Here is a 237,180-nt window from a genome sequence, read left to right on the forward strand (position 1 = left end):
TTTCTTATTGCTAATCCAGATTAAGACTTCTCTCTTGAATGCATTGTAAATTCCATTTTAATATCTAGTCCTTTTCTTCTGTTTGGTTATCCACAGAGAATAGCAGTCATTGCCTCCATTGTTGTTAAGTCTGTGTACTTCTTGGACACTTCACTAATGAGAGCTCTTCTGTTTTGTTTTCCATCTTTATCTTGATCCATACGCCCTTGTTTTAAAGTCATGGGCATTCAGCCCAGCACCACAAGGCATGCAAATAGAGGCACCAAGAAGCAGCCTCTTTGGGAGAGTTTTAAATAGGATTCTTGGAGTAGGAAGAAGGGGAACGCTCACACCCATTGGCTTAGATTGTGGTCTGTCCACTCTAGAACCTGCTAGTCTGATTTCCAGACTGCCAAGTCATACAGCAGAGTTGAAAGGCCCGCAGACTTGTCCCGCTCTCCTCCCAGCTTTCTTCCTACATAAACATTATTTGCAGTGTCTCCCCGTGCTGATGTCCTTGTTCCTACCCTCTCTTCGTGTTATCCCTCAGAGTGCCAGAACTTTCCCCTCCCATCCTTTCTGCCCCCCCCCTTTTCCTGTTTATTTTGTCATTGTTGAGAATATACACAGGGAAACATACATCAATTAACAGTTTCTACATGTACCCTTTAGTGACATTGGTTACAATATTCGAGTTGTGTAACCATTCTCACCCTCCTTTTTCCTCCCCTAATACTATAAACTCACTGCCCCCTAAGGTTCCTATCTAATCTTTCAAGTTGCGATTATCAATTTGATCCCATATAGATAGTTCTTAAAAGAGCAGACTGCTCAAGGCAGACATTTTTTTTTACTGGTTAAGCTAAGCTATTGTTAGGTTTTAAGAAGATTTCAGGGGATAATTTTGTTTTAAGGTTTAAAGATTATTTCAGGGCAGTAGTTTCAGGGGTTCATCCAACCTTCATGGCTCCAGGAATTCATGATAATTTGAAATTCTGTATTTTCCCCCTTTTGATCAGGATTCTTCTATAGAGTCTTTGATCAAAATGTTCGGTAATGGTAGTCGGGCACCACCCAGTTCTTCTGGTCCGATGGCAAAGAAGGCAGTTGTTCATGGAGGCAATTAGGCACACATACCATATCCTCTATTCCTGACTCCCCTTCCTCTTTTGTTCCAGGGAAATAGAGACCAATTGTTGTGCATTGGATGGCCGGCCACTCCTGCCCCTTTTCTTACTGTCTGTTTTGGCCTTGAACATTTGTTTAGTGTGATGCTTAACCAAACCACACCTCGTTTCATTTCTTGTCTTTTCTCTCCATCCTCAGTTCTTAACAGTACTTCTTAGTAATGATCTCAAAAGACTATCATGATAGTATGTGACCCTTAAAGTTGCTTTCTCCATAGAGAGATGTATTACGCTTGAAATATTCATCATTTGAGAAAAAATCCTGCTGTGCAAACTGAACTCTTGTGATAGAGGAATAAATGAGACTACAGAAACACTTACTTCCATTTTTAAAAAAAGATGCATTTGTTTTTTCAGCCACCCTGGAAATGGACTTAAATATCATTAAATAGTATTGCTGCTAGTCACGTAGGCAGTTGCTTATGTTCTGGAGACGGGAGGGCAGGTGTCATTGCCAAGGTATCGAAAGAGCAACTTCTGCAGAATAGCTGCCAGCAAAAAGTGCAGGCTAAGCCATTTCGGTGCTCCCTACCTTCAGACCTAACAAGCACAAGTGCTTATGGGTGTGTAAAATGGTCTTCTGGCAGCTCACATACATATTCCAAAAGGGAAGGAAAAAGACATTGCAAGGATGTCTCCATGCCTATGAAATTCATTAAAAGTGTTTCTGCAAGCTGGCCAAGTTGTCTGCTAAATGGCTCACAGTGTCTGGAAGGCAGCCAGATCTGCAACCTTCTGTCCAGAAGCCCACGCACGCCTTCTGCTAACTAGAGTACCTAGACAGCAGGAGAGAGATGCTGTCAGTTGGCCAATCCAGAAAAAGTTACATGAAAGCAAAAGTCTTAGCACTATGTACCCACCAATGTGATCCTAATTAGCAAGAACAGCTGCTGGTTCAAAATGACGAGTTAAGCTTAAGACAGCATGAGGGGCTCAAGTTTTGTTTGTTTTATGCAGTCTAAAACTTAAAAAAAATCATCAGCAGTACAAACAGTTTTTATAACATGTATTCCTGATATGTGTCATGGTGTCCAGCATGTATTGCTATGAAAGAGCAAAGAAAAGGACTCTGTGACTCAGGGCGGATTGGGCATAGTTGAGTAACTTTTGGGGGGTATTAACTTGACTGTATCTCAGGAATGGGTAACGTTGCGTGTGTTGTCAGCTTGTCTGCTACTCCTTACTCACACATCTGGTGCTGTGCATCTCTGCTCCCACCATGCCTGCCCACAATTTGAAAAGTTGTATCCAGTGACATGTTCCTGATTCCTGGAATCCTGGATTTGGGGCATCCAATGTAGGCCTTATAAAGAGCACATGAGGCTTCCACCTAAGGAGAACTCTAGCTCCAAGAAGACGAAGGAACAATGGGTTTGGTCTCCGTGCCACTAGTAACAGTACAAGAGACCCTGTTGTTTTGCATGGAGGGTACATCTCTGGGGTGCAGTGCAGTGACCTTTGTATTGTGTTACTTTTCAACCCAATATTCATTTTAGCTAAAGGAATGTGTTTTCAATTGTTCTCTTTCACTATTTTACTTTCACAGAATGTTCTTTTAACTTTAGATCTTTTCCTGTCTTCATATATTGCCCTTTGATAAATAATAATGGCAGCTCTAATGCTACTTTTCTGTTTCCCCATCTTCTCTATCTGGATGATCTGCTGATATTTTATTTTCATTGTGCCCCAAATTGGAAATTGTCCTCCTTTTCCCCCCACATCTCCTGCTGACGCATGTGTCTCGCTATTGGTGGCCTCCCCGTCATTTCAGACATCACAACTTGATGGTAAGGTCCTCTTTGCCTTGCCCCTTGTTCTCTCCCCATACCTAATCAGTAAACCAGCCCTGTGGCTTCTACCTCTTTATAGGGTAGAACATTTACCATCTACGGAGCCCTTACTATGTGCCAGAGATTATGCTAAGCACTTAATAATACTGTTATCCATTTTACAAATGAGAAAACTCAAGGTTTTTAGGGAAGAGTAGCTGGCCCAACATCACACTGTAAGTGGCAGAGCCAGGATTTAAACCAGGGCTTTGAATAGGTTCAGTCATGTCCAACAAAGCGAAACTGGAACAGAATCGAATTTTTTAAAAAATTGGGGTGATCCAGAGCCATAACTGGAATGAGAAAATTACAGGTCGAAGCCCTGGAATAGGAGACTTGGAAAGGCACAGAGAACCATTTCAGGAGCCTGATGTGTGAGGTGCGATTATTGCCAGGACTGAGGAGAGCGACGCACATTCAAAGCAGCATGGTCATCCGTGAGCGGGACACCGCTTTTTCCGACTGCAAAAAATCCACTGGGTAAGAGACTTGGTTGCTGTGCAAAGTGTGTGCTGCCCTTTTTTCCAAGAGGGAGATTACGTTTCTAGGAGGGCTTCAACTCATATTTTTTCTAGTTCTGGTTCACCCAAATTTTAAAAATTTCAGTCTGTTCTGGCGTCTTAGTCATCTAGTGCTGCTGTAACAGAAATACCATAAGTGGATGGCTTTAACAAAGGGAAATTTTTTCTCCCACAGTCTAGTAGGTTAGAAGTCAGAATTCAGGGCACCCGCTCCAGGGGAAGGCTTTCTCTCTCTGTCTGCCCTGGAGGAAGGTCCTTGTCATTCTTCCCTTGGTCTGGGAGCACCTCAGCGTAGGAACCTCGGGTCCAAAGGATGAGCTTTGCTCCTGGCACTGCTTTCTTGGTGGTACGACGTCCCCAACTCTCTGCTTGCTTTCCTTTCCTTTTTATGTCTTGAGATATAAAAGGTGGTGCAGGCCACACCCCAGGGAAACTCTGTTTACATTGGCTCAGGGATGTGGGCTGAGCAAGGGTGTTATATCCCACCTCTTTAACATAAAATTACAATCACAAAATGGAGGACAACCACAGAACCCTGGGAATCATGGCCTAGCCAAGTTAATACACAAATTTTGGGGGGTGGGGGGTACATAATTCAATCCATGACACCTGGTGTCGCTTTCTCAGTCATGATTGAACTGAAAGAACCGGTTCAAAGCACTCATTTAAACACATTGACTCCGTTCAATGGGTAATGCATGTCATTGGGACATCTACAATTTCAGAATTCTGTACACTTCATGCTAACAATAGTTGATTTCTACTAATTTGAATTCTTAACAAATCACTAGAACAATGCAAGTCATGCAAAGCCTCTTGTAAACTTGGGGTGGGCCTTTAACTGGAGGTGGTTGTTAACTAAAGCTATCAGTTTCCTATTTAATGAGATGAAATTGCTATTAACTTTTTATTATAAAAAATTTATTCAGGCAGGAAGAAAAATCAACTGAGGTGGGCCTTTTAATGTGGTTGTTTTAAATGAGCAATTTTGGGGGGCAATTAGGTCAATTTTTTTATTGAGAGAATGTGCATATTAAGATCTCAAGCATCATAACTCAGACTAGTAATTAAGCACATATAACAGTGATTTTTTAACAGTGATATAATTTGTTTGTACTATCTCAGAGGAATAGTCGGGGACCTTGAGACACAACTTCCTGTTGCGGCCCCAGAAAGCCTCACTCAACTGTCTATTTTTGCACCTCTCAGAGAATGGAGCAGTCATTGCTCTTGGGAATGTAGGCTCTATCCTGCCCTATGAAGTTAATGGCAATGTTTTTTTTTTTTCTTATGAAGTTAATGTGTCTCTGATAACATGTATCATATGTGTCCCTGAGAGCTAACTTCCATAAACATTTTAATAGATAATCCATGTATCATTTGAGAATCAGGAAACATTGCAGTCTTGTGAGTTTTAATAAATTTACTTAAAAGTAGTATACTGCAAAAAAGAGAGAAGGAAAAGAGCAAAGCCAATAACTTCTCCATTGGGTCTCAGCCTGGAATTCACTTCCTTCCGGAAGCCTTCTATGACCCATTAGTCTGGGAGATACTCATTTTATGTTCTCCAATAGCATCCCCAGTGTCCCCAATCAAGGCACATCTCACACTTCGTTTACTGTTTCTCTTGTCTGTGATTCCCCAGTAGATTAGAGACTTTGTGAAGACAGAGAATCTATGTCTGGGTTATTGGTGTTCTATCCTGGGTACCTGGGTCATGTCTGCCAAATAGAAGGAACTCAAAAAATATTTGCTAGAATAAAATAAGCACACAAGCAAAATTAAAACCATCTGTAATCCCACCCCTAGTGACTGTGACAAATTCTCAAGAACAACTCAGTGGGGCTCAGCTCCACAGAGAGGACTTCTCACAGAAACAGCCACTGGGGAAAAAAAAATTACATTCCTGACTTCGAGAAGAAAGCTCTAAAGGTGATAGGCACAAAAGGGCAACATGGTGATAAAAGGATTGATATCTGAAGAAAGATTTAAAGGACTGCTAAGATGAGAGTTTTTTTTTTTTTTTTTAAGATGAGAGGTTAGCTAATGTTCTGCCTAAAATCGCAATGACAAGGAAATGGCACCCTTAGCCCTTACTGTTCTTGTGATCAAGTTCCTTCTATCAGGTGAATTCAGGGGGGCTCTTTGAATAAGAAAATTAAATTCTAGATATGTTTGCCTCTGGGTGCTTTCCCTTTTCTAGTAGATCATTGTATCATGAAAACAATGAATGACCAAATCTAAGACCCATATTGGTGACTCTGGTTGAATTCTCACCTTCAGTGCAGGAGACCTGGGTTCCATTTTTTGGCCAGTGCACCTCAGTGGAGGCTTGTGTGTTGCAATGATGCTGAATAGATTTCGGCAGAGTTTCTGGTCTCAGACTAAGACTATGAAGAAAGGCCTGGTGATCTACTTAGGAAAATCAGCCAATGAAATCCCAGTGGATCACAGTGCTCCAATCTGCAGCCCATCATGGGGGTGGCACAGGACCAGGCTATGTTTTGTCCCGTTGTGCAAGGGGTCACCATGAGTTGGCCCACTCAATAGCAGCTGACAAGACTATGGAATTCTGAGGCCTTGCTCCCTGTTGGTTTATGGGAGGAAGTTCTGAACAGCTAACATGCGACTGAAATACAGGAATGTGTTCACCCAACTCCTGGGAACTTCAAGTTTAAATAAACCTCTGCAAACTTACCTGTGGTAAAGCATGTTTGTCCTTCATCTTTTACAAGAACATCACAAGATTCCAATAGGAAAGCAATGTGAATTCCTCTGTGCCAGTTACCACAGACTCTAGGACAGAAAATTCCCACCAGCAGACAATTGATGCAGTGCAAAAGCACTCATAAGAGGAGGGAGTGCAGACTCAGGAAAAGGCATGTGAACACACATGAACAGAGGTTGAAGAGTGGTGTGTGTAGGAAGCCATTACTGGCTTCTGGAAGTCCCTGCCTACCCCTAGTAAGAGACCTGGTCCTAGGAAGGAGAGCATTCCAGAGAGGGTTTACAAAGGAGAAAAAGGAGAGGTCTTTCAAAAAGACTAAAATGTTTGCATAGGGCTCAGGATTGAAACTTGTACCCTTCCAAGTAACCAAAAATTTATTGAGATATAATTCACATACTGTACAATTCACCCATTAAAACTATACAATCCAATCGTTCTTAGTGTATTTCCAGAACTGTGCAACCATCACCACAATCAATTTTAGAATATTTAACCCAAAAAGAAACTATACCCATGAACAGTCATTCTCTCCAGTCTCCCCAACTCTAACCAAAACCAAACCCATGGCCACAGAGGCCATTCCGACTCAGAGCAACCCTATTAACTACAGAGTAGAATGGCCCCATAGGGTTTCCAAGGATTCGAACTGCTGATCTTTTGGTTGGCAGCTGAGCTCTTTATCACTGTGCCACCAGGGCTCCTCCCCAACTCTAGGCAACCCACTAATTTACTTTTGCCTCTATGGATTTGCCTATTCTGGACATTTCATATAAATGGAATCAAACAACTTGGTGTTTTGTGACTGGCTTGTTTTTGAGGTTCATCCAATATTGTTACATAAATCAGTGGCCAAATAATATTGCATTATATGGACACACCATATTTCATTTATCTCTTCATTAGTTGATGAACATTTGGGTTGTTCTCAACTTTTGGTTATTAGGTACAATGCTCCAGTGAACACTGGTATACATATGTTTTCTTATCTCTTGAGTGTTCACATAGGAGTGGAATTCTATGTTTAACTTATCCAGAAACTGCCAAATCTTTTTCTGCGGTGGCTGCACCGTTTTACATTCCCACCAGATAGTGCACATGTAGTCAGTAATTTTCTGGCTCTTTGCATTCTTGGGAATTCCTTTGTTGATTTTTGTTTTAAACAAGTCAAGAGGTTTCCATTGCTTCTTTTCGGAGACTGCTCAACTGACAGAATCATTCACTTTATTGCACTACATCTTATTTTTCTCCATCTGATTTATTTGTGGCTCTCAGAAGTTCATTCCATTATTCTTTCCACTAGACCATCTGTAGTGGCTCCCCTTCTGTTGACCCTGGAAGGAACCACATCCCACTTGTTTCTTGTGCAAGAGAGAATGTGGAAAAGTCCTGATTTCTGCTTTTTTGTTGTTGTTATTCTTGAGTTCTCACTTATTGAGCTCTGCCAGTGTGCTAGGGATTTTACAGGATAGTTGTACATAGTCATTACCCAAGCATCTTGCAATCTGATTTCACACCAGGCAACCAGTGCAGACATAGACTCATTAAAGGCAATTTGAGAACAGAGTTGAGTCTTATGGGAATGAAGTTATGCCTTCTAATAGTAAACTATGTTGTGACAATTCCTAGGTTTAGGATGAAAGCAGCAATATCTGTGTTGCTGAGTGATACTTGCACATGTAGCAGGTTCTTCCTTCACTTTAAACCTAGTCTCCAGGGAGACAGGCAGTGTTTCAGCCTTGTCAAATGCCAATAAGGGAAATCACATTTTCCATCACCCTTACCTGGGTTTAAGGCTCCCCATTCCACCTTATTATCTCATGCTTGATAGGTAACCTTATCAGCCTGATTCCACAAGCTTCAAGGCTATCAACTCTAGGTTAAAGCCACAGCAACCCAGCCCAGCTCCTTCTACAGTTCAGCATAGGGTAAGAGACTGTAATCAAGCTACAGGCCTGGCCCCTGGCCCCTAGGAGCTCATGGTCCAAGTTCAAGATCATATAAACACGTTCAAGTCCTCTTTTAAATGAATATTGTTTTCCTGAACTGATTTTTGACTTGCTACAATTAAAAAGACAGGAAAGACTAAGATACAACTATTGGTCTCTTCTAGTTCAGAGCAAAAGAGAGGGAAAATAAAGACTGAAGGGAACAATTAATCCAAAGGACTAACCAACCACATGAACCACACCTACACGACCCTGAGACCAGAAGAACTAGATGGTGCCCAGTTACAACTACCCAACCCCTCTGACTGGGATTACAACAGGGTTCTGGACAGAGCCAGAGAGAAATGTAGAACAAATGATCAAATTCACAGAAATGACTAGACTTGCTGGCCTGACAGAGACTGGAGGAACCCCAGAGACTATGGCCCCAGGACACCTTTCTAACTCAGATTTGAAGCTACTCCCTTTCAGCCAAAGATTAGGCAAGCCTACAAGAGAAACAATAACACATATGAGGAACGTGCTTCTTAGATCAATCAAGTATACAAGATCCAATGGACAACACTTCTTAGATCAATCAAGTATACAAGATCCAATGGACAACACTTGCCCAGGAACAAAGATGAGAAGGTGGGAAGGGACAGGAAAGTAGCACGAATGGACACCAGAGGTGGAAACGGAAAGAGGAGAGTGCTGACACAATGCGGGATTGCAGCCAATGCCATGAAACAATTTGTGTATAAATTTTTTAATGAGAAACTAATTTGCTCCGTAAACTTTCACCTAAATCACAATTAAAAAAAAAAAAAAGACAGGAAAGAAAAGACGCAGATGTCAGAAGAGACTCTGAAACTTGCACTTGAACGTAGACTAGCTAAAGTGAATGGAAGAAATGATAAAGTAAAAGAGCTGAACAGAAGATTTCAAAGGGCAGCTGGAGAAGAAAAAGTAAAGTATTAAAATGAAATGTGCAAAGACCTGGAGTTAGAAAACCAAAAGAGAAGAACACGCTTCAGCATTTCCCAAGCTGAAAGAACTGAAAGAAAAAAATTAAGCCTTGAGTTGCAACATTGAATGATTCTATGGGCAAAATATTGAACGATGCAGGAAGCCTCGAAAGAAGATGGAAGGAATACAAAGAGGCATTGTGCCAAAAAGAATTGGTTGATGTTCGACCATTTCAGTAGGTAGCATATGATCATGAACTGATGGTACTGAAGGAAGAAGTCAAAGCTGCTCTGAAGGCATTGGTGAAAAACATGGCTCCGCGAATTGACAGAATACCAATTGGGTTGTTTCAACAAACAGATGCAGCACTGGAGGTGCTCACTTATCTATGTCAAGAAATTTGGAAGACAGCTGCATGGCCATCAGACTGGAAGAGATTCATATACATGCTCATTACAAAGAAAAATGATCCAACCAAATGCAGAAATTATCAAACAATATCATTAATATTACATGCAAGTAAAATTTTGCTGAAGATAATTCAAAATCTGTTGCAGCAGTACATCAACAGGAAACTGCCAGAAATTCAAGCCTGTTTCAGAAGAGGACGTGGCATGGAGGACATCATTGCTGGTGTCAGATGGATTTTGGCTGAAAGCAGAGAATGCCAGAAAGATATTTACCTGTGTTTTATTGACTAGACAAAGGCATTCGACTATGTGGATCATAACAAATTATGCATAACATTGTGAAGAATGGGAATTCCAGAACACTTAATTGTACTCAGGAGGAACCTGTACATAGATCAAGAGGCAGTCATTTGAACAGAACAAGGGACACCATGTGGTTTAAAATCAGGAAAGGTGTGCATCAGGATTGGATCCATTCACCATGCTTATTCAATTTGTATGCTGGGCAAATAATCCGAGAAGTTGGACTATATGAAGAAGAATGCGGCATCAGGATTGGAGGAAGACTCAATAACAACCTCCTATATATGCAGATGACACAACCTTTCTTGCTGAAAGTGAAAGAGGACTTGAAGCACTTACTGATGAAGATCAAAGACCACAACCTTCAGTATGGATTATGCCTCAACAGAGAGAAAAATTCTCACAACTGCATCAATAAGCAACATCATGATAAACAAAAAAAATTGAAGTTGTTAAAGATTTCATTTCACTTGGATCCACAATCAACGCCCGTGGAAGCAGCAGTCAAGAATCAAATGATATATTGCATTGGGCAAATGTGCTGCAAAAGACCTATTTAAAATGTTAAAAAGCAAAGATGTCATCTTGAGGACTAAGGTGCACCTAACCCAAGCCATAGTGTTTTCAATCGCCTTATGTGCATGCAAAAGCTGGACAATGAAAAAGGAAGACCAAAGAAGAAGTAATGCCTTTGAATCATGGTAGTTGCAAAGAATATTGAATATACCACGGACAGCCAGAAGAATGAACAAATCTATCCTGGAAGAAATACAACCAGAATGCTCCTTAGAAGCAAGGAGAGTGAGACTTCATCTCACATACTTTGAACACGTTATCAGGAGGGACCAGTCCCTGGAGAAGGACATCATGCTTGGTAGAATGTCAGCAAAAGAGAGGAAGACCCTCAAGGAGGTGGATGTATACAGTGGCTGTAATGATGAGCTCAAGCATAGCAACGATTGTGAGGATGGCGCAGGACTGGGCAGTGTTTCATTCTGTCGTACAAGGGCTGCTATGAGTCGGAACCAACTGGATGCCACCTAACAACAACAACAATTTTTACCAATCACCATCATTCTGCCTTTCCATGGTGGGATAATATGTTTATACAAAAAACAGTCTAACGTGGGACAACGGTGCCATCAGCCAGCCTATCCTCAAGGGGACCCTCTGGACATGGAACCAGCTGTCCATGCTGAGGGCATCCAGAGGGGAGCACTACCCCAGCTAGGAGGGTTCTCCATCCTGGGCTGGAGTGGGAGCCCAGCCAGTGTCTTGCAGTGCTCTCTTTCTACCCCAGATCGCCAGCTCCCTCAAGTGGGTGGCTGTCCCGATGGGGAAGATGTCTTCTCTCCCAGGTGAGACAACTTGCCCTTCTACTTGAGTGAGGGGGAGAGGAGCACCAACATGTTACATAGAACCACCGTTGCCTAGAGAAACACAGTGCACATGAGGTAACACTGCAATTTTATTTTTTTCTCACTCATTCAGTAAAAGGTTTATTTTAGGCTATGGGTCTGTGAACCAACCTACCTGCTCCTTGGTTTCCTCCTATCCTAGTCCCTTTTGTGTCTGATAGAGACTCATTTTCATCTGCCCTCTAGGCCAATTAGGAAGGATTGTAATGCAAAACAAAAGAAAAAAGTTCTAGTGTTTAAGAGGAATAAATGAATGTTTATCATGTCAAAAGTCTATATTTGAGGCTCTTCATGAATGAGAGGTCTGAGTCAAATCACCATCCTTGTAACCGTTATTCCATAATAGATCCCATGTGGTTACAGAGGACTGAAAATTGATCCAGAGTATAGCTAAAAAGATCTGTTGCCATCAAGTCAATTCCGACTCATGGCCACCCATGTATATGTTCCAGTAAAACTGCTCCATAGGGTTTTCAATGTTGGAGTTTTCAAGAAGTAGATCACTAGGCCTTTCTTCTGAGGTGCCTCTGGGTGAACTCATACCTCCAACCTTTCGGTTAGCAGCCGATTAACCATTTGCACCACCTGGAGTATAGCTACCAAGGTATAATTAGTTTAAACAGCTATCAATTTCAACTAACTAGTGAACTCTCAGACACTACACACCCTCATTCTTATCTGTTTACATGAGAGTACACATGAGAACCAAAAAACTTCTGAATAAGGTTCTCTGTATAACCAGTGTGTGGTAGAGCCTAGTGAAAAAAGCCAAATTCAGGCTTTCCCTATCAGCCATTATTATTATCAGCTTGTATTCATCTTGAAGACAACCAAGAAATTAAGGGAATTTGTTTTCTGACTTGATATTCCAGCACATTGAGTTCACTTTTCCCTCACTTTTTTTCTGGCAAGACCTGAAGATCATCCCACAAGGTAAAACAACTCCCTTGATGTTTTTGAGTTGGCCCCAGACACGCTTTCTACAGAGATTTCCGGTTCTAAAGAATTCTGAGAGAACTCCCTGGGGGAAAAAAACACCCATTTTAGTTGGCATACACCGAAGTTGTTGAAATGAGTTACTAAATTACAATTTCCTTAAAATTTACAAGGATTTCAGGGTTGCTATTGTTCTCTGGATAAATTACTGGATCATACCGGTGTCTTGGAATAGGGCAACACATTTTAAATGTAAGTTTCCATAAACTGTAACTCAACTTTCCAGCTCCTAGGGGATTTTCATTGGCCTAGCCTCAGGAAGAATTTTTTTCTGTGTGATTCAAGACTTCAGAGACCAAACATTTCCTGAAGACTTTCCTCTGCTTTCTGACATCCATCTACTTCCTCCCAAAGAAGTACAAAGAAACCAGTATTTCTGATCACTGCAGGCAGCCAGGAGCACCCCGAGGGCCTACGGTGCTCGCAAAGAGAGCCTAAGCCAAAATCCTTTCATGGTATCATGGTACCACTGAGCTCTTGGATGGCTTGACTTTGTTAATCCTCTGCCTATGGCTGGAATTATAATTACCCGCCTCTGGACCTTGCTGAAAGGAGCCCTGGTGGTGCAGTGATTAAGCACCCGGCTACTACCAAAGGTGGGTGGTTCAAACCCACCAGCCGCTCCTTGGAAACCCTTTAGAGCAGTTCTACTCTGTCCTATAGGGTCAGTATGAGTCAGGATTGACTGGACGGCAGAGGTTTTTTTTTTCGGGGGGGGGGGCTTTTTGAAAGGCGCCCTGCTGGCACGATTATAAGCACCAGGCTGCTAACAGAAAGATAGACGGTTCAAACCCATCATCTGGCTCCATGGGATAAAGGTGTGGCTGCTTCCGTAAAGATTTACAGCCTTGGAAACCCTTATGGGGCAGTTCTACCCTGTCCTATAGGGTCACTATGAGTCAGGCTTGACGGCGATGGTTTTTTTTTTTTTTTTTTCCTGAGCTTTTTGAAGAATTGATTTTGTACATGGTGTTTATTCATATTTCAGAAACTAAGTCTGTCATCAAATAGGCATGATAGTCGTTATAAAACAAAAGCAGCCAAGTGCACCTAAATGATCAGACTCTGGCACATCCGAAGGTTTTGAAACGCGTTCGTTCTGCTGCCTCTCCCTGTAGCTTGTTAAGACCTGAACTGGGTGCGCTGCGTTAGGGGTTTGGGGATTGAATTTGTGGAGCCCTTTTTATTAGGAGATGGTCCTGGCCTATTACACAGGGTGAGAATGCCAGCCCCTTTTCCTGCCACTGACCAATTCTTCTGTCTCCTGGATCCCTCCACGACTCAGTGGGAACCTCTAAGGTAAGGCTCCTCCACGTTACAAAGTTGCAAATGTCTTCGCCCATAATTTCAAAAGTCTTGTCTGAACTAGACTTTCATTGCTCCTTCAGGGTTGCAAACTTGTCTCTTCTCCGTCTGGCGTACTTACCCCCTTCCCCACCCCGGAGCCTGTCCCAGCCAGTGGGCTCTCTGTTAGTATGAATTGGCACTTGTGAAGTGATCTGGGCACTACCAAGACAGCTCCTGGCACCTGTCAACAATTATCCCAATTCTCATCGCTTTTATTTTCTTCATTATGGTCATTGATGGATGACTCCCACAGATCAGGACCTTCCCCCAGGAGAGGCTCCACCAGCCAAGCCCCGAAAGGCCCCCTGTTTTCCGAGCCCGCAGCTCCTGACCCCTGGGGTCCGATCCCAGCCCGGGACGGAGAGAGGTGGCAGCAGGCAGGGCGCACAGCCAAGGAGCCCAGTTGCAGGGGCTGGTCTGCAGGGTGGGGCTGCACTCGCAGCTGCTCCGTCTCCTCGCCTGCCGCATCCCCAAAGAGGACACCCCTCCTTCCGCCCGGCCCGCTCCCCTCCCTCACCGCGGCACCGCCTCCCGCGCCCGCCCGCCGGCGCCCGGAGCCTCCCAGGCAGCCAGCGAGCGAGGGGAGCGCTCTGGGATGGGACTTGGAGGAGGCGGCAGAGGAGGCAGCGGCAGCGGCAGCGGCTCCGGCTTCTTCCTCGGCTCCCACGAGCGATCCTCTGAGGAGAGCCGCGGCTCTCGGAGAAGCGAGGAGGCCAGTGAGGAAGCCCGAGGTGGCTGCGCCCCTGTCTCAAGGCTCCCCGGGTGCCAGCGGCAGTGGCTGCAGGTGAGCGCGGCGCGCGTTCCCCGGGGTTCTGCACGACCCGGCGCCCGGAGGCGCAGACAGACCGATCCTCAGACACACGCAGCCGGGGCTGACCGACGCTCGCTGCGTGGTCTCCTCAGGCCTGCGCCCCAGCCGGCGGCCCGAACCCGCGGCTCCGCGCAGCCCTGAGCCAGGCGCTCCCTCCCGCCCGGGGCCGTCGCTCCCCGAACCCTCTGAGGAGAGCAGCTGAGGGAGAGTGGCGCTGTCTGTCCCTTGGCGGGGAGAGGTCGGGCCGCCCCCCGTGGACGAACGGGGCGCCTTCCCTGCGCAGAGCGCGGAGCGCAGCGGCGCGCAGCAGTGCCCCGTGGGGGCGCTGTGCCCCGCAGCAGGGGTCCCCAGGTCCGATCCGCACCGACCTAGGGACCCAGAGACTTGTTGCGCAGGGATCTAGTGTGACCCTTTTCTACTGGCAAGTCGAATGATTCCCATTTTACCCCCTCGGTAGGCTAGTGTTTTAATGCCTCGTGTCATCTGGATTTTGTTCTTAAGCCTAAAGCTAAAGCTCCAGCATCCCTGTATTGTGAGAGGAGGGAGAGGAAGGGGAGGGCATTTTGTGGTATCCGCTAGAGACCCAGAGGACAGTTTCGGGAGAAGACGGAAAAATAGAGACCCTCCGATGGTCTCCGGAACTGGGTGCACAAGGAGGTACTCCTCTGGGACACACACCTTGAACAAACCCCGTTGACCAAACTTCAGACTGTCATAAATCAGAGCCCAGCTGTCAAGAGACAGTCAAGGGGCCATAGGGTAGGTGGTCAAGAGCAAACTCTGAGGTCAGCCTGCCTCGGTTCAAGTCCTGGCTGTGAAGGTTACAGAGTCGATGACTTGGGCAACTTACCCAACTATTCTGTGCCTTGGTTTTCTCATCTGTCTAATGGGGATGATAATACCTACAGGGTTGTTGAGATATTACAAGTCCTTAGAACAGTTCTAGGAGTATCCTAAGGTGAGTTCCATCACCCATCTTTCCAGAAAAAATAAGGAATTCACCTCCTCCCCAGCTTAGGAAGAGAGGCTGTCCCTGGATGTGTGAGGGTGGCAGATAATCCAAGTGCATTCCATCAGAGTTTTCTATTTAGGAGCCCACTCCTGTACAGGTCTCCTTGCCTGCTTTCAGGGATAGACTCATAAAACCCTGTCAAGATACCAAGATGGGTTTGTGGCCTGGAAAGTTTCCTCTTTGTCCCTGAAGCTTGGTTCCTTAGAGTCCTTTGTTGAGAATGCAGATTCCTATAACTCTTCACCTCCCATTTTTCCATCCATCCACACTTTTATTTCCACCAGTAGAATTTAGTTTCATGTCCCCACGTTACCAGCCAGGCCTCTCTCTTCTACAAATCTGGGCTCCAAGGCTCCTTGCTCCCACAGTCCTCCAAGGTTTATAGGACAGAGTAGAACTGCCCCATAGAGTTTCCAAGAAGAGGCTGGTGGATTTGAACTGCTAACCTTTCGGTTAGCAGCCAAGCTCTTAACCACTTCACCACCAGGGCTCCAGAGGTATCTTAGCAGAGTCCAAATCTGAAATATCCTTGGACCATTGTCAGGCCCTAAGCTCTTATTAGCAATGCCATATGTCTCTGTTCAGCAAAAGGTAGTTGAGACGAGGCCCCAGATTTAAGGAAAAAGAAAGTGATACTGACTCCCTAAAAAGTAGAGAAGGAATAAGAGGACCATTGGATGTTCTGGAAAGGAGCTCCATAGCTTGCCTAGAAACATTTCCGGCTGGTACCTCAGCTGGTACTTCTGACAAGTGGTAAGGTGAGGGGGTGGGAATGCAGAAAGGGGAAGGCATAGGCTCAGGTCATAGGAAAAGCAGGCCACAGAGGAAGGGGCAGGCGTAAGTCTTGGCCTGAGCAAACTGGTGGGGTGTGAAGCTGGGTGGGCAGAGAGAGGAGGTCCTAAGACTTAGTGATGAGAGGTTCAGATTTAAGACCAGTCAAGTTGGTGAGTTTCTGATGCTATCCCTGAAACTTGCTCCTCTCCAGTGCACGTGCCAAGTGAGGATCTTTCTTAGGATTCCTCAGCTTCTAAGGAAGCTAAGGAGCACTCCCCTACTTAAGGTGCATGTGGGAGTTACCCAGGAGCATCAGAGGAAGAGGGAAGCGAAGTGCCCAGGAGAGTGGAGCATGCTGTTACTGTTGCTAGTAAACAGTGTCTGGGGAGACCTTCCAAGGGACAAGTTACTACTTTGTCAAGCTCCAGCCTGTGAGGTCATCCTTGAACCCTGCCGTGTGGCTTGGCAGACAGCCATCTGTGCCGTACCCAGCAGGACAATGAAGGAGCTCAGAGGGAATGGCAGGGCTGGGCTCAATTCCGGAGACCTTGGCTGTTGTCAGTAATTGGTAGTGATGATGATGATGAATGTGACATTGACAGCGATGAGAGGTAGTGGGGATATATCCCAAAGTGCACTGACCTTGGCACCCGAAGGACCTGGGTTCCCGTCTCAGCCCTGTCACTCACTACCTATAAGGGTTTGGAAAAATTACTTAAACTCTTTGTGCCTCAGCTTCTTTATCTGCAAATGCTGGGACAGGACCGTTGGGAGGATTACATTAGTTAACACACATTAAGTGCTCAGTACAGTGCTTGGCTCAGAGTAAGTGCTCAGTATTTACTAGGTACACTTATTATTGTCTGAGCCCTGGTTACATTATCTGCCAAATGGATGTGATACTATCTATTCCATAGGGTTGTTGTGAAGGTTAAAAAATAATGAAAGTGAAAATTAATTCAGCATAGTGTGTAGGATGTAGTAAGTCCAACTAATGAAATTTTCACCAAAATATCTACGTGTAGAATCAGTGGCTGAGCAGGTAACCAGCTAAGATTTTTGCAAAGTTCTTCTAAGAGTATTGTCAGAGGAACCTTTATCTACCTGTGGAGAGTATGGCTTACTGCCTACTGGATTACCCAGTTGCTATTTTAGGTTATAGTATTAGTTCCCTATGGCTGCTCTAACAAATTACCACAAATGTAGTGGCCTAAGACAACACAAATTTGTTATCTTACAGTTCTGTAGATTACTTTTCCAAAATGGGCCTCACCAGGCTAACATCAAGGCGTTGGAAAGGCTGCGTTTCTTTTGGAGGTTCTAAGAGACAATCCTTCCTTGCCTTTTCCATTTTCTAGAGTCTGCCCACATTCCTTGGCTTGTTGCCCACTTCCATCTTCAAAGTCAGCAACATCAGGCTGCTTCCTTCTCAGGCTGCCACGTCTCTGGTTCTTGCTTCTGCCTCCTCCCCAAGGACTCTTGTGATTACACTGGACCTACCTGGGTAATCCAGAATAATCTCCCTATTTTAAGGTGAACTGATTAGCAACCTTAATTCCATCTGCAAGCTTAATTTCCGTTTGTCATATAACATAACCTATTCACAGGTCCCACGGATTAGGATGAAGACACCTTGGGGCGGGGGGGAGGCATTATTCTGCCTAACACAGAGCCTGAGAAGTTGTTCCAAAACATGACCACCTGTGGACCCTCATTCTTATTACCTGTCCCCTTCCAGGATGATCACAATGGCCCACTCAAGAGTGACCACCTGGTAAACTCTTTCCAAAGTCCCTGCTGCAGCTCCCACCTATCTCTTAACCCCTCTGCCTGTAGTAGGACCTGAGAGTAGCAGTGTCTGGACTGGTGCTGCACACCTCATTTGTTAAGTACATTTTTATCAAAGGTACATAGAAAAAGGTGACAAACCGTAGGGTTTGGCTCAATGGATTTTTATAACTAGAACACTCTCATATAACTACTTCTCAGATTGGCACTCCGAAAACTCCCCTCGTATCCCAGCTGCTATCACCTACCCCCAAAGCTAACCACTGTTCTCACTTCTATCACAATAAGTAAACTTTCTTTATTGAGATATATATAGAGAGAGAAATGTGCACAAATCAAGGATGCATCTGGATTAATGGCCATGAAGTGAACAGGTGTAACCAGCATTCTGATCAAGAAACAGAACATTTCCAGCATCCCCAAATTCCCCGTCATGCCTTCTTCCATTCACTACCACCCCAGATGTAACCACTATCCTGATTCCTGTGATTGTAGGTTAACTTTGCCTGATTTTGAATTTTATTTTGTTCAGTATTACGCTTGTAAATTTCATCACATTAGTGCATGAAACAGTAATTTATGATTCATTTTGTTGCTGAATAATATCTCATTGTATGTTTACAGTACAATTTGTATATCCATTCTACTGTTCAGGGCCATTTAGGCTGTTTCCATTCACACTGCGTTTGCAAAGAGAATAATTATATCTCAGCTGTCATAAACTGAATCCAAGCAGCAGAACGTGAGAGACGTTGTATGGAGCTACCCGGCTGGAATGCAGAGTTAATGATGAAGACGGAGAGTGTAGGGGGTGGTTGAGGGGGTGGCTGTTTGAGGTTAGCCTGGTAACGTAAGGCTGTATTATGGAGTTTTGAATGCCACGCTAAGAAGTCTGGATTTTATCCTGCTAAGCTAAGAAGTCTAGATTTTATCCTACTGGTATATGGAAATCACTGATAGTATTTGAGCAGAAACATGATAAACATGATACTGTGCTGAGAAGATTAAAATCAGTGCTGGTTCCAGATGGATTCAAAAGGAGAAACTTAAACAGTCTATTAATCAAGATTAGGTTCAGTTGCAAGTTACAGAAAAAAGCCCAAAATGACAGTGGCTTAAAGATGGAAGTTTATTTCTGGTTTACGTTCAAGAAGCCAGGAGGCATGAGGAGAAATTGGAACCCTCAAACATTGCTGCCGGGAAAATAAAATGATGCAGCCGCTGTGGAAAACAGTTTGGCGGTTCCTTAGTAAGTTAAACATAGAATTATGATATGACCCAGCAATTCCACTCCTAGATATATACATAAAAGAAGTGAAAATAGGTGTTCAAACAAAAACTTGTAGACAAATTTTCATGACAACACTCTTCACAGTAGCCGGAAGATAGAAACAACCCAAATGTCTATCAAATGACAAATGGATAAACAAAATGCGGTATATCCATACAATGGAATATTATTCGGTCCTGAAAAGAAATGAAGTACTGATACATGCTACAACATGAATGAACCTTGAAAACATTATGCTAAGTGAAAGAGTCCAGACACAAATGGCCACATATATATGATGGTATTTATATGAAATATCTAAACCAAAAACCAAACCAAACCCAGTGCCGTCGAGTTGATTCCGACTCATAGCGACCCCATGAAATATCTAGAATAGGTAAATCCAGAAGTGAAAGCCGATTAGTGGTTGCCAGGGGCTAGTGGTGGGATGAATAGATTGACTGCTTAATGGGTACGAGGTTTCCTTTTGTGTCATTTGCCTAACACAGGCTGTTGATGAGTATTTCTCCAATCCTGATGCCCCATTCTTCTTCATATAGTACAGCTTGGATTATTTCCTCAGCATACAGAATGAATAAGTATGGTGAATGGATACAACCCTGATGCACACCTTTCCTGACTTTAGACCACAAAATATCCTCTTGTTCTTTTCGAAAGACTGCCTCTTGGTCTACGTGTACAGGTTCCTCATGAACACGATGAAGTGTTCTGGAATTCCCATTCTTCAAAAGTTATCCACAATTTATTATGATCCACACAGTCGAATGCCTTTGCATAGTCAGTAAAACACAGGTAAACACGCTTCTGGTATTCTCTGCTTTCAGCCAGAATCCATGTGACATCGGCAATGATATCCCTGGTTTCACGTCCTCTTCTGAATCGGGCTTGAATTTCTGGCAGTTCCCTGTTGATGTACTGCTGCAACTGATTTTGAATTATCTGCAGCAAAATTTTACTTGTGTGTGATATTAATGGTATTGTTTGATAATTTCTTTGGTTGGTTAGATCATCTTTCCCTGGAATAGGCATAAATGTGGATCTCTTCCAGTCTGTTGCCTGGTAGCTATCTTTTAAATTTCTTGGCTTAGACGAGTGAGCACTTCCAGTGCTGCATCTATTTGTTGAAACATTTCAATTGGTATTCCATCAATTCCTGGAGCCTTGTTTTTCACTAATGCCTTCAGTGCAGCTTGGACTTTTTCCTTCAATATCATTGGTTCCTCCTTATATGTACCTCCTGAAATGGTTGAACATCAACCAGTTCTTTTTGGTACAGTGATCCTGTGTATTCCTTTAATCTTCTTTTGATGCTTCCTGTGTCGTTAAATATTTACCCATAGAATCCTTCACTGTTGCAACTGGAGGCTCGAATTTTTTCTTCAGTTCTTTCAGCTGGAGAAATGCCGAGTGCGTTCTTCCATTTTGGTTTTCTAACTCCAAGTCTTTTCAGGTTGTCATTATAATAGTTTGTCTTCTCCAGCTGCCCTTTGAAATGTTCTGTCCAGCTCTTTTATTTCATCATTTCTTCTGTTCACTTTAGCTACTGGTCATTCAAGAGCAAGTTTCAGAGTCTCTTCTGACATCCATTTTGTTTTTTTCTTTCTTTCCTGTGTTTTTAATGACCTCTTGCTTTCTTCATGTATGATGTCCTTGATTTCATTCCACAACTTGTCTGGTCATCAGTGTTCAGTGTGTCAAATCTGTTCTTGAGGTGGTCTCTAAATTCAGGTGGGATATACTCAAGGTCGTACTTTGGCTTTCATGGACTTGTTCTAATTTTCTTCAGTTTCAACATGAACTTGCTTATGAGCAACTGATGGTCTGTTCTGCATTCGACCCCTGGCCTTATTCTGACAGACGATATTGAGCTTTTCCATTGTCTCTTTCCACAGATGTAGTCAATTTGATTCTTGTGCATTCCACGAGGTCCACATGTGTAGTTGCCGTTTATGTTGTTGAAAAAAGGTATTTGCAATGAAGAAGTCGTTGGTCTTACAAAATTCTATCATGCCATCTCTGGCATAGTTTCTGTCACCAAGGCCATATTTTTCAACTACTGATACTTCTTATTTGTTTCCAATTTTAGCATTCCAATCACCAGTAATTATCAATGCATCCTGATTGCATGTTCTATTAATTTCAGACTGCCGAAGCTGATAAAAAAACCTTCAATTTCTCCATCTTTGGCTTTAGTGGTTGGTACATAAGTTTGCATAATAAGTCTATTAACTGGTCTTCCTTGCAGGTGTATGGATATTATCCTGTCACTGACAGCATTATACTTAAGGACAGATCTTGAAATGTTCTTTTTGATGGTGAATGTGACGCCATTCCTCTTCAATTTGTCCTTCCTGGCATAGTAGACCATATGATCGTCTGATTCAAAATGGTCAATACAAATCCATTTCAGCTCACTAATGCCTAGGATATCGATGTTTATGCATTCCATTTCACTTTTGACAATTCCCAATTTTCTAGATTCGTACATTGTACATTCCACATTCTGATTTTTAATGGATGTTTGTAATTTTTTCTTCTCATTTTGATTCGTGCCTCATCAGCAAATGAAGGTCCGAAGGCTTGATTCCATCCACATCATTAAGGTTCACTCTACTTTGACGAGGCAGCTCTTCCCCAGTCATCTTTTGAGTGCCTTTCAACCTGAGGGTCTCATCTTCTGGCACTATGTTGGACAATGCCCTGCTGCTATTCACAAGACTGCCTGGTCGTTCTTCCTAGCCTGCTTAATCTGGAAGCTCAGCTGAAGCCTGTCCACCATGGGTGACCCTACTGATATTTGAATACCAGTAGCATAGCTTCCAGCATCATAGCAACATGCAAGCCCCCACAGTACAACAAACTGTCAGACGCGTGAGGCCTTCAAATGCTAGCAGCTTTTGAATGCCAAACTGAGAAAAACCATTGAGATGGGTTACATGCACTGTCTTGTTTTTTCTTATTTCACTGCCATTGCATTAAAAGAAAAATTTCATCTTATGTGATATTAACATTGCCATACTGGTTTTGTTTAAGTTGGTATGTATATGGTATCTTTTTCTTCCCTTTCTTTAGGTTTTTTTTTTTAAACAGCTTTTAAAAGTATGCTTTACATACAGTAAAATATTTTAAGTGTGTGACTTGATGAATTTTGACAAGTGTATAGTCATGTAACTTCCACCGTACTCATGATACAGAACATTTCCATCACTCCCAAAATTATCTAATACCCATTCCCATCTCCCACCCCCAGCCCTGGAACCACTGAACTGCTTTCTGTTGTATAGTTATGTCCTTTATCAAATGTCATATAAATAAAGTTGTTCAGTATATGGTCTTTTTGTGTCTTCCTTTCATTTAGCATAATTATTTTTAGATTCATCTAGTAGATCAATCCTTCCATTGCTGAGTAGAATTCTGTTGTACAAATATACCACGATTAGTTTATCTGTTCCCCAGTTGATGGGTATTTGGGTTGTTTCCAGTTTGGGCTTTTACGAATAAAGCTGCTGTGAGCATTCAGATATAAGTATTTGTATGGGAATGCTTTCATTATCTTTGGGGTACTTTCATTATCTTTGGGGTAAATACTTAGGAGTGGGGCTGATGGTAGGGAGATGAAACATCACAGTGTGCCCAGGACTAAGGGATTTCCCACACAGTCAACACCAATGGAAGCAGCAGTCAAAAAATTAAAAGATGCACTGCATTGGGCAAATTTGCTGCAAAAGACCTCTTTAAAGTGTTGAAAAGCAAAGATGTCACCTTGAAGACTAAGGTGTGCTTGACCCAAGCCATGGTGTTTTCAATCACCTCTTGTGCATGAGAAAGCTGGACGATGAATAAGGAAGGCTGAAGAAGAATTGACGCCTTTGAATTGTGGTGTTGGAGAAGAATAATGAATATAGGATGGACTGACAAAAGAATGAACAAATCCATCTTGGAAGAAGTACAATGAGGCTGTTCCTTAAAAGCAAGGATGACGAGACTATGTCTCACATACTTTGGACGTGTTGTCAGGAGGGATCAGTCTCTGAAGAAGGACATCATGCTTGGTAAAGTAGAGGGTCAGGGAAAAAGAGGAAGACCCTCAACGAGATGGTTTGACACAGTGGCTGCAACAATGGGCTTAAGCATAACAATGATTGTGAGGATGGCGAAGGACGGGGCAATGTTTCATTCTGTTGTACATGGGGTCGTTATGAGTTGGAACTGACTCAATGTCACCTAACAACAACAACTAACAACAAGGGTTTCCAGGATGTGGGTCTTTCAGTGTTAAAACTGGGGTAGTCTTGGGCAAACCAGGACAGTTGGTCATCCTATTCAGTGTCATTTAGCAAGTGTATGTTTAATAAAATGTGCAAAGACCTGGAGATAGAAAACCCAGAGGGAAGAACATGCTTGGCATTTCTCAAGCTGAAAGAACTGAAGAAAAAATTCAAGCTTCAAATTGCAATATTGAAGGATTCAATGGGGAAAATACTAAACGACACAGGAAGCATCAAAAGAAGGTGGAAGAAACACACAGAGGCACCGTACCAAAAATAATTGGTCAACATTCAACCATTTCAGGAGGTTGTGTAGATCAAGAACCAATGGTATTGAAGGAAGAAGTCCAAGTGGCACTGAAGCCAATGGCAAAAAAACAAGGCTCCAGGATATGATGGAATGCCAACTGAGATGTTTCAGCAAGTGGAGGCAGTGCTGAAGATGATCACTTGTCTATTCCAAGAAACTTGGAAGACAGCGCCTGGCCAACCAACTGGAAGAGATCCATATTGTACCCACTCCAAAGAAAGGTGATCCAACAGAATGTGGAAATAATTGAACAATGTCATTAGTATCACACAAGGCATTCATCTGTGTGAATCATAACAAATTATGGATAGCATTGCAAAGAATAGGAATTCCAGGACATTTTGTTTGCTTATAAGGAATCTGTACTTAGACCAAGAGGCAGTCATTCGAACAGAACAAGGGGATACTTCTTGGTTTAAAGTCAGGAAATGTGTGTGTCAGGATTGTATTCATTCACCATACTTATTCAATCTGTATGCTGAGCAAATGATCTGAGAAGCTGGACTATATGAAGAAGAATGGGGCATCAGGATTGGAGGAATACTCATTAAACGCCTGTGTTGTGCAGATGACACAACCTTGCTTGCTGAAAGTGAAGAGGACTTGAAGTACTTGCAGACGGATATCAAAGACTACAGCCTTCAGTATGGATTACACCTCTATATAAAGAAAACAAAAGTCCTCACAATTGGACCAATAAGCAACATCATGATAAATGGAGAAAAGGTTGAAGTTGTCAAGGATTTCATTTTACTTGGATCCACAATCAACAGCCATGGTAGCAGCAGTGAAGAAATCAAGCGATGCATTGCATTGAGAAACTCTGCTTCAAATGATCTCTTTAAAGTGTTAAAAAGCAAAGATGTCACTTTAAGGACTAAAGTGTGCCTGTCCCAAGCCATGGTGTGTTCAATCCCCTCATATGCATGTGAAAGCTGGACAATGAGTAAGGAAAACCAAAGAGGAATCCATGCCTTTGAGTTATGATGTTGACGAAGAATATTGAATATATCATCTACTGCCAGAAGAACGAACAGATGTGTCTTGAAAGAAGTACAGCCAGAATGCTCCTTAGACATGAGGATGGTGAGACTTTGTCTTACCTACTTTGGACATGTTTTTAGGATGGACCAGTCCCTGGCAAAGGACATCATGCTTGGTAAAGTTGAGAGTCTTCAACAAAGAAGAAGACACTCAATAAGGAGGGTTGACACAGTAGCTGCAAATGTGGGCTCAAGCGTAATGATTGTGAGGCTGGTGCTGGACTTGGCAGTGTTTTGTTCTGTTGTACAGAGGGTCTCTATGAGTCGGAACTCACCGGATGGCACCTCACAACAGTAACATGTTCAACTTCATGAGAAACTGCCAAGCTGTTTCCCAAAGTGGCCGCAACGTTTTCATTCTTACCAGCAGTATATGAGAGTTCCTGTTTCTCCACATCCTTGCCAACATTCAGTAATGTCATTCTTTTTAATTTTAGCTGTTCTAGTGAGTTTGTCATAGAATCTTATTGTGGTGTTAAATTGTGTTTTCCTAATGAGTAAAGATGTTGAACACCTTTTCCTGTGCTTATTTGTCATCCTCATATCTTCTTTGGTGAAGTGTCCAAATCTTTTATACGCTTTTATTGAGTTGTTAAAGTTTTTAAAATATATTCTGGATATAAATCATTTATTAGATATATGTTTTGCAAATATTATCTACCAGTTTGTAGCTTGTCTTGCCATTCCAAAAAAAAGGAACGTTTTAAATAATTTTATATACTAATGTAGTATTTTCTGTCTTTTTAATGACCTTTTACTTTCTTCATGTATGATGTCCTTGATGTCATCCCACAAGTCGTCTGGTCTTTGGTCATTAATGTTCAATGTGTCATATCTATTCTTGAGATGATCTTTAGATTCAAGTGGAGTATATTCAAGTTTGTGTTTTGCCTCTCATGAACTTGTTTTAATTTTCTTCAGCTTCAACTTGAACTTGCATCTGAGCAATTGATGGTCTTTTCCACAGTTGGCCCCTGACCTTGTTCTGACTGATGATATTGAGCTTCTCCGTCGTCTCTTTCCACAGATGTAGTCCAATGTATTCCATCTGGTGAGGTCCACCTGTATAGTCATCGTTTATGTTGTTGAAAATGGTGTTCGAAATGAAGAAGTCCATGGTCTTGCAAAATTCTATCATGTCATCTCCAGCATAGTTTCTGTCACCAAGACCACACTTCCTAATTACCAATCCTCCTTTGTTTCCAGCTTTTGCATTCCAGTCACCAGTAATTATCAATGCATCTCAATTCCATGTTTGATCAATTTCAGACTGCAGAAACTGATAAAAATCTTCAGTTTCCTCATCTTTGGCATTAGTGGTTGGTGCATAATTTGAATAATAGTTGTGTTAACTGGTCTTCATTGTAGGCATATGGGTATTATACTGTCACTGACAGCAATTTACTTCAAGATAGATCTTGAAATATTCTTTCTGACAATAAATGTACTGCCATTCCTCTTCAATTTGTCATTCCTGGCATAGAAGACCATATGACTGACTGATTCAGAATGACCAATACCAGTCCATTTCAGCTCATTAATGCCTAAGATAGTTCCATTTCATTTTTGAAGACTTCTAATTTTCCTAGATTCATACTCTTTACATTTCACATTCTGATTATTAATGGATGTTTACAGCTGTTTCTTCTCATTTTGAGTCTTGCCACATCAGCAAATGAATGTCCTGAAAGCTTGGTCTCATCCACATCATTAAGGTCAACTCTGCTTTGAGGAGGTAGCTCTTCCTCAGTCATCTTTTGTGTGCCTTCCTACTTGAGGGGCTCATCACCCAGCAGTATATCAGACACTGTTCCATTGCTATTCATAACATTTTCACTGGATGTCAGAAGAGGCTTCAAAACTTGCTCTTGAATATAGACCAGCTAAAGTGAATGGAAGAAATGATGAAGCAAAAGAGCTGAACAGAAGATTTCAAATGATGGCTCGAGAAGAAAAAGTAAAGTATTATAATGAAATGCGTAAATATCTGGAGTTAGAAAAACAAAAGGGAAGAACACACCTGACATTTCTCAAGCTGAAATAACTGAAGAAAAAATTCAAGCCTTGATTTGCAATATTGAAGGAGTCTATGGACAAAACATTGAATGATGCAGGAAGCATCAACAGAAGATGGACAGAATACAGAGTCACTGTACCAGAAAAAATTGGTTGACGTTTAACCATTTCAGGACTTAGCATATAATCAAGAACTGATGATATTAAAGGAAAAAGTCCAAGCTGAACTGAAGAGAATGGCAAAAAACAAGGCTCCAGGAATTGATGGAATACCAATAGAGGTGTTTCAACAAACAGATGCAGTGCTGGAGGTGATCACTCTTCTATGCCAAGAAATTTGGAAGACAACTACCTGGCCAACCAACTGGAAGAGATCCATATACATGCCTATTCCAAAGAAAGGTGATGCCAAGAAATTTGGAAGACAACTACCTGGCCAACCAACTGGAAGAGATCCATATACATGCCTATTCCAAAGAAAGGTGATCCAATAGAATGTGGAAATTATTGAACAATATCATTAATATATACAAGTAAAATTTTGCTGAAGATAATTCAAAAAACGGTTGCAGCAGTACATCAACAGGGAACTGCCAGAAATTCAAGCCCAATTCAGAAGAGGATGTGGCACCAGGGATATCATTGCTGATGTCAAATGGATCATGGCTGAAAGCAGAGACTGTCAGAAAGATGTTTACCTGTGTTTTATTGACTATGCAAAGGCATTTGACTGTGTGGGTCGTAAAAAATCATGGATAACTTTGTGAAGAATAGGAATTCCAGAATACTTAATTGTGCTCCTGAGGAACCTGTACTTAGACCAAAAGACAGTTGTTCGAACAAAACAAGGGGATACTGCATGGTTTAATACGAGGAAAGGTGTGCATCAGGGTTATATCCTTTCACCATACCTATTCAATCTGTATGCTGAGTAAATAATCTGAGAAGCTGGACTATATGAAGCAGAATAGAGCATTAGGATTGGAGGAAGACTCATTAACAACCTGCGATATGCAGATGACACAACCTTGCTTGCTGAAAGTGTTGAGGACTTGAAGCACTTACTGATGAAGATCAAAGACTACAGCCTTCAGTGTGGGTTATACCTCAACATAAAGAAAACAAAAATCCTCACAACAAGACCAATAAGCAACATCATAATAAAAGGAGAAAATATTGAAATTGTCAAGGACTTCATTTTACCTGGATCCACAATCAACGCCCATGGAATAATCAGTGGAGAAATCAAATGGCATATTACATTGGGCAAATCTGCTGCAAAAGACGCTTTTAAAGTGTTAAAAAGCAAAGATGTCACTTTAAGGACTAAAGTGCGCCTATAACAAGCCATGGTATTTTCAGTCGCCTCATATGCATGGGAAAGCTGGACTATGAATACGAAAGACCTAACAAGAATTGATGCCTTTGAATATGATGTTGCAAAGAATATTGAATACACCACGGAGTGCTAGAAGAACAAACAAATCTGTTTTGGAAGAAGTACAGCCAGAATGCTCCTTAGAAGCAAGGATGACGAGATCATCTCATACTTTGGACATCTTGTCGGGAGGTACAGTCCCTGCAGAAGGACGTCATGCTTGGTAAAGTAGAGGGTCAGCAAAAGAGAGAAAGATTCTCAATGAGGTGAATTGATCCAGTGGCTGCAATGATGGGCTCAAGCATAACAAGGATTGTGATGTTTGTGCAAGACTAGGCAGTATTTTGTTGTACATAGGGTCGCTAAGAACAACAACAATGTAGTATATTTAAAAATCATGAATTAGTATGTTATTGTTTTATTATAGTATTCATAAGTAAGAGCAAAAGTTATGTATATTAAATAGTGTAGTATAACAAAATTAACAATGTATACTTCATATTAATTGGTTTGATTCAAAATGGTAATAATAATAATAATTGATTAATATCATTTATTGAGTTCTTACTATTGTGCCAAGCACTGTTCTAAGAGCTTTATATATTTGAACTGATTTAATCCGTACAACAATCAGGTCTATTATTATCCTCATTTTATAGATGAGGAAATGGAGATGGAGAGGGTGAGTAACCTGCCCAGAGTTATGCAGCTGTGTTTAGTTCTGTTTATTTTTTAACTCTAATGGTGTAGTGGTTAAGATCTATGGCTGCTAACCAAAAGGGCTGCAGTTCAAATCTACCAGGTGCTCCTTGAAAACTCTTTGGGGCAGTTTTACTCTGTCCTATAGGGTCGCTATGAGTCAGAATCAACTCAATGGGTTTGGCTTTTTTTTTTTTTTTTTTATTCTTCACCTACGGTTAGTGGCTTTTGGTTCAAAATGAACCCTTGAAAAACACTGACTCTTCTTGAAATCCACGGTAAGCCCAAACCACATGCAGTGATGTTTGTTTTTTTGGAAATGATGATTATCCCCTACATCATATTATAAATATTTGGATTTAAGTTTATATGTGTCAGGATGGAAGTAGGTCTGAGAGCATGTGGTTTATATTTTGAAAAAATCAGCATGGACTTTGTATTTGCCCGGTTTGGAGGAGCGGGGATAGCATTAAACTAATAAATCACTTGTAAATGAGGTAGTAAACTTTTAATGGCATATAAAATAAGGTAATGAGTAGGTTTAAGAGAAGAGGAAGAGGCAAAATCTTCTAAGTGTTTTTACTTTTCTCAGAAGAAACCTCAGGGTTAAAGCTATGAATAGAGGCCCATCCTAAAAGGATTGGGCAGAAGTAATCCGTAAGGAGCATCTGTGCCCTAGAGCGTCACTCCCTATGAGCCATGTAAGCTTGGGCGAGTTACTTCTTTGTTACTGTAAGAATTAAATGACTTAATACATTTGAAGGACTTGGTCCGGTGCCTGGCACATAGTAAACTCTGAATAAATGTTCACTTTTTTTTTATTATTATTATTGTATTGGATAGTGGCACAGTGGCTAATAGCTTGGCCCCTATCCAAAAATTCAGTGGTTCAAATCCACCAGCCACTTCTTGGAAACCCTATAGGGCAATTCTAATCTGTCCTATAGGATCAATATAAGTCGGAATCGATTCGACGGCAACAGGTTTGACTTTGTTTTATTATTATTATATAATTTTAATGGGTAGTGAAAAGTGAGCTAGCTCAATACAGGGAATATGAAAAACCGTGGACTTTGAAGGACAGCAGGCTAAGCTTCATCACCAGGTCAATTCCTGAAATTGATTTGCTGAACAAACAGTTCACAGAATTATTGAGTATTTCTTTTAAGTTTCAGGAAATGGTCCCTACTCCAGACCCTGCTGTGCCTGTCCCTGCCTCTGACGGTGAAACAGCTATGGCCTTTCATGAACTGACTTCTGTGGCTTTGACTTTCGGCTAATTGTTTTTCTGCTAGTCAATGAATTGGCAAATGGGCCTGCTATCCCTGGGTGTGAATCCCTACTTTACCACTTCAGCTGTGTGACGTTGGTCAAGTTACTGAACTTCTCTGAGCCTCAGTTTTCTTATCTCTAAAAAGCAGAAATATTTCTGTGAACCAGTGCCCTCGAGTCTGTGTTACTAGGTGGAAACCCCAGGATCTTGTTCGGCATGCCTCCTATTGGCCAATAAATGAGAGACCAAGGTGAGGGAACAGGAAAATCACCTTTATTTTGTTGTGCAAGGAAAAGGAGTCAGTCAGAGCTGCTGCTGCCAAGACTGCTCCCAGAGGGTAAGGAGAAAAGTTACTTTTAAGGGGTTTCCAAGTAGGAAGTTCATACAAGTTACGTCAGCAACATTGTTAATCATACTAGGCAGGTGCAATGGGGCTTAAACATAACTTCCAATCAAAAGCAAGTTAGAAATGCAAAGCTAGAGGGGTGGGGAGCGAAGGAATCCCAGCAAAGAAAACAGGAGTTTTAATGCAGCACTGTGGGGGCTCTGTCTCAGCTATAAGGATTAAATGAAATAAATTAGGTGAAATTGTCAAACACGAGATAAGAGCTTAGTAAAGATTTTAAATACAAATGATACTGCTTAAATGTTGTTCTTCCATAAATATTCCCTCCTCCCCAACCAATTTATAGAAATTAATAAATTGCTATAACACCCATTATATGCAGAGATTATGGAAGAATAAAGTTAAACCCAGCCCGAAGATATTGCCTTGTCCGTGAGGTTTTGTCAGGCGTGGTGGTTTTGTCATAATTGTCTTGACATCATTCACTGTCATTCACTGTGTTGCCAAGTACGTTCCCTGTGAAGAGTTCCATTCTAAGGGGATCTGAGATCTGGTAGCATCTGCTGTCCTGGGAAAAAATGGATCTGACCATGTTCGCTGATTAGAATCTTCCCTGCTCCATGCCAGCTGGTGGCCAGACAACAAGTAAAGGCAGTGCTACTTTGTTTGAAATGCCCTGTAGGTACCCTGAGACTCAACTCAGGGTTGTAACTGTTTATGCATCTGAGAGCTTCTTGGTCAACATGGGGTTTGATCCTGTTCCTCTCTGGTGCCCTAGCATACGGAGCAGGGTTTGCTTATTTTTCTTTCTTTCCTTTTTTTTTTTTTTTTAAGCACATTTAACATTTACGTGTCAGGCACTACTATAAATGCTTTACGTGTATTAGCTCATTCAATTCTCCCTACAAAGTATGTGCTAATATTATTCTCATAATCTGATAGATTACCCAAAGTCACAAACAGCTAGCAAGTGTTGGACCCAGGATTCAAACTCTTAACACTGCATCATGTTCCCTCTTAAAATCCTTTCATTACCAAATTTTTATTTTTCAAAAAACTTTTTTGATGACGTGTGTTTTCAGTATTGGAACACATGCTTACTAATTGTGTGTGTTTAAATTTTGGGTTGGTAATATGGATTTTGAGAAATTTGATCTGGGAATACAAGACACCGATAAGGCGAGTGGCGCTCTGGTGCCCCCGATCTGTGGTATGACAATATACCAATAAGAGCTAAATAGAGAATTTATTGTGGGCGCCTTTCTATCAGATGACACGAGGAACTTCTGGTTTTCCAAATATGACTCAGAAAAACCAAAACAAACCCATCAGGGCTCCCTAACTATCACACAGGGAAGCCATAATTATGCTTGCAAGCCTTACCACACAGAAATTCAGGGAGAAAAAAAAAAGGGGAAAAGTTTATAAAACGAACACATTCAGGAAGCATCACCTAATAGAATGCTCAACCTACACAACGGTGAGATTCCAACTCCAGTCTGCTGAGCTTCACACATTTCAAAAGGGACCCACCTTGATGCTAAATGCACTAGAACCGGAATAATGTACTACCCTAGGAGGTCCAGAGGCGTAAAAAGGGCTGATATACCGTTTAACAAATAGCAACTAAAGAGTTAATATCGTAGGTGGGTGGCTGGGAGGCTGGCTCTGTGATGCTACCTGATGTCAGCTAGACGTGAACTCTTTAAGAAATTCATATATATTATTTTATGCCATCCGCTTTATTAGACATAAGGAATAGTGTTACTTGGAGCCCTCAGATAGTTTTTCCATTTCAAATCCAAGATACAGAACGGGACAATGGACAACTTTTTTGAGCTAACTGATAAGAGAGTTCAAGATGGAATTTTTGTTTCAAGTTTTCCATTCAGCCTTATGATGACTAAAGCAACGAAAAATTACAACTGTGCATGCCTGGCTCAGGGTACCCTAGAAAAACCCACCAACGGGGGTTACTTAAGTCCTTACGGGTCAAACGTACAAATGGCATCTTAAGTGCACGTGGCATGTTTGAAAGGTGAAAAGGTGGGCGGCAGATCTGCAGCACCTGGAGTTCAGGGAGACCCGGAGAGCTCACCCTGCCCCCTCTTGTCTTGTGTTTGTCACAGGCTTGCTCCTCAACCTCTTCTCGAAAATGGAAAAGATGCTGTTGGGCTGCCTTCTGCTGATCTTCGGACAGGTCCTCCTCCTCCCCGCTGAGGCCAGGGAGCGGCCGCGCTCGAGGTCCATCTCCAGAGGGAGACACACTCGGACCCACCCCCAGACGGCCCTCCTGGGTGAGTGATGAGGGCTCCACCTGCAGAAGGGCAGGGTGGCGTGGCTAAAGGAGGACCACAGAGGACCAGGGGTGACGCCAGGAGAGGGGAGGGCTCTTGTCTCTGGGTCCTTGGCTGGGTGTGCCGGGGGTGGGAGTTCTCACTGGCAATGAGTGCATCCTGAGTTGAAGGTGTGGTCCTACATAGGTTTTCAAAATGAAATTTAACCTCTTCTCTTTTAAAGCCTTCAGTTTAATCTGAGGCTCACGACTTTTCTCCAATATGCAGGGCAAGATTTTTCATCTGTAAAGGCCCTTGTTGGATTTATCTGGGCAAAGGTGTTATGAGAATTCTTTATTGGATCTGTTCAGCTAAATCTGTGTTAATAATGCCTCCTTGCATGGCAGAATGAGAAAAAGAGCAAGCAGGCTTATGGTGGGGCGGAGGGCAGACACAGAAGAGAAGTGAGGATACTATGAGCTGAATCAAGATATTACGAATGGAAAATGTCAGGGGTCTATTATTCTGACCCAGTGAACATGTTTTCTTCAGACGATTTTTTTTTTGCCATCCTCTCCTCTGAGAGAAATGAGATGCTGTGAAAACACACAGAACATAGATAAATTGGTTAAGTTCTAAATATGGGCTCTGATAAGTCTAGGGTGAGGAGGTAATGGGGAGGTTGACCAATGGGAAGGGAATGGCTTTTGGCATAGACTTGGGTTCAAGTCCTAGTTATGTTACTTACAAGATGTGTGTATTTAGGCAGCATAACCTCTCTGAGGTTCAATTTCCTCATCTATAAAATGTGAATAGTAGGTATGTAATGCATAATAGCTTTCCCACAACAATCATTCCACAACGCTGTTTTCTTTGAAACTGTATTTTCCATTTACATCTTTTAGGCCAGTGGTTAGACTCTACCACCTATGAAGACCACTGAGGGAACTGCCCAGTGACCAGGCAGTCTCAGCTTCTGAAATTACACTTAGGGCACGAACTTTGTTTTGAGAAGCCAGAATTTTTTCTGGTGTTGACCTAAACAATGACCCATGACACTAAGTTTCCTGTGTCTTCAGTCTCCTGAGAGCAGGGATGGATTACCTAATAAACAAGGTACACACGGGCCTACTTGTGCTTGCTTACTAATGTGTAGTGAACAATTTTACCTGTTTTTCACCAAAACAGGTGAAACTGCACGATTTCACCTGTTTCTCAACAAAAACAGGTGAAACTGTGCACCACACGTAAGTAAGCAAGCACAAGTAAGCCCGTGCGTACCTTGCTTAATGTATGCCCACGTGTACCTTGCTTACTGGTTAACCCGCCCCTGCCTGTGAGTGCCTGTTTTCATAGTGATGTAAGACTTCTGTAAGTTCGAAAAGGACTGGGAAATGTTTAGTTAGGTTGATTAAAGGGGTTTTAAAAAACTCATTTTAAGATGATCATAGACATGCGTGTATAGAACTGGAAATGCCTGATTCCCAGATCACCACCACTGATTTGCATAGTTGGATTTCTGACAGGGCTGCTTTCAAGATGAGCCACCTCACTCTTGTGGAAAAAAAATACTCTGCTTGGCTCCAAATTGCTCTCTCTCTCTCTCTGTCATATTCGCCCCCTCACACAGATACCTTCACTCTCACACACATACATGCACACACCTTCACACACTCTCTCTCTCACACACACACACATGCCTGTACACACCCCAGAGCCTTCAAACTTCAGGTTCTGAAGTGGAAGCCCCTTGTCTTCTGAGGTAAGAAATGGAAGCCTGTTTTGCCAAAAGGCATAAACTCCAGTATCCAGCATTGCCGTCTGTTTCTGGAGAATGTGTAAAGGGGAGAACGGGACACAGGCACGTATCCCCTACCCCTAGGACTGGAATTGGGGTGCTGGTTGCATTCACCTCTCTGTTCCGTAAGTCCTGCAAGTAGCTGCTCCCAGACCTGCTGGCGGGCTGCTTGGCTTAGGAATGGGGTTGAGTGAGAATCATGAACTTTACAACTTTGGGCTGGATTCTCATGTGAAATCTGCTCTTGGTCTTACTTTGACAGGGAACACAGATGGAGAGGCCATGGTTCTCTGGTAGTCTTTGCAGTGATTAATATGACCTCCATTTCATTATTCCAGTATGGTGCCTTGTGTTTTATGGCTGTTTGCTTTTCTTCACTTTTTGGTTTCTGTGTTCGGAACATGGCCCAGGTCACATTTCACTTGTTTATGGCAAAGCACTGAGGCTGTGTTTATGGTATCCACCAGCATGATGTATTTCACTAGTGACTGGTTTACTAGGATGTCTCTGAATTTCCTTTCGATGAAAGTTTTAACAGAAAGGAAGGAGCAGAGTTGTTTCTTAGGTCCATTTTTGTTTGGATTTGATGTTTATTCTTTTTTATGTTTATATTTTATGTCTAAATTCAGATCAGAGTCCAAGTAACAACTTGAACCAGTTAAAAAAATGCATGTAAAAAAAATGCATGTATTATACGCCCATCCTATGACCATTTGCAGGCCGTCCACGTGTCTGCCTGTGATGTCAGTCCGTGTGGGTTTACCTCTTACCTCATGCGTTCATCTGGAATTTTTACTCTGTACCAGACACGGGGGATTTAAGATGAATAACCACCATCAGGAGGCCCACAGTATAGTGGAGGAGACAGACATGTAACAAGATAATTAATTTGGTGGAATCAGTGTACAACGATAGAGTCCTGTCCAAGTTACAGCTCGTCCATGCCTGCTGAGTGGGTGTGGTATACGGCAGTGGTTCTCAAACTTTTTGCTGTCAGGACCCTTTTACACTCAATAGTTGTTGAGGATTCCAAAGCGATTTTGTTTATGTGGGTTAGGTCTATCGGTATTTACTGGATTAGAGATTGAAACAGAGAATGTTTAAAAAATCTATTTATTAGTTAATTTAAAAATAATAGTAAATCCATGTTAACATAAATAAAACATTTGTATAAGAAACTATGTTTTCCAAAATTTAGAAAATTAAAATTAGAGGAGTAGCACTGTGTTATGTTTTTACAAATTTCTTTAATGTCTGGTTTAATAGATGGCAGCTGGATTCTCTTATCTTCTCCATTCAGTCTGTTGGGAAATGTTGTTTGGTTGGTCTATATGAAGAAATTATGGCCTCATAGATATGCAGTTGGGAAAAAGAAGAGTATTTTAATGGCCTTTTCAGATAATTGTGGATATTCTTCTTTGATATCACACCAAAACTTGACAAATGATAGTTTCTTAAGGGTTGGTTGCAATTGTGTGGTCTAAAATCGTATCAGTAAACTTTTCATAGTCTGTATACTTGTGAGAGAATGAGAGTAACAAAAAGGCAAATATTATTAGTGTTTAGTGTTTTATCATACAGATAAAAAAAATAATATTAGCCAAATATAACTGTTCAGTGTTTCATACTGTTACTATCAAAATCATTTTGACCTCATGGATTCTCTCAAAGAGTCTCCAGAACCAAAAGTGAACCCACTGCCTTCGAGCTGACCCTGTAGAACAGAGAAGCACTGACCCCCAGGGTTCTCAAGGTGTAATCTTTGCGGTAGCAGGCTGCCACACATTTCTCCCAAGGAGCGACTGGTGGATTCGAACCGCCAACCTTTCAGTTAGCAGCCAAGTACTTTAACCACTGTGACACCAGGGCTCCTTCAAAGAGCCTTGAGGCTCCTGAAAAAAACAAAAACCAAATTAGTGACCGTAGAGTCCAGTCCAGCTCATAGCCACCCAGTGTGTTGCTGAGTAGAATGGAGTACCGTAGAGTTTTCAGGGTTGTAAGCTTTTGGAAGCAGATCGCCAGAACTTTCTTTCCAGGCTGCTCTGGATGGGTTTGAACCACCAACCTTTTGGCTAGTAGTCGAGTGCTTAACTGCAAGTGCTAACCCTTTGCACCACTCGGGGACTCCATCAAGGGCCACTAGGGATCCTGCTGGTCTAAGAGAAGCATTCCCAGTGAAGTTGAAGACCATGCAGAGCCTGGAGGCATGAACAGGCTGGAGCGCACTGAGGAGAAAGCATGGAGGTAGAACTGAGTTATGGATGGAATTGGCAACTGCCAGGCAATCTGTAAGGTGGGTGGTCTGAGCAGGAGACAAAGCTGGAGGAGGTGGGAACCAGATCATTTAGGACCTTAGGGGCTTTGAAAAAGAGTTTGGGCTTTATTTTCTAGGGTTAGGGAGCCTGTCTGAGTCATCTAGTGCAGTTATAACAGAAATACCACAAATGGATGGCTTTAATAAAGAAAAATTTATTCTCTCACAGTTTAGGAGGCTAGAAGTCCAAACTTAAGGTGCCAACTCTAGAGAAAGGCTTTCTCTCTCTCTGTGGGTTCTAGGGGAAAGTTCTTGTCATCAATCTTCCCCTGATCTAGGAGTTTCTCAGCACAGGAACCTCAGGTCCAAAAGGATGCTCTCTACTGCCGCCATTGTTTTCTTGGTGGTATGAGGTCCCCATGTCTCTCAGCTCGCTTTTCTCTTTTATATCTTGAAAGAGATTGACTTAATATACAACCTAATCTTTAGATTGTGTCCTGCCTCATTAACATAACTGCCTCTAATCCTAACTTATTAACATCACAGAGGTAGTGTTTACAATACATAGGAAAATCACATCAGATGACAAAATGGTGGACAATCACACAATACTGGGAATCATGGCCTAGCCAACTTGACACACATTTTTGGGGACACAATTCAGTCCATGACAGAGCCCTTGGAGGATTTTAAGCATGCAACAATAGTGACCACAGTTGTCTCTAGCCACTACGAACTCTGGACAGCCTCAACCTTCCTGGGCTATGGCAAAGGGCAGGGAGAGCTATCTAATTAGCAGAATGCAATCCCGAGCCAAGGCTCTCAGGCCACCAGGAGAGTGAACGAAGGACATTTTTCAGCCAGAGTCCTTCCAGGCAATGACGCCAACAGGTAGAGTTGAAGCAGCAGGGATTACTGCACCCAGGAGCATAAGCTCAATGGAACCCTTCAAATTCTCCCCCCTCCATCCTTTATCAGTGGCACAGATCCCCTTCTAATCCCCTTCCTGTACCTGCCTCAAGGTGGCACTAACTGGAAGACATGTTGCCCCAACCCTAATCATACCATCAATTGCCCTGCAGTCACATTCAATTCATGGCCACCCCATGTGTATCAGAGTAGAACTGTGCTCCATAGGTTTTATTTCTTTAAATATAATTAATTTTATTTTTGATGTTGTTGAGAATATACACAGCAGAACATATATCAATTCAACAATTTCTACATGTACAATTGAGTGACATTGATTACATTCCAAGTCGTGCAACCATTCTGACTCTTGTTTTTTGAGTTGTTCCTCCCCCATTAACATAAATTCACTTTCCCTAAGTTTCCTATCTAAGCTTTCGAGTTGATGTTGTGAATTTGATCTCCTGTAGATAGACCTTAAAGAGCAGAATGCTCAAGGCAGACGTTCTTTACTAGTTAAGCTAAACTATTGTTAAGTTTTAAGACTTTAGGGGATATTTTTGGTTTAAGGTTTAAAGATTATCTCAGGGCAATAGTTTCAAGGATCATCTAGATTCCATGGCTTCAGAAAATCTGGATTCTATAAGAATTTGAAATTTTGTTCTGTGCTTTTCCCCTTTTGATCGGATTCTTCTATAGTATCTTTGATGAAAATTTTCGGTGATGGTAGCCAGGCACCATCCAGTTCTTCTGGTCTCATGGCAAAGGAGGCAGTTATTCATGGAGGCAATTATCCAAACATTTTCCCTCCTATTCCTGGAAGAGATCTATATACTTCCTAATGCCTAGAATATTGATCTTTATGAGCTCCATTTCATTTTTGATGACTTCCAATTTTCCTAGATTCATACTTTGTACATTCCACATTCTGATTATTAATGGATATTTGCAGGTTTTTTTTTTTTTTTTCTCATTTTGAGTTTTGCCACATCAGCAAATGATGGTCCCCAAAGCTATCCATGTCATTAAGGTCAACTGTACTTTGAGGAGGCATCTCTTCCCCAGTTGTGTTTTGAGTACCTTCCAACCTGAGGGGCTCATCTTCCAGCACTATAGCAGACAAAGTTCTGGTGCTATTCATAAGGTTTTCACTGTCCAGATTTTTCAGGAGTAGACCACCAGGTCGTTCTTCCTAGTCTGTCTTATTCTGGAAGGTCTGCTGAAACCTGTCTACTATGGGAGACCCTGCTGATACTTGAAATGCCGGTGGCATAGCTTCTGGCATCACAGCAACATGCAAGCCACCACAGTATGGCAAACTGACAGATGAGTGGTGGTGTTCAGGAGTAGGTCACAGAATTTAGTGAAACTTCTCCTTGGCAGCCAGTTTACTACTTAGAAAATCTAAAAACTCACTTTAGACAGCCTCAAAATCTGCTCTTTGGGAATTATAGTACATGATAAAGTACTTCATTTTTGCATACAAAAAATGCAGTGTGTTTCTTGAAGGCAAAACCTCCTCAGTTAGCAACGTGACTGAAAGGACTTGGCTGGCTTAGACATTTAAGTGTAAGTATGTCCTGCGCTGTGTTGCCAGTGGAGGCTTTAGCCTGGGTTGGTAATTATTAACATTTCCAAGTGTTGGCTTCCAGTAATGAATCTCCACATCCTAAAATAATACCCCTAATTGAAATTTGTTGGCACTCTTGGTGAAGTAGGTAAAGCAGATGCCAGAAGCCATCAGTGTCCCTGGCTCCTGGAGAGATTGACCTGTAAATGCCCTGAAGTGACCCTGCAGTGGTTAGAATTTTTGTCTCCTTCCCTGAGCTTTCCAGGAAGGAAGGGTTTTGTTCAGTTTCTTGCTTCTGCCTGGAGCGTTCATCCCCAGCCAAGACCTGGCAAAGGCCTATTATCGCCAGGGCCCAGCTCAAATGCTGCCACCCTCTCCCAGCCAGGCAAGATATGCTGTAGGTTTCTCTGCCTGTCTTTATATTCTGAGGGGTAATAGTGGTACCTACCTGTCTGAGTTACCTAGTGCTGCTGTAATAAAAATACCACAAGTGGGTGGCTTTAAAGAACATAAATTTATTTTCTCAGAGTTCTGAAGGCTAAAAGTCCAAATCAGGGTCTTGGCCATATTGATTCTTTCAGTGAGCCTTGCTCTTAATTCTGGTGTCTGCCAGCAACCCTCGCGTTCCTTTACCTGTAGGTGATCATTTTATGTCATCTGTCTTCCCCCGTGAGTGTGTCTCTGTGTCTACTCTGGCGTTTTTAACACTTAGAAATGATTAGGTTTAGGACCCACCCTAAACTGGTATGACCTCAGCTGATTTATTTTATTTTTTATTGTGCTTTAAGTGAAGGTTTACAAGTCAGTCGCTCTTACAAAAAGTTATAGACACCTTGCTATGTACTCCTAGCTGCCCTCCTCCTAATGAAACAGCACATTCCTCCTCTCCACCCTATATTCCTCGTGTCCATTCAACCAGCTGTTGTCCCCCTCTTCCTTCTCATCTTGCCACCAGACAGGAGTTGCCCACATTGTCTCATGTGTCTACTTGAGCCAAGAAGCTCACTCCTCACCAGCATCATTATCTATCTTATAGTCCAGTCTGGAGCGTTGGCTTTGGGAATGGTTCCAGTCTTGGACTAACAAAGGGTACAGGGACCATGACCTCCAGGACCTCTCTAGCCTCAGTCAGACCATTAAGCCCAGTCTTTTTAAGAGAATTTGAGGTCTGCATCCCACTGTTCTGCTCCATCGGGGATTCTCTTTTGTGTTCCCTATCAGGGCAGTGATCAGTGGTAGCCGAGCACCATCTAGTTCTTTCAGTTTCAGGCTGATGTGATCTCTGGTTTATGTGGCCCTTTCTGTCTCTTGGGCGCATCTTTACCGTATGCCTGTGGTATTCTTCATTCTCCTTTGCTCCAGGTGGGTTGAGACCAATTGATGCATCTTAGATGGCCACTTGCTAGTGTTTAAGACCCTAGGCGCCAATCACCAAAGTGGGATGCAGAACGTTTTCTTAATACGTTTTGTATGCCAATTGACCTAGATGTCCCCTGAAACCATGGTCCCCAGACCCCTGTCCCTGCTACTCTGGCTTTCGAAGCTTTTGGTTGTATTCAGGAAACTTCTTTGCTTTTGGTTTAGTCCAGTTTCAACTGATTTATTGATTACATTACATTAGAATACATTATGGATAGTGATTACATTATGCTACATTAGATGAAAGGTCATTACATTACACTGTGGAAGGTAATCTATTCTACTCAAGGCCAGCTGATCTAGTCACATGTAACTATTCCAACACAGAAACTATATTAATGTTCAGCTAAATAAGTGGGAAGCAAGCCTAGCCAAATTGACACACAAAATTAACTACCACACTACTTCAGAGGGATTGATATTCTAGTTATTTTGTGTTTGCCCCATATTTGCCACTAGACTATCAATCCCTTGAAGATAGATACTGACACTTTCATTTCTCTTAGCACCTATGGAGGGGAACTCTTATTTCTTGAGCCCCTGATATAAGCAGGGACATGTTATCTCACTTAATCCACATCAAAAAATAAGTAAATAAATGAAGCCCTACAAAGTGGTATTGTTAGATCGCATTTTCACATGAGGATGCCAAGGCTCAGAGAGATCAGGTCATTTGGTAAACTTGTTCAGGCTTCTGTAAACCTAGACGGAAGAGGTACCCAGCCCCAACCCCACCTCATAGAAAGAACACATGGCTTAGGGGCAGATGTGCCTTTGTGCCTGTACTGGAGAAGACACAGGGCTGATTACAGCCTCTGTTTGCTCCTGGGCCAAGAGTTTTTGTAAAGAGCTGGTTACACCTGGGTTCCGCCAACCCCAGCCCTGGCTTTGGTCCTGTCCATAGCAAAAGCTCAGTGTATGTTCAATAATTGAGTGATAAGCCATGCAGATGACTGATTTAGTCCTTATTAGGCTAGTTACAATGACATTAGTGGTTCAGTGGTAGAATTCTTGCCTTCCATGCTAGAGAGCCAGGTTGGATTTCTGGCCAATGCACCTCAAGCGCAGCCACCACCCATCTGTCAGTGAAGCCTTAAGTGTTGTGATGATGCTGAACAGGTTTCAGTGGAGCTTTCAGACTAAAACAGATTAGGAAGAAAGGCCTGGCATTCTACTTCTGAATATCAGCCAGTGAGAACCCTCTGGATCACAATGGTCCAGTCTACAACTGATCATGGGGATGATGCAGGACCATTGTGCACGCGGTCACCATGAGTCAGAGGCTGACTTAATGGCAGCTAACAACAACAGGATAGTTCCAGTCTTGATTTGACTTCTACTTAGCAAGTGATCCTGGGCAAGTCACCTTCCTCTTCTAGGCTTCAGTTTCCTCATCTATAAAGCAAGGGGGTTGAAGTCAGTGATCCCTCAGATCTCACCTAGGACTTGGTGATGTCTCTGATTCTCTTGTCTTCCTGATGCCCCTTCTCTCATTTCTGTGGTGGAAGCCCCAATGCAGTCCTTGGCTTTCTTTCACTCTCTCCAGGGGAGGAGAAACAAAGTGGTACCATATTCTGGAGGCCGAGGAAGGAGAAAATTTTGAGACAGAAGGGGCAGATCGGGAGGACCAGGCAGTAGAGTGGAGGGTGGGTGTCTTAGTCATCTAGTGTTGCTTTAAGAGAAATACTACAAGCGGATGGCTTTAACAAAGAGAAGTTTATTCTTTCACAGTCCAGTAGGCACCGGGTCCAGGGGAAGGCTTTCTCTCTCTGTCGGCTCTGGAGGAAGGTCCTTGTGATGCATCAGTCTTTCCTTGCTCTGGGAGCATCTCAGCACAGGAGCCTTAGGTCCAAAGAGGATGCACTCTACTCCCGATGCTGCTTTCTTGGTGGTAGGAGGTCTCCATGTCTCTCTGTTCTCTTCTCTCTTTTATATTTTAAAAGAGATTGGCTTAAGACTATCTAAATCTTGTAGATCTCATCAATGTAACTGCCGCTAATCCATCTTGTTACGTCATAGTGATAGGATTTACAACACATAGGGAAATCACATCAGATGACAAAATGGTAGACAGTCATAAAATACTGGGAATCATGACCTAGCCGAGTTGACAAATATTTTTTGGGGACAAAATTTAATCCATGACAGTGGGTCAGTAGAATCAGGCAGTGGAGCAGTGGTTATCAAACTTTGGTCTGCATCAGAAGCTTCTGGAAGACTCGTTAGAACAGAGATTGCTGGTCCCCCCCATCCAGTGTGTCTGATTCAGTAGGTCTGTGTGGAGGCCCAAGAAGTTGCATTTCTGGGGACCTCCCTTTGAGAAACATTGCAGAAGAGAAATCTAGAAGATGGGGGTGTAGAGAGGCAGGAAGAAAAGATCTCAGGAAGAGCTGCTGTGGGGCTCAAGCCAGAAAGACAACTCGAGTTGAGTAACATCTGCAGGGAAAACTGCAGCTGGAGAGCTAAACTGACTGTAGGCTGGGCTGTCCCTTTTGGGGCTTTGAAACCAAGCTGCTAGCATCTTTCTACCTGGAGGATTTGGCCAAAGGTAGACCTCAAGCCTGTGCAGGGAGCCAGCCCCTTACAGCATAGCAGTCAACCAGCACGTCTAAAGAATCGAGTGGCTGGTGTTTGTCTTTATCATCAGATTTGATTCTAAAAATGAACGCTGATGTGTAGAAAACCAAAAAACCAAACTCACTGCTGTCGAGTCAATTCCGACTCATAGTGACCCTATATTATTCTAAATACAGCAAAAGCTTTTTTTAAAAAAAAATAAAATAAAACACTCTGAAGTAACATCTCCCCCACACCCCGTCTTTAGCCCTTAGCCGCCGTGTCCCCTTCTGCGCCTCATCCCCAGCGCCATCACATCCGGGAAACATGGATCCAGTGGAGGGGCTGTAGTGGCTGCTGCCCAGCCCAGACATACTGTTCCCCATAAAATGCATCTCTCTGTGCCTATGCGCTGCCTTATGCATACCACCAGCCTCTCTGTTATCATTCATTTTTTTATAAACTGTATGAAGTGAGAGTCCTCATTCTTATCTTATGATTAATGTTGGGAGAACCAAAAAAGTACAGTATCTGACCTCTAAAAAGCAAGAAAGTTGAAAGCTTTCCTAGCCAATAAATAGATTTTTTTTCTCCTACAGATTCTCCCTCTCCCCTTCTTTCTCCCTTTCTCTTCTCTAGTAAACTCTTTCTTTATCCTCTTCTTTTTCTATAACTCTCCTTCATCTCTTCCTCTTAAATCCCTCCCCTCCCTCATTTCCTTCTCCAGTTCCAGGATGCCCTTGTGTACCGTTCTGTTCTTCTCTTTGATGACTGGTGCTCTTGGGGAGTGTGGTGGGCAACCTGACCCTCTGGAGTCAATCATGCCTGGGTCTCCCTAATTGATGATAATAAAGATGACAATGGTAGTGATGGCTGACATGTTTTTGAGCCTCCGTTATGTGCCAGGCATTGTGCTAAGCTTCACTCTGCAACGTATTAACATCCTCATTTTATAGATGTTAAATGTCTTGCAAGAATGCTGTGCAAGTGCTGAGCAGCAGAGGCAGGATTTGAGAAGCCTGTATACTTGCCATTTCCTTTGCTCAAACTGTTTTCTACAACCGCACCTCCTCTGTTTATCCAACGGAACTGGACTCATCTTTCAAATCTCAACAGAAGCCAGTCGATTCTGACTCATAATGACTCTGTGTGACTGCCCTAGAGGGTTGCCTAGACTGTAGTCTTTACAGGAGCAGATCCCTCAGTCTGTTCTCCCACTGAGCGGCTGGTGGGTTTGAACTGCCAACCTTTTGGTTAGCCCCTGAACGCTTAATCATTTCACCTCCGGGGCTCATTATGCATTCGCCTAGCACCTTGTATATCCCCATCCCAGCACTTAATCACTGTGCTTAATTGTCTGTGTGATTCATCATTGTATCTGCAGTGCTTAGCAACGACCTGGTACACAGCAGGCTCTCAGTAATTACCTGTAGGAGTAAGTGGACTAACAAATGAGCAAAGTGGAGAGTATCCAGAGAAAGGCCACAGGCTGGCAAGGATTTCCAAAACCAGGGCATGGGGAAAATTGTTGAAAGACCTGAGGATGGTTAGTTTGAAAAACAGATGATACAGGGGCTCTGTGTACACTGTGTTAGGCAAGATGTTAAAGAGGCGACACAGAACCTGTGCTTTCAAAAAGACAGAAGTTTTTCTTCCATTTGGAAACTTCACAGCCACCGGAGCAGCTTGCAAAGGAAACGAATTACATTCTCAAGCATCGAGGACTTTGAAGATAATAAGAGGGCCTTGTGGCCAGAAGATTAAGTAAAGCTCTGATCTGTAAACCTTAACATTCTGAGATTTCTATGGAAGTGCCTGCAAAATCAGGAAATGAACAGGATGGATAAGAACTTTCTCCCCTGTAGAAAAAAAAAAGAAGAAAGAGCAGAGCTCAGTATTTTCTTTCCAAGGCAAATCTGCCCGAAGGGTCTTTGAGATCACATTTATTAATATCTTACTTAAAAATGAGGTTCTGTGGAAATACAAAAGCGCTCAACCAAATTTAATGAGGCAATTTCTGTGTCATGAAAAAGTCAAGGGAGAAACTGAGAAATTATTAGTGACTGGTAACACATATAATTGGTTGGGTCACTGGGGTATACTTCTGGCAATGTTAGTTGAATAAAGGCGTTATTGCAGGTAAATCGCATTAGCTCTTTGTTAACTCATGTAGAGTTTGTACTCTATGGAAACCACTAGACCTTTATTATATATGGCTTAACAGCTATCATGTAGCAGATTTTTAAAAAACCGAAGTGGCATACTTTCAATTTATTTGTATTAAATTTTATCTTCTTCATTTAGGTTCATCATTCTAGTTTGTGAAGATCTTTTTTTTTTTCTCCGAAACTTAGCAAATTAGGGTCATTTGCCAATTTGATAAAATGCTGTCTATATCTTTTTCCAAGTCATCTGAAAATACAAGGAGAGCTAGTTCAAAAAGTTGCCTAAACAAGCGATCTATAAACATTTAATGTATTTGTGATAGAAAATACCACAGAGATTTGAGTTGCTTTGCTTCTCGCTTTCCCAGTAAATATGAAGTTTGTGAGGGACAGTTTCATCTTCTTTATTTTTATTATTGTTGCCAATATATATATAACATAACATTTGTCAATTCAACATATTTCATGTGTACAGTTTAGTAACTTCGATTACATTAATCATGTTGTGCAACCATCACCAATAATCACTGCCAGATTTTCTATCACCTATGTGTCATCTTCTGACATGTTCCTAAGGAGCCTCTTTTTCCTTTCTGATTCACTTTCTATTCCCATTTGAGGGTGATATAACTGTTACTTACAGACACTGGGGAAGCATGCTCAAAGACACCATAAGTGTGTTACTTATTAATTTGCCATCATATATTTCTGAGTCATTAAAGCTGGTCCGACAAACCAGTTGGCCAGCCAATGTCCTAGGGTTGGAGCTCAAAATAATGATTGTAACTGGACTTGTGCCGTGGATGGGAAATGAGCACATTCTAGTCAGGGTGTGAAACCAAGTCCCAGGCAGGTTTTTTGAAAGCCAAGAATTAGAACCACTAGCTCAGAAAAGTCTTCTTTCATTAGGTCCAGGGGAGGCTGATTTATAGGGAAAATGAAAGTAAGGCAATGTGTGTGTTTTGGCTGCTCAGAGGATGATGGCGCCTGCAAAGGAGAAGAGGGGAGAAGATAGCATGACCCTGCAGCCAGACAATGAGAGAGAACGTCCAAGAGGAGGCAGAGTGACCAGATGACAAAGGGCTGATGCACGTGAAGGGTCTGGAGAAGAAACCAGATGAATGTAAGCACCACTTACCTTGGGCTCAGAACCAGGAGCGGCCCTCAGAAAGGCCCAATGGATGGCCTACAGTGCAAGTTATGCCATGAGAAGCCCTGGAAAGATGAGCCCCAGAGGCCCTCAAAGTCAGCTTGGATCATGAATTGAGCTGTGGAAGAATCCCATCCAAAAGGCTGAAACCTCCCAAGGCTGCAAGTGGCTGCTTTCCATCTCTAGCTCTTGATTCCCTAGACACGACACCTTGTGCTCTATCCATTTATAGAATAAATGTGCATTGAGAACCCCCATATTGCCAGTGCTGGGCTAGGCCCAGAGAAAGATGAAGAATCCTTAAATCTTTGAGATTCGTTCGTGGGGTAGCCAAGGAGGCGCTCCCTTCTCCTGGTGGTGCCCAGATGCCAGATGCCAGAGTCCCTGTGCCTGTCCTGATGTGACGGTCTGTCATGGATTGAATTGTGTCACCCAAAAATATCTTGTCAACTTAGCTGGGCCATGAGTCCCATTTTAGTGTGATTGTTCACCATTTTATGTGATTTCTCTATGTGTTGTAAATCCTATCACTATGATTAAATGAGATGGATTAGCGGCAGTTATATTGATGAGGTCCACAAGATTAGGTAGTGTCTTAAGGCAATCCCTTTGGAGATATAAAAGAGAGAAGTGAGCAGAGAGACACGGGAACTTCATACAACCAAAAAAGCAGCGCCAGGAGCAGAGCATGTCCTTTGGACCTGAGGTTCCTGCGATGAGATGCTCCCAGACCAAGGGAAGGCTGATGACAAGAACTTGTTGCTTGTCAGAGTCAACAGAGAGAGAAAGCCTTGCCCTGAGCTGGTACCCTGAATTCGGACACCTAGCCTACTGGACTGTGAGAGAATAAACTTTGTTTATTTGTGGTATTTCTGTTACAGCAGCACTAGATGACTGAGATACTGTCCCACCCACCCCCCTCTTCCAAGCAAATGTGAATTTGTCTCCAAAATGAAAAGGAAGAGGAAATCATCAATTTTAGCTAACTTTTTTTCCATACCAAAGTGGTTTAGTTTTGTTGTTACTGTTGCTGGGTGCCGCCAATTTAATTTCAACTCATAGTGACCCCATGGGACATGGTAGAACTGCCCTATAGGGTTTTCTAGGCAGTAATCTTTATGGGAGCACATCACCAGTTCTTTTTCTTGCGGAGCTACTAGGTGGGTTTGAACCACCTACTTTTAAGTTAGCAGTGGAGCACTTAACCACTGCACCACCAGGGCTCCTTGGTTTAGTGCTAATACATTATTTTGTACTTTATAATTTACCTTCATGTTATGATCCATTCAGAAATACTCAGTGAATACCTAGAGTATGTGAGGCATCTTTTCGGGAGCAAATACTGCAAGGTCATGCCAGAGTCACATCTGGCTCACAACCTGTCATGCTTTAGGGTTTGGTACAGATTCTACATTCTTAAGCAGCATGAGTCTTTTCTGGGAAAATTTGCTTAGGTGAAATCAGTGAGAGAAGGTATGGGTCTGCCTGATGCCTCATCATCTCAGAGAGATGTGTCTGAGTGCAGGCACTGCTGGGTGCACGGTGTGAGTCTACGTTCCATCAGAGAGATCTTTCCCGGAAAGCAGCCTTGTCAGTGGGGGAATACCCATGTAGCTTGGTGCCCATCTGGATGTGGGGGCCAGCTGTTGTCAGGAGTTGTCTGGGAAAATCAACTCCCCAGTACCCAGGGAGACTCCTGGGTCTCCTGCTGGCAGGAGAAAGCCACTGGACCCACGAGATGTTGAGCTTGGGGCAGCCCTTCCTGATGGGAGAAAACAGAGCCTCACATGCCAGCAAACTTGTTGCCCAGGCAAGACCAAGTGAGTCCCCTCTGTCACTTTCAGACGATCGTGCTCTTTGCACCATGTGCAGGGGTCAACTCAGACATGGTGCCTGTTCCTATGAGAGCATGAGGCACTCCGTGGAGTAGACACATGCATGCCTTCACCTCATCCTTTGTCTGTACCATTTGAATTCGTGGAATAGTAACACTGTGTCTGTTGCATTCTGGTGTAGTTATAGAGCAAGAACTAAGAGCAGTTCCTCTGTGGAATGCTAGGAATCACCTGAAAGATAAGATTATTTTCCGGGTCAATTCCATGTGGAAAGGCCCTTTCTCACAGGCATTAGAAAGCTACCAGTAGAGTTTAAGTTCTATGAGGGCAGGAAGTTTTGGTTGGAATGTAGTAGATGCTCAATAATTATTTGTTGGATGGATAGATGAAAACTGGAATGAAATGGAGAGGCCTAGGTGGGTTGCAGGAAGAAATTTGCCTCTCTTAGTCCTTGCGATGGATGGATGGATGGATGGATGGATGGATGGATGGATGGATGGATGGATGGATGGATGGATGGGGGGGGTCGGTGGATGGGCAGATGCATGGCTGGATATAAACTGGAATGAACTGAAGAGGCCTAAGAAGGTTGCAGAAAGAAATCTGCCTCTCTTAGTCTTCGCCACGGATGGATAGATAGATGCGCGGGTTGGTGGGAGGATGGCTATAAGCTGGCATGAAATGGAGAGGCCGTGGAGGGTTGCAGGAAGGATTCTGCCTTTCTTGATCTTTACTGTGTGGATGACATTCTAGGAGGAGCTGGAGGGTTGGCAGTACTGCTCTTTGGTAGGGAAAAATTTGAAAAACTTCCAGTCTATGCCAACCAGGGACGGAGTTTTTGTCTCTTTTGGGGCCAGAACATTACAGGAAATGCCCTGTACCCTCAGGGGTCAGGGTGGGGTTGACTTAGAGACTCCAAAGGGCAAGAAAAACCCAAGGGGACTAAGGTCGGACCTTTTGACTCATCCTTGCAGTTTCTGAACTACTTTTTGTCAAATGCTTTTCCTTCACCTATTGACTCGGTTATGAAGTTTTTCTACTTTTGCCTGATAATGTAATGGATTACAGTGATAGATTTTCTAATGTTAAACCAATCCTTGCATTACCGGGACAAGCTCTTTTTGATCATGATGTTCTGTACCTGCTAGATTTATTTTGCTAATAAATTTTTATGCCTAGATTTATAAGTGAGATTGGCTAGTATTCCCTATAATTTTCCTTTTTTGCACTGTCTGGTTTTGGTATCAAGTTTAAGTTAACGTCTTGAAAAGAACAGCTTTTATAAAGTAGAGATAATTTCGTCCTTAAAAAACCTGGTAAAACTTGCTTATAAAACCATCTGGCCTTTTTTTTTTTTCTGTAGAGGGGATATATTTGAAACTAATTCAATTTCTTCAAGATCCATTCCTCTATTCAGGTTTTCTATTTCTTCTTGAGTTTCTTTTGATAATTTATATTTTTCTTAAATATTGTCAAATTTGTCTACATTTTCAAACTTATTGGCATATATTGTGGTTCATAATAAAAAAATTTTTTAATACTGAGCTGTATTTAACAGGGGACATGATCTTCTTCAACAAAAAGTGCCCAGTGTTTTGTTTCCATAGGTCATAAAGCTCTTAGGAACATTGAGACCTGGGGGATGTGTGTGGGGAGTGAATGGGGTGGAGAAGTCTCTTATTTACTCTTGAGTTTCCATGGTAATACCTAGCATATCTATGGAGCTTGACAGTTTTGCAAAGCACCTATTGCTTGCATATGTCCCTTGTCCTCAAAAAGCCCAATCTACAGATAAAAAAAAGTCTGATCTGCAACGTTAACTTATCCATTATATATAGATGAAGCCAGGAGCCACTCCTAGATCACCCTAGTTTAATTAGAAGAGAGTTAAGGGATCATCTAATTGAGGGGTTCTTAACTTTTTTTTGTGACCAAGGAACCCTGGTGGCACAATGGTTAAGAGCTCAGCTGATAACTGAAAGGTAGGCAGTTTACACCTACCAGCAGCATCTAGGGTGAAAGATGTGGCAGTCTGCTTCTTTAAAGGTTATAGCCTTGGAAGCCCTATGGGGCAGTTCTGTTGTGTCCTATGGGGTCGCTGTGAGTTGGAATCAACTTAACGGCATTGAGTTTGGTTTTTGGTTAACCTGGAGCCCACGGACTACCAAAGAGCCCTTGAATAGACTTTATCAAGTTCATGAATTTGGATGTGAAAAGAGTTACCTTATTTTTATTGACTTCTAACTGCCATTTAGCATTTCCTTCTATTATGATTGTATGCAGCAAGCCACAGGAGTAATTATCAACACTTTTTCACCAGTAGAAAACACAGATATTTCCATGGCATATTATAGTTGTCAGAAACAATTAAAAATATTGTTTACACTCATCACTACTTCAAAGAAGCGCATGTATTACTATATCCCAACTTATTTTTCTATTTAATAATGTGACAACGATCCCTGACTCTTTGGAGCCCTGGTGGTGCAGTGGTTAGAGAGCTTGGCGGCTAACCAAAAGGTTGGCAGTTCAAATCCACGAGGAGCTCCTTGAAAACCCTATGGGGTAGTTCTACTCTGCCCCATAGGGTTACTATAAGTCAGAATTCACTCGATGGCAATGGGTTTTTTTTTTTTTTTTTTTTTTGGTAGAGTCCAAATAATTGACCTCTTTTCTAATCCCTTGCATTTTACTTTAAGCATTTAAAAACTTTATTCTGAGAATGAGTCATTGACTCACCAGACTGCCAAAGAGGTCTCTGGTACAAATAATGACAAAGAAATTAGGTTGAAGGAACTGGGGCTGTTATGGATCGAATTGTGCCTGCAAAACGATATGTGGTGGAAGTCCTAACCCCTGTGCCTGTGAATCTGACCTTGTTTGGGGAAATAGGTTTTTTTTTTTTTGCAGATGTTATCAGTTAAATTAACCAAATCGTACTAGAGTAGGGTGGGTCCTAGTCCTAATCCCTTCTGAGTGGCATTTTATAAAAGAGGAGGACAGACACAAAAACAGAGTCACACACAGTGGGGAGACAGCATGCAAGCCAAGGAAGGCCAAGAAATGCCCAGGGCTACCAGAACCTGAAAGAAACAAGGAAGGAGCTTACCTAGAGTCAACAGAGCATAGCCCTGCTGACACCCTGAATTAGGATTTTGAGCCATCAGAACTGTGAGGAAATAAATTTCTATTCTTTAAAGCCACCCACTTGTGATATTTTTTGGTACGGCAGTTCTAGAAAACCAAGGCAGGGACTAGAGATATAAAGTTACTTGTCTAAGGTGAAGTGATCAACCAGCAGCAGCCCAGGATGAGCCTTCTGACCGCACGGCCTGCTCTCATATAGATGCTGGTCAGGCAGTGGTCAGCCCTGAGTCAGGGCTGGAACAAGGCCATCAACCACCCAGCCACCAAAGAAGCTGAGGTCAGAACCAGACACAGATTAGACAGACATAATCCTTTTTTGCAGATTGCTGCAGCGTAAAACTGCCACACAACCATGGCAGCTAGAGCTTTATTCATTCAGTGACACGCGCCAAGTGCCTTGTGTGCAAACCAAACCTGGTGTTCAGTTGGAGCATCTGGGGGACATCCGCGTGGAGATGCTCAACTGGCAGCTTGCTTTAAAGATTTAAAGTTGAGGAGGGAGAAGTAACCCTGAATGTGTCATAAACTAAGTACAGCCTCTGGTTACACCCCAAGTGAAGAAAACCATGTCCTTTCTTGCCCCAGATCTTCTAGTTCCGCAGGGGGAAGCCTCACGTGGTTTTCTTTTCCCTGTCAGTCTCATCACCCTGTTTTCTTACTGAACGTCCAGTCGACCTTGATTCCTGAACCTCTTCACACCTGCCACCATCTTTGTCAGCTTGCTTTTTAAAAAAACAATAGCTACCACTTAGCAAGTTTGAATTCTGACCACCGCTAGGTGACCATGAATAAATAACTAAACTGCCCTAAACCCCAACTGTCTCATTTGTAAAACGGGGGTAATAATAGTACCTTCCTCATAGTGTTCTAATAGTATCGTAATTAGATATTGTACAGAAACTGTTTGGCGTAGAGCCTGCCACAGAATAAGCATTCAATACATGCTCATCGTTATTACTGTTGATTTTTTAAATTATTGTTTAAAAGTGTTTTGTAAATTGCAAATTGTTATTACAAATCCCACTAGACTGTGAGATCATTAAAAGTAGAAGCTTGGTCTTTCCATCTCTGTGTCTGAATCATTTGCGTTGTAGTCTCTTAAGAAATGCGTATTGAATGAATGAATAAGAGATGACACTTATTTATATTATTGATATTATTAATTCTTATTTATTTATTTGAGTATCTACTGATTTAAATATAAAGCAGCAGTTTTTTTTTCTTCCAATCTCAAATCAGATGTTGGTCTTAGAAAAGAACTTCTGTAGAATTGTCTAGTGAAATACATGAGTATTTCGGAAAAGATGCATAATGAGAAAAATAATTTATTAACTTTTATTTTAAAAATGTCAAAATGTGTATCATCCGATTCAATCATCCGTACAATACGTTTCTGTTGAGCGTCCACTCTGCAGCAGGCTTGGTGCCAACAGTGGAATCCCTGTATTCTCTGGTATATACTCTGGTGTTTAAGCAAGTGGCTTGTGCTAACAGTGGTTTTATTAAAAAATATTTAAATATCTAACAATAAGTCTGGAGGTCAGAGATACCCAATTCGTGGCAGTAGCTCAGCTTTGTCACTGAGACTGAGGCTCTTTCCAGTTCTGAGCTGTGCCATCCTAGAATGGCTTGCCTAACTTAGGCTTCTGCCTTGTAATTACAAGATAGCTGCCACAACTCCAAACATCTTATCTTTCCATGGCCATGGTCAAGGAAAGAAGAGAGTCAGTGGTGGGAGGTAAAGAGCTTTTTCATCCCTTTGGTTCACTCCGTTTGCCAGGGACCAAAATCTTTCCTAGAAGCTTCAGTAGACTTACCCTTACACCCCATTGGTCAAAACTGAATCGCAAGCCCACTGCAATTTCCTGGTCTGGAGAGTGGCTTAATCATGACCAGCTCCAGGACTCGTGACCGTCCCTTGCTGCTGGAACAGCACACAGTGCGTGGATTCTTAGCAAGAAAGCAGGAAGGGGGTGGGGGAGAGAGATGGATTTTAAATAGGCAACCACTAGAAACCCTGGTGGCGTAGTGGTTAAGTACTATGGCTGCTAACCAAGAGGTGGGCAGTTCGAATCTGCCAGGTGCTCCTTGGAAACTCTGTGGTGCAATTCTACTCTGTCCTATAGGGTCGTTGTGAGTTGGAATTGACCTGACAGCAGTGGGTTTGGTTTCTTTTTTAGTTAGTGTTCACTCCAGGAGCCCTGGTGGTGCAGTGGTTAAGCAGCTTGGCTAGTAATTGAAAGGTCAGTGGTTAGAACCCACCAGCCTCTCTGTGGGAGAAAGATGTGATAATCTGCTTTTGTAAAGATTACAGTCTTGGAAACCCTATCGGGCAGTTTTACTCTGTCCTATAGGGTCAAAAAAAAAAAAAAAAATTTTTTTTTTTTATAGGGTCACTTGGAATTGACTTGGCAACAATGGATTTTTTTTTACACTGTGTTAAAGCATTTTTTAAAAAAGTGATACAAAAGACAAGGAAGATATAAATAATTAAAGTGAGAGATGGGAGAATGAGAAAAAAATGTATGCAAATGGTTGATGCTCATGAGCAAAAAAAAAACTAAATGGTGAAGGACTGGTCAAAGACTTAAATTTTATTAAAAAAATTTTTTTATTGTGCTTTAAGTGAAAGTTTACAAATCAAGTCAGTCTCTCATACAAAAAGTTATACATACCTTGCTGTGTACTCCTAGCTGCTCTCCCCCTAATGAGACAGCACATTCTTGCCCTCCACCCTATATTCCCCGTGTCCATTCAACCAGCTCCTGTCCCCCTCTGCCTTCTCATCTCGCCTCCAGACAGAAGTTGCCCACATTGTCTCGTGTCTACTTGAGCCACGAGGCTCACTCCTCACCAGCATCATTATCTATCTTATAGTCCAGTCTGGAGAGTTGGCTTTGGGAACGGTTCTAGTCTTGGGCTAACAAAGGGTCCAGGGACCATGACCTCCAGGACCCCTCTAGTCTCAGTCAGACCATTAAGTCTGGTCTTTGTATGAGAATTTGAGATCTGCATCCCACTGTTCTCCTGCTCCCTCAGGGATTCTCTATTGTGTTCCCTGTCAGGGCAGTCATCAGTTGTTGCCAGGCACCATCTAGTTCTTTTGGTCTCAGGCTGATGTAGTCTCTGATTTATGTGGCCCTTTCTGTCTCTTGGGCTCATCTTTACCATATGTCTTTGGTGTTCTTCATTCTCTTTTGCTCCAGGTATGTTGAGACCAGTCGATGCTAAATTTTTTTTTTTTAGTAATTTAAAACCGGTATTTTGAATGGAAGTGTATTAAATCCAATTTAACTGTATTAAATGCACTTTAAAACTTGTATGATGAATGCCCTGTTCGAATCATGAGAAATGACAGGCATTTCATTCAAATCCATACACACTGCCCTTACTTGATAAAACAAAACAAAACAAAAAACCATGGCTGTCGAGTGGATTCCTACTCATAGCAACCCTATAAGGCAGAGTAGAACTGCCCCACAGGGTTTCCAAGGAGCAGCTAGTAGACTTGAACTGCTGACCTTTTGGTTAGCAGCCAAACTCTTTAGCCACTAGGCCACTGTAACATTCTGCAGTCTGCTCTAGAACTTCCATCCACTGGTTTTTGTTTGGCCCCAAGAACTATACAGAGTACACATACACCTCCCTTTTTTTTTTTTTTTTTCCAATTTTAACCTTTTTTCTGTTTATACAGGTAATACATGCTATTTGTATTTCTTCCTTAGTGAATTGTCTTCTCTATCCTTTGCCCCTTTTTAATCTATTCGAGTCTCAGTTATCTTCTCATGCCAGAGCAGTTGTAATCCTGTCTCTGAATAATTTTAGAAATACAAACAAGCCGGTACATCTCTTTAAGTCCTTTTTCCAGGACTGACATTTGAGAAGTGAAAGGAGAGCTGTAAGAAGTCTTCAAGTCACGGCCTGGCACTGCCCTGTTGTGTCCCAGGACCCCAGGTCTGTGCCTGTTCATTCCTTCTTTCATTCATTCATTTAACAAATATTTATTGAGCACCTGCTAGTCGAGGTATTGGGAACACATTAGTGAACAATACAGGCGGAAATCCCTGATCTCATTGGAGTTTACATTCTAATAAGGGAAATAGGCAATAAAAAAAAAAAGTAAAATACAAGCGAATGTGATAAGTGCTATGGAGAAAAATAAAGCAGAGAAGATATGTAGGTAGATATAGGGATGAAATTTTAAATAGAGTTGAGAGGGGAGGCCTCACTGAGAAGGTGACCTTCCTACCCATACCTGGAGGAGGCCAGGGGCAAGTTACTGGTATCAGGGGAAGAGCATTCCAGACACAGGGAACAGCAGAGGCAAAGGTGTTAGTAGGAACATGCCTGAAGTGTTGAAGGAACAGCGAGGTCAGGGTGGCTCTAGTGAGTGACTGAGGGGGACATAGTAGGAGATGAGATCAGAGAAGTAACAGATGGCCTTTGGAGGCAATGAATTGGTTTGGTAAGGACTTTGGCTTTTCTCTGTGGGAGATGGAAGCCATTGGAAGGGTTTAGAGAGCACGATCTGATAGCGGAATGACATAGTCTGACTTGGCTTTTAAATAATCTCTCTGGCTGCTGGATCGAATCAGGAGGGGGCAAAGGCAAACACCCGTTAGGAAGGTAATGTCATAATCTGGATGAGGGGCAATGGCGGAGTTGAATAATCTCTACAGTGTACTAAAGAACAAAGAATTGATTTATTAGTGGCACATTTCCCAAAGCCTCCTTGAACAGTACCAGGTTGCTGAGAACTTATAAATACAGCCTGCAGGTAATTACAACCAGGGAACAATTAATGTAATGTAAAGTCATGCAGATTGTAGTGTTCTTTATCAACAGCAGTGGGTAGAGTGGGTATAGTGTGTGTATAAATTTGTTGTTTCTTGTAGCAAAACGGTGAAGAATGTGAATTCTAGAGTCAGACTCCCTGGATTTAAACCTTGACTGTACCATTTACTAACTGTACAACCTTGTGCAAGTTACTCTACCCTTTCTGAGCCTCAGTTTTCCCATCTGTAAAATGGGGACAGTAGGTTGTTGAGAGGAGTAATGAGTCAGTGCGTGTGACGCATTTAGCATTATATTGATATATAATCATCACTCAATAGATATTAGCTCCCATTGTCCAAAAAACCAAACCAAACCCAGTGCCGTGGAGTTGATTCCGACTCATAGCGACCCTATAGGATAGAGTAGAACTGCCCCCTAGAGTTTCCAAGGAGCACCTGGCGGATTTGAACTGCCAACGCTTTGGTTAACAGCTGTAGCACTTAACTACTACACCACCAGAGTTTCTGTAGATACATGTAAATGCCAAGAACATCTTTATTAGCTTATTTTATTTGGAGCCATAGTATGGTAGAGCTGGAAAGGAACTGAGACATTATTTAATCAAACCCCTTGATTTTACAGGGGAGTGAAAGCTAGAGATCAAAAGTGATGTGGCCAAAAGGGGGGGGGGGAGGAGGAGTGTGGCCAGTGCCACCCACCTGGTGGCAAAGTGGGGGCCAGAAATGGGTCTCTTGATCCCCAGTCCAGCGCTTTCTCTGATACACCATGTTGCTTTCAAATAACACTCAACACAATGCCAGGTGAGAATAATAACAATCTGTTATTGGACTCTTACTTTGTGCCAGGCACTATGCTAAGTATGTTGCACATATTCACTCATTTACTCTTCCCAGCAGCCTTATGAGGTAGATAAGATTATTATCCCCCATTTTGCAGAAGAGGAAACTGAAGGTTAGAGGGAGATCAACAAACTCCCTCAAGGTGAAGAATGTGTGTGGTGTGGGGGACCGCACGCAGGCCTGGGAGTCAGGGGGTCCCGCCACCAAGACACTGCGTGACCCTGGGAGGGCCATGTATCTTTTCCATTTGTACAATAAAGAAATTGAATCCAGTTTTTATGGTCCCTTTTTAACTTTAAAATTTGCATATTCTGAGTGCTTTGTGATTATCTAGTGCGTATAAGAAATAACCATTTCAGTTCATTAAACTTGCTGTTTTATTAACTTATCTTCATCTTAATGATCAGCTGCAAGAAAGACTACTTGTAGAATAGCCTAGAAACCCAAATCACCGAAGCTGTGAGGGATTCCTGAAATGTTATTTCTGGCTTCCATAGCAACCCTGATATTGGGCGTTAAGCATAATGGAGTCAACTACTGAGAGTTTGCTGAAGCCCTGAGAGTGAAGAAGGAGCAAATTACTGCCTTAAGAGTTTTCATTTTGTGCAATATACTGTCCCAGTGTGTTTTAGGGAGTTGAAACCTAAGCCAAGCTAAGTAAGAATGGAGGAAATGAAACATTGTATCAAGGTGGGGAGAGATGTTTCCAAAGGACTTGAAGAATGAGTAAACCTAGGCACCTAAGGGAGTCATTGCAGAGAGCAGAAGGATGGGCGGGTACGGATGCAGACTTTTCAGGGGAGAAGGGAAGCGTTGGCCCCATTTTTTTTACTGTGGTAAATATATAGGTAACAGAACATTTGTCATTTCAACAATCGTCATGTGTACGGTTCAGCGACATTAAATAACGTTCATCATGTTCAACAGTCACCACCAACTGTTCCTGAATTTTTCCATCGCCCTTATGGCCCCATTAAAAAAAAAAGGGATGGAATACACCTTGAGGTGAGCTTTGTGGGGAGGACTGAACATGCTCAGTTGTGTCTTTCCGTTCCAAAGCATCTGGAGTCCTTAGCAAGACCCCACAGTGGTGGATGGGAAGCATCAGGAAGGCAGACGTTGAGGAACTGAGGGAGCCAACAGGGGCAGTGCTTGTTGCAGCTCTCGCTTCTCTTCTCCCAGCTTCCATTTGCTGAACTCTCAGAAAGCAAGTGAGGCAATTGCTCAATTTTATTAAGTTACAAAGCTCCTGTAGGTCAAACGCCAATTTGCTTTTCAAACCTTCCTACACTTTTTTTCATTCTGCAGAGAGAAGAAATCACCAAGCTGTTTCCCCATACTCTCTGTACTATCTCTTTTGGGGGGCTGGGCTGGGGGGGGCGGCAGGTGGTATTAAGAGTTGAGTCATTTCCTAACTTGAGAAAAGAAGGAAGCAAGATGGTGAGAGGGGGTTTGATAGCAAATACCAAACTTATTCTGTATATACAATCAGCTCATATTAAAAAAAAAAAAAGGTTTAAAAATCATGGATTATTTTAGGGCTTATTTATACTTCCCTTTATCAATTAAAAGAGAGCTTATTTGCAGGGCAAACTCTGAGAGGAGACGTGAGGGGCTTTTTTTTAGAGAACCTTCAGCAAACTGTTTTACCCTGCAAGGAAATTCAATTCATCGGAAACTCTCTTCTCCAGGGCTAAATGGGGGCAGCTTTTTCTTTGGCTCCCTTGCAAAGAAAATTGTCCAGGGTTCTGGAAACTGCAGTTGCTGAGCCTCATACAATTTCTCTTTTCTTTCAGCTCATGTAACAGTTACTACAGGAGACTGGTGTGATGTGGCGTGTTTTTTTTTCCCCCGTCTTTCCCATTTTGTTGGCTTATTGGTGCATACTCCCCAAGGGCCTTAGAGAGCCATGTTCCTGAAGGAATTTATGACAGTCAGCAGGGATGGCCAACATGTGAGCTGGCGTCAACCCTGGATCCCCCAGGAATGGCCCCGTGTCGCTGCTTTGTGGAACACCATTGCTACCCAAAGATGCAGGCTCATTCACTAGAACTTTCTTTTGAAATTGCCAAGAATAACTTGTTATAAAATTTTCCCAGTGTGTGTCTCCATAGGTGGATAGAACCCATGGTGGCGTGTCGTTCTCAGCACACTCCTCTCTGCTCTGAAAATGCTCTTTGTGGTAATAAAGAGGTGGCTCAAAGTGCCGAGAGAGCAAACCTGACGATTCTGAAATTTCAAGTTTTGCCTGTGAACTGTGGCTCTACTCGTAGATGTCAGAAAGAAAAGAAAAGAAAGGTTGACATCCAGACCGTACTGTTCTGCGTTCTTGAGGGAAGCACATAGTACACGTTACCTTGAATGGTATCAGCTGCTTTTTATACACCTTGGGGGACAGGCCGGTCTGGGATTAAAAAGCACAGAGCAGAGAGAAGAAAGCCAGAACAACGCTGGCAGAACAGGGATCCTGGCCAGACACAACCTCCATTTCCCTGAACCATCTCTTACCTTCTCTTGTCTCCACTGAGGCATTCAAAGCAAGGTGTATGTTGGGTGAAGACCTTGGAAATGCTCTCCATCTGAATGTACACTGTTACTTTTATTCTTAGTACTTGGCCAAGACGTTGTTGTTGTTAGTTGCTATTGTCTCGGCTCCGACTCATGGCGACCCCACAACAGAACAAAACGTTGCCCCCTGCGCCATCTTCATGATCTTTGGTATGCTGGAGTCAATTGTTGGGGCCATTGTGTATTTTGAGTGCCTTCCAACGTGGGGGGCTCATCTTCCGGCACTATACTGCGCAATCTTCTTTTATGATCCATAGGGTTTTCATTGGCAAATTTTTGGAAGTAGATTGCCAGGCCTTTCTTCCTAGTCTCGCTTAGTTTGGACATTCCACTGAAAACTGTCCACCATGGGTGACCCTGCTGGTATTTGAAATACCGGTGGTATAGTTTCCAGCATCATAGCAACATGCAAGCCACCACAGTATGACCAGTTGACAGACAGGTGGTGGTGGTCAAGATGTAGAGGGTGTATTTCCTATATATCTCCATTGGGTTCATGCCCCCTCATTCAGAAGTACAATCTCTAGTGTCTGTTCTTCATGATTGAAGGTTAGGCTGTTCTAGTTAAGCAACTATTATCCTTCTTGAATAATAATTCATCTTGTCCTGCCTTGTTCCGTAGTCATCTGTATACTTGATCAGCAATCATCTGTGTGCTTGTCTCATTGACTTCCTAGACTGTAAACCCCCTGAGGCTGGGACTTTGTCTCCCAAATGCTTATATCCCCACAGTACCAACCATTACCTTTTGCACACAAAACCTTCAGTTCACTGCCTTCTATGTGCCAGCCCTCAGCCAGGCATGGGTGAAACAAAGATGAACAGTTGTGACCTCAAACCTTGTGGTTTGGGGATGCTTGCAGTCCAGTAAATACGGTCAGTATTTGCAGGATGACATCACTGCATGTTAAGCTACTAAATGTGTTTCATGTCATCACTAGCTGGCAATGCAGAAGGCACTTCAGGACCGGGCAGGTGCACAGGTGAATCTCTAGCCCTGAGACCTGAGGACAGTGATGCGTCCCAGGACACTGGCCCAGGGCAGAGGATATAGTGAGGACATTTGTACTTAGGGGAGCATGTCTTTAGTTGAGTTGAGCTCCTGGGTCTCAGAATGTTTGGATCAGGAGATATGGAATAATCTAGGATGTGTGGCACCATATTTATGAGGCCACTCCTGGTCTTGGGGAGGGAGTGCTAGGGCACTGTCACTGTCACTTTCTTCTCTTCTGGACTGTTTACCTTGTGGCACATGGTCTCTCAGGCTCACATGCCTGTTGGGACAGAGTTCTCAGATTTGTCATGCCTAAGAATCAATCACCTGGAGCAATTGTAAGTGCAGATTCCTGGGTCCCACCCACAGAGATTCTGATTCACTGGGTCTAGGGAGCTGCCCAATATTCAGCACTTTAATAAGTACCCCAGGTATTTCTGAAGTCCCAAGATGTTGAGAATCACTGTGACCTGTTCTTTATTGAACCTCCATGGACCAGCTTCCCCAGCCCACTCTAGCTCATGGAGGGGTATCTGCAACTCTTCCCTCCCCTGCCCCCACTGCTCCCACCCATGTGCACACACTGAAGACTTAGATGGAAGATCCGTGAGTCTGGCACTGTGTTGGCTACCAGGGATTCATAGAGGACAGTACAGGTGGCCTGGGTAGCCTTATATGTGGGATGTGGTGGAAAAATGCTCAGCCAGAGGTAAGCTCCGGGTACCGGAGGGCCCAGAGGAAGGTCACTTAGCCCAGCAGAGGGAGGCCATCAAGGAATGGTTTTCAAAAATAGGTGACTGATACATTCAATGACATGAATGAACCTTGAAAACATTTTGCTGAGTGAGGCAAGTCACATACAAAAGTATAATTACTGTGCAATCCCGTTTACATGAAATGTCTAGAGTAGGCAAATGCATGGAGACAAAAGTTTATTGGTGGTTACCAAGGACTGGGGGGAGAGGGGAATGGGAAGTTCTTGCTTAATGTGTACTGAGTTTCTGTTTTTTGGGGGGGTGATGAAAAAATTCTGAAAACAGGTAATGGCAATGGCTACATCACATTGTGAATGTAATTAATGTCACTGAACTGTACACTTAAAGAAGGCTAAAATAGCAAGTTTCACGGTGTATATATTTTACCACAAAAAAAAATTTAAATGACGTTAATATGTCATTATCTGCCTATTAAACTAGCAACACTAAGTGAAAATTAAAAAAAAAAACAGTAATGACTGAGTGGTGGAGAAACATGATATTTAATGGCTGCATAACACTCTGTTACACAAAAATATTGTTGTTTAACTAGCTTCCTATCATTGAGCATTTAGGTTGTCACTGGGCAAACACTACTGAGGAACAATCTGCGTATAAAAGAGCTATAAAATGGTTCATATCCTTAATTGATAATTCTACTTTTGGACATATGCTCCAAGGAGATAATGTAAATGAAAATAAAAGTTTACAATGAAAAAAAAAAAATAGGTGACCACGGGGCTGAGTCTTAAGTCTGAGTGAGTCTCAAGCAGAAGAGGCATTCCTAGCAGAGAGTGTAGGGAACTACCAAAAAAAAAAAAAAAAATCCATGCCATTGAGTCAGACGCATGGTGATCCTGTAGGACAGAATTCTATAATCTTTACAGAAGCAGATCTCCAGGTGTTTGTCGCATGTCAGTGGATTTGAACCACCAATCTTTTGATTAGCAGCCAAACACTTAACCACTGGGCCACCAAGTTTCCTTAGGGAACTATAGGCAGTTTGATATTGCTGGGGTATCGGTGAAGAGCAGGGAATGGTTGGCAGGTGGAGGACGCTAAGGAGTTCACTGGATCATTCTCCCAAGAATGTCAGAGACCTCGCTGTCAGTGACCCTAAGGATGGCGGATTTTCAGGAAGTTGCTCTGATGAAACAGCTCGCTGATGCTCATTTATACTGGGAACTTGTTATTGTCAGCTGCCATCGAGTCGACCCAGCTCATGGTGACCCCCGTATACAATGGATGGAAATGCTGCCTAGGCCCGTGCCATCCCCATGATCATTATGGATTAGACCACTGTGATCCATAGGGCTTTCATTGGCTGGTTTTCAGAAGTAGATCACCAAGCCTTTCTTCCTAGTCTGTCTTAGTCTGAAAGTTCTGCTGAAACCTATTCAGCATCCTAGCAACATGCAAGCCCCCACGGACAGACAGGTGTTGGCTGTGCTGAGGTGCATTGGCCAGGAATCAAACCCAGATCTCTCACATGGAAGGCAAGAATTCTACCACTTAACTACAAACGAACCTCGTACTGAGAACTTAGCACAGCCAAATCCAGCTCTTGTGACTCAGATCAATGAATCTCATCAAAATCTTCAGTCATGGGAATGCTCCGGTATAAAGAGAGGAAGACGAAGGTCAATTTTGTTAGATCGCTCTACTTTTCCAGGCCAGGAAAGGCCATCAATGGGATGATTGGGGCATTACATTTGAGAGCAGCCTAATAGGAATGATCAGGAAGTGATGGCAAATTGGTTTCATTTGGCAAGTTCCCTCCCATCCGCAGGTGGTGCGAGCTTGGGGTGCTGTGTCGAGAGGAATCGTGTGGCTGAGCTTTGATTCTGAGGCCAGGGTTGATTAGGGGCATCTGCCACAGGGGCCGTGTGGGGGGTACGGGTGACAGCGTGCAAGTCTTAGATTTACCATCCTGCCTCTGGCTTTACCATGTGACCGGCTATCGGTCCAGATGTCTCCTTTGCTGTGGTTGGTTTTTGAACCGTACATACAGGGCTTGACATTTATACCAATTAGATCTCATCCTGTTAGTTTCAACTTATTATTCCAGTCTTCTGAAATCCTTTCTGGTCCTGATTCTGTTACTCAGTTTATTAGCCATTCTTCCCAGCCTTGTATGTAGTAGTGCTGAGAGAACCACAAGTGCCCCCAGAATTTGAAAAAAAACATTTGGAAAATGTTACCAAGTGGAAATGGTTTGTTATCAAGTCTAAAATATGTCCCAGAGCCCACTAAGAAGCCTAGGGTGTCTTCCTAATAGAATGTAATCCAGTTTTCAGGGATTCCCCAAGTGATCCTTCAGGATGATGAAAAGAGACGATGACTGATTCAAAAAAGAGCCATAGCCCATCAACTGCACTCTTAAAAGTCTGACCTGAGGTCGTACAGCAGCTAGCCACTGACTAATAAGGGAACTGGAGAGGGAAGAATTGATTGTGGTTGTTCCCGCATTTGTCCTAATCAAGTGCCCTGAATGTAGGGGAGCCACAGGTTAAGTAGGGGTTTAGTTCTAAAGTTACACTGGGGCAAAAATCAAAGCTGGTCAAAATTACCTCTGAAATATCCCTTAAACCACCTGGAAGCACTGAGAGCTAGTCACCTCACCCTAGAGGCACCAACAAACAAACTTATTGCCATTGAGTAGATTTCAATTCGTGGTGACTGATGTGTTTCAGAGTAGAACTCAGCTCCATATGGTTTTCTTGGCTATAATCTTTTGGAAAGCAGATAGTCAGGCTTTTCTTCCACAGTGCCACTGGGTGGGTTCAAACCACCAGCCTTTCAGTTGGTAATCCAGCACAAACCGTCTGTACCACCCAGGGCACATGGAGGCTGAAACCACAGGAGGGGGCAGCAGGGGCCACATTTCAGGCCCCTGTGGGCATGTGCTCTCTGCGCCCAACCATGAATGGGAACATCGCGCTGGCATACACATTAGTCTTTCCTCTCAGTCTGTCTCTCTGCCTCTCTTTCTTTGGCAAGCCCATATAGTTCAATTCACGTAAATCAACTGCTCCTAGGATGCATCTACCCTATGTTCTGATGTCCTAGTTTTATATTGTTATAATGGATGATACTTAAGATTTTTACAGTTTGAGGAGACTATTTCTTACAATCTTTCTATTTCTTTTGCTCTGAGCCTATGCCCACCTAACAGCCCTCCATTTTAAATGTGGTTTTATCCAGAAGATCACGTGCAGACTGTTGACAAGGCCAGTCTTGTCTGTGTGCCCTGCTTATTTCTCATTGAAAAGTAATAAATTAGGTTTAAAATCAGACAGTGGGTCGTAAGTGTGATTAGCTAATTTACCTGGATTCAGCTTCTTAGGCATGGATAAAATTGAGCTCTTCAGACTTCACTGCAGAACACCAGACAGTAAATCCAGGCTTGCAGTACGCTTCCATTTCATGTGCCAACTCTGATATATTGTCAGTAGGTTTATCTGGAGTGCAGGGATGCAAGGATCCTAAAGCTGAGTCCAAGCTGAGCAGAAGAGGGCCAGGATCAATTAGCAATGTCTGCCAGGGGCAAAAGAGGGCATTGCTGATCCTGCCCTAGAACCAGGGTACCTGTACCAAGAAACAGTCAGTGATTGTCTCTCTCTCATATTCTCTCTCCATCGTATTCTCTCTCTGTGTGTGTCCGTGTGTGCGTGTGTGTGTGTGTGTGGGTGCCCTTTCATGCTTTTATCCAAGAAAAAAAGCATTGATAAAAAGCATTGATAAAGGGCTCTAGGTAGAGCCTTTTAGCATCTCACTAGAGACCTCCTTCCAGATCAGCTTGATATATTTATCAACAACAACATACCCTATTAATCTTTCTAGTCTACCTGTTTCATTGTATCCTGTTATTTGCTTATGACTGCCTTTCACAACTGGGAGCCTTTTTCCTTCATTGTATTCCCAGAGCCTGACATACAGTGGGTACTAAATATTTGTTGAATGACTGTCTCTACCTCACTGTTCTACATCTGTGAATCTGTATTTGTACCTTGCTGATATCCAGACACTCCCTAACTATAGATTTCCCCTGTTCCTCCTGATCTGTTGCATCTCAAGTAGAAAACAAGTGAAATTTGTGGGATTTTTTTTTCTTATGCCTGCTCATAATGATCGTGGTTCTCTCTCTCTGTAATCATAAAACAACTTTAATTTCCCTCCCAGTGTCCCTTTGAAACCCTTGATGAACTAGTGTTTCTCCCTGTCCTTTTATGAAATTTTAATCATGTCTCACAGCCCTTCTGGCCAGTCTTGAGTAATTACAAATATCCTCTGGTCGTTTTCGAGCTACGAGAACAGTTTTTGCTCTTGGCTCACTGCCATTTTTTCCAACTTTCCTCTTGTCATAATTTTTGGTTATTATCAAAATTTTTTCCTTTATTCAAATAAAATTAAAAAATAAAACACTAGTGATCTTGATATATTTTATTTTTTTTAACATCAAAATCCTCACTTGGCACCACCTCACAAGTACTAAGAATACATGATGGTGTTGTTTGAGTTGGAGCCCACAATAACGACGTATCCCGGTTTTTGGTTCTTTGTCTAAGTTTACATATGCTTTTGGATGACCAAGAGCTCCTTCGCTGCTGACTCAGAATATCACTCAATTTTCTACTCCAATGATCCCTTGATTGCTTTGACTTCTTTGTCTGGAATATTCTTGTCCTCTATTACATTTCAGCCATTTGCTCCTCTGGTCATAACCTTGACCCTGTGATTACCAGTGACTGTAATTCCTTCATAACCTTAATTTAGAACCACCTAGTGGTGTGGTAGAATTCTTGCCTTTCATGCCAGAGACCCAGGTTCTATTCCTGGTCCATGCACCTCATGCACACTCATGTGTCAGTGGAGGCTGTTGTGTTCCTATGAACAGGTTTCAGCAGAGCTTTCAGACTAAGACTAGGAAGAAAGGCTTGATGATCTACTTTAGAAAATCAACCAAACCCTATGGATCATAATGGTCTGATCCATAATCAATCATGGGGTTAGCATAGGACCAGGCAGCATTACCATCTGTCATGCATGAGTTGGGGGCCATTTTGATGGCAGCTAGCAACCCAGGTGTCGTAACGGTTAAGAGCTTGGCTGCTAAAGGAAACATTGGCAGTTTGAATCCACCCAGTGGCTTCTTGAGAGAAAGACCTGGTGATCTGCTCCCATAAAGGTTACAAGCCAAGAAAACCCTATGGGGTAGTTCTACTGTGTTACATGGGGTTGTTAGGAGTCAAAAGAGACTCCATGGCATCTGATAGCAACAACAACAGACCTCCTATACTAGTGAGGTGATTTCTTTCTACTATTCCAATGCTAACAATTGTTTGACTTTTTCTGGACTTTTAATCCTTTGATTCTGCTTCCTTTTCACTGTCCTTCACCCCCTCATTTCTCCTTTTCCCTACTTTTCCCAGTTTTATTCCATAGGAAGTCATTACAGTCACTCTTTCCCTTGTTTTGTCATTCTCTTTGCTAACTGACAACCCTGGTTAAATCCAACACTTGCGTACTTCTCCCTGTAATTGAATGTGGCCGGAGCAAAACACACCATCACATTGATCGGCTTCACTTAAATTTCACAATCACCAGCCTCAAAATCAAAAAACCAAACCTGTTGCTGCCATGTCATTCCAACTCACAGAGACCCTATAGGACAGAGTAGAACTGCCCCATTGGGTTTCCAAGGAGCGGCTGGTGGATTCAAACTACCGACCTTTTGGTTAGCAGCCATAGCTCTTAACCATGGCACCACCAGGGCTCCCACTGGCTTCAGGTAGGCCTTTAATGCTGCCTGGAAACCATGCTCTAATTCCTTCATCCATCCACTCTTCTGCTGTCCTAGAAACCATCACATTCTTTCATTTCTATCGTTACATTTTTCATGGCTCTCTTTTTATGTGCCCACATGCCATCTGTTTGTGGAAACTTTGCTGGGAATTGATAGGAAGCATCACATTTTCCGAAATCCATTTTGAGGAGTCTGGCTCTGGGCAAAAAACCTGGGTGCGAATTTTCAGGCCTGACCACAGGTGGTTACAAAGGCTTTACCTGGCAGGCCTCAGGGGGAAAGCTGTCCTCCCCAGCCAGACCTGGTGCACAGCAGGTGCACTGACAGGTCTGAGGGAGTTGCGGTCTGAGGGAGTGGTCCACCTCATGGGGGCCACTTTATCCGGGACCTTGTGTAGAGGCCTTCCTCAAGAGCCTCTGCTGAAGCCTCCTTGTCTGTGAAGACACTTTGCCCAACTCTGATTCATACTCAGTACTTTTCCACTCCTAGTCCTCCCCCTCGCTCTCCTCCCCAACCCAGCCCTGGGGTCCGTGAAACTGAGTGAGCCTTTTGTTTTGGGCTCCCTCAGCAGTAAGTCCCTACATCTATGATGACATACCTGGCCGTCACCCAGGTGCTGTACCTGGGGAAATAGGGAATAAGGGGGAGTCGGCATCTTCTCTGGGTTTCTCTGGCTTGTATCACTGTAAGCTATAAAGGCTTGACTGTAACTTTCATTTTAGCTTGTTGTCTTAGTCAGCTGCTCCAACACCTGACAGCTCAGCTCAGCTCTCTCCAGCTCAACTCAGTGCCCTGAGAGACTTCCTTCCTCACCCCACCTTGGCATTCACCTACTGTTAGGACCGTATTTCTCCTATTCCGCAGTCCCTCAAAGATTAATGACCTCCATCTTGCCATCACACCTGTCCCATCCTTTGGTCTCCCACGGGGCCTTGCTCCTACTAAGCTGTCTGTAAGCACTTGTCAAGTGAGTGAGAATATGAGCGACTAGCAGCCTCATTTACTGGACCACTGCCATTCAGGGAGTTAAGCATCTGTTTTCATCATTTTATTAAATTGGGAAAAACGAAAAAGAAATACAAATTGGCGTTTAGCAAGCGAGAAGCACTTGGCAGTCGCCAGGCAAGTTTGTGCCATTGCTTTTAGGCCCTGATTCCAGGCAAGGAAAGAACTGACCCCGGAGAGCCAGTGCAGTCATGGTGCATTGTGGGTAACTGGGAATGGCAAGTCCAGAAAGACAAAATCTGTCATATCTATGGTGCACATAGCTTGGTGGTTAAGAACGTGGGCTACAGACCAATATGAGAGCCAGACAGATGGGTTCAAATTCCAGCTCCTCCACTTCCTAGCTATGAGACCATGAGCAAATTATCTAACCTCTCAAGACTCATTGTCCTCGTCTATAAAGACTATTCCCATTTTATTAAAAAAAAAAAAAAATTTTTAATAAAATGGGAATAAGTAACAGTACCTATTTCCTAAGGTTAATGTGAAAAATAACTAAGCTAACACACATACAGCACCTGCCCGCTATTAAAAAAAAGAAAAACCTGTTGCTGTTGAGTCGATTCTGACTCGTAACAATCCTATAGGACAGGGTAGAACTGTCCCATAGGGTTTCCAAGGAGTGGCTGGTGGGTTCGAACTGCCTACCTTTTAGTTAGCAGCCGAAGTCTTAACCATTGTACCACTAGGGCTGTGCCTGTTATTAAGTGCTCAGTGAATATTAGCTATAAATTGTTATCCTATTCACTTTGGGGTCTCTCATCAGCCCTATATTATTTTCCCCAGTTTCCAGAGGAAGAGACTGAGGGTCAAAGAGGTTAAGGAGCAGCTCAAGACCACATGGACAGAAAGTGGCAGAGGCTGTGCTTGCACGGAGATCATAGGACTTTACTCCTGTTTCACTAAGGATCTCAGAGCCCCCTTTCCATCGCCACATGAAATTATTTTAACCTCATCATGGAGATTGACATCCCTCCCTTCTCCAAATATGCTCGGACTTCCCCTGGCAGATGGCACCAAATATTTACTGTGTGATTACATGGCTGTAATTGGATTTAGCCAGAGCAGGAGAGGCAGATTAGCAAAAAGGCCGAAGCCTCTGAGTGGAGAAAGTAGTTCCGAGTTGCATGCTATAATCCCACGCAGGTAGGAATGTTGTTTAAGATTGTCCCAGCTCATGTTCACCTGTCTGAAAGGGTGAGAGACCTTTGTTTGCCCAATGCGTGGACTTTGGAGTCATGCTGATGGTGTGAAGTGCCACTGACAGAGTGCAGGCTGTCACATTGTGGTTAGAAGGATGATGTTTTTTAATGTGCTCACAAATCCCCTTTCAACTGCTGCTGAAAATCTTTTTCATAAGCGACCCAAAAGAAGGTCATTGTGGGTTCTTCTCCCTGGCCAAGGAGACAGGGATGCTGTTCATCAAAGTGAAGGAATGCACACAGAGAGGCGGTTTTCTGGAAGTTGTGAGCAGGACACTCTAGACCCACTAAACATCTCCCAGCAGTCCTCATGTGGAGAAGCAGCAAGGTTCTGCACAGCAAATATTTCAGTATTTGCAAAGCTCAAAAGTGTAATGCCAGCTGTAGTGATAATTTTCCAAGAGAACCAGCTGTTGGGTTGTGGAAAAAGTCACCCATTTCGTCCCAGGTCTGATTACGATGAGCCATGAGACCTGGGGGAGGTCTGCTGAGTCACCTCTTCAAGCCTCAGTTTAGTCTTCTGTAAAGTGAATAATTTGGACTCTATTTAGACCCATCCAGTGCTAAAGTATATTGGTCTGTGATTCCATGAACTAAAAGTTCAGAAGTGGTTGTGGCTCCCTCACAAAATGGCAAAGATTTGGGTCCTAGAATCTAGCATTCTATTAGCAGGATCCAGACCTGGTCTAGACCTGCTTGACTTGGTGGTTTTCATCACCTCCTTGAACCGCCACCCCCCGCCCTTGACTCAGCCCTTCCACCTGAATTCAATTCGATTCCACAAATATTGATTAAAGACCTGCTATGACTACAAGATGGATGAAACTAGTTTCCCACCCTCAGGGAGTTGACAGTGAAAGAGTGAGGCCAAGACTTCACAAAGCTGCTTTTCTCCAGTACCAGTTGCTGTTGAGTCAGTTCTGATTCATGGTTTCCCCATGTGTTACAGAGTAGAATTGTACCCCATAGGGTTTTCATGGCTGTGACCTTTCAGAAGCAGATCGCCAGGCCTTTCTTCTGAGGTGCCTCTGAGTGGGTGGATTCAAACCAACAGTCCTTCGATTAGCAGCCAAGTGCTTAACCGTTTCTGCCACCTAGGGAATCTTTTCTCCAAGAAATAGTCCCATTTCTGGAACTACTGATTCTCAAGTGTGGTTCCTAAGCTAGCAACATCAGCTTCTCTGGGGAACTTGTTAGAAATGCATATCTTCAGGTCTCCTCCCCAGGGCTACTGGGGGGCGGGGGGTTGGCCCACTGATCTTTGTTTTTAGAAGTTCTCCTGGGAATTCGGGTGCATGCTTAAGTGTGGGAACCACTGAACTGGCCCTTCTAGTTAAGCAGCCAGATCGTAGTTCAGAGTCCTCAAGGGACCTGCAGAGATGACTGGAAGAAAACTCGGTCACTTAGGCTGCCAGGACTTAGTGTTTTTAACTCACAGTCACAGCCTACTTGGAAGCTCCTACAACATTTCAGATCTTTGTGGCATTTTTGTAAAATGCCACGAGTTGTGGAAACCACACATTTGTTTTGACAGCAACTCATCTAGTGCTCACTTCCCCACAAAACTCCCATGTTTCTCTTATATTGCCTTTTAATCATAGGTGGACTGTGTTGCTCGGAGGGATGTCCACATCATCACTAAGACCCACAGTGAAATATCCCAGTGCAAAAGGGGACCCGTCTGCTGCCAAAGATTTACAAAGCAAGAGAGTTCTTAAGAAGCCTGTCTGCTCTCTACCTCCCTCCTTTCTAAGGAAAAACCCAAACCCAAACCAAACCAGTCACGACTCATGGTGATTTCATGTGTCTCAGAGTAGAACTGTGTTACACAGGTTTTTCAATGGATGATTTTTCAGAGGTAGATCGCCAGGCCATTCTTCTGAAGCACATCAGGGTGGACTCAAACCTCCAACCTTTCGGCTAATAGCCAAGCATGTCAGCTGTTTGTGCCACCCAAGGACTTCTCCCTTCTAAAACCTTTAATTTCCTCCACCATGGCAGGATCTAAGTCTGATGCTTGTTCTCCTCAGCAGGTGGAGATCCTTGGGCCATGTTCTCCCTGCAGCAAATTCAGACTTAAAGGGCAGGGAGGGTAGGCAGCTTGAGAGGTGCCAGCCTGGGTCCTGGGATTGCCTGGGGCTTGCCCTGCTTCCTTGGGCCTCTTCCTACCCAGGGCCATATGACAAACTGTAGTTCCCTTTGTGAAAATTAGAAAAAGGCACCACCTCTCAGGATTGATGCAGCCTCTAGGGCTCAGGGCATGCTAGATTTCAACCCACTGTCTCCTCCGGCAGGAGTCCCTGGGTGGTGCAAACGGTTAACGAGCTTAGCTGCTAATGGAAAGGTTGAAGGTTCAAGTCCACCCGAAGGTGCCTTAGAAGAAAAACATGGCAAGCTTCTTCTGAAAAATTAACCATTGAAAACCCTATGGAGTGCAATTCTACTCTGACACACGTGGGATCCCCATGAGTCAGAGTCAACTGTTTAGCAACTGGTAACTGGCCTCCTGGGTCAGGTGCCTGTGTACAGCACAAACTGTGCAGCCGCACACTGAGGTCCTCTCTCCTTCCTGCCCAGGAACAGGAAGGACAGAGGTAGAAGTGAGGGCGGGCAGAGAGAGCCTACATGTATGTCCTGCTGTTCCCATGTGCTGGGCCCAGGGCTGTGCTCCTTACCCAGATTATTTCCCCAAATTCTCACAACCCACCTCAGTGAGGCAGGTATTAGTACTGCCTCCATGTTTGTTTCTAAATTATAAAATATTTTCAAACTGTACCTTCATTTTCCCATCTTTATAATGGGAATGTTGATCCTAGCTCTTTTCTCAAGCACTTGTTCTGAAAATCAAATGAGACCGTAGTGATAAAAGTGCTTGGGAAAAGAGATTTTAAAACACCCTACAAATGTCAGTTTTATATTGATCTCATTGCTGGGTCCCCAAAGGCAGGTTTTGGGGCCTCTGTTTTGGGAAAACTCACCTTAAATTCACCCAGCCCCCAGTGTTACGTGTGAGTGGGACAAAAGGTTGCTGTCCTGCCAGAATACTGGCATTTGGGAGTGCATCATCCCCTAAAAGCGTTAGAACTGCAGGCTGCAGTAGACGAAGTGTGTGTGTGTGTGTGTGTGTGTGTGTGTGTGTGTGTACACAGCACAGCACTCAGGGACCAGTCATAGGCCTGGCAAGCCAGCCTGGATAGGGTGACCTCATGGGCCTTTCCCACTTCTCATTTTTATGACTGGGTTCACTGTTTAACTTTTGGCTTTCTCTGTCTTTCTTGCAGCTGTGGTGATTGGGATTTAGGGCAAGTATTTGGGATCCCTTTTCTAATCCACATCAAATCCTGATTTAGCTACAAAGCCTGGGATGGGAATGGAGAGGAGGGAGTCGCCCCTGCTGGAGACAGTAGCTCAGAATATCAGAAATTCCAACAGGAATCCCAGCGTCCATCCACTGAGGCAGAAGGCCTCTCATCTCCAGTATGATCCTTTTCCCAGAATGCGTAAGGCATAAGCTTCATTTATAGACTCAGGTCTCTTACAGCCTTCTCACCTAGCTGCTTAAGGATTAAATACAGTTGTGGTGGTGAGGGAGAGACTTACATTTACCTTTTTCCTGTGTCTCTTGTTGAAATGGGTCCTGTCTCCATTTGCTCAAGTGCCTCCCTGGTTGAGATCTGAGTCCCCATCTCAACCAAATCAGTGCAACCCCTGAACAATGGCCTGGACGATTCACCCTCCAAACCACCGCCAGACTTAGACTCCATTGACTTTTTATCATGTACCTTTCCTACAGGAGAGGTAAATGACATGGTATGGTGCTAAGGTGGTCCCCCATGACCTGTGACATCATGTATAAATTTCTATGTCTGAATTTAAAGGCCTTTTATAACTGGCTTCTGCCTATCCATCCAACTTCACATCTATCTGCAACTCCTAGCCATTCCCTCAAAGGTCTCGTTATTCCTCTCTTATCCACTGTATTCATTCCCTCTTGGCATTTTTCTCATATTTCCCTTTGCTTGTGTTCCTTTTCTCCAATCTAAACACCATCCATCAGTCAAGGCCAGTTCATGTCCCATTTCCTTGATCTCAGTCCGCTAATATCCCTCTTCTCTGAATATCTATTATTGGGGCCACGCAGTGTCATATTAGTTACCCTATTTTATGCAAATAACACTCGTGATATATGTTTTTTGGCCAAGCGCACAACTCCCAAACCCCCTGTACTATTTTCACAAGTGCACTATACCACACATTATACGTGTGGGTACGTTGTTTACATGGGTCCGTTATTTGCAAAAATGTGATATTCTTTCATCGTTCCATTAGTTAAGCCTCCCCAGGTAGATTGTAAGCCCCTTGATGTTGGGCCCTGTCCTAAGCTTCTTTTATGTTCCCTACAGTATCCTGTCAACCTTATGTGCCAGGCAGTAAATAATAAAATATTTACTCCAAACAGGTGTCTGCTCACCTAAAAACTGCACTGACAACTTCCGAGAAACTAAAGTGTTCATTTATCTTGCAATAAGAAATACCATCTGTACCCAATACTCATGATCACCCGTCACACACACACATAACCTGAGCAGGGAAGAAAAACCAGTGAAGACTGGAGGTTGGAAAGGTGATTACCAGCCCTAGGATTTCCAATAACAGTCAATCTACATTTGGTCCTTCTTGTTGTTAGCTGCTGTTCAGTCAGCAACTCACGGTGACCCCATGCACAATGGAACAAGATGCTGCCTAATCCCGCACCATCCCCATGATCAGCTGCAGATCAGCCATTGCGATCCATAGGGTTTTCATTGGCTGATTTTCAGAAGTAGATCACCAGGTGTTTCTTCCTAGTCCATCTTAGTCTGGAAGCTGCTGAAATTTGTTCGGCATCGTAGCAACATGGAAGCTACCACAGTACACAAACCAACAGACAAGCAGTGGCTGTGTATCAGGTGCATTATCTGGGAATTGAACCCGGGTCTTCTGTATGAGAGGTTAAAATTGTCCTCAACGCTCTTCTAATGTCTTTAACTCTCTTCTTTCCCTAGAGAGCTCCTGTGAGAACAAGCGAGCAGACCTGGTCTTCATCATTGACAGCTCCCGCAGTGTCAACACCTACGACTATGCAAAAGTCAAGGAGTTTATCGTGGATATTTTGCAATTCTTGGACATTGGGCCTGACCTCACCCGAGTGGGCCTGCTCCAATATGGCAGCACGGTCAAGAATGAGTTCTCCCTCAAGACTTTCAAGAGGAAGTCTGAGGTGGAACGCGCTGTCAAAAGAATGAGACATCTGTCCACGGGCACCATGACAGGGCTGGCCATCCAGTATGCCCTGAATATTGCATTCTCAGAGGCAGAGGGGGCCCGGCCCCTGAGGGAGAATGTACCTCGGGTCATAATGATTGTGACAGATGGGAGGCCACAGGACTCAGTGGCTGAGGTGGCTGCGAAAGCACGGGACACGGGCATCTTGATCTTTGCCATTGGCGTGGGCCAGGTGGACTTCAACACTCTGAAGGCCATCGGGAGCGAGCCCCACAAAGACCATGTCTTCCTGGTGGCCAACTTTAGCCAGATTGAGTCCCTGACCTCAGTGTTCCAGACCAAGTTGTGCAGTAAGTCCAGGTGGCTGTTCTAGGGGAATCTTTAGGTTTCATTCATTCCTCTCAGGTATCTGGGCTCCTACGTCTCAGGCACTGTACTGGCAAAGACAAGACAGATGCAGAGTTCTCCTGGGGCTTACACCCTGGCCAAGGAGACGGATATTAAACATATAATTGCACAAATAAATAAGTGACTGCTGTTGTGATCAGGGTAATGGGAGAAGCATGCAGGGCATGATGGAGACTGCGACCCAAGCACCTAATCTAGGCAGGGTTGTTCAGGGAAATTTCCCTGAGAAAGGGACACTTAAAGCCAAGCAACAGGATGAGTTAGAGATGAAGTTTTTCTCCAGCACATTGAGCTGCCCTGGCATTCCCTAAGTTGGAATTCCATGTGTTGGGGGGCGTGCATATGGGAGGGCAAAAATAATATAATTTCTGCTCGGTTGTTGTGGGATACCAAGAAGCAGAGGCATTTTTGCTCCATGATGGTGCTGGTAGTGGATGTTTTCTTAACTAACCAGGTGGCCGAATGATTGGGGAGGACCAATATGTGGTCCTGGGGCCTTTCCACCTGTTAACCTGTTAAGTTGCAGGTGCCACGCCATCATACTCCTTCTGCAAGAAGATGCCTCCCCAAGTCCTAGAGCTGCATTCTTCTCTTTCAAGGAGTTTCTTCCCTCTCCTGTTTTCTAACCCTGTACTCCGCAAGGCCTCTCCCTTTCTTTCCAGACTCCTCTGAGTTATCTCCAACCCCAGCTCCTGTCTCAGCTTTTCTCAGCAGATCAACTTGCTTTCACCTCACCTTCCTATCTCCACAACTGCTTTCTTGCCCCTTCTTCTACTACAAGAAAATATTTTCAAACTCTCAGTGCCTCCATTTTCCCATCTAGCTAATGGGTATGATAATCCTAGCAGGAGTACAGGGTGCCAACTCAGGCTTTGCTTTGTTGTTGTAAACCCCTAACTCCCAGTGGGTTGCACAGTGGAACAAAATGCCACCCAGTCCTGTGCCATTCTCATGATTTGTTGGGGACTGGATTCTTGTCATCCATAAGGTTTTCATTGGCTGGTTTTCAGAAGTAGCTCACCAGGCCTTTTAGTTCATCTTAGTCTGGAAGCTCTGCTGAAATCTGTTCAGCATCATAGCAACGCTCAAGCCTCCACTGACGGATGGTGGCTACACATAAGGTGCACTGGCTGGGAGTTGAACCCATGTCTCCAATATGGAAGGCGAGAATTCTACCACTGAACCACCAAGGCCTTGGGCTCTACTCTCTTCTCTGGAAACTAGAAACATGCACCTTGATCTTGTAAATAGTGTCCAATCCTGCCTTACCCAGCCCCTGGAGGTCCCTGTGCCCTGTAGCTGCCATACTTTGATGGGAAAAACCAAAGGAAATATATCCATTTTAAAATGACTCTTTTTTCCTGCAATAGATAATGAGCTTATGAACATGACTCCTCACCAGCTCCTCAGGAGCAGGAACCTGCCCCTCTGACAGCTCTGAAGACCCATTCTCAGAATGCCACCAACTCTAGACTCCCAGCCATAAGCCTCAGGGAGGAAGAACAGTGTGCTTTTGATGTGTCTTAGAAAAATTCCCTTCTGAGAACAGAGGGCAACCTCAGAAAGCAGACAGGCCATTCTTTCTTAACTCCAAAAGCAAAAGATTTACTTAAAAAATCAATGCCACGAAGGAAAAATAACCTTTTCTCTGCAATGTTACTTGGAAAATGTTCAGAAGTGCCATTTTCCCCGGAGCTGTGGAGGGGCTGGTATTGTGGTGTGCTGTGGCTAAGTTGACGGAAAACTTCAATCAGTAGGACGCACTGAAAATATTCTTAAGGTTTATGACTTTAAACTGTTTCTGCAGAATTTATGGTTCCCCTTTCTTGGAATATTAAAAAAGAGATGGGTTCAGTAACGGTTTTGACCATTTATTTGTTTGTATGGGAAAGCGTTAATGGAGGAGGCATTTTACAAGCATTCTGGAATTGTCAAACACAAAGATAATACGATAAGGCTACAGAGTCCTTGGGTGGTGCCAGCGGTTACTGCCAATAGCTGCTAACAGAAAGGTTGGCGGTTCAAGTCCTGGCGCTCTAGCTCTGAAAAATCAGTCACTGAAAATCTTATGGAGCACAATTCTACTCTGACACACATGGAGCCGCCATCTTTGGGAATCGACTAGGTGGCACTTGCTGGTGATGGTGTTGAGCCACAGAGCAGGACTAGCCCACCCATGTTGTTCAGTGAGGACTTGTCCATGGAAGAACCTTCTCAATGTGCTTTATGCCAAAGCAGCGAAATTAAAAGACAATTTAGATTTTTTTCCTCCAGGATTTTCATTGTAATTTGGAAGCCCTAAGAAAACACGGGTATTACCCCATTTGCCTGTGTAGCCTGAGAAATGAATCCCCTGTGGATCCCCCAACTTGTCCTGCAGAAGACACAGCTGGCTCTCTCCCGGCATTGCCCGCCTCTGCTGAGTAGACTCGTCAACAGTCTTGAAAGGTTGAGGAGGCCCCAGGGCCTTTTTATCAGCTGCGTAGTAAAGACTGCAATAACTACATTTATAAAGCGCTTTCTCCTACACTATCACATGATCCTCACTGAGATCTGGTGAGGCAGATAGCACAATTTTATCACTTGCTTTTTATGGATTAGTCAACTTATCAGGTGAACTACTCCAGAACAGCCAGGAGATGATGGCATTCCGATTCTGAATCTGTCGCTCATTTCACTCCTTCCCACGTTGGGAGTTATACATTTCTCCTTTAAGGCAGACCGTTTTCTGATGAGGACCTCTTAGGTGAGTCTGCTTACAATTGGCAGGTACTCACCTGAAATAGGTAAAAATCTGAAGGAAGCTTTTTTAGAGTGAGGAGAAGCAGACTCAACTATACTCCCTTCCCCTGCCAATTGTACAACGCTGAGCAAATCCTTCGTGCCCCCTGAGCTTCAACTGCCTCATGTGTCAAATAGGGATTCTGTGTGCACAGAGGAAAGTATTATAATGACATGTGCAAAGACCTGGAGTTAGAAAACCAAAAGGGAAAAACACACTTGGCATTTCTCAAGCTGAACTGAAGAAAAAATTCAAGCCTCGAGTTGCAACATTGAAGGATCCTCTGGGGAAAATATTAAACGATGCAGGATGCACAAAAAGAAGATGGAAGGAATACACAGAGTCACTATACCAAAAAGAATTGGTCGAAGTTCAACCATTTCAGGAGGTAGCATATGATCACGATCTGATGGTACTGAAGGAAGAGGTCCAAGCTGCACTGAAGGCATTGGTGAAAAACAAGGCTCCAGGAATTGATGGAATACCAGTTGAGATGTTTCAACAAACACATGCAGTGCAGGAAGAAATTTGGAAGACAGCTACCTGGCCAACCAACTGGAAGGGATCCATATTTATGCCTATTCCAAAGAAAGGTGGTCCAACAGAATGTGGAAATTACAGAACAATATCATTAATATCACACACAAGTAAAATTTGGCTGAAGATCATTCAAAAGCAGCTGTAGCAGTACATTGACAGAGAACTGCCAGAAATTCCAGCCCAGTTCAGAAGAGGACGTGGAACCAGGGATATCATCACTGATGTCAGATGGATCCTGGCTGAAAGCAGAGAATACCCGAAGGATATTTACCTGTGTTTTATTGACTATGTTAAGGCATTTGACTGTGTGGATCGTAACAAATTATGTATAACATTGCAAAGAATGGGAATTCCAGAACACTTACTTGTGCTCATGAGGAACCTATACCTAGATCTGGAGGCAGTCGTTTGAACAGAACAAGGGGATACTGAGTGGTTTAAAGTCAGGAAAGATGTGCATCAGGGTTGTATCCTTTCACTATACTTATTAAATCTGTATGCTGAGCAAATAATCCCGAAAAGCTGGGCTATGTAAAGAAGAATGGGGCATCAGGATTGGAGGAAGACTCACTAATGACCTGCTGTGAAAGCAAAGAGGACTTGAAGCACTTACTGATGAAATTCAGAAACCACAGCCTTCAATATGGATTATACCTCAACCTAAAGAAAACAAAAATCCTCACAACTTGACCAATAAGCAACATCGTGATATACAGAGGAAAGACTGAATTTGTCAAGGATCTCATTTTACTTGGATCCACAATCAACGTCCATGGTAACAGCAGTCAAGAAATCAAACGATGCATTGCATTGGGCAAATCTGCTGCAAAAGACTCCTTTAAAGTGTTAAAAAGCAAAGATGTCACTTTAAGGACTAAAGTGTGCCTGACCCAAGCCATGGTGTTTTCAATTGCGTCATACACATGTGAAAGCTGGATAATAAATAAGGAAGACTCAAGAAGAATTCATGCCTTTGAGTTACGGTGTTGGTGAAGAATATTGAATATACCATGGACTGCCAAAAGAACGAACAAATCTGTCTTGGAAGAAGTACAGCCAGAATGCTACTTAGAAGCAAGGATGGTGAGACTACGTCTCACATACTTTGGACCTGTTATCAGGAGGGACCAGTCCCTGGAGAATGACATCATTCTTGGTAAAGTAGAGGTTCAGTGGGAAAAAAGGGAGATCCCCAACCAGACTGATTGACACAGTGGCTGCAACAATGGGCTCAAGCACAGTAATGATTATGAGGATGGCGCAGGACAGGGAAGTGTTTCATTCTGTTGTACATAGTGTCACTATGAGTCGGAATCGACTTGACAGCACCTAACAATAACAACATGCACAGAGTGGGCATGTGAACAGGCATTATAAACTGTAGAGCCTAATTCAATGTGCACCGTGTTGTGTATCAGTCAGTTACACTGAGGACCAGCACTTTTGATTTGCATTCAAATTATATGGTCACTGTGAGTCGGAATCAACTAGACGGCAATGGGTTTTTGTTTTTTATTTTTAATCAGACAGTAGTGATGAGTGTATTCTAAGCTGTGGCTGACATCTCTGAGTTTTCGGAAGTCTCATTTGTTCGTTGAACACTTATTGAGCTACATTCTGCACTTGTAGGGTTTTGGGCAGAGGAATGTCATGAGCTGACTCACAGTTTAAAAGGAGCTCTGTGGCTGCTGGGTGGATGATAGACAGCAGGGGCGCAAGGGTAGAAGAAGGAAACCAGTCAGGTGTTACAGTAATCTGGGCAAGGAACGATGTTGTTTTTGAAAAATTTTTTCTTAAAAAACAACAAAACCACTAGTCTAGATTCATTCAGTTGGTTTCATGACCTGCTAAGGCAACATAACCTACGGTTTGAAAAACTGATGACAGGCTAGGCAGGGAAGTGGGAGACCACCATGTGCCTAGGGAGGAGGGGATTCTGGGGAGAAGGGTTGATGTTGGCACCTGTACCGCAGGTGGAACTAAAAATGCTGCTGAATATGGGATTGGAGGCAGGCAGGAGGCAGTCCCAGTACTACCAAGGCCAGAACCTTGATATTACATTAGGACAATATTAGGCTGTAGAGTGGTTAAGAGCTTAGCTGCTAACTAAAAGGTGGAGGTTCAAATCCACCAGCTGCTCCTTGGAAAACCTTTGGGGCAGTTCTACTTTGTTTTATAGGGTCACTATGAATAGGAAAAAAAAAAAAAATTTTTTTTTTTATTTTTAATAAATAGGAATCAACTCTATGACAACGGGTTTGGTTTTCTTCGTTTTGCAGCCAGACTGCTCTGGGTGAGTCCTAGCTTGGCTTTGCCTGGCTGGGTGGCTGTGATCCTGGCCCAGCGGTGGCTTTATACCCTTGGGCAATGACTTCCCACCCTGGGCTGGGGCTCCGATAGCCACAGCAAGGAGAAACTACTGAGGTCACATCCTTGAACCACCAGCAAAACTTGGGAGCCAGGTGTCTGTGAATCAAGGCCCTGTCTACAAAATAACCAGTTGAGATGTTTCAACAAACACATGCAGCGCTAGAAGAAATTTGGAAGACAGCTACCTGGCCAACCACATCCTGGGATCTGGCCACCCAGTGAGAGAGAACGCTGCATTTAGGGGCTGAAAAAATGTGTCCTTTCTGAGCTATCAGGTGATTCAATGTAAGCTGGCAGGGCTGCTTCTAATTAACTTCTCGTACCTGGTTTGTGCCAGCTGCTCCATGGGAGAAAGATGTGGCAGTCTGCTCCCTGAAAGACTACAGCCTGGGAAACCCCTATGGGGCAGTTCTACCCTGTCCTATAAGGTTGTTAGGAGTTGGAATCGACTGGACAGCAATGGGCCTGCTTTATCAGCCTAGAACTTGGTGTTCTAGTGCCTGGGGCCAGACTGTTTCTCTCCTAATAATCCCAGGCCACTTTAGGCCCTAATAGTGTTCCTATAGGAGGCCTGGTAGTGCAGTGCTTAAGCACTCGGCTGCTAACTGAAAGGTCAGCAGTTCAAACCCACCAGCTGCTCCTTAGGAGAAAGATGTGGCAGCCTGCTTCCTTAAAGATTTACAGCCTAGGGTTGCTATGAGTCAGAATCGACTTGATGGCAATGGTTGGGTTAATAGTGTTCCTAAGACACACACTTCATCACTTACTGCACCCTGTTGTTAAGTGGGGAGGCCAGAGTGACTCCCATAGACGTTGATTTCATGTACCCAGTAATTGTTCCTCTTAAGAACCCCGCAACCAACGACATCAGTCACTCCTTTAGTCATTTAAGAATTCATTAAAAAAAACATTATGTCCCTATTTCCTAAACAAAACATCCATCTCTCTCCATGACTTAGCCTGCTGAGTTCTTATTCCTCCCCTAACACAAAGCCTTGACCCAGTTTACACCCAGGAGAGCTTCTGGAAAATGAGACTCAAGGGGGATGTTTCAGGACAGCAATGGAGGAGGCAAGACTGTCAATCACATGGTATGTGTGAGTGGAGGCCCAGTGAGCCCACAGGAGAGCAAGGCCTTAGGGCCCAGAGGCTTTCAGACTGTCAATCACATGGTACGTGTGAGTGGAGGCCCAGTGAGCCCACAGGGGAGCAAGGCCTTAGGGCCCAGAGGCTTTCAGAATCACTGATCATTCTTGCATAGAATTTTACAGATAGAACTGTATGCTATTTTAGTAAAAATATTCGGGATTTTTTGGGTTGAAAGTAACAAAAATTCAAACTTGGAGTAGCTTTAAAAAAAAAACATTACTGTAGAGTCGATTCCGATTCATATCAACCGTATAGGACAGAGTAAACTGCCCCCGCAGGGTTTCCAAGGTTGTAAATCTTTACAATAAGCAGATTGCCACACCTTTCACTCGCAGAGCAGCTATGGGGTCAAATTGCCAACCTTTCTGTTAGCAGCTGAGCACTTAACGACTGCATCACCAGGGCTCCTTAGCTTTGGAAAAAAAAAAAAACCCATTGCCATTGAGTAGATTCCGACTCAACAGCTCTATAGGACAGAGTAGAACTGACCCATAGGATTTCCAATGGTGTAATCTTTGCAGAAGCAGACTGCCACTGCCATAACTTTCTCTCGTGGAGCAGCTGGTGGGTTTGAACCGCAGACCTTTTGGTTAGCAGCTGAGTGCTTAACTGCCGTGCCACCAGAGCTCCTTAAACTCAGAATACTACCTTCTAGATTGTATTGTTATGAAATAAAGTGTTACTCCCATAGTTCATGTATTGTGCACCATGTGTCTTACTTAGAAGCAAAGAGACGTATACTTAAGACCTGCCATTCATCTCCCCAGGAGATGAGTTTTCCTAAGTACTGGATTAATGGGATTGCTCTGAGTTTTTGAGAGCCCCTTTTACTTTGGCTTCATAAAAATATGTTTCTACATATAGACATCTTTTGTGTTTATGAGAACACTTGCATAACTTGTACTCCGTTTATACTGCTGTTAATTTTAAATATGTTCAAGATGCTCTATATTGAGTAATGTCATAAATTAAGATGCAAAAAAAAAAAACAAGAATTTTTATGAGCTCCAGGCAGATTTATGCTAGAATTGATGTATCTGAAAGTGGAAGTACTTCAGAAAATAAAATGTAGGAATATTTTAAGATTGAGAGAGAAAGATCATAGAAACATGAAATATGTGAGTGCATTTTTTCACTCCAAAAATATTTGTTTACTTCCGCACATTAAAAATTACATTGCTCTTAGGATTTCTGTTCCTGAGGTACTGTTGATTGCTTAATACATCCTTGTTTAACTAAAGCTTTTGCTCCAACCCCATTGCTGCTAATGAAGATCCCTACTTCAGTCAAGTCTCACTCTGATGTCAGCAGACTTTCTGATGCCCCTGCCCCACCAAATGGTTATTACTAGGTTGAACCATGTGAAATTTCTGTTTTTGCAGGTCAAAAATAGTTGGGTGTTTGGCAGGTTCATATGGTTCAGCCTAACACCATTTCTCTTTGAACCCACATAGCCCTTTATCTCTACCTCGCTGGTAGCATTTACATGGACCTGTCTTGTCCGTCTGTAGACCATAAAACCCCTGAAGGGTAGAGACTATTGCTTGTGTCTTTTTGGACCCTCTCCTTCACAGAATTGTTGTGGTTGTTAGTTGTCATCAAGTGGATCCTGACTCATGGTGACCCCATGTGCTCCACAGGCTTTTCTTGGCTGTAACGGAAGCATTGGGTGGGTTTGAATTGCTAACCTTTAAGTGACCAACTCACTGCCGTCAAGTCAATTCCAGGTCATAATGACCCCATAGGTTTTCCAAGGCTGTAAATCTGTGTGGAAGCAGATTGCCACACCTTTTTTCTCCCACAGAGCTGCTGGTGGTTTCTAACTTAACTGACCTTTCGGTTAGCAGTTGATCACTTTATGCATTGCGCCACTAGGTTTTCACCACCTAAGGACCTTCCTCCACAGAGTAGGCTCTGACTGAATGTTTGCTGGATGGACTGAATTTAGAGATAAAGTCACTGTTCGCTTAACCTCCTCTGTCTTCCCTTTCAGCGGTCCACATGTGCAGCGTCTTGGAGCATAATTGTGCCCACTTCTGCGTCAACACCCCTGGCTCATACGTCTGCAGGTGTAAAGAAGGATACATTCTCAACTCGGATCAGACGACTTGCAGAAGTAAGACTGCTTGCTGGTGTGTCTGTACTGCTCTCCTTTTCTCTCCTGCTGTCTCTTCTTTTATTTCTTGTTACGTGCCATCAAGTCAGTTCCAACTCATAGCGACCCTGTGTACAACAGAGTGAAATGTTGCCTGATCCTGCACCATCCTCACAATCATTGCTATGTTTGAGCCCCTTGTTGCAGCCACTGTGTCAATCCGTCCCTTTGAGGGTCTTCATTTTTTTCACTGACCCTCTACTTTACCAAGCATGATATCCTTCTCCAGGGCCCAGTCCCTCCTTTTATCCAGGCCCATTTCATTTGTCTAAGCCCCCTCACCCAGCCCAGTTACAATCTTCCTGAGGACAGAGATGATGATTTGTGACTTGTGTATTTTGTGTTTACTCCTACCCCACCCACACTCTGCCATCACAGCCCCTAGGCCAGAGCTGGGTGCATAGTCGTAGGCCATCAGGAAGAGTTTGAAAGTTCATTGGACACACCTTCTCAGAAATAGCCTGCTTGAATGTGTGGGCTGGTCTCCTTTGCATTCAAGCTTGTTCTTTAAGGGGGGTCTATTTTTTTTTTTTTTTTACTATAGAGTCTTTACATCCACTGCCTTTATTAACTGCTGTTATTGTCATTTTTGACTCATAGCGACCCCAAGTGACAGAGTAGAACTGCCCCATAGGGTTTTCTTGGTAATCTTTACAGGAGCAGATTGCCAGGTCTTTCTCCCACAGAGCCACTGGGTGGATTTGAACCACCAGCCTTTTGGTTAGCAGCCAAGAATATAACTATTTTTGCCTCCAGGGCTCCTTGTATTAACTGTACTCTGTAGAATTGTTTCCGTGTTTTATCCTCTCCTCTGAAGCATAGATTTAGGATGAGTTATTAACATCGCCTTGGAATGATTATTCGAGTTCTGTTTTAGAGGTGTGCAGGGATTTAGTTGCTTAGGCGAGGGAGGCTTTATAGATCTCTTAAATAAAAAAAGGGAGCCATGGTGGCGCAGTGGTAAAGGGTCTGGCTGCTAACCAAAAGTTTGGCAGTTTGAATCTACCAGCTGCTCCTGGGAAACCCTATGGGGCAATTCTACTCTGTCCTATAAGTCGATATAAGTTGGAATCAACGGCAATGAGTTTGGTATTTGGTTTTAAGCAGATATAAAGTGTAAATAGAATTCACGTTCTCTTTTTTCGGTCAAGTCCCAAAGACTAGACAGTATACTGATATTTGAGCCAGCACTAGGTAATCTACCTCTTAGAAGACAGAGTTACCCATATGCTGAATATTACACCCTATGCTTTTTTTAAAGTTGGGTAAAGCCACTGTGTTAGCCCACAGCCAGCCAGCCTACGAAAAAGCAAGACCTGAGAAGACTGGCCCACACGGAGGCAAATAAAACTCAGCTAATCTGATGCGTAGTTCATGCAATGCGTAATTGTTATTATACTACATGGTAAGCGATTAAGCGTTGATGGAAAGCAGTTTGCACAAATGACTGTAATTAGTATCACATTTATAGAGCCAAACCACATTTTTCTTCTCACTTTTCAGTTTCAAGGTTGATAGTTGTTGGCTGGAGGCCTCCCTGACCTGCAAGGTTGGGAAACATCTGCTTGACCCCTTCTAGTTTTGTGGCCTGTAGAAGCCCAAAGCCCTGTGGACTCTGAATCCCAGGGAGCTTTTCTGGAACTCCAACCAGGTTGTTGAATGCAGCTTTGGGCCTAAATCATCTTGATCTTCCACTGGAAGCTCTGACCCTTCTTCAGTTTCCACAACAAAAATCATTTATACTAAATACTCATGGGTTTAATAGGATTGACAGAAGAGCTGGAGGAACCAGGAGAGGTCATCTCACACACTGCTCAGCAAACGACCCCAACATCTCTTTTGGACCTCACCCCAGCCTCTCCAGGCCCTCTCCCTACACCCCGCACCCCCCCACCCCACCAACTTCTCCAGAACCTCTCCCTCCCCAAGAGGGTCCTCTGGCTCATTTCTCCCTCTGCCCCCCACAGCCTTGCTGACTCTCTTTCTGTGCTTTCCTTCTCAAGCCCTGAGTTTCTTCCTTTCTTGGTATCTGGGCATGTGCTGATATCCATTTTCTGTGAGCTCTGGCTTAGTCCAGCCAGAGGAATTTTGGGAAGAGCAAATAAAAAGATCTCCCCTAAGATCATGAGCCAGGCCTTCCCCACACACCAGGGTGTGCCGTCCCTCACCTGGGCCCACACACAGGCTCTGGGCTCCCTCCAGCGCTGCTCTGGCCCTGGCTGCCTCCTGCCTGGGCTGTGGGGGCAGAGCCTGAAGCAGACACTGCCTAGGCCTTGGACTGGTCTCAGGTGGAGGGCAGGAGGCTGAAGTGGAGGAGGGGCACGGAGCCAGGACAGTGGTTCTCGGCTTCAATAACTAAGAATCATCCAGAAGCAGATTTCTGGGCCCCACTCTCAGAGACTCTAACTCAACTGGTCTGGGGTAGGGCCCAGGAGTCTGCATTTTTGATGAACTTCTGACACAGTTTGCTGCCACACTTTCAGAATCACTTCAGGCAGTGAGGTGATTCAACGGAAGGGCTTAAAGCTCAGGGCGAAGGGGAAGGGGCTGGAGCAGGGACTCTGTGTCCCATTGACCTACCCCGCAGTAGTTAGGTTGCCTTTTAGGTACTCCAAAGCAGTTAAGTTACCTTTACCTTCAGCACCAGCTTTAGTGTAATATATTTTCAGTGATAAAGAGTTCTGTCCCTCAAAAAAAAAGATAATCATAACAACTCTTTTGCTTGCTTTCCTGATATTACTCTACCAGTGGCATTGTAAAAACAGGAACTTTTTAATCCACAGACCTAGACTTGAATCCTGACATTATCATTTACTGGCTGTGGCTGTTTGACCCTGAGCTGGTTATTTCAACTCCTCAACCCTCATTTCTTCATCTATAAAATGGGAAGAGTGGTAACAAGTTAATATCTATCTCATAGATAGGTCCTTGTTAGCCCCTATCTCTGTCTGGTGGACAATTAAAATTTGTGCCAACAAACTAACAAATGAAAAACAGGAGAGAAAGCAGGTAACCCAAATAAGAAATGAGACGGAGGACACTACAACAAATTCAACTGAAATAAAAAGGATCATAACAGAGTACTATGAAAAATTGTACTCCAACAAATTTGAGAACCTAGAAGAAATGGACACATTTCTAGAAACACACTACCTACCAAAACTAACACAAACTGAGATAGAAAATCTGAACAGACTCATAACAAGAGAAGAGATTGAAGAGGTAAAAAAAAAAAAATTCTCTACCAAAAAAGCCCTGGCCTGGACAGCTTCGCTGGAGAATTCTACCAAACATTCAGAGAAGAGCTTGCACCAGTACTACTCAAACTATTTCAGAGCATAGAAAAGGAAGGAGTACCCCCGAATTTATTCTATGAAGCCAGCATCGCTCTGATACCAAAGCCAGGCAAAGACACCACCAAAAAAAAAAAAAGAAAGAAAATTATAGGTGGATATCTCTCATGAATATAAATGCAAAAATTCTCAAAAAAATTCTAGCCAATTAAAAAAAAAAAAAAAAGCCAATAGAGGAACCTAATTTACTGTATAAACTTTCACCAAAAACACAACAGAAGTTTTTTTTTAATTCTAGCCAATAGAATTCAGCATCATATCAAAAAAATAATACACCATGACCAAATGGGATTCAAACAAGGTATGCAAGGATGATTCAATGTTAAAAGTTGTGCCGAGGGAAGGCTATGCTATAAACTCACCTCTTGAAGCTGCTTGCAAGGGCTTAGCCCTGCTCACTCCCTGAGAAACTCACAGCAGGCCTAGAGAGGAGTGAGACACAGCCATTTCCATTCTTCTTTTCTTGTATTGGTGGCACAATGGTTAAGAGCTCAGTTGCTAACCAAAATGTCGGCAGTTTGAATCCATCGGCTGTTGCTTGGAAACCCTATGGGGCAGTTCTACTTTGTCCTGTAGGGTCGCTATGAATCAGAATGGACCCGACAGCAATGGGTTTGGTTTTTGATTTTATATTGGGTGTAGCTGGATAATCCCGGGGTGAAAAGGAACCAAATCCTCTCCTGAAGTACCTCTTACTCCCCAAGAGGTGCTTGCCATTCATTCTTTCCTGTACTCATTCATTTGTTCATTTATTTTTTTCATTTAGCACATAATTTTTGAGCATATAAAATGTGCCAGGCAGTATGCAAAGTACTGGAAATAAAATGCAATGTTTCTGCTCTCATGAAGCTCACATTCTTGTATGAGAATAAATAAAATTCACCAATTGCAACCAAAAGTTACTGCAACCCACGCCCAGCTCGGTCATCAGCCCTAACTGTAGGCACTTACTCATGTTGATCATGTGCCAGGCTCTCTCCTGCATGCTTGACATTTGTTATCTCATTTAATTCTCACAACAAGTAGTAGATTTTATCATTCTTATCTTACAGATAAGGAAAATAAAGTATAGAAAGTTTAGACGATTTACTCAAGGTCACATGGCTTGTAATGCAACCCAACCAGAATCCAAATCCTGTTATGTGTGGCTCCATATTCCTTCTGTCAACCACCATTTGATGTACTCCCATGATCCTTGAGGGCTCCTAGATGGCAGTAGGGCATACCTTGCAACCAGGGAACCTCCTCCAAGCCCAGGAAAACAGACGAATTCCATGGCCTGTTGGTCCCAACGGAGTGTCTCTGAATTAATTCACCAGGAGAATGAACGAATCAGTTTTGGAGGAAGTCCAGCCAGAATACTCCTTAGAAACCAGAATGGGGAGACTTCATCTTGCTTACTTTGGACACACCATCAGGAAGGATATCATGCTTGATAAAGTAGAGGGTCAGGGAATACGAGGGAAACCCTAACCCATACCCTAACCCATAGAGCTCAAACCTGTTTGGATTGACACAATAGTTGCAACGATGGGTTCAAACATACCAACAGTTGTGAGAATGGTGCAGGACTGGACAATATTTCATTCTGTTATATGTAAGGTCCCCGTGAGTTGTAGCCAACTCAGCAGCAACTAACAACAAACAGTCAAATGATTGTCATTCCTGTAAGTCCACTGCCAACTGCTGTGATACTGTCATTGCACAAAAATGATTCTGGGAGGTTTTCTCAGCGAGTGCCTTCACACACACACACACACACACACACACACACACCATAAACAGAAAAACCCAAACGCATTGCTGTCGAGGAGATTATGAGTTGATTTTGACTCAGTGGCCCTCTAGGAAAGAGTAGGGCTGCCCCTTGGGGTTTTGAAGGCTGTAATCTTTATGGAAGCAGACTGCCTTATCTTTTTCCCACAGAGCAGCTGGTGGGTTTGAACTGCCCACCTTCCAATTAGCAGCTAAGCATTTAATTATTGCACCCCCAGGGCTCCTACATACACCGTACCCACCACTTGTATCTTGCTTGTATGGGAAGAGGAGGCAGATACAGTTAATTTATAGATTCTTCTAGTGTAAATGGATCTTGGCTATCAGACTTTTAGCCCCCTCTCCCACACAGCCCAGGAATTCTATCCCCTCCTGACTGTGTTTGGAAACCAGGTCATTGTAAAGCATCTGGGCCTCACCTGCAGACTGCCTATATCAGTGATTGAGCTAAAACTGTACTCTCTGTAATTACCATCTTTGACCCTATTTCTCCCATCTGAAGCTATATACTAAAAGCTTTCTTTTTCCAAATAAAAAGAGAACTCCAACTATTGTAGAGTAGTACTTCTCTCATCTCTCTTTCCCCAGTTAATTTTCTGTTTTTCACAGAAAGCATAAACACAACTTTTGGTGGCCTGGCTTTAGGCTTTTTTCGCTATCTCTTCTGAGTGGACACCAGTTGGTCAGTGTCTGAAAATGTGCCTTTCCATTCAAAGAGTAGATCAAGGGCTCTGAGTAATCTTACCTTCCAAGTCTGCCTATATGGATAATTCAGAATGTGCTGGAGGTGCCCTTTGCCTTCCAGAAATCTTCCCCACCCCGTTATAAGATATATGCAAAAGTGTTAGCATGGTGCCTAGCCCATAGAGCTCAGTAGACATTTATGTCCTTCCCCTTCTCCATTAAAAAACATGGGGGAAAACTCCTCATGACATGTGGCCATCTTCACAGGCCTATTTCCCCTTACTGTTTGTTTCCCTTGAATTCCTTTCTCACTAGCTAGAAAGAACTTTATATTGTCTCTTTTTCTTTTTTTTTTAATAAGGACTTTTCCCTCCCCTTTCCTCCCTTCTAGAACATTTAATCTATCCGGAAGTTAATGAAAATGAAACATTAAAAAAAAAAAAAAAAACTATTTGGCAGAAAATGTGAACTTTCTTGTTCAACTTCCTAATTTTTTTTCTCTCTTGAGAACCATACTAAATGCATTCAGCTGCTTCATTCTTTGGACATATTCCTGACATTAATTTTCCCAAGTTATATAAGTGATTTCATAGCTTTTATAGTACAGTTTAAGTAAAGGACCATGATCTCAAAAAACAGTCACATTGTTAGAAAAAGAAAACTATAATCAACTTTCCCCGAATTTAGATACAAAAATTCTTAACAAAATTTTAGCAAATAGCTTCTAACAATACATAAAAAGGATAATATATTAAGATCAAGTAGGGTTTATCCCAAGAAGGCAAAGTTAGTTTAACGTTCAGAAAATAATCAATATAATTCACCATATGAATAAACTAAAACAAGAAAAAACATATGATCATCAATGGATCCAGAAGAAGTATTGGACAATATCCAACATTCTTCTATGATTAAAAACTCTCAGCAAACTAGGAATAAAAGAGAACTGCCTCAACCTGATAAGGAGTATCTTAAAAAAAAAAAAACTATAGCTATCATCAAACTTTAGGGTGAAAGGCTAAATGCTTTCCTGCAAAGATAAGGAGAGAATCTTAGTGGCCTTGGGTTTGGCACCAGTTAGAACTTCCAGTACAATATTGAATAGAACTGTGCTCCATAAGGTTTTCAGTGGCTGATTTTTCAGAAGTAGACTGCCTGGTCTTTCTCCTGAGGTACCTCTGGGTGAACCTTTTAGTTAGCAGTCAAGCATGTTAATTGTTTGCCCCACACAAGAACTCCTAAGGAAGACAAACAACCCAATAAGAATGAATACTGAACCAAAGAAAATATATGGATAGCAAAGAAACATGTTCAACATTACCAGTTATTAAAAAACCCATTGCTGTCGATTCGATTCCGACTCATAGCAACCCTATAGGACAGAATAGAATTGCCCCATACGATTTCCAAGGAATGCCTGGTGGATTCAAACTGCCGACCTTTTTGTTAGCAGCCATAGTTCTTAACCACTACGCCACCAGGGTTTCCTTATTGGTCATTAGGGCAATGCTAATTAAAACCACAATGAGTACCACCTCACACCCACCAGAACAGCTAAAATGTACAAGTATTGCCCTGTACTGAGTGTTGTCAAGGTTACAAATTAGAGCTTTAATATGCTGCTGGTGCGAATGCAAAATGGTACAACTACTTTGGAAAACAGTTTTGTAGTTTCTTACAAAGTTAAATATGTACCTATGATCCAGTCTAGATACTTACCTAAGACAAGTAAAAGTTGTCTTAGTTATCTACTGCTGCTATAACAGAAATACCACGAGTGGATGGCTTTAACAAAACAGAAGTTTATTCTCTTAGAGTTTCGGAGGGTAGAAGTCGGAATTTTGGGCACCAGCTGTAGGGGACTGCTTTCTCTGTCAGTCCTGGGGAAGGTCCTTGTCATCAATCTTCCCCTGATCTAGGAGCTTCTCAGTACAGGGACCCCAGGTCTGAAGGACATGCTCTGCTCCTGGCACTACTTTCTTGGTGGTATGAGGTCCCCCTATCTCTCTGCTCATTTCTCTCTTTTGTATCTCAAAAGAGACTGACTTAAGACACAACCTAATCTTGCCTCACTAACATAACTGCCTCTAATCCTGCCTCATTAACATCATAGAGGTAGGATTTACAACACATGGGAAAATCATATCAGATAACAAAATGGTGGACAATCACACAATACTGGGAACCATGGCCTCGTCAAGTTGACACGTATTTTGGGGGGACACAGTTCAATCCATAACAAAAGTATATATTCACACAATGATTTGTACACAAATGTTCATAGAAGCTTTATTTTTTGTAATAGCCCCAAACTGGAAACAACCCAAATGTCCATCAACAGGTGAATATGAACAAATTGTGATATATCCATACAATGGAATACTACTCAGCAACGAAAAGAATGAACTATTGACACATACAGCAGCCTGGATGAGTCATAAGAAACTATGCTGAGAAAAGGAAACCAGACAAAAAAGAGCATACACTTCATGATTCCATTCATATAAGATTTTAGACAATGGCAATGAGTCCATAATTACAGAGAGCAGATTAGTGCTTGCCTGCAACCAAGGGGAGGAGAAGGGATTACAAAGGGTCACTGTGTGTGGAAATTTTGGGGGATGATGAATATGTTCATTATCTTGATTGTGGCAATGATATGCTGGTATGTCAAACTTATCAAATTGTGCGCTTTAAATATGTGCAGGTTATTGTATGTCAGTTTTACAGGGTCGCGATGAGTTGGAATCGACTCAATGGCAATGGGTTTTAACTCAAGAAAGCATAGATATGTACATCAGAACAAGGCTTTAGAGGGTAGGTGCGCTACCAGAGAAGAGATCAGAGAAAGAGTCATGGCTATTGTTGTTGGGTGCCGTCAAGTTGATTCCGACTCATAGTTACTCATGTGACAGAGTAGAACTGCCTCATAGGATTTCCTATGTTGTAATCTTTACCAGAGCAGAGCTATAGGTCTTTTCTTCCGCGGAGCTGCTGGTGGGTTTAAAGTGCTGACATTTTGGTTAGCAGTTGAGCATTTAAGCATTGTGCCACCAGGGCTCCTTGAAATAATCAAGGAAGGCTTTGTGGAATAGGTGGTATTTTCTGGAAAGAGAAATGAATGCGCTTGTTGTCTTTGCAGAAGAGTGACTAGATGAGCCTTGTCTGGAATAGTTTGTTTGGGGTATTAGTGGGGGAAAAAGGAAGGTGTGTAAACTGGGACAAATTATGGAGTGATTTGATTCTTAAGATGAGTTTCAACAGTGTCCTTTGGTGAGTGGGGAGAGCTAGCAGAGAGCATCAAGTGCAAAACCATGTTTTAGTAAGTTGGATCTGGCAACGATGGATGTGCTAGATCAGGAATAGGTAGAGATTGGGGCAGAGTTACCATTAATTCACTAATTCATTCAATATTTATTGATTCCCCTCTGTGGGCCATGCACTTTCCTAGGTACTGGGAGAAAATGAGTGTTTCTTTTATATGCTTGAGACCCAAGAAACACTCATATCTTGGCTTCCATGTGCCCCGTACACGCAGAGCAGGATATGAAAAGATGCAATCTGTCTAGAATTCTAATCAGTTCAGTCAGTTCAGTACATATGTTTCTTATGCTCACAGAATTAATGAGGAGACCGCAGCAATTACCTCACCCAAAGGGAGGAGTTTATGGCATGGATGGGTGAAGCAGGGGGTGGGGAGGGCAGTAGAATTTTCATGGAGAGATATCTTCAAAGGAGAAACGTGGTTTGAGGGGAAAACTGGTGAGTGCAGAAGGGAGCCCACCCAGTGCCTGGGCACAGCTGGAGATGGAGGATTAGGGTTCAAGGAAAAGGTCTGGGCTGGATGTGCTTAATGGTGGTAATTGACCCTGAAAATGGATGAAACCTTGGAGGAAGAAAGCACAACTGAGGGCTTTGGGGCAGCTCACAATCAGAGAATGGAGCAAGAGTGGAACAGTAAGCAAACGGCACACAGAAACAAAGCAAGCTGCCTTCAGCTTTAGAACAGACAGCAATGACCCCAAGGCGCTGCTGAGATGGCCAGGAACAGAAGGAAAGCGCCTGTGTAGCAGGAGTGGCTTCCATCAGTGAGTGGTCTCATAACCCCGGTTGCTGGGCCTGGATCTTAGGGACCATCACGTGCAGACTGCTCATCCTCTGGCTGTGCCAGGGCACAGGGTTTTAAAAAAAGGAATGTGGGTTGAGTAGAGCCCATGGGAGGCTGAGCTGACCACATGTGAGTGGAGCAATGCCAGTTGTGAAAGGATGATGACACATCAGGGGAAAACGGCCTTGAACCCTGTACAGCTTCGCCTCTGCTTTCCAGTTTTCGTAAGCACCTAGACAAGTGATTCTCAAAGTCTGGTAGTCCAGGACAACAGCATCTGCCTCCCCTAGGAGCTTATTAGAAATACACATTTCCTTCCAGGCCCTTTCCCAGACCCATTGAGTCAGAAGCTCTGGGTGTGGGGCCCAGGAATGTGTGTTTTAGCAAGCCCACTGTGTGATTCTGATGTATGTTCAAGTTTGAGAAACACTGACCTGGGCATTCCAAAGCAGCTCACTCCCTGGGAGAGTCCACTCGGGAGGAGGTTCCTGTTCAGAATGTAATGATGTGACAGCCGCTTGGAAATTGAAGAGCGCTTGACAAAAGTAGGGCATTCATTCACATCTATTAATTATTTTGATGGGCCTCATTCAGTAAGATTTACTTGGTCTTAAGGCTTTATTTGGGGGATTCCTCCCCTCTTTCTTTTCCCTTCCCAAAAGAAAACCAAAATCTTGTTAGAGAATTGGAAACTTGATTGAGAAAAACTAAACTGACAGGGGAAAAAAGGAGAGGAAGCACAGCTGGGGTTTGCCTAAAAGGACAGGTTTGTTTTTCCTTGGTGACATTAGGGTTTTTTGTTTCTTTCGGTGTAGAATTATAGGCTGATGACTCACAGTTACTGTTGAAAGTCTTTAAATCCAAACTGCAGCTGTCAAAATAAGATTAGTGCTTTCAGGCACAATGAAAGAAGGGGGAGGGACCCCCAAATGCAGAGCTGGGTCTTGCCCACATTTGTGGAACCCTGACTGAGTGAGCTTTTGGGTGGGAGCAGGCGGAAGGGGAGACCCCATAGTTTCCCCGGGGGAGTGAAAGAATGGCCCTTAATAACATATCTGCTTTTTTCCCTCTTGCTGGGATAAAGAATTTCTCATTTCTACATCTCATAGGATTTCCAAGGCTGAAATCTTTATGGAAACAGACTGCCACATCTTTCTCTCATAGAGCAGCTGGTGGGTTTGAACCGCCAACCTTTCAGTTAGCAGTGGAGCATTTTAACCACTGTACCAGTAGGACTCCTACATCTTGTGTTGAATAACAGCAGGAGCTTAAGGAGTGGAGTGTGTCTTTAACTCCAAAGCAGAGATTAAACTGTCATGGCATCAGAAGCACACAGTGTGGCTTGTCTACAAGTCTGAAACCTCAGGAAAAACCCATTGATTCAGCCCAGGATGATGTCAGCCACAGTCTTTGTCCCGTGTTCCCCTTGTCTAATGTAACCAGATGAAAGCTTTCCAAGTTCCCTGGGCTGAGACACCATGCCAGGATTTGGAGGTCACAAACGAAGACAGGCATTTAAATCCAGGGTGCCTGCGAGCCTCTGGGGAAACATTATGGATGGATTTGTTACAGCTTTGGAGCTCTTGGCTGTCAAATCTTCATGAATTTATTTCTCCTGGGAAGTCTGAGTAGACAGAGTTAACATCATTCCTAAAATCCTCCAGGAACTAGGAGAAGCAAGTGAATTTTGCTGACTGTCAGCTATATGCTAAAGGTTGCCCCCTGGCAAAGCATTGGCTGAGTTTAGCGAGACCTTTTGATATAAAATTCAAAATCGCCTACTTTGCTGTATCAGATTAATGCAGCAGAGGATTCACAACCCAAAATTTAGCCCAAAGGATGTTGCTGTTGTTTTCATTTGAATTTAATATCAGTCTGCAGTTTTCATAGGTACCTAATAAGGTGAAACGATGTTTGTTAGAATTGGGATGTAGGCAAAATTTGGTTGGGGCTCACTTCTCCCCCACGGTTAAGTAACCTGCACTACCAAGACCATTCTTTCCAGAGTCTAGCGAAGGAGAGGGCAGTGGTGTTCAGTGGTAGATTTCTCACTTTCCTTGCAGAAGATCCAGCCAGGTTCAATTCTGACCAACGAGGTCGTACACAGCTACCACCCGTCTGTCAGTGGAGGCTTGCAGGTTGCTATAATGCTGAACAGGTTTCAGTGGAGCTTCCAGACTAAGAGAGACTAGGAAGAAAGGCCTGGCTATCTACTTCTGAAAATCAACCAGTGAAAACCCCATGGATCACAACAGTTTGATCCTGTGAACGGGATCCCCATGAGTTCGGGTGGACTCGACAGCAGCTAACAACAACAAAAAAAAAAACAACAAGGGAAGGAGAAAGCTAATGTGTCAGATGCTTTGCCCATTTGTATATCTGTATTGTCTCATGGAACTCTGCAATAAGGTATTTTATCCACTTAATTATTTAACCTCTCTATAAAAATTTTATAAAAATAGAATCTCATAGAAGTCACTTAGATGAAGTCATCTCAGCTGGGGCCAGGTCGGTTCCAAAGTCCAAAGGTCCCATTTCTGATGGAAGAGAGTATTTTTAGAACTCTAGGAACATCCCTGTTGGGAGGCTGAGTGTAGCCTTTGGCACTTATTCATCCAGCAAATGAACATTTATGGGGTACCCACCACATGCACTGGGACACTGGCTAGCCTCTGAGGAATCAAAATTGAGCCAGGCCAGCACACATTCTAGTGGGGCAGGCAGACACGTGATCAAGCCCTTCCAATGCCATGGGGTAAATGCTGGAGTGGAGCCATGTGTATAGGGCCACTGGAGCCCTGAGAAAAGAGCCTCTAAGCCCAGCCCAATTGGAGAAGGCTCCCTGGAGGAGGTGACATTTGACTAAAGTCTTCAGCAATGGTGGGGGTTCACGAGGTAGAGAAGGCAGCAGGTCATGCCAGGGGTAATGGGAGCTCTGAATCCAGTGTTTCGCACATTTCCCCGGGAATTTACTGACCTTCAGTGAAACCCTCCAAGGCTATGAGAGAAAGAAGTGCTGTTTTTCAAAAGCATAAGGAATCATCCAAAAACATCTGTATCTGTTTCAAATGGAAGCAACTGCTGCCAGATAAACAACAAAGTTGCTTTGTCAGAACCCAGTCTGTGTTTGTTTCTTTTCTTTGTTTAATTATGTTAATCCTTCAATGGTTTCCCCCCCGGCGGCCATAAATCTCCAACATTCTAAAAACAATATGAAAGGACAGTACACAATAAGCCAACTGGCAAGCTTGCTGTTTGTGGGACAGTCGTTTGCAATGCGAGTAATAATCCCTCATGTTCCTACCACTCTGCAGTCTCGAGTACTGTCTGGGCTTCTTTCAGCCACTCTGAGAGCGTAGCAGGGCAACGTTCACTTGGAGATTTGTTTGGAAACCAAGCCTTAGGGGCTCCCAGTTATAAAGGGGGAGACTGGCTGCTAGGTCTGGGCACCTTCTCCTTGGAGGTTTGCAAGGACATTGTATCCAATTAGGTTATTTGATTCTCAGACCTGGCTGCATGTCAGAGCCAACTAGGGAGATTTAACAAACACTGTGTCCCACATCCCACCCCCTGATTTGAATGGGCAGCCAAGGTTGGGTGCTATGGCTTCTCTAGACAGGGCCGCAACCTCTGCTGCCGGTGTCCCAGCCCCATGCTGAGAGGAAGAGTCATTTCATTGCCTCCCTCTACATAACTTGTATTTGAATTATGGTGCCAGAGAAGAATATCGAGTATACCGTGGAATAAACTAGAAAAACAAACAAACCAATCTTAAAAGAAATACAACCAGAATGCTCCTTAGAAGCAAGGATGGCGAGACTTTGTCTTGCTTACTTTGGACTGGTCATCAGGAAAGACATATTATTAGAGAAGGACATCACGTTTGGCAAAGTCAGTGAAAAGGAGGGAAACTGTCAATGAGATAGATTGACACAATGGCCACAACAGTGGACTCAAACCTACCAACAATCGTGTAGATGGCGCAGGACTGGGCAACGTTTTGTTCTGTTATACATAAGGCTGCCATGATTCAGAGCTGACTCGATGGCAACTAACAACAACTTACCCTGCAGGGGAAGTCTTTCGGAAAAATAGATTATTGCTTCAAGGTCCTGTTTATTGTTTTTGAAGTGCCACTTTCACAATGGTTCTTTTGTAACATGTTGATTTTTTTCATTATTATAAAAGGCGTATAAGCTGTTGTTAGAAAATTTGAAAATAGACAATTAAAAATAAAAGAATAAAAATTGCCTGTACTCCCACCATTCCTTCACAGCCACTGTTAGGCAGGGTTCTTGGTGGACATGGAGAAGAGACAGAGCATTGCCTGGAGCAGAGATGGGTGGAGGACCCAGACGGAGCACCCCTTGTCTCCCCTCCAGACAGGGACTGTGGATGGTGGGTGGCAGCTTGGTCCAGCTGTTGGAACATCATTTCCCAGCCAGCAAGTCTTTGTGCAGGACTCTGTCCCCCCTTAGGGAATTTAGAGTCTAGTTTTTTTTTAAGGGAGGCACAGTAAGTATATCACTGCAGGAACTAGAATCAGCATTTTGATGCAGGCCCCCAGGGGAAGGTGCAGGGGCATGCCAGCAACTGATGGGAGAGACCAAAGGCTCTGAGGACCAGAGTTCCTCATACATGACATGAGGTTGTCATCAAGTTGATTCTGACTCACTGAGACCTCATGTGTGCAGAGAACTGCTCTGCAGGGTTTTCAAGGCTGTGACTTTTCAGAAGCAGATCACCAGACTTGTCTTCTGAGGAGCCTCTGGATGGGTTCGAACTGCCAACCTTTCAGCTAGTAGTTGAGTGCTTGACAATTTGTGCCACCCAGGGACTCCAAAGGCCCTCACAGCAAGAGGTGAATTTGCCCATCACCATGCAAGCAAGGAAACCCTGGTGGCGTAGTGGTTAAGTGCTACAGCTGTTAACCAAGAGGTTGGCAGTTCAAATCCGTCAGGTGTTCCTTGGAAACTCTATGGGGCAGTTCTCCTCTGTCCCATAGGGTCGCTATGAGTCAGAATCAAGTCGACAGCAGTGGGTTTGGTTTGGGGTTTATGCAGGCAAGCCAAAGCTACTTAAGCCTGGAACTCGGGAAACTAATGGTGTTTCCTAGCAAAGCAATGACTCCCCTTTAACTGCGGTAGAAGTCCTTTACATTTCTCAGAACTGGGAGAATCTGTGATGCTGCCATGTATTTATCCTTCTGAAGAACAAGTCAGGTGAAATCACCTGTGTCCATTTTTAAGGTTTTTACCCATTGCCTGCTGAATTCAGACTACCCAACCTGCGTTCAAGCCCTTTGCCAACTGCTGTCAGTTGTCCATCTGCTGGACTCTATCTGATCCCTTGTCCTGCTCCTTCCCTCAGAATTCCCTGAGAGGAATTCAGTCCTGAGCTTGTCCTCTCCCTCCATTTCTCTGAGGTTACTCACTCTGTTTCCTCAGCCCAGAGCCCCTTTCCGTTTCTTCAGACTTCTCTCATCTGTGAGCCTTTCCCATCCATCCTTGACTGGCAGTAATCTGCTCCTACTCTGAACTCCCCTAGTGCTATCAGCATCCCTCTTATGGATTTCTATCATTCCTCTACCTTGTATTTTAGTTGTTTCCACCACCTGCTTGTCAGTTTGACATATTGTGGTTGACGGCTTCCACTTTGCTATGATGCTGGAAGCTACGCCACCGGTATTTCAGACACCATCATGGTGGACGGGTTTCAGTGGAGCTTCCAGATTAAGACGAACTAGAAAGAAAAGTCTAGCAATCTACTTCCGAAAATCAGCGAATTTATTATGGATCACAACAGAATATTGTCCAATATAGTGGTAGAAGATGAGTTCTCTAGGTTAGAAGGCACTCAAAATACAAAGTGGCCCCAACAATGGACTCACGCATACCAATGATCGTGAAGATGGCACAGGACCAGGCAATGTCTCATTCTGTTGTACAAGGGGTCAGCATGAGTCAGAGCCAACTAACGGCAACAAGAATTTTAGTTATTTAGGTTGTATCTGGTTGCCACTTTGGTCTGTCCGTTCCTCAAATGCGGCCAGGGTTATTCCATCTCAGGGCCTTTGCATTGGCTGTTCTTTTAGCTGTAAATTCTCTTCCTGGAGCTTCACATTACTAACCCCTAGTAGCATATTTTTTAGTAGCATATAAGTCACAAAACAGCGGGGACCCCTTTGTCTGTTTTGTTCACTGCTGTATCCCCAGTGCCTGCAACAGTGCCTGGGACATAGTAGATGCTCAATACACATTTACTGAATAAATGAATGAATATCCTGTAATTCAGATTTTTCTTAGATCTCTGCCTAGGCTTGTACATAATTGTAGGTTTTGTCATTCTCTGATTATCCACTATGGTTTTTGCATCAGCTAAATTTGTTCTGCTTATTGGTATTTTCCTTACTTCTAAATCCATTGGAAATCCAAGTTCAAAATCCCAACAGGAGTTCCCAGTTGGAAATCTAAGATATAAGTGTACTGGTAAAAGGTAAAGGAATTTTACTCTATAACCTATATTTTTCATCTACTTTATTGATTTGAAAATAAAAATACTTCTTTTAGCATTTTAAAACCAGAATCCTTATTTGTGGAATCGTTGACCTAAGTATTTTTTTAATGTAATTATGTAGATTTTTTATTATTATTATTGAATGCATTTAATAGAAGTAATGAGTGATACTTTTATCTTTTTATCAATTTGATATTTTACATTTATTTAAGAACATAATGAGCTATGACACTCAAAGATCTAGGAGATTATATTAAAGTTTAGCCATTGGATTCAGAGTTTAATCGGGCATTCTAGTTAATTGAGTTTTTACCATAACTGTCATAATGATAGTTTTTAACCAGAAGAAAATTCTCTTTAGCATATTCAATCCTTTTGATGTTTTCTGATGTGCTACTATTTTAACGGTAAAAATCCTTGGGAAAACCAGTTCTGTTTCACAGGATCCAATGTTCTCCTCGGTAGGAAACATCTGCTTGTTTATGCAAAGACTGAATCAGTGATAGATTGAAAATGCCTTTCACATTTTTCGCCCTCTGATTTATTCTTAGTTGCATTGCGATAGATGCATTCCTGTAAGTGCCTCCCTGCACTGCATTTGAGTAAATAGCCAGGACTCAGCACTTTGTGGACATGCAGTAACCTTCATTATCTCTACCTAACTTCCTTTGGCTTCTATTTTCCCCATTTATTACTGGGATGAATAAATAGAGAGCAAAGATGATTTCCAAAGAGCCTCTGGCAAAGAGGTGGAATGAGGAAAATGTCCAAAGGGAGTCATGCAGACCTGGGAATTAGAAGCAAATCAGACCTGCCATGTTTTTGGTGGAGTAACAGGTCTTTTAACTGTGCTTTTCCTCAGCCCCCTCCTCTGCAAGCGTCAGACGGTGCCAGATTATCTCAGCGTGAATCAGTGAGAGTGTCATTCTGAAGCGCTTTAATTTCCCAAAGGACAGGAATATACTTGATGCAAACAAGTACAAATGCCTGCTCATGATCATTTATAGTTCTCAAGAACCATCCAGATATTTCCAGAGCACTTTCTTTGACATAAGAAAATACAAACTGATGCTAATTAAAAATTATTTAATAGACATGAGTATTCCAACTTCAAAAAATATGTTTTTTATGTATGTATAGAAATTTACCTGGAAGGAAAACTCACCAAGACGTTACCAGTGGTTACCTCTGGGTGGTAGGATCACAGCGGGTGGAATTACTGGGTTCTTTTATTTTTTCCATATATTTTTATGTTTTCCAAATTTTCTACTATGATCATACATTAATACTTACAATGTTTTTTAAGAGATATTTTTCTTTTTTAAATTGTTCTTGAAGTATGTATATAACATAAAATTTGCCATTTTAACCATTTTTAAGTGTACAATTCAGTACCATTAATTATATTAACAATATTGTGCAACCATCACCACTCTTTCCAAAACTTTTTCATCACCCCAATCAGAAATTCAGTACGCTTTATGCAATAATTCTATACTCCTCCCTTCCCCCAGCTCATGGGAACCACTAATTCACTTTCCGTCTCTATATATTTGCCTAATCTAGACATTTCACGTAAGTGGGATAATACGGTATTTGCCCTTTTAAGTCTGGATTATTGCATTTAGCGTATGTTTTCAAGGTTCATCCACGTTGTAGCATGTCTCAGAGCTTCATTTCTCCTTACAGCTGAATAATACTCATTGTCCAGATAGAGTCCCTGGGTAGCACGCATGGTTAATACACTTGGCAGCTAACCAGAAGATTGAAGGTTTGAGTCCACCCAGAGAAGAAACACCTGTCTATTTCCAAGAAACCAGCTATTGAAAACCCTATGAGCACAATTCTACTCTGATACACATGGGTCAGAGTCTAATCGACAGCAACTGGTTTATGGATAAACCATATTTTGTTTATTCATTCAACTGTTGATGGGCATTTGGGTTGTTTCCAGCCACCTTTTGGCTATTGTGAATTTAAGAGTTATTTTAATCAGTGCTATAGAGTCGCTTGTTGCACTGCCCTGTGTGGAGGGTGCCATCTTCTTCAGAGTTGTGTTCTTATAGTGCAACCCTTGTCTCAGTCCAGGATTTGTGTGCGGTGGAGGACCATGCCTGTGAGCAGCTCTGTGTGAATGTGCCAGGCTCCTTTGTCTGCCAGTGCTATAGTGGCTACACCCTGGCTGAGGACGGGAAGAGGTGTGTGGGTGAGTATTCCCTCCTGACTTGCTTAGTGAAGAAGGACAAGTTAAGCATAATAAGGAGGGAGGGGGAGGCTCAACATGTGCCTCCCACGTGTAAAATTATTTTCCTTTGGGTTTCAACAAAGTGCTCAGTTCTTTGGCCTAGTAGTTAGTCAGATTTTGACCTTTAAAGATTTCATTTATGGCTGAGGTCAGCATTTTCTCATTCTGGGTCCACAGGAAAAAGCATATTTATGATAATCTATATAAATATGATTGTTACTGTATCACTTGAAAAGGACTGGGCGGATTTCCATCAAATTTGGAGGGTATGGTTAAGAGGGCTGACTTCAGTATAGCCCATGTATTATACATGAAATTCACTTGGTGTTGGGCAGGTTACTGAATGTTACCTCAAAGATATAAAAGGCCTTCCTCCCTAATACTGTACCTGCAGCTCAGTGAGAGACCCACGTGACCGCCACATGTAAGAGCCCAGCCGTACTTCATGGTGAGAGAAAACCAACAGTGGTTTCAAATGCAAGAGTCTCAAGGGCAGTGCTTGGAACTTCAGGCACCAACTTGCAATCAGCTGAGTGACTGTCTTAGTTACCTAGTGCTGCTATAACAAAAATACCACAAGTGGATGGCTTTAACAAAGAGAAATTTATTTCCTCACAGTAAAGTAGGCTAAAAGTCCAAATTCAGGGCATCAGCTCTAGGGGTAGGCTTTCTCTCTGTTGGCTCTGGAGGAAGGTCCTTGTCATCAATCTTCTGCTGGACTAGAAGCTTCTTTGTCCCAGATCCCTGGGTCCAAAGGAGACACTCTGCTCCTGGCACTGCTTTTGTGGTGGTATGAGGTCCCCCTGTCTCTCTGCTCGTTTTCTCTCTTATATCCCAAAAGAAACCGGCTCAAGACACAATCCAATCTTGTAGATTGAGCTCTGCCTCATTAACACAACTGCCGCCCATTCCCCCTCATTAACCTCATAGAGGCAGGATTTACAACAATAGGAAAATCACATCAGATGACAAAATGGTGGACAATCACACAATACCAGGAATCATGACGCAGCCAAATTGATACATACATTTTTGGGGGACTCAATTCAATTCATGATAGTGGTTTACCGCTTGGGCTCTTCCACATTGCACGACCAGGACAAGAAGTAAGAGAGGTGGGGCTGGCACTGATTTCTTCGTGACAGATAATGACTCTCCTCACACCTGCAGAGCAGGCCAGCAAATCTCTAATGTGTGTGTGGAACCCCTATTTTGTCAAGAAAGCCCTTTAAACTTGCATGGTCTCATTTGTCCTTCCACTGACAAACAGCCTCAGTTTTCTCACCCATAATGTGGAATAAATACCTACATCACAGGGTTGTTCTGGGGATTAAATAAGATATTGTATAAAGTTCCTAACACATACTAGGCACTTATTGTCACTATTATCATCATCGTTTCCTGGAGGTGGTGAAGTGTGAAATTAGAAGAGAATGAAGGACTGAACCTATGGGCTGTAGGCACATATAGGGAGCAGAAGGGAGAAGTGGGGGCAGGAAAAATATCTATGAAGGAACATCCCAAGGAGGGAGTGAGGGAAGAGAGAAGATGTGAATTAGAAGAGTCCCAATGGAGAGGAGAATTTCTAGACCAGGTCCATATTAATGTCATGCGACAAAGGGAACAGAGCTTTGAGAAAAGGCATTGGAGTCACCTCAGCAAACATTTCAGTACTTTCTACCAGTCATCTCCTGGGCATTAGGGACACAAAGATGACCAGGAGATCACTGCTAATGTTCAGGAGCAGTGGGGTAAAGGACAGATTTCAAGGGTTAGAGAGTGAGGGGTGAGAAAGCAAGGACAGCAAGTTTGAACTATTCATTTAAAGAAGTTTGGTTGAAATTAACCATGCCTGGCTACTGGTGGTTCGATGCAATGAGTTTTCAGTTTTAATGCTGCCATAGCAATGGTTCCATCTCATGGACGCATCCCAGAATCATGACTGTGACATGCATGAAAATTCAATTCTTAGTCACCTACTTGAGACTGTTCACCCTTTTAAGTTATTGAAGCCTTAAATTCACCTGTCAGAGCTCTATCTCCCTATCTGTTCATTTCACTCTTATAGTACTGAATTTATTTCTACATTCAGGTGATCAAGGGTGGGTTACCTACTAACTATTTTCCTTTCACTTTAATTGAGTACCTGTATTCGTAATCCATCAGCTGCCATTAAAACTATGCTGATTTCCATCCAAAATGGTGTATTTTTCAAAGATAATTTCATTGTTATTGAATGTCTTTGAGGGTGAATTTTCTGCTGTACTTGCTCAACTGGTGTTTACCCACTACCAAAGTTTCTGGGTAGCTTTGGTCCTGTTTGCATCTTATCTGCCCACCCAGATTAAAAACACTAAAGGTCGGAGGCCACTTGTACGTTTTCATCCTTCACAGAGTGAACTCACAATATGATTTTCTTGAGTCATTGAGGTTGAGTGACTGGTTAGAGTCTCAAGCATTCCTGTTATTTTAGTCTTTTCCCCTTGATTGGTTTTTAAATTATGAAATCAATTTTTACCTATTTAAAAAATTTTAAAAAGATGAGAGAGTACAGATGTGTACAAAATCAAAACCTAAAAGTTGTGTCTCCTCAGTTCTACTTCCTGGAGGTATTCCCTGCTAAAAACTTCGCTTATTCTTCCTGACCTTCTTAAAGATGTCTTACTTATTGCCTCAGTTATCAAGTGCTGCTATAACAGAAATACCACAAGTGGATGGTTTTAACAAACAAATTTATTTTCTCACAGTTTAGGAGGCTAGAAGTCCGAACTGAAGGTGCTAGTTCTAGGGGAAGACTTTCTTTCTCTGTTGGCACTGTAGGAAGGTCCTTGTCTCTTCTGAGCTTCTGCTCCTAGACAATCTTCATGTAGTTTGTCATCTCTCTTCCCCCATCTCTGCTTCTCTCCCTTGCTTGTTTAATCTCTTTCATATTCAAAAGAGTATATACACACTACGCTAATCCTGTCTCATTAACATGACAAAGACAGCCCATTCTCAAATGGGATTATAACCACAGGCATAGAGATTAGGGTGTGTAACACATATTTTTGAGGGACATAATTCAATCCATAACATCACACCCCTTGGCCCCCTAGAACTCATGTCCTTGCCACACACAAAACACATTCACCCCATCACATCCCAAAAGTCTTAAATCAACTCCCAAGTTCAAAATCTCATTTTTTGAAGTATCTATACCAAATATGGGTGAGATTTTAGGTGTATTTCATCCTGGGGCAAAATTTACCTTCATCTGTGAACTTATGAAATCTAGAATACAAGTTACCTGCTTCCAAAGTATAATGGTAGAAGAGGCACAAGGTAGACATTTCCTTACAAATGGGAGAAATTAGAGGGAAAGAGAGGATAACCGGCACCAAGTAGATCCAAAACCCAGCAGAACAAATTACATTAGCTCTCAAGGCTTGAAAATAATCCTCTGTTCTCTGAGACCATCTTGGCAATGGCCCCACCCTTAAGACTTTGGGCGTTGGTCATACTGTCTGGATTCTGGGCAGAGGCCCCTTGGCTCTGGGCTTCAGCTCCGCCTTTCAGGCCCACTGGGATGGCAACTCTACTTCCTTGGCTTTGGGCTGCCCCATTCTCCTAGTCTGGTCCCTCTGAGTGGCACCCCCATCCCCTCGGCCCTAGCAGACCCCTTTCTTTTGCCCCCTTGGGCATGATGGCCCCGCCACCTCAGCTTTGGGCAGCACCCCTATTCTCTTAGCCAGACTGAGTGGCAGCCCCACAGTATGGAACTGAGATGGTGAAGATCTGACTCTTTGAAACCTAGGAGGCCATGGCCCCACCCTTTGAGACCGAGGCAGCTCTGCTTTCCACGCTCCTCCAAACAGTTCTGCTGATCTCTGAGCTGCTCCAGTGATGGTTCTTTTCTTTTCTTGGAGTGCAATAGATGTAGCTCCTTTGGCCTGTTTCCCGCCTGTAGAATTCCAAGATGCAGACTTTCGTTCTTTTTATGTCCACTTCGTTCTAAGATGATGGGTTTTCTGCTGTGGTAGTTGGTTAGATCTATCAGTCACAGGCTTAATTTCTTTAACAAAAGATTGTGTAGCCACATCCTTGGTGAACCTTCTAGGACACGTGTTCTTAGTTCGTACAACAAAATTTTCCACATCTTTAAGTTTAGTTTTCATTTTGCACATTTTGAAGTCCATCTCTTTCCTCTTGCATTTTACTATAAGCGGCAAGGAGAAACCATGTCTCCTCAGCCAGATATCCAAGTTCATCTTTTATAAGTTCTGCCTTCCACCAGACATTTGAATATAATTCAGAAAAGTTCTTTGCCACTGAATAAAATCATCACTCTTACTTCATTGTCCGATCACATGTTCATCATTTTCTTTTAAAGTCTGACCAGAAGCATGTTTGACATTCACATTTCTAGCAACATCCTGTCATTGGCACCACATGTTTTCTGTAAGACAATAGAGACTTTCTCTGTAGCTCTCCTCCCTTCCTTCTGAGCCCTCACCAGAACTGCCTTTGATGTCTGTAGTTCTACCAAAAGTCTCTTCAAGGCAGTCTAGGCTTTTACCATTAGGCACCTTAAAACTCTTCCAGCCTCTACCCATTACCCAATTCCAAAACCACTTCCACATTTTAGGTATTGAAACCGGACCAATGGGTCCATGCCCAGGCTGCAAGAAGCCAAACTCTCAGACGCTGCTTTTGAGAGGAAGTTTATTTCTCAGTCTAGCAAAGCAGGAACTCAGACATATCGACCTCAGATTGAGTTCCCCGATCCACGCGAGCAGAGTACAATTTATACTTATACATATCCATTTAGGGCTGGAGGGAAACGAGAGGCAGGATCAGAGGTTTTACATATTCATAGTTTCTACTGATTATTTATTACAAGGCAGGGCTAAGACTCGGCACAGAAGTGGCCGACGGACCAAACGCTTTTGAAATGGGCTCAATTATTGTCGCTGATGCATTTCCAATGATTTTGGTTTCTTGGCATGAGTCTTTTGGTTCCTTGACATAAGTTCTTCTGCGTTACTGCACATGCGTGGCAGCCCAGGGCCGTTTGTCAGTCATCGTGGTCTGCTGTGTGCATGTCAGGCTACTCTGAGCTGGTTAGACCTGGACTCTTCCAGGGCTCTCGGTGGGCCTGAAAAACAACTTAGGGAAAGTAAGTGATGTGGTGGGGAGGTGTCCGGGAGTGGCCTGGTACTTGATGGAGTACTAATTAATTATGTGTCTTCAGTGTCTTCAGCCTCCAGAGTCCCCTAACAAAACCTGTCAGAGCAGCATTCCCACTTCTCAGCACCAAATTCGTAGTTATCGAGTGCTGTTACAAACAGAAACACTACAAGTGGATGGTTTTAACAAACAGAAATTTATTTTCGCACGGTTTAGGAAGGTAGAAGTCCAAATTCAGGGTGGCCAGTTCTAGGGGAAGGCTTTCTTTCTCTGCCGGCTCTGGAGGAAGGTCCTTGTGTCTTCTGACAAGACTGCTCCTGGGCAGTCCTCATGTGGCTTAGCATCTCTCTTCCTCCTCCTCTGGTTCTCTGGCTTGCTTGTTTAACCTCTTTTATATCTCAGAAGAGATGATTTAAGACACACTCCACACTAATTCTGTCTTGTTAACATAACAAAGACAATCCATTCCCAAGTGCAATTATAACCACAGTCATAGAGGTTAGAATTTTATAACATATATTTTGGGGGGACACAATTCAATCCATAACACTTACGGTATTTGATTATCATTATGACCCAGGGTTTAGCACACAGTAAATGGTTAATAAATGATTGTGGAAAAATGAATTGCACTTAAGTATGTGTTTACCCCCAAACTTGGCCTGACTTGATTAGGGTGGCAGCATGATAAAAATACAAACTACATTTATTGAATGTTACTAAGTCCCAGGCACTGTTTGAAATATTTTACACGTATTACAACAACCCTGTGAGGTAGGTACTATTGTTACCCACATTTTATAAGTCTCTTAACCTCTCTGCTTCAGTTACTTTATCCGTAAATTGTGGGTAATAATAATTCCTATCTCAGAGAGTTTTTGTGAGGATTAAATGAGTTAACATGTGTAAAGTGCTTTAAAAAAAAGAGTTGTTGTGGCTTCAGCTCCAACTCATGGGGACCACGTGTGTGTCAGAGTAGAACTGTGCTCCGTAGGGTTTTCAATGGCTAATTTTTCAGAAGTAGATTGCCAGGGCTTTCTTCTGAGGTACCTCTGGGTGGACTTGAGCCTCCAACCTTCGAGTTAGAAGGCAAGTGTGTTAACCGTTTGCAGCACCCAGGAACTCCATAAAGTGCGTGGAACAGTGCTATATAAGTGTTTGCTGTTACTATTATTGTCATTTTAGTGTCTGATATGCATTAGGCAACTGATAAACATTAGTTGAATTGAATTTCTTTATCCTTTATGAATTTTTGTCTTTTTATGAACCCTTGCATTTATTAATATGTCACATGTATGGTGGATTTTTAAAAATCATGTTGTGGTCTGTACCCATAATGACAGTGGTACACAGCGTGAGGATCGAGCATGGCATTACTGCCGCCTTCAGAACTTCAGAACTTACTCCCATATTCTCCTGTGTCAGTTACCCTCAGTGAGGTGGGGATGGTTGATATTTACGCTGGGGACCAGGGATGAGAGGATCGATTTTTATATTGAAAGATCAGATTTTTAATTCATCAGCCAACTGCTCATATTTGAAGCATGACTTCCCGCTCAGATGTTAAGTATTGGATTTCTCCCCTATTGTTATCAAGATCAATAGGGAACCCTTTCTCTGAGTGTTTAGATCCTACATGTAAAAATCCAGTCATGCCTCAGGGAGGAGGGGTCTTGTAAGTCTGACTTTATTTGTGTGTTTAATATATGCTTAAGGAGCCCTGGTGGTGCAGTGGTTAAGCACTTCGCTGCTAACTGAAAGATCCATGGTTCAAACCCACCAATTGCTGTTCAGGAGAAAGATGTGGCAATTTGTTTCCATAAAGATCACAGCCTTGAAAACCCTATGGGGCAGTTCTACCCTGTTCTGTAGGGTCGCTATGAGTTGGAATTGACTCAACGGCAATGGGTTTTATGAGAATATGGACTTAGCAAGTAAATTGATTCTACCATCACTTTAAACAGCAAATTTGATTTTTCTTACTTCACCATCAACAAACATTAAAATCCAAATGTTCTTCTTTAAAATATCTTGTTTTTGCTAAAGCTGTTCTTGCAGACTGGTCCCTGTTGAGAAAACCTTGGACTGTGACCAGATTATAAATCAGAAACCTTCAGTCTCAGGTTTTACTGTCTTGCACCAAGTATCATTTATCCTTGGAGACAGCTAAGTGATTTCTCACAAGTTGAGCAGAGACTAAATGTGGCAAGACTGGCTTCAAACTCTAAGATTTTAACCCTTGTGATCAGGAGGGCTGAAGAATGATATCCAGGAAATTACTCTTTCCATTTGTAAAGGAGAGTATAGAAACTTCAGGCAAAAGCTACAGAGAATGGATTTTGTTAAAGTAGACGAGACCTTCAAACAATAGAGACATTGCTAAGTTACACACATAGATTGCCTTCATATGTCTGCCTCCTAACCTTGGCTTCCCTTTTTATGAGTACAATTTTGCAAGCAAGGAAATTACACCAAGAACTCAAAACATGCAACGAAGAATGTCAGAGTTGAACGGACTAGCTTGTCAGTTGCTGTTGAGTTGACTTCGACTCATGGCGACCCCATGTGTGTCAGAAAACTGTGTTCTATACAGTTTTCAGTGGCTGGTTTTTCAGAAGCAGATCACCAAGGCCTTTATTCTGAGGCACCTCTGGGTATACTTGAACTGCCAACCTTTCGATTAGCAGCTGAGCACATTCACCACTGCACCAGGGACTCTGATGAACTAGCTGTTGTTGTTGTTAGGTGCCGTCGAGTCGGTTCTAACTCAGAGTGACCCTATGCACAACAGAATGAAACACTGCCCGGTCCTGCACCATCCTCACAATAGTTGTTACGATTGAGCCTTTGGCCTTGAAAAGCTTTTAGGTGCCTGGAAACAGGCTCCTCCATGTCTAGCCGCTGCACTGTTGGCTTACTCTGGTGTCTCCAGCAGCCTGGCAGCCAACCCGGTGGTTCTCAACTCAAGGTGAAATTTGACACCTTTTCATTTCAAAGGCCAGGGTCTTGGGACCCAAGAATCCCTGAATCTGCCTTTGCCATCCCCTCTCTCCCACTCAGTTCCCCCAGAGAGCTGTGCATACAAAGAACAAAAGTGAAATGAGAATCAAAACTTGGAGAAGCCAGTTTATCCAGTGAGACTGGCCCTGTGGTTGGCTGATTAATGGAAAAAGTCATTTAAAGAGGGGAATCATAAAAAACTGCATATCCAGACCCATCCTACCCATTTTGTCTTTATTTAAAAACATTAATGTATGTTTAGTAAAAATCAGTAATTTTATGTTGATTTGAAGAAAAAAATATGATTTTCTAAATCTTTTTGTATAAACCATACCTGTAATGTGTTGTCTATGATTTTTAGTTTTAGATCCTTTAAATTAGAGCAAAAATTTGAAGACTTTTCTAAAACAATCTAAAGTCAGAATCCTTGTAAATTTTTATGAATTTTTCCCCAATCTTTCACACTTCTTCCATCCATGGCTGGTTCTACAGCAATTTTGGCTAGCAAATGGCCTTAATCGAATCTTTACACAGCATTCAACTTAGTTTTTTATTTAAAAAAAAAAAACTTTTGGTGTTTATATTTATTGGTTTTTCATAATATTTAATTATATTAACGGTAACATGTATAAATACCGTATATACTTGGAAACAAAAGCAATTTTGACTCTTTATAACAGCAATTCGCAAATTTTAGTATGCGTCCAAATCACCCAGAAAACCCGTTGCTGTCAAGTCAATTCTGACTCATAGCAACCCTGTATGACAGAGTAGAACTGCCCTGTAGGGTTTCCGAGGAGCAGCTGGTGGATTCGAACTGCCAACCTTTTGGTTATACAGATTCCTGGACCCCACACCCAGAGTTTCTGATTCAGTAAGTCAGTGGTATCCATTGCCAGTTATGACTCATAACCACCCTATAAAAAAAAATTAGGACAGAGTAAAAATGTCCCAAAGTTTCCAAGGCTGTCATCTTTACTACAACAGACTGCCATATCTTTCTCCCATGGAGTAGCTGATGGGTTCAAACTGGCGACCTTTTGGTTAGTAGCTGAGTTCTTAACCACTGCACCACAAGGACTCCTTAGGTTAGTTGTATGGCCCAAGAATTTGTATTTCTAACAAGTTCTCAAGTGAAATTGATGCAGCTGGTTCATGGACCTCACTTTTAAAAAAAAAAAATTTTTTTTATTGTGCTTTAGGTGAAAGCTTACACAGCAAATTAATTTTCTATTCAGTAATTCATATATGAATTGTTCTGTGACATTGGTTGCAATCCCTGCAATATGTCAGCACTCTCCCTATTTCCACCCTGGGTTTCCCGTTTCCATTCCTATGGTTCCCTTCCCCTTCCTGTCTTTTCATCTTTGCTTTTGGGCAAATGTTGCCCTTTTGGTCTCACATAGTTGATTGCTCTATGGATCACATTCCTCACGGGTGTTACTGTTCATTTTTTAGGCCTGTCTAGTATTTTTTTATTATTATTATTTGGCTGAAAGGTGGCCTCTGAAAGTGGCTTCAGTTCCAAGTTTGAAGGGTGTCTTAGGGCAGTAGTCTTCAGGGGTTCCCCCAGTCTCTATTAGGCCAGTAAGTCTGGTCTCTTTTATGAATTTGAATTTTGTTCTATATTTTCACCCATTGTAACCAGGACCTCCTGTTGTGTTCCTGGTCAGAGCAGTCAGAAGTGGTAACCAAGTACTATCTAGTTCTTCTGGTCTCAGCTAGAGGAGGCTGTGCTTGGTGTGCACCATCAGCCCTTTGGACTAATTGCTTCTTTGAGTTTTTGGTTTTCTTCACTTTTCTTTGCTCCAGATGGGAAGAGACCATCAGTTATATCTTAGGTGGCTGCTCGCTAGCTCTTAAGACTTCAGATGCTATTTGCCAACTAAGAATGTAGAACATTATCTTTATGAACTATGTTATACCAATTGACCTAGGTGTTCCCTGAGACTATGGTACTTTGCCTTCAAGCCCAGTAGCTAAGTCATTCGAGGAGTTTGGTTATGTCTAAGAAGTTTCCATAACTGTGCCCCCTACACGCTGTATTATATGTATGAATTTACATACAGCATATACAGACATGTATGTAGAAATATTCACAACCGTGCATGTATATGCATGCACGTGTACCCTCGTACTACCTCCCACATTTATTTAACATATATATCTACCTACGTATCCACACAAATTATTGTTTGGTATTACTTTTGTTGCAAGATTATATGTTATAGTATTTACCATAGTTGCTATTCTTGTGTACCTCTCAGCGTCTTCCTTTGCCTTGGTCATGTTGTATTGCCTTTCCCTTCACCAGCGTTAACACGTGTCAACTATCTATTTAGTGATTCTCTCCCTCCCCATCCCATCCCTGGTAACCATCAAGGAATGTTTTGTTCTGTGTGTAAACCTATTCTTGACTTTTTATAATAGTAGTCTCATATAGTATTCGCCCATTTGTGATTGACTTATTTCACTTAGCATAGTGTTCTCCAGATTCATCCATGTTGTGAGATGTTTTGTGGATTCCACCTTATCCTTCATTGTTGTGTATTATTCCATTATATGTATGTACCACAATTTGTTTATCCATTCATCCTTTGATGGACATTTAGGCTATTTCTATCTTTTTGCTATTGTGAATGATGCTGCAGTGAACATGGGTGTGCATATGGCTGTTTGTGTCACAGCCCTTATTTCTCTAGGAGATATACCTAGGACTGGGATTGCTGAGTTATAAGATATTTCTATTTCTATTTCTAGCTTTTTAAGGGAGTGGCATACCATTTTCCATAGTGGTTGTACCATTTTACAGTCCCACCAGCAGCCTATAAGAGTTCCGATCTCCCCACACCTCACCAGAATTTGTTTTCTGGTTTTTTGATCAGAGTCATTATTGTGGGGTGAGATGGCATCTCGTTGTAGTTTTGATGTGCATCTCTCTCTGAGTTTAAGTCAACTCCACGGCAATGGGTTTGGTTTTTTGGTTTTTAATAGCCAATGGTCACAAGCATTTCTTCATGTGTTTGTTAGCCACCTGAATGTCTTCCTTGGTGAAGTACCTGTTCATGTCCTTTGCCCGTTTTTTGGTTGGATTGTCTGTCTTTTTTTGTTGAGGTGAATTTTTCTATATATTTTAGAGATTAGACCCTTATCAGATATGTCATTGCCAAAATTTTTTTCCAGTCTGTAGGTTCTGTTTTTACTCTTTTGGTGAAGTCTTATGATGACCATAAATATTTAGCTTTTAGGAGGTTCATGGACCTCACTTTGAGAACCAATAAACATACAACTCAGTCAATGGGAGAAGTGCGCAGGTGTTCTAGCGTGCAAGTGTTCTCCCAGCCTTGAGCGTTTAACATATTCTGGGCTTCAGTCACAATTTCCAGAGATAATGAAAAACATTGATTGGTCAGGAGTTGGTTAAGTAGAGGTCAGTTAAAAGAGCTTCTTCTATACCACTTTTTAAACACCTGATCTAACATTGAATACTCAATTCTTGAGCATTCTGGAAGAAGACTAATTTTGAGTATGGGGCTTAGACTTGAGGACTAAGCAAAACCTCTAACCTCTTTTCAGTCTAAATTTTGGGGTCAGCATATTCAGGTTTCCTCTAAGGGACAGAGATGGCTGGGCTCAGAGATTACACAGCATGATGAGAAAGAGAAAGTTCAAGAGAGAGGAGTTTGGGTTTTTGCCTTTTAGGTACAGTGAACTGCCTGTGCATCATTGTGGCACTGCCTATGTCCAGAAACTTTGAAATCAAATTAGCAGCTTCGCTTTTTGGAGGAGATACTAAGAAGAAGGTGGCCAGAGGTAGGCCTGGCTGATTGAAGGTATAAAGTATACAGAGGCAAACATCCAAATCAGGGATTGGGAGATTTTCAAGATGGCCAGTCAGGAGAGATTTTCAAGATGACGGTGTGAAGAGGTTGAGGTAAGGAGTGCTGTCTACTCATAAAAGCCAGTATGGACCACAGCATGGCCAGTTCCTGGGATACTTAGACTAGGGCATGTGCCAGGGCTTGGTACTTTGATCCTAATGCCATCAGTGTCACCACTAATTTTTTTAATGATTGATTAGTTTTTGACAGGTGAGAAATTAACATTTAGGAGGATTTGCTACTAGTTCAGTATATATGTTGTAACTAAACTCCAGCAACTGGCTAATGTCCCTTGATGAAGTAAGAGTCCATTAAGACCCTGAGACAACATGAACACTCCGTTCCCACAATAATGGTTTGGTTATTAAACCAACAACATTAGGTGCTATTAGAACACTGTAGGGAAGTGAAGTTACAAAAATGGTACTTTAGACGAAAATTTAACAAATCTGGGAGCAAAGGTATAAACACAACACAGATCATTGCCTTTTAAGGGTCTTTAGCTTGTTCCTTTGAATCCTTTCATGACTATATAAGTGTGTCATTATTTCCTCCATGCGCAGTTTTTTTTTATTGTACATGTGTTAATTTTGCAGATTCCATTTCCTTGTTATTATTATTAAAAAATTTTTGTTAGTAAAATATCCTAAAACATTATAGAGGCAAACATTTTTTAAAGGAAAAAAAAATCACCCACAATCCTAACACAACAATTATTTTTATTTCTGGACTCCTGATTTTTTTTTTTTTTTCTTTGCAAGAAGAGGCTTTTTATTCCTATTTATATCCCTGTTTATTTATCCATACTTGTCATTGCTCAACAATATGAATCCATATTTATATTTGTTACATGTATGCTTCCACTCTGTCATCCTCTTTACATCTATTTACAGTTCTAATTCAACTCCGAATGTGTCTTACTCTCTACAGCTGTGGACTATTGTGCCTCGGAAAACCACGGATGCGAACACGAGTGTGTAAATGCTGATAACTCCTACATTTGCCGGTGCCGTGAAGGATTTGCTCTTAACTCAGATGAAAAAACATGCACGAGTAAGTGATACCAAAAAAAAAATTTTTTTTTGATGCTATAATATGGGGACTGTGGCTATGGAAATCTCCCAAGTGTAGATTAAAACCCATCGCCATCAAGTCCATCTGACTCATGGTGGCCCCATGTGTGTCAGAGTAGAACTGTGCTCCACAGGGTTTTTCATGACTGTGATCTTTTGGAAGTAGATCGCCAGACCTTTCCTCTGAGGCACCTCTGGGTAGATTCAAACTTCCAACCTCTCAGGTAGTAGCCAATAGATTAACCATTTACACCACCCAAGGACTAAGTGTAGATTACCATAAGATTATGTGGTAAAGGTCTAGTACCTTCTACCCCTATTCCACCTTTGTAAGGCCCCTCTTAACTGGACAACGTCTACAGTTCCGCTATATCTCAAAGTCACCCTTTAAAGAAGTTGACAAAGGTGTATTGTATCTGGAGACCATAGGTAGGGTGCTCTTCCAGAATCTACTGAGTGTGCTGGCAACCAGACCACCTTACTTCATGTTGACTCAGCCAGCTGTGGTGATCAGCATTAACAGGGTTTAAGAAATATTTTCATGGAAGCTTTGTCACTTGCGGGCTTCAGCTCCGACTCCACACAGGCACAAGAAAATCACTGAGCTGAGAAGAGTTGAATGTGATTGCTTCTGGGTGGGGTGGAGTAGGTGAAGGGGGGTTTGCAGATAACTGCTCTTCTTTTGATTGAACTGTTTAGTTCTATTAGATTTTAACTATATGCCTAAACGTCAAAATAAATTTGAGCTCCCAATATCAGCAAATAAAAATTTATAAAGTAAAGGTGATCACTAGTTTTTTTTTAATTTTTATTGAGCTTTAAGTGAAAGTTTACAAATCAAGTCAGTCACTCATACAAAAACTTATGTACACCTTGCTATATACTCCTAGTTGCTGTCGCCCTAATGAGACAGTACATTCCCTCTCTCCACTCTCTACTTTTGTGTCCATTTGGCCAGCTTCTGATCCCCTCTCCCCTCCAGACAGAAGCTGCCCACAAAGTTTCATGTGTCTATTTGATCCAAGAAGCTCACTCCTCACCAGTATCATTTTCTGTCACATAGTCCAGTTCAATCCCTGTCTGAAGAGTTGGCTTTGGGAATGGTTCCTGTCCTGGGCCAACAGAAGGTCTGGGGGCCATGACCACTGGGGTCCTTCCAGTCTCAGTCAGACCATGAAGTCTGGTCTTTTTATGGGAATTTGCGGTCTGCATCCCACTACTCTCCTGCTCTCTCAGGGGTTCTCTGTTGTGTTCCCTGTCAGGGAAGTCATTGGTTGTAGCTGGGTACCATCTAGTTCTTCTGGTCTCAGGATGATGTAGTCTCTGATTTACATGGCCTTTTCTGTCTCTTGGGCTCATAATTACCTTGTATCTTTGCTGTTCTTCATTCCCTCATGCTCCAGGTGGGTTGAGACCAATTGATGCATTTTAGATGGCCACTTGGAAGTGTTTAAGACCCCAGACGCCACTCTCCAAAGTGGGATGCAGAATGTTTTCTTAATAGATTTTATTATGCCAATTGACCTAGATTTCCCCTGAAACCATGGTCCCCAAACCCCCGCCCCTGCTACACTGGCCTTCAAAACATTCAGTTTATTCAGGAAACTTCTTTGCTTTTGGTTTAGTCCAGTTGTGCTGACCTCTCCTGTATTGTGTGACGTCTTTCACTTCACCTAAATCTACTCGACGGCACTGTGTTTGGTTTTTTTGTTTTGTGTACTATCTAATTAGTGAATATCGCTCTCCCTCCCTCCCTCCCCCCTCTCGTAACCATCAAAGAATATTTTCTTTTCTGTTTAAACTATTTCTCGAGTTCTTATAAAAAAAAAATTTTTTTTTTAATAATAGTGGTCTCATACAATATTTGTCCTTTTGCAACTGACTTAATTTCCCTCAGCATAATGCCTTCCAGATTCCTCCATGTTATGAAATGTTTCACAGATTCGTCACTGTTCTTTATCGATGTATAGTATTCCATTTTGTGAATATACCATAATTTATTTATCTATTTATCAGTTGATGGGCACCTTGGATGCTTCCATCTGTTTGCTATTGTAAACAGTGCTGCAGTGAACATGGGTGTGCATATATCTGTTCGTGTAAGGGCTCTCATTTCTCTAGGATATATTCCAAGGAGTAGGATTGCTGGATGGTATGGTAGTTCTATTTCTACCTTTTTAAGGAAGTGCCAAATCGATTTCCAAAGTGGTTGTAACATTTTACATTCCCACCAGCAGTGTATAAGTGTTCCAGTCTCTCCACAACCTCTCCAATATTTATTATTTTGTGTTTTTTGGATGAATGCCAGCCATGTTGTAGTGAGCTGGAACGTCATTGTAGTTTTGATTTGCATTTCTCTAATGGCTAATGATTATGAGCATTTCCTCAGGTATCTGTTAGCTACCTGAACATCTTCTTCAGTGAAGTGTCTGTTCATATTCTTTGCCCATTTTTTAATTGGATTGTCTTTTTTAGTTGGGTTTTTGCAGAATCATGTAGATTTTAGAGATCAGGCACTGATCAGAAATGTCATAGCTAAAAACTTTTTCCCAGTCTGTAGGCAATCTTTTCAATCTTCTGGTGAAGTCTTTGGATGAGTATAGGTGTTTGATTTTTAGGAGCTCCCAGTTACCTAGTTTCTCTTCTGGTGTCTGTGCATTGGTAGTAATGTTTTGTATAAGTTTATGCCATGTATTAGGGCACCTAGCGTTGTCTCTATTTTTTCTTCCATGATCTTTATCATTTTAGATTTTATATTAGGTCTTTGATCCATTTTGAGCTAGTTTTTGTGCATGGTGTGAGGTATGGGTCTTGTTTCATTTTTTTGCAGATGGATAGGTGATCACTAGTTTTGCAGAAGTATTCCAAAGCATTCTTTTAATGTAAAGGTCAGAGCACTTAAGGGATTGTATATAGATTATTAAAGTTTACTTGAAGGAAGTTTGTTTCTAAAGTATTAAGGCCCAACATTTTTTTTCTTTTTTAACTTGCTTTTTATTTATTGTTAAAATAGTACATTAGCTTTAAAATAAATTCTTTCCCTTTTTATTGTCTTTTAAGTGGAAGTTTACAGTTTAAGTTATTTTCTCATGCAACAATTTATACACACATTGTTATGTGACCCTAGTTGCTCTCCCTATAATGTGACTGCACACTCCTACTTTCCACCCTGGATTTCCCGTGTCCATTCAACCAGCTCCTGTTGCCCTCTTCCTTCTCATCTCACCTCTGGACAGGAGCTGCCCGTTTAGCCTCAAGCTAAGAGGCACACACCTCACAAGTATCATTTTATGTCTTATCCCAGTAAACAAAGTCTTATAGCCCAGTCTAATCTTTGTCTGAAGAGTTGGCTTTGGGAATGGTTTTAGTTTTGGGCTAACACAGTGTCCGGGGGCCATGTTTTCTGGGATCCCTCCAGTCTCAGTCAGACCATTAAGTCTGGTCTTTTTATGTGGATTTGAGACCTGCACCCCAATTTTGTCCTGCTCCATCAGGGACTCTCTGTTGTGTTCCCTGTCAAGGCAGTCATTGGTGGTAGCCAGGCACCATCAAGTTCTTCTGGCCTCAGGCTGATAGAGTCTCTGGTTTATGTGGCCCTTTCTGTCTCTTGGGCTCATATTTTCCTTGTGACTTTGGTGTTCTTTATTTTCCTTTGCTCCAGGTGGGTTGGGACCAATTGATGCATCTTAGATGGCCACTTGCTAGCTTTTAAGACCCCAGACGCCACTCACCAAAGTGGAATACAGAACATTTTCTTGATAAATTTTGTTATGCCAGTTGGCCTAGATGTCCCCAAAACCACGATTCCCAGACCCCCGCCCCTGCTACTTTGTCCCTCGAAATGCATGGTTGTATTCAGGGAACGTCCTAGCTTTTGGTTTAGTCCAGTTGTCCTGACTTATCCTGTATTGTGTGTTGTCCTTCCCTTCACCTGAGATAATTCTTGTCTACTATCTAGTTAATGAATACCCCTCTCCCTCCCTCCCCACCCTCATAACCATCAAAGAATATTTTCTTCTGTGTTTAAGCCTTTTCTTGAGTTCTTATAATAGTGGTCTCATACAATATTTGTCCTTTTGAGATTGACTAATTTCACTCAGCATAATGCCTTCCAGATTCATACATGTTATGAGATGCTTCAAGGATTCATCAGATTCATCCATGTTATGAAATGCTTCAAGGATTCATCATTGTTCTTTATTGTTGCATAGTATTCCATTGTGTGAATATACCATAATTTATTTATCCATTCATCTGTTGATGGGCACCTTGGTTATTTCCATCTTTTTGCTGTTGTAAACAGTGCTGCAGTGAACATGGGTGTGCATATATCTATTCATGTCAGGGCTCTTGTTTCTCTAGGATGTATTCCAAGAAGTGGGATTGCTAGATCATATGGTACTTCTATTTCTGGCTTTTTAAGGGAGGAAGTGCCAAATCGATATCCAAAGTGGTTGGACCATTTTACATTCCCACCAGAAGTATATAAGTTTTCCAGCCTCCATAACCTCTCTGACATTTATTATTTTGTGTTTTTTGGATTAGTGCCAGCCTTGTTGGGGTGAGATGCTATCTCATTGTAGTTTTGATCTGCATTTCTCTAATGGCTAATGATCATGAGCATTTCCTCATGTATCTCTTAGCCACCTGAATGTCTTCTTTGGTGAAATGCCTGTTCATATCCTTTGCCCATTTTTAAATTGGGTTGTCTTTTTGTTGTCGAGGTTTTGCAGTATCTTGTAGATTTTAGAGATTAGACCCTGATCAAATTTGTCATAGCCCAAAATTTTTTTCCAGTCTGTAATTTGTCTTTTTACTGTTTTGGTGAAGTCTTTGGATGAGCCTGAGTGTTTGATTTTTAGGAGCACCCAGTTATCTGGTTTCTCTTCTGGTGTTTGTGCATCATTAGTTATGGTTTATATTCTGTTTATGCCATGTATTAGGGCCCCCAGCCTTGTCACTATGTTTTCTTCCATGATCGGTATTGTTTTAGGTTTTATATTTAGGTCTTTGATCCATTTTGAGTTAGTTTTTGTGTGTGGAGTCAGGTATGAGTCTTGTTTAATTTTTTTGCAGCTGGATATCCAGTTATTCCAGCACCATTTGTTAAAGAGACTGTCTTTTCCTCATTTGACAGACTTTGGGTCTTTGTCAAATATGAGCTGCTCATAGGTGGATAGTTTTCCATCTGGATTCTCAGTTCTGTTCCATTGGTCTATTTGTACCAGTATCAGGCTGTTTTGACTATTGTGGTGGTATAATAGGTTCTAAAATCAGGTAGTGTGAGGCCTCCCAGTTTGTTCTTCTTCTTTGGCAATGCTTTACTTATTCATGGACTCTTCCCTTTCCATATGAAGTTGGTGATTTGTTTCCCCATCTCCTTAAAAAATGTTGTTGGAATTTGGATGGCGATTACATTGTATCTATAGATCACTTTGGGTAGAATAGACATTTCCACAATGTTGAGTCTTCCTATCTGTGAGCAAGATGTTTTCCACTTACGCAGGTCTCTTCTGGTTTCTTGCAGTAGAGTCTTATAGTTTTCTTTGTGTAGCTCTTTTACGTCTCTGGTTAGATTTATTTCTAATATCTTATCTTCTTGGGGGCTATTGTAAATGGTATTGATTGGTGATTTCCTCTTTGAAGTTCTCTGTGTTGGTGTAGAGGAATCAAACTGATTTTTGTATGTTTGTCTTATATCATACTCTGCTGAACTCTTCTATTATTTCTAGTAGTTTTCTTGTGGATTCTTTAGGGTTTTCTGTGTACAAGATCATATCATCTGCAAATAGAGATACTTTTACTTTTTCCTTACCAATTTGAATGCCCTTTATTTCTTTTTCTAGCCTAATTGCTCTGACTAGGACCTCTAGCAAAATTTTGAATAAGAGTGGTGATAAATGGCATCCTTGTCTGGTTACCGGTCTCAGTGGGAATGTTTTCAGGCGCTCTCCATTTAGGGTGATGTTGGCTGTCGGTTTGTATAAATGCCCTTTATTATGTTGAGAAATTTCCTGTCTATTCCTACTTTGCTGAGAGTTTTTATTATGAATGGGTGTTAGACTTTGTCAAATGCCTTTTCTGCATCAATTGATAAGATCATGTGTTTCTTATCTTTTATTTTATTTATATGATGGATTACATTAATTGTTTTTCTAATGTTGAGCCATCCCTGCATATGTGGTATGAATCTCACTTGGTCATGGTGAATTATTTTTTTGATATGTTGTTGAATTCCATTGGCTAGAATTCTGTTGAGGATTTTTTTGTCTATGTTCATGAGGGATATAGGTCTGCAATTTTCTTTTTTTGTGGTGTCCTTACCTGGTTTTGGTATGGGGGCTATGTTGACTTCATAGAATGAGTTCAGGAGTATTCCCTCCTTTTCTATGCTCTGAAATACTTTTAGTAGTAGTAGTGTTAACTCTTCTCTGAAAGTTGGTAGAATTCTCCAGTGAAGCTGTCAGTCCAGGGCTTTTTTGGGGGGGGAGTTTTTTAATTACCTTTTCAATCTCTATTTTTGTTATAGGTTTATTTAGTTGTTCTACCTCTGTTTGTGTTAGTTTAGGTAGGTAGTGTCATGGATTGAATTATGTCCCCCCAAAAAATGTGTGCATCAACTTGGTTAGGCCATGATTCCCAGTATCCTGTTGTTGTCCTCCATTTTGTGATTGTAATTTTATGTTAAAGAGTATTAGGGTGGGATTGTAACACCCTTACCAGGTCACATCCCTGATCCAATGTAAAGGGAGTTTCCCTGGGGTGTGGCTTGCACCATATTTTATCTCTCAAGAGATAAAAAGAAAGGGAAGCTAGCAGAGAGGGGGGACCTCATACCAACAAGAAAGCAGAGCCAAGATCAGAGCGTGTCCTTTTGACCTGAGGTCCCCTGTGCTGAGATGCTCCCAAACCAAAGGAACACCATGCATCGCAAGCACCTTCCTCCGAGCCGACAGAGAAAGCCTTCCCCTGGTGCCAGCACCCTGAATCTGGACATCTAGCCTACTGGACTGTGAGAGAATAAACAAGCCATCCACTTGTTGTATCTCTGTTATAGCAGCACTAGATGACTAAGACAGGTAGTGTATTTTTAGAAATTTGTTCATTTCCTCTAGGTCTTCAAATTTGTTCTTGTTGTTGTTGTTAGGTGCCGTTGGTTCTGACTCACAGTGACCCGACGCACAATAGAACGATATACTGCCCGGTCCTGCACCATCCTTACAATCGTTGTCATGCTTGAGCCCATCCTTGCAGCCACTGTGTCAGTTCATCTCATTGAGGGTCTTCCTCTTTTCTGCTGACCCTGTTCTTTACCAAGTGTGATGTCCTTCTCCAGGGACTGATCCCTCCTGGCAACATGTCCAAATTATGTAAGACGCAGTCTCGCCATCCTTGCTTCTAAGGAGCATTCTGCTTGTACTTCTTCCAAGACAAATTTGTTTGTTCTTTTGGCAATCCATGGTATATTCAGTATTCTTTGTCAGCACCACAATTCAAAGGCATCAATTCTTCTTCAGTCTTCCTTATTCATTGCCCAGGTTTCACATGCATATGATGTGATTGAAAATACCATGGCTTGGGTCAGGTGAACCTTAGTCTTCAACACAACATCTTTGCTTTTCAACACTTTAAAGAGGTCCTTTGCAGCAGATTTGTCCAATGCAATGTGTCTCTTGATTTCTTGACTGCTGCTTTCATGGGTGTTGATTGTGGATCCAAGTAAAATGAAATCCTTGACAACTTTGATCTTTTCTCCGTTTGTCATGATGTTGTTTATTGGTCCAGTTGTGAGGACTTTTGTTTTCTTTATGTTGAGGTGTAATCCATACTGAAGGCTGTGGTCTTTGATCTTTATCAGCAAGTGCTTCAAGTCCTCTTCACCTTCAGCAAGCAGGGTTGTGTCATTTGCATAACGCAGGTTGTTAATGAGTCTTCCTCCAATCCTGATGCCCCGTTCTTCTTCATATAGTCCAGCTTCTCTGATTATTTGCTCAGCGTACAGATTGGATAGGTATGGTGAAATGATACAACCCTGCTGCACATGTTTCCTGACTTTAAACCACTCAGTATCTCCTTGTTCTGTCAAACAACTGCCTCTTGATCTATGTACATGTTCCTCATGAGCACAATTAAGTGTTCTGGAATTCCCATTCTTCTCAATGTTACCCATAATTTGTTATGATCCACAAATGCCTGTGCATCGTCAATAAAACACAGGTAAACATCCTTCTGGTATTCTCTGCTTTCAGCCAGGATCCATCTGACATCAACAATGATATCCGTGGTTCCACGTCCTCTTCTGAAACCGGCCTGAATTTCTGAAAGTTCCCTGTCGATATACTGCTGCATACGCTTTTGAATGACCTTCAGCAAAATTTTGCTTGTATGTGAAATTAATGATATCGTTTGATAATTTTCATGTTCAGTTGGATCACCTTTCTTGTAAATATGGATCTCTTCCAGGCAGTTGGCCAGGAAGCTTCCATATTTCTTGGCATGCACGAGTGAGCACTTCCAGCACTGCATCTCTTTGTTGAAACATCTCAGTTGATATCCCATCAATTCCTGGAGCCTTGTTTTTTGCCAAGTTTGTTAGAGTACAGTTTTTCAAAGTATTCTGTTATGATTCTTTTAATTTTATTTTGGACTGTTGTGATATCACCCATCTCATCTCTTATTCGTGTTATTTGCTTCCTCTCCTGTTTTTTTTTTGTCAGTTTGGCCAATGGTTTATGTTGATCATTTCCAAGAACCAGCTTTTGGTCTTGTTAACTCTTTCAATTGTTTTTCTATTCTCTATTTCATGTGATTCTGCTCTAATTTTTATTATTTGCTTTCTTCTGTTGCCTGAAGGCTTCTTTTGCTGCTCTCATTCTATATGTTCAAGTTGTAGGGTTGAGTTTTGGTTTTGGCCCTTTCCTCTTTTAGGATGTGTGCATTTATTGCTATAAGTTGACCTCTAAGCCCAGCTTTCACCATGTCTCAAAGCTCCCGGTAGGATGTGTTTTCATTCTCATTTGATTCTGTAAATTTCTTTATTCTGTCCTTAATTTCTTCTATAACCCAGTAGTTTTTGAGCAAGGTGGTGTTAGTTTCCATGTGTCTGATTTTTTTTTCATTGCTTTTTCTGTTATTGATTTCCACTTTTATGACTTTATGGTCAGAAGAGATGCTTTGTAATATTTTGATGCTTTGGATTCTGTTAAGGCTTGTTTTATGGCCTAATATGTGGTCTATTCTGGAGAATGTTCCATGAGCATTGGAAAAGAAAGTATACTTTGCTGCTGTTGGGTGGAGTGTTCTGCATGTATCTGTGAGGTCAAGCTGGTTGATTGTGGCATTTAGATCTTCCATTTCTTTATTGAGCTTCTTTCTGGATGTTCTGTCCGTCACCACAAGTGGCGTGTTGAAGTCTCCTGCTATTATTGTGGCGCTGTCAATATCTCTTTTCAATGCTGTTAGAGTTTTTTTTATATATCCTGGAACCCTGTCGTTGGGTGCATAAATATTTATTATGGTTTGTGTTCTCCTGGTGTATTAACCCTTTAATCATTATACAGTGTCTTTCCTTATCTTTGTGGTGGATTTTACTTTAAAGTCTATTTTGTCAGAGATTAATATTGCCACTCCTGCTCTTTTTTGATTGTTGTTTGCTTGATATATTTTTCCATCCTTTGAATTTTAGTTTATTTGTGGCTTTAAGGTGTGTCTCTTGTAGGCAGCATATAGATGGACTGTGGTTTTTTTTTTTTTTTTTAATCATTTCTGCCATTCTCTGTCTCTTTATTGGTGCATTTATTCCATTTGCATTCAGTGGAATTACTGATAAGTATGAGTTCAGTGCTGTCATTTTGATGTCTTTTTTTGTGTGTTGTTGACGGTTTCTTTTTTCCACTTAATTTTCTGTGCTGAGTCATTTTTCTTTATGTATTTTCTTTTCATCTTTGTCATTTTTGTTGATTTTGTACTTGCTGAGTCTTTATATGCTTTTCTTGTTTTTTATTTTGATGTGGAGGATTGTTAGTTTCCTTTGTGGTTACCTTAATATTTACCCCTATTTTTCTAAGTTTAAACTAATCTTTTATTTCTGTGTATCGCCTTGACTTCCTCTCCAGATGAAAGATCCATCACTACATCTTTTTATCCTATTATGTTTTAATGTTGTCATCTTTTACATATTGACATCTCTGTTTCCCTATTTTCAGAGTTTTAGCTTTGATTTATTTTTGTGACTTCTCTATCTGGGTTGATGTCTGATTGCTCTATCTTGTGTTCTAGTCTTGGGTTGTCATATGATGTTATTGATTTTCTAACCGGAGGACTCCCTTTAGTATTTCTTGTAACTTTGGTTTGGTTTTTTACAAATTCCCTAAACTTTTATTTATCTGGAAATCCCCTAATTTCACCATCATATTTGAGAGACAGTTTTGCTTCATATATAATTCTTGGCTGGCAAGTTTTTCCGTTCAGTGCTTTATATATGTCATCCCATTGCCTTCTTGCCTGCATGGTTTCTGCTGAGTAGTCAGAGTTTAGTCTTATTGACTCTCCTTTGTAGATGACTTTTTGTTTATCCCTGGCCACTCTTAAAATTCTCTCTTTATCTTTGGTTTTGGCAAGTTTGATTATAATATGTCTTGACGACTTTCTTTTGGGGTCTATCTTGTGTGGGGTTTGCTGAGCATCTTGGATAGATATCTTCTCATCTTTCATGATATCAGGGAAGTTTTCTGCCAACGAATCTTCAACAATTCTTGCTGTATTTTCTGTTATCCCCCCCCTTTCTGGTACTCCAATCACTCATAGTTTATTCCTCTTCATAGAGCCCCACATAATTCTTAGGGTTTCTTCTTTTTTTTTAATTCTTTTATCTGATTTTCCTCAAATAAATTGGTATCAAGTGTCTTTATCTTCAATTTCACTAATTCTGACTTTCACTACCTCAATTCTGCTCCCGTGACTTTCTGTTGAGTTATCTAATTCTGCAATTTTATTGTTAATCTTCTGGATTTCTGTTTGCTGTCTCTCTATGGATTCTTGCAGCTTGTTAAATGTGTCATTATGCTCTTCTATAATCTTCTTAAGTTCTTTTATTGCTTTGTGTGTGTGTTCCTTGGCTTGTTCTGCATTTTGCCTGATCTTCTTCCTGATCTCTTGAAGAGTTCTGTATATTAATCTTTTGTATTCTTCCTGTGGTAAGTCTAAGAAATTATCTTCCTCTGGAAGATTTCCTGATTCTTTGTTTTGGGAGCTTTTGGAAGCCATCATGGTCTGCCTCATTATGTGATTTGATATTGACCATTGTCTTCCAACCATCAATAAGTTATTGTATTTATTTACGTTTGCTACTGTGTCCTAGTTTCTTGTTTTGTTTTGATATGCCCAGATAGTCTGCTTGTGTGAGCTAATTTGATTACTGGTGCCTATGAAGTTCTCATGTCCTGTCATCAGGTGGTTAAATCTGTCACTAGGTATGTGAGCCCAGGAGTCTGTTTACTTTTCTTGTATGGATTTAGCTCAGGTGTCCAGGTAGTCAGTCACCAAGTGTGTGGTGCAGGCTCTCACCTACAGCCCTAAATGGGCAGGGGTGATTGGTGTACACACAGGTATCTGGCTGCAGTAGGGGGTCAAACACCGAGCAAGGCAGGGGGCTGATAGCTGCCCCTGAGTGTCTGAGAGGAAACCATGTCCCTGTTCTCTAGAATGCATCGGTGGGTGAGTTTTGCAACCGTACTATGGGCACCCAATGCTGTTGGCTGTAAGGTCTGGAAGGCCACACTTATTCTTGGACCCCTGTCATGGGTGGCTAGATGGCATGGGTGGAGCCACCAATCTTCAGGTCCCTGATGTAGGTAGATGAGGACCTTGTTTAATGAGGCCCAGCATTTTTAAAGAGTGAAGTTTAAGAGGAATTTAGGATAAGTATCTCTGAAACATACATCAATGAGAAAATATGACTTAATTCATGGAAAAGGGGACACGTCAAGTCAAAAATGTACACTTATGGATCCCTTACCACAGGCCAACAGAAATGAATAAGGCAAGGTCCTTTTTGGAGGAGAAGATACCTTGTCTGAGTCTTGAAAGCTGAGCCATCATTCACCAGGCAAAGAAGGTTGATATGGGGGGGTTCCAGGAGGAGGAAAGATATGTGCAAAGATATGGGCCAGACCAGGATATTTTAGATCTCCATGCCCAGCACATACCTGGCATACAGTTGATGCTTGATAATTTGGTTATTGAACAAATAAGTGAATGAATGAATGAACTGCTATATTTCTTATCTTCCTTCCCTTCTGAATATTCTGAATTACAAAGTAGCAGCCTGAGTTATGGTAAGGCCTGGGAAGGTATGGTTGCTTGGCTGACAAGTAAGTATTCCACATCAAAGGCAGAGGCCATGTGCCGCTAAGGAGCTGCCCAGTTCAAATCCAGCTCTTCTGCATTAGCTGAATGATCTTGGGCAAGTTATTTAAACCTGTTTCCTTCATTGTAATAAGGGTTGATAATACTGCCTACTTCACAGCATCATCTCAAGAACTAAATGAGATAGTTCATATACACCACTTAGCAAATTGCCTGGTGCTGAGTTCTTGCAAAAGCTTTAAATTAGTTAAGTATTTATTGCACATATACCAGTTGCCATCAAGTGGATTTCCCCTCATGTGTATCAGTGTAGAACTGTGCTCCATAGGGTTTTCAATGGCTGATTTTCGGAGGTAGATCACCAGGTCTTTCTTCCAAGGTGCCTCTGGATGGACTTGAACCTCCAACCTATCAGCGGAGTGTGTTAACCTTGCACTACTGAGGGACTCCATTGAGCATATTCCTGGGCTAAGTTTAAAGGTGCATAAAAAATTCAGGACTTGGCCCCAGCCTTCATACTGAAAGCTGGTCAGAGACAAAAGCTGGACCCACACCAAGCAGCCTGGCCACAATACAAAGCATTATACTACCAAGGGCCCGCAGCATGATACAGACAAACCAACCGCAGGAGCTACAGGAAGGGGGAGATCAGTTGGACTAAACCAGTTGGGGCTGTTGTCTCACCAGGATGAAGCTGACAGTAAAACATGTACCAGGACCATTCTCTTTCCTGCCTCTAAAGGACTCTTTCCCTGGCTGGGGTCACTTGATTTCCACCCCCACCCCTAGCCCAGTTCCCAGATCTACACCAGAACCCCCGTACTGTGGCTCAACATGTCTCCTACCCCGGAATTCCTCGGGGGCATGGAGAATTAAAAGTCCCAGAATGGTGCAGGCAAAGAGGTCTGAGCCCTGGACTTAGACTCTGGAACTAGATATGCAGCATAGGGAGACTGAAAGAGGAGGTTTGGCTGGGAGTCAGGGGAGGGTTGGACCCAGCTGGGAGGTCTCACCAACTAGGCACGGAGCCCAGGAGTTCATCTGTCTCTGGGCCCTGTCCTACCACTCAGAGAACAGTTCTGGGAAAGCTGAGGAGTCAGCATCAGAGAGATGTGTCCCCTTGAACAAGGGCCCCCTTCCCACCATGCTTGGAGGAAGGGCAGAGAGCCAGACTTTGAAAGGGGGCTGGAAAGAGAAAGGAGACACCCAGAGTACTTGGAAAGTTGAGGAAAGAAGGCAAAAGCCTGGTTGAAAGAACCGAGACACTTGGGAGTGCTCCAGGTCTGTGACGGGGATAAGATCAAGGACTGAGAAATAGGGACCAGTTATAAGGGCAGAAACACAGGATGAAGGTAGTAGCTCAGAATCAAGGCAGGCATCCTGTTAGTAATTAATGGGGCATCCCATTAGGTTCAGTCACACCAGCCTTGCTGCTGCTGTAATGCTGAGGAATTTGGGGAATGTTTTCCGGCTTCTCATAAACTTGCAAAAAAAAAAAAAAAGATACCCAATTTTCTTAAATTTCAGTCATCCTTTATTTGAAAGCCAATCCAATTAGTAAGTGTATAATTATTGTCTAAAAAATGGTAGACTAATCAATGTAATATCCAAAAACCAAACCAAACCCATTGCCACGGAGTTGATTCCGACTCATAGCCACCCTACAGGACAGAGTAGAACTGCCCCATAGGGTTTCCAAGGCTGTAATTTTTATGGGAACAGACTGCCACATCTTTCTCCTGCGGCATGGCTGATGGATTCTCCAAACATAATTAATTTATGGTTAAATCAGAATGTACATAATTGAGTTTTATGTTCCTGAACAAATAACATAGTTTAAAATATAGAGGGAGTGTTCACAAAAGCATTACCTTTTATAATTCCTTACCCTAAGCTACCAATTCATCTGAATATTTTTTAGAGGAAGAAGGTTGGAAAGCAACATCAACTCACAGACTTTTTGAGATCTAATTTGAAACCATTACTGCTGAACTGGGCATGAGGACACTCTTAAATATTCAGCGACTTTTCAATAGAAAGATAAATGGAGGACTTCAGTCCATTGTGTAGGGATTTGTGTCTTCGGTATCAAAGAGACTGGGTGTCAAGTATAATGCTTGAGCTAACCTTTCTGATAGCTGTAATGATGAGTGAAGTCAATTGTGGACACTGACTTTTGCATGTGGCTATTGGTGGCCCACTGGTTAAGAGCTTGGCTGCTAACCAAAAGGTCAGAAGCTCAAATACACCAGCCACTCCTTGGAAACCCTATGGAGCAGTTCTACTCTGTCCTATAGGATCACTATGAGTCGGAATTGACTTGACAACAATGGGTTTGGTTTTTGGTTTTTTAAAAGTCATTTACTGACTTTGAGATCATTATGCTCATTATTTTCCAGACTTCCCTGATAACTTGTTGACATTTTCATCTGTATTTTTTAAATAGAATGCTTTTGCACATAGTTAGACATTGAAAAGGATCTCTGGTGGTGCAACGGTTAAGCGCTTGGCTACTAACTGAAAGGTTAGTGGTTTCGAACCCACCAGCTGCTCTTCGGGAAAAAAGACCTGGTGATCTGCTCCTGTGAAGATTATAGCCTAGGAAACCCAGTGGGGCAGTTCTACTGTGTCTTACAGTATCACTATGAGTCAGAATTGACTCGACAGCACACAACAACAAGGCACTGAAAGAATATTTGGTGCTTGCATTAGAAGTGAAACACAGGAAAAAGAAATAATTTTATACATAATTAGCAGTCGAAGAGCTAAAAAATACTGTATTGGCCATCAGGCTTCCTGGCTCGGATCTAGCTAGTCTGCTGAGCCCACTATCTTCCTACAGCCGATAATATGCCGCTTACTTGTGTCGTGGGCCTGTCTGCATGAATTAAAGACTTTCAGGTTGGAAGTGGCCTTAAGGTTCAGCCTAGTTTTGGCCCAGCCACCCATACTACAGTGTCCCCACCTTACCAACCTTCAGCCTGTCCTTGAATACCCCCACTGACAGGAAACTCACTACATTCCATGGCAGTCAATTCCACTTTGTACAGCCCTTGGTCATAGAAAGTGATTCCTTAAACTGAGCTGAAACCTACTTCCTTGTGCTTAGAGGCCAACAGAACATATTGAGCTTCTCTCATATTCCTTGATCACTAAGGATGAGTCATATCAAAATAATTTAATCTCAGTTAGTAGACTATCCTGGCATGGAAAATGTGGTAGGAACTTTATGTAGAGTTCAGTAGACATTGGACCATTTTGCTAATGAGAGCCCCAAGGACCAGATGGAGAAATGTGTGCTAGATGAAACAGTGATTGGTTGGGTTTATAAGTGGCTGAATATCAGTACCCAGATCGTGCTGACTACAGGTAGTCCCCGGGTTACGAACTTCTGACTTAGAGACAACTCATACTTGCTCTTTAATGTTACGTACATTTGCCTTCACTTAGAACCCACTGAACCAATCCCTGCCTACAACAAATTCTTCATTGCAGTCACCTTCACTTGCTACACATACAGCTTTTAAGTCATTGAAAAGGCTTTGAGCCTTTCTTGCACTAAAAGTAAGGCCAAATAAGAACATATGCACCTGTTCTGACTTACCTACAAATTTGACTTACAAACACACTCAGGACTATATCTCGTTCATAACCCGAGGACTGCTTTACTCAACTGAGAGCCTCCTGGAGGGAATTTTTTAGGCAACCTGGTGGAGGAAACCTCAAGGAAGGGATGAGAATTCTCTTCCGTTCTTAGTGACCTCTTTGTGGCTTTTGATGGGCACTGTTTCCTCATCTAAATGCTCACAAAACACTCTGTAACATTAATAACCATTTCTTCATTCAACAAATATTTGCTGAGAACCTACTAACTGCCAAATACTGTTCTAGACATTGGGCGTACTATAAATAAAATAGGCAGAAATCTCTGCCGCCGTGGAGCTTATGCTCTTTTGGAGCAACATAAGAGTGTAATTACTGTTGTTAGGTGCCATCGAGTCAGCTCCGACCCATAGCGACCCCATGTACAACATAATGAAACATTGCCCCATCCTGTACCATCTTCACAGTCGTTGCTGTGTTTGAGCTCATTGTTGCAGCCATTGTGTCGATCCATCTTGTTGAGGGTCTTCCTCTTTTTCACTGATGCTCTACTTTACCAAACATGATGTCCTTCTTCAGAGATTTGTCCCTCCTGATAACATGTCCAAAGTAAGCAAAGTGAAGTCTCACCATCCTCCCTTCTGAGGAGCATTCTTCTTCCAAGACAGATCTGTTCATTCTTCTGGCAGTCCATGGTATATTCAGTATTCTTTGCAGACACCATCATTCAAAGGCATCAATTCTTCTTCAGCCTTCCTTTTTCACTGTCCAGCTTTTGCATGCATGTGAGGTGATTGACTATGGCTTGGGTCAGGAGCACCTTAGTCCTCAAAGTGACATCCTTGCTTTTTAACATTTTAAAGAGGTCTTTTGCAGCAGATTTGCTTAATACGTTGTTTGATTTCTTGAGTGCTGCTTCCATGGACATTGATTGTGGATCCATGTAAAATGAAATTCTTGACAACCTATTTTCTCCATTTATCATGATGTTGCTTATTGGTCCAGTTGTAAGGATTTTTGTTTTCTTTATGTTGAGAGGTAATCCATACTGAAGACTGTAGTCTTTAATCTTCCTCAGAAAGTGCTTCAAGTGTATGTGTAGTAGGAAAAAATAGAGGGGGGATGGTCTCAACGACTTGAAGGAGATGAGGGAGGGAGGAGACCTTCAAGTCAGAGGGTACACAGCACCAGGGCAAAGGCCTTGAGGCAGCAACTGTGCTGCCTGGCATGTTGAGGAACAGCCAGGAGGCCATGTGCCTAGAATTGAGTGAGAGGGTAACAGTAGTAGGCATTGAGATCCAGAGAGGTAACAGTCGGGCCAGATTTTACTTGGATCCACAATCCATACCCATGGAAGCAGCTCAAGAAATCAAACTATGTATTGCATTAGGCAAGTGTGCTGCAAAAGACCTGTTTAAAGTGTTAAAAAGCAAAAATGTCACTTTGAGGACTAAGGTCCGCCTGACCCAAGCCATGGTATTTTCAATTGCCTCATATGTATGAGAAAGCTGGACAATGAATAAGGAAAGCCAAAGAAGAATTGATACCTTTGAATTATGGTGTTGGTGAAGAATATTGAATATACCATGGGCTGCCAGAAGAACGAACAAATCTATCTCGGAAGACATACAACCAGAATGCTCCTTAAAAGCAAGGATGGAGAGACTGCATCTTACATACTTTGGACATGTTGTCATGAGGGATCAGTCCCTGGAGAAGGGCATCATACTCAGTAAAGCAGAGGGTCAGCAAAAAAGAGGGAGACTCTCAACAAGATGGATTGACACAGTGGCTGCAGCATTGGGCTCAAACATAGCAACGATTGTGAGGATGGTGCAAGAGTGGGCAGTGTTTCGTTCTGTTGTACATAGGGTCACTGTGGGTCAAAACCGACTTGATGGTAACTAACAACAATTCGGAGCTGTACCAGGGTTTTGAACAAAGAGTGTTATGATCTGATTTCAGATTTTTAACGGGTTCTCTCTGACTGCTGTGTTGATACTAACTCGTATTTTTAAAACACTTTCCTACTTAAGACTCTTTTACATTCATTCTCTCACTTGTATTTTTTTTTTATATATAATCTTGAATGATTGATGTCCAGGAGGTATACTTGCGCTTCCGTTCCCCAGGTCCTTCTAGGGTGACCAACTCATTCCTGTTTGCCCAGGATTTTGCTGGTTTTAGCACTGAAAGTTCAGCATCCTGAGAACCCCTTCGGACCGAGGCAAACTGGGACAGTTGGTCACCGAAGTCCATGTCTTGGTTCTTCAGTCTTCCTCAGAAGTCATTAGCTATAGTTCCACAGTTGCATTTGCAAGTTCTCTCAGGGGTAGACTTTATCTGTGCCAGGACAGTTAGTACCTAAGGGATTGCTAACTCACAGATAAGACCTAGAGGATTGCATACTTAGATGAGGTCAGGTGGGTAAAGTAAATGTATGGCGCAGGCTGGTGTAATCAATAGGGCATTGGCTCTTAAAGTGTGACACCAGGACCAGGAGCATCAGCATCACCTGGGAACTTGCTAGAAATGCAACTTCTGGAGCCCTGCTCCAGACCTAGTGAACCAGAAACTCTGGGCAGGGGTGGGGGAATGGGGGGGCAGCAATCTGTGTTGGAACAAGCCCTGTAGGTGATTCTGGTACAAGTTCAAGTTTGAGAACCATTGTAATAAGGAGTGACAGGGGTTATACCCAACTGGAGCACATTCGCCTCACCTTTGAAGACATCTGAACTTAATTAAAGGAAAACCTGTGCTGGTCAAACAAAATGTGTGGGAACTCTCATCGTCTGCAGGTTTCATTTACAGCCCCTTGAAAATTCTCTTCCATATGCCCTTTGCCCATCTTGACTTTTACTACCCTGTCATCCTTCTTTCTTCTTGGCTTTCCGACCGGAAAATTATTCTCCTTGAAAAATAATTGAAGAGTTTTGTGTTCCTTCCATCAGCATTTTATCGTAGCCCCAATGAAACTGAGAAGTGTCTTTTGCTGCCCTTAATATGCTGAGTTTTAGCTGCTTTGACACTATTTTTATAGGCCACGCTGCTCTCTTTTGTTTATCTATTCCTTGTAATCTATTGCTTTCCATATTTGGTGCGTGCCCTATTAAAGTCTGAGAGCATTCTGTGCAGCCAGAGTGGCTCATTTGATATGTTTTCCATTTTCTCCCTTACTGGAATGATTTGTAATAGATAATAAAATTTGACTTTCTATTGCTTCCCAAGTCTTTTAAAATAGGCTTCCTTGCTTGGCCACAGAAAGATGTCCTGTTCTGTTTTTGTTTTTTTCTCTTTTCTCATCTTTCCTTTCCTTTCTAACTTTTTAAAATTTAGTTTCCTGGGTAAAGAACCTTGCTCCCAATGCTGTTGTCATTTTCATTTCCCCAATGCACATTCCTCCTTGTAAAAAAAAAAAAAATTAGGACCAAAGTAACAGTTCAATTGTCCTGTCTTAGCTTCCTGGTACTGCTGTAACAAAAAATATCACAAGAAGGTGGCTTTAAAGAACAGAAACTTATTTTCTCACCATTTAGGAGGCTAGAAGTTCAAATTAAGGGCACTGGCTCTACTGGAAGTGTCCCTTTCTCTGTTTCATCAGCTCTGGGGGAAGACCCTTGCCTCCGCTTTTGTAGTCCGGTGTTCCTTGGCTCCTCAGAGATCTTCGTATGTTATCTGTATTACCTCCGTTTGTCCTTGCTTCTATGTCTAATCTGCTCTTTTTAGAACTCAGTAGAGATTAGGTTTAGGGCACACCGTACACTGATATGACTTCATTAACATAAAAACCCTATTTCCAAATGGGATTACATCCTCAGGAATAGGGGTTAGGATTCCAACGCATATTTTGGGTAGATACAAATCAATCCATAACTTGTCCCTTCCTCTACTCTCTGAGACAAAAACATTGTAAGATGTCCTATTTTTAGCCAAATACACATTCTAACAGAACTCCAAAGAGTTCACGTCATCCATCATTTCCATTCTCTCTGACGTTTGTGTCAGAAGTGCCCAAACTTGTCTGGCCGTTGGATTCTCCTGGGGAGCTTCAGAAAGTACTGGTGCCTGTGTCCTACCTCCCAGAGACTGTCATTTAACTGAAATGGGGCGTGGCCTGGGCTTTGGAATTTTTTAAAGATCTCCAAGTGATTCTAGAGAGCCACTGCCCTAGGCCATTTTTCTTCTTCTTCTTTTTTTTAGCCGGGTAAATATGTATGTAACAAAACATTTGTCACTTCGGTATTCTTCACATGTACAGTTCAACAAATTTAATTTATGTCCATTATGTTGTTCAACCATCACCCTCATCCATTCTCAAATTTTTTCATCGTAGGCCAGCTTTGACACTGAGTCACATCATCATCAGCCATTTCTTCCATCTGGCCAGGTGGCCTATCCTAAACTCCACAGTTTACATTATGTTTCTTAATAGTCTTATGCTCAACTGTCTCCAGCATGCGTTTGCCCTTACAGTTGTGAGTTTCCAAAGATCCAGCACCACTTCATCATTCTTTTTAACAGTTGTGTTTCCTTTGCTTCAAGAGTGTTTTTCAAACTGTGTTCTAGGGAACTCACATGGGGAGGAGAGAGGGAGAGAGGTTGCTGACGAGGTTTCAGACATTTCTACCTTAAGTTCAAGGGTAAAAATGGTGGCCTGGTGTCAGATCTCGTCTAACTTCACAAGGGGGAAGGAGAATCAAGATCAACATCAGCCCAAGGCTGATTCCTATGAGGTGGAGGTCAGACATACCTCCTCTCTTTAACCTTTTTACCAATTCTGACACCAGCGGCCCCTCCCGCAGCACTCTTACTTCTCTGCTGGATTTGATAATTTTTGTTGCAATGGCCACACGGAACTCAGAGACCATACTCACAGTTATGAGGTTTATTAGGGAAGTTGTTGTTGTTGTTAGGTGCCATTGAGTAAGCTCCGACTCATAGCGACCCTATGCACAACAGAATGAAACACTTCCCGGTCCTCCACCATCCTTACAATCGTTGTTATGCTTGAGCCCATTGTTGCAGCCACTGTGTCAATCCACCTCGTTGAGGGTCTTCCTCTTTTCTGCTGACCCTGTACTTTTCCAAGCATGATGTCCTTCTCCAGGGACTGATCCTTCCTGACAACATGTCCAAAATATGTAAGACGCAGTCTCACCATCCTTGCTTCTAAGGAGCATTCTGCTTGTACTCCTTCCAAGACAGATTTATTCGTTCTTCTGGCAGTCCATGGTATATTCAGTATTCTTCGCCAACACCACAATTCAAAGGCATTAACTCTTCTGTGGTCTTCCTTATTCATTGTCCAGCTTTCACATGCATATGATGCGATTGAAAATACCATGGCTTGGGTCAGGCGCACCTTAGTCTTCAAGGTGACATCCTTGCTCTTCACCACTTTAAAGAGGTCCTTTGCAGCAGATTTACCCAATTTGCATCTTTTGATTTCTTGACGGCTGCTTCCATGGCTGTTGATTGTGGATCCAAGTAAAATGAAATCCTTGACAACTTCAATCTTTTCTCCATTTATCATGATGTTACTCATTGGTCCCGTTGTGAGGATTTTTGTTTTCTTTATGTTGAGGTGCATTCCATAGTGAAGGCTGTGATCTTCGATCTTCATTAGTAAGTGCTTCAAGTCCTTTTCACTTTCAGCAAGCAAGGTTGTGTCATCTGCATAACGCAGGTTGTTAACGAGTCATCCTCCAATCCTGATGTCCCGTTCTTCTTCATATAGTCCAGCTTCTCGTATTATTTGCTCAGCATACAGATTGAAGAGGTATGGTAAAAGAATACAACCCTGGCACACACCTTTCCTGGCTTTAAACCAATCAGTATCCCCTTGTTCTTTCTGAACAACTGCCTCTTGATCTATGTAAAGGTTCCTCATGAGCACAATTAAGTGTTCTGGAATTCCAATTCTTCAAAACATTATCCACACAGTCGAATGCCTTTGCATAGTCAATAAAACACAGGTCAGCGCCCTTCTGGTATTCTCTGCTTTCAGCCGGAATCCATCTGACTTCAGCAATGATATCCCTGGTTCCATGTCCTCTTCTGAAACTAGCCTGAATTTCTGGCAGTTCCCTGTCAATATACTGCTGCAGCCATTTTTGAATGATCTTCAGCAAAATTTTGCTTGCGTGTAATATTAATGATATTGTTCTATAATTTCCACATTCAGTTGGATCACCTTTCTTGGTAATAGGCATAAATATGGATCTCTTCCAGTCAGTTGGCCAGGAAGCTATCTTCCATATTTCTTGGCATAGACAAGTGAGCACCTCCAGCGCTGCACCCGTTTGTTGAAACATCTCAATTGATATTCCATCAATTCCTGGAGCCTTGTTTTTCGCCAGTGCCTTCAGAGAAAGAAGCTTGGACTTCTTCCTTCAGTAGCATCGGTTCCTGATCACATGCTACTTCTTGAAATGGTTGAATATCGACTAATTCTTTTTGGTATAAAGGCTCTGTGTATTCCTTCCATCTTCTTTTGATGCTTCCTGCGTCATTTAATATTTTCCCCATGGAATCCTTCACTATTGCAACTCGAGGTTGGTATCTGAATACCAGTGGCATAACTTTCAGCATCACAGTAACATGCAAGCCCCCACAGTACAACAAACTGACAGACACATGGGGTATTAGGAAACTAACAGGTTACAATTCAGGATCAGGAACAACTCAGGATAGTCTTTCTGTCAGGACGGTTTCTCGGCCGTGCGCAGTTAGGCCTCTCTCTCAGCCCCTCGGCCCTTGGCCCCTCAGCAGCTCGGCCTCTGCCCTGGCTGACTGAATGTTACAAAATTCTTTAGCTCTGCCAGTAAATGCCCAGAGGCATCCCACTCTGCCAGTAAGACTTGGGCTAAAGGTGCTCAGCTCTTGCACAGCACTCAGTGAGCAGGAGGCTCCACTAAATGCCCTGAGGAACCCTACTCTGCCAGCAAGCCTCCTGCTCAAAGGCACTCACTCTTTGGGTTGGCACACCCAGGAATGGATTACCCAGTAAGTAAGGTATGCATGGACTTACTTATGCTTACTTACTATTCTGTACTGCAGTTTTACCTGCTTTTCACCACATTCAAAGATATGGTGAAACCCATGTGAAATTGTGCACAGATTAGTAAATAAACACAATTAAGCCGTGCATTCCTTGCTTACTGGTTAATCCGCCCCTGGGCACACCCACTGTAGCTGCCTCACTCCGTGGGCCAAGAAGCCCACTGCATTGTTTCATGGCAGTCTCATGGTTCTGCTGCTGCCATTTCTCTGCCATGCTTGCCACCACTTCTCGTTGTCTGGTGCCTTCTTTAATGTTACAGCTCTCTCTGTCTCCAGGACCTAGGAGTTTCTCAGCACAGGGACCCTGGGTCCAAAAAACATGCTATACTCCCGGCTCTTCCTGGTGGTAGAGAGGTCCTCTCTCTCCACTTCTGGGACTGGCTCCCTTTAAACCCAGTGGGGGGATGACAAAACCGACCAATTCCCTTGTTAGGGTTCTCTATGCCTTATTTGCATAGTCCCACCCTCCCACAAAGGTTCCGTGCACCTTATTTGAATTATTAGCATCTGTCCAATCCCCTTAGTGGGCCACAAATACCTTATTTGCATAGTCCCATCCAATCATTTTGTAGGAGTCACAAGACCATGGGTAGCTACAAAAAAAAAAAAAACCAAGCCCGGTGCTGTCGAGTCAATTCTGACTCATAGTGACCCTTTGGACTGAGTAGAACTGCCTCATAGAGTTTCCAAGGAGTGCCTGGTGGATTTGAATTGCTGACCTTTTGGTTATCACCCGTAGCACTTAACCACTATGCTACCAGTGTTTCCATGTATGATGAGAAGGGCCATATTAAGTAATTCACTGCCCTGCAGCAGTGAAAGGAACTCTGCTTCAACTGTTTTGTTTATTAGCCCTTCTAGGTAAAATTTCTTTTGAACAAAGTGTTTAGAGGCTTAAAAGTTTGAAAACCACTCGTATAGAGTATATAGCCTGCCCTAACCACAGTTGACAGTTTCTGTCTCCCCACAGTCCAGTGATATCAGTGAGCTCATAGCTCTGTATTGAGATCCCAGACTCACTTTATTTATTGCCTGTATTTTGTGTTTTGAATATAGACATCTGAAGCTATACATATTGCTCCCAGCAATGTTCTCTGATTATGTTCTTCTCCAAATCACTGGGCACCTCCCACTCAGTTCTTTTTTCTGTATTGTTTCTGCTGTTTTCCATGGCAACTAGTTTCACAATTATGGAATGTGTATATTTATTTTAAATACTTTTTCTGATTACAAAAGTAATGTGCTTATTGTAGAAAACTGTATGGTAAGACAACTCTAAAGAATACAATGAAAATGATCTGTACTGCCATCACCCAGAGATAGCCATACTTAATACCCATTTGGCAGATGTTTCTCCCTTCTTATTTCATATACATATGGATATATTTTTATAGAGTTGAGCTCCTAGTGTATAGCATCAAATAATGAGCATTTTTGCATGCCACTTAAACTTTATCAAAAACATTTTAATGTCTGCATAATATTCTATCATATGTATATATTATAATTTGTTCAACAGGCTTTTTGGCTGTTTTTAAATTGTGTTTTGATACATGCCCTGGTATGTACATCTTTGTCTGCATTTCTGGTCACTTTCTTAGGAACGAAACATAAAAGGAAGTTTACTAGTCAAAGGCTATTAACATTTTTAAGGCTTTTGATGCATATTCCAAAATTACTTCCCAAAAACTTTGTACCATTTTTACTGTACCATAAATGTTTTATGGAGGCCATTTACAATTTTTTGCTAATTTGGTAGTAGAAATTTTTTTCTTATTGCTTTTTTAATCATGCCTTTGATGACCTTTTCATTAATTATCACAATTTATGTGTATTTTTTTATTGGTGAGATTATTTGATTAGTAAATAATCCCCTCCAATGTAAGAGATTATAAGGGATCCCTGTAATGTCCCTAAAGGTCCCTGGGTGGCCCAAATCATTTGTATTTAGCTGGTAACCAAAAGATTGGTGATTCAAACCCACTCAGCGGCACTGAGGACTAAAAGGCAGACAACAACAACATAATGGCCCTAAAGACAAAATCCTTACTAATGATCCCCAGTGCCAGGCCCTTGGAAGATGTTCAGAGAATATTTATAAAATGAATGAATGAATTAATGAGCAGTAAACAGTATTTTCTTTTTTTCATTCTTTTGTAATTTGGGGGTGAACATTTTTTATGTAGTTATTAAATCAAAACCAAAACCATTGCCATCAAATCAATTCCGACTCATAGCAACTCTATAGGACAGAGTAGAACTGCCCCATAGGGTTTCTAAGGACTGGCTAGTAGATTCAAACTGCTGACCTTTTGGATAGCAGGCAAGCTCTTACCCACTGCACCACCAGGGCTCCTTATATAATTATTAGACATCCCTATTTCTTCTTCTGTGACTTGTCTGTCCATGTCTAGGTCCTTGACTCCTTCTCTGCTGAAATCTTAACTGTGCAACATAATACAGGTAGTCCCTGACTTATGATGTATTCAAGTTATGACAAACTGAACTTAATTACAGTCTTTTTTTTTTGGTACTAAAAGTATTATTAGTACGTACTACATACAGTGTTGCAGCAGGTAACTTGCCGATGCTACCATTATCTGTAAGTTTATATGTGATGTTTACAACCCCCAAAGACAAATAAAGATCAAATTTATAAAGATACTGATAATGAAAGCCAATAATAATGAAAACTTAAAAAAAAAAAAAGGTATTCTGATTATGTCACAACTAACTTGCAAAGGAGTTGTTGGGATTGTCAGAGTTGTTGGAACAGAACCCTGTTCTAAGTCTCCGACTACCTGTAGTTAGCATGGGCTTCAGAGTCAGAAGGACTTTGGTTCAGATTTTCGTGTGACTTGAGCAAGTCTCTTAATCTCTCAAAGCTTTATATTCCTTTCCTACAAAATGGAGATAATATTAATCCCTATCATTAAATTGTCTTGAGAATTAAATGAGATAATGCATATTCAGTACATGGCCCATAAAATATTAAATAATTAATATAATAGAGTATATTAATCTTTGTGTCATCATTTATGGCAAATAATTTTCTGTATTTACCATTTATTTATCATATTCAAAATTTTTTATGTATCTGAAATTTTTAACTTCCAGGCAGTAAAAATGTATGTAAATTTATAAATTTTAAAAATTAAAAAATAATAAAATTTTAAAAGTTTTTAACATATTTTTAAATAAATATATATTTTTTAATCTGTAGCCTATACATTGCTTTTATGCATAGAAAGGTTTTTTCTATCCCTAAAAATCCCTAGTCACTTCTATTTCTTATAGTTTTTTTGTTGATTATTTAATTTTATGATCAATCTGAAAATTATTCCACTTTAAGGCAAGAAATGAGATTACTACTTTTGTGCAACTAGACAATTTCCCCGAAATAACTTATTGAATAATTCATCTTCTCCTCATTGAATTATGATGCTTTCAGACTTTATTACAAATGAAGTGCTTGTAGGCACTCGGATTACCTGTCTTGTTCTATTGCTTGGCTTTTCTATTCTTCAGTCAGTACTGTAGTATTTGATTTGTTGTTATTGCATGCTATCGAGTCAATGCAGACTCATAGCGACCCTATATGACAGAGTAGACTGCCTTTACGGGAGCAGATTGACAAGTCTTTTCTCCTGGGGAGCCACTAGTGGGTTTGAACTGCCACCCTTCTGTTAGCAGCCGAACACTTAATCTTTACGCCACCAGGGCTCCTTGTCTTTTATTTAGAAATAGTGTAATTCATTTTAATATTTTATAAGGCAAGTCCCCTTCATCACTTTTTTCCCCCAAAGTTATCTCTTAGCTACTTTTACTTTTTTTTTTTCAAGTTAAAAGAATCTTTTAGGAATCTCACACGTTGCAGGTGTGAATGTAAAGTAGTAAAACACCTACGCAGGAGAATTTGGCAATATCTAATAAAACTACCCACCAACCATCCGTTAGTTTCTCATACTGTGGTGGCTTGCATGTTGTTATGATACTGGAAGCTATGTCACTGGTATTTCAAATACCAGCAGCATCGCCCATGTTGGACAGGTTTCGAAAGGGCTCCCAGACTAAGACAGACTAGGAAGAAATGCCTAGTGATCTAATGCCAAAAATTGGCCAGTGAAAACCCTGTGGAATCTCAGCAGAATATTGTCCAACGGAGTGCTGGAAGATGAGAAGTCACTCCAAATACACAATAGCTGCAACAATGGACTCGAGCGTACCAACTATCGTAGGGATGGTGCAGGGCCGGGCAACATTTTGTCCTGTTGTACATGGGATCACCATGAGCTGAAGCCAACTAGATGGCAACTCACAACAACTTTGGTTTAAATTAATGTATACTTAGATTAGAAATCACATTCTTCGACTGTGAAACTTGACGTGAGAGAGCTTGTTGATATGCAGCTGAGTTCAAGGAGGTAACAAGTAACGTGTTTTGAACTTAGAAATTTATAGCTTTCACTCCTAGGACTATTTCTCCTAAGAAATTATTTTGTATCCTATTGTTTGGTTTGATGTTTGAGGAGTTTAAATGGTTCGGAATTTGACTTTGAGAAGGTTTATTAGTCTTAATTAAAGTACAGTAAAAACCATAAAGCACTCAGCTAAGCTCTCTCTTCCCAGTCTATAATATGGCAAACACCACCCAATCACACAATTCCATTTTGATAGCTCTTAGATGAACCAAGACAAGAAAGCATATTCACAAACTCACTTGTTGCGTAAGTATTTTTTTATTTTACTGTGTTAAAATGTATATAATAAAACATTTTCCATTTCAGCCATTTTTAAGTGTATAATTCAGTGGCATTAACTACATTTGCCGTGTTGTACAACCATCACCACTATCCGTTTCTAAGTTTTTATCACCCCAGACAATCAGTACCCCTTAAGTAGTAACTCCCCTCTCCCCCAGCCCTTGTGACCGCTAATAAACTTTTGTCTCTCTGCATTTGCCTATTCTAGATATTTCATGTAAGTGGGATCATACACTATTTACCCTTTTCTGTCTGACTTATTTCACTCAGCGTAATGTTTTCGAGGTTCCTCCATGTTGTATGTTATATATGCATTTTGTAACATGTCAGGGACGAAGGTTTTCCTACTGAGGGGTGGAGGAGTGGGGGAAGGTGAAGGCCATATCCCTAAATATGGAAATAGCTTTATTGAGAGATTTCTTTGTGGTGTTATTTGTTAAGGTCATGGGATTTTACCTGTTTAGGAAAAGTTAAGACTGAAAACCCCTTGGTTTCCATATGTCGGATTTATTGTTTTATTCCTCTTTATTATTATTCTTTCTTTCCAGAGATAGACTACTGTGCTTCATCCAATCATGGATGTCAGCATGAGTGTGTCAACACAGATGATTCGTATTCCTGCCGTTGCCTGAAAGGGTTTACCCTGAATCCAGATAAGAAAACCTGCAGACGTAAGTCACAGTGGGTGCTGGAGAATGGCTCGTTCCACTAAATGCCCCTCTAGGTAGTTTTCCTTTCCTTTCAAATCTTAAGCATGATATCCTTTTACCCAGCATTCGTGTTTACTAACATGACTCTGCCCTTTATTTTACCTTTTGGCTTATTGATCCTACTATGAGGATAATGATTTCTACAGATTGAATAGGTCTGGCCATTGGACTCATATAGCTCCTCCCACCTATCTGAAATGAGGGTGCACCCTCCCTCCTCCTCACCCTGTGCTTTGTATTTGGGATTTGCAAAAGAAATGGCTGATCCCAGAAAAAAAAAAAAAAAAAAGCCGGTTGGAAAAAGGAGCTGGTTTCTTCCAGTTCTATAAGATCGGACACTTCATGGCTTTCAAGAACTGGAAATGAAGGAAGAAGAAAAGTAAGACGCTGGGGTATTCTAGCAGCATTTAAAGGTCACGAGGTGTCAGCAGTATGATATTAATGATGTGCTGAGGCTGTCATATGGCATATGGAGGGGCTTGACCGGGGCTCCAGGCCATGGAACCCAGACAGGATCTCTTCAAACCAGGCTGTTCCCGAGAGACCACTAGAACAGAAGCTTCATACAGACAGAAATTATTGTCTTTTTCTCACTGCTGAATCCCCAGTACCTCAGAGTGCCTAGCTGTTGGACTAAGTGCAGCCCTGTATTTGTTGAATGAATGAATGACTAGATGAATGTCTCTGAGACTTATCATCCTAGAGAAATCACAACTGTTATTTGAATTAGTCTTGTTAGAAAGATGGCCTTTTTAAAACATGCCAGTTGTGAATCTTTTCAGAAATATTCTCATAGTCAATACGCACTCATACACAATGAATTGTTTGAGTTCTCCCAACATTGTCATTCACAGAATTCTCTGGAGCTCCTGTTTAGGGATATATTTTCCTGTACGCTTCTTCACCCACTCCTTCCCGACAATGTGTATAGCAGGACTGAGTTTTCAAAGGTTTAACCATGTATCTTTTTTGAACAACACTGTGGCTCTGTGACTGAATTCAGATGAGTCACATTCTGCTGGTAGCACATATTAACTTCCACACTCATCCTAATACATGTAAAACCTTGTTTGGTACCAGGTGGCTGCGGAGCCCATATTTTGAAACAGGCTCGCTTATAAAAAGTAATTCCCACTGCCTTGCCTGAATACAAACCCTGGGAACATCCAAGCATTAAACGGGAATTTTAATTGAGGGCATTCAGAATGTGAATTAGACGGAGTATTTTCCATTAGACCACACAAGCATACAACATGTTGGAGGGCCAAGTTTTCTAGCCTGGCCTCTCCTCCCTGTGCTGCTGACACCTTTTTCTAGGGCTGAGTGTGTCAGTGGTTGACTGCACCCAGGGAAAACCACTCATGGGTAGATTCCTTTGAGGATCGAAAGCTCTTCCACGAAAGAGTATACTTAGATCTGGTTCAGCTCAGACCCTCCTCGTGGTTGCAAGCCTCCCTTTGTGTTCCTGATGGAGTGAAAAGGAAACAAGTCAGGCAAGCAGCCACGGGTGGAGAGAATCGCCTTTAAGGTCTGCTTCTCTTACCAATCCTTTATGATTCCCTCAACCTCTGCCTTTCTCTCCACACCCTGCCTGGAGAGGTACTTGGAATAAGAGAAGAATCCAAGGCAGTGAGCACACCATTATCAAGGGAGGAGGGAGGGCGACAACAGAAGAAGAGTGGTGAGGAAGTGACCACTTGGGAGCAGTTTGACTATCAGTCATCGGCCCACAGACAGGCCTGTTTGCAGACCGCAGCACAGTCGAGAGTCCCTAATGCTCATTCATATATATTCAGTGGTTATAGCTCCATTTCCTCTTCAGCCAGGTGTCCTAATTTTCCTTCCAAGAAAAATAGAATTTTTTCCTAAAACACGGTGTCCTCATCAGCCCTTCACCCAAAACCCTGCTTCATCATTACATTTTCCATTGTCTTTGCTGTGAACCCAGCCCTCTGGACTCCTGAGGTCAGCCTCGTAGAGCTTCTCCTGACTTAATGTTTGCACTTGGTGGATTACAGCAGACAGCTGCAGACGGAAGCGAGTGCTCACTGTCTGCCGCTCTCTGGAGCATTGCCTGGAAGAAGGAAGCAAAGACACTGCATTTAAAGTCTGGAGTTTGTTATTGGGAGTCTGAGGTCTCCTGAGTGATCCGATTACAAATCTAGAGCTCAGGGAACAACCATTTACAGTTCATGGAGGTTGATGGATGGGGGCTATTTTCAAATCTAATAAAAAATCTGTTTTTCAGAGGAATTTGATGTTATTCAAGTAAGCTGGGAAAAAAAGTTCAAGGCAGAATCTTACTGAAGAAAAACCCCTTGGCCAGGATTTGTTCTTCCTCCTCCTCCAGGCACCATCTCTCCTATTAAAAAGTGCTGTCATCGACTGACTTAAAGCATAAATTATTTAGGTGGAGATGCAAAGCTCAGAAACTGGGTCTGGCCTGGCTGTCTAGGTGGGGCTCCAGAGCTGAATCAGATGTGGGCGCGGCTCAGTGTGCTGGGCTCCAGGATTGCTCATTCTGGTACCATGGGCTGGTTGGTGTTCCCTGGAGCTGGAGATACTGCAGTTGGAAAAGCAGATGTAGGTAGACACAGGTTGGACTGAGCCGGAAGATGTGAGGTCCAGCTTTGGCAAGGTCACTCATATCAGCCATGTAATCTTGGACAGGCCACTTGACTCCTCTGGACTTGGATTTCCTAAACTGAAGGAATAGGACTTCCTGCTTTAACATTGTGTTGCCTTGTCCAATTTTTCTGAATCTTACTATCTGTGCCACTCAGCTGGCGTTATAATTTACTGCCTGGGGCCACTAATATTTCATGTTTTTAAAGCCATACCTTCCCAGTAAAGAGCCCTGGTGGCATAATAATTCAGGACTCGGCTGCTAAATGAAAGGTTGACGGATTGAACCCACCAGCAGCTCCCTGGGAGAAAAGACCTGGATATCTGCTCCCATAAAGATTTCAGCCTAGGAAACCTTATGGTGCAGTTCTACTCTGCTGTATAGGGTTGCTATGAATCAGAATCGACTCCACGGTACACAACAACAACAACCTTCCCAGCTGGGCTTCCTTCTTTGGGTTCCATGTAGAGTTCTATATGGAGTTGTCACTCGTCAAGACTGCTTGTTATCTGACAGTTCCCACCATCTGACCTTGGAGGGGTTTACTGGCCACTCTGGGACTTATCAGTTTTTGTGGAGAGCTAACTAAATACGGGGTGCATAGTGGGCACTCAATAAATACTTATTGAGTGGATAAATGAGTGGGTGAATATCTAAGTAACACACACACATACACATATGAAGAAATATGACTCAGGTGTGTAAAGAAAGCAAAGAGCAGAGGCGGGGCCAAGATGGCAGACTAGGTGGATGCTACGTCGGATCCCTTTTGCAACAAAGACTCGGAAAAACAAGTGAATCGATCACATACATAACAATCTACGAACCCTGAACAACAAACACAGATTTAGAGACGGAGAACGAACAAATACGGGGAAGCAGCAACTGTTTTCGGAGCCTGGAGCCAGCGTTCCAGTCAGCGGATTTTCTGGAAAAACAAGTTTCCCAGGTCTGATACCTCTGCTTATTCAAAGAGCCCTAACTGACCCACAACAGGGAACTGAAGGCTGAAGCTCCCCCCAGACCACCTAGCCTCTTGCCTTAGGGGTCTAAGGAGGGTGACACCTACCAATCAGTAGAGGTACTTGCATTGAGGGCCTAAGGTACAGCTGCAGTGCCCTCCCACCAAGGTGCTATAGGAATAGAGACACACCTACCTCAATGGCACTTGGGGGAAGCCTGTCAGCATCCTGCCCCCCCGGAGGGTGAACCCCAGATGCTAATAGAATCTGGTGCACACAACTATCACCACTACTTCTCGAGGTGGATAGATGTTAGGGTGCAGCACACACTTGATGACCCCAAATCAGATTCTACTCAAGAATAGTGAATAGACTCAGGCATATATATCTGGCAACAGCCCAAACCTGCTGGTAATAGGTCATAAGTAAGTCAAGGGCTGCAACAAACAAGACAGCACAATCTAGTAGCCCATCCACGTATATTGAAAGAAAACAAAACAAGATAAGTCTCAGTGAGCAATTACAGAATAAACCACTACTAAATCTTAGTGATGGCTCGGAGACAGCAGTCGATATCAAACCACATAAAGAAGCAGACCATGACAGCTTCTACAACCCCCCAAACAAAGGAATCAAAATCTTTCCCAAATGAAGATACAATCCTGGAATTATCAGATACAGAATATAAAAAACTAATTTACAGAATGCTTCAAGACATCAGGGATGACCTCAGAAATGAAATAAGGCAAACCGCAGAAAAAGCCAAGGAACACACTGATAAAACAGTTGAAGAACTCAAAAAGATTATTCAAGAACATAGTGGAAAAATTAATAAGTTGCAAGAATCCATAGAGAGACAGCACGCAGAAATCCAAAAGATTAACAATACAATTACAGAATTAGACAACGCAATAGGAAGTCAGAGGAACAGACTCGAGCAATTAGAATGCAGACTGGGAAATCTGGAGGACCAGGGAATTAACACCAACATAGCTGGAAAAAAATCAGATAAAAGAATTAAAAAAAAATGAAGAAACCCTAAGAATCATGTGGGACTCTATCAAGAAGGATAACTTGCGTGTGATTGGAGTCCCAGAACAGGGAGGGAGGACAGAAAACACAGAGAAAATAGTTGAAGATCTGCTGACAGAAAACTTCCCTGACATCATGAAAGACGAAAGGATATCTATCCAAGATGCTCATCGAACCCCATTTAAGATTGATCCAAAAAGAAAAACACCAAGACATATTATCATCAAACTTGCCAAAACCAAAGATAAAGAGAAAATTTTAAAAGCAGCCAGGGAGAAAAGAAAGGTCTCCTTCAAGGGAGAATCAATAAGAATAAGTTCAGACTACTCAGCAGAAACCATGCAGGTGAGAAGGCAATGGGATGACATATACAGAACACTGAAGGAGAAAAACTGCCAGCCAAGGATCATATATCCAGCAAAACTCTCTCTGAAATATGAAGGCGAAATTAAGATATTTACAGATAAACACAAGCTTAGAGAATTTGCAAAAACCAAACCAAAGCTACAAGAAATACTAAAGGAAATTGTTTGGTCAGAAAACCAATAATATCAGATACCAGCACAACACAAGGTCACAAAACAGAACATCCTGATATCAACTCAAATAGGGAAATCACAAAAACAAATTAAGATTAATTAAAAAAAAAATGCTTATAACAGGGAATCACTGAAGTCAATACGTAAAAGATCACAATAATCAAAAAGAGGGACTAAATACAGGTGGCATAGAACTGCCATATGGAGAGTGATACTAGGCGATATAGGACAATACAAGTTAGGTTTTTACTTAGTAAAATAGGGGTAAATATTAAGGTAACCACAAAGAGGTATAACAGCTCCATAACTCAAGATAAAAGCCAAGAAAAACATAACGACTCAACAAACATAAAGTCAAACACTATGAAAATGAGGATCTCACAATTTACTAAGAAAAACGTCTCAGCACAAAAAAATAAGTGGAAAAATGAAATTGTCAACAACACACATAAAAAGGCATCAAAATGACAACACTAAACACTTATTTATCTATAATTACGCTGAATGTAAATGGACTAAATGCACCAATAAAGAGACAGAGAGTCTCGGACTGGATAAAGAAACACGATCCGTCTATATGCTGCCTACAAGAGACACACCTTAGACTTAGAGACACAAACAAACTAAAACTCAAAGGATGGAAAAAAATATATCAAGCAAACAATAAGCAAAAAAGAAGAGGAGTAGCAATATTAATTTCTGACAAAATAGACTTTAGACTTAAATCCACCACAAAGGATAAAGAAGGACACTACATAATGATAAAAGGGACAATTGATCAGGAAGATATAACCATATTAAATATTTATGCACCCAATGACAGGGCTGCAAGATACATAAATCAAATTTTAACAGAACTAAAAAGTGAGATAGACACCTCCACAATTATAGTAGGAGACTTCAACACACCACTTTCGGAGAAGGACAGGACATCCAGTAGGAAGCTCAATAGAGACACGGAAGACCTAATTACAACAATCAACCAACTTGACCTCATTGACTTATACAGAACTCTCCACCCAACTGCTGCAACGTATACTTTTTTTTCTAGCACACATGGAACATTCTCTAGAATAGGCCACATATTAGGTCATAAAACAAACCTTTGCAGAGTCCAAAACATCGAAATATTACAAAGCATCTTCTCAGACCACAAGGCAATAAAACTAGAACTCAATAACAGAAAAACTAGGGAAAAGAAATCAAATACTTGGAAACTGAACAATACCCTCCTGAAAAAAGACTGGGTTATAGAAGACATCAAGGAGGGAATAAAGACATTCATAGAATGCAACGAGAATGAAAATACTTCCTATCAAAACCTCTGGGACACAGCAAAAGCAGTGCTCAGAGGCCAATTTATATCGATAAATGCACGCATACAAAAAGAAGAAAGAGCCAAAATCAGAGAACTGTCCCGACAACTTGAACAAATAGAAAGTGAGCAACAAAAGAATCCATCAGGCACCAGAAGAAAACAAATAATAAAAATTAGAGCTGAACTAAATGAATTAGAGAACAGAAAAAACAATTGAAAGAATTAACAAAGCCAAAAGCTGGTTCTTTGAAAAAATTAACAAAATTGATAAACCATTGGCTAGACTGACTAAAGAAATACAGGAAAGGAAACAAATAACCCAAATAAGAAACGAGTAGGGCCACATCACAACAGACCCAACTGAAATTAAAAGAATCATATCAGATTATTACGAAAAATTGTACTCTAACAAATTTGCAAACCTAGAAGAAATGGATGAATTCCTGGAAAAACACTACCTACCTAAACTAACACATTCAGAAGTAGAACAACTAAATAGACCCATAACAAAAAAAGAGATTGAAACGGTAATCAAAAAACTCCCAACAAAAAAAAAGCCCTGGCCCGAACGGCTTCACTGCTGAGTTCTACCAAACTTTCAGAGAAGAGTTAACACCACTACTACTAAAGATATTTCAAAGCATAGAAAATGACAGAATACTACCCAACTCATTCTATGAAGCCACCATCTCCCTGATACCAAAACCAGGTAAAGACATCACAAGAAAAGAAAATTACAGACCTATATCCCTCATGAACATAGATGCAAAAATCCTCAACAAAATTCTAGCCAATAGAATTCAACAACATATCAAAAAAATAATTCACCACGACCAAGTGGGACTTATACCAGGTATGCAAGGCTGGTTTAATATTAGAAAAACCATTAATGTAATCCACCACATAAATAAAACAAAAGACAAAAACCACATGATCTTATCAATTGATGCAGAAAAGGCATTTGACAAAGTCCAACACCCATTTATGATAAAAACTCTCACCAAAATAGGAATTGAAGGAAATTTCCTCAACATAATAAAGGTCATCTATGCAAAGCCAACAGCCAACATCACTCTAAATGGAGAGAACCTGAAAGCATTTCCCTTGAGAACGGGAACCAGAAAAGGATGCCCTTTATCACTGCTCTTATTCAACATTGTGCTAGAAGTCCTAGCCAGAGCAATTAGGCTAGACAAAGAAATAAAGAGCATCCGGATTGGCAAAGAGGAAGTAAAATTATCTCTATTTGCAGATGACATGATCTTATACACAGAAAACCCCAACGAATCCACCAGAAAACTACTGAAACTAATAGAAGAGTCTGGCAGAGTCTCAGATTATAAGATAAACATACAAAAATCACTTGGATTCCTCTACATCAACAAAAAGAACATCGAAGAGGAAATAACCAAATCAATACCATTCACAGTAGCCCCCAAAAAGATAAAATACTTAGAAATAAATCTTACCAAGGATGTAAAAGACCTATACAAAGAAAACTACAAAGCTCTACTACAAGAAATTAAAAAGGACATACTTAAGTGGAAAAACATACCTTGCTCATGGATAGGAAGACTTAACATAGTAAAAATGTCTATTCTACCAAAAGCCATCTATACATACAATGCACTTCCGATCCAAATTCCAATGTCATTTTTTAAGGTGATGGAGAAACAAATCACCAACTTCATATGGAAGGGAAAGAAGCCTCAGATAAGCAAAGCATTACTGAAAAAGAAGAAGAAAGTGGGAGGCCTCACTCTACCTGATTTCGGAAGCTATTATACAGCCACAGTAGTCAAAACAGCCTGGTATTGATACAACAACAGGCACATAGACCAGTGGAACAGAATTGAGAACCCAGATATAAATCCATCCACGTATGAGCAGCTGATATTTGACAAAGGCTCAGAGTCAGTTAATTGGGGAAAAGATAGTCTTTTTAACAAATGGTGCTGGCATAACTGGATATCCATTTGCAAAAGAATGAAACAGGACCCATACCTCACACCAAGCACAAAAACTAACTCCAAGTGGATCAAAGACCTAAACATAAAGACTAAAACGATAAAGATCATGGAAGAAAAAATAGGGACAACCTTAGGAGCCCTAACACAAGGCATAAACAGAATACAAAACTTTACCAAAAATGACGAAGAGAAACCACATAACTGGGAGCTCCTAAAAGTCAAACACCTATGCTCATCTAAAGACTTCACCAAAAGAGTAAAAAGACCACCTACAGACTGGGAAAGAATTTTCAGCTATGACATCTCCGACTAGCGCCTGATCTGTAAAATCTATATGATTCTGTCAAAACTCAACCACAAAAAGACAAACAACCCAATCAAGAAGTAGGCAAAGGATATGAACACGCACTTCACTAAAGAAGATATTCAGGCAGCTAACAGATACATGAGAAAATGCTCTCGATCATTAGCCATTAGAGAAATGCAAATTAAAACCACGATAAGATTCCATCTCACTCCAACAAGGCTGGCATTAATCCAAAAAGCACAAAATAATAAATGTTGGAGAGGCTGCGGAGAGATTGGAATTCTTGTACACTGCTGGTGGGAATGTAAAATGGTACAACCACTTTGGAAATCTATCTGGCGTTATCTTAAACAGTTAGAAATAGAACTACCATACAACCCAGAAATCCCACTCCTCGGAATATACCCTAGAGAAATAAGAGCCTTTACACAAACAGATATATGCACGCCCATGTTTATTGCAGCTCTGTTTACAATAGCAAAAAGCTGGAAGCAACCAAGGTGTCCATCAACGGATGGATGGTTAAATAAATTGTGGTATATTCACACAATGGAATACTAGGCATCGATAAAGAACAGTGACGAATCTGTGAAACATTTCATAACATGGAGAAACCTGGAAGGCATTATGCTGAGCGAAATTAGTCAGAGGCAAAAGGACAAATATTGTATGAGACCACTATTATAAGATCTGGAGAGATAGTATAAACTGAGAAGAACACATACTTTTGTGGTTACGAGCGGGGGAGGGAGGGAGGGTGGGAGAGGGTTTTTTACTGATTAATTAGTAGATAAGAACTGCTTTAGGTGAAGGGAAGGACAATACTCAATACATGGAAGGTCAGCTCAATTGGACTGGACCAAAAGCAAAGAAGTTTCCGGGATAAAATGAATGCTTCAAAGGTCAGTGGAGCAAGGGCGGGGGTTTGGGGACCATGGTTTAAGGGGACTTCTAAGTTAATTGGCAAAATAATTCTATTATGAAAACATTCTGCATCCCACTTTGAAATGTGGCGTCTGGGGTCTTAAATGCTAACAAGCGGCCATCTAAGATGCATCAATTGGTCTCAACCCACCTGGAGCAAAGGAGAATGAAGAACACCAAGGTCACACGACAACTAAGAGCCCAAGAGACAGAAAGGGCCACATGAACCACAGACCTACATCATCCTGAGACCAGAAGAACTAGTTGGTGCCCAGCCACAATCGATGACTGCCCTGACAGGGAGCACAACAGAGAACCCCTGAGGGAGCAGGAGATCAGTGGGATGCAGACCCCGAATTCTCATAAAAAGACCAGACTTAATGGTCTGACTGAGACTAGAGGAATCCCGGCGGCCATGGTCCCCAAACCTGTTGGCACAGGACAGGAACCATCCCCAAAGACAACTCATTAACATGAAAAGGACTGGACAGTGGGTAGGTGAGAGATGCTGATGAAGAGTGAGCTAATTATATCAAGTGGTCACTTGAGACTGTGTTGGCATCACCTGTCTGGAGGGGGGATGGGAGGATAGAGAGAGTTGGAAGCTGGCAAAATTGGCACGAAAGGAGAGACTGGAAGGGCTGACTCATTAGGGGGAGAGCAAGTGGCAGTACGGAGTAAGGTGTATATAAACTTATATGTGACAGACTGACTGCATTTGTAAGCGTTCACCTGAAGCTCAATAAAAGTTAACAAAAAATATATATATATGAGCAATGAGCTAAATTAAAAAAAAAAAAAAGAGAGCAAAGAGCTACAGTTAAACCTCTGATATATGGGGAAACCCTGGTGGCATAGTGGTTAAGTGCTACAGCTGCTAACCAAAGGGTCGGCAGTTCAAATACACCAGGCGCTCCTTGGGAACTCTATGGGGCAGTTCCTGTAGGGTCGCTATGAGTCGGAATCGATTCGACAGCACTGGGTTTTTCTTTTTTTTTGGTCATTGACTGACTTAAAGCATAAATTATTTAGGCGGAGATGCAAAGCTCAGAAAAGGGTCATTTCAAGTATCTGTTTGCCAGATAGCTGAATGATAACCTCATTAAGAATCTAAATGTTTTTCAGTTGAATTATTTTGGGTGTAAATTTTTCTTAAAGACAACACTACCTTTTTAAAACAGGGTATGTTGAAGATGGTTTCACTGTTCCCAGACAGCGCAGGTTCACCCCATAAGCTTTGGTTACTGATGTCTAATGAAGTGATTCCTGCAGGCCCTATGCTAACTAGCCCCAGCCTGTTGGGCCCTTTGTGTTCTGTGCCTGCTTGTTTGTTTGTTTGCAGCCGGTGTTTTCATTGCCAGGCTTCTTTTTTTTTTTTAATTTTTATTATGCTTTAAGTAAAAGTTTACAAATCAGGTCAGTCTCTCATACAAAAACTTATATATACCTTGCTATATACTCCTAATTGCTTTCCCTCTAATGAGACAGCACACTCCTTCCCCTCACTGTCTATTTTTGTGTCCATTTGGACAGAATCTGACCCCCCTGCTCTCTCATCTCCCCTCCAGACAGGAGATGCCAACATAGTCTCACGTGTCCACTTGATCCAAGAAGCTCATTCTTCACCAGTATCATTTTCTATCCCATGATTCAGTCCAATGCCTATCTGAAGAGTTGGCTTTGGGAATGGTTCCTGTCTTGGGCTAACAGGTCTGGGGACCATGACTTCTGGGGTCCTTCTAGTCTCAGTCAGGCCATTAAGTCTGGTCTTTTTACAAGAACATGGAGTCTACATCCCACTGTTCTCCTGCTCCCTCAGGGGTTTTCTGTTGTGTTCCCTGTCAGGGCAGTCACAGGTTGTAGCCAGGCATCATCTAGTTCTTCTGGTCTCTGGCTGATGTAGTCTCTGGTTTATGTAGTCCTTTCCAGGCTAATTTTTCGTTGTCAAAGTTCTTCTTTGCTTGTGCCTGGGAACTCTGTTTTGCTCTGCACAGATTAGGTTACTGATGCGTTCCAGACAGATGAACCGGAACTGCACACAGCTAACAATATTCTGCCTCTCCTCATGCAGAAGGGATGAGTTATGGAGAGAGTGACAAGAGCCAATAACAGCAATGTCACATCTCTTCCTGTAGGCCAGCACCTGCAGTGTGCCGTGGAGACTCCTCTCTGCACACTCAGTCTGCGGCTGCTCATGCTGATACCCTATGCACACAGGAAGTTCTGTCCACCAACCACTAGGGAGGGCACGTAATGTACTCTTTAAAGGATGGGTCTGGGGTCCCTCAGACCTGGGTTCCATTTACTGCTCCATTTTTGCTAGCTGTAGGATCGTGAATAAGATATTAACCTCTCCAAAAAAAAAAAAAATCAGTGTCTCCAAATCTCCATTTCTGCATCTTTAAATTATGGATAATAATAGCACGTACCTTGTAGAGAAGGAAATTGTGTTTGTAAAATGCTTAGCCTAGGGCCTGGCACTGAGTAGGTGCTTAAGAGATATTAACAACTATGGTTACCATCATTAACATCATTAATGGATGCCTCTGATGATGAGAAAAAATATGATCCAAAAGACACCAAGATTGAGGCATCACACAAAAAAATGTTACATAACCACTGTGATAAATGCTGCGAAAGAGAGGTCCCATAGAAAGAACTGATTTCATCAGGAGGTCGTGGGGCATCGCTGGGGAAAAGGCAATGAGCTAACATGTGGTAGAAGGTAGGGATTAACTAGGTAATGGTGGGAGTGGAATGGGAAGGACAGGGCATTACAGGAAGAAAGACCAGTATGCACAAGACCTTCTGGTGGGAGGGAGCCTGGGGATGTCAGTGAACTGAAGGCCAGTGTGCCTGGAGCATACACAGAGTAAGAGACATGAGAAGAGTCTGGAATAAACCAGAATGAGGCTACAAAGTGCCTCCTAGGCCATGCTAGGGGTCTTGGTCTTTACCTTAAGGGTAGTGAGGAGCCATTGTTACAAGAGGGTGACACGTGTCCTATCTACAAGTTATTTGTATATGTAAACTACCTCAAATACTTTTTTGGGAAGGGACATTGAAAAATAAAATGTGTATATTCTCAGTTCATTACTTTATGGTTTCAGATTATTTCCCCTGTATCAGTTTTTTTTTTTTTTTTTTTAGTATACTTTTCGGCCATACATACAGAAAATGCAATGAACGGTGTCTTAAGCCAAAAGGACATTTACTTTTCACCTAACAGTTCCAGCAGTGGTTGGTCCCAGAGTTGGCTTAGTGTTACCAAGAACCCAGACTCTTTCTGTCCTTTTACTCTGCCATCCTCAGCATGTTGACTTTTCATCCTCATGCTTGTTGCCTCATGGCTACAAGATGGCTGCTGCAGCTCCAAGTATCATACCCTCACGCTATTAGATCCAAAGACAGAAAGAGAAGAAGGCAGGAAAAAGTGTTTCTCTTCATATACCTCTATCTTTTCAGGGAGGAAAATCTGTCCTAGGTGCCCCAGTAAACTTCTGATGTCTCTTGGCTAGCTAGTATTAGGGCATATTCTCACCCCTAAAACCAATTACTGGCAAAGAAGAACATGGTTGCCAAGCTGGCTTAGACCAACCATGATTCATTCCCTGAGGGTCAGGGCTCTATTACCAGGAAGGCAGAGGTAATGGTTGTTGGCAAGACAAGAAACATCCCCAGAAAAAGAACAATGTCGTGCTGTTAAACTAGTGCAGCCCAGCCAGTGAGGTTGGTGGTGACCTTTTCCCCAGCACTGGTCTCATAAAGGCCCTCTACAAGCTCATTTTATTTCCTTTTATAGTTCTCCATCTCCCCCATGGCCTGCTGTTTGTGGGATCTTGTGGTTTTAGCATTTTCTACCAGGAAATGAAATTGCTAATTGGCTACTGGTAATGATGCAGTTTCCATCTGCTGGCAGGAACGCAGCTTGGACTGGGGTTCCTCTTACCCGTGGAACAGAACTGCAGTAACCTGGGGCAGCATCAGAAATACATCTCCTGATGTATTTTCAGTTTGATGGTGTGGATGCTCTCATGATCTCACTTAATGTAACTGCCACTTCCTGACTCTCCCAAACAGCTGGATATTTTGCAAGATCAGCTTTTGTTCATTCGACCTCATGTTGTCCAGTGTCACTGTTGGACGTCACTGGAGACACCAGCTTCCTAGTGCTTTGGGCCCTGGTGATCAGATTAACTCAAGGCAGAGACTGATCAAATTTTCTCAGCTTTTCCATCTTTCTCTGAAGGCTTAGGGCTGGGGCCTGTGATCCTCAACCTACTTCTCTGTTTGTTGGCTATCAGAGGGGAAAAAGACCAGTACTGAGGACTCCAGAGGTATACTTTAGGCATCAGGTTTTCTTTCAGACAAGCTCCCAGAGAGCAGGAGCTGTTACCTCTGTCCTGCAGAGCGCCTCACAGACCAAAGTGCTCCTGCCTTTCCTCCATCTCTCCAAAGTCTTCCTAAAGGCACAACTCTGGCCTTGTCGCCTCCACAAACAGTCAGTCCTACCTCACCCCAGCCCTCCAGCCACCTGTCTGGCCCCTCATAGGCTCCATCCCATGGCTTGCAAGGTCCTGCACCGCTCTCCCCAGCCTCATATGAATCCTTACACTCCTGCTCTTCGCTGCTCCCCGAAATGCGCTCACCGGCCTCATCCAGAGGCCTTTGCATTAGCTGCTCCTCACTCTCTGCTCCCTCTCACCTCCCCTCTTTACCCACCCGACTCCTCCTTCTCTTCAAGGCCTACAGCTGGCCATCACCTCCTCCGGGAAGACCCCTGATCCCAGGACTTAGTTGGGGCCCCTCCTCTGGCTCTGTGTTGTATCATCTGTCTGTCTTATGACTGCCTGTTCACATTTCTGCCTCCCCACTAGAGCGGGAGCTCCTTTAATTAGGGCCCAAGCCTTCACCAACTCCCCTTGTCATTCCCTCCCACCACCATTTCATCCCCCTCACCCCGCCTTCCCATCTAGCTTAGGGCCTGGCCCTTGGTTGTCAAATAAGTGAAGGAGTGACACATTCAGGGCTCACTCTGCAGGCACGTACCCACCAGCTGTCTCCATGGGTGCTGGGAAAAACTGAGAGCCTGACCTCACTGCCCTTGATAGATGGAGGGTCTACCCTTTCTCTCCTCAGGGATCAACTACTGTGCACTGAACAAACCAGGCTGTGAGCATGAATGCGTCAACACAGAGGAGAGCTACTATTGCCGGTGCCGCCGGGGCTATACCCTAGACCCCAATGGCAAGACCTGCAGCCGTGAGTGTGCCCCAGGGGCAGACAGTGCTGGGGAGGTGGCCTCCAACAGGCCCTCCAGGCTCGCTGGCAGCCAGCCGCTTCTGAGACTCCTGGGTTTCCTGTGGGCCTGATGCTTCAATGGACTTAACTTCTCCTTGCCTCAGTTTCATCATACATAAAATGGGACTATAAGTAATACCTATCTCATAGGGGGCACAAATGGTTGAGCACTCAACTGGCTAGTAGCTGACAGGTTGGCGGTTCAAACCCACCCAAAAATGCTTTGGAAGACAGGCCTGGTGCTCTGCTTCCAACAGGCCACAACCATGAAAACCCTGTGGAGCAATTCTACTCTGCACACATGGTCCCACCACAAGTCAGAATCTACTTGGCAGCAACTAACAGCAACAACAACACTTCATAGGTTGGGTTGTAAGGATTAAAAGAATCAATACATATAAGACACTTAGATAAATACATATAAACCAGTGCTGCTAGGCAGGTAATATGCACTCACTAAATATTAACTAATATTATTATTTGTCACGAAGCATCAGCTGGGAGTCAGACAGGCCTGAATTCAAATCCAAGTTCTACCACATACTCTGGGCAAGTTATTTAATTTCCCCAAGTCTGGATAAAGTAAAGATAGTAATAGTATTGATCTCGCAGGGTCAAGGAGAATAACGGGAGCCATTTCAATCTCTTAACGCTGTGCCTGGCACAAGGTAAGCATTCAGTCAATGGTAATCATTCATTATTATCGTGGAGCCGTGAGAGCCACAGTGCCCGGCCTTACATCACCCTGAGTTGGCACAAGAGGCCAGAAGGGACAGACCTCGGAAAGTACTTGTGCTACCACAGAGCTGATCTGAGGGCAGAGCTGAGAAACGTGGCTTTTTGTGAAGGCTTTTCTTCATTTCCTCTTGTAGGAGCCACAACAAAGCTCCGTTTGGTGATGTAAACGCACGGAAACTTGCAGGCTTTGCCAGCTGGATGGCTCCGTCATTCTTTATGAGACACAGTCTCCTCAACCCCAGGCCAGCAGCAGTGGGAGCCCATGAGCACTGCAGTGGCTCCCTATGACCCTGGCACACTGGGAGGGGGCTCGGTGACATAAAAGGGGCCCTTTGTGTGGCATTCACTGGGCAAGCCACACATCTGCTCCAGCTTTGGAGACAGAGATAGATTGTGAATGAGAACAGTGCAGCTGTTGAGCACTTGGACCCTATGCCCCAGGAGGGGAAGCTTCGCAGATGAAGTATTAGGGACAGAAGAGCCCTCAGGAAAACTTGTTCCCTTCAGTCTTCAGAGGGAACAAGTGCCTTAGTCAGGCTTTCTAAGGACTGATCTCGGAGGTCAAAGACCTTTTGAACCAGAAAGTGAGTGCAAAAGTCAGCACCCTGCAGTGCTGGATGTCTGAGTCCTATGACAAGCCAGTGGAAACCAGGGGCTCTTCCATTCGACAAGGAGACACCCTGTTGTAGATGGATTTGTGTAGATCCTACCTTTTTCCAGCAGTATGGGGCCCTGGCAGGTATCTGGGGCAGGCTGGGCATGACCTGACTGAGCCCACCTAGACCACAGGTGCCGTGGCCTGCCTCTCCCTCCTAGAATGCCTTGAGGGAGCCCAGAAATGCTCAGAGCAGGGGCCAGAAGAGATTAGCGTCTCCTGTCTCTCTGGGATCAAATAAGAAGGATCCTCTAGCCAGCTCTGAAAACCAGTTGCCATTGAGTTGATGATGACTCATGGCGACCCCAAGTGTGTCAGAGTAGATCTGTGCTCCATAGGGTTTTCAGTGGCTGCTTTTTTAGAAATAGAACCCCAAGGCTTCTTCTGAGGTGCCTCGGAGTGGACTTGAACCTCCAGCCTTTCAGTGAGCGGCTGAGTACGTTAACTGTTAACCATCTAGAGACTCCAATCGGCTCTAAGAAAATATAAACCAAGCCATTTCTGTATAGATATCCCCAGAGAAAGCCATGGTATTCTGCTCCTCTTGAGGGCTCAGGGAGCCCCAAGGCATAGTAACAGCAAGCTCTGACAAGGCACTTGGTCGCTGCTGTGAGCACTTCCCATTCACTAACTCTTTATCCTCACAACAGCCCCATGGCCACTCTATTCTTATCGCTATTTAAAGATGGGGAAGTGATGGCACAGAGAGATTAAGTAACTTTTCCAGAATCACACCGCCAGTAAGTGACAGAACCAGAATGTGAACACAGGCATCTGGCTCCTGAGATCCTGCAAGTGTTCACAGTAGGTGCATCCAGTGGTGGAAAGTTCCAGAAGGCACTGGTCCCAAGCTCCACAGGAGTGAAGAGACCCACTTGGTAGCCCTGCACAAGGCCTCCAGTGTGTCTCCAGTCCATGGGGGTGCATTTTCTCCATCAAGGAAATCTGGGAGGCCACCTGGAGGGCTGTCTGTGGGAGCCGCTTACCACAGTTATGTGTTCACTGTCCTTCGGCGCTTGCTGCCCAGTGGAGCCAGCTGTGTGGCCATTCTGTGCCAGGATCGGCCACACATGCAGGCCCAGGCTTTTGGTTTATTTTCTGAAATTAGGTGTCTTGGTTATGGGAAAAGGGAAACAAAACACCTTTTTCATTTTCAAATAGAAATGAAGCTATACCACTAATTCTTACTCAGCACTATTTAATAACAATAAGCATTCATTGAGTGGTTACTGTGTGCTAGGTACTGTTCTGACAGCTTTAATGTATCAACTCATTGAATTCTCACCATATTCCTATAAGAAAGCAACAGTCATCATCCTCATTTCTCAAGTCAGGAAGTGACTGGCCCAGCCTCTCATGGCTAAGAAATGATGGAGATGGGGTTTGAGCCCAAGTAGTTTGATGCTGTAAGTTCAAGTGGACCCAGAGGCCCCCTGGAAGAAATGCCTGGTGATCTACTTCTGAAAAATCAGCCATTGAAAACTGTATGGAGCTCAGTTCTATTCTGACACACATAGGGTCGCCATGAATCAGAATCAACTCCATGTCAACTGGTCTTTTAGCTTGATGCAGAGCCTTCATTCTTACCAACTGTGTGGCTTTGGGCAAGCAACTTGACCTTCCCTAGCCCGGTTTTCTCTCTGTGAAATGAAAATAACACCTGTTTAGAGACTGGGAAATGAATCCTTAGTGCTTTACTCTCCAAAAACAGAAGTGGGAATAAAAACAATCAAAGCTGATTTTTCAAAGAGCGCAAGGGCTCTGGATGCAATGCAGCCTTCCCCCGGGCTTGTTTTGATGCCAGTGAAGTGAAGTAGTCCCTGAGGGGCTTCCCAAGAAGGTTGAGTTTGTTCAGTGCTCTACTGGTGCCGCAGGTTCCTGGGTGGCTCAAAAGTTTGCTCTCCGTGGCTAACCCTAAAGGTTGGTGTAAGAAAACCCTGTGGAGTGCAGTTCTACTCTCTAACGCATGGGGTCACCAGGAGTCAGAATCGACTCCATGACAAGGGTTTTGGTTTTTGGGTTTGCTGCTGCGGCCTTGCTCCCCCGGGACCTTTACGCTTTCATGTCTGTAATGGCGGCAGGGGTGGATCACTGCGCGCAGAACGACCATGGCTGTGAGCAGCTGTGCGTGAACACCGAGGAGTCATTCATCTGCCAGTGCTCGGAAGGTTTCCTCATCAATGAGGACCTCAAGACCTGTTCCAGTGAGTCCTCATCACCTGCCTCTTGGGAAACCATCTTCCTAGGGAAACATTTGTAGCAGGAGTGAAACGGGGAACTGTCCCTTTTCCTCCACCTTTTTCTCTATTCGGGACAGTCGTAGGGGTGTCCATTGGGGATGCATGAGTTCAAAAGCGGGTGGGAGTCAGCGTGGCGGTCACTTCATTCCATTATCAGTAGCCTGATGGCCTCGCTGGCGAAGGCTGCAGTGGCGGCCTGTGCCCTTACTTGCCGTTTGGTTTTGCAGGGGTGGATTACTGCTTGCTGAGCGACCACGGTTGTGAGTATTCGTGCATCAACATGGACACATCCTTTGCCTGTCAGTGTCCCGAGGGATACGTGCTCCGCAGTGATGGGAAAACCTGTGCAAGTGAGTCTCTCAGGCCCTGTGACACACGAGACCTGGAACAGGTGTGCCGTGGGCTGGGTGCACCCAGTGCATGTACATGTGTGTATGTATGTCAGGTGATTGAAGCCTTGGTGGCTGCTTCTCCCCGTGCTCCCAGGCTTCCTTCCTACACCCCTGGAGACAGCTTTTTCCCATTTCCACAGTCTGTCTCACTGTCATTCTGAAGCTGACAGAGCTGTGTTTCTTAGCTCTCACTGCTCTACCCCTAAACCAAGCCAAACTAAACCAAACCCGGTGCAGTCCAGTGGAACTGCCCCAGAGGGTTTCCAAGGCTGTAATCTTTACAGGAGCAGACTGCTACATCTTTCTCCCACAGAGCGGCTGGTGGGTCAGACCTTTCGGTTAATAGCCAAAAGCTTAACCACTATTCCACCAGGTACCCCAACCTGGCCTAAAGTGGCAGTCAGCCAGGTTTGCACATGGGTCATACAAACGGTTACGTGATTAACTACTAGCCTGAAGGTTGTCACTTTGAACCTACCTGGAGGCATCTTGGAAGACAGGCCTAGAGACCTGCTTCCAAAAGGTGACAGCCTTGAAAACACTATGGAGCAGTTCTGTTCTGCACGCATGGGGTTGCCATCAGTCAGAGTCCACCTGAGGGCAACTAACAACAACAATAATAGTGTGGTCGATTTACTGACCAAGGAGCCACAGTGGTGCAAACAGTTAAGCACTCGGCCCCTAATCGAAAGGTTGGTGGTTCGAACCCACCCAGCAGCTCCAAGGGAGAAAGACCTAGCGACATGATCCTGTAAAGACTACAGCCTAGAATACCCTTTAGGGGAGTTCTACTCTGTCACATGGGGTCGCTATGAGTCGAAAATATCTCGAGGGCACCTAACAACATTTACTGACCTCTGACCACATGCTTGTGCTAAGCATGGCCCATGCCTTATAGCATTCCAGCAACTCTGTGGAATACTCATTTTACAGATGAGGAAGCTGCAGCTCGGATTAAGAGCCTGAGGTTACCAGCTAATAAGAAGTGGGTTCAAATTCAGGCTGAGAGATGGCGAGGGTCCTGAGAACTCCTTTTACTTCCTTCCTGACTCTAATCACCTGGCAGCAGATGATGAGGTTGGCAGTGATGTCTTCTGGGTGTTGCCTTGCAGCTAGTTCTAGTTTCTAACTCCATTAGTAAAAACTGTTCTCAGGCCCCCTCTCTCCTTCTCTCAAGAATGCTGTGTTTGCTGCCCTGCAGTCCTGTTTCCCAAGTGAACCAAGATAAAGAATTGAAAAATAACCATTTTGAGAGATAAGATCAGAAATTGAGGAAAAGGGCGATTATTTACCTTCCCCATCCTGCTGTTCTTTCTGAGTCTAGGACCACTGATACCATTGTGGTCACAACCTAATTTAGCCACCATTTTCTAGCATCCATTCACATGGCAGGTGAGCTGACTGCATGGCTGGGTGTGCCTCCCTAACTAGGAACATATGAGAAAATATTTCCCCAGTTTGGGATGAATTCTCAAGTCGTGGCAAATGGGTTATCCATTTTCTGGCTTGCTTGTGGCTCCCTGCCCAGCTGCCTCCCAGACTGCTACAGACAGCGCAGGGAGGGTCTGGGCACTGGGGTATCGCAAAGGATGTGGGTGTGTCGAATCACATCTACATTTGACTGCATGCCAAAGCCAGCTGCAGGCGTTTTTGTTGGTTTGTTTTAATTCTTCATCAGCTTAGATTATCCACGCTCTTCCTCTCTCCTCCCTATTACTGTGGATAATCCAGAACTGACTATAAAATGATTGCATGACTTCTAAGGAATCCTCACGGGCCCTTCTAAACATATGGCAGCCCCTTCTCACACAGAGACCCTGGGTAGTGCAAACAGTTAACACGCCCAGCTGCTCACCAAAAGACTGGTGGTTCCAGTCCACCCAGAGATGCTTTGGAAGATAAGCCTGGGAACCTACTTCTAAGAAGTCAGCCATTGAAAACCCTATGCAGCATAGCTCTATTCTGACACGTATGGGGTTGCTGTGAGTTCGAATCAACTTGACAGGACCTAATTCAACTGGTCTCCGTAAACTCTTACGCCTTGCTAACCAGGTCACATCAGAGTATGCCACTGACACTTTTACATGTTCCTCATTTTCTTATTTACAGTGTGTTTGTAACTTTTTTTTTTTTTTGTAACTAACAGCACAGGGACATTATCCATATGATTCAATTTATCCAACAATGCCATTTTGATATGTGTATATTTATACATGGTTATATCTATATGACAGCTGGTGAGATATTCAGATGGGTTAGAATTATCCTGGGGAAACACTACGTGAGAGATGCATTTTTCCCACTAGCTAATATATATGCATTTTGCTATTCCACAAATTGAGGACTTTCTGTCTGCCCCAGGGTGGTTCAGTCTGGCTGCCCTGTCCTATAATAATAGCCTAGGTTTTCAGTCCAGCCACAGTCCAGCTACAGGCCTTGGGATGTGTGTTCCTCTGCCCTACACCAGATGTCAGAGAGCCAGATGCTGTGACTTCACGTTCTTTGTAAAGCCTGTTGGCTGTGGATGGGGAAGCTGGCTGGGGGCCAGCCAGGCCTGGCTCAGCAGATAAGGGATTCCTTGGCCCTTCACAAAGGCAGCTGGTACCTAGAGGCACTGGCGGCAGGTGGTCTGAGGAGCCCTTCACTCACCTTCAGGAAGGTTCTCTGAAGCATGGAGGCCAGGCCCTGGTTCCCAGGACCCCGGAACAAAGGGACACTGTTACCCCCATGGTCTGCAGGCACCTCCCACTCTATATGGGCCCTAGAGTGAAGGCCTTCCTTCCTTTCTTCCTCCCTTCCTCCCTTTCTCCTGCCCCCAACCTGTGATCAGAGGCATAGTGAGGGGCAAGATGGGGGAATTTGCCCCCAGGCACAAGTCCAGGGGGGCTGGCAGGCGAATCACACCCACACCACCGCCTACATACCCACCCCCTGTCAATGAGGGGGGTGTGTGGTCCCAAATTTAAAAATTGCCCCTAGGCGCTCATTACCCTCACTAAGCCTCTGCCTGTGATTGCCCAAATTTTCCCTAAGGAGGGCCTTCCTTGCCTTGGGCACTTAGATGCACTGACTGGGGGTGAAGGAGGGAAACAGGGTAGCCCCTTCCACCAGCTGCAGCAGAGAGGCCTCCTCCCCTCTCACACTTCTGGAAATTTCCCTGCCATAGACCCTGTACAGGGCTTCCCAGCACCAAGAAAGACTCCACAGGTCAAGCACACATGGGGCCCAGCCCACTGGCCTGCGAACACTGGACGTAGGAGACAGGGTTGCCAGGCCTGGCCCATGGGAGATGCAAAATAATGTTGAATGAGTGATAGAGTGAATGGAGAGAGAACACCTGTATTTATTTCCCACAGCACCTAGCACAGGGTCCGCTCCCTGCTCAAACACCTTCAGTCCCTCTCTACCGTCTCCCAAGATAAATTTCCAAACAGCAGTCCTGGGTTTTGCAGTGTAGAACCCCCTCCTCCTCTTCTTTTGCCTCACCCCAGATCTGCCTGAACTCCCCTGCCCTTCAGCCATACTGGCAACTCCCCTCTGTATTAGCTTCCCAGGGCTGCTGAACCAAGTACCACAAACCGGAATAGCTTGTAAGAACAGAGATTTATTGTTTTCACGGTTCTGGAGGCTAGCAGTCTGAATTCAGGGTGTCAGCAGGGCTTGCTTTCTCTGAAGGCTCTAGGAGAAGATCCTTTCTTGTCTCCCCCAGCTACTGGTAGCACCAGACCTTCCTTGGTGTCTTGGTTATCTAGTGCTACTATGACAGAAATGCCACAAGTGGATGGTTTTAACAAAGAGAAATTTATTTCCTCACAGTAAAGTAGGCTAAAAGTCCAAATTCAGAGCATCATCTCCAAGGGAAGGCTTTCTCTCTCTGTCAGCTCTGGACGAAGATCCTTCTCGTCAGTCTTCCCCTGGACTAGGAGCTTCCTCACACAGGAACCCTGGGTCCAAGGGATGTGCTTTGCTCCTGGCACTGCTTCCTTGGCAGTATGAGGTCCCCCTGTCTCTCTGCTCACTTCTCTCTTTTATATCCCAAAAGAAACCAGCTCAAGATACAACCCAATCCTGTAGATTGAGTCCTGCCTCATCAACACAACTGCTGCCCATCCTCCCACATAGAAGCAGGATTTACAACACATAGGAAAATCACATCGATGACAAAATGGTGGACAGTCACACAATACCAGGAATCATGGCCCAGCCAAACTGATACACATATTTTGGGGGCAGGGGGGCACAATTCAATCCATGACACTTGGCTTGTAAATGCATTTTCACATGACCCTCCTTCCTCTGTGTCTCTGTGTCTCTTCACCTCTTTTACAAGAACACCTCTCAGATTGGATTAGGAACCCCCTACTCCAGTAAGACCTCGTGTTAACATAACTGAGACCATCTTCAAAGACGCTATTTCCAGACAAGGTCACATTCACAAGTACCAGAGGTTTGGACTTCAACATAAATTGAGGGAGGGGGCACAGTTCAATCCATTACACTCTCTGAGCAGACCCTGTGCCTTCCACCCTGTCCTGTTTCCGCTTAGGTTAGCCTCCCCAACTCCTGCCAGTGGACACCCATCCCCTTAGGGAGCTTCCTGCCCTCCCCACCTGATGAGACGCCTCTCCTGAACCCCCACCGCGTGGGCGCACAGTGTTCCCTGGGATCTGCCTCACCCTGTGTAGGGTTCTAAGAAACAGGGTGGTAAGGTAGAAAGAGTACTGAACTGACAGCCCAAAGACAGTTCAAATCTTGTGCTCCCATCCTGGGCTAGGGAACTGACCCTCTCTGCGTCTGATTCCTTTTCTGTAGGCTGGGAGTGATCATTCCTGCCTCTCCGTCGGGGTCACTGTGTGGCACAGTGCTTTGTGAACTTGTAAAGTACCATAAGTGAGGCAAAGGTGGTTCAGTGGTAGAATTCTCACCTCTTATGTGGGAGACCCGAGTTCGACTCCTGGCCAATGCATCTCATGTTCAGCCACCACCTGTCTGTCAGTGGAGGCTTGTACATGGCTATGATGCTGAAGAGGTTTCAGTGGAGCTTCCAGACTTAGGCAGACTATGAAGAAAGGCCTGGCAGTCTACTTCCAAAAATTAGTCAGTGAAAACCCTATGGATTACAATGGTCTGGTCTGCAGTCGATCATGGGAATGGTGCAGGGCCAGCCAATGTTTTGTTCTGTTGTGCAGTGTCCCATCCAAAAAAAAAAAAAAAAACCAAACCCAGTGCCATTGAGTTGATTCCGACTCATAGCAACTCTACAGGACAGAGTAGAACTGCCCCGTAGAGTTTCCAAGGAGTGCCTGGCAAATTTGAACTGCCAGCCTCTTGGTTAACAGCCGTAGCACTTAACCACTACACCACCAGGGTTTCGCAGTGTCCCATAACAGAGGCCAACTCAATGGCAGCTAACAACTGTCTTACCTCACCATCCTTAGACTGTCCCTCACTGAGGAAAGGGCTAATGTAGCACCTTACACTCCTGCATAGAGACACCGTCTCCTGGGGGGCCTGCTCGTCTTGGAAGGGCCAGAGACAGGCCACCCTGGAAGGGGGTGAAACTCAGGAACCCAAGAACACAAGCTGTAGGGGAAAGCCATGGAAAGTTGGAGGATCCCAGCTGGGGACAATCCTCATGAGCTACCACAGAGGGATCTGTGAAGGCCTCATAGGGCCTGGGTCCCCCAGCTCGGCCTCCCAGGGCAAGCCTTGGGGAGCGAGGGGAGAAGGCAGCCTTCACCCTTGTGTATGCACATTATCGTTTCAGTGGAATGGAAGGATGCTTAGAGATTTTCCAATTCTTTTGTGGGAAACAGGCACAGAAACTAGAACTTGGGTCCCCTGACTCCAGGATCTCTTGCCCAGCGTACTTGTCTCAGTCCAGCTCCTTCTTGGTTTATCTGAGAAAAGCCTTATACTGTACAGAGTTAAACAATTGGCTGCTCTTAGTTTTATCATAAAGCTAGAGAAAGAATTACAACATTTCCTGACTAGTTTTATTTTACTAGTCAGGAAATGTTGTAATTCTTTCTCTCAGCCTTCAGTTATCCTCTTGGCAGGCGACCACTGTAGCTTTCTCCCTCTGAGGCTGGGGTTTTAATAACCTCCTCCGTGGAGCCTCAGATACAGGATTGCTCTCTGTCACCACGGCAGAAGTGTGAGTCCACAGAACACGTTACCCTACGATTGCTTCACCACAGATGTACGTGACTCACCAGATCTGGGATCCAGATGTGATAACAGCCTGTATCGACACGCAGGGGTGCTAGGTCAAAAAACCTGTGCTGAGTGCTGAAAATTCTAATCATCCTGGTCACATATTGCAGACCCACTGTCCACAATGGGGGTTTAATTAAATATATGAACCTCCCTCCTTAAAGAGCAAATGAAGAAGACCCTTCTTTTAGAGAGCAAACGTTTTCTTTCTGTGTTCTAAGATTTCTCATGACCTCTTTCACCCATTTCGTTTAAGTGATGGTTCTTAATTGGTTCTGTCTTTACTGTCTTCTCTGAATTTGATTCTAGATACTTCCGTCTTAAGCTCTTGGTTCATTTATTCTAATTATCTATAAGAACTTACTGTATACCTGTTTACCTGCATTGTTCTGGGCAAGTTGTACTGGGTACTGGTGACCCTGAAGAGTTCCTACAGATTCAGTTTCTGCCCTAACAGAGTTTAGAGTTTCTACATTAAAGAAGTAACAACCAGTTAGTGTGACGAGGGTTGCAATCCAGGAAGGAGGGTGCTACAGGGACATGTGACAGGGAGACCCTCTCCTAGTCTAGAGAAAGGCTCCCTGAGAAAGAGGTGTTTAATCTGAGACCTAGAGATTGAGTGATGTGAGCTAGCCAGAGATTGGGGGGAGTGCCCCAGGCACCATAATAGCATGTGCAAGCCCAGGGTCCAGAGGGTGAACTGGCAGAAACCCAGTATACAGGCAGTCCCCAGCTCCTGAGCATGTCTTTAAGTCGAATTTGTAGGTAAGTCAGAGCAGGTGCATACAGTTCTTATTTAGCCTTACTTTAGTGCAAGAAAGGAGTCCTGGTGGCGCAGTGGTTAAGAGCTTACCTGCTAACCAAAAGGTCAGCAGTTCGAATCCATGAACTGCTCCTTGGAAACTCTATGGGGCAGTTCTGCTCTGTCCTATAGGGTTGCTATGAGTTGGAATCGACTCCACAGCAATGGGTTTGGTTTAGTGCAAGAAAAGGCTCAAAGGCTTTTTGATGATTGAAAAGCTCCAGGTGCGGCAAGTGAAGGTGGTTGTGATGAAGAGCTTGTTGCGGGTAGGGGTTGGTTCATTTGTTTCAAGGTGAGGGCAAATTTACATAACACTAAAGGGCAAGTAGGAGTTGTCGCTAAATTGGATATTTGTAACCCAGGGACTTTGAGTATTGAGTGTGAGAGGGATACTGATGGGAGATGAGCCTGGAGAAGCAGGCGGGACAGATCGCCTGCAGCCTTTAGAGTCATACTAAACTATTTGGAGGCTCAGCTTCATTTGAGAAGACCATTTTAGTTTGCCTTCTGAGAATCTAGCCGCTTGTCTGAGCAGACTGCTGAGGTATGGTGAACGGTGGATGTACAATGAGGTAGAGAACACCGAGGTGACAGATTTGCCATCTACTGTCACCTCTGCCCCAGTACACCCAAGATAGTTCACCTGTGCAGGTAAAGGGCCTTGAGAAAGTCAGTTCCCATCTCTGGCAGTCAGCTTCCTCAACTCTAAAATGAAGGCTCGGACCAGTTGATAGCCCCAAAATAAGGATACTACCTGGCACAGAGTAAATGCTCAATAAACACTTGCTGACTGAATGAACACCTTGCTGGAGTGCCCGCCATTCCTCCCCCAGGCCAAAAGCATCCCATAGTAGCAAGTCAGGGATAGTGGTTGTCTTTGCCTGTTAGTGAACCACTGAAGCACTTTCCTGTTGGGGACTAACCTTGGCTCTAGGAAAAAGCTGACACCAAGTTGGTTTCAGACTTAGTAGATAGAAAGCAGTTGGACCTGTGGTCAGGAAGTTAACTACCGTATACCCTTGGCATTCTCTAATTTACTGTGTATGGTTCTTTGACTTATGAGTGGCCCACAAGGTCCAGGACGTGCAGAAATTGGACATTTTTGCTGAGCAAATGTGAATTGTACATTCTGCAAGGCTGGCGTGTGGGAGAGTGTGAGAGAGCCCAGCTGCCGCCAGTATCCACAAGGTTCTCATTAAAAACATCCTTATACAAGCCCTGTGAGGTGGATCTAATTACCCTCCATTTTTAGAGCAGAAAACTGAGGAAATGCTTTCTTTTATCCATCAGGTATTTATGAGGAGACTGTTATATGCCAGGCATTATGTTAGGTGCTGGGAGATACAGGAGAGAAGGACAGACACAGTCAGCGGTCTCTCAGAGATCACAGCCCAGTGAGGAGGCAGACACAATTCAAAAACATCACATAAGTAAATGTTTGATTACAACTGTGACATATGCCATAAAGGGCAGATACTTGGTCCTTTGAGGCCTTGAGATGGGGAGGTCAGGGAAGACTTCCGGAGACATGCGTGGAGAGCTGAAGGAAGCGTAAGCGTTAACCCAGGGGAGGAGGCGGTAGAGGAGGAAGGAGCCTTCCAGAGAGGAAACAGCTGTGGAAGTGCTCCGGTGGGAGGACTCTTGGCATGGGGAAGGTACTGAAAGAAGGTACTGCGAGCCTGGGAGAGAGCAGGGTGTGATGAAGCTGGGGGGCAGGGCTTGTGAACCTTGCCAGGGATTTTGCTTCTTAAAGGAAAAGAAAGAGCCTCAGAAAGCAGTAAAGGATTTCAGACGGAGGGAGTGATGTAGGCAGGTTTAGTGGCGTCACTAGGGTTGGTGTCACCCACTGTGGTAACTTATGATTACACACCTCCCCCATGGACCTCCTCCAGTACATACCAGACCACACAGAATCCTTAGTAATTTTTTTGTACTAATGTTACTCGTGAATCATAATTCCCGGGTATCACTCCTTCTTTTCCTCTAATTACAGCTTCATTCTCAAAAAAATATTGATAGAGGTTAACAAGTACTAATTACCACAGTATTGCAACTAAAACACCAGAAAATTTGACAAAACCAGGGACCATAAAAACACCGGTAGCAACAAAAACAACAGTTCGTGCTTACAGCGCGCGCAGATGAAACCATGTGATTTGAAGGATCATTGTCATTTGGTAGTAATGACAGCCCTAACCAGAGTGCATTAGAAGGTTCAAAAAGGAAATGAGCATAGAGTTTTAGCCTTGTTGGTGGATTAATATATGTAAACTGGGCTTATGAAAAATGCCTTTGTTGTTATAACTAACTACAGGGACGTTTTTATAAAAAAGAATAAATTTCTGCTGAAACAGTGCATAGAAATTTTACAGACAGTCATTTTGGTGTCACCCCTCTGACAGTGTCACCGGGTGCGGTCCACACCCCCTGTACCTCCCTAGTGATGCCACTGAGCAGATTGGCTTTTTGGAAAGAGGATTCAGGCTGCAACAGGGAGGGCAGACTCAAGGGGGTCAAAGTGAGTGTATGGAGACCAGTTAGTAGATGATGCAACAGCCTGAGAGAAGGATGGTGGCATTTGCTTCATGATGGTGGAGGCGCAGACGCATCTGGACATTTGGCAAGTCTCTGAATATAAGGTCTGGGTCTACTGGCAGGGTCTCACCCCTGGTGGTTCATTGGAATCATTTGTGGGGAAGGCCCAGCAGCACTCCAGGCCCCTGAATTAGAAGATGAAACAGGGACTATCCTACTTTGTTGGTGAAAATGTAGATGGATATAACCTCTTTGAAAGACAATTGGGAAATCTTTATCAGCTTTTAAGTGTTCATACTCTTTAGGCAATTCCACTTCTAGATGTTTATCCTTTAGGTATGTGTTCACATTGTATGCAAAAATACATGCACAAGAATATTTGTTGCAATTATGTTTATTATAGCATAACACTAGAAACTACCTAAATGGCCATCAAATAAGACACTGGTTAAATGAATTATGGCACAGCCTTCAAAAACAATGACGTATGTTTTCTCAGGGGCAGATTAACCAGTAAGGGAGGTACACACAGGCTTATTTGTGCTTACCTACTAATCTTGTTCACTACAGATAAGTAAATAAGCACAAATAAACCTGTGTGTACCTTGCATATTGGGTAATTTGTCCCTGGATGTCAGAGGTGAGAAAGAGGCTTAGTTTCAATGGCAAACCCTTTGTTCCCCATAAGAACTTTTATTTAAATTTTATTTTTTTAGAATAGGTAGGAGGTTTGGTGGTTCAAAATCAAAATGATACAAAAAGGCGTATATCAAGAAGCCTTACCCTTCCATCCCATTCCCTAACTCCACCTCCTTTAGGTAGCTATTGTGGTAGCTAGACTCCATGATGGCGCTCAGTAATCCCTATCTCCTGGTTTTCACACACTTGTGTAGTCCCCTCCTTCATTGTTAGTCTGTATGACCAATAGCATATGACAAGAGCCATAGTATGTCACTTCTCAGGATCAGTTACAAAAGACAACTGCAACTTCTATCTTCAGTGCTCTCTTGCTTGCATGCACTTCCTCTCTCACTTCTTGGGGCAGCCAGATGCCATTTTGTGAGCAGTCCAATGGCAAGGCTCAAGTGGTGAGAAATTAAATCCTCCAGCCAATAGCCAGTGAGGAACTGAGACCTGCCAATAAATACATCAGTGAGCTTGGAAGCAGATTCTCCAGCTCCAATTTGACAACTCAAGAGGACTCAGAGACTGGGCTGGGAGCTCCCGAGATAGGTATAGTCAAGGGCAAAAATATGGCCCAGTGTCAACCTGGCTTTAGCTCAGCAGGCTCCTGCTGAAGGAAAGCAGCATCCATCAGCCAAATATTAGCTCAGACCATAATGGATCATGAAAGTCAAGGAGTCAGTGGCTCCTCAGGGTCTATGTGGGGAAGACTCTCAATCGCCCTTCGAGATGAACACCTGAGCTGGAGATGAGAGTCCAGGAGAGGGCCTGGCGGAAGCTCCAGGGAGGAAGGGTGTACTCAGAAAGGTCTGCCTTGATTGTGGTTTGACAAGGCCAGTCTGAAAGAGTTATAGCTATTTTATTACTTTGGGAAGTGGGGTATTCTTATTATAAATTCATCGTGGGGAAAAAAATGCTTACCTCCTCAGCCAGCCAGCCTGTATCATGGATCACGCAATTGTACTTTTCATTCTTACTCTACGTGAGGAGTTACGTGAAGCTATTAGGAAGTATTCTGCATTAATAATGAGTCTAGGATGTGCCCAGAGAAGTAAGTAATGCTCAGAACAAGCTGGAGGGTTAAACTCTGCTTATAATTTCAGTTAACATAATGCTTTCCTACTTTTCAAAGATTTTGGCAGCACTTCTGCCCAAAGGGAGAGAGACAGAATTTCCTTTATGTTTGAAAGCTTACTTTAGAATATAACAATGCGGTGTAGTTGAAAAAAAAGAACATGAAATTTATTGTTAAAATATAGAGTTTTTAGTCTCCTTCTATAGCTTATTAGCATTTGGTCTTGGCAAGCCATCAACTTTGCCAAACCTTAGTTTCCCTAGCTCATAAATGAGAGTAACAGCAGCTACCTTAACTAATCCACAGGGTGGTTCTGGGGACTCCCCTCAAAAAAAAAAATAATAATAATGCAAAGATGCTTTAGAAGAAATAGTGTATGGTTTGTGCCTGATTGTGAAAGTGGTTATGAGTTTTGGAGCCTTTATTTAATAACTTCAATGCATAGCCATTGTAGGAATTCTACTCAATCTAAAATGATTAACTCTCCAAATGTGTATGATTCTTATAAAAGGTCACTGCTTACCTGTCCTCAGTATCAAGCTTTTAAATTATCCACCTGGTTTTCACAGGTTCATGGGCTTTCTACTCCCACAGAAGCCACCCCAGCCCTGTAGAAGGCAATGCTATTCTTCTAGTTGCTCTGTCCAACAACCTTAGAGTCACCCTTGACTCTTCTGTCCTCCTAGATCCAATCCCTCAGCAAATCTTGTATATAAACTCTACCTTCAAAAGGTAATTGTAACCCAGGAGCCCTGGTGGTGTGACAGTTAAGCACTCACTGCTAACACAAAGGTTGGCAGTTTGAACCCACCCAGCAGCTCGATGAAAGACCTGGCGATCTGGTCCCTTAAAGATTACAGCATAGGAAACCCTATGGGGCAGTTCTGCTCTGTCCTACCAGGTCGCTAAGAGTCCGAATCGACTCCACAGCATCTGACAACAACAACCTTCAAAATACAGCCATAATCTGATGATGTCTCAGCACCCGGATCTGAGCCCCCCGGGTTATTGTGGTAGGCATCTTATAGCTCTCTGCATAGTCAGTGCAGAGCAAATCTTTTATACTAAGTCAGATCATATCATCCTCTGCTCAGAACCCTCCAGTGGCTCCTCTTCTCCTGCAGAGCCGATGCTCCCTGTGATCCCCACGTAATCTGGCCCTGCTAACCTCATTGACCTCATCTCCTGCCCCACTCCTGGTGGCTCCGTCACGCTGGCCTCCTTCCTGACACATACTAAGCATGCTCCCACCTCTAAAGTTTGCAAATGCTGATCTTTCTTGAGGTTCCTGGGTGGCACAAATGGTGTGCGCTCCACTGCTGAACTACAAAGTTGGTAGTTTGACCCCACCCACCAGTGCCATGGAGGAAAGTCCTGGCAATCTGCTTTTGTAAAGATTATAGCCAAGAATACCCTGTGGAGCTCAGTTCTACTCTATAACGCATGGGGTTGCCATGAGTTGGAATCTGCTCCACAGTTATGGGTTTGGTTTGGATTTTTTGGTTCTTTCTTGCCAATAATGTTCCTTCCCCAGACACTACACACTCACTTCCTCTATTTCTCCAGGGCTCTGCTCAGGTGTCACCTTATCTGGCTGCAGGATATAAAATAACAAGCCCTCCCTCCCCAACCTCCAACACAGACACCCTCTAGTCCCCTTATCTGGCTCTGATTTTCTCCATAGCGCTCCCCCTCCCCCCACATTTCATGTGTTTCTTTGTCTGTTGTTTGTCTTCCACTCACCATCCTCCCAGATGTAAGAACAAAAGCAGAAACTTACTGTTTCTGCCTAGAAGAGTCCTTGGTAGAGACTCAGTGAGTACTTGTTGACTGAATGAATACATTAATGAATGGATTACCTAAGTTTATATATACACACACACATATAAGTATGTAGATAAGTTGATATTATAGTTATATGATAACCAGTGAAATTGTACTTTTTTCTAATAGATTATTTCTATCTTTCCCTTTTTAAATTATCTATTTGTGTCTTTTGTTCATTTTTCCCCCTTTGGAGTTGATTATATTGTTTTATTTGTATGTGCTCTTTATATATTAAGAATTTTTGCTCATAGGCTTGCTTTCTATTCTGAAATGTATAATATCGCATAAGGTACTGTTTTAATTGAAGGTGTTTGAATTGTTTTTAAAGATTGAGTAAATCACTAATGTATGAATCATTTTTCTTTATTTTCTCTAATCCCAATTTGTCTCTCAGAATTAGACTCTTGTGCTTTGGGGGACCATGGTTGCGAACACTTATGTGTAAGCCGTGGAAACTCTTTTGTGTGCCAGTGCTTTGAAGGGTACACCCTTCATGAAGATGGGAAAACCTGCAGAAGTAAGTTCTTACTGGAGTTGACTCACGTTACTGTGTGTTAGTGCTGCATGAAATCCACTGTCCTGAGAGTATGTCCAAAGCCCCATTCCTGTCAAGTTGATTCCCACTCATAGACCTGCCCTGTAGGGGTTCCAAGGCTGTCATCTTTACACTGGAATCTTTACGGGAACACACTGCTACATTTTTCTCCTGTGGAGTGGCTGGTGGGTTCAAACCACCAACCTTTAGTTAGCAGCAGAATGTTTAACCAGAGAGCCCCCAGGGCTCCTCAGGACGGTAAATTAGTTACCCTCAAAAACTAAGGCCACATGACAGCTAAATGTTGTGTGTGATCCTCAGAAAAAGACCAGATTTCCTGGTCTGACAGAGACTGGAGAAATTCCGAGAGTATGGCCCCTGACACCCTTTTAACACAGTACTAAAGTCACTCCTGACGTTCACCCTTCAGCCAAAGATTAGACAGGCCCATAAAACAAAACAAGACTAAATGGACACACCAGCCCAGGGACAAAGACAAGAATGCAGGAGGGGACAGGAAAGCTGGTAACGGGGACCCCAAGGTCAAGAAGGGGAGAGTAGTTACATGTTGTGGGGTTGGCCACAAATGTCATAAAACAATATGTGTATTAATTGTTTAAAGAGAAACTAATTAACTCTGTAAACTTTCATCTAAAGTACAATTAAAAAAAAAAATATGTGTGTGACCCTGCATGGGTTCTTGGAACAAATAAAAAAAAAAAAAATGGACATTAGCTAAAAACTAAGGAACTCTAAAAAAACTATGACTTTAGTTGTTTATAATGTATCAGTATTGGCCCATTAATTCTATCAAACGAATCATACTAAGATGTTAATAATAGAGGAAACTGGGTAGGGGGTTTATGGAAATTCTTTGTATTATCTTCTTAATTTTTCTGTAAATCTAAAACTGTCCTAGTAAACAAAGTCTGTTTAAAAAGAAAAAGGAAAAAAAAAAGCAAGCAAACAAACAAAAAAGGCAATGCCAAAGCCACTACTGAAGTTGATAATTTTATGTTCTGTAGGAAGAAACAGTGGTTTTAATAGTGTGCTCTGGTAGAAGGATGTACAACCTGAAATCCAAGATTTCAAAGTCTACCTTTGTCATTTACTTGCCAGGAACATTGTTTAACTTCTCTGAGCCTCTGTTTATTTATCTTTAATGATATCATAGTGGTACAAATCCCTCATGGATACCACCTTGTAGTGAAGCCATTCTTACGTTTCATAAAGAAAACCTCTTAGATGGGGCCAAGACAAGCCTGCCTTCCACAAACAGCCTTACAGTACACAGCCCGTGTGAAACTCAAGACATACCATCCCTGTATAATCAAAGGGGAGTGTGTCGCCCTGAGCAAATGACTTTCATCCCTATCAGCCATCCTTTCCTCAAGCTTCTTGAGGAAGCATGTTACAAAGAGCAGCGCATATTGACACTATTTGAAGAGAAGATAGGTAGCTAGAATTACTACTCTCATTCTTTAGATAGGAAAGCTAAGACTCCAAAAGATTAAGTGATTCTCTTCAGTCATATATTATGTCAGGGACAAAGCCAAAATTAGATTTCAGTTCCACTAATCTAAATTGATGTTTAATCTCCTAAGTGATCATCCCAACATTGTTTCCATTTCGAAATCAGAGATTCAGTGTAGAGAAGGCTGATGATGGATTGCATTTTTATAAGACACTGAAATAGGTGGTGAAGATGATGCTGACGATAGTGAGAAGAGTTTGAAAAGTTAGCCCAAATTAGAGCCACTTCCTCCTCGATTTTACTTTGCCCCATATATCACGGAGCTCATGTGGCACTAGAGTCCAGTGGCTGAAATGGATGGACCCTTCAAGATGAAGCCCACGTAAAATTTATGTTGGCAAAACTGTTTTATCTTGCTCCACTGTCCTCAGGGAAAGATGTCTGCCAAGCCGTAGACCATGGTTGTGAACACATTTGTGTGAACAATGACGACTCCTACATCTGCAAGTGCTTGGAGGGATTCCTGCTCACTGATGATGGGAAACACTGCAGAAGTAAGTAGCCTCCATCTGTGGGGCCCAACTGGTTCTGGAACTTCATTTAAGCTTTAAAATCTTTCCTTATTACTAATGTCACAGATAGAAGGTCCTACCTTGGGTACTCTGAAAGTGTTTTGCTGGACATCAGGTCAGTCAACTCCTAGTTCTTCAGGAATTTCTCAGTTGAGGTGCTGGGGTTGTCAGGCTCTTTGCTTCTTTTCATTGTCTGTCAGTGGAGGAGTCCCTGGGTGGCACAAATGGTTAAGTGCTCAGCTACTAACCAAAAAGTTGGTGGTTCAAATCCACCCAGTGGGTGCCTCAGAAGAAAGTCCTGCTGATCTACTTTTGAAAAGTCACAACCTTTGAAAACCCTGTGGAGTACAATTCTACTCTGAAACACATGGGGTTGCCATGAGTCAGATCAACTTGACAGCAACTGGTATCTTTTTTTTTGGTGGGGGGGCTAGCCCTTTCCTGATAGAAGTGTGGGTCCCCAGTGCCTAGCACAGTGCCTGGCTAGTTGTTGGACTGAATTAGAATCTCTGCCAGCATTCAGTACGAGGTCTGAAGAAGGATAATTACAGTACTTTTTCTTTTTGGCAGACCTTGTAAGTAAGGGTAGAGGAAGGGAGAGGAGCTGAAGTGATTTTCTGTGGGGTTTAGTTTATCCATTCTTTCCATTCTTTGCTTCTATAGGTCACTCAGAACAGACTCTGAGAATTTAGTTGGAAGGCAAGTCAAGGATAATATGGATTATTGATAAAAGATACGTGGTACCCAAAGGAAGAGAGAAATGTGGGCACGCTAGCTTAGTGAGGTGGATATTAGAACACAGAGCAGGGTTTTTCCTCTATGAGATTCTGAGCTCTTAATCCCTACGTTTTGGGGGTTTCAACACTATCCACCTGCCTTTGTGACATGCTGCCCCGGCTGGTAAAGTGGCCTTTTTTCGATTAAGGCAAAATAAATCCATTTGCTTTGGGGTTGATTTTGGGGAATTTGCTCACAAACTCCTTTGAGATAACGGAGCCACTCTGTGTGTCAACAAAGCTGGGTTGGATGGAACTCACTGCCCTCATTCTTCTACCAAGAAGAGGGGCTCCTACCCTTAGCCAGGAGTTCTGTTTGGACAGCTGGCACCAGGGCTGGCCGTGGCACCCTGGCCTAACTCAGCAGCGTTCCCTGCCCAATTCTATGTTTTCACTGAATGATTTGTATAGAAACTGTCAAAATTGGAACCTAATTTGCTGTGTAAACTTTCACCGAAAACACAATAAAATATTATTTAAAAAAAATTCTACATTTTGCCTTCACACCAGGATGTGTCCCTTCTGCAGAGACCATGTCTACAGTTCTGCCCATTACATCAGCCTGAGCAGTTTGTTCATGCTTTTATTTCTATAAACACACACACACACCATTTATTCATTCAACACTTTTTATTGCTCAAGGCACAACTTCAGCCTCTGGAATTTGATTGCTAAATTACATTCCAGCATTCTCAGTTGCCAGATGGATCTATAGTCACTGCTTCCAGTTTTGTAGGAAGCTTCTCCTTTTAGAAAGCTAACAACAGCGAGGAACCTAGGCCTTCGAGGTGTGGAAGAGGAAAGAGCGCAGAATCAATCTTCAGGAGACATTGTGCCTCAGCTGTGTCATCAGCTAGCTAGGTGACCTTGGCCAACTCAGTGAAAGTTCTTGAGGGTCTGTTTCTTCATTTGTAAGTTGGGTGTAATTACCCTTGCCCTCCTCCTCTGTTGTGAGGATTAAAGGGCTGTAACTACTTTGAAGAGTTTTAAAGTACCTCACACATGAGTAATGTTCACAACAAGCTGTAACTACTTTGAAGAGTTTTAAAGTACCTCACACATGAGTAACGTTCACAACAAGCACGTGTTGCTTTTGTTGCTGCCCATGTTTTTATAGTCACAGATTTTGTCAAATTTTCTGGTGTTTTAGCTACGATACTGTGGTAATTAGTATTCATGAACCTATATCAATACCTTTTTTGAGGATGAAGTGGTAACTAAAGGAAAAGAAGGAGTGATAGACGGGAATGGGATTTATGAGTGAAACGTTAGTGCAAAAAACATTACTGAGGGTTCTGCGTGGTCTGGTTTGTACGGGAGGAGGTCCGTGCAGCCAGTGGAAGGGGAGGTCATGGAGGGAAGAGGGTGACCCCCTGGGTTACCGCACTGGGTGACATCAATCCTAGTGATGCCACTGTGTTTGGGATGTCTGTGGAGAAAAGATCAGCAGCTTAGGAAAATCAAAACCCAAAATATATCAAACAATTCTAAAAATAATGAAAAATCCAGGACACTGTATCAGCCATCTAACCATTCAGGCTTGTGGAAGTTAGAGCTTTCTGGGAGGAGTTTTCTCCTTATCATGGTCTATCCTGAGTATTAGACTATAAAAGGAAAGTTATAAAGGCAGTTTGAACGGATACCTTCTTTAAAAATGAGTTACTTGCATGATTCTCTCCTTATGTGACTATCCAGTCCAGCTCATTTCTGCACTGATGGGATTGTTCACCTCCCTACATTTTCCTCAGGGAAGGATATCTGCAAATCGACCTACCACGGCTGCGAACACATTTGTGTTAATAATGGCAACTCATACACCTGCAAATGCTCGCAGGGATTTGTTCTAGCTGAGGATGGAAGACGGTGCAAGAGTAAGTGATCTGATCTTGTCCCTCTGCTTTGATTTCATTTTGGAGCAACTGCATTTTGGTGTGTTTTCAGGGAACAAATCCTCTCCTCTGTTTCTCCTGTAGGTGTAAATGAGTATGTGTTAAGTACAGCACCTGTGACAAAAACTGTTGGTTTTAGTTGACAGTTTATTATCAGCGAAAAGGCTAGAGCCATCTTGGGCTGAATAAGAGTATCTGGCATGAGGGAGTTAAGGATTGTGCTCTGCTCTGTCCTGGAGAATTACATTCAGTTCTGGGTATCGCACTTTAGGAGGAGAGAGATGGATTAAGGGTTTAAACACAAAAATGTAAAACCACAAAAGTAGCAGAACGAATCTTGGGAGAATTATTTTATAGTCTCAGAGTAGAAGACTCGCACATGAAGCACAGAAGCCACAAATGAAAAAAGGGGGGGCTGGGGAAATGTTGAATAAGAAATTAAAGCTACAATACATTTTTTAACCTCTCAGTTATCAGAGATCGAAAAGTTTGATGATTCCTTCTCTTGGCAATGGTATGTTGTAATAAAAAAAAAGAAAAAAATTTTTTTTTTTTTTTTTTTGTTGTAATAGACAATCATAAACTATCAGTGGGTGTTTGAATTGGTACAACCCTTGGGAAGGCAATTTGGCTGTGCTTTAAATACAGTTCCACCTCCAGGAGTTTATCATACAGATATGTGCTGTATACACAAAGCCACATATCTACAATATTTTTGTGTAGCATGATTGGTAGCAGCAAAAAATTGGAAACAAGCTAAATGTCGATCCATAGGAGATTGGTTACATAAATCATGGTACATCTATGCAGTGGGATACTATGCAGCTGATAAAAGAATGAAGCAGCTCTAGACATACTGATATGAAATTATCCCCCAAATATTTTAGGTGAAAAAAGCGTGGTGCTGAGTGATTTGTATAGTACGTTACCGTATTAGTTTCCTAGGGCTGCCATAACAAATTACTGCAAACTGGGTGGCTTAAAACAACATAATTTATTCTCTCACAGTTCTGGAGGCTAAAAGTCCTAAATCAAGGTGTTGGCAGGGTCATGCTCTGTCTGAAGGCTCTAGGGGAACATCTGTTCTTAGCTTCTGGTGTTGCTGGCAATGCTTGGCATCGCCTGGCTTGCAGACACATCGCTGCATTCTCAGCCTTTGTCATCACATGGTGTTCTCCCTGTGTCTGTGTGTCACTTCTCCTCGTCCTGTCAGGACACCAGTCATATTGGATTAGGGCCACCCTGATGACCACATCTTAACTTGATTACATCTGCAAAGACTCTATTTCCAAATAAGGTCACATTCTCAAGTACTGGGGGTTAGGACTCCAGCATATCTTTTGGGGGGACACAATTTAACCCACAAATTAACCATTGGTGTATTTTGTAAAAGGCTCTCTCTAACATATACATTCACTCTCTGTTTGCTCTGTATATATATGCATGTGTGAGTGTGTGTGTGTGTATGTATATATATGTGTGTATGTATATATATGTAAACCTGTTGCCATCGAGTCAATTCCAACTTGTAGTGACCCTATAAGACAGAGTAAAACTGCCCCATAGGGTTTCCAAGGAGCAGCTGGTGGATTCGAACTGATGACCTTTTGGTGAGCCACCTAGCTTTTAAACACTGCAGCACCAGGGTTGTCTCTCTCTCTCTATATATATATGTATACACACAAATATAAGTATACACATATGTACGCACATACCCTTTTGTAACATTTTAATTTTATTCCATGTGTATTATTTTTTAGAAAATAAAAATTAAAGAGAATTGAGGCAATTCAGAGAGGAGTCTGTACTCATCTCTGTGGGAAATGACGGTCACCATCAGAAACACCACTGGCTCTTGCTAATTAATTAACAGGTCAATAAATGCATCTATCAGCGTATCACAAATTTATTTGCTAATATTTTTATAGCTGCTTTTCAAGGTAATTGATTTTCTTTGCAACCCTATGCATTTGATTTTATGCATTTAAAAATGTTATTCTGAATTTAATTAATGTGATCGTATTATATACTTTAAAATGACTAAAGGGGCAAATTTTTGTCATCTATATTTTAACACAATAAAATTTTAACAGAAAAAATAAAGGAAAGAGTGAGACAAACAAGATTTAAAGGAAATAAACATTGGAGTGAGGAAGTTTAGTACCACGTCAGGTGAGAAATAAAGGAAGGGAATGTGGATCTTTGTAGGAAAAGAAGACTTGAGGTGCCATTCAAATACTAAAATGGCTGTCACCTCAATTATTAGTCTTGATTTATATGACCACAGGGAAAAGAAAGGACACTGGGGAGAAGCCACAGCTCAGCAAGAGGGCAAAGAAGCTTTCTAACCAGGAACGCTCAAGGAAAGTTAGGAGGAACCTCCTGCAAACAATCAGCACGTAGGCTGCTATACTTCCTGGTCCTGCAAGGAAATATCTGGGCACTTCTCCGCCTGACACTCTGCCACTCCACCTGGCATTCTTCTTTCCTGGACAAGCCTCCTGTGCCTCTCTGTGCGTGAAGGCTGCCAGTGCTGGTTTTGTTTTGAAAGAAAAAGGATATAAGGAAAAGAGGAGAAAACAGACTCACTGGGAAATTATTCCAGTATTTCTGAAATCTGTTGGACAGCCACAAACATAAAACCTAAGAGTATTTTTTTTGGTTAATTTGGAAACAATTTATGAATGTAAATGAAGCTCAGAACTGGCCTTTTCCTCTTTCACTAATAAAGGATCAATAGGTTGGGTAATGAGGACAAGCACTTAATGGAAAAAGAAAAGAATCCAACCGCCCCCCACAACACACACACACAATTATATTAGCATGTTATACAAGGCCAGGCATGGAATGTGTTGTGTGTTATATCTCTTGCCGTAGACTGTATTTGAAACGAGATCATCAATTTGAGACCTGCAACTTTTTCTTATGTGGTCCTAAATAACAAAAAGTCCCTTCACACCCAGATTGCTTAAGTATTTGCATAAAGCTTTTGTGTCTCTTTTACTGATAACCATCTGAGTTACCCGAAAAGCTCAGGGTAGATAAAGGCTTCACAGTGATAATTCCTTATCAAGTTTTAATAGGTCAGTACGGTACTTACAGGTGTACTCATCAATGGACATCTCATTCATTTATTCTTTCAACATTTATTGAACGCCTATTGTGGGCCGGATATTGGGGTTCAGAAATAAATGAGACATGGTCCTTGCAGAGGAAGGACTTGCAGACTAGAGCGGGTTGTTGTTAGCTGCTGTTGACTTGATTCTGACTCATGGTGACCCCACATGTGCAGGTTAGAACTGCTCCATGGGGTTTTCAAAGCTGTGACCTATAGGAAGCAGATCAGACACACGTGATTAAACAATTACTGTACAGTGTGGAAGGAGTACCGAATAGTCACTAGACTGTGAGCACCTTGGCATCAGCGATTTTGTCTCTGTCATTGCAGTCCTGCTGTGCCCACTGCCTTGCACAAAGCAGGTGCTCAATAAGTAAATTTTTGTTGAAGAAATCAGTAGTGCTAGGGGCACACAGAGTAACTAATACAAACTGGGTTACTAGGGAAGCTCCTTGGAAGATATGATGGCTGAGCTGTATTTTAAGAATCTGTCATCGTTTCCTGCCAGATGACAGCACTGGGGTCGTGTTGCCCTCCTAGAGTAAAGTCATAGGAATCTTTTGGGTGTTTTCAGGCCCTTCAGTATACTTTGGATATGGTCCCTCCAAGACCTGGCTGTCAGTGACCAAAGCACAGCATACACCTGGTTTCCTAGACAATTTGCACATCTGCTATGTGTTTTTGCTTGTGAAAAACACAATTTTTTATCAATTTGACAAGTGAAACATAAAGGCAAAAGTGAAAATTATTGTTGCTCACAACCCTCCCTACACCTCTTTCTTACCTGTCCTGCATATTAGCTAAAGAAGAACAAAGGTGGTTCCTCAAAGTGGTTATGCCTCCAATTGAAGCATGATTTTCTTTTATTCTTATGCATAGTCATTTTTATTATTTAGCATCTCAACTTCCCTTTTGTTCTGTAGGATGTACTGAAGGCCCAGTTGACCTGGTCTTTGTGATTGATGGATCCAAGAGCCTTGGAGAAGAGAATTTTGAGATTGTGAAGCAGTTTGTCACTGGAATTATAGATTCCTTGGCAATTTCCCCCAAAGCTGCTCGAGTGGGGCTGCTCCAGTATTCAACGCAAGTTCGCACAGAGTTCACCCTGAAAAGCTTCAGCTCAGCCAGAGACATGAAAAAAGCCGTGGCCCACATGAAATACATGGGCAAGGGCTCTATGACGGGGCTGGCCCTGAAACACATGTTTGAGAGAAGTTTTACCCAAGTAGAAGGGGCCAGGCCTCTCTCCTTACGGGTGCCCAGAGTGGTCATCGTGTTCACTGATGGACGGGCTCAAGACGACGTCTCTGAGTGGGCCAGTAAAGCCAAAGCCAATGGTAATATGGGATGGAGGTGTGGTTTACATCACTCAAGATTCTGGTTTCTAAAACTTACTCAGGGCCACAGCTAGCCAGCAGGGTGAGATTCTTCAGCGAGTGAGGAAAGGCTTCCTGTCAATCACCCTTATACACCTTTACTAAACTGCCACCTAGAGGCCTTTACAGGGCCCCACAGGAGTTAAATAAAAGTACTGTCAGAAAGGATGAGAAAGTCTTGCAGACTGAGTGGTTAGTCTACACACAGACCACATCTGGGTAGGTATGTGCTGTGATTTGCTAACCAGTGTGTGACCACCAGTGAAGAGACTCAACCCTAATCGTACTATTGAATCACAGATAAATACACTCCCGACAGTTCCCAAACACTGGTCTGGTTGCTTTAGAATCATTTCTGGTGGAAACTTCTACTGATATATTTTTTTAAAAAAACAGTATTTCAAGTGAGTACTCTGAAAGTACAATAGCCTCAGGATAGAGAATACTCTTGTGTTTGCAAGAAGAAAATTTAGCTTTTGAGAAAATCAAAATGTTGGAAGAGATTATGACTCTAAGCTCTTGTGGCTCAGTAAAGCTCAGCCTCTTCTCTGAGGTTTTCCTGACCCTCTGTGTTAATGCAGAGAGAGACTTGAGGGCTACCTTAGTTGTACAGATGCGAAGTGCAGCAGAGGAGTAGGCCCTTGGCAAAAGGAAGCCAAAAAGTTAGGATGGTTGGTAGAGACAACGTATGGTGATACCTCTGGATTCCTTGGGGAGATTAGAAAACTTGAGGTTGTGAAGCAGTCTGTTTGGAAGCCACCTTCTTTAAGTGCTTGTAGGGGTACATCCTGTAAGGGGAAAGGAGCCCCTGAGTAGTACAAATAGTTAATGTGTTTGGCTGCTAACCAAAAGGTTTGTAGATCGAATCCACCCAGAGGTGCCTTGGAAGGCTTGGCAATCTAAAAAAATCTACTTCAGAAAAATCAGCTATTGAAAACCCTATGGAACACATTTCTACTCTGACACACATGGGGTCACCATGAGTCAGAACGGACTCAGCGGCAACTGGTTTTATAAGGGGAAGAGGGTATGCACAGACCAGGGCCTCACCCAAGACTTTATGAACTCATGCCTAAATCAAGCCTGGCACATTGTAAGTGCCTGACAAAGACTTGTTGAGTAAATGAACAAAGGAATGAAAGTACTAGCAATCCCACTGATGAATTCTGTGCTTCATCTCAGGAAGACTGGTTCACGTTGATATTCAGTCACCCTCATTGTGAAGGCCATTTTATTGGTATTAGTCCTCACTATTCACTCCTTTTTCCCTAGTCCAAGACAGTGGCAGTTACAGAAAATTTCCTGCCCTGAATCATCTGGTTGGCCTATAAAACTGGCCTTTCACGTCCACTTCCTCTACTTCTCTCTAGTCCTGACCAGCTTGCTAGAGTTATGTCAAGCTCCTGAGCCCTTCTAGTCTACAGTATTGGAGGAAGCATGTTGGCCTCCAGAGACCATGGTTAGCCATTTTATTTGTTTCATGAAGATCAATCTACTTTACCCTTTCTTCCATTCAAACTTCCAAAAATGACCCAAAGGCAGGTGGTAGGAGAAATAGATGTTTATTTGGCTCTTGAATCAACAAAATTTATCTGAAATGGAATCCTGTAATGAATTTAACTACTCCTGTAGTCCTATAGTGTCGCTATGAGTGGGAATCGACTCGACGGCACTGGGTTCACTGGGTTTATGTGTAGCTAACACGATCTTAAAATAGTAGTTATCCTTTTTAGGAAGTTGTGTATAAAGTCACTGGGCTCCCAGACAAATATGCTGAAATTGGCTATTGACCTTTCACAGACCGAGAACAAGGCATTAAGTCTTGCCCCTTGGCTTAAAGTATGTGTATTTTTAAAAATCTAGTCTAATGAACTAGCCAGAATAAGTTATCAGTGCTGAAAAATGTTGGAAATCAAGCAGAACTTAAGCTCTTATGGTGCTCTACTTTCAAATGAGTAGTTTAAGGAGGAAAAGCCTAATTTTGTTTGGGAAAAGCCTTTGGTGCAACCTCATATCCCTTTTGAAATCTAGAGCTGATACTTGAGGATTTCCAAAGGGCTACAGATCGTCCTTTTCAGCTTAGCACCTCCTCACAAGGCAGTGTCCTTGGAAGAGGTCCGGGCAGAATGTAGCTTCACCTGGCCCCAGGCCATCTTAAGGTTCCTATCCTGTACCGTAGAGCAGTAGAAACTAGTAGAAACCGTAAATTGACCTGTTTCTTAGAGTTCTTTCAGAAGAGACTCCCATGTAGTAAGCCATAAGGTTAGTGTTCTTTTCTACTTATCCTAAAGGCTAATATTCAGGAAGAAGTTGAAGATTAAGTGACCCTGCCCATAACTGAGCAAGATTGGTGGTATAGCTCCCAAACTCGCCTAGAGGCCTCCCATTCCACTCTTGAATCCTTCCCTTTTGCACACAGAGCCAAAATAAAAATGGTGGAAAAATAAAATGGGAAGTGGACATGGACTTCTCACATCACACCACTCAACATCCAGCTGGCTTTGGGTGCAGTGTACACAACTTCCACACCCTGGGAGCACAACTCTAACACCTTGTTCTTTATTTGCTCTGCACCTTAGGTATAACTCTGTATGCTGTTGGGGTAGGAAAAGCCATTGAGGAAGAACTACAGGAGATTGCCTCTGAGCCCACAGACAAGCATCTCTTCTATGCTGAAGACTTCAGCACAATGGGCGAGATAAGTGAAAAACTAAAGAAAGGCATATGTGAAGGTACTGTAGCTTATCCCTAGGAGACACCTTAGCAAAAAGGAGAGCATGAACCTTTGAACAAGAAATTCTCAATCCATTCCTTCAAAGTGCTCAAGAAAGTGCCTGCTTGGTGGGCAGGTCAGTGATATCTGAAAACAGTAGGCACAGAAAGAGGATCAGAGGAGAGAGGAAGAGAAGCCAAAAAGTAATGGCTAACAGTGGCTTGAGCACTTGCTCTATGCCAAGCAATATGATAACCTATTTTGTTTAAATAACTCTTTATTAAATTATACTATACATACAGGCATGTGTACACATCATAAATGTACAGCTCAAAGAACTCCCACAAACCAGTGTGATGTTTTGACACATCAGCATAATTAATCCTCACATAAACCCTATAGAAATGATAATTTAAAAACAACCATCACATATATCAGGAGAGCTGATGCACAATTTTAGGGTATGCCTGCAATTGGAGCCCTGGTGGTGCAGTGGCTGAATGTTCGGCTGGTAACCAAAAGGTCAGCATTTTGAATCCACCAGCCGCTCCTTGGAAACCCTATGGGGCAGTTCTACTCTGTCCTATAGGGTCACCATGAATCGGAATCAACTCAGCGGCAATGGGTTTGGTTTTTTTTTTTTTTTTTTTGGTTTTGCAATTGGAGTGGAAAGGTGTGGTAGTCTTCTCAAGCCCATTGTTAGAAACTTAACGAATGCCTCATCCAGCCCTGCATGTAGTACTTCTGCTTACAGAACATTAGGCTGCCCTTTATAATTTCGATTTTGTTATGGACACAAATTCTCCTTATTCTCTTTTCTCCAGTTCACTACTTGTGCCAGGCTTGCTTGAATACAGCAGTTCTGTCCAAAACCCCATTTTTCCTTTTACTCATGTCCCAGGTTCAGTCACCAGTAAAATCCCAGTCTAAGACATGTGTCTTAATCCTCTAGAAGGAAAGACTAAGGTGGAGAGGGAAGGCCTTTCAGCTTTCTAATATGAGTAGATGTTTTGTCTTCAAGGTGAAATGCCTATAGTGGAACTGCTGCCACCGCACAAATCTTTTCTGCCCTATGTTGTAGACATGACATTTCTGGGGGTATCCTTAAGAAGACTCACTTAAGGGGTCCAGGCTCCTCTGACTAGAAGGGACTGCCCTAGAGTGGTCCTGGATTACTGCTATCACCAGTTGCTTTTTTGAATCTTTGGTGGTGCCATACCAAACTTAAATACCTTGGGTTATGGCAAGGAGGTAAGGAGTTGTCCTGAGACCGACTTTCTAAAGGACATACATATGTGGACGACCATCACTCCTTTTGGTATTTTTCCTCTCAGCTCTGGAAGACTCTGATGGAAGTCAGGACTCCCCAGCAGGGGAAATGCCAAAGAGGGTCCACCAGCCAACAGGTAAATTTTAAAAAGTCGTGTTTACAGAATCTTCAGTGGATGCCTCTACTATGGCTTCCCTCCAGATAAAAGTTGTAAAGAAGTAAAAGTGAGATTTATGTTAACTATGGCTTTTTTTTAAACTCGATCATATAGCAAACAGTTGCTCTGTGCTTTAAGCCATATTTGGTAACTAGATCTCTGCTGACAGTCTATTTGCCAGCAGTATTTCCCAAAGTAAAACTATGTACCAAGTGCTAGAAATACAAGTACCTTATTTTACAGATGGCTGTTTTATGGTGTTAGGCAGATTTGACTTCAGTTTTCCTTCTCTTTACAGAATCTGAGCCAGTCACCATAAATATCCGAGACCTACTTTCCTGTTCTAATTTTGCAGTGCAACACAGATATCTGTTTGAAGGAGACAGTCTTTCACGGTCTACACAAAAACTTTCCCAGTCTACCAAAGCTTCAGGTAATTCCAAGTAAAGTATTACCATAACTTGACACAGCCTTTGAGCTTGTCAGCAAACTTAGCATACAGGAAGAAAGGGAGGAGGAGCCAGGACATAGGATAGAGGCAAGGAGAAGAAAGTGAGAACTAAAAAATAAACAAAAAGAAGCCAAGTAGCCTTCCCCCTAATCCACAGTAAAGGCCACTTCCAGTGTCGGAAGCTGACACAGCCCTTCCTGGTATTCACTGGATCTGCCTGCGTGGAGAAAGTGGAACATTTCTTTCATTATGGTTTCCTCTATATGCTGATTCCGTCCTATTATTATGTATGTGGGAACTCTGGTGGATTACCCCAAAAAAAAAACAGTGCCGTTTTTGGATTATAGAGTGGATTATAGAGGTGAACATTTTCCATCTGCTTTCTCAGGAAGCCCTCTGGAAGAAAAACATGATCAATGCAAATGTGAAAACCTTATAATGTTCCAGAACCTTGCAAATGAAGAAGTAAGAAAATTAACCCAGCGCTATATCCTTTTCCATTATTATGCTTCTGTGTGGAATGCAGGGAATATTACCAAAACTTCCCAGATATTATGTGTGGGTATATAAAAAAAGAGTCATTTCCATAAAGTCAAAAATAGTGAACTCCAGGAAAGGCTTTTTACTTTAAAAAAAAAAAAAAAGCAGCCTGAGAGGTATTTGAGAGCCAAGGGCACAATTTAGTGTCAAGGGTCACACACTTAGTTGCCACTTGCTGTTTTAGGGGGTTAGTAATAACCCCAGTTGGGGAGAGTCAGCATGCAAAGTAGAGAAAAAAGACTTATTTAACCCCCTCTCTGCTGGGAGGATATTTATCAGGTCTGAAGTGCATCAAAGGTATAGCATATATAGGCAAAGAATGTTGTAGAATGAAGAGGGTTCAAACTCGTCTAAGTACCAAGCCTTTCCTTTAGCTCCAAGCAGCACTGCACTCACATTTGGATTTTGTGTGTAGTTTCTGGAGAGCTGTTTTTATATTTTTTTGGCAGCAGAGATCTTTTATGTCAGCACTCTAAAAGATAAAACATTCTACTGAGGGAACAGCAGGATCCAACGATTCATTAAAAAAATATTACAAATAAAAGGAATGCTTTGGGATAATGGAGAAATAAGGATTCGGTGCTTTTACACTTTGAACACCCCGCCAACTGCTCTGAACTTAAAGTTACAGTAAACTTACTAAAGCTGGCTAATATCTACCTCCATGTGCACTAGTCTATAGGGAAACAGTTTAATTCTGAACCTCCTCTGTGCCAATGGGTTTACATAATGAGGACAACAGCACTTATCAATTCCCTTTCTGAAAACTGGGAATATGCTCCCCTAAATAAAGGAGCCCTGGCGGCACAGTGGTTAAGTACGCAACTGGTAACTGAAAAGGTGGGCGGTTCAAACCCACTAGCCACTCCATGGGAGAAGGATGTGGCAATCTGCTTCTGTAAAGATTATAGCCTTGGAAACCATACAGGGCAGCTGTTTTGTCCTGCAGGGTTGCTATGAGTCAGAATTGATATCAACGGGTTTACTTTTTTTTTTTAATAATCTTTCCTACAGTGGTTAATATAGATGAAGAATCTGGGCTTTCATTCTGCTACCAAGGGAGCAGGTGGAGGGTATTCTGTTTACAGAGAAGACAAATGCTTATTCTAGTGCCCCTCTCCTCTCTTTTTCCCTCCCGCACCTCTGAAGGTCATATCTCCTTCACAAAGGCACTTCATAAGAGACTAAGGAATGCGTAAGAGCATAACTCAGAAGTCAAGGCTGCTATCTGTTGGCCTAATCTGGTCCCGTCTTCCTTCTTCATCTCGCTTGTCAAGGCCTAATCCTTTCCTTCTTTCACTACATTCCCAACCTTATCAGTGCTGGCTCCTGGTGGTGTGCTATGACCAACTAATACACAAGCAACAGGGGTGCGCAATGGAATTAAAAAATTTTTTTTAGAAGTTCAAATGGAGCTATTTGACTTTTGATAATGTTTAAAAACTACTTAACCTGAAATAAGTATCGTTAGCAGCTGTTAAAATGAGTTCCTCTAAACTTAGAAACCAGGGTTTTAAAATAACTGAAATGGAAAAAAGCAAAGGCATTTATTTTTCAAGAGTCCAATTTTTATGTAGATAAATCAACTTGCATTTATTTGAGTGTAAATAAGAGTAGGCAATTCTAATTCTTCTTCCTTAATTTGAGATTTACTAGAAGAAATGACACAGAGAATGGAAGTCCTGGAAAATCGCCTGAGATACAGATGAAGACTGGAAATGCGCTCACGTTTATATTTGTCATTGTTTCAAGGATCACAACAAAAGCAGCTCAGAGCCCCAAAACTCAGGCTATCATGTCAGTAAACATTGTCAAGTAAGGCATAACTAGTACTGAAAAAGCTGGTTTGGCACAGAACAAAAAGTAGACACAAATTTGTATAATTTAGAAAAAAAATCTTCCAGATTTCTAAGATGAGTGCACCAAGTGAGAATAAATAAGCTATGCAAGGTATTTTGTAATATACTGTGGACCTGATTGCTTCTGCCCCTCCTGCATTAGAGTGTTATGATCTCAACTGACTACAAAGTAAAGTTTGCACAGTCTTACTTCTGTAGAACACTGGCCATAGGAAAAGCTATTTTTTGTATTGGATTTTACCTTGATGTATGTATATGGATGTATGCATAAAACTGTAAGACATAAGTACTTGTATAACAAGTTGGATTTTTTAATACAATATTAAAATTCACACTTCAGAGAATGCTATTTTGTGTAAAATGCTTAGCAAAATATGTATACATGAGAAATGGCTTATACATGTATGAAAAGATGCTCTCACTGGTCTTCAGGAAAATACAAGTTAATGCAATACCATTTATCACCCATCAGGAGGCCTGGTGACAGCGGTTAAGCACTCACCTGCTAACCAAAAGGTTGGGATTTGAACCCACCAGCTGCTTCGAGAAAGAAAGATGCGGTAGCCTGTTTCCATAAAGATTACAGCCTTAGAAGCCCTATAGGACAGTTCTACTCTGTCCTATAGGGTCACTGAGTTGGAATCAACTGGATACCAGTAGGTTTTTTTGGGTATCACCCATCAGCTTAGCAAAAATTAGTTTGTTTGACCAGTATTGGTAAAAATGTTACTACAGTGTGTAAAAGTAACAAACTAGATACAACCTAATCATCAGAACTGATAAAACTGAGGTGCACCCCATACCATAAAAGTACTCTACATTTAAAGGAATGCATTAAATCTACATGTATACATGGTAGAACTCATAAAGATGAATTTAAAAAACTAATGACAGAATATGTTCAGCATTATCATTTCTGTAAAATTAAAAAAAAAAAACAAAACACATAGCTAGAAATCGCTCGGATACATAAAATATGTACATTTAAGAACAGGAAATGTCCTCTAAGGATATACACCCAAATAGTGGCCGTCCCTGGGAAAGGAAGTGGAAATACAGGGTCAAAGGAAATTCAACTATATCATTAAAGGTGTTTCTCTAAAACAAGTAAACTGGAAAAATATTAATAAACTAATGGCACAGTGAGCTCAGGGAAACACTTTAAGCAGCAAGACACACTACGGTAAGACATGGAGATACTAAAAGGACATCCTTCCCGTGGAAGCCACTGTATTTTGGGGTCCAAATAATGCTTTACAACAAACACCCTGTATAAGCTTCCAGCTCCATTTAAATATTTCAAGACATGTTTCCATCTGAATGTCTTTCTAAAAGGCAATGTGAACACTCTTAGGCCTCATCTCATCTGAAAATCATCTGATCCTTTGTCCAGTTATAAAAGTTGTGATTTAAAAAATTTAATTGAGTTTACGTTTTTCAGTCATCCATTCAACCTAGTTGTCTACATGTTTCCATTTAAAAAAAAGTGTTTAAAGCCATGATTTAGGCTGCCATTACTTGTGTTTGTGTACTTTCAGTGGCAGCAAATGCTACTTCAGATTCTGTTATGTCCAGGCTCCCTCTAGTGGCTCAAAAAAAGGCCTACATTCATTGTAACTGAGCTTTCTCCTCGGGAAAAGCATTTCTCCTGAAAACAAAGTGTCTCTAAACATAATCCATCAAAATTTACAAATTAATCCAAGATTTCATTTGAGGGTTGTCTTAAAATTGGAAGTAGTTCATTTTTCCTTATTTCTGCCACATATACATCTCTGACATAAAGGCTTTACATTCCAGTTTCACCATTTATGTGACTTTTCCATGCCTTGATTTCCTCATTTATAAAATGGGGTTAACACCCTAAGGAATGAATCCTCAAGAAAACTATTGAAACTAATAAAAGAGTTCGGCAGAGTTTCAGGTTATAAGATAAACATACAAAAACCAGTTGGATTCCTCAACATCAACAAAAAGAACATCAAAGAGGAAATCACCAAATCAATACCATTCACAGTAGCCCCCAAGAAGATAAAATTCTTAGGAATAAATCTTACCAAAGATGTAAAAGACCTATACAAAGAAAACTACAAAGTACTACTGCAAGAAACTAAAAGGGACTTACATAAGTGGAAAAACATACCTTGCTCATGGATAGAAGACTTAATATAGTAAAAATGTCTATTCTACCAAACGCCATCTATATATACAATGCACTTCCGATCCAAATTCCAATGACGTTTTTTAATGTGATGGAGAAACAAATCACCAACTTCACATGGAAGGGAAAGAAGCCCCAGATAAGTAAAGCATTACTGAAAAAGAAGAAAAAAGTGGGAGGCCTCACTCTACCTGATTTTAGAACATATTATACAGCCACAGTACTCAAAATGGCCTCGTACTGGTACAACAGACACACAGACCAATGGAACAGAATTGAGAACCCAGATACAAATCCATCCACATATGAGCAGCTGATATTTGAAAAAGGCCCAGTGTCAGTTAATTGGGGAAAAGATAGTCTTTAACAAATGGTGCTGGCATAACTGGATATCCATCTGCAAAAAAATGAAACAGGACCCATACCTCACACCATGCACAAAAACTAACTCCAAGTGGATCAAAGACATAAAGTCTAAAACAGTAAAGATCATGGAAGAAAAAACAGGGACAACCTTAGGAGCCCTAATACATGGCATAAACAGAATATAAAACATTACTAAAAATGACAAAGAGAAACCAGATAACTGGGAGCTCCTAAAAATCAAACACCTATGCTCACCTAGAGACTTCACCAAAAGAGTAAAAAGACCACCTACGGACTGGGAACGAATTTTCAGCTATGACATCTCCGACCAGCGCCTGATCTTTAAAATCTGTATGATTCTGCTAAAACTCAACCACGAAAAGACAAATAACCCAATTAAAAATTGGGCAAAGGATATGAATACGCACTTCACTAAAGAAGATATTCAGGCAGCTAAAAGATACATGAGGAAATGCTCTCGATCATTAGCCGTTAGAGAAATGCAAATTAAAAATACAATAAGATTCCATCTCACTCCAACAAGGCTGGCATTAATCCAAAAAACACAAGCCTCCACAAGAGGCTGTGGAGAGATTGGTACACTTATACACTGCTGGTGGGAATGTAAAATGGTACAACTGCTTTGGAAATTGATCCGGCGTTTCCTCAAAAAGCTAGAAATAGAACTACCATACAACCCAGAAATCCCACTCCTCGGAATATATCCTAGAGAAATAAGAGCCTTTATCCAAACAGATATATCCACACCCGTTATTGCAGCACTGTTTACAATAGCAAAAAGCTGGAAGCAACCAAGGTGTCCATCAGTGGACAAATGGATAAATTATGGTATATTCACACAATGGAAAACTACGCATCGAGAAAGAACAGTGAGGAATCTGTGAAACATTTCATAACATGGAGGAACCTGGAAGGCATTGTGCTGAGTGAAATTAGTTGCGAAAGGACAAATATTCTATAAGACCACTATTATAAGATCTTGAGTAGTTTAAACTGAGAAGAACAGATTCTTTTGTGGTTACAAGAGAGGGGGGAGTAGGGGTGGGAGGTTATTTACTGATTAGATAGTAGATAAGAACTGCTTTAGGTGAAGGGAAGGACAACACTCAATACAGGGGGGAGGTCAGCACAACTGGACTGGACCAAAAGCAAATAAGTTTCCTGAATAAACTCAATGCTTCGAAGGTCAGCGGAGCAGGGGCGGAGGTTTGGGAACTATGGCTTCAGGGGACATCTAAGTCAACTGGCAAAATAAATTCCATTAAGAAAACATTCTGCATCCCACTTCGAAGTGTGGCGTCTGGGGTCTTAAAAGCTAGCAAGCGGCCATCTAAGATGCATCGATGAGTCTCAACCCACCTGGATCAAAGAATGAAGAACACCAAGGTCACAAGGTAATTATGAGCCCAAGAGACAGAAAGGGCTACATGAACTAGAGACTACATCATCCTGAGACCAGAACTAGATGGTGCCCGGCCAGAACTGATGACTGTCCTGACAGGGAATACAAGAGAACCCCTGAGGGAGCAGGAGAACAGTGGGATGCAGACCCCAAATTCTCATAAAAAGACCAGACTTAACGGTCTGACTGAGACTAGAAGAATCCCGGTGGTCATGGTCCCCAAACATTCTGTTGGCCCAGGACAGGAACCATTCCCGAAGCCACCTCATCAGACATGAATTGGACTGGACAATGGGTTGGAGAGAGATGCTGATGAGGAGTGAGCTACTTGCATCAGGTGGACACTTAAGACTATGTTGGCATCTCCTGTCTGGAGGGGAGGTGGGAGGTTAGAGGGGGTTAGAAACTGGCAAAATGGTTACGAAAGGAGAGTCTGGAGGGAGGAAGCGGGCTGACTCATTGAGGGGAGAGTAAGTGGGAGTATGTAGTAAGGTGTATACAAGTTTATATGTGAGAGACTGACTTGATTTGTCAACTTTCACTTAAAGCACAATAAAAACTATTTTTTAAAAAATGGGGTTAATAGTACTACCTCATTAGGTTGTCAAGAGGATTAAATGGGTTAATATATACACTGCTTAGTAAAGTATCTGAAACATTTAAAATGCTCAATAAATACTATTTGTATTCTTCAGAGCCGGGTACCTGACACAAAGATGGTGCTTTAGGTAAGTGTTTACTGACTGAATGAAGGGACAGAATCAATTCTTTGCTCACCTTACCAAAGGAAAGTACTTTGGCAGATTTCCACCCCTGATTTTTTGAAGCAAACAGGTATGAGGTAGTAAATGCACAAAATGGTCAAAACCTACTATCAACAAGATAAAAGAAAAATTCTGAACTAGATACCCCACAAGCTTATCAATAAGAAAATTAAGTAAATGTTTAAACCCCAAAGTCATTGTTCACTCTAGTTTCTAGTAAGAGTCCCTTCCCTCTAGAACTTTAGTGAGGCTGTTGGGATTAATGCCCTGAAAAAGGTTCTAAGGTAACTCAGACACCTAGACTGCAGCAGATGTTGGGCTTGCCGTCAGAACAAGTAAGCCTGGCAAAGGTAGGGAGGGAAGAAACAAGATGCCACTGCAGGAAGAAGGAGCAGCAAGTCTAACAGAGAGCTGATGGAGTACAGGAAGTAAGAGCTGCAAGAAAGCAGATCACAGAGAACAGCTTTCCATGAACAGTATACTCTTCCCAGTGGTCAAATCCAACTACTGTAGTTATTTATATTCTTGAACAGCCTAAAGTTTGGTTTCTTCTCAACAGCCCTTTTGTCCCTGTCACCAAACCATACTGATGGCAATTCTTAATGAAAAAAAAAAAAAAAAACAACTTTTTTTTTTTTCTTAATACACCTCACAATATCCAGCCTCTTCTTTGGGACTTTTTCCTATCTCCAGGCCTAACAAGTATTTCAATTTAACTATGGAGTAAGACCATACCTACCGGCCTGAACCTGCAAATCCCTTGCACATCAGAGCTACCCAGCCAAACACATTACTTTCATTAGATTCAGGGGAAAAAAAAGCAAAAAAACCAAACCCAGTGCCATCGAGTCGATTCTGACTTATAGCGACCCTATAAGACAGAGCAGAACTGCCTCCTAGAGTTTCCAAGGAGCACCTGACGGATTTGAACTGCCGACCCTTTGGCTTGCAGCTGTAGCACCTCTACGGCACCAGGGTTTCCTAGATTCAGAAGAGAACATTTAAAAACTCCACCTTAGACCCTCCTTCATCTTCCTGGCCAGTGGCGTCATCTCCTCTAAACTCTGGCAGCACTTAAATGGCACTTCATCACAGCTGCCTCAGGCTACAATGCATATGCTTCCTATCTACTAAAACTTCCTATCTACTCAAAACTCCTTTTCTCTGAGCTTTATACCCCTTTCACACTGAAACAAACAACAGTGAGTACACAAAAAATGTGTGTAAGGAAAAGTAAAAGCCAAATAATTTTATAGCATATTATCATTACCTAAACAAACAAACAAAAAAAAAAAAACCCCAACCCGCTGCCATCAAGTTAATTCTGACTCACAGTGGCCATACAGGACAGGGTAGAAATACAAATGCCCCTCAAGGCTGTAATCTTTATGGAAGCAGACTGCCACCTCGTTCTCCCATGGAACAACTGGTGGGTTAGAACTGCCAATCTCTCAGCAGCTGAGCGCTTAACCATTGCACCACCAGGGCTTCCTAGAAAGCCCTAAAATCATCAATTTTCTAAAAACCATTTCAAAATGTCTGCAGCCAATAATTTATGTAACAGAGAAACTGCAAAATAGCAGTACACTGGCATCTACAATTTTATATTCTTCAGCTCATCACTGCCCCTTAAAAAATCAAATCAGAACTAGTCAACCTAGAGAGAAAAATAATCCAAAAATAACCCAAATAGTGTGAAAAGTCAATTTATGGGGATGGGGTGGATAATAAATCAGTGGATAATAAACACAGAAAATTCTTTTACCAAAAGACTAAAACGTTACGGAAACAGTCCAACAGTATTACAAACCAGTAGTCTAACCAAGCACTGCACATTTAAGGATAAGTGAACATTTGAAAAAACTTTGAGCATACTAGTCTTTGGATATGCAAACATGAAAACCTCAGGACTTTAAGAATTTTTCATATAACTCAGTGGCTCTCAATCAGAAGAGATGCCACTCTAGAAATGTGGGGAGGGGGGCAGTATTGTTACATGGAAGGAAAGCCAGCAATGAGAAATACCCTGCAGTATGCCACAGCCCTTCAAAACAAAGAACTGCCTCATCGCAAAATCTCAGTAGTACTCCCAAACTGAGATGCTAATAATCAGTAAGAAAACCCTAATTAAGAACAGCCAATCTCTAAATCATATCTATCACCTCACAGATTAACTTCAGATACAAACTAAAATCATACATTAGCTTGAAAGAAAACTCCCTCATCTGTCAAACTGGGGATTTGACTCACCCATGGTTGTTACATAACTATTAGGTAGAATCCTTGTATGATCCCTTTTTTTTGGTGACGGGAAAAGTGGTAGCAACTATGGGTATAGTGAGCACAGCATGACCAAAGTAAATGATGCCGCTGAGAAGCGCTCATGAGAAAATGCCTGTACCAAAGAATTTGACATATGTAAGAGGACGACAACCACAACAAAGAAAACAACAACAACAACGAGGCTACGATCACGTAAGGATGGGTATAAGCATATGCAGGTAAGTACAGGTGTAAACGTTATGTGAGAACAGATAAAAGCATCTATACCAAAAAAAATCCACTGCCGTCGAGTCGATCCCGACTCATAGCGACCCTATAGGGCAGAGTAGAACTGCCCCATAGTTTCCAAGGAGCACCTGGCAGATTCGAACTGCCAACCCTTTGGTTAGCAGCCGTAGCACTTAGCCACTATGTCACCAAGGTTTCTCCAAAAGCATCTATATGTATGTGTAAATACAGACCATGGGTAGGCAGGCACATATATTCATTGAAGACACAACTACAGATTTTCCTCAGACAGAGCCAAAGACCTTTCAAGATTGGTTTTCTACATTTGAAGTCTTAGGACCATAGTCTCACAGAACAACTCAATTGGCGTAACGTTATTGTCAGGTGCCATCAAGTCAGTTCCAACTCATAATGACCCTATAGGACAGAGTAGAACTGCCCCATGGGGTTTTCAAGGAGCAACTGGTGGATTTGAACTGTACTACCAGGGCGGTAATATAGCTCACAAATTTCACGTTCTACATCCTGGTGGAATAGAATCTAGGGCCTTGAAAGCAGCCATCTAACATATGACCATTGGTCTGTACTCATCAGGGACAAGAATAAGGTGGTAACCAAAATCAGAGACATCTACAAGACTGATGGCCTAGATGAACCACAACCTCAACTACTGAGACCAGAAGAACTAGGTGGTGCCTGGCTACCACCACTGACCAATCTGACCAGGGGAACAACAGATGATTCTGGTTAGAATGGGAGAAAAATGCAAAAACAAAACTCAAATTCTTAAAAATGGCCAGACTAACTGAACCACTTGAGACCAGAGGACCCTAAGACTATTGCTCTGAAATGCTCTTTAAACCTTGGACCAAAATGATCCCAAGACTGTCTTTTATTAACAGAAAAACAGAGTAACACACAAAATAAAGATTTCCTGTCACATCAGTGCTCTACTAAGAAAACATCTGTGTGGGTCCAAAGGGTCAACATTTAATCCAAAGCAAAGATGAGAAAGGAACAAGGTAACTAGAGTACTGGAAATGGAACAACCAGAACACAAACAGTAAGAACATTGACACAACGTGAAAAATGTTACCAATGTCATTGATCAATTTGTGTGGAAACTCTCAAAGTGGAATCTAACTTGCTGTGTAAACTTTCACCAAAACAGTTATTATTTGGGGGGGCGGGGGGGGAGGTAGTCTTCTGACTCTAGTCCAAGCTCTCTGGATCGGTTTGCTCTACGGTAAATGTTTGCCTTTCTAGACAGTATATAGAAGGCATCCTCATTTTTACATCTCAATCATCTACCACCAAAAGCTGCCTTCAAAAGAGATCGAATCTAATACGGAAAAGACATTTTTTGTTTTTTACTTCTGTAGCCTCTACTAGCCAAACACGGTGGACTGAGCAGGATATACCCAACTAGTGCACATGCACACACAAGCAATTCAACTCTGTAAATCAAGCAAATGAGTCAATTTTGAATGTAACTAAATTATTATTTCTCCCCAAATTAATTTCTCTGAATGTTCCAAAGGATATTATCAGATGTGGGAAAAGAGTTCCATAAAACATGTTTTTGGATATCATGCAAACAATAAGCAAAAAAGAGCAGGAGTAGCAATATTAATTTCTGACAAAACATGTTTTTGGGAGATGGAGTATGCAGTTTCCAAAAAATCTCAACACCGAATACACTGAGCAGATTTTTTTAGGACTAAAATTCTATAAAGCACACATCTTGGCTTTAACACTGATTTAAGACCTAGGATTAATTTGAAGATGTCCAAGTACCCCTACAAGGGCATATTCTTAAGTTCCTTCTTAAGTTCACTAAAATTTTTCTGTTTATGCAAGCATTTTGGGGGTGGGGAAATATTCATTTAATCCTCTTTGCTACTCAGATTTGTAGATTTAAACTCTGACTGTATTTTGGGTACTGCTGCCTCTCAAGCATATTCAAATGTAAAGTCCCAACAATGCCTCGAAATAGGAATTATGAAAATTGTCTTAAAAATCTAGTTCTAGAAAGGAACTTGGTATACTTCTTTTACAAAACAGGAGAACAAACTGGGATATAAGACTCTTAGCCCAAAGGACTGGCCATCACATCTAGCTGCTAATCCTACCTTCAGGAAACTGTACTGAAACAAAAGGATAAAAAGAAAAATAAGTGAAATAGATACAGTGTTTTTAATACAAGCTCTGGTGAGTTTTATTAAAGAAAAAAATTACATGATTTATTTTTCACCGGTCTGTTCTGGCATGCTTCTAATGATATCAGAATCACCTAGAAAATAAAACAAAACACAGCAATTTTACATTTAATGGCAACTGGTTATCACAAAATATCCCTTCTGTGTTTATGCCTTCTTTAAGCATAGCTCTGAAAATTAGCACTGGTTATTTTCACATTTTTTAACTAGCTATATTGTCATTTCTCTGAAGCTTGAACAAAGATACCTAGAGTCTCAGCCATTTCCTACACAAGATGGTTGTATAGTAAATCAGACTTGGTTTATCACCAGCATTTATAAAACCAGACCTAGGTAAAGAACTAGGTCTGGGGACACATGCATGGTTTTACTATAGCGAATGTTTAGCCTGCCCTGATTATCACAAAATCAGGACAGCGAGAATATTCGCCATATGTATATTATGAATTAACTAAAATTTCATAAATTCAAAATATGCATATATTTGTAGGTATTTATATTTCTAATTTTACCTGTATGTTCCTAGACTGTAAGAATTATTTTCCTCTACTTATTTCATCTGATTATTTACCCCTTTACAGTTACACCTTTTGCAAGTTCCTAGTCTCCAAACACAGAGCTTTTTAAAAAAAAAAAATTCTGACAATCCACAATTTCTGTATTTTCTTCTGTGGAATTTTAGAGGTAGGTAAACCAACTTCTCCCATCCAACATAAACTATTAATTCCACGGTCACTATTTAATGCTCTCAAAGTTAAAAAAAAAAAAGCTATTTTTTAACAAAGCCGATTATAATATACTGATACATTCGTTAATTCGCTGAAATACACTAGAACATACCCCCCGCTATCCAAATTCTCAATAGCTGAACTCAGGAGCCTAAGAGATTAATATAGCAAATATTTGTATTACATAAAAAAGGAAAAAACTAAAATGAGTCTGAGTTAGAAAGCATACCTGGGTCAATGATAGCCAGTGTGCATACCCTGTAGTATTTTCCACACGCTGTACCCAATTCAATATTATTGCCACTGTAGTGATGGACACCAGTTTTGGCCAACATAGCATAGTACTCTATTTCAGATTTCCTTGGGAAATGAAAAAAAGGCAAATAAATGCCACACCAAGTGCCTTATAGAATGTTACTACTTTTCTTTTTAGTTTTAATGTTGACGAGGCCTTGAAGCAGTAACTAAACCCTGTATTACTCTTAAAAACACACCATCATACACATTAACAAATACAAGCCAACCTTTTCTCGGATCCCTTACAAGATACAGATTTTCAGTTTCTTGGCAACCAGCAAATATCTATTGAACACCTAATATGTTTAAGACAGTATCTACACTTATGAAAAAGATGGTAGAATGCAAAATAAAAAAAAAAGAAAGGGAACCATCATTTACTTACTATGTGCCTGACACTTTACAACCATGACAACCTCTAAAGTAGGTATTATATACTCCCCCTTTCTTAAGCTATCGAAGAAATTTAGGCTTGGAATAAGCAGAGGATCCAGAATCACACCCAAGACCTTAAAAGATAAGCTATTTCTATCACCCTTTGCTGCCCTGAATCCTAGACGAGGAAGTGATATGATTACTTATCCAAGGACTTAACATTGGGCAGAGTAATTTGTGTCAGTTGAGTAGACACAGATACTAATGGTTTGAAGATTTTGAAAGGAGTCCTACAGAACCCTGCCACTAAATTTTAGAGTCCAAAGACCTGCAACAGTGTTTACAAGGGGCTTGTTAGAAATGCATACTCCAAGGCCCATTCCCACACCCACTGAATCAGAACAGGATCACCAATACGATTCACATGCACATTTACGTTTGAGAAGCACTGCTATAGAACGGCCCTTGAGGCTTTGCCACTTAAGCACAGACACCTGATATGATGCTTTAAGCAGGTTATGCATTACCATAGAAAAATCAAAGGGAGTAGGAGGGATAATCACATGGCTTATATTCTGCAAGATCCAAGTTTCTTTAGCTTATTTACAATACCCACTAACTTAAACTTCAAAGCAGTAAGTCTAGCAAAAGCCTGGGTTCAGACAAGTAACACACTGGACTGAACCAGGTGATTCGAAGATAGTCTGCAACTCCACAGTCTGTCAAATTCCAGCCTGAACTCTTCCCTGGCTTTCCTACATTAAAACGAGTACGTTCATACAACGAAGCACCTTTTAAGCACTGAAAAACTAAAAAAGAAAAATCACCCAAATAACGATAAAATATACTTGGAAAAACAAATTCTGTTGAAGTTCAATTCTGACATTCTGTGGTTTTTACCCCTTCTGTCACGCTTCTGCCAAAGGTAAGCTCAGACAAGAGAGCAAATGGATGGGGTGGGAGGGGAATCAAGATCTAAACATCATTAATAGTAACAATTCTTCTGCAAGTGCCTGCTTACGAAACAAGTTTTACATAAAACCGATTTCAAGCTACCCAGATGACAAGTTTACACTCCTGGATATTCGCTCACGATAAATCTGCCGCCAGCAAGGCGACACACTCATGTTCCTTCGATTACCTCAAGGCCGGGCAGTTGTTGGCGAGGATGACCAGTTTCGCTTTGCCTTGCCTGATCATCTTCAGAGTCTGCTTGTACCCCAGAACGTACTTCCCACTTTTCATAACGAGTTGGAGCCTAGAGTTGATCGACTCCAGCGACTTTTTCTACAAACAAAGCAAACATTTAACACGGACCTGAATGCCTCGTCTGCAACCAGCTCAAGTGGATCCAGCTTTCCGGAAGCCTGAGCCCCTAATAAAGCCACCGAAGTCGAAGGTCCCAAGTCACTGAAAGGGTCTGTCGGGTTCCCTCTGGGGCCCTCCAAATGCCAGCGGACATGCTGTCTCCCCGGTGTGCCCAGATTTGCCCGCCCGTCCGGGCCTCATCTCTCCACGTGAATCCACCTCGGGCCCTGGCCCGCCTCACTCACCGTCTTCTTTGCGGCCACCATCCTCCTGCCTTAGGTGTGGGGCGGCCCCCAATCTAAAACATACAGAGGACAACACAAGAAGTTTAGGATCCGGAACCCAAACGGCACAATGCTCTCCACAGTGCTTAAACCGAGCCTTGGTGGAGCCCACTCACCAAGAGCAGCCGCCAAGATGGCCGGGGAGGGAGAAAAGAAGGAACTCCCACAATGCAAAGCTCTTCACGGCTGAGCAGGGACACTGGGACCGGAAGCGGAAGTAAATCGAGTGCGGAAGGGGCGGGGTTAGAAGTGGAGGGTAGCTTCTGGTTGCTACTGTTACCGCTAGTTGGGGTGGTGGCTGTGTTGTTGGCTTGCTACAGGTGCCAGCCTCAAGCCTCTCCTCGCTGTGTGGCTCTGCTGCTCTGAGCTGCGGGCGTAGGAACCTCGGACCGGGCGGGATTGCAGAAACCGGCTGTGGTTGCAATGGAGGGGCGCTAAGAAGTGGCCGCAGCTGCGACCACTGTTGTGTAACGCAGCTGATCTCATCCTTGCCGGAAGGCTCGTCTTGGGAAGACTTTGGGAGCATTCTGCTGGAATCCCGGGTTTCCCCGGTGATCAGTCCTGCCGAGCAGAAGCAGCTGCGTCCACTCCCCTGCGCTCACTCAAGTTTCAGGTCCCTCGGAGAACGGTGACGCCCTGAGGTCTCTCCTCAGACTTGCCTCTTGCGGTTGTTTCAGTGTGCACTTGTAAGCCGAATTTGCACAGACAGCAATAAACCGGTCCGGTTAAAAAAAATCTTTTTTCTGTGAACGTTAGACCTTTGTATAAATGCCCAGTGACGGGGCATGCAAAATATTGGGCTCTGAAAACACCACCGCCCCCCGGCCCCCCCCCCCCCCCCCGCGCCCAGTGTATAACCAGACCAGTAGGTAAGCAGCTTCGCGTGTGGTTTCCCTACTGTCGTCTTGTCCTGGAGAATGGGAGAGATGGGGAACCAAAATAAATAAGCAGATAAATAAATAGCTAGTATATGTGAGGACCTGTGCTATATCATTTACGCATATTATTTAATAGTCACAACAAACCTACGAGGGAAGCAATATTTTTATTCTCAGGTTTACACTAGTGAATTCTTGGAGCTAGGGCCGTAATCCAAGTCTCTTAGGACACCTTAGGCCCCCTCACAAAAGTGTAGTCAAATTGTGTGCAGCACTTTGATGTGAAATTAACCGAACAAGCAGAGTTAGATTATAGTTGTACTTGCTTTAACTTTTAGACATAAATTACTTAACATTGTGCAAATCCAAATAATATCTGCCCTCCTCTGTTAATCTTGTTCTATATTAAGCTATTTTGTTTTTTTACTAATTTTAGAACTAGTAACTCATCTGATTTAAAAGTTGAAGAAGCAGATCTAGAGAAGTTGTGACAATGCTACTTGATAAAGGCTAAAACACCGGTCCCCTTAACTTTTATCCTGTGTTCTTTGTTCTATTCTGGTCAATATTAACATTTCATTTGTGGTTGTCATCTGATTATAAAAAATTGAGTCATCTGCTTAAGAGTACTTTTCATTACAATTCTTTGCAGGTAGAATTTGGAAATGTTTAAAGTTACCATTCACATTAGACATTCAGGTATGCATTTTTTTTTTTTTAATCAAATGTTCTTGTTAACCACTTGACATCAAAGAATTATGCTACATTTACCCTCAGGGGTCTTCTTGAGAAAACAGGACTTGAAAAAACACAACTTAGTATAACTTTAACTGCCATGGATAAGAATGAAATTATGATAACATATTCATTCATTCTGTACCTTGTGCCAGGTCCTGTGTTAGGCCCTGATTTGTGTAAGATGCCCTCGGAGACTTTGCAGTCTGATGTCTGGAGACAGATATAAACAAGTAGCATAACATGTTTATTAATTTTAACAAATATAATTAACAAATTTTTGTGGTATGTTAAACATCACTATACCAAAAAAAAAAACCCCAGTAGTCATCAAGTCAGTTATGACTGGTAGCAAACCCCATGTGTGTGAGAGTAGAACTGTGCTCCACAGAGTTTTCAATGACTGGGTTTTTGGAAGTAGATCACCAGGCCTTTTTTCCAAGGCAACTCTAGTGGACTTGAACTGCCAGCCATTCAATTAGCAGCCAAGAGCTTAACTAGTTGATTACACCACCAAGGAACTCCAAAACATCACTATAGGCACTAAGTATGTATAGAGATAATCAAGACATGGTCCCTGTTCTTAAAGAGCCTATTATCTATTTGAGCCTTTTAAGGAGAATATTAAGAATAATTAGCTTTTGTATAGATTTTATATACTTTTCACAAACCTTAATGGTTACAATGACCTCATAGACATTATCATCCTTATAGGGAATAAAACTAGAGAGAAAACTGTGTAAATAATTTACTGAAGGTTACACAGATACTTAAGAGGGCTGAGTTTTGAAGTTAGGTCCTCTCGACTTGAAGATAACTGAAATTAAGAGGAATGCATTGGTCAGAAGAGCAGAAGCAGGCCTCAGAGGACATGATCAGAGTGGCTAGTACAGTTTGGCTGGAATATAGCACACATGAGGGGAATAATGAGAAAAAATATTTTAAAATGGAACATAGAAGATTTAAGTGTTATAATTTGGGAAATTTGCCTTAGAGTAAAATTTTAAGAAATTTTATATTAAAAATTTTACTTCCTATTCTAATCTTTTTCCCAGAATTTTTTTTACATTTCAGAAGAAGCCTTGGAAGAAGGTCCCTCGATTTTCATCATTGGAAGAAGCATGCTGATCAGTGATCCCAGTGTGAGTGGGACTTTAAAAGAATAAAGGCGCTAAAATTAAATTACCACCAGAAAGATTAAAGTTAGTTATAAATTATGATGGCAAAATAGGAACCCTTGAAGGACAGATTAGCAATGTCTATCAAAACAGAAAGTGAACATACCCACATAGGCTCTTGTATATGGATACACAAGATCACAGTGGTTTCCTCTGGGGAGTGGGGTTGGAGGTTAGAATGGGGTGGGAAAACACTTTTTTATTTTATTTCCTTCTGTGCTGTTTGAATTTTTTGTCCCAGCAAGCCACCTTTTAGGAATCCCTGTCATACAGAGACTGTTGCACAGCTGGTCAAAGATTTGTGAACGAGGATATTTTTTATTGCAGCATCATTATCATCTCCGAAGACCATGGCTAGTTGCTTTCTCTCAGGCACCTTACTATGTACTGGAAGCCAGAGAAGCTCAAAGCGCTCGTTTTGCATATGACAAATGACCACAAAATGTTTGAGAATTCTTCCTATGGGATTTCAGCTGAATCCACTGTATCTCTTTGGAGACAGGCAGAAAAATCAAACACTCTTGATTTTTCTGTTTAATACCTACATGACTTTGGGCAAATTTTCTAACCTCTCTAAGCACCAGTTTCCTCAATAATAAAACAGGAATAATGGCCTGTGCCTCAGTGTTGTGAGGATCACAGTAAATGTAATGGTGTCTAAAGCACCTATCACAGTACCCTGCACAGAATAGCCATACAGTGGATACTCTCCTACATCCCACTCCTGCCTCCCCCCAACTTCTCCACCCCAGTCACCCACCCACAGCCACACCTTCTAAAATTGTCCACAACATCAGAAAACCTATATTCTAAAGGAAGAAACAGTTCTTTTCTGAGACACACCCACAGTTGCTGTGCAAAAATGACAGGTAAGTCTTTTCGCTCGTGAAGATTTGGCAAGTATTTCCAGATTTGTATTTATTAGAGCAGAGGTTGGCAAACTTTCTGTAAAGGGCCAAACAGTATTTTAGGCTCTTCAGGCTATGTGGTCCCTGTCAGAACTATTCTGCTATGGTAGCGCATAAGCAGCCATATGCAATATGATTGTTTATTGTGCTATTCTTTCAACTTTCTGTAAATTTGAAAATCATAGTAAAAAAGCCAAGAAATGTGTATGCTTTGAGAAAAGACTGCCATCCAGTCATTTTATTTTTTGTGGATGCTAGTCTAGCATTTCAGAATGACTTTGAAAGAATACCAACAAGTAAATGTGATAGGACAGAATTAACACAAATCTCCCCTTTCTTTACTTTTCTTTCACCAACCGCTGTTTTCTGAAAACTCTATAAGCACCTACATTTATTTATTCTCGTTTTTACTTGCTGTGAGAATTAAGGGTGACAGTATTCCTTGTTGGGGCAAATACAAGTTCGTCTGTTATTCATTGGTTCAGTGCATTGGCCCATTCCCTTGTCACACAGTTAAAACTATCATATTCGTTATCATCAACTATTACTTAGGCAATGTCCAGATTAGGAAACAGCCTGTTAGGAATTTGGAACTCAGTTTGTCTGACTCAGCCTTCACATTCTTACCAGTCAACTGGGTCACTAAACATGCTCATAGATACGGTATGGAGACAGCAAGAGAATCCAAGTAATTCCACTTGTACTTTTAAACTCAGTGAATGTTGGTGGCCTCTCAACTAACTGAACACATGTGCACTGATAATAAAAATTCTGAACCCTTACAGGAAAAGAGGGAATAAAGGTTACCTGTTTCATGTCCTCTCTTCCTCCCTCCAAAATAATAGTCAAAATATGTCTCCTATACTCCTTTCTACTTTACACTGAAAGTCCTTCAGACTGACATTTTCATTCTCTATCCTCAGCAGGCTACAAACTCTGCTGCACTGAATTAAAGAAGGAAGGAAGAAGCTCTAAGCATACGGTAAAGACCATAGTGGTGTATTTCATGATATACAGGGAAATAGATGGATGTCTATGAAGAGACTAGGCTGGAGTCAGAAGACCCACCTCCTAGACAACTGTGTCAGGAACCAGCCATATATCCTTGAAAAATTCACATCCACTGTGAAATAAGATGCTTAGACTAAGTTATTTCTAAGTTACTACCTTAACTGCTATGCTCCCATTTTCTCATCTTTTGTAAAAAGGTGGTAAAAATTCCATCTGCCTTGTATGGTTGTTTATGAGGACTAATTGTAAAAGTGCTTAGAACAGTGTCCAACCAAACTGACCCGTAGCGACCTTATAGGACAGAGTAAAACTGCCCCATAGGGTTTCCAAGGCTGTAAATCTGCGGAAGCAGACTGCCACATCTTCCTCCCATGGAGCAGCTGGTGGGCCTGAACTGCAGAGCTTTTGGTTAGCGGCCAAGAGCTTTACCCACCGCATCTCCAGGGCTCCTAGAACAGTGTCCAGCTACTTGTATTATTAGAGTCTATGATTATAAACATGATTGGAAAATGTTAGAGGTGTATGGGAATTGATAACTTGGATAATTTCTTAAGAAAATACGGTTTATAAATAATGACCCATTAAAAATTTTTAAAAAAAGTACAATTTCCCTAGAGAAAATTGATAAGGAACTGTCCCACATGAAAGCACCAGGCTCAGATGGTTCATGGGGAGCAAACTTTAAAAGTTCATTTACTCCAATGCTACATAATTTGTTGCCCAGTATAGAAAATAAAGGAAAACTCACAAATTATTTTCATAAAGTACCAGTATCTACGAACCCTGGTGGTGCCAGTGATTAAAGCGTTCGGCTGCTGACCAAAAGGTCAGCAGCTTGAATCCACCAGCCATTCATTCCTAGGAAACTCTCTGGCAGTTCAACTCGGTCCTATAGGGCCGTTACAAGTTGGAATTCACTCAACGGCTACCGGTTTGTTTTTGCTTTTATTGATACCTAAATGTGAGAAAGAGCACAAAAAATTACTTATGAATATCAGTGCAAAAATGCTAAGTAAGATTGAACAGGGAGGGGTTGTTGCTGAAGGGGTACTGAGTTTTTGTTCTAGGTAATGTGAAGCGTGGAAATAGTGGTGAAATGTTTAGTTATGTATATTTTACCACAATAAAAAAAGATGAGGGAATACTGTACCTTGGAATTCAGACAGAAACCTAAGTGTACTTTTTTTTTTCCTAAGTATATCTTAAATTATAACACACCCATACTAATTGGAGTGGGAGGGAACCTAACCCAAGTAATTTTTAAGTTTTATTGTGCTTTAAGTGAAAGTTTACAAATCAAGTAAGCGTCATACAAAAATTTATATATACCTTGCTAGGTATGGTATGTACTCCTAGTTACTCTCCCGCAATGAGACAGCACACTCCTCTCCGCCCTGTATTCCCTGAGTCCATTCAGCCAGCTTCTGTCCCCCTCGGCCTTCTCATCTCCCCTCCAGACAGCTGCCCACATAGTCTCATGTGTCTGTCTATTTGAGCCAAGGAGCTCACTCTTCACCAGTATCATTTTCTATCCCATAGTCCATCCAGTCCAATTCCTGTCTGAAGAATTGGCTTTGGGAATGGTTCCAGTCTTGGGCTAACAGAAGGTCTGTGGACCATGACCTCCGGGGTCCTTCTAGTCTCAGTCAGACGATTAAGGCTTGTCTTTTTACAAGATTTGAGGTCTGCATCCCACTACTCTCCTGCTCCTTCAGGGATTCTCTGTTGTGTTCCCTGTCTTTTTTATATGTTGTTGAATTCTATTGGCTAGAATTTTTTTGAGGATTCTTGCATCTAAGTTCATGAGGGATATAGGTATGTAATTTTCTTTTTTGCGTGTGGCATCTTTACCTAGTTTTGTTGTCAGGGATATGCTGGCCTCATAGAATGAGTTTGGGAGTATTCCATCCTTTTCTATGCTCTGAAATACCTTTAATAGTAGTGGTGTTAACTCTTCTCTGAAAGTTTGGTAGAACTTTCCAGTGAAGCTATCAGGGCCAGGGCTTTTTTTGTTGGGAATTTTTTAATTACTTTTTCAATCTCTTGTTATGGGTTTATTTAGTTCTACCTCTGTTTGTGGTAGTTTAGGTAGGTAGTGTGTTTCTAGAAATTCCATCTATTTCTTCTAGGTTTTCAAATTTGTTAAAGTACAATTTTTCATAGTAATCTGATATGATTCTTTAATTTCAGATGGATCTGTTGTGATATCGCCCATCTCGTTTCTTATACGGGTTATTTGCTCCCTCTCCTGTTTTTCTTTTGTCAGTTTGGCCAATGGTTTATCAATTTTGTTAATTTTTTCAAAGAACCAGCTTTTGGTCTCATTAACTCTTTCAGTTGTTTTTCTGTTCTCTATTTCATTTAATTCTGCTCTAATTTTTATTATTTGCTTTTGTCAGGTGCCTGAGGGTTTCTTTTGTTGCTTTTTCTATTCAAGTTGTAGGGATAATTCTTTGATTTTGGCCCTTTCTTCTTTTTGATGTGTGCATTTATTGATATAAATTGACCTCTGAGCACTGCTTTAGCCGTGTCCCAAAGGTTCTGATAGAAAGTGTTTTCATTCTCATTGGATTCCATGAATTTCTTCATTCCGTCCTTAATTTTTTCTATAACCCAGTCATTTTTGAGCTGGGTGTTGTTCAGTTTCCAAGGGTTTGATTTCTTTTCCATGCTTTTTCTGTTACTGATTCCTACTTTTATGGCTTTATGGTCAGAGAAGATGCTCTGTAATGTTTCAGTGTTTTGGATTATTTTAAGGCTTGTTTTGTGACCTAATATGTGGTCTATCCTAGAGAATGCAAGTAACTTTTGAATGATAATTTGACAATACCTTAGTCTAAAGACAAAAAGAACTGTAAACAAATGTTGAAGTCTAATTAGTAGGTTTGTTTTTTGCAATGGTATGAGAGCAATTTTGAAACTACTTCCTGTATATTCTAGGACTGACTAAATATATTGGGGATAGTTGGAGCCAGGTTTCTCACTGATGGAGAAGGGAATTAAAAATATGGAAAGGGGTAAGACTGGGATGTACCTTGTGGTGTTTGGTGTTAGATTGCAATTGGAGTAACAGTATGAAGTTATCAATATAAGATATAAGATATGCCAGAAAGTGAGGAAATAAATGCTCAAAGAATGATAAGGGAAACACGTCAGAAGACATGGGAGCAAACCTGAAGAGACCCCCTACTGGTCAAATTTTAGACAAATCAAGCATCAAAATAAGTGAATAATAAGTGAGGGAAAACTGAAAGCTCTTCCTTACGAGTAGAGTGCCAACTAATACACATTGTTGTGGTTGTTGGGTGCCGTCGAGTCAGTTCCAACTCATAGTGACCCTATGCACAACAGAATGAAACACTGCCTGATCCTGCAGCATTCTCACAAACTTTGCTATGCTTGAGCCCATTGTTGCAGCCACTGTGTCAATCCATCTCCTTGAGGGTCTTCCCCTTTTTCCTTGAACTTCTACTTGACCAAGCATGATGTCCTTCCCCAGGGACTGATCGCTCCTGACAGCATGTCCAAAGTATATAAGATGTAGTATTGCCATCCTTGCTTCTAAGGAGCATTCTGATTGTACTTTTTCCAAGACAGATTTCTTTGTTCTTTTGGCATATTCAATATTCTTCACCAACACCACAATTCAAAGGCGTCAATTCTTCGGTCTTCCTTATTCATACACGTAGAATACGGTAAGTGAAGTAATTAGAAAGTCACTGTTTGATAACAATCATGGTACTAATGGACCCAAACAGGAATATCAGTGTGTGCTAAAACTAGCAGATCACTCTGGACACCCTTTTAACTCAGTACTGAAGTAACTCCTGAGGTTCGCCCTTCAGCCAAAGATTAGGCCCATTAAACAAAAAGAAATTAAATGGCGTACCATCCCAGGGCATGGACAAGAAGGCAGGAGGGGACAGGAGAGCTGGTAATGGGGAACCCAAGGTTTAGAAGGGGAAAGTGCTGACATGTTATGGGGTTGGCAACCAATGTCACGAAACAATGTGTATTAATTGTTTAATGAGAAACTAATTTGCTCTGTAAACCTTCATCTAAAGTACAATAAAAAAAAAACTAGCAGATCAAAGTTTGATGAGAAAAAAATATTTACTTGGTCTCAAAATATCCCCTCAAATTACTTGCTCATTACAAAAAGTAAAATAGTAACTACAGTGGAGAAACCTGGCAGACAGTCCCTTAATTAAATGATTAAAGTTAACATCGCCAATAATGGGGCAAAAGGCTATAATGTGCCTTTTGGTAGGAATCACTAAGATGCACACAACATCAGGCATGTGTATTTCAGCCTAGAACTGCATGACCTGAAAACAATCATGAGGAAACATCAGACAAACCCAAATCGAGGAATGTTATACCGAATAAATGGCCTGTTCTTTTAAAGATGTCAAGGTCATAAAACACAAAGAAAGACTAGGGAGCTGCTCTAGATTAAGGGGAAATAAGCACGACAACTAAATGCAATGTGTAATCCTGGATTGGATCTTGAAATATGTATACGTATGCCAAAAAACAAGCAAGCAAACCTATTGCTATGGAGTCAGTTCTAATTCGTGGCAACCCCATGTGTTACAGAGTAGATCTGCTTCATAGGGATTCCTTGGCTATAATTTTTATGAAAGTAGAGTGCCAGACCTTTGTTCCACAGTGCCACTAGGTGGGTTCCAACTTGCTAACTTCTGCGTTAGCAGTAGAGCACAAACTGTGCCACACAGGGACCTTAAAATCACACATATATGTGTGTGTGTATATATACACACACACACACATCATATATATGTGTATGTACAGTTGATCGTCTGTAACCAAGGGTTCCACATTCACGGATTACACCAACTGCTGATTGAAAATATTCAGGGAAAAAAATTCCAGAAATTTCCAAAAAGCAAAACTTGAATTTGCCTAGTGTGAGCACTACGCTGAAGCCACAGGAACAAAATGATGTACAGGCATCCACTGCTGTAAAAAAAAGCCTCCCGCCATTTCACGGATCCTCAGTCTCTTTCCAGCACCCCTTGTTTGAGCATTGTACACCTCAGTGCCCGACATGTACACCTCAGTGCCTGACATGTATGCCTATGGTTTTGTCTGTACTGAACATGGATAGACTTTTTTCTTTGTCATTATTCCCTAAATAATACGGTATTCCAGCTATATAGCATTTATACTGTATTAGGTATTATAAGTAATCTGGAGATGATTTAAAGTATACAGGAGAACGTGTGTAGGTTATATGCAAATACTAAGCCATTTTATGTAAGGGACTTGAGCGTCTGTGGCAAAATCCCCTGGGGTCCTGGAACAAGTCCCCCGTGGATAGTGGGGGATGGCTGTATATCTATACTAATTATTGGGACAACTGACATAAGTTGAATATGGACAGTGAATTAAATAGTAGTAATGATAATTTTTTTTTTTAATGATAATCATACTGCGGTTATGTAAGAGAATTAAACGTCATCGCAAATCTAGGCACCAATCAATGGCCATTGGCCCCAACCGCCTCCTCCCCTCTATGCTCAGGTATTTAGAGATGATTCAGGTGATTCAGGCCAGCTCTTGCCCCTGACACCCCTGCCCCCGCTTCATGTGCCTTTTTCCTTTCTGCCATTACCATACCCTCCACTTGCCCACCTTACTCCTTCTACCAGTCCCTTTCCTCTTCTGCTTCCTTGCCCTCCAGCTCTATACCTCTCTCCGCTCCCAGCTCAAGCTCCCTTTTCTCTCCAGGTGCGAACCTCCCACCCCTGCGCCCGCTGTGCGCTTGCGCTCTGCGCCCGCAGGAGCCGGGCGGGGAGAGTTGGGGAACTTCGGTGGCTCCCAGCGCGGTTGGCGCGCTCCCCGGACTCGCGGGCGAACACTCGCTCGGGCTGGGACAGGTAGCTGCGCTCACCGGACCCGGCCGCCCTCCTGCCCGCGATCGCGGCTCCGCGATGGGCTGCTCCAGCAGCGCCCTGAGCAAGGCCGGCGACAGCAGCAAGTTCCGCAGCGGTGAGCAGCACCCCATACGCGCCCTGGCCCCGGGATTCGGGTTCGCTTATGCCACCCACCCGCCTCCGGGGGTCCAAACTGTGAGAGTCGTGCAGGCGGTGCCCGGCAGGAGGCGGGTTCCTCCCGGAGGATGGGGAGTCGAACCCTGAGCGACAGGTGACTCCCTCCTGAAATTGGGCTCCGCACCGCTGTACCCGAGGGTGCGGCAGTGCGGGGCCCTCCGCCGCCCATGCTGCCCCACCTGCTAGGCTGAGGGCCGGGACTGGGGTTACTGGGGCTGCTGATTTGATCGCAGGCAATAGACGTTAAATCCCCGACAGAGTTAGCCGCCGAAAGCTCCTAAACAGATAATTTCCCGTCCTTAAAGTAGGTTCCATTTCATTCCGTAAAAGCACAAAGTATCAGATCACATAAATGCAAATTCATTGGAAATCATTAGTTTCTGGTTTTAAGTAGAAACGTGATACCTGCTTTTCTATCAAGAGCTTCTCCTCTACGCCTCCGGTCGGCGTTTGGAAATGGAAAAGCTGGACTAAGCAAAAGGCCGGCAGTTCAAAGCCACCAGGTGCTCCTTGGAAATCCTATGGGGCAGTTCTGCTCTGTCCTGTAGGATCGCTAGGAGTCGGAATCGACTCGACCGTAACGGGTTTGGTGTTTTGGGTTTTTGCGGAGAGCACAGATGGCCATTCACCGCATCAAATAGGTTCCTGCACTTTTGAAGACGCCAAATACGCTTTCCCAGTCCTCGTTTATTATTTCTTGACAAATGTGTGTGTATACAAAAGTGCTTATCACTAAATCTTATAAAGAAATTCAGCAAGTATATTTTGAGAGCCTACTTTTTTTTTTTACTATAGGCTAGGCGCTTGGCTAGATACTGAAGATACAGGTGACCCCACCTTTGGAGGGGAGATGAAAGAGCAGGTCATAAAAAGTTGAACAAATAATTAAGATGATTTCTGACAGCGCTAAGTACTGCGAAAAGATTAGAAGCAGATTAATGAACTAAAGAATGACTGGGTTTTACAGCCAACTTCTTGCATTTTGGATGACTAACGTTTTGGACAACGCTCTGAAGGTTAAGTAAATGCCTTCAAGCTAGTTTACAGCCTTCTGCAAGGCCAGCTTTTGGGAGAATTTTATACTCCAGTTAATTCTTTTTCGCTGGTCTTCTTTTAGCACCCTGGTAATTAATTCCAGTAATATAGAAACGTCCCCCCACCCCCCACCAGCGCACCCCCGATTTAGAGTAGAAAGCAAAGAGCTGTCATGAACGCTGTTTCAAAGCTCAGCCACTGTGACGAATGTTATATTGTTGTCATTTTCATGGTCTGTCGTAACTTATTTCTAGCTTTAAGAGACAAAAGAAAGCAATAAAAAGTTCGAAAATAGACGGCAATAACAACAAACTACATTAAAAAAAAAAAAGCCTTGTCTTTGACAACAATGTGAAAAGATGGAAGAAAATCACTCCTAATTTACTGTGTTGACAACTTTTCTCCTGAAGCAGAGAAGGCCTCTCTACCCTCCCTGTGCTCTGAAGAAGCCAGTGCAAGGAGCAATCTCTTTCATGTTTCATGTTTCGTTTTATGAAACCAGGTGGATTTTGCATTCCGTTCCATAATCTTCGTTGGTTTCATTGTGAAAATTTGAAGAAAAACTAATGTTTCAGGAAGATACACCACTTTATCCTGGCTTCTCGTATCCTGTGCTATATGCCAGCTCTCCTAGGAGTAGCATCCTGGCTTAAAAAGCACAGCAGAAAGTCATCATTATAGATTTAAAAGCTGATAAAAACATACATTTCAGGGAATGTGAGTCTGCAGGTGGGCAAAAGTATCCAATAGGTGGAATAGGGTTGTTAATCCTCTCAGAAAATAATAAATAACCTTGTTTTAAAAAATATTTTATCACCCACATTAATACCTATCCATAGTATTCATACTCTTTCGTTTTTTACTTGTGTCTTTAATTGACTTTCCCAGTTTTTATGGTTGTTGCTCTGGGAAAAAAGTTAAAACACTTGACAAATAGTCTCAGTGTGTAGAAAATTAATTAATACGCTGCAGAAATTGCTCGATACACATATTGAATCAATCAACGGGTATATTTTGCTTCTGATCCTTGACCAGACAATACTCTCTTGTAATCAGATACTATTGTATGTTCATCAACATTTCAACTCCATGACCTTGGAGGCCTGATAAATAATTCATTCCTGTTCCTGCAGCTTAAACTTCTTTAAATCCTGTGTAGGATCCCAAGCCTGTGAATATGTGCTTTTAGATAAAAACAATCCAGGTTTATTAAGTGCCTTTTACATGCATTTGCTCGCCATATCCCCAGTGTCTAACAATGCTTAGCACTTAAAAGGCCCTCAGTAATTATTTGTTGAATGAATTGGCTCATTTAATCCTTATAACAATGCTATGGCTAACTATTTTGATTATCCCTATTTCACAGATAAAAGTAAACAATTTGCACAAGATCGCAGGGCTTCTAAGAATCAGACTCAGGCTTTGAACCCAAGTGGTATGCTTCCAAGGAGTCCCTGAGTGGCGCAAATGGTTAAAAGCTTAACTCAAAGGTTGATGGTCCAAATCCACTCAGAGGTGCTTTGAAAGAAGGGCCTGGCAGTCTACTTCGGAAAGGTCACAGTCATTGAAAACCCTATGGAGCACAGTTCTACTTGGACACAGCTGGGGTTGTCATGAGCCAGAATCGACTCCATGGCAACTGGTTTGGTTTTTTGGTTTTGTCTGATTTCAGGACATAAAACCTTAGAGATATTTTAAGTAGAATACGTAGAGGGTCATAGAGAAACTTCCAGTGTCCTCCCATAAAAACACAGACATAAACACTCTTTTTGTCCTGTCAAATAAAATCCCAAACCTCCCTGTAGAGTGGCTTTGCGTTGACAGTTCTGCCTTACAAAATTCTTTTTGACTGGCTTGAAAACTCTTATACATGATGCAGTATTAGCCTGCAAGCAAAACCGTCACAAAGTAATAGGGTTGGGCTAGAATATCCTTGAGCTCTCTTATCGTTCTAAGATCCTAAAATGTGAAGATGCTTTTAAAATTTTTCATTGTGGTAAAATATGTGTGTATAAAACAAAACATTTGCTATTTCAACCATTTTTTAAAAATTTTTATTGTGCTTTAAGTGAAAGTTTACAAAACAAGTCGGACTCTCATACAAAAATTTCTAAACACCTTGCTATATACTCCTAATTGCTCTCCCCCTGATGAGACAGCACCCTCCTTCCCTCCACTCTCTCTTCTCATGTCCATTCGGCCAGTTCTGACCCCCCTCTACCCTCTCATCTCCCCTTCAGACAGGAGATGCCAACATAGTCTCACGTGTCTATTTGATCCAAAAAGCTCATTCTTCACCAATATCATTGTCTATCCCATAGTCCAGTCCAATCCCTGTCTCAAGAGTTGGCTTTGGAAATAGTTCCTGTCTTGGGCTAACAGAAGGTCTGGGAACCATGACCGCTGGGGTCATTCTAGTCTCAGTCAGACCGTTAAGTCTGGTCTTTTTACGAGAATTTGGGGTCTGCATCCCACTGCTCTCCTGCTTCCTCAGGGGTTCTCTGTTGTGTTCCCTGTCAGGACAGTCATCAGTCGTAGCCAGGCACCATCTAGTTCTGGTCTCAGGCTAATGTAGTCTCTGCTTTATGTGGCCCTTTCTGCCTCTTGGGCTCATAATTACCTTGTGTCTTTGGTGTTTTTCATTTTCCTTTGTTCCAAGTGGGTTGAGACCAATTGATGCATCTTAGATGGCCACTTTCTAGCGTTTAAGACCCCAGAGGCCACTCTCCAAAGTGGGATGCAGAATGTTTTCTTAATAGATTTTATTATGCCAATTGACTTACATGTCCCCTGAAACCATCGTCCCCAAACCCCTACCCCTGCTACAGCGGCCTTTGAAGCATTCAGTTTATTCAGGAAACTTCTTTGCTTTTGGTTTAGTCCAGTTGTGCTGACCTCTCCTGTATTGTGTGTTGTCTTTCCCTTCACCTACAATAGTTCTCATCTACTATCTAATTAGTGAAAGCTCCTCTCCCTCCCTCCCTACCTCCCCCCTTTCGTAACCATCAAAGAATATTCCTTCTCTCTTTAAACTATTTCTCAAGTTCTTATCTTATAATAGTGGTCTTATACAATATTTATCCTTTTGCAGCTGAGTAATTTCACTCAGCCTAATGCTGTCCAGATTCCTCCATGTTATGTTTCACGGATTTATCATTGTTCTTTATCGATGCATAATATTCCTTTGTGTGAATATACCATAATTTATTTACCCATTGATGGGTACCTTGGTTGCTCCCATCTTTTTGCTATTGTAAACAGTGCTGCAATGACCATGGGTGTTCATATATCTGGTCATGTAAAGGCTCTTATTTCTCTAGGATATATTCCAAGGAGTGGGATTGCTGGATCGTATGGTAGTTCTATTTCTAGTTTTTAAGGAAGTGCCAAATTGATTTCTAAAGTGGTTGTACCATTTTACATTCCCACCAGCAGTGTATAAGTGTTCCAGTCTCTCCACAACCTCTCCAACATTTACTATTTTGTGTTTTTTGGATTAATGCCAGCCTTGTTGGAATGAGATGGAATCTCATTGTAGTTTTGATTTGCATTTCTCTAATGGCTAATGATCGTGAGCATTTCCTCATGTATCTGTTAGCTATCCAAATGTCTTCTTTAGTGAAGTTTCTGTTCATATCCTTTGCTCATTTTTTAATTGGGTTATTTGTCTTTTTGTAGTTGAGTTTTTGCAGTATCATGTAGATTTTAGAGATCAAACGCTGATCGGAAATGTCATAGTTAAAAATTGTTTCCCGTTCTGTAGGTAATCTCTTTACTCTTTTGGTGAAGTCTTTGGATGAGCATAAGTGTTTGATTTTTAGGAGCTCCCAGTTATCTGGTTTCTCTTCTGCATTGTTAGTAATGTTTTGTATACTGTTTATGCCAGTCAACCATTTTTAAGTGTACAATCTAGTGACTTTAAGTACATTCACCGTATCATCACCATTATTGTTGTTGACGTGTGCTGTCAGGTCGATTGTGACTCATAGCGACCCTCTAGGACAGTGGAGCGGCTGGTGGATTCCAACTGCCAACCTTTTGGTTAGCAGCCTGAGCTCTTAACCACTTCACCACCAGGACTCCTCCATCATCATTATCCATTTGTTTCTTTCTTTCTTTTTTCATCGCCCTTAGCAGAAACTCAGTACCCTTAAGCAATAACTTCCCATTTTCCCCTTCCACCTGCCCCTGGTAACCACTAATAAACTTTGGTCTCTATGCAATTGCCTATTCTAGATATTTCATATAACTGGAATCATACAAGAGTTGTCCTTTTGTGCCTTTTGTTTTCATGGTTCATCCATGTGTTGGTGGAGGTACTTATTTTTTCCTCTAAAGAATCTTGGGGGGCAGGGTGGGTGTTGGAGGTGGCGGCGGGTGGTGGGGGTAGTGGGATGGGAACAGAGGCAGAGACTGGTCTCTGGTTGTAAATAATTATCCAGTGCTATTCCTAGTGTAGAACAGTGCCTGGTACACACTGGGTGCACACAGGTTTTTTTTTTTTTTTTTTTTACTAAGTGCGCTGAAATGTGTGAGGAAAGGATTTTCTTTCCAAAAGGCTAACTGGACAGACTGAGTTTGGAATTTCTTGTGTTTGTGGAAGCAAGGTCTAAATAATGGGGCGATTTCTATTCTTTTCAGTCTCCTAAGGATCTGATGGAATCTGAACACCAAGGTTTTGTTGACTTCACGGACCTTATTGTACACAAAGACCTCTAGATCTTTGCTCCAAGCCCTCCTCCCAGTGCTCCCAGCCCATGGCTAACATGGATAATTACTGCTTCACTCTTTGCTAATACGAATGCCATCTGTTTCTGGCAGACTTCTCCTTCCTGAGATTTTACAGCTTAAGCAGCAATGTGGACAAAGTAAATAGATGGTAATTGTTGACAAAGTCATTGCCAGGTTAATGTGTACATTTCCACTGACAGCAATGATCATTTGTTTGCTCTCGCCTGAACTCCCACTAGCTGCCTCGGCAATAGGACAGACGCTTGGATTTCACACAGTTATGTGAATTGTCCTTTGTGCTGGGAGATACCTCCTGTCTTCGAACAGTATTTTCACACAGTGGCATTTCAGTCCTAGTAGACTTTGTAATTGAAGAACAAACACCTTTAACATCAAAATGAATTTGAATAGGCTTTTTCTGTTTACAGATATTAAAAAAAATTTTTTTTTTTCTTTTGAACACTAGAAGTCTCAGGACTGAGCCTTGTATGTGTTTGTATCTCCTCTGGAGCCCAGCACTCAGAGTGCTCAGTAAGTCTTTGTGATGGGCCCGTTTAACTATCACACACAGCTAATTAAAATGGAATATAAGAGCAGTACACACTCAAAGCAAGAAAGAGGCATTTTTCATTTAACTTTTGAATAGGTTCAAACTTTTGAAAACATTTTTTAAAATGCACAGTAGAAGTACTCCTCCCAGCCCATCCTCACCATCTGCCTAGTTCCAGCCACACCCATAGGTAAATGCTTAATTAGATTTGTGTCTTCTTCCAGGCTTTCTTTATACATTACAGAATTCTTATTTCCCTCTCCTCTTTTTATTTGAAATGTAGTGTACTATTCATATTGTTCTCCACCTTTTATACCCACTTTTTTTTTTTAAAGTAATGCTTTATTTATTGTTGTGGTAAATATGTAGCAAAACATTTGCTATTTCAACATTTTTCCCCTGTACAATTCAGTGACATTGTGTCCACCAGGTTGTACAACCTCCACCTTGTTTTTTTCATGTATCAAAATGGAGAACTTTCCACATTGACATATAGAGAGTTTTTTCCTCCTTTTTTACTCTTATGTAATAATCATTATACAGATTCTTTTAATCAGTCCCCTACTGAGGAATATTTGATTTGTTTCCTGTCTTTTCCTGTTGCAAGCAAGGCTGTAGTGAATTCCTTTGTACCTAGGTCATTCTGGGTGCGTGCAAGCATATCTGTAGGATGATTTCCCAGAAGGGGCATTACTAGGTCAAAGGATAGATGCATTTATAATTTTGATTATAACTGCCTAAATGCCTTCCATAATGGTTATACCAGTTTACACTCTCATCAACAATAAGAGAAATAAATCTCTTTCTAAAACTGAAGACTTTCAGACAGGAGTGCAACCTTATCAAAATATGGACGTGAGCAGAAATCAGGAGACAAGGTGAGGAGTGCCCAATTGGTTTCAGGTCCTTTAGTCCATGGTCTTATTTAATCCCCACAATAGCCTTGTAATGGAAATCTGGGTGTCACCAACCTGGAAAAGTGAAGCTTCATAAAGTTAAATAATTTGCCCAAGGTCTTTTTTTCTCAAAGCAAGTAAGTGATAGAGCCGGGGCTTAAGCTTATGTTGTGCCTACCTGCAAAGCCCAAGCTCTTTGTACAACTGCTCATTCCATTGGGTTTTGTCAGTAACTTGCAGTGTGGCTTTACACACAGGAAAAATGCATCGAAGACTTGTTGAGAAGGTGGACGGGTGAATGGAAAAATAACAGAGATGGGGACTGTCGTGATTGAATTATGTCCCCCTAAAAATGTATGTATCAATTTGACTGGACCATGATTCCCAATATTGTGTGATTTTCCTGTATGTTGTAAATCCTGCCTCTATGATGTTAACGAGCGAGGATGGGCAGCAGTTGTGTTAGTGAGGCAGGACTCAAATTTACAAGGTTGGATTGTATCTTGAGGCAACCTCTTAAGATATAAAAGAGAGAAGCGAGCAGAGACACAGGGGGACCTCATACCATCGAGAAAGCAGTGCCGGGAGCAGAGTGCCTCCTTTGGACCCGGGGTTCCTGCACAGAGAAGCTCCTAGTCCTGGGGAAGATTGACTACAAGGACCTCTCTCCAGAGCCGACAGAGAGAGAAAATCTTCCCCTGGGCTGACACCCTGAATTTGGACTTCTAGCCTACTACAAAAAAAAAAAAAAAAAAAAAAAAAACCCACTGCCATCAAGTGGATTCCGACTCTAGCCTACTACACTGTGAGAAAATAAATTTGTTTGTTAAAGCCATTCACTTGCGGTATTTCTGTTATAGCGGCACTAGATAACTGACACAGGACTCAAGGGGATAAGGGTAGCACAGGTAGACTAGCAATCAAGGCATAACGAAGAATAGAAAATGGAAGATGACATTGGCCATGATGAGGCTGGTAGAGAATATTAGGTGGTGAAGAAGGTCCCTTAGTCATGCAGGCAAAGGTAAACAGTAAAACAAAGCCTCATTGTGTCCTGTGAAGTCATGATTCTGTAAGGCTGCCACACGTCCCACCTCCTGCATACAGATTCATTGCTATGTTAATGTTTTACAGCATCAAGTTTTTACAAAGCCCAATACTTTTGGGAATTACTGAACATTTCACCAAAACTGATTAAAAAAAAAAGAATCAAACTTGGCCACACTTTGAATCTTGGTGCGTATTGTAGGTATTACTAGGTAATACATTTTTTTCAAAAGCACAATACTAGAATGTAGCTGTCTGAGCGCGTGTTACTCTCTTGAAAGGACCGTAATTACCTCTGAAGCTTATTTATGTGTCTCAGGTCTGTTGCTGTTGCCCACATTCTTTAGACTCTTTTTTGGGAATTGCCTTCAGATTCCGAAGTTCATTGTTTTGTATATATTCAAGGGTGTCAGAGTTTTGCCCTTAAAGGACAGAGATTGAAACACATACATACACAGTGTTTTTAACAACTGAAAACTACAGTAATTATGCTTTATGAAGAAAGTGGGTGAAATAAGCCAGGCAGTGCTGGTATGCTCAGAAACAAGGCGTAGCTATTGAAAATAGGCAGAGGAAAGAAAGGGCAGCCTGTCTTCTAGGGGCAAGTTCAGTCGACACCACTTTCTTCCCTGTGGAGGGGCTGGAGGGGTCATAGGGCTCCCAGGATTACTGGTCTGGGCAGCTGTGGAGATTGGGTGGCCGTCACCCCACAATGGAGGAGAAGTCACCCTCCTTTCTCAGTCTATGCCTTCAACAGTCCCTCCAGCCTCTCTAAACTGCTCCTTGTTGTTAGGTGTCATCGAGATGGCTCCATCTCATAGAACGAAACGCTGTTTGGTCCTGCGCCATCCTCACAATCATTGCTATGCTAAAGCCCATTGTTGTAGCCACTGTGTCAATCCATCTCATCTAGAGTCTTCTTCTTTTTCGCTGACCCTCTAGGACTGCTCTTAGCTTCTCTAATAAGACAAAAGACCTCAAGACCTGATAAGTCTCTTTATTCAAACTGAGTACCTCCTGACATTCAAAACTTTATGGCTTTAATTCACTTTGAGAAAAGCAAGTTATATTAAAAAAATTAGGCCAGTTTAAATAAACAAACTGTCCAGATGTATGGTAAGTAACAAGGTTAACATGAAAGAAACATCAGTAGTTAAAGACAGGCAAAATGACATCTCTGTCCTATGTATGAGCCCTGGTGGCAAGGTGGTTAAGTGTTTGGCTTCTATGACACGATGGCAGTGGGTTTGAGTCCTATCTATCTACTTTACAGTTTCCCGAAAGCTCCATTTTATTTACACACAATAAAATTTCTGGCTATGCTGGTATAATTCAAAGTAGACAGCAAAATAAGGCCAATTAACATTATCTGATAAAATACATCGAGAAATATAGAATGAACTTGATCTCATAGGCTAGCAATTGAAAGGAGGGTGCATGGTTAAGTGGCTGCTCAAGAAGCCTTGCATTTGGCCTGAGTCCCTGGCCTTTTCAGGCTTCTTTACAGCTGTTCCAGATGCCTCTTCCCCAGGTCTCACCCCACGCCTGGCCCCTCCTTCAGCGATTGATCTGCCACTAAGAGAAGAAAGGCGTCAGGGTATACTTCCTTCACCTACAGTAATAAGGGTGTACCATCAAAGCACGTATTTCTTGCTATCAAATGCTGGGCCAGGAGTTTCCATTTGGGACGCATACTTTCTCCAAGCCTGTAATCTATGTATCTTTACATTTAGTGAAAATGCCCTTTCTGCTCTCTTCAGCAGCTTGCCTTTAAAACTTAGTCCTAGAGGGTCCGTGCAGGATGAGAACATTCACACTTTGCAGACTGCCCTGATTTCATATAATGCACACAACAAGTTGTTGTTGTCAGTTGCCTTGGAGTCAGCCCCCACTCATGGCGACCCCGTGCAGAGGGAACAAAACATGGCTGGGTCCTGTACCATCCCCATGCTTAGTTACGAATCAGACCTTTGTGATTTGTAGGGCTCTCATTGGCTGATTTTCAAAAATAGATCTCCAGGCTTTTCCTCCTAGTGCACCTTGGTCTGGAATCCCACCTGAAACCTGTTCAGCACTGTGGCAAAACGGAAGCCTCCAGCAGTGGTGGCTACTCATGAGATGCATTGTTTGGGAATCAAACACGGATCTGCCGCACGGAAGATGAAATTCTACCACCGCTGCACCTTCTCAAGCACAGACCCTGCTCTTGGCCACAGAACTTTACACTGTGCACCCTGACAAAGTCAAGCACGGGCACAGTGGCCGAACAAGAAGGACGGGCACAGTGGCCGAACCAGGAGGACAGCCACGTACGTTGGTGCAGCCATCTGCTCACAGTCCTCTTTTGTGATAAGTTACGCTGTTACAATGCAAAGCAGAGCAAGCATTAGCCTTAATTTCAAATAGGAACTCAGAAGACCTCTGTTTTCGCACTTAGCCAAGGTGGCGGCTTAGCAAACTCAGCCAATTCTGAATGAAGGAAACTCAGGCAAAGTCCCCCTCCCTCATACTGAGGTCATGTAGACTAGCTCAGGCCCTTGATTGATTGCTAAGTCAGCATACTTACCTCAGCTCTAAATCATAGGATGAAATTGAGGAGAAAGGAAAGAAAATGAGAAGGAAGATAGTGGACTCCTCCCTCGGAGCTGATTCATGCTACAGCCCTGCTCCCCAAGCTCAAAACCTACAGGAACCTAGAAGTGGTGGCAGCAAGAGAAAATACCAGGACTCCCTTTCCTCATTGATTCTGTAGAAACCCCAGCCCACAGGTCAGTGAGGTCTTTGGAGTATCTGGTATGTCAGTCTCATGGGACAAGAAATATTGACTTCAAGTTTGTTTTTGTTTTTTCCTTGCTGGGTAGAAACTTTTCGTTTCTGATTAGGGTAATGAACTGAGTTGAAAAACCTCCACCATAATGTGAATTTCAGGTATGTTAGCTCTAGTTCTAATCCTTTCTGTAATGTTGCCTGGTGTTTAGTTTCTTTGTGTGCCTATCACAACAGTGCTTGCAACAAGGGTTCTGTTAGCTCAGCTGTCACAACAGATTTGTGCCTGGATCAACTTAGACCAGAGTTCAGAGAGATAATGAGCCCAATGCATTAGGTCTCGAGCACTGTGTGATTTGATAAGATGTAGGGTTCAGAAAACAGACACACCTTTAAACAACGTAGGATGTGGAAATAATGCATTTGCCTGCAATATTAATTACATAACAATACAGATTAGACGTAGAATGCTGTCCATGGGCAAAACGTCTCACTGCTTTTCAAGGCAGAGTTCTAGAAGAAACTGTGTAGTACCTTCCTTTACCTCAGGGGGGTGTGTTGGGGATTCACAAAGCCATGAGGGATAGAATTTGTGAAGATTATGAGATAACATAAAGATACCAGGATGTATTTAATGCCATCAAGTCAATTTTGACTCATGGCGACTCCCTGTGTGTCAGGGTAGAACTATGGTCTGTAACCTGTGCTCTGTGGCTGATTTTTTGGAGGTAGGTCACCAGGCCTGTCTTCTGAGGCACCCTTGGATAGACTCAAAACCTCCAACCTCTCAGTTAGCAGCTGAGCACTTAACCATTTGCATCACACAGGGACTCGGTGAGATAAGTAGCTATTTTCTAAATTTCGCTGCAGACGGTAAACTCTAGGAGAACAGGAACCAGATCTTCCTTTTTAACTGCTGTAACCCCTGTGTCCAGCCCAGAACTGGCATGGAGTAGGTATTGATGGATAAATGAAACAAAGCCAACAAACAATGAAGCATATCTATTTATATAAAAGCTATCAGTGGCCTTTATTAATGCCAGTCAAGTCCAATCAAATTATTGCTAACATTTTGAATACTACTCCATTATCTATCAGTAATTACGTTTTTAAAACTATCACGGCAGCAACACAACATTACAGGCCAACACTGGCAATTTATAGTGTCCAGAGAACTATTTAACCAAGCCACTTAATGTTTCAGTTCATTCTTTCTGGTGCTAATTTAACTATGATTTATTGACAGGGCCATTGCCAGCCCGCAGGAGGCCTTTGCAAAATTAGAGAAAGATGTTCCCATTGGACAGAAAGCCTTGCAGGCATGCACAAGCTGAAGTTCAGCTCCCTGTCGCTCCTTCAGCTGCACGGTCCCCATTTACTGGGTAGTTTCTCATGTCAGAAACCATATTGGGCAATTTACACACATTGTCGACTCAATTAATTCTCCTAACAAGCCTGCAAGGCAAACATACCCCTGTTTTACAGATAAACTGAGGTCCAGAGAAGTTTTTTTTTTTTTAGAGAAGTTAGGAATTTGTCTAGATTGCACAGTTAAGTAAATGGTGGAATCAGGATTCACACCCAGCTGTGGTTTGGAGCCCTGGTGGCTCAGTGGTTAAGAGCTTGGCTGCTAACCAAAAAGTCGGCAGTTCGAATCTACCAGCTGCTCCTTGGAAACCCTATGGGACAGTTCTACTGTGTCCTATGGGGTCACTATGAGTCAGAATCGATTCAACAGCAAAGGGTTTATTGGAACAAGCAGGAGTGCACTGCTCCAGCTGAAGGGAAGGGAGAAGAGGTCAAACATCTAAAACCCGTACTTTCCTCAGCAGCTCTGGAGTAAAAACGATCTGGAGGATATGAAATCTGGTACCTAAAAGGAAGTTTTGTGTTAATTGTAGACTTCATTGTTGTGCTCTCTAAGAGATTGTTTGAAACAACCATTTGTTTTCCAACCTTTTCATTTATTTCCTCTGATTTTTGTTTCTTTTCTGAATAGGCTACCTTATCTCAAAGTATTACCAGTATTAGAATGAATTAAATCACCTTACTTTTCTCTCTGTCCATCGCAACCTATTCCTTACTAAAAGCCAGTAAAAAAAAAAAAAAAAAAAGCCAGTAAGTGAAGTATAATTGTAGCAATGGCTAAGGCTGATTGACACTTAGGGGGAGCCAGTTGCTGTGCTAATGCCCTCTAGGTATTAACTTGTGTAATCCTCACCATTGCTCCTTGGTTAGGTACTAATACTATCCCAACTTTACTTGTGTTGGAACTGAGGCACAGAGAGACTTAACAAGGCTAGTAAGTGGAGGAAGCAGCTTTCAAACCTACCTGGTTATAAGTCTCATTCTCAAGGTCATAAGATCTCTATCCTCCCTGTAGAGCAGATAACTCTCTATCATGCAGGAGAAAGAATCTTTGGGCTATTAAACCAAAAAAAAAAAAAAAAAAATCCTTGACATCAAGTTGATTCCGACTCATAGCAACTCTATAGGACACAGCAGAACTACACCATAGGGTTTCCAAGCAAGAGCTGGTGGATTTGAACTGCCGACCTTTTGGTTAGCAGCTGAGCTCTTAACCACTGCGCCACCAGGCTATTAATTACCTCCAAAATACATTCATTTCATGATTCATTTCAGGGAGTGCCGCTAATCAATATGAGTAACCGCTCTTTTAAAATTTTCTCTATTTTTTTTGGGTAATCATTGTAAAGATGCTTTATTTCCTTTTGACTATGCCAGAAAGAAGATTAGAGACAATGACATTTTTTGGCAATATTTCCCAGCTGGAGTGGCTATTTTCAGGTTGTGTTTTAAAAAATTGTATGTTGAGAACATTTGAGTATTTCATGTGTACAGACAAGATTAAGGAAAGCATATAAGAAGGAAAGCTGACACTGAAATCATGGGCATAAATGTTCTAGCGATAGCAAAACCTAATAGATGGCTTGGATGTTAATGACACCTTTTGTAGAGAAATAAACTTTCACAAAGCTTTTTGTTTGGGAGACAAAACACTTGACTTAGACTGATTGTATATTTTTCAAAATATAAATTTTGTGGCTATGTTTTGGGTGTGTCGACACATTTTTTTCCCCTCTACTACCTTCTACTCTAGAAGAATCTTGCCTTTAGAATGCACCCACCTGACGCAGCTGGATGAAAATCGTTCATCTCATTTAACTGACAGTACTAATCACTGTAATAACTATTTTGCCAGAAAACATAATTTGGCAGACTTCTGTGATTAGTATGTTAACACATTTCCTTGTTCACTCCCTGTGGCAATTATCAGCAGAACATCCTTTATGTGATCTCTAAATGAATTGTCTTGTCATAATGAATTTCTTTATAGACCTGAGAAATCACTTTTGTTAAGTTGGCTTCCAAACCAACCAAACCTGCTGCCGTTGAGTCAATTCTGACTCATAATGACCCTATAGGACAGAGTAGAACTGCCCCGTACAGTTTCCAAGGAGTGGCTGGGGGATTTGAACTGCCGGCCTTTTGCTTAATTTAACCACTGTGCCACCAAGGGCCCCTTGCTGCTAATTTGAAGGTTTTAGTCATGGATGAGGTAGGAGGGGAAGGATGACAGCCCTTTTCCCAATTCCGTCATACGGGCCACTGAAATCTGTCCTTTGCACCTCACAAAATTGTTCCTGAACTCTGCTTCTCCAGCCTCCACAGGAGGACTCAATAAAACTCAGTCCCTGAGGCAGAGGGGACAGACAGATGTTGTGCCACAGCATCCCTGAGCCCTCCACCTACACACACAACACCCTCCTTCTCATCACGCCCTCCTGATGGGAGCTTCTATGCAAAAGCTACCCCTTCCTCAAGACACAAGTGTGTTAGTTAGATGGATAGCTCAGCTCCAGCTTATTACATCTATTTCCAGTCATGATTTAGTATGTCCAGACTTTATCACTTTGTCACACAATCTCCAAACATTTCCAACACATCACTCCCTAAACCAAACTCCTAGTATCTATCTCTGGCCCGAATTTGTTCATCCCACCCAGAAACCAGTGTTGTTCTAGGCCCTTCCTCCTCTCACCCCATCGCTGAATCAGTTGTTATATCCAGCCAATTGTACCTCCCACCTCTGTGCCCTCTTCTCTCTAACCCCAGAAGTTGTGTTGACTTCTGTCCTGCCAAACTCTAATTCATTCTCCAGAAGAGGACTTTTTTTTTTAAATTTTTATTGTGCTTTAAGTGAAAGTTTACAAACCAAGTCAGTCTCTCATACAAAAATTTATACACACCTTGCTATATACTCCTAGGCACTGGATTGGGTATATACTCCTAGTTGCTGTCCCCCTAATGAGACAGCACACTCCTTCTCTCCGCCGGCTATTTTCATGTCCATTCGGCCAGCTTCTGACACCTCTGACTTCTCATCTCCACTCCAGACAGGAGCTGCCCACATAGTGTCATGTGTTCACTTGAGCCAAGAAGCTCACTCTTCACCAGTATCATTTTCTATCCTGTAGAAGGACTTTTTTTAAAATAATTTTTATTGTGCTTTAAGTGAAAGTTACAAATCAAGTCACACTCCCATTTGCTCTCCCCCTAATTAGTCAGCCCGCTCCCTTCTTCCAGTCTCTCCTTTTGTGACCGTTTTGCCAGTTTCTAACCCTCTCTACCCTCCCATCTCCCCTCCAGACAGGAGATCCCAATACAGTCTCAAGTGTCCACCTGATATAAGTAGCTCACTCTTCATCAGCATCTCTCTCCAACCCATTGTCCAGTCCCTTCCATGTCTGATGAGTTGTCTTCGGGAATGGTTCCTGTCCTGGGCCAACAGAAAGTTTGGGGACCATGACCGCCGGGATTCTTCTAGCCTCAGTCAGACCATTAAGTCTGGTCTTTTTATGAGAATTTGGGGTCTGCATCCCACTCTTCTCCTGCTCCCTCAGGGGTTCTCTGTTGTGCTCCCTGTCAGGGCAGTCATCGGTTGTGGCCGGGCACCATCTAGTTCTTCTGGTCTCAGGATGATGTAAGTCTCTGGTTCATGTGGCCCTTTCTGTCTCTTGGGCTCATAGTTATCGTGTGACCTTGGTGTTCTTCATTCTCCTTTGATCCAGGTGGGTTGAGACCAATTGACGCATCTTAGATGGCCGCTTGTTAGCATTTAAGACCCCAGATGCCACATTTCAAAGTGGGATGCAGAATGTTTTCATAATAGAATTATTTTGCCAATTGACTTAGAAGTCCCCTTAAGCCATAGTCCCTAAACCCCCGCCCTTGCTCCGCTGACCTTTGAAGCATTCATTTTATCCCGGAAACTTCTTTGCTTTTGGTCCAGTCCAGTTGAGCTGACCTTCGTGTATTGAGTATTGTCCTTCCCTTCACCTAAGGTAGTTCTGATCTACTAACCAATCAGTAAATAACCCTCTCCTGCCCTCCCTCCCTCCACCTCTCACAAAAGAATGTGTTCTTCTCAGTTTATACTATTTCTCAAGATCTTATAATAGTGGTCTTATACAGTATAGAAGGACTTTAAAAAAAAAAACAACTTAATTTTTTTAGAGCAGCTTTAGAATTACAGAAAAATTGCACAGAAACCATAGAGTTCCCTATGCCCTCTCCCCTCCGCATGGTTTCTCTCATTAACATCTCGCGTTAGTGAGGTGTATGTGTTACAGCTGTTGAGTCAGTGTTGCTAGATTATTACTGATTACATTTCATAGTTTGCATTAAGGTTCCCTCTTTGTAGTGTACGAAAGGCCCCTGGGGGGCACAGGTGGTTTGTGCTCGACTACTAACCTGAAGGCTGGCAGTTTGAACCCACCCAGTGCCACCTCGAAGAAAGTCCTGGCGATCTGCTTCCATGAAGATTACAGTCAAGAAGGCTTACGGAGCACGTCTACCCTGTCACACATGAGGTCGCCACAAGTCAGGATCGACTGGACAGCCACGGGTTTGGATGGGTTTGACAAATGTATAATGTTGTGTATCCACCATTACGGTATCATGCAGAATAGTTTCACTGCCCTTAAATGCCCTGTGCTTCACCTGTTCATCCATTCCCCTCTCCCTCTGAGACCCTGGCAACCTCTTATCTTTATACTATAGCTTTGCCTTTTTCAGAATGTCGTATAGTTAGAGTCATGCATTATGTAGCTTTTTCAGCCTGACTTCTTTAGGGGAAAGTTTTAAAAGTCCATATCTGATCAAGTCACTCCCCTGCACACAATTCTTACTGTAATTCATGCCTTCAGGATAAAGTCTGAACTCATTAGCGCCACCTATAGGCTCTTTCATGATCTTGCTCCTTCCCTACGCTCTAGCCAGGCTATCCTTCCCTGAGCCCTCTATGCTCACCTGTACCTTCTTCTTGGAGAACTTGAAGATACTATTCCATGATAACTCAACTGCTGTGTGACCTCTTGTCTCTCTGTGTGTTTAGGTATCACAGCACTTCTCAGATGGTATTGTTTTGATCATTTTCCTACTTCTTATGGGGCCACCATGACTCTGTGATACCAGAGAGCAGGATCTGTGTTTTTCATCTTTGTACTTAAATTGTTTTTGTATACATCCTCGGTTTCTTTTTCTTTATAAACAATACTCATTAAAACATCTTCTTGTGCCCTCCTAAAACTCACTAAAATGACATAAAGAGGTTTAAAAAAATTTTTTTTTAACCCATAAGAATGGGAAGAACAGGAAAAAAGACAATATTAGAGTAACATGGGAAATTAGAAAGTGGATGGACATGTGAGAACTCACTTAGCTGGGTTTGATGTCAGCAGTGGAGAAAACTGAGATTCAACCAACCCAAATATCACAGGATCCTTAAAAGGCTCAGAAGTTATTGGCACCAGGTACCTCAGGAAACATCACACCTCCTTCATGAAGATGAAACAGGTAGACTATTTGCTATGAACTACTGTATTGAAAAGAGAGACAAATGACATTGAGTCAAATTAATAATAATACATAAACTAAGAAATAAATGATAAACTATGGCCATTATTAATTTAGGGAAAAACAAAAAATTGTTTATACAAAGGAATGTGGCTCAGTCCTTCATCGCAGACATATTCATTGTATATGTACACGCAACTGAACATTGATAAACTCAAATTACAATATAATTACTATAAGATAATTATTTATTAAAAACCCCCAAAAAACCAAACCCATTGCTGTTCAGTCGATTCCAATTTACAGTGACAGTCTTAGTCATCTAGTGCTTTTATAACAGAAATACGAGTGAGTGGTTTTAACAAAGAGAAATTTATTCTCTCACAGTGTACCCAGTAACCCAGCGCCGTCGGAAACTCGCAGTGTAGGAGGCTAAAAGTTTGAATTTAGGGTGTCAGCTCCAGGGGAAGGCTTTCTGTCCTCGTCGGCTCTGGGGGAAGGCCCTTGTCATCAATCTTCCCCCATTGAGGAGCTTCTCAGCACAGGGACCCTGTGTCCAAAGGACGGGCTATTCTCCTGGCTCTTGTTTCTTGGTGGAATGAGGTTCCCATGTGTCTCTGCTCGTTTCTGTCTTTTATATCTCGAAAGAGGTTGGTTTAAAACACAATCTAATCTTGTGGATTGAGTCTTGCCTCATTAACATAACTGCCACTAATCCCACCTCATTAACATCATAGAAGTAGAATTTACAACACACAGGAAAATCACATCAGATGGCAACATGGTGGACAGTCACAAAACACTGGGAATCATAGCCTAGCCATACTGACATACATTTTGGGGGGCAGAATTCAATCCATAACAGAGACCTTATAGGACAGAGTATTTTTTTTTTTTTCAGTTACTGAATTGGAAGGAAATGTGAATGTGTGACAATGGGAAAGGGTGAGAGGGTAGAGGTAGGTGGAAAAAGAGCTAAATTCTTGTCTTCCATTAAAAAAAAAAAAAAAGGTTGCCGGCGAGTCGATTCCGACTCATAGTGACCCTATTGGACAGAGCAGAAATGCCCCATAGAGTTTCCAAGGAGCGCCTGGTGGATTTGAATTGCCGGCCTTTTGGTTAGCAGCTGTAGCATTTAACCACTATGCCACGAGGATTTCCTGTCTTTCAAAAAAAGGTGAGAGTTAATTAAAATGCCCCAAACTGAAAAATCATCAAGTAGCAATTCATTTAGAGATATAGAAAAACATATCCCCCCAAAACAGCTAAAAGCACTAAAGTATTTGCCCGCAGAGAGGGGAAATGGGAGAGGAGACCTGATATACTTGTCTTAACTTATATCAGCAGGTAACTCTTTAAACTATAGGCATATGTAACTGTGGGGGAAAAGAAAAATGTTCTTTGAGAAAAAAAAAAAATAGAAGAGAGAAAATATTCCCTAGAGTTCCACTTTAACATCTGGTTTATTTTCTTTCAGCCTTTTCCCACTTTGCTTGTGATTTATTCTTTCTTTTTCCTGCCTTCCTTTCAACATTGCCATAATGAACTATATATAAAATTGGTAACTAACTTATTGAGCACTTAATTGCACACTAGACTTTGTGCTAATAAACACTTTATACACTTTATTTCATTTGGTTAACCCCCAACTGTGAGTACCAATTTTTTAACTTATTGTCTTAGTCATGTAGTGCTGCTGTAAGAGAAATACCACACATGGGTGGCTTTAACAAAGAGAAATATATTTCCCCACAGTAAAGTAGGCTAAAAGTCCAAATTCACGGCATCAGCTCCAGGGGAAGATTTTCTCTCTCTGTCGCCTCTGGAGGAAGGTCCTTGTCATCAATCTTCCCTTGGTAGAGGAGCTTCTCAAGTGCAGGCACCCCAGGTTCAAAGGACGAGCTCTGCTCCTGGTGCTACTTTCTTGGTGGTATGAGGTCCCCAGCTCTCTGCTGGCTTCCCTTTCCTTTTATCTCTTGAGAGATAAAAGATGGTGCAGGGCACACCCCAGGGCAACTTCCTTTACATTGGATCAGGGATGGGACCTGGGTAAGAGCCTTACAGTTCCACCCTAATCCTCTTTAACATAAAATTACAATCACAAAATGGAGGACAACCACACAATACTGGGAATCAAGGCCTAACCAAGTTAATACACGCATTTTTGGGGGGACATAATTCAATTCATGACTGTTATTATATCATAATTATTTTCCCATTTTAGCGTATGGTCTTCATAATCATCTTTTTTGTGGCATGATGATGTTCCATCCAGTGGAATATTTATCTCCTCAAATCATTAAGCTTTTAAGTTGTTTTCCAGTTTTTCCTAATTATAAAAAATATTGAGATGCTATATTTTTCTCCAGAGAGTTTTCCTAAGGAGTGTGGCTTTAGAATCCAGAATTAGGATTACTAGGTCGAAGAGTATAAACATATTGCCAAATTGCTTGTCTTAAACCGTCCAGAGCACCTTCACATCCACTGTTTAATGTGATGTGATGCTTCGTGCTACTCTGAGATGGGTGGGAGAGAGAGTATC

The 237,180-nt window shown here is 42.3% G+C and overlaps 2 protein-coding genes and 1 non-coding gene across 3 annotated transcripts; 1 reads left to right on the forward strand and 2 right to left on the reverse strand.

Moving 5' to 3' along the window:
• Positions 1-32,685: 32,685 nt before the first annotated feature.
• On the forward strand, positions 32,686-195,349 carry MATN2 (matrilin 2). The gene is made up of 18 exons (XM_023545902.2): positions 32,686-32,918; positions 74,712-75,281; positions 84,174-84,296; positions 102,856-102,978; positions 115,995-116,117; positions 144,480-144,602; positions 159,459-159,581; positions 163,095-163,217; positions 163,481-163,603; positions 177,179-177,301; positions 179,225-179,347; positions 181,890-182,012; positions 186,072-186,485; positions 189,104-189,256; positions 190,572-190,643; positions 190,963-191,097; positions 191,504-191,602; positions 193,309-195,349. The coding sequence occupies exons 1-18, from the start codon at positions 32,777-32,779 to the stop codon at positions 193,362-193,364; spliced, it is 2,871 nt and encodes a 956-aa protein (XP_023401670.1). The 5' UTR covers positions 32,686-32,776; the 3' UTR covers positions 193,365-195,349.
• Positions 195,350-202,900: 7,551 nt separating this feature from the next.
• Positions 202,901-206,141, reverse strand: RPL30 (ribosomal protein L30). The gene is made up of 5 exons (XM_003408408.4): positions 206,064-206,141; positions 205,909-205,961; positions 205,497-205,642; positions 203,913-204,043; positions 202,901-203,029 (listed from the first exon to the last, which is right to left on the reverse strand). The coding sequence occupies exons 2-5, from the start codon at positions 205,927-205,929 to the stop codon at positions 202,980-202,982; spliced, it is 348 nt and encodes a 115-aa protein (XP_003408456.1). The 5' UTR covers positions 205,930-205,961; positions 206,064-206,141; the 3' UTR covers positions 202,901-202,979.
• Positions 203,256-203,387, reverse strand: LOC111750127 (small nucleolar RNA SNORA72). Its single transcript, XR_002785281.1, has one exon. It is a non-coding gene; the product is annotated as a small nucleolar RNA SNORA72 (small nucleolar RNA).
• Positions 206,142-237,180: the final 31,039 nt, after the last annotated feature.

Source organism: Loxodonta africana, chromosome 14 (assembly GCF_030014295.1).
Source record: "Loxodonta africana isolate mLoxAfr1 chromosome 14, mLoxAfr1.hap2, whole genome shotgun sequence".
Lineage (NCBI taxonomy): Eukaryota > Metazoa > Chordata > Mammalia > Proboscidea > Elephantidae > Loxodonta > Loxodonta africana.

Bases quoted from the DNA above. Each gene is read 5' to 3' on its own strand.
- RPL30 (XM_003408408.4), bottom strand. From the start codon at position 205,929: ATGGTGGCCGCAAAGAAGACG. The intron at 205,643-205,908 runs GTGAGTGAGGCG...CTTTGTTTGTAG, and splicing joins TGGTGGCCGCAAAGAAGACG to AAAAAGTCGCTGGAGTCGAT. The intron at 204,044-205,496 runs GTAATCGAAGGA...TCATTTCCCAAG, and splicing joins AACAACTGCCCGGCCTTGAG to GAAATCTGAAATAGAGTACT.
- MATN2 (XM_023545902.2), top strand. From the start codon at position 32,777: ATGGAAAAGATGCTGTTGGGCTGCCTTCTGCTGATCTTCGGACAGGTC. The intron at 84,297-102,855 runs GTAAGACTGCTT...CCCTTGTCTCAG, and splicing joins GGATCAGACGACTTGCAGAA to TCCAGGATTTGTGTGCGGTG. The intron at 163,218-163,480 runs GTGAGTCCTCAT...TTGGTTTTGCAG, and splicing joins GGACCTCAAGACCTGTTCCA to GGGTGGATTACTGCTTGCTG.